Here is a 243,793-nt window from a genome sequence, read left to right on the forward strand (position 1 = left end):
TACGCCACCACCAAATAAGGCTTATTATAAGAAGAGGTCAATTCAATATTAAAAATCCACTATTATAACTAATCATATTAATATGTTAAAGATGGAAAATCATATAAAACTCTTTTTAAACCAGAAATAATTCTCATGCAATATGATTTTTTAAATTACATCAAATCAAATGTCAGTTCTATGCTTAATGGCAAAGCACTATAAACATCGTAATTAAAATCAGGAAGAAAAAAACAAGGCCCCCAACTGTCAGTGTTATTTAATTTCATCATATAAGTGCCTACCAATGCAAATAGGTGATAAACTATAATAAAAGCATGACTGATATTCAAAATATTTAACAAGGAATTTAAACTATCATATTGGTAATATAAACTATTACACTCTTTCTGTTAAATTGATAAACTTGATATAATTTCCAAACTGCTTTTGTAATAATAGCATTATAGGCTGCTCATCATGGCCCAAGTATTCTAATTTTCATTGTTTCTATTCCCAAATCTCCAGATATATTATTATATTTTTCTTGAAGCTATATGATGCATGATGATAAATAAAAAGTTCAATGAGAAAAGATTTATAAGTACTTACCCGCTTTATGCATTTTATTGCATCATTCAGGGATAATTGGATTCAGTGACTAGGACAGTACCAAATTAAAACATCCAAAAATTTTCCTAAAATTTTGGTTAAAACTATAGACTCTCTCCCCAGTTTTTCACAGGCATTGCTTGTACAAAATCTAATAAGGTTTTCATGGAAATATCTCTCATTGAAACCATTTTTCTCATGTGTCAACAATAAATCTCCATGAATTATTTCAGATGTTGTTCCTTCCTGCTGCAGGAGATCAACAAAAACCATTAAATTATCTTCAAAGTCTTGAATTTCACATTTTAAATAAATTATTAAAAGTATTTTATATGAAGCAGTTGAGGCAGCCTCAATAATGATTGAAATTTTACTGCCTTGATTTATATCTTTTCCAAAAAGTTGTTTTCTCATATTAGTAAACAAATATTTTTACAACAAGCAAGTCCATAATTCATACTGTCATGATAATCCCATATTAATAATACTCTTTTTTGAAGTTCTATTAAATATTTTATGTCTGAGAATGCTCAATTATTTTTAAACATACAGATGGTATTTTCTAGATGTTTTTCATTTGCTCTATTGGTATTCTGATAAATTTTTTAGAAGTTTTGAGTTTTCTATGAACTGATTTATAATGTTTTTATTTACAATTTTTCTCATTGATGAGAGAATTTTTTCTTTATTTAAACCATGAGTTTTAACAGAACCGTGAGTTTGCCATTCCAGTGAAATGTGGAAGTATAACACTTTCAACTTTTAATTATAAAAGTTTTGAGCAATCTTTGATCATCTGAGCAACATTACACTCTAGTGATACAGTTACTATTATTTTCATTGAAATAATTAAGTTGTTTTTCATTTCACTTCTACAAATTATTTGTTTTATTTTGCACCATTTCTTACATAGTATCAAAAGATGTGCCAGGTTCTGGTTTTTGCACAATATCAAAAGCTGTTCCCAGCATGTTCATTATTAATAGCATTTCTTCTTTGTTCTTCCACAGTCAGAAGATTCATGTTTATAATATTTAAGACAAACATTAAGAGACTTATTCAAACTCTCCTATATCTTCAATCTGTGTTTCATTTTTAATATTTTATTATGAAGTCTTTAAAATTTTTTTTATTTTCTAAAGTCATGAATTTATAAACATCAAAACACTGGAAAATTATTATTTAAACAAAGAATTATAACACATTAACAATAAAACCAAAGTAAAAAATAAACTATTTAGAAGCAAGAGCAATTACAAAATTTGGATATAATAATAAATTGTGGATTCTCCCAAAGCAGTGTTTCTCAAACTTTTTGGTCTCAGAACACTTTTAAGGTGGTAAAAACTGTTTTTTAAAAAATATCTTTAATAAGTGACTTAAAAGAAGTCATCTGTATTCTCAGATCTGCATTCAGTCTGTTATGATATCACACATCATGCGGCCTCGGAAAACTCCACTTACATTCATGAGAGAATGAGAGCGAAAAACGTAAATGAGTCTTAGTATTATAAAAATAGTTTTGTCCTCACACCCAGGGGTCACCAGCCCACATTGAGAACCATTGTCCTAAATATATAATACTTTCTAAAGCATGTGCCACGAAGCCACCCTGCCTTCTATGAAATGGACCAAACTTGCAGAGTCTGCTGCAGAAATTGCTCAGATGTCACTAGGACAGGAGGCCCATTTATCAGCAGTTGTTGTCGCTTGCCATGTCACTAGCTTAAGCTAATGAATTTACATTAGAATATATCCCATTAACTGATTTTGCTGTACTTTGCTGTTACTGGCATACTATTTATCAACTGGTATGAAAGTATTTTAACATTTAAAGACTGGTAAGATATACTGGTAAGTAACTCGGAATACCAGCTCTGCAGAGAGTTATAGCTATTTTAAAGAGAGAATTACAATTGTCATTGTTTGTAGGTGATGTATTGATGTATGAAAGCCAAGAAGATTAAATGAAAAAAATATTCAAAGCATTTAGTAAGAAAATCTGTTGCCAAAAAAAAGTGTGTGTCCACATTTATATATCTATGTCTACATCTATATCTAGCAATATAGCAAGGACAACTTAAACTTAAGAAAAATGTGCATAACATACAAGAAAAGCAGAACTTGACTAGGGGACATAAACGAAGATGCATTATTATCCTACATGGGAGGATTCAATGTTGTAACTCTCCCCAAATTAATCTATATTTTAACACTATCTCTATCAAAATAATGCTATTTTTGCATTTGATAAAATTATTTTAAAGGTCTTTATATAGGTATTAAATTCGATAAAATATATATGCAAGAATAGCAAAAAAAAAAGCAGGAAAAGAAAAATGGAGTGGGAAAATATTGGGTCTGCTTTACTAAATGTTATTATGGGTTAAAAATTTGCTGTGTGGGCGGGCGCGGTGGCTCACGCCTGTAATCCTAGCACTCTGGGAGGCCGAGGCAGGCGGATTGCTCGAGGTCAGGAGTTCGAAACCAGCCTGAGCAAGATCGAGACCCCCGTCTCTACTATAAATAGAAAGAAATTAATTGGCCAACTAATACATATATAGAAAAAAATCAGCCGGGCATGGTGGCGCATGCCTGTAGTCCCAGCTACTCGGGAGGCTGAGGCAGGAGGATCGCTTGAGCCCAGGAGTTTGAGGTTGCTGTGAGCTAGGCTGACACCGGCACTCACTCTAGCCTGGGCAACAAAGTGAGAATCTGTCTCAAAAAAAAAAAAAAAAAAAAAAATTGCTGTGTGGAAATAATGTACTTCTAAGGCCAGAATAAATAGACATATTAACAAAACAGAAGTCCCCAAAAGACCCAAGGTATATAACATTTTGCTATATTGTAAGGGCAGCATCTCCAATTCAAAGGAAAAAGAAAGACTAACAATAAATGGTGGTACAACTATTTGGGGAAAAAAAGTTAGCTGCTTAATTCACATCATACACCAAAATAAATCCCAGTAATATTAAAGATTTAAACATCAGTGTGACATTTTGAGCAATTAGGCAAAAATATAAAGGAAAATTTATATAATCTTGAAATAGAAAAGACTTTTCTAAGCATAAAAATGATAGATTTGGCCACATAATAATAAAATAATTGCATAGAAATAATGAATAAAGTGAAAAATAAAGAAAAAACTAATCGATAAGGAAAAGTTGAACATTACAACAGAAAAGTGGACAGCTGCATACTTATGAATCAACACAGGCAGGCACTAAGCAGAAGACAAGATGTGCAACTCAGTTGTAATCAAAGAATGAACATAAAAGTAAGATATCGTGTTGGTCAAGACAAGAGTAAAAAGACCCCTACAGTCTATTGTATCCCAGCTAGTGTATGGAGAAAGGAAAGTGTAAACTGGAGCAATTGCTTGAGGTGGGGAGTGGGGTGACAGTTGGGAGTATGTAGTGACATTCTTAAAATGTTCATAATCTTTGATGCAGCAATTCCATACTTAAAGAAAGGCTCATAATAAGAAATGTTCAAGATGCTCTTAACAATATTGTCTCTATCAACAAAAAATCAGAAACAACATAAATGGTCAATAATATGCGTTTGGTAGCTTCAGATAGACCACATAACAAGGGTTTGATATGTTCTTATTACCACATAATATACTATATACACCACATAATAAGCATGTGGAATAGTCGTATGATGAACTATTATGCTATCACTAAATAGGATACATATTTTTTGAGTAGGAGATATGTTCCTGATAAAATTCGATTACTACAATCACCATTCCAGGCAGCACACACAATCTGATTTCATTGTTTTTAAAAGCTTATTATTTACATATCTGAATCATTTTATATAAATGTAGAAAGTATCAGTCAGGTAGGCTTAAAGGTTATTTTACTTTTTGCCCTTTTTGCTAAACTGTATTTTTTCAACAGTAGACATGGATGACTTTTGCGATAATATGTATATATTTTTTTAATTTTTAAATTTTTTTTATTTCGGCATATTATGAGGGTACAGATTTTAAGGTTTCAATAAATGCCCTTTCCCCCCACCCCCACCCCCACCCCCACAAGTCTGAGTCTCCAGCATGCCCATCCCCCAGATGGTGCACATCTCACTCATTATGTATGTATATTCCCGCCCCCCTCCCCCCTCCCCCCTGCCCAATACCCTATTACTGTAGTACCTATGCGTCCATTTAGGTGCTGCTCAGTTAATACCAGTTTGCTGGTGAGTATATGTGGTGCTTATTTAATGTTGCTTAGGCTGCCACCAATGAAGTTTGGTCCTTAATGCTTCAGACGCATGTGCTCTGTCAGCTCTGCAAGGCGGGAATAGAGGGATTGGTCCCGGGACTGGCTCATGCCCCAAGAGACTGATGTCGTTGGCTGATAGAAATGCTACGCATGTAGGATGAGAGAAGATGGCCAAGCTGCCGGGGTGTCTGGGAGCTGCAGCCCACGTGCTTCCTTCTCAGGCTGGAGGGAAGGACTCCGGGACCGCCAGGGGGCGCCGTGAGGGTTGAGCCGCCCCCTCTCATGGGCCTGGGGCTCCTAGTCCCCTGCCAGGGGGCCACACACCAGTCCCCTGTGTGGGCTCCACACTGCCCGCTCACCCGTCTGATGCCAGCATGCTCTGTTGCTGTGATGACCAACCACTGTTCTCGTTCATATCAGACAGTGTCTCCAAGAAGGGCAATTGACCGTACTCAGCTCTCAAGTCAAATCTCTCATCCGTATCAAGCCCTTTGTCCGGAGCGCAGCCAAGTGACGCGTCACCCCACATTACTGTCTGCTTACGGGCCTGTGTGCTCCTTCAGACTTTCGTCCACTAGCCCAGGAGCCCACCTGGCTTGCATGTGAGGCCGGAGCACTTGGCCAGATGCAGGAAACCTGTTACTACTAATCCTTGGAAATCTGAAGTGAAATTCCATTCTGCCCGCTGTTCCCCAATATCATTCATTCATTCAAACAAGTGTTCATGGAGGAACATCTGTGCCCAACACATACCCACTTTTCTGACTAAATGGCACCCACCAAGAGCTGGCAAAGACCTCATCAGTGGCCAGTGAGAAGTCCAAGAAAGAACTGGCTGCCCTCCTCCTGCTCCTTCCTCCTAGCATCCTCATCAAGAGGGGCAAGAAAAGCGTTGGGACAGAGTATTCCAAGACCACAGGATTGGGGGATCAAATGACAGCTCAGACACTTAGAAGCTGTGCAACCTTGGACAACTGACTTTGCCCCTCTGAGCTTGTTTCCTTGCCTGTAAATTTGGGGTTAATAAGTGCATACTTTATGGAATAGTTTTGATTGTTGTATGAAATAATGTATGTAGGTTCAATAAGTGGACTAAAACAGCACCCGCATCTCTTTGTATCTTCACCTTCATTTGATTTCTGTTTCTTCATAGCACTTAACACATGGCACAGTGTTTGCCATTGTTGCCAATGCAATGTCTGCCATTTGGCACAATGTTTGTTTATATCTATTTATATGTTTATCATTTGTCTCCCTTACTAGAATGTGAGGTCCATTGTGGAAAATTTTCTTTTTCACTGCTATACTTCCAGTCTCCAGCACACAGTAGGTGCTAAATATTATAGATGCTATTGAACAGATGAACATTCCTACAAAAGACTTCAGTGGCATGGGACTCAGTTTTCATGAATGTCAACCGAAAGGTGATCTTGAATAATTTCTCTGTGTCAGGCATGAATTTCTGGGCCCACTGGTATAATTTTGACTTGGTTGTGCAAATTAACATGAACTCTGTGAACCAGGAAATTAACACAGGCTGATAAAATTTAGCCAAAGTGAAAGTTGTGGTCAAAATTGAAACAGAAACACAGACAACTCCCCTAAAATAGCTCCTGCCACCGTCAGAAGTAACATCTGCAGACACCTATCTTTCTGTCATTTGTCCTGCCCTCACTCTGTGCCAGATAACTTGCCAATCCTCAAGCATATTATCTCAGTTAATCCTCACAACCACTTTGTGAGAAGGGATCATTGTGTCCACTTTGCGGATGAGGAAAAAGGTTCAAAGGGTTTAAGCGAGTTCCAGAAGGACAAAGGACTTCTAGATCAATTTGGCAAGAATTGCCATGGTGACAATACTGAGTTTTCCAACCCATGAACACAAGATGACTTTTCATTTATTTAGATCTTCTTTCATTTCCCTCAGCAATGTTTTGCAGTTGTTAGTACATATATCTAGAACTCCATTTGTTAAATGTTAAGTATCTTATTCTTTATTTTATTTTAGTGTGAATGGAATCACTTAGTTGGGCTGTATGCTGTTAGTATATGGAAATATAATGCATTTTTGCATATTCATCTTGCATCCTGTGATCTTTCGAAATTTGTTTCTTCGTCCTAGTAATTTTCTTCTGGATTCCTTGAGGGATTTTGTACATAAAAGCTCATATCATCTCTGAATAAAGGCAGTTTTCCAATTTGTGTGACTTTCTTTTGATTCGTTTGTTTGTTTTTTGCCTTATTGCATTGGTGAAAACTTCCTATGCAATATTAAATAGAAATGAGGAAAGCAGATATCCTTCCCTTGTTCCTGATATGAACAGTAAAGTGTTCAGTCTTTCACAGTTAAGTATGATGATAGTGGTGACTATTTTGCAGACCCCTGTCTCTTCCATGTCTGTTGGGGTTTTATCAGCAATTGCAGTTTTGGGATTTTTATCCAGTGCTTTTTCTGAGTCTATTGAGATTATTATGGGGAGTTTTTCCACTTTTATTCTATTAAGGTGGTGTATTATATTAATTGATTTTCATATGTTAAACAAACCTTACATTCCTGGGATAAAACTCATTTTGGTCGTGGTATATAATTCTTTTAATATGCTCTTGGATTCACTTTGTTCGTATTTTGTTGAGGATTTTTGAATCTCCATTCATAAGAAATAGGAGTCTGTAGTTTTGAAAATTTGTGTCTTTCTAGAAACTTGTCCATTTCATCTAAGTTGCCTAATGTGTTGACACAAAGTGTTCATAATATTTCTTTATAATCCTTTTCATTTAGGTAAATTCTCTAACAATGGCTCCTCTTTCATTCTTGATTTTGTGTTTTTTCTCTTTTCTTCTTGGACAGTCCAGATAAAGTTTGTCAATTTTGTTGATCTTTTCAAAGACCCAACTTTTGGCTTTATTTTCTCTACTTTGTATCTGTTTCCTATTTTAATTTTTGTTCTAATTTTTATTTCCTTTTTCCTGTCTGGTTTTTATTTGCTCTTAGTTTTAACAACAAAGTTTATGTTATCGATGTATTACAAGGCCTCATTTACACTCCTTATCTCCTTCAAACTTCCTATCTTGTATAGGCAGGTAAAGCCTTAAATCTCCCTCTAAGAACCTCTTTATCTGCATCCCATAAATTTGGGTATATTATGCTTTCATTTTCAATAAGTTAAAAATATTTTCCGGAGAAATGAATTCTCAACTACTGTTAAATTATGTTTTTCTTTTCACTTCTGTCCATTTTTGTTTCATGTATTTTGAGGCTGTGTTATAAGGTGTACATATAATTGCTATGTATTTAGATTTATATTACCATGAAAAGTCCTTGTTTGTCTCTAGTAATATTTTTTGTCTTAAAGTCTATTTTTATGATATGAATATAGCCACTCCAGCTCTCTTTTGTTTACTGTTTGCAGGGCATATTTTTTTCATCTTTTATCTTTTAACCTATCTGTGTCTTTGAATCTAAGATGTGTTTCTTATACAGAGCATGTAGTTAGAGTGTGCTTTCATATTAAGTCTGACAATCTCTTCCTTTTGGTTGAGGTAACTAGACCACTCACTTTTTTTGTTCCTATGTTTCTTTTATACTTCATCATTTTGTATTAAATAAATATTTTTGTGTATCATTTAACACCTATATATTTCTTAGTTATTTTCTTATTTGTTGAGCTAGGATTATAATATGCATGTTAGCCTGCATCCCTCAAATTAATACTAACTTAATTCTAGTAAAATATAGAAACTTTACTTTTATATAGCTCCATTCCTTCCTTCCCTCCTTTGTGATATATATATATATGTATGTATGTATGTATATATAAAATATACATGTTATAAACATAAAAATATAATGTTAATATAATGTTAATATTGTTTTATGAAAGCTATGTCTTTTTTAAAAGTTAAGAGAATGAGCCAGATGCGGTGGCTCGCACCTGTAATCCCAGCATTTTGGGAGGCTGAGGCAGGAGGATTGCTTGAGGCCAGGAGTTCAAGAGCAGCCTGAGCAAGAACAAGCCCCATTTCTAAAAAAAAATAGAAAAAGTAGCTGGCTATGGTGTGTGCCTATAGTCCCAGCTACTCAGGAGATCACTTGAGCCCAGGAATTTGAGGTATGATGATGCACTGCACTCTAGCCTGGGAAACACAGTGAGACCCTGTCTCCAAAAAAAAAAAAAAAAAAAAAAAAGTTAAGAGAATGAAACAAAGAAAAAAAGAGAAAGAGACTCTCTTACATTAACTTCCATATTTACCTTTCTGTTAATTTTCATTCTTCCTATGGATTCAAATTACCATCTGACATCAATTCCTTTCGGCCTGAATGAATTTTTATAATATCTTGTAAGGCAGGTCTTTTTTGCCATGCATCCTATCAGCTTATTTATTTACCTGGGAATGTCTTTATTTAGCTTTCTGTTTTGAAGGATAGTTTTGGTTAATATAGAATTCTTTGTTGGCAATTTTTTTTCAGTACTTATAATATGCCCTTCTGGTCTCCATTATTTTAGATGAAAAATCAGGAATTAAAGATATTGTACTTTCCTGTATATGCTGAATCATTTTTCTCTTGATGCTTTTGAGATTTTCTCTTTGTCATTGACTTTCTACAGTTTGTCCATGATGTGACCAGGTGTGGGTCTTTTTGTGTGTATCTACCAGAGTTTGTTGTGAAAACTGGGATATCTGAATTTATTATTCAGATATAAACATTTTTTCCCTCAAATGTGGAGTTTTCTGTCATTATCCCTCCAAATATCTCCTCCTTCCCTTTTTCTCTCTTCTCATTCTGGGTCTACCACCATATGCGTGTTGACATGCTTGATGTTGTCCCACACAGGTCTTTGGGGCTCTATTCATTTTCCTTCAATTTTTACCTCTAAGTTCACTGATTCCTTCTTTGGCCATCTTGAATCTTCTGTTAAAGCCTTCGAGGTGAGTTTTCATTTCAGTGATTATACTTTCAACTCCATAATTTCCATTTGGTTCTTTTCAATAATTCCTATCTCTTTATGTATTGATTGATTCCGTGTTGCCATACTTTTCTTTAATTTTTTAAACATGATTTTTATTTTAGCTCTTTAAACATATTTAAACAGCTGCTTTGAAGTTTTTGCCTGCCAAATCAAATCCTGGAATCTCACAGAGGAAGTTTCTATTGTTTCCTCCTTTCCTTTCCTATGGGTCACACTTTCTTTTTTTTTTTTTTTTTTTTGCATGTCTCATTTTTGTTGCTGGTGTTGTTGAAAACCGAACATTCTAGATAATATATTACAGCAACTCTGGATTCTATATTTTTCCTCTGCAGGTTTTTTTTTAATTTGTTTGTTTGTTTAATGACCTACCTGAGCTAAATCTCTCTCTCCAGTGGTATGCAGCTTCTGATATCTGTGCCGAGATTTTTTTTTTTAATTCTTGTTTTACTTTTTAAGATTGACTTCCTAAGGGTCACCCCTGTGCAGCCTAGTAGTCAGCTCATGATTGGACAGAGATTGTGTTGAAGCACCTAAAGCAAGTAAGGTGTCTGTCCTGTGCTGAAATCTGTGTGTGGGTGAGGGAACCTGTTCAAAATTTAGGCCATTTCTAAGTCTGCTCCAGCATTTTACTTTCTGCTAGGCCCCTTTGGGGCTCCAATGCACATGTGCTCAACCTCCAAGTCAGCCAGGATTGTATATATAACTTGTGCCCTCTCTGGTCTCTATTGCTCATATTGGCAGCCTCAGCCAGGAATATACTTGCCCCAAGCACAACCTTAATCTCAGACTAGTAGAGCTATTGGCCCTCCCTGCTCTCCTGCTGCCAAGATAATCACTTTCCCCAATGCTGCTGGACATGGGTACCTGCTGCTCCAAACTGAATAAGTTCTCTTTGATTTCAGCAGTGCAGCTGCCTGTCTTCATGGTCTTCCCCATCCTGGCCGAATCTCTGCACCAACTAAGCTGGGAGAAAGGTAGGGGTTTGGAGCAGCCCTAGGCAGGGACACCACCTTTCCGCTGTTCTTACCCAAACTTCAGTAGTTTTTTCAAACATAAATGCCTCTCAGATTGTTGTATACCTTTAGCTGGTTTTTGAAGGATTGAAAGGGTTGTTTTGTCAATTTCATCCAGCTTTATAGTTGCTCTTTGGGGAGAATATTTGCTGATCTCATTATTTGACCATAGCCAGAAGTTTGACATTTCAGGCTACAATTTTAAACCCAGGTAAACTGATCCTGAGCATGTGTTCTTTCTACTATACCCTGTGGCTTCCCTTAAGTTGGTTTAACATTTAATGATTTACAAGTTTTTTTTCACAGACATTACTATTTAATTAACCCAGGAAAATTCTGTAAAAATTTTGGGTTTAATAATAATGATCTTTTATTATTCCAGTCTTAAGCCTAAGGCAATTGAAGTATGAGAGACACTGGAGATAAATATTTACAGAGGAGAAAAGGTGGGTTCAGAGTGGATGTTAACCAAGGATGTACAAGGGCTGTGCCAGAATTAGAACTCTGGGTCTTCTGCTTCCCAGCTGGGTGTATTTGTGCATCACCGAGCTGCTTTCTTTTAGGAGAGGGTTGGGGATAAGGGAACCCCTCCTCACTCCTCCAGCCCACCTCTTTCATGGCCTTACTGGTGCAAGGAAAAACCACAGGTCAAAGGGCAGTAGGTTGTTGGAGCTCCCTGCCCCTAGAGGGTGCTGCCCTTTCTGTAACATGAGCACAGGTTGCCTAGAAAGGTGATTTAAATGTTGAAGCACTTGGGATTATGGCAATTGCATACATTCTTTCAATCTCATTTTAGCAGGATTAATCTGTCTTTAATAGATGGGTATTAATAATTTATACTATTATGTTTAATAATATAGTTCTGTTTAAAATGTCCATTTGCATTGCTTTTTCTCAGGGACTTTAACCTCCACTCCTGGGTTTTAGTTATAGTTGTAGCAGCCGATTAAAGCTTCCATGAGTGGAGATTTAACCAGGTGATTTTTAGAAAAATAAAGATCAGTTTCCAATGAAAGGAGATGACAAAAAAATTATAGTATTAAAATAAGTCGATATCTGTGCATCGTAGTTACAAAATGAAAACTAAAAATCTTTCTACACTGTTCTGAAATTCCTCCTGCCTTGAAAACACAGGCTTTCTGATCCTTCTGGGACAGATCTCTGTGTTTCCCTGCAGCTTACCTTGACTGGGAAGCCTACTCTTTTTGTTTACATAGGAATGTCAAGTTCAAAATGGAAAATGGGGTGGACATTATTTGGTTGCCCCTCTAGACTCTTTACCCTTCTCCATCTTACTCTGTGCCCAAAAGTTTGACCTCTAAGGACGGTAACAACCAGCTCCCCTGCCCTTTGGCTTATGGTCGATTTGACCAATGGGAGGTACCACTAGGAAAACAGCACAGGAGCAGAGAGAGGTCAGGTATTTGTTCTCCCAGCTGTCTTCCCGCTAGCTATGGTTTGGCAGTGCCCTGTGCCTCCACCTAAGACGTGGATCCTGTTGGTGACCTTCTGCTATAGCTACAGGTCTCACAGGGTCCAGGTAAGGGCTCTTACCCTTTGCCCCTCCAGGCCTAGGGGTGGAAATGGCTTCACTATCCTCCGTTGCCTTCTCCTAACCCTGCTCTCAGACCTACAGATAAACACTTGATGAACTTGCATGCATTTTATCCTGTGTTTGAGTGTTGGGACCTGCCGGGACTCTGACGGATACAAAAAGCCAGCTTTGGTAAGGAAAAGAGGGCCAACCAGGGAGCCCTGAAATTTTCACTTTAGTCCTAGCTCACATACTATTTCGCCATGTGACCCTGAGTGAATCCTTTCTACTCTCTGCCTTTCAGATGCCTCATCTGTAAAAAGAGTAGTTGGACAAAATCAGAGTTTTTGCTCATGTACCTCCAAAATGAATCCTGAAAAACTTCATAATCACATATTTTGTAAATTTTTCATCATGGTTTTAAATAGTTGCAAAGGAGGTTATGTCTTGCATATTATAAATATTAACATTTAAAAATAAAACTATTATATCACTCCTTTAAATATAGCCAATGGAATTTAAATATCATAGTGATTTTATACCCATCATCATCCATCTAAAAAATAGATGAACAAACTCTCTTTTAACAGTTAGAAATTTTATAATGCTTCTCTTTCTCCTTTAAATCATTTTTTCCATTCCACTTCCCCAACAGAATTTTATAGGAATGTAATATATTTTTCTGCCGGTAAGTCTCATATGGATCATCTTGGCATTGTATCTAAATCAAAAGTATGTTTATTGATGGAAATTTTAAAATTTTTATATTTCCTGGGATCCTAAGACCCAGAAAATGCCTAAGGGTTAGGCATTTTTCTGGATTGAGCCATCAACTCAATTAATTTTGGGATACAATTGATCAACATTTTAATAGTTAAACAGACAAAGTAAAATGAACGGGGATTCATCTCTTACTGAGAGGGACCAGGTCAGGGCTGTAGTGTCTTGATTAAAGGAAACTCTGCTCCCCAGCAATTGGAACCAGCCCTGTTCGGGGCCCTCTCCCCCTGCCCCCAGCTCAGGTGCTTTCCTCTCCAGGCAAGTCCTGTCAGTAAGATTTACCATGTCAAATGGGAGAAGGGCGCTGACGAAGGGAAGATGAGGAAGGAAATCCAGGTTCGTGCCTTCACATGGGAGTTTTTGGGCAGGTCAGTTTTAGCAAATCATACACATGGAAGTTGACACTCCAGAAACGGATTATCTTACAACTCTCTGTGCCGACTGCCCGTTGCAAATCGTATCCCCAGTGGAAGCGTCCCCTAATTTGAAGGCCACTGGGCTTGGTGGTGTCTGAAGGGCCCCCCCTGAACGGGAGACTTCACAGAGTTCCGTGTAAGAGGACCAGTTCCAGAGTCAGACCAATGTGCTGTGTGACTCAGGCAACTTCCTTCAATGAAGCTTTGTGCCTCAGGTTCCTCACCTGTAAAACGAGGATGTGTACAGTTCTACCTCATGAGAATTAACTGAGACAATATGTTTAAAGCACCCAATATAGGGCTAATTCTCAAAAAGGATTCAAAGGATTCTAAACATTCCCCCCAACTCTGACACACTCTATGAAGGGGCCCAGGGACCCCAGAGTCACCTGTTTTCCTCCATCAAGTCCCAATTTTAAGGCAATGGGTTACCATTGTAAATGTCTTGATGTCCGTCCCTGTGATGGAAGCAGAGTGCTCCAGGCTCTTTGGCTCATCTTTCTGTGTTTTGTGCTTTTGATTTTGGTAAATTCTACTGTCTACTGAGGCTTTTTCTGATTTCTCAAAGGAAAAAAAACAATATTTATCCCCAGGGCTTGACCTTTACCACCTCAGGGGGTTGAGGGACACTCGTAGGGGAAGAAATGGGCCACAGGTTTGTAGGTTTGGGGACCAGTTTGGCTGTCTTAATGGGGCTCCCCCATTTCTCAGGGGAAGAGTTATAACCAGGCTCTTTGCAGCTTGTGTGAGCCCCGAAAACGACAAGTCCCTGCTTTCCAGGAATGGGAATACAGTAGATACTCGCTCGTACTCTCCTGGAAAAACTGAGGTTGCCTAGGGGCCAATTTTGAATCAGGCAATGCAATATTTGAGCTTTCCACTAGAGAAACAAAATGAGACATTGATATGCTAAGAAGTTGCTAACTGAGTCAGTTTTGCTGGCGGCCTGCTCTGATGTGACTTTTGTGCTAACGTTATTGCTTAGACACCCGGCCTGTACAATGACTACCCTGCTGACTGCCACTTTGCCACCAGAATGTGGGCCTCCCCCTGGCATGTTGGCAGGCCTGGTTCTGAATTCTGTTTCATATCCTGCTGACATGGAGGAATGCTGCTATTTCCTCCTATAAAGAACTGGTGCATACTGCCCCTTGTTTGGTTTCCTTCTTTGCCATCTCTTAGGGCACAATCTTAATTTATGGAAACTTGGGCAGCTTTATTGAAATGATTTTTTATTTCGAAATTTAATTATTTAATTAAGGCCGGGCGCGGTGGCTCACGCCTGTAATCCTAGCACTCTGGGAGGCCGAGGCGGGTGGATTGCTCAAGGTCAGGAGTTCAAAACCAGCCTGAACAAGAGCGAGACCCCGTCTCTACTATAAATAGAAAGAAAATTAATTGGCCAACTAATACATACAGAAAAAATTAGCCGGGCATGGTGGCGCATGCCTGTAGTCCCAGTTACTCGGGAGGCTGAGGCAGGAGGATCGCTTGAGCCCAGGAGTCTGAGGTTGCTGTGAGCTAGGCTGCCGCCATGGCACTCACTCTAGCCTGGGCAACAAAGTGAGACTCTGTCTCAAAAAAAAAAAAAAAAAAAAAAAAAATTATTTAATTAAATTCCATTTTTCTGGCATTTTTTGAGAAGAAAGAAAATTGGTGATAGATTGAATGTATTAAGGGTCCCAATTTTTTGTCCCTGTCTGTTTCCATGCCTTGTACCGTGTAACTGTGCAGTAATCCTCCCCATCTGACTATGGGTCCAGCTATGTGACCTGTTTTGGCCAATGGGATGGTAGCACATGTGATTTAAACAGAGGCTCAAAATGTGCTTGCACAATTAAACTTGTCTGCTTTCGTTCCTTGGCCATTGCATGTGCCTGGGCTAGCATGCTGGAAGGTGACAGATCCAAGTGGTCCCACTTCCTCCCAGCCAACCCACATCAGCTAAGAGCCAGCCAACTCCAGACATACCGTAAGAAAGCCCTACCTAGACCAGAATAACCTTTCAACTGACCTGCAGACTCATGAACCAGATTCATGCTTATTCTTTGAAGCCACTGAATTTTGGGTTTTGTTTTGTTTTGTTGTTAAATGGCATTATTGTGGTAATACACAGTGGCTAGAATAAGTGCAGTGGCAGACCTGCTCTTCAGGAACAGAATTCAAGGGAAAACTGAGTCCACAGGCAATACCTCCCCTGGAAATAGTGATAATTAGAGGAAGGAGGGAACCTTACTAAGGTAACTCAAATACTTGTACCATATAGGTGGGGGACCACATCAGGCAGATTCAGCAGAGCAAAGTAAATACAAGTAAAAGCTCTTGACTCAGACTCCTGAGGCCAAAACCCACATCCATTTATGAGCTCTGTGTCCTTGGGCAAGTTATTTTACCTCAGTTTCCTCACTTGTAAAACAGAGAAGATAAGAAATAACACCTACCTCATAAAGTTGTTAGAAGAATTATGATTTTTAAATTTTATTGTTAAGATTGACAAATATTATATATGTATATTTATGGTATATAACATGATATTTTAAAATATGTATATATTGTGGAATGGCTAAATCAAGCTAATTAATATATGCTACCTCACATGGTTATCTTATTTTTGTGGTGAGAACACTTAAAATCTACTCTCTTAGTGATTTTCTTACCACATTTTCTTTATCCATTCATTCATTCATTGATGGACAGTTAGGCTGATTTTATGTTTTGGTTATTGTGAATAGTGCTTCAATGAACATGGTGGTACAGTATCTCTCTGACATACTGATTTCATTTCCTTTGGATATATACCCAGTAGTGGGATTGCTGGTTCACATGGTAGCTCTATTTTAATATTTTGAGGAGCCTTCATACTGTATTCTATAATGGCTGTACTAATTTACATTCCCACCAACAGCGTATCAGGGTTCCCTTTCTCTACAACTTGTTATCTTTCATCTTTTTCATAATAGCCATTCTAACAGGTGTGAAGTGCTATCTCGTTGTTTTAATTTGCATTTCCCTTATGATGAATGATAGTGAGCATTTTTTCATTTACCTGTTCCCCAATTGTATGTCTTCTTTTGAGAAATGTTTATTCAGGTACTTTGCCCATTTTTAAGTCAGATTAATTGTTTTCTTGCTATTGAATTGTTTGAGTTCCTTAAATATTTTGGGTATTAACTCCTCATCAGAAGTACAGTTTATAAATATTTTCTCCCATTCTATAGGTTATCTCTTCACTCTGATGATTGTTTTTCCTTTGCTGTGCAGGAGCTTTTTAGTTTGATGTAATCCAATTTGTCTATTGTTGCCCATGCTTTTCGGTTCATATCCAAAAACATTACGGCCTAGACTAATGTCATGAAGTTTTTCCCCTATGTTTTCTTCTAGTAGTTTTACAGTTTCAGGTCTATAGTTAAGTGATTAATCCATTTTGAGTTGATTTTTTATTATGGTGTAAGATAATGGCATAATTTTATACTTCTGTGTGTGGATATCCAACCCCAACACCATTTATTGAAGACTGTCCTTTCCCCATTGTGTGTTCTTGGCATATTTATCAAATATCAATTGATCTTAATGCACTTAGAATAGTTCAGTGCAAGCCCTTGATAAGTATTTGTTAAATAAATAAATAAAGCGTGACCTCATTTCTACCCATAGGCTGGCAAGGCCTCAGGGATGTCTGGATTACATTTGTCTTTTGGGAGAAAGGATATATTTGCATCATGGAAGGGCTGTTTCTCATTTCATATAGTCAAACTTCTGAAGAACTGAATACATACTCAAGAGCTCTCAAAAATCTGGCGAAAGAAATGTTTTCCTTTTGAAAATTCACGCTATCATGAGAATTTCCTGGGCTCAGTTAATTCATCTTATGAGGTTTGGGGGAAGTGCTCAATGTAAGATTTCAGGAAGGGCAGGAGGGATGATGCTATCTGTAGTTTAAGAGACAGGGAAAGGTACACTGCATTTCAGAAAGATTTCCATTCCAAATTATTGAAGTAACCATTTTAATGCATAGAGAAGTAATCCTCAACTACTTGAAAATCTCAGCTGAGAATACTTCTTCCTCTGAAGAGTCTTCAGAGCCATGACTTTACTGCATTGCTTTTCAAAGTAATAGAGACAGGTCAAAATCTCTTGGTCCTGCTATGATAGGAAAGACACAAGGAGGGTGTGTGTTTGTGTGTGCGTGTATGTGTGTGTGCGTGTGTGTACACCTGCATATGTGTGCAGAGGGGTCTATTCTCCTGAATAAGAGTCTCTGCTATTCAGGGGGGAAAATGAGATTGTGTGGTTTGGACAACAGCTTGGCCTCATTCTCTTGCTGAGTTCTCTGACCACCCCTTTTCTCCCTCCATCCCTTCACTCCTTCTCCACAATAGATACAGGTTCTTAACCAGAGCCTTTCAGGAATATATAGAAGTTAGAGAGATTTGAATGGTGTAGAACCAGAGGAATAAAGCCATCCCCATCCACCCAAACAATGGAAAGTAATAGCCCGTGTCTAGAATTTAATTAGTCTTTATAAGCAATAACATCAAAGCTCTAACAGGAGCTTTAACATTGCTAAGAAATTTACTGTTGGCAGGAAACCTGGGGCAAGACTACTTTGGCACAAGAGTCAACGAAAGGTCGGTGGAAACTTCCTGCAGGTGACACTATTGAAGAGCGAGAATAATCTGGAGACCTCACAGTGATGTTAGAAACTTGGGGTTCACTTCTATCATGGATCATAGATCATGGAAAAGTCATATTTTCTGTACAGCTTAAAAATGGGCCCCTCTTCCATTCTTTATGACTGTGTTAAAAAGTACCCCAAGCATAGTGGCTTTAAATAGCAACCATTTTATTGTGCATTTGAATTCTGTGGTCAGGAATTTGGAAGGGGCATGGAGGAGATGGCTTGTTTCTGTTCTACAACGTGTGGGACTAGCAGGGGAGACTCAAGCGCTGGGAGGTGAGTCAAAATCTGGGATCAGGAATGATCTGTAAGCTCTTCACTCACATGTCTGATGCCTGAGCAGGGAGGACCCAAAGACTGTGAATTAGTTTATCTATTAATAATAAATAATAAATTATCACAAACTTAATGGTTTTAGAACAGGAGTGGGGAAATTGTGGCCTTCCAGGTCCTTAAGTGAGGCCTTTTGACTGAATCCAAATTTTACAGAACAAATCCTTTCATTTGTATTATTATATTTTTGTTCATCATTTCTATCTTTATTTTATTTTTTAAATGAGCATATTTAAAATACCAAAGAATAAAATAAGTTTCCATGAAATAATCCTCCCAGATTGACCGGCATAATTAGAACATTAGTAAACCATAAGGGCTAAGTTGATGACTGCTATGTTCATGATTTAGTCCTAACTTCCCCTGCCTGACTGGTGCCACTACTGCACGAGGCTGGTTGGTGAGAGTTTATGGGGTCGAGTACGCCTGTCTGTTATCAGCTTTTGACAACAGTGCACTGTGTTTCTGTATGAAGTAGAATTTGTGAGTAGTTGCATAGCTCGACAGTATTTTTTAATTCTGTCTGCTTAGCAGCCCATCATGTCAAAGGAGACCAACAGAACACTGAGGGAAGAAAACAGATTTTTTTTAAATGAGGATTGGGAATTGCAATATTATCTTGTTTCTGCTAAAGATAAGATGATTTTCTTGCTTTGTGATGCTGCAATATCAACATTAAAGAAATTCAATGCTCATCAACATTATAACACTCATAAGGACCAAAAATATTTTAAATTAGAGGGAGAAGAATGAAAGGTTGTATTGCAGAAATTAAAAGGTGAAAAGCAAAAGCAAAGACAAGTCTTTTTTTTTTTGAGACAGAGTCTCACTTTGTTGCCCAGGCTAGAGTGAGTGCCGTGGCATCAGCCTAGCTCACAGCAACCTCAATCTCCTGGGTTCAAGCAATCCTTCTGCATCAGCCTCCTGAGTAGCTGGGATTACAGGCATGCGCCACCATGCCCGGCTAATTTTTTGTATATATATTTTTAGTTGTCAATTAATTTATTTCTATTTTTAGTGGAGATGGGGTCTCGCTCAGGCTGGTTTCGAACTCCTGGCATCGAGCAATCTGCCGGCCTCGGCCTCCCAGAGTACTAGGATTACAGGCGTGAACCACTACGCCTGGCCGACAATTCTTTCAAGCAGCAATAAGTCCTGGAAATAATGCCACTGAAGCAACTTATAAAGTAGCTTATATACTTGGGGGGAAAAGGGAGGCCATTCAGTGATGTGGAAATTGTGAAAGAATGCATTGTCAAAGTTGTAGGATGCTTAGACCCCAATAATGTTTCAAAGTACAAACAATTGCCTCTTTCAAGGAGAACCATAACTAATTAGAAGCATGAATTGGCCTTCAGCTTAACAAGAACAACTTCACACAATTCTTCAAAAGGAAAATATGTATTATTCAATCACTTTGGACAAATCAACTGATACCACTAACTTGGTGCAGGTTTTATACTTCATTTGGGTCATAACAGAAGATTTTCTTTGCTATGATGAGTTACTCATTTTGGGCACTCCTGTGAACAGAACACAGAAAATAGATATCTTCAACAACTTTCAAGATAAATGTCATGAAGTTGGACTGAATTTGGCAAATTTAGTGAGTGTATGTACAAATGGTGAACCTTCCATGACAGGAAAACATGAAAGGTTTATTGCACAGATTTAAAAAAAAGTATTAGCAGATCCAGATGCTCCCATTCCTTTTCATTGTATCTTGCATCAGCAAAATCTCTGTGCTAAACCTGCTATTTTAAGTGACACTTTGCAAAAAAATTATAAGTATTGTTAACTATATTTGTGCAAATGCAACACGGCATCATCAGTTTCATAACATGCTAAAGTTGAATGATGAGATATTCAGTGTGGATTTGTCATATCATTCTATAGTGTGTTGGCTATCACAGGGACAGGTATTAGCCAAAATTTTGTCTCTGTGAGAACAGATAGTTAGATTTATGAAGAACAGAATATGCAATGTGAATTATTGAAAGAAGATTTCTATAGGAATGCAGCATTTCTGTGAGATATTGTGTCAAATGAAGATGGCTTGAATATTTCTTTGCAAAGTAATACTAAGTCTATGTATGATATGTGGCAAAAAAATCCACTTCTTCAAAAGGAAATTTTGGATGAACATTTTCCCCATTTAGCAAAGGTCATTTTCCCCAGTTAGTAAAGGTCATTGAGCAGGATGATATATGCAAATCACTTGAAGAATATGCTGCTGCTATAGACCTATTAATTGGAAGATAAAATGAAAGTTTCACTGACTTTGAGAATCATGACATCACACTCAAATTAACATTTCAGCCTCACCTAGTTGACATCACAAAGGCACCTAAAGAACTACAGATGGAATTAATTGAGCTCTCAGGAGATGACATTTTAAAGTCATTGTTTGATGCTAAGAAAGATCCAGTTGAAACACGGAATAATGCAATAGAATACCCATGCCTTAGACATGGATGGTTTCAGGATGATTCAAGCACATTACATTTATTGTGCAGTCAGACTTCTCTGCTAAGGATAATCTGTATTTGCAGCTGCTCATAGTCACTAGCATCACCGCCTCAGCTCCACCTCAGATCACCAGGCATTAGGTTTTCATAAGGAGCATACAACCTAGATCCTTCACATGCACAGTTTACAGTAGGGTTTGCGCTCCTATGAAAATCTAATGCTGCTGCCGCTGATCTGACAGAAGGCGGAGCTTATGCGGTGATGCGAGCTATGGGGAGCGGCTGTAAATACAGATGAAGCTTCGCTCACTCGCCTGCCACTCACCTCGAGATGTGTGGCCCCGTTCCTAACAGGCCCAGACTGGTTCTGGTCTGAAGCCCAGAGGTTGGGGACCACAGCCTTAGACAACATGCCCCAAAAATGCTTTCTTGCTTTTCAACCACTTATTACTGCAAAGCTACATTCTCCTACCTGACCCAAATCAAGCCACTCTTAAGGTCACAAATGACTGATACTCATCTAGAGGTTCAACTGAAGTTGCAGACCTTCATGTTGCAAGCAAATATTCAAATACTTTCCAACAAAAAGCACACACGACAAAGTCATTTAAAAATTAGTTACCTTTAAAATTAACAGATAGCCTTCATTTTTTAAAAATTATTGAGTATACAGTAGTTAGATTTTCCAAAATAATATACATGTTTAAGTATATCTAATTGGAAGTTTCTTGAATGCAGCCTTATTTGATTATAGCTAAATTAATGCATCCTTCCAACATGGAAAGGTTCCTCACCCCAGGTTTAGAACAACACACATCTGTTATCTCACAATGTGTGTGGGTCAGGAACCTGCTCACGAGGTTGCACTCAAGGGCTAATGTTTCATCGTAGGCTCAACTGGGGAATGATCCACTTCTAAGCTCACTTACAAGGTTGTTGGCAGGATTCAGTTCCTTTTGTGCTATTGGGCTGAGGGTTAAGGTTCCTGATTGGCTGTTGGCCAACCAAGTTGTTCTCAGTTCCTTGCCTTGTGGGACTCCCACGCACGGCAACTTGCTTCATCAAAAGTGGCAAGGTGGAGTATGCTAGATGGACAGAAGTTAGAGTCTCATGTAACACAGTCACAGAAGTGACCTCTCATTGCCTTTGCAGTATTCCACTGATTAGAAGAAAGTTACGGTCTCACCCTCACTCAAGAGGAGGGGATTATGCGAAGGAGTGAAAACCAGGAGGGGGGGATAATTGGGGGCCATGTTAGAGTCTGTCTGCCACAGACTGCCGGCCCGAGTAGCTACACACGGCCTCTCAGTGTGGTTTGGCTTCCTCACAACATGGCGGCCTCAGGAAAGTTGGGCTTCTCACAGAATGGCTCAGGGCTCCAAGTATGAGCGTTAGTGAATAAAGTGGAAGCTACGCTGTCCTTCATGCCTCATCACTTCCACATCACTTCCACAGTGGTCTGTTGGTTGAAGCAGTCACAGTATCACTCAAATTCAAGGGGTGGAGAATTAGACTGCAGCTCCTGAGGAAGAAAGGCAAGGTCGAGTTGTAAGAGCATGCGGGGTGGGAGATATGGTTGCAGCCATCTTTGTTCTCTGTCACGCCTCCTCCTATGCTGTTAGACGCTCCAGCCACCCCATCTGGGTGGTAAAGTCTGCAACTGCCACTCGGCCTTATGTAGGGGGTTGTGGACAATAAAGTGGTGACACAATGAAAGGAAGTATGCCCTGCTAAGGGGACCATATGTGACACTGTGGTAGTGAAAGGCAGTGCTATTAGCAATTAGACTGGGGCAACAGGCATAAACTAGAACTGTCCAGGGCAAACCAGGATGCCTGGTCTGCCCAGACCTGCCCACATTCTCCCTGTTCCTGGCGCCTGTGTGGAAGTAACGTTGCTCTATCTGGAGGATTTTGCCTGGGAGTCCCAGGTGGTGTCCAGCGGGGACAAGCACGGTGGTTTGTCAAGACAGTGGGGCTAAGAGCACCGTGTAGAAGCCTATTATGATAAGGAACATGCAGTCAAGAAAGTGATCCAGAAGGAATGCAAGACACATTGCTTCAGTTACAAGGACAGAATATTTCCTCAAATTGTTTTAATGGAACAAAACAAAGCAAAAAAAAAAAAAAAAGAATTTGTAGTGACTCATATAAGTAAAAAGTTCAAGGGAAGTACAGCTTCAGGCCCAGCTGTATCTAGGAGTTCTAACCATGTCATCAGGATTCTGTTTCTTCTAATTTCTGGGCTCTGTTTTCGTTTGTGTTAGCTAAATTCAGGCAAGTTTTTCCCACATGGTACCCTTTGGCTCCTCTAAACTTAAGCTATATCCTCTCAGTAATCTCCATGGAAAAGAAAACTTTCCATTCAAACTCTTGAATCTGAATCTCATTGGCTTGGCCCATGATGTTATCATATTGAACCCATTTGGGAACAAGGGGACAAAATACACTGATTGGCTGGGCCCAGGCCATTTGCTGATGGCCCTCAGGGCTAGAATAGCTCTACCCAGAACGCATAGACTGAGCATAGGGGAAGGCTTGTTCTCCAAGAAAAATTGAGGTGCTGTCATTAGAATGAGGGGGATTAGAGAACAAATGCCCTCTATAGCTCTCTTTTCCAAGAAACTAATGCAGGGTACCCTTTGAGAGGAAAGAGAGAAATCTGCCCTTAGATTATGACTGTCAGATGCTAGACCTGGCCAGTTCTGTCACCTACTTCTCACGACAGCTCTAGAAGTCAGTGAAACTATCTCATCGTTTTTTTGACAGATGCAGAAACTGCAGCAAAGGGGAAGGGCAGATGTATCAATTATCTATTAAAGCTGTATAAGAAACCACCCCAAAATTCAGTCACATAAAATGATAGGCATTTATTTAGCTCATGAGACTGTGGGTTGGGGATTAGATCTGGATGGTGTTCCAGTCTCCTTTGAGCTGTGTCACCCTCTGCCTGTTGGCTGGGGGCTCACACAGCTGGTGGTCAGCTGGGGTAACTGAGCTCTGTCTCACTTTTCTCTCCTATTCTTCCTGCAGACTGGCTTGGGTGTATACCTGTCCCTGGGTATCCATGGAGAATTTGTTCCAGGACCCTTGTGGATAACAAAATCCGCAGATGCTCCGGTCTCTCATGTAAAACGCCTTGGTATTTGCCTATAACCTATGGACATCCTCCCTTAGATTTTAAATCATTTAATGCAATGTAAATGCTATGTAAATAGCTGTTACACTGTATTGCTTAGGGAATAATGACAAGAAAAAAAGTCAGTACATGTTCAGTAGAAATACAACCATTATGGGCCTAACTATGGTTGAATCCACAGATGTGAAATCCACAGATATGGAGGGCTAGCTATATTCTCATGGCAAAGGCATAAGAGCAAGAGTGAGTGCAAATTTTGTTGTTAAAGCACTTTTAAAGCCTCTGCTTATGTGAAATTTGCTAACATTGCAGTGGCCAAAGCAAGTCACGTGGCAAACTCAGGCTCTAGGAGTGGGAAATAAACTCCATCTTTTTTTGTGAGAAGAATAGCAAAGTTACATGACAAAGAGAGATAGATTCAAGAAGGTGTGCAGAGGGCCTTCAATGCAATCAATTTCCCACAGAACAAAAGGGTAAAGGTAACTTCCCATGATCCTTTAAGGCTGCTAAAGATAGGTGTATGGATTTTGTTTCTCAATATAGTTGGGATAAAATTCAGAAAGGATCAATCATCAATCTACCTTTATTTAAAAAGCTTTTAAAAACATTCTTTCTTTAGCCACTACAGAAAACATTATGGTGATTCCTCAAAAAGTCAGAAACAGAATTACTACATGATCCAACAATTCCACTGAGTATATACCCAAGAGGATTGAAAGCAGACAATTGAACAGATATCTATACATGGATGTTTGCAGCAACATTATGCACAATAAGTAAAGGGTGGGAACAACCCAAATGTCTATCAGTGGATGAATGGATGAACAACATGTGGTATAGACATACAATAGAATATTATTCAGCCTTAAACAGGAATGGAATGCTGATACACACTACAACATGGATGAATCTTGAAGACATCATGCTAGTGAAATAAACCAGAAACAAAAGGTCAAAAGTTATGTGATTCCACTTACACGAGGTGCCTAGAATAATCAAATTCATAGAGACATAAAGTCATACGGTGGTTACTAGGGGCCGGTAGGAGGTAATGGAGAGTTAGTGTTTAGCAAGTACAGAGTTTCAGTTTGAGATGATGAAAAATTCTGGAGATGAATAGTGGTGATGGTTGCACAGCAATGTGAATGGACTTCATATCACGAAACTGTACACTTAAAAATACTTAAAATGATTAATTTTATGTTATGTATATTTTTCCACTTTTTTTTGGAGACAGGATCACCCAAGCTGAAGTGCAGTGGTGCAATCACAGCTCACTGCAGCCTCAAGCTCCTGGGCTCAAGTGATCCTCTTGCGTCAGCCTCCTGGGTAGCTGGGACTACAGGCGTGCACCACCATGCCTAGGTAATATTTAAAAAATTTTTTTGTAGGCCGGGCGCGGTGGCTCATGCCTGTAATCCTAGCACTCTGGGAGGCCGAGGCGGGCGGATTGCTCAAGGTCAGGAGTTCAAAACCAGCCTGAGCGAGACCCCGTCTCTACCATAAAAATAGAAAGAAATTAATTGGCCAACTAATATATATAATATAAAAATCAGCCGGGCATGGTGGCTCGTGCCTGTAGTCCCAGCTACTCGGGAGGCTGAGGCAGGAGGATCGCTTGAGCCCAGGAGTTTGAGGTTGCTGTGAGCTAGGTTGACGCCACGGCACTCACTCTAGCCTAGGCAAGAAAGCGACACTCTGTCTCAAAAAAAAAAAAAAATTTTTTTTGTAGAGATGGGGTCTTGCCATGTTGCCCAGGCTGGTCTTGAACTTTTGGCCTCAAACAATCCTCCCTCCTTGGCCACCCTAAGTGCAGGGATTACAGATATGAGTCACTGCACCCAGCCTAATTTTCTACAACTTTTTAAAAAAGTTCCTTTTCTTGATGCTGATATTCAAGGTTTTGGTTGAGCCAACAATCACCCAGCTTATATCTTTTCACTGCCTCAGCTAACGTGTGATGGGCTGTGCTGGCCATATAGAAATTATTAGCCTGGTCCGTTTATTCAAGGACCTCACAGGTAAGTTGGGGAAATAGAGTGTTGAAACATTGAGGCTAGCAAGGCCCAAAGAGTTTAAGATAACCACTGATACAAGGCAAGATGATAACCACACCAAGTGATGGGCCAGTGGCCATTACAGAGCTTGAGAGATTGGGGGGGTGGGGGCTTGTTAAAATATTTAATACAAATATCCAGGCCCCAGCAGGATCAGAATCTGCGGAGTGGGTAAAGGAAAACTGGAGATGAGCAGTGGTGATGGTTGCACTGCAGTGTGAACGTACTTAATATCACATTATGCTTTTTAGAGGATTTGGATGCCCAGCTAGGCTTGGAGATCCCTTTAAACTACACACAACAAAACTAATTTGAGGGGGGGAAATGTTTGAAGAATTATAGCTTATTGGTAACCCTGAAAATCGCAAAACTGAAAACACTTTTACTTATTAGAAATAAGCAACAGAAAATAAACCTAACAAAGACTAACACTGCACACAATAAATATTCTTTTTGACTAAAACTTGATGAAGGACCCTAAATCTGCATGAAAAAAATTTAGATCGCAAAATTTTCCTGGGAAAATTACACCTGGTAGAAATAACTGCTACAAAAGAACACTCATGTCGTTAGAAAAAATAATTGGCAAATTTTAATGCAGACAAGACACTCATCAATGAATCAAAATTTGTTTTCAAACATACAATAAAAAGAGTTCATTCTGATGAAAATAATTGCAGTGTAGGCTTCTAACTTTTTTCAGACATTTCAGATATTTTAGTTTTCTTAACTTTTTATTTTGAAATAATTTCATAATTATAAGAGTTGTAAGAATAGTACAAAGAACTTTCTCATACCCTTTTCTCAAATTTGCTGTTAATATGTAGTCACATATAATTGCTTTATCTTATACACATGATGTCTGTTTATATGTAGGCATCTACATATCCCTATATATTTTTTCTCTGAACCATTTGAGAGTTGCAAATATCACATGCCTTTACACCAAAAGTGTGTTCTTTCTAGGGCAAGAACATCATTTTACACAACCGTAAAACAATTATCAACTCAGAAATTTAACCCATATAAATACTATTCTTTAATATACACCCATATTCAAATTTTACCAATTGGCCCCAGAATGTCCTTTATAGCAATTTTTTCCCATTCTGCTTTAGGGTCTAAAAAAAAAAAAAAGAAAGAAAAGAAAAGTGATCCAGGATCACTTTTTGCATTTAGTTGTCATATTCATATTTATCCTATTTATTGCTTTAGTTTCCTTTAATTTGAAACAGTTCCTCAGTCTTTCTTTGTCTTTCATAACATTGACATTTTTGAAGCATACAGGCCAGTTGTTTTGTAGAAGGTCCCTCGATCTGGGTTTGTCTGATGTTTCTTCATGATTAGATCTGGGTTATGCATTTTTGGCAAGAATTCTATGTAAGCGCTGTCAGTTCTTCTTTGTGCATCTTGTCAGGAGTCACATGCTGGCGGTTTGTCCAATTACTGGGCAAAGAGACATTCCATTTCTCTTTTCGGTGCCTCACTCTCCTCATCTGTTATGGCCATGACTGGGGGCATGATTGAGTGGCTTCATGGCTGAGCTGTCATTTGAGACGTGCCCCACCCCTGGAGAGTTCTGCAGATAAAAACTGTTGAGATCAATGTCATGACTAATAATCACCATCACTAACATCTAGGATACCTTCTGGGTGCTGTCACTCATCTTTTTTCTAACCCTCCTATAAAACACGCATGTACATGTTACTATCCCCATTTAACAATCACGGAAACTGAGGCTCGGGGACAGTGATGTGATACGCTCAGGCTCATGCGGCTGGAACGGACTGAGCTGGGATCTGAGCCCAGCTGGGGCTGAGTCCAGAGCCTGAGCCCTGCACCGCGCCACACTGTCAGCTAATCCCATTCACAAGTGTGTCTCGCAGCAGAAAGGATGGATCACAGCCTAGTTTGGGGGCCTCCAGATGGCAAAGGAGAAAACAAGACGAGCCAGCTCCTGCCATCTTCATTTCTCTTCCTTCCTTCCCGTGGCCTGGGTGCGTCTCCATTCTGCGATCCAGCTGAACTAAAATCAGGACCACTGCCTGCGAGGGGCAGGGCCTGTTGGGCCTGGGGAAGCCGCCTTCAAAGCTGACTTCGCTGCCTTCCTGGCCACACAACCCTGCTCAAAATGAGGAGACTCCACGCCCACCCTCCCTGGGGCCTGAATCTCTGTATATATATTGAAGTGGAAATGAGCTGGGAACAGTGATAATAGCTACCATGTGTTGAGTGCAGAACACGAATTAAGCCTTTAAATAACCCTATGTGTTAGGCACCTTATTTTGCCCATTTTACAGATGAGAAAACTGAGACTTTTTACGGTGGCTAATGTCACAATCTGGGGAGTGCAATGGGGGGATTCCTGTACAGGTCTAACTGCAGAGACCAGAAGAGATCTTCATCAGGATTCTCGACTTTCTCTAGGCCTAATGGGATGGCAGACTCCATAGAGTAAGGTTTATGAAACATACTGGACATTGTGGACACAAAATAGGCATTTGCAGTTGAATCTAAATGGGCTACTCAGATTTGGCCTCGATTCTGATCCCTGGCCATTAGCTTGATCTCTCTCTTTCTCGGTGCTGGTCTCTGTCCTGAGTGTGGTGTCCTGTCCTGACTTCACTTTCGCTTTTCCTCCACGACTCACCTCCCTGGGGGCTGCCAAGGCCTCAGGCACCTGCTTCTCTGGAGACTTGCAGGGACTGCTCTTAAGGAAATAAATTGTTGCCGCTGCCCAACTTCTCCATTAGTGGGGCTGGGGAGGAAGAGAAATGAAAGGAAGGAAAAGAAGAAAATCCCAGAGCAAAAGCAAGAGGCTTTACAGAATCTGTTGATTTTTATTCCAATCACTGAACACTTCCACCGAGGCAGCTGGAGCACTGTGGGAAGAGCACTGCATGAGAGGCAGCCTGGGCTGCCGCTTGCTTTTTGGACCAAGGGACTTGAGCCTTAAATTCCTCATCCTTAAAGTGGGGGTGACTATGCCTCCTCTCCCCACTTCAGAGAAGTAGTCGATCAAATGAGAAAATGCTCCCAACTTGTTTTGATAAACTGCTAAGGAATTTTATAAGACTGGATCTGGCCGGGCGCGGTGGCTCACGCCTGTAATCCTAGCTCTCTGGGAGGCCGAGGCGGGAGGATTGCTCCAGGTCAGGAGTTCAAAACCAGCCTGAGCAAGAGCGAGACCCCGTCTCTACTATAAATAGAAAGAAATTAATTGGCCAACTAATATATATAGAAAAAATTAGCCAGGCATGGCGGCGCATGCCTGTAGTCCCAGCTACTCAGGAGGCTGAGGCAGAAGGATTGCTTGAGCCCAGGAGTTTAAGGTTGCTGTGAGCTAGGCTGACGCCACGGCACTCACTCTAGCCTGTGCAACAAAGCGAGACTCTGTCTCAAAAAAAAAAAAAAAAAAAACAACAAAAAAAACCTGGATCATGTGATGCTCTCCCAGTGTATAGAGAGGAGTGGGTGGCCAGTCTCCCTGGCTGGGCTGTGACAAGAGAGCACTTCCCTCATTTTTTAGGCATAAGAAAAAGAAACCTAGCTTGAGGAAGAAGACACCATTGTGCGAGGTCCCTGCCTTTGTTCTGTCCCACGCTCTTCAGAGCCTAGTGCTTCACCATAAAGCCATCTTCTGCATCAAGATCTACCCGCCAGATTTTACCCAAGCACCCAGGTTCTGTTTGGGACCCAAAGTCCTCTTCTGGGACAACTCCTGTCTCCCGACCTCACCTGCCTGTGACACAAGATGGACACTGGCCCTCATCCCCTAGACAAAGCCTCAGCATCCTCAATCCCTGGTTTCCCCCAATGTTGCCGGATTCCAGCACAAGCAATGCAGCTTCGGAGTATGTCTCTGCCTCGGGCCCTGGGCGTGGACACTTTCATGTCCCTGATCTCAGTGAATTCTCACAGTCCCCCGTAAGGTACAACATTTGAGTCCCCCACACCCCTTCCCTCGGGGGTGAGTCTCAGGAGGCTCTGTGTGTTTTGTGACGCTGCCCCTTTGGCCATAGAGGATCCCCCTGGTGGCACTGAGGCAAGCCTGGGCTCTCCCAGTCTCTCTCCTGAGTGGGGAGGGAAGTTAGGACTGAGATGTCAAGAGTCCGGTGGCCCAGAGTGATGGAGAGAGTGAGCCCAGTTCCTGAAACTTTTCTAGTTCCCGGCTCCAAATCCTCCGGAGGCTTTGTTTCGTTTTCTGCCCTTGAGTACCATGGTCTGCTCCCAATTTAATAAATAGCACCTTCCTTTTTTTTCTGTTTGTTTAAATTTAGCGTGATTCCATCTCACAACTGAAAGCATGTTGATAAGTCTGGTAGGGTTTTAGGAGCGCGAGTTTTCAGGGACAGAAACTCAGGCTGGGGATTAAGCCAGGAGGGCAGGGTCACACCGGCGGTGAGGGAGGGGCCAGAGTCCCAGGCCTCCACGCCTCCTGTGGCTGAGTCTACAGACTGTCCCTTTCTACAGACTTTACCTGTGTTGCCTCATTTAGTCCTCAGAGCACCCTGCGAGGTAGAGGCAACTGTCAGCGCCACTTTAAAGACAAGGAAAGGGAGGCAAGGAGAAGCCGAGCCGTCTGCTCGAGATCACACAGCAGGCAAGGACCAGAGCCAGGGTTGGACCTGGGGTTGAGGCCACAGGCTGGCCTCTTAATGAGGTGTTAGTGCGGCTGTGATAGTTCTCAAGGCAGAGCTCTGGCTGTGGAAGGGGCTAGAATTTTCCAGAATTTGCTAGATCCAGGAATGTCAAGTTGAACCGTAAACCCTTAGAAGATGGGAGAGCCTTTGGTGGTCCCAACTGGACTATGTTTCCACCAATGTGAGTTCTGTTCTTCCGCAGCTCTGAGTGGCGGTCATTTTGCCGATGTTTCGTGGTGGAGTCTGTTCCATCGTGGAGCAGGTCTGGTCATGCCCCCTGGGTTCTCACGGAATATGCTGCCGACACGCCTTTCCCCTAACCCCACCAGAGCTCCTCTGGTGTCTGTGAGGGTCCTCCCTTCAACGGCCTTCCTGTGACCTCACCATGCTGGTCTCACAAGTGAGAGGCTCAGGTGAGACCTCGGTGCCCTTGATGGGACCAGAGCCACCTCGCGCAGCACCTAGCCACGTTCTTGGGCAAATCCTCAGGAAACTCCAAAAGTTCCCCATTACAAATCTAACCTCAGTTCACCCCCCTGAACAGGGATAAACCACAGCCCTGGGTGATTGCATAGTTTCCGCTGTGGTTTGGGAAATGTGTGGGTTCGTTTATGAACTGGATTTTGCCAGAAAGACTTCAAGCTCAGCCGTGGTCCCCCCAACATACCGTTTATGACCCAGCTGGGACAGAGTGGAGAAGGGATACACCCTTCAGGGCTGAGACCCCTGTCGAGGAGCTGCCTCTCCAAGATGGTGCTCAGTGCATGCTGGGATGTGCTGACAGACGGCCTGGTTCCTAGGACCCATGGGTGCTAGAGAAACAGAAAGGGCTTGCAGGCCTCCAGAAAGAGAAAGCTAAGAAGGACTACATGATTTCACAGGCCAGAGTTGCCCAGAGATAGGCTGCGGATTATTTCAGGTTGGAGTCATTGATGTTTTTGAGAAACTGGTGAAAGCCAGAGATTTTCTTCAAAATCCACATACAGACCTAAGTTTGCTTAGAGTACTTCATGATCTCACAAACCTATTCCAGGACCCCATCTAAGAATCCCTGCTCTAGAGAGACCTTGCCATCTGATTAAGACCTGGAGGGGAAAGATGCTTCTACCCAGGGTTCAAGCAGGGTGTTATTCCTATTGGAATCTTTGCTGACCCCATCCCCCGCTGGCTTGGGCCCTTCTCCTTTCTCCTGCACCTGTGCACCTAGCCGTTCGCACTGGATTGCCATGGTTTTAAAAAGGTGGCCCTTAGAGCAGCATCATCGCTTGGGAACTCGTTAGAAATGCAAACTCTTGGTCCCTAACCTGGAACAAATGAATTAGAGACTGGGGGTGGGGCCCAGCAATCTGTTTGAACAGGCCCTCCTGCAAGCAATTCTCTTCTTTATGGTGTGTCTGCCCTACTAGATACAACGTGTCAGGTGCATAGTAAGTGCTCAATGAAGATTTATTGCATCAAGTTTTCCTGACTCCCAGGGCAGGATTTTTTCCTCAGTACCATATAGCTCTGAGCTGATGTTATTTTGGGTCCAGTTTCTTTCTATCCCCGGCCCCAAGATCAGGCTTGGCTCCACTGGGTAGAGGAGAGGGCCTGGTCTTGAGGCAGGTGCCAGGAACCTTCACACAGGATGGAGCCAGAGAGACATCAAACCTGGGGCACCTTGCCAGGCAACAAGGTCCCAGCCACCTGGTGGATGAGGGGCAGGCATGCAGGGAGCTGCCCTGGGCTGGCGGAAGGGGAGCCCAACTCTGCCAGTCTGCAGGCTGTTCCTGCTCCCCTTGGTGCTTGCTGCACGCTAGCCTTGGCAGAGGCTGCCAAACCTCTGCCAGAGACACACTTGCTAGGCTGGTGGGGAAGGAAATGGCCACTTTTAATTTTTTAATGAATCTCCAACTTTTGGGGGATTCAGGGAAGTGGTTGGAAGATTCCTCTTAACTTCTTATGTGTGTTTGCTAAAGGGGACGAGAGTTGTTTCTCAATTCCATGCCTCCCATGTCTTCTACACAGTGCCTCAGTTTCCTGACTTTGAAAAAATGATAACTTTTTGAGGGTTGCAGGGAAAAAATTTCTGTAACCCTTCCAGTCTCATATTGCTCCAGATCTTTAAACATTACAAAAATAAAAAAAAACAACAACTGAGTTTTGAAGGTGGGGGCAAAGAAACCTGTTTAGCCTAAATTTCTAATGCTTTTATTTTTAAAAAGCATCCTTATAGTTTTCTCTTGGGGAGGAGTAAAGAATGATTTATGTTCATCTTGCATCTCATATATGACCAATTCTTAAAATTTTTACTCTAAAAATCAATTAATTGTGGGAGATAAAGGATGGATCCTACAAGATGACAAGTGATTCCTTCTGTCTCTATATAGGGCAGGTCCTTCACACTTTCAATTTTTTAAAAAATCTGGGTTTTGGAGGAGGAGAACATAAAAAAAAAAAAAAAAGCTCTTTTAAATCTTCCCAAATCACAAGTAGGCAGTTTCTCAAATTAAAAAATCTGAAATTTCTAGGGTGTTGGCAAAAAGTATCCTGGTTCACCTTCTATCTCACATAGAGGCAGTTTCTGAATTTTTTCTTTTCTAAATCACCTTGACTGAGGGATATGGGGGGGCCTAACGTTACCCCCTTAACGTTTACCCCCTCTTGTCTTACTGGAGGGCCAGTTTTTCAAACTTTTCCGTAAAAATATATCTGATTTTTTTTTTTTTTTAATTTGGCAGAGGTAGGTAGAAAACAGTCGCTTCACCAGCATTTCACATAAAAGTAGCTCCTCAAATATTTATTTTTAAAATCAACCTGCGGGGCGTGGCGGGGGTGGGGTGCGGCTGGAGAGAGTCCCCTTAACCCCTCTTGTATGACATGGGGCCAGTTCTTCAAACTTTATTACCTCAGGCTTTTGAGGAGGGGTGACAGGGGCAGTAGGAATATTCCCAGGAAGCCTTCTGAGCCTTCCATAAGGCCAGCTCTTCAAAACTTTTATTTTAAAAATCACTCTAATTTTTTTTGGGGGGGTAGGGGGTAAGGAGTTCCCATTAACCGCTTGTGTTCCGCCGGGAGCCGGCTCCCCAAACTTTTCTTCGTAGGCGAAAATGACATTTCCGAGGGGCTGGAGGGCCGGGGAGGGCAGGCGCGAGCCGGGGGCGGGCGCGGGAAAGTTTGGGGGGCGGGCGCGCCGCGGCCGGGGGCTGGCGGGCGGGCGCGCCCCGGGGCCGGCCGGCTTTGTGTGCGGCGCGGAGGCCGGCGGCGCGGAGGCCGAGGCCGAGGCCCGGAGCTCGCGGGCCGCGCGGCGAGGCCGGCCCGGGGGCGGGCAGGGCGGCGGGGGGCGGCGGCGGCCCCGCGAGGGGCGGCTCGGCGGCGGCGGCGGCGGCGCGGCCGGTGCGGGCCGGGGGTGGGGGCGAGGGCCGGCGCCCCCCCGCGCGCCCCCAGCGCCCCCGCCCCCCCGGCCTGAGCGGGGCGGGCGGAGGAGGGAGCGGCGGCGGCGGCGGCGGCGGCGGCGGCGGCATTGTGCGCGCACCAGCAGCCCGGCCCGGGAGGAGCAGGACGCGCCGGGGCCGCCTCCTCCCGCACGGACCCATGAACCAGCCGGGCGGCGCGGCGGCTCCGCAGGTACGGCGGGGGGCCGGGGGCATGCACCGCGCGGGGGACCCCGGGGGGCCGGGGCCCGGGGCGCTGCGCCACTTCATTGCAAGATTTGCAAAATGCAAAGTGCCTGGGCTCGTTTGCGGGCTTTTTGTGGGCGCAAACGGGAGGGTCGGGGTCCGGAGAGCACCCCCCCGGGCGCTGCGGGGTGTGAGGAGAGTGGGGGTGGTGGAGGGGTCTTTGGGGCCCCCACCCGGCGCCCCCTCCAGCCCTGGGCTCGGACCGGAGCCCAGAAAACAAAGCGGCGAGAGAACAGAGCAGCCATTTCAGTTTGGACAATTCACATTTTGCAAAAATGCAACCCCTTCCAGCTCTCCCCCCTCCCCCCGAAATTTGCAATTTCCCCCTGACCCTGTCTGCGCTCAGGGTCCCCGATGACCCCCTGGGAGGTCTTTCCCTCCAGGGCCCCCATTTTTGCAACAATCTTTTTTTTTTTTAGGCCATATTTCCCTTTCTCAATTTTTTTTTTCTAATTTTTCTTCAAACGGTAGTTTTTTCCCATTAAAACGACGCCACCTAGAGGATACTATTTTGTAAATAAAAAAAGAAATTAAAATTGAAAAGAAATATTTTTTATTTCTTATTTTTTCAAAAGTTTGCGCTACATGACAGTGGAGGGGTAAGAGATTCTTTTTTTTTCTTTTTTCGGGTGAAAATTTTCACTTTGATCTTTCCAGAAGCATGGAGACAATTTTTATTTCTGAAGCCAAATCCAGATAATATGTAAATGAAAATTAAGCTGGATTTTGAATGAATTCAGTTCTTGAAGGAGAGAAAGCAAAAACCTCCTAAAAGCAAAGTCAGTTTGACTACCCAACTCATTTTAGTTTGAGAAAAAAACTAATTGGAATGAGGAAAGGAGGGAAATTGTGGAGTTTAGGGAAAACTGGGAGAATTGGCTTTATGAAGCAATTAGAAATTGTACTTCATTGTAATTTGGAACTTGTTTAGCTCAGCGGGCAAAAAAAGACTAATTTTACTATTTGGCAATATTTAAAGTTTTTCTATTTCCAAGAAGGAAGGATTTAAAAGAGAAAATAGACCTTAAAATGTTGGCTTTGGACACACCCAAAAATTGTAGTTTTTTTTTTTTAATTTTGCATTTACATTTCACTGCATTTAAATACTAAGATTTCAAAGAAAACAGAAATTGGAAAAGTTAGAGTGAAATCCTATCTTTATTTTTTCTGTATTTGTTGGGTTTTGTGTATGGGTTTTTTTTTTTTTTTTTTTGATGGAATAATTAAGACTGTTTTCTGATTTTGTTTCCTGAAAGGTCCAGACATTTCTTTTTTGTTGTTGTTTTATCCAGAAAATGTCAGGAACCTTTATTGAGCAGTATTCAGTAGAAAAAATGTAAATTCATATATTATACAAATTGAGTAGCCCACAGATTTGTAGGAGAGACCGCCATTAAAATAAGATATGCATAATTAACATTATTATGAAAAAACTAACAGTGGATTCACAGAAGCTCATTTTTTATGACATGCAACTGAATCAATTGATGAAGACAAGGATTGAGGAATCCTTGGTAAGGAAAATTTTCCCTTCTCTGTCTTCTTCACTCTTCCAATTTGAAAATTTTATTATTTTTTTTAAAAAAATCCAGATTGGTTTCAGGCCTCTTTGATTGTGATGTGGGGTTGGTAGTTTATTAACATTTGGTGTTTTTTAAAAATTTGATTATTTTCAAAGGGGGAAAATCCATTAGTCTTGATTATTTTGGGGGGTTTATGACCAAAAGAAAAAAATGCACAAATTTTACTGACTTAACAAGAAAGATAAAAGAAAGATGAGCAGAGAGGAGATGAAAATTCTGATTCTTTATCCATCTTCCTTGGTGGAACACTTACTTTGCTGAAGAAATTGGGTAAAATACCAACTCAGCTGATTCTAACAGTAAAATTTATTTTCCTTTAAGGAAAAAAAATTAAAATACAAACAAAAGCCAAACCCAAAGGTACTTGCTTTTGGAATATGAAAGCATATGTACAAACAATATTTCATGTGGAGTTTTTGGCCTGAAAATGAATCAAATGAAGGTGAAACAAAAAAGAAAAAAAAATTTTAAGAAAAACAATATTGACTGAATTGAAATTTGACAGATGAAAATAAGGTACCCACTCAAAGATGAAGGGTTATTTGTGATACATTAGTATCTGATTGAACTTGCTGGAGATTTTAAGCCAAAAAAAAAAAAGTTCTAATTTTTTTGTCCAGAAGGAATATATTGCTAGCATTTACAGGGTGGGATCTTGGTGGGACCTTTGGTTGGGAGCTAATGGTGGGTCACTGAGGGCAAGAACATGAAATTGTGTGCCCCTTTCGCCAGCCACTAGCTGGTCTTGGAAGAACTGGTGGCCCCAGTCCATAGATTCCCAACCCTGTCTTGTGGAAATTTGGATTTTTAAGGGGATACTAATTCTGTGAAATCTATTTGACAGTGGCAGAGGTTTGACATTTCCCATCATCGCCATTGCATTTGGGAGATTTTATTTTTTTAGTAACGAAATCCTTCAGGGCTGACTGGCCACATTCTGACATATTTGGAATGAGTTTTTTTTTTTTTTTTTTTTTTAAGTAGCATAATTAAAAATTTTTTTTTTTTTCTGTTGAATTATTTAGGCCGATGCCTAGGATGGTCAAGGAATTTGTAATTTCCAAGGGGCTCTGGAGGCCTCATGAGGCAGAAGGCCTGAGTTTAGCAGTGCTGAAGACGGGCTGGGCTGGAAGCATGGGTGGGGGGTGGGTAGGGGTAGGAGAATCTGAGAAAAAGTCAGGGTTGTAGATAACAGGTTATTTCTGGTGCAAGGAATAAAAATATTGCAGCATGTCCCTTTGTGTGGCCTGGATCTCCTGACACACAACTGAGATTCCTTCCTTCTCTTCTGCTGAAATTTTGTTCTGTTGTCTATGGTTTAAAGGGAGCCCATGGCTAGAAGTTGAAAATCATTTCTGTTTTTATAGACATGTTTTTTTTCTTTCCTGAAAAAAATTAGTGATTCTGATCATGTTTGTTGTAAAGGAAGTAGAGGTGCATGATGGTTTTGTTGGGGGCGGGGCCAGTTTTCTTTTGTTTCTATTGGTGTCTGTCTCTGGATTGAGATCTGACCTGGGCCTTGTCTCTCTCACCTCCTATTTTAGGTGGACGTGTGACCAGAAATGGATATATGAGCTAATTTTAATGAGTCTGTGTCTGTTCACCACACTCTCTCATAATATTGGGCAAAATATCTGGCAAATTGGACTTGAGGGGTGGTAATTTGATGATGGTCTGAGTTATTTTGGTGAAAGATCATTTATACTCAGTTTCACAGTGGAGACTCTTATTAATGTTTTGCTTTTCTGCCTAAGGAGGTTTTTTTTTTTTTTTTCTAATAAGGTTTGAAATTTCAAGGGCCTGCTTTATAGCTTGACTTTGGACTAAGCTAGGAAAAAGGGTTTGCTTATACTTTCAGCCCTGCACAGAGGTGAACTTGAACAAGGGCTCTTGCTTTTGCAGAAGGAAAGCAACAAAGATGGCTGGTCAGTGCAAGGCTGACCTCTCCCTCATCCTAGAAAATAAACAGCCAATGGCTTATGAGAAATTGAGTTTTAAAACTCCTCCAGTGTCAGATACAATTTTTTCTCCACTTTTGACTCAGCTCTTGGCATGCTGCTTCCTCTGACCTCAGAATCCTTACGTCTTCTCCTTGGTGGGTGATAAGAACTTCCTTGCTGTGTTTCACTGGATATATATAAGCTGACTTTTCATAGTCTTGAAATTTTGAGTTTTTTTCCATGCTCTTGTAACGTTTTGTGTCACTTGTGGCTCCTGTCTGGTGATGTGGAGTGAAGTGACTTCACTTCACTTGTGGATTATTTGGAAGCCTGAACTCCCAAGGTCTTGCTGTCTGACCTTGGGCAAATCACTTTTTCCTTCAGAGCCTCAATTTTTGTGTTTGTGAACTGAGCGCTTTGACTCAGATCAAGGATAATAATAAATGGGTTTCATCTCTAATTCCGACTCCAAGGGATTGGTTGGAGCTGCTTGGATCACCGTACTGAGAGGGATTCTGAGGCCACCTGCAGACTCCGATATTCTGGAGAGAGGGGTGCAGTCGTCAAATAGCAGTGCACCTCTTAGTTTCCATTCCTGGGCTAGACCTTGAATCACAGTCCATTAGTGGGTTGTGAAGTCAATTTAGTTAATCATAATCAGCATTCAAGAAAGACTAGAATAGAATATAGGGAACAAAAATAGCAGAGGCATAGCACAGAGAACAGGTAAGTATAGTCTCATGAAACTTCTGTTTTCATTGTATGTGTGGATGTATGTGTGTGATGTGAAATATATTGCCTCCTGTGGGTGGTGATCAAAGAGTTTGAAAGGTACTAGACTGGATGAGCCACCATGATGTGCTGCAAGTATACTCTACTTTATTGTTTATACTTTATTTTCTCATTTATTATCTGAGTTAACTTTTAGGCAAACCCTGTGGGATAGGTATCCTGTGCCACATGTTTTGGGTCCTGGTTGAGCCCCTGTCGAGGGCCATCCATGAAGAAGTTTCAGCTGCATGTGTGGTCAGGCATGTACCCAGTACCCCAGCTTGTTGGCTTTGGATGAGACTGGAAGGGCAGGTGGAAGGGCAGATGCAAGTTCAAAGGCAGCATCTTTGCTAGGTCCTCTTGCTGGAGAGGAGATGTAAAGTAATGTGGAATCCATATCTTGGTGGGAGGAGTACCTGTCAGAGTTGCCTTTATTCTGCACTTTTGCTTCAAATTGCCAGAGAAATTTTCCTGGAGTTAGAAAGTCCATGTTTGTACTATATTTAAGTTTTAGTCAGACTCTGTCTGTATTTTTGTGGGTATGCACGTCTTAAAAACTCCAGAATTACTGTCTTAGTCTCCTCATCTTTTATATGTGTCAGACTAGCGCTGTTCGATAGAAATATGATTCAAGCCCCAAATACGAGCCACGAGTATAATTTTCAATTTTCTGGTAGTATATTAAGAAAAAGTTAAAAGCAGGTGACATTGATTTTAATAATACTGAGTTTAACTCAGTATGTCCATAATGCTATCATTTCAACATGCCATCAACCCACTAATGTGACATTTTACGTTCTTTTGAGAGGGGGCATTAAATCTTTGAAATCTACGTGTCTTTCATTCCTACAGTACATCTCAATTCTGACTAGCCATATTTCATGTGTTCAGTAGCCACATGTGGTTGGTAGCTACCGTGTTGGACATTGCAGGGCCAGACCAATGTTCCATTTCATTGTCATTAGTGGTTGGCCCCAGGAGATCAGTGACATCTTTCAAACCTCTTGGTTTTGTTGGTGGGACTTCCTACCTGAGTTCCACATTCCCTGAGGCATTCTGGCCTATAGTGGAGATGAGTTCCATCTATATAGCCCCCTCCTGGCTAAAGTGGTCCACACTTATGTTTTATTTGTCCCTAAGTGACCTTCTGCCAGGGTTAGGCCAGAGCTCTGTCGTTCAGAGTGACAGATGATGGCTAGAAACTCTGGGACGATGTGTTGCAGTCTGTGTGCTGTTCAAGTTGAGAAGTGCGTGTCTTGAAGTGTTGCCTGAAGGAAGGATGTAGATGCGGAAAGAGCAGGTGGCCGGGACCATGGGTGGGGACTGAGGGAGGGAGGAGATGAGGGGAAGAAAGGGCCTGGCAGTGCACTCCTATTTTTGACCTGAAAACATGGGGAACCACCGGGAAATACCCCCAGGATTGGCCTTGGGTCGGACGGGTCATCTACCCCCAGCTGGCAAAATGGAAAGCTACATTTAAGGTCAGCCAGACCAGAGTTTGAAATCCAATCTCGTGGTGTGGTGAGGTTTGTGTGACTTTAGGCAAGTCACTTCTGATTTTGGAACCACAGCTTCTGCATTGGGGAAAAGTGGGTAAATCCTGACCTTGCTTTAGGATCAAGTGACATGTGGAGACTCCTAGCCAGCCCTTGGGCCATAGGAGATGGTGAGTCGATGCTCGACCCAGAGGCCAGTGGGTCTCCATTTGGGGAGATCGAGCCGCGCTGATGACACGTTGTGGTAGTTCTGGGAAAACCTGGCGGCTTGTCTTTAGTGGGCAGTGATAGGCAGGAGTAGAAAATACACACTTTTTGGCTGTTGCTTTAAAACAGACTGGGATGAGACTTTCTTGTCAAAGTGTTCTGGATGCTTGTATTCCAGGGATGCTCTAGCTCCTCTTAATGTTTCTGGATTTCTCTCTGAGCCTGTGGCACAGTCTTGAAAAGGGATAATTCTTTTTTTTTTTTTTTTTTTTTTTTTTTTTTTTTTTTTGCTTTTTTACATAGCTGTAGAAGATGAAGCAAAAGGGATAATTCTTAATCATGGTGAACTGTGTACCTTTGAGCGTCTATTCCTACAGGGCCCCCTGCCCGTGGCGCCCTTCCCCCATTCATCTGCACTGCCTGAGAAAGAGACCCCTTGGAGACCAGATGCACTTCCTCTTCTGTGGAGCCCCCCAACCACCCTGGTACCACCCCCAGTAGAGTTCCTCCCTCCCTGCACCCGTGGTACTTCCAAACCCTGTGGACCTGCTGGTGAGAGTCAGTTGTGTGCATTTATGTTTCTCCAGCCAACTTGTGAGTTCTTTGAGGGTAGAGATCATGGGTTATTCATTTTAGGGTCTGGCACAGAGCAGCAGCTCCATAAATATTTGATGAATTAATTCGATTTTTGGAAAGAGCTCAGATCATTCAGATTTGAGTCTACTGAAGAGAGGACGACCAATTTAGGTTTGGCCATTTGGTCACAACCGGTGTTTTATTAGGGTTCCATTGGCACCCCTTTCCTGCCATGTCTTTGGGTGGGTTTTGTAATTTTGCTGTGGCCATCTCTACAGAGTGCAAGTAGCCACTGAGAGGGGCCCCTTCTGGACGGTCCATTCTGTAGATGAGCTGTCCTACCAATGGCAGACCACCAGTTTGACGTTTCCAAGGGTAGAACGAACAGATGTTGGAGGGGACAAGGCTCGGCTCCCCTCTCTGCTCCACCACTTAATCATTTTGTGGTCTTTGCCAAAGAATTTCATTTCCCTGCACCTTATTTTCCTTATCTGTAAAGTGGGGATGACAGTGCTACTGATGACGATGATGATGATGATGATGATGATAACGCAGCATAGGGTTCTTGTGAAGGTTGTGCGCTATGTGAGAAAAGAGCTTTGTGAAGGGCAAACATCACTTGCAGCCTGTTATTTGTATATCATCCAGTCCATGGATGGTAAATAAGTAACGTACTTGCTGCCGGACCCTATTTCAAGCCCGTGGCAGACATCACTAATCAATCACTGCAGCCTTTTCCATTGAGTCTGGCCAGTGGCCTCTGCATCCTTCTTAGTACAGTGCTACCCATCAGTTGGGTATAGCATGGGACGTGAAGCCAATTTTTCCTTCCTGATCCAGTCTGTCTGTCTGTCTGTCTCTCTCTCTCTGTCTCTCTGTCACACACACACACACACACACACACACACACACACACACACACACAGAGAGAGAGAGAGAGAGAGAGAGAGAGAGAGAGAGAGAGAAACTGAGGCTTAGAGAGAGAGAAAGAAAGAAAGAAGCAGGCCTGGGAAGGAAGGTGGAGTGACTTGCCCAAGATCTCAGGGAATAGGCAGAGGTGGAAATAAAAGCCTCAGATTTCTTAACCACTCAGCGAATGCTTTTCCTGCTATATGCACATACGCTGTGTCAAAAGGAATTAAAATTAATTTGGTCTTGAGAAATAGCGAGAGAATCCGACTCCTCCCTTCCTTGTTATAATTAGATACCCTTGGGGTTGTCATCAAAGCAGGGCTGGATGGATGACCTGCTTCTCTGCCTGGTCCCGAGGTGATCAGATTTCAAAGGGGAGAAGCCGTGGCCGGGCGGCTGGGGCGGGTAGTGTCCCTGGCTCTCTCCTACAGTATAGATGACGTAGGCCCTGGGGCTCCTGGAAGATGCCCAGGGTTTGGGTTAGGTTTGCTGTTTCCATGCTTTCAAGACCCCAGACGACTTCCTTAGTCCTTCTGCATCTTCGTTTTGACATCTGGGAAATGGACTGGTAATAACCCTTTGTAGGAATGACATGAGATAACATGTTCAAAAATGCTCTTTAAACTCTGAAGCCCTGTAGGTGTTAATCTAATTCATGCTAATTTTTATAGCTAGTACTAATCACTGATGATTGGAGCCATGTTGGGTGAATTGTGTAAACTCAGAACCACAGGCTTTATGAAGTGTTCACGAGGTGAATGGGTCCCTTGTTATATTTTATATTTTTGTGGGGCTCTTTTTTTTTTTTAATTTTTAGAGACAGAGTCTCACTTCTCGAGGAGCTGGGACTATGGATGCACACCACCATGCCCAACTGATTTTTAGAAAAATTTTCTGTAGAGATGGGGTCTTGCTATGTTGCCCAGCCTGCTCTCAAACTCCTGGCCTCAAGTGATCCTCTTGCCCTGGCTCCCAAAGTGCTGGGATTGCAGGCGTGAGCCGTGGTGCCTGGGCTGCCTTTACAGGGTCTGTGTGCTCCTGTCTGTGTCAGTCCCCAGCCTCCTCCTGTCTCAAACATACACGTGGCCTGCCTAGCCTTGGAAGGCCCTGGGATCTGGGACCCCTAGCACAGCCTCTGTTTGTTCATCTGTGAAGTGGGAGGTCAGTCCATTTGTAAACCCTACCGGGCTTCCTGCAAGTGTCACAAGAGTTAACGGACTAGAAAGTGCTTCATGAACAGCAAAGAACTGGAGAAGCATGTTGGCGACAACTCCTTTCTTTTCTTAAAAAGGAAAGGAGGGAGGCCGAGGTGAGGATGGTATTGAGTCGACAGAAAAACGATATAAATATTTTGGCTGACAAAGCAGAACGAGGCTTTATATATAAGCTAAAGAGAATAAATGGAATCAGGTGATGCGGGGCTCCCCGGTCTGCTGGAGAAAGCACAGGGGAAAACTGCTTTCTAGAGAAGCGAGCCCTGTGTCTCAGGGGTTGGATCTTGGATTCCCAGGGGCTGGCCCTGGTCCTGGGTGGGGTGCAGGGAGGAGCGAAACCTAGTATCTCCCCCATGGGTGGGAACGGCTCCTGCAAGGCGGAGGAGGTCCTAGGGCCTCTCCCGAGCCCCGGGTTGGCAGTTTGCTGGTAACATTGAAAGTCAGAAGCTGCTTTGGCTCTTTCTGGAGGTGTTACTGTCCAAGACAGCGTACCGGGGCAGCTGGCCGCTCTGCCTCCCCGAGTTGAGCCTGCGTTTTACAAATTCCCACCTGTCCCAACATTTGTGTAGAAGATTGGGGGGAGGAAGGGTGGGAACTTTTGTTGGGTAGAATTTTGCAGAGAATCTATGTTTTGGTTTCTTTCAGGCTCAGAGTTTTGAGAGTCAAGAGGATATAAGTCAGGGCACTTGGGGTGCCCCAGGAGAATAGATGAAGACATTTTTGGGTGCTGGGGGGAATTTTTATTTATTTATTTTTTATTTCATAAACTGGGAAAAATAACTATAAAAATTTAAGTGTGTTTATGTGGGTGTTTCTTATAATGCATGCTGGAAAAAAAAAGCAGAAAGTGAAACTGATCTGAAATAAAACTGAAACTAGCCTGAAATGAGGCTTTAGGGAAGGGAAGAGTCCCTGAGGTGCTACTAGCTTTAGGTGGAATTTGTTGGGAGGCTAGTCTTCATTTTATCAGAGGTCTAGGGCTGTAAAGTTTCCTAGAGAGCATCTAAGCCTGTGCCCTCCCGTGCATATTAGTATCCAGTAGCCACACGTGGCTGTTGAGCAGTTGAAATGTGGCTAGTCAATCCACGTGGGATTTTAAAGATTTAGTAAGAAAAAGAGACCATAAAAGATCTCAGTAATATTTTTTTAAAATATTGATTACAAGTTGAAATGATATTTTATATTTTGGGTTAAATAAGATAGGTAACTAAAATTAATTTCACTGGTTTCTTTTTACTTTTTTAAAGAAATACAGTGCGGCTACTAGGAAATTTGAAATTACCTGTGGTTTGTGTCATGTTTCTGTTGGCCAGTGCTGATCTCAGCCAACATGCTCCCTTTGTAGTTGAGGAAGTGAAACCCCCCCGAGGGCGGGAGTGGCTTGCTGGTGGTCACACAGCAGTGACTGATTTTAGGTACCCGGACAGACTGCAGGACTCAGAGCCTCGCATGGGATGACATGTCGTGGGGTCAGCATTAGCATAACTAGGTGGTTAAAATGGAGGAGATAATTGGAATTTATGAGAGAGAAGAGGGAGAAGGAGCAGTGTTAGTAATTCAGGGGGGAAAAATAAAACTGTTTCTCATTTTTGGTTATCCATCCCCCTAAACATTAGTTGAACACTTTAGAAGAAAGTAGATCCAACAGGATGAGCAAAAACAACTCTAAAAGATAACCTATGACAATTTCTCTGCCTGCCAAAATATTCCAATGCCTATTTAGTCTTTGGATTTGAACTGGGGTCCTTTTGAATCAGGGTGCGGTTCTGGGCTGGTTTGGGCACAAAGACCCAGATCACATTGGGGGCTATGGATTTTGGGTCCTGGGGGAGGTGGAAATGATTTTTTTGCTAGGTTGTGTCTGCTCCCAGTAATGATTTGGGAAACAAGGCTTCTAGAAGATCCAGAGGACATCAGTCTGGATGTCCTGGGCAGAGCTGGCAGGGTGGGAGGTCATCTAGCTTCCCTGACTTCATACCTGGTTCAGAGACCTACTGGTGGGTGACTGGCCCAAGGGAGAAGTAGTCTCTAATGTTCCAGCCCTGGGACTCTTGCTCTTAGTGTTTTGAAAGAATTTCGAAGCACATGTTAGAAATTCAGCCTTACGAATTTTTACTTTTTTAATTGGGAACTTTCTGTCAAAAGGCTAAAGTTTAGCATTCTTATTTATCTCACTTTATTTTTGCAGAATGGAATTTTTCTGCCTTGAAGCATAATCATTGTGCATTTGCTGAGTGGTTATTATATGCCAGGCATTGGACTAAGCATTTGATAGCTATTTTCTCATTTAATATAATCACCCTGAAAAAGTAGGGAACTTTTTTTTTTAATATGAGAGAGTTGAGATTCAGAGGTGAAAGGAACTTCCCAAGGTTACTTTGTTGGTAAGTGGCAGTTGGATCCAAATTCAGGTGGACAGCCCTTCGAGGTGTAGAATCTTATTCCCATTGTACAGTTGAGGAAGGCGTAGTAACTTGCCCAGAATGTGGAGTTGGTAATGGGGTTGGGACTTGAACCCAGGTGCTTTAGACACCGTTGCCCATGCCCTCCTCTTGGCTGCGGTGGGTTGTTCTGAACCGTGGCGTCTAGGGAAGCCCATCTTCCCCCTCACTGCACGGGGCTTGGGGCTGGGACTCCCTGGCTTTCGTTCCCCAGCTCCCCGCGCGCACATGTCTCAGCGGACTAGCGGGTTGTGTGTTCCGTGTGCACAAAGCCTTTAATACCACGTTTGAAAACAGTTGCAGAAGGTTTGCTGTAATTAATTACATTTGACATACTTGGAATCGGGGCCTCCCGGATTCAGAATGCAAATTTATGCCCAGACAGATGTAAGGTACTCTTGGAGCCAAGAGCTCTGGCATGTCCCAGCCAGGGCCTGCGGCGTCACTGGCTGTCCTGATGGGACAGTAACAGGCAGTGAGAGGTGGAGTCAAGACTCACCCTGGGGGTCACTGGGGCCTACAGGGTGTTGGAGGAGAAATAGACCTGGGATTCAGGACAGGAACATGGTCTCCAGTCTTGGGTACACTCTTTACCCTCTTTGGGCCTCAGTTTCCCTACTGTACAATAGGGACTTGGACTAGGTGGTCTTAGAAAGCACGTGCTGTTTGGTGAGGGGCAGCAGGAAGGCAGTTAGAGAATCCGAGCTTAGAGGGCTGGATGTTGGAAGTACAAACAGCTGGGATGAGAGAGGCCCGGCATAGCTAGGTAAGCAGGAGGCCGTTGGGACAGACGAGAGAGATGTGCAGGGTAAGGGCCGATACCCGGTCCGGATGGGCTGACTGCCGGGACTCCCCTCGCAGGATCAGCACATCCTCTCACCCACACACGCTCACCTCACTGTCTGTGTTAGGTATCTATTGCTGTGTAACAAATCACCCCAAAACTTAGTGGCTTAAAGCAACAGTAATCATTTATTGTCTCTCATGCTTTCTGAGGGTTGGGAATTTGGGAGTGGCTCCCTTGGTTGGTTCTGGCTCGGGGTCTTTTTGTGGTTGTGGTCATGTGATGGGGTCCTCTTAAAAGGTTTTTCATGCTCATATTTGGTGCCAGGGTTTTGAAGACTCAAACTGCTGAGGGGCCTTGGGTCTGTGTGTGTGTGTGTGTGTGTGTGTGTGTGTGTGTGTGTGTGTCTCTCTCTCGCCCTTCTTCCCTTTTCCCCTCTCCCCCTGCCCCTTGTGTGGTCTCTCCAGCATAGAGGCTTCATACATGGCCAGACTTCTTAGGGTTCCAAAGGCTCATGTGTAAAGACATAGAGCCAAGCAATGCAGCCCCACTTTTTATGACTTAGCCTCTGAAGTCACACAGCATAACTTCACCACATTCTGTTGACTGAAGCAGTTATTATAAAAAGGTATGCCCCAGTTCAGAGGGAGGGACATCAACTCCACCTATCTGTGCAGGAGTGTCAACATCACATTGAGCATGTAGGATGGGATATATATCGATGTGGCCATCTTTGGAAAATACAGGCTGTCATACCTGTCCACCCACCCATCTACCCATCAGTGTGGGCTTAGGGGTTCACCAATCCATCCCTCTCCCTACCCACCTACTCCATCTTTCCAGCATTCAGACATCTGTCCTTCTAGATGACTAACTGTTCATCCTTCTATCCCATTCAATCTCCCAACATGTTTTGAGCACCTACTATGTGCCAGGTACAGCTAGGTGCTTTCAGTAATGAGCTCAAAGGGAGAATGGGAAAAATATTTATTGAGAACCTACTCAATGTTAGTCTCTGCGACCTCATATCAGCTCCTTGACATAGAATTATTATCATCTCTATTTTAAAGGGAGGAAACCAAGGCACAAAGAAGCTGCGTAACTTGTCCAAGGTCATTGAGCAACTACTTTCAGGGCCACTTGCATTGAGGACTGTCCTACCACGCTATGCCAGGCTGCCTTTGCAGAGGACACAGGCTCTATTCTGGTTTCTGAGTGTGAAATGTCTCACCAAGAGTTAGTTCCCTGCTTCTATTTTTTTTTTCCAAAGTGAAAATAGGTTTATTTTTTTCTCCTGAGTATAAAAATAACATGTTCGTTACAAAAACATTCAAGCAGTACAGAAAAATATGAAAATTATTCTTTAAAAAAATCACCTGAAATGCTGAGATACTGTTCATATTTTGATGAACATTATTGAAGTCATTTCTACATATTTAAGTATATATGATTATGATTTTGCACAAATGGGATTATATTCTACACGCTGTTTTGTAGCCTGTTTTTTTTCTCTTTAAACTCATAGATATCTTTCATCATAGTGAACATAGATCTTCATCACGATTTTACTGCCCACATTGTATTTCCACTGTATATATGTCCCCAGATTCAGTATGCTTTCAGATTTTGGTTATTTCTGATTTTTCATTGTTATAATCCACCCTGTGAGAAACATCTTTTTACACACCATTTCTCACTTGTATGGGCACAGTGGATTTACATTCTACATGTAGACAGAACTTGCCAAGTTGAGACTGCTTATTTTACACAATTTGGCCATCACCTTATATTGCCAGTATTTTAAATCTTTGGCCTGATGGCAAACTAAGGAGGTCACATATACTTTGGTATATTTTTATTAACTACTTGCATTTCTTCTTTTGTGAATTGCCTGTTCAACCTTTTTGCCCATTTTTCTCTTGCAGTGTTTATTCTTTCCTTTACTTTTTTTAAAAAAAGTTATTTGGATCTTAGAGATTTTGACTTTGTTTTTTAAGGTTCCAATGTTTTTTCTAGATTTTTTTTTAGCCTAGTGTTATTTGGTGGCAGTGGTAGTTAAATGTTTACCTTTTAAAAAAATTTATATTTTTGTGTTTTGCATTTTTTTGTGTGTCATACTTAAAAAGACTTCCCCATGTTGAGAATTAATAGTGCAAAGGCATCCTACAGAATGGCAGAAAATAATTTATAAATCATATGTATCTGGTAAGGGGTTAATACCCATATTGTGTAAAGAACTACTACAGATCAACAAAAAATGAAATAACTCCATTAAAAAATGGGCAAAGGACTTGAATAGACACTTCTCCACAGAAATATACAAATGGCCAATAAGCATATGAAGAGGTGACCAGCATCACCAGTCATTCAAAACCATAGTGAGAGATCACCTCACCACCCATTCAGATAGCCACTATTTTAAAAAAGAAGAAAATAAATGTTGATGAGGATGCAGAGAGATTGAAACCCTTGTGTGCTGTTGGTGTGACTGCTATTGAAAATAGTATGGTGGTTCCTTAAAAAATTACGCATAGAATTACCATATGATCCAGCAGTATCACTTCTGGGTATGTGTCTGAAAGAATTCAAAGCAAGATCTTGAAAAGATATTTGCACACCCAGATTTACTGCAGCATTGTTCACCACACCCAAAGGTGGAATCGACTGAAATGTTTTATCTACAGATAAACGGATAAACAAAATATGATATATACCTCCAGTGGATTCAACCTTAAAAAAGGAGGAAATCCTGTCATATTCTGCAACATGGATGAACCTTGAGGACATTATGCTGAGTGAGATAAGACAGTCACAAAAAACACATACTGTGTGATTCCACTCCTGCAAGGTATTGAAGTCAGACTCAGAAATGGAAAGTAAAAGGGGGGTTGCTCAGGCCTAGGGCACAGGGGAATGGGAAGTTGTTTAATGGGTGTAGAGTTTCATAAAACAAAGAAGTCTTAGAGATCTGTTGAGCAACAATGTGAATACAGTTGACTTTTGGTATCCGTGGGGGATTAGTTCCAGGACCCCATACAGATACCCAAATCCATGATGTTCAAGTCCCTAACATAAAATGGTATAGTATTTGCTTGTAATCAACACACATCTTACTGTATACTTTTCAGGGGTCCTCAAACTACCGCCCGCAGGCCACATGCGGCCGGCCGGGAACATTTATCTGGCCCGCCCGGTGTTTTTGCCACCGCTGCCTGTCCTGCTTAGCAGCCGACTTGTCCCGGGCCGCAGTGCGCACTCTCCAACGGTCTGAGGGACAGTGAGTGAACTGGCCCCCTGTTTAAAAAGTTTGATACATCAAACTTTTACATCTTTTACCCCTGCTTACATCATCTCTAGGTTATGTGGTACCTAATACAACTTAAATACTATGTAAATAATTGTTCTACTCTATTGTTTATGGAATAATGACAAGGAAAAAAGTCTGTACATGTTCGGTACAGATGCAGCCATTCATTTTTTTTTTTTTTTTTTTAATATTCTTGATCCATGGTTGGTAGAATCCATGGATGCAGAACTCGTGGATATAGAGGGCCAACTGTGCACTCAATACTACTGGATTATACATTTAAATACGGTTAGGATGATAAAAAAAAGTTAAACATTTGCATAACCTAACAAATCAACTATTTGTCTTCTAGGAATATACACACAAGAAATACTTATGCTTGTTTACTGTTTGATATGTACGTAAGTGCTCATTGTAGGTAGAATTGTTTGTATATAATATGAAATACTTGGAAACAAGCAAAAAAAGAATTTTTAAAACTATTCATCCTTATTTCTTCTATTACTTTATATAGGCTTTGTTGTCTTACATGCTTTCTTATATTTAAATGATTTATCCATCTGGATTATATTTGGTTTAAAGGAGGTATGTAGGGATCAGGCTCGGTTTTTTCGCAGATCATGAGCTACTTGGCTATAACACCAGTAATCAAATGATCCATCTTTTCCTTTCTGATTTGAAATGCCATCTTTGTCTTGTATTAAACTTCTGTATTCTTAGGGTTCTCTGGATTCTCTGTTGTGTTGTCTTGATGTACAAGTATCACACTTATAGTTTGATCACTTTAAAATCAATGTTAACATTAGAATTAGAATCATGTCTTAAGCGCAGGCTTATGAAATAGCAAATATGGCCTGTGGTGCTCGCTAAGTTGGGGCAGTTTTCTGGTGGGCTCCTTCCCTGGACAGACTCACCTTGTTACCCAGACTGGCATCAGTGCCGTTATAGGTAAGGAAACCGAGGTTCAGTGAGGTTTGGTAACTTGCTGTAGAAGTAGCAGAGCAGAAATTGGAGTCTAGGCCTGTCTAACCCTAAAGCCTATGGAGTTCCTTTTACAACACATTAGATCTTATAGATACCTGTGTATCTTTCCCCAGGGACCATATCGTGCCTGGCACAGAGTGGAGCTAGTACATGCTTATTGAGTTGGATGAGACAATACTTATGGCTTATCTGAGTTGTTTCCCTGGCTGTAGTTAGGTGCATGCTAATATTTGTTTTAATAAGTTAATTTTTAAACAATCAATCTCATAATATTACAGAGAAATCAGAAAATAAAGAAACAAGACGATTGCCCCAAATAAATTTCAGACCCCTTATATTCATGGTTAAAATTTTGGTGCATTTCCTTCTAGTTATTTTATAAGCATATTTTTATTATTTAAATCATAATGTTTTAGAGTTTTAATCCTTCCTATTCCTTTTCCTTCTTTTCTGTTTAGCTGCTTTGTCTTCCTAATAGTCATTTTTTAAGATTACATCATATTCACAGGAGAGAGTGAACAGAGTTTATTTAACTCATACTCTATGAGTTAAATAAACTGATAATATGATGTTATATAATATAATATATATAATATATTATAATATAATATATATTATGTAATATATTATAATACAATATATTATATTATAATATATTATATTATAATATAACATATATAATATAATATGATGTTAAATAAACATCTCTATGTTGGAGATTTAGATTGGTTCTAATTTTTCATTTTTATAAAATTATATTAATGAACATCTTCTGTATATAAACTATTTTTAATATTTTAAAACCACCTTCTTTTGATGTATTTCCCAAAGAGAGATTACTGGATCAGGGGTACGCAATAGTTTAACACGTCTCCATAGAGCCCAACCCTTTTCTGGTATTTATTGGTACTAGGCTTTGGGAACCTTTGTTGATTTGGAGAATAATACAGTAAATTCTTTAAAAAATGTTTTTTTGACTTTATCATTATGAAAGGAGTTCATGTTCAATGAGGAAAACTTAAGAGTATATATGCAAAAAAAATTAAAGACCCATAATTCCACACCTCCAAGATAATTGCATGTCCAGCTTTGCATTATTTATTTATCCAAATAGTAATTTTTCAGTAAATTATTTTAATTTCATTTTGTTAGCCAGGCTTCTTTAATAGCTAGTTTTCTGCATTTATGCTGACAGTTTGATTTTGGATGATTATTCCGGTCTTTCAAGATTTTAGACACTTTCTGAATTTATCCACCTGACCGACCATTACGTATTTGTGCCAGCTATGGGCAACGACCCTTAATAGGTGCCAAAGTGCTAAATCAATATGAATTCTGTTCACAGCCGTCTATAATGTGCTGTAGAAAGTTCAGTGCTCTCAGACTGGTTGCCAAGGGTGGTGGAGGGAAAGATGACTCCTGGTAAAGGGAATCTAGGCAACTTCTTGGAGGACGTGGCATTTGCGCTTGGCTTTATAGTTGTGATTGTAATTATATTAAATTTACAGATTGACTTGTGTAGGAAGGACAGGATTATGTTTTCCTGCCAGTAACATGGTCTGTTTCTGTGTTCGTCCATGCTCCTTTATATGACTCATAGTAAAGTTTTGTAGTTTTCTGTATAAGTTTTTGAATTTATTTTTAAGTGTATTCCTAGATATTTTATTTTTTCTACTGCAATTATGAATGAGATAATTTCCCTCATTGTATATTTTGCCTAATTAATGTGGGTACGTAGAAAAACTATTGGGTTTTATGTGGTGGTTTTGTTAGTGGATAACTTAATATCTTCTTAGTTCCAAGAATTTCTTGTGGTTTTTAGGTAGGCGGTAATATCATATGCAAATACTATTCCTTTTTCTCCTTTTACAGTTTTGCCTTTTTTCTCTTATATTATGCATTCACTAGACCTAGAATGGTTTGATTAATAGCAGGGATAACAAGTATTCTTGTATTGTCTTATTTCTTATTTTATTGGGAAGTATTCTAGCATTTTGTAATCAGGTATGACATTTTATTTTGGTTTCAGAAATATATAGTTTTTTGTCACTAAGTAAGCATCCTTCTGAGTTGCTAAGAGTTTTTTTTTTTTAATTTTGTTGAGATGGAGGTGAGTGATACGATAATAGGAGTGATTTTGAATTTTCTGAGTTTGAGTTTTTCTTTTGCAATGGAGTGTGAATCCTTCCCCTCCCCCATTATAAAGCTATTTAGTAATAAGAGTGGAAAAAGAATGATGAATTTTTAACAAGTGCCTTTTCATTGTGTACCCAGATGGCCATATGGTTTTCTTCCTTTGATCTGCTGATGTGATAAATTATATTAATAGATTTCCTAATATTAAACTATCTTGGAAGGAACCCATTTTGTTCATGGTGTTTTATTCTTTTAATACATCCTGAGTCCAATTTGCAGGGTTTTGTGTCTATATCCATTAGTGAGATTGCCCTGCAGTTTTATTTTTAGTGTGGTCTTTTTGTCATTTTTTAGTGGGGGTTATGCTAGTATAGCTGGGTTGTAAATTGGCAAGCTCTCCAACGTTTCCAATGATCTGGAACGTGGAGGATAAATACATTTCAAATTATGTACTTATTGGTCGTGGCTGCTGAGATTGCTGTGTTGAGAAGGATTCTGAGGCCTTGTCATGTGTAAACAATTTAGTGTTTTATAAGACTATAGGAAATGAGGGTTTAAGTGTGTATACCAGATGTTTATTTGTAGTCCCTGCCTGGAATGATTTATATTGCATGGGTATTATCTATCTTTTGAAAGTTTAAAATAACCTGATGTTAAAACTCTTTATCATGTTAGGTTTTTAGAGATCATTATTTTCTATTGTAATCCTATCTTCAAGAACTTTTGGCTTTTGCTCTTCTCGAGATATTTTTTAACTATATTTTCTCACACATTTATTTATTTCATCAAGAATTTGAATTGTATTTGCATAGAACAGAATGCGACTTTTTAAATGTCTTCTCTATGGTTACATTCCCTAATCTAATTTTTTTGTACTTGTATTTTTTTTTCTTTATTTCTTGGTTGAATGACTGATAATCTAGGGCTGTTTTATTGTTTTTAATTGTTTTATTATTTCCCCCTTAAATTTTTAGTTATTTGTCAATTCTAACTACTTAAACTATTTCCAAATTATTATACTTTTATATTAAATAAACTCATCTTTCTGGTTTCTTTAGATTTTTAAAAATTCTTGAAGACTTAGTTCTTTATTTTTTCTATTTAGGAATAAAAGTGCTTAATCAATGAATTTTCCTCTGAGTACATCTTTGGTCATATGTATAAGCCTAGTTGTGAAGTATTGTTATTATTTTCTCCCCTAAATATTCTATCATTTTCATTTTGATATTCTCTTTAGCCTAAAGATTATTTAAAAGTACAATTTGAATTTCTGTGTGATTCCCTTTTTTTTTTTTTTTTTTTTTTTGAGACAGAGTCTCACTTTCTTGCCCAGGCTAGAGTGAGTGCCGTGGCGTCAGCTTGGCTCACAGCAACCTCAATCTCCTGGGCTCAGCGATCCTACTGCCTCAGCCTCCCGAGTAGCTGGGACTACAGGCATGCACCACCATGCCCGGCTAATTTTTTTTGTATATATATATTTTAGTTAGTCAATTAATTTCTTTCTATATTTTGGTAGAGACGGGGTCTTGCTCAGGCTGGTTTTGAACTCCTGACCTCGAGTAATCCGCCAGCCTCGGCCTCCCAGAGTGCTAGGATTACAGGCGTGAGCCACCGCGCCCGGCCTTGATTCCCTTTTTTATATGTATTTGTTTTTACTTATTTTTAGTTTGTTCTATTGTGAGAAAATGTTGCCAATAATAGCTTTGCTTTCTGTAATTTGTTGAAGTTTTGGGGTTCTTTTTGAATATTGTGAAATTTTTAATTCGCTTGCAAAAGAAGTAATTTCTGTTTTTAGTGTTTATTGTTTGCTGGATACACTTACACCTCAATTTCATATATCATTGGCTTTATTAATTATATTTTTAAAATTCCTCAAAGAGCCTTAGTTATATTATTAAGTTTTTTTGTTTATTATTTAAAGAAACTGAGAGTCTGTTAATGTCTTCCAATAATATATTGGGATAATATATATGTTTTTTATTTTACCTTCTGCTTTATATATTTTATTGCTGGGTCATTTAACAGACATATACCTGCCTGTTACATTTTATTATGGGTTGTACTCTTAATCTATGAAAAAAAGGCCTTCCGTGACCTGTTTTATGCTTTCTACTTTCAGTTCTGGTTTTTCTAATTTTTATAGTGCATTTCTTCCTTTCACCTTTAATTCTAGTGATCTTTATAAGGCACTTACTGCTTTCTTTGTTGGAATTTACCTGGTATAGTTTTACATATTTATTTTACTTTAGATCTTTTATGCACTTAAAAAAATAGCTACCATATATTTCTTTTGGTTGGCATGTCATTTTTTATTTTTAAAAGCTCAGAGTCTAAGATTGTGTCTTTTAATATGGAACTTACTCCTATTTATATTTATTATAATAATGTGTTTTGTTACTTCCTTCACCTAATTATATAGTTTTTTTCCCTACTTGTACTTGTATAACTAAGAAGATACTTTGGATTCCTTCTTATGTGAATGGCAGCTGGTCTGAATACATTTTGGGTTATGTATTTTATTCCCTAGTGCTCTATAGATGTTCTCTAGTCTTACGTTGTTAATATTGTAGAAGATAATTCACAGACCGCATGATATTTTACTTTTGTGCTTGACTCTCCACTCCTTCCCCCTCAACCTTCCTGAATGCCTGTATCATTGTTTCTTTCACCCTTGAAATTCAAAGGTTATTCAAGGTTATATTTATATTTTGGTGTCTTTTAATTAGTTTGCTAGGTACATGGTATGCACTTTGAGTCTACAGATTTCACTCTTCTTTTATTTTTTGAGACAGAGTCTCACTTTGTTGCCCAGGCTAGAGTGAGTGCCATGGTGTCAGCCTAGCTCACAGCAACCTCAATCTCCTGGGCTCAAGTGATCCTACTGCCTCAGCCTCCCAAGTAGCTGGGACTACAGGCATGCGCCACCATGCCCGGATAATTTTTTGTATATATATTATTAGTTGGTCAATTAATTTTTTTCTATTTTTAGTAGAGATGGGGTCTTGCTCAGGCTGGTTTTGAACTTCTGACCTTGAGCAATCCACCCGCCTTGGCAGATTTCACTCTTAATAATAGGAAAATTGTTGTTCCTTATGTTCCCTTGTTCTCATCTCTTTTTTGAATGGCAGTTATCCATGTATAGCCATATACCCCTCTTGTTTGCTTTCCATACTTATCTCTTCTTTTGGTTATTTTAGTCCTTTTACATTTTCTCCTTTGAGATTTATAAGTGCTTCTCAGGCTGATCCTTTGCATCTCTTTCTCGGTTTTCTGCAATGACAGTTCTGCTCTGTGCTGCTTCTGATGCTAGTTATACTTCTGCAAGACATTATTGCATTCCCTATACTCTTCTTATTCCTTGAGATTCCCTTTCTGTTTTACTCTATTCTTGTCGTCTTTAATTCTTTTGAGCACACAAAGGAGAATGTGCCTAAAATTTATTTCAATTTCCTGGAGTAAAACTGAGCTTTATATGTTCCTTCTCTGAACCTTGAGTGGGATGCTTATCTCCTGTTCTTGTCACCCCATTTTGTCTCCCCCTATTTCTTTCATTTATTTGCTCAGAATAAGGAAGGTTGTGTTTGGTCGGTGTATATTCTAAAATGCTGGCAGTAGCTGCTTCCTCAGGTCTCAAGAGGGAGAGCAGGGCTTGGTGTTTACATGGTAGAGACAAATCTGTCATCGGCAGGCCAGGGTGGATGGGGTGGGCTGGGAAGGTGGCTATCTCAGTATGGGGTCCCTGCATTGGGCTCTGTGAAGCCACACCAGGGATCGCAGAATGGTCTATGTCCAGATTGTTTCCTGGGAGGGTTGTTGTTGTTGGTGGTGGGGGTTTGAAAACCCTCCCTGGAAGTAGCTTAGCTGCTACAAGGATCCCTGCAGGTCCTGTCCACCCCCACCCCAATTTTGGTTTTCATCTTACTAACCCTGCCTCGGAGTCTCAATCAGGTGGCAGTGAGATGGACCCTCGTGGCGCCTTTTGATTTGTCTGCACTTCCCTAAACATCTGGCAGAAATTCCTCAGTAGGTTGCCTGTGCATATCTCTTCTAGATCTTAGAACACCCCCCCTTTATTTCTAGTTTTTAATTGTGGTAAAATATACATATGATAAAATTTACCATCTTAACCATTTTTGAGTATTACAGTTCAGTAGTGTTAAGTACATTCACATTGTTGTACTAGCCACGTCCAGAACTCTAGTATTGATTTATTTAACTTTTTTTCTTTTATCTTTTTTCATTTTATAAACAGAACTCTTTCCATCATTCCAAATTGAGAGTCGATAACCATTGAACAGCTCCCCATTCTGCCCTCCCCCCAAGTCCTGGCAGCCCCCAGTCTATTCTGTCTCCATGACTTGGGCTGCTGTCTACGTACCTCATATTGGTGGAATCATAGAATATTTGTCCTTCTGTGACAGGCTTATTTTACTCAGCATTATGCCCCCAAGTTTCATCTGTGTTGTAGCATATGACAAGATTTTCTTCCTGTTTATAGGCTGAATAATATTCTGTTGTATGTGTATACCACGTTTGTTTATCCATCTGTGTGTAGATGGACATTTCAGTTCCATCCACCTTTTGGCTGTTGTAAACAGTGCTGCTATGCTCATGGGTGTATGAATAGCTCTTTGAGACTCTACTTTCAATTATTTGGGGTATTTACCTAGAAATGGAATTGTTGGATTATATGGTAATTCTATGTTTAATTTTTTGACAAACTGCCATTATAAAATGCAATTATGTCGCGCCCGCCTCGCCAGCAAGGAAGACGCGGCAACAGGAGTTCTTCTGACCGTGCTTTAATGGGGTTCCCTTTAGACTTACATGATGCGAAAGACCCAGCCCGGCAGCGCGCAGGCCACTATATACCCCAGAAGTACAACCCCTAAGCTGCGATAGGCCGCTCAACTGTCGAGCCACCAAAGCATTAGCCCATATCAGGACCCTTTGTTTGCATTCTCGCGCCACAGGGCAACCGACAATTGTGCCTGCGCTGAACTTGTTAGCTGCTCTAGGCAAAGCCGGAAACAGGCGCCAACTTGTAATGGCGTTGACACCGCGCCCCACATCTCCCCCTGTTTTATTAATTTAATGAGAGCTGAGCAACCGTTCAGCACCATCCTTCGACCGTGCGATCAAGGTTGCAGAGCCTCACTTTCACCAGCAACCACCTATCCTCGTGCAATGAGCACAACTCGGAGGTGTGCAAAGGCTGGCTGTGGGATAGGAGACATGCCTTATTTGGTGCAATGGGAGAGACCCCTCAGAGTACAAAGGCCATGTCTGCTAAAATACCTGGGGGTAGGAGCAGGTGCAACCCAAAACTAGGCTAACCTTTTAGCATGGTCAACCACACCTGTGCAGACTGTCTCAGTTCAAGCGCAGCAAATGTCTGTGCCAATACCACATGGTCCGTGGCTGCAAGACCGAAACAAAGTCATAGAGCTAGGAGCTTCAACAGAAACAGGAATGTATCTAGACAAGTAGGTAACAATGGCAGAGGGGTGAGACATGGCATTCCAACACAATGTATAATTGCACGTATTAGAGGAACAATTCACATGTGTACCAGAGGGTTTTTCCGTGGATACCACCCAGATAAACGGGGGCCAAACCCAGACAGGTATAGGGGCAAAGGTCGCGTTTTGCCCTCCCGCAATCACCCTCACAGAACCTTTAAAAGAGTCGCTAAGATTCCATGCGAAACTAGCATTCTTTGTCATACCCCCAGCCACCAATGGACAGGGGGGGCCAAGTCCGTGCAGCTTCCGTTAACCCCACACAAAACACAAAGTCCCCTTCAAGGAGAAGGATCTATTTCCCTCCAGTTTACTACTCCGCGTGTCCAACGGCATGTACGCAGTGCCCAAGGAAACATTAGTAGAAGAGAAGCGAGGGAAAATTGGTGAGTTATGTGTCACAGGCATCGGCAGAGGAGGCACTGACAGGATCCTCCAGCGTGGCTCCGCTGCCATCTTCGCGATCATCCATGCTGTCGTCAGGAGGAGTAGCCACTGGGTCCCCATGCTGCTCTGGAGGCTGCTGCACCGTTCTGGTCAGCCGCGTGGGCACCCAGATGGGATTGTCCTGGTCCTGTGGAAAAATACAAATAGCTCCCCTGGATCTCATTAACACTGGATCCGGGCCTTTCCATAGGTTAGACAACACATCTTTCCACTTCACTAATTCTTTCTGTGGCGGAGCAGGCATGACATGCCTGTCTGCTGCTGAACGTCCTTTGACATCTAAATTTAAAAAATTTAAAGTAAAGAGAGCAAAGGAGAGGCGTCCTTTGGGTGATAGCCCTAGCTGTAGGGCATCTCCCCCTTTTTGTTTTTGTAAGTACATTTTGAGTGTGCCGTGAGCACGTTCCATGATGCCTTGCGCTTGAGGGTTGTAGGGAAGACCGGTACGGTGCTCCACACCCAAGCGAGTGCAAAACTGCTGAAAAGATTTTGAGGTATAAGCTGGGCCATTATCTGTCTTAATAATCTGGGGCTTGCCCCAGGCTGCCCAAGCTTCTAGGCAGTGAATGATAATGTAACTTGCCTTTTCTCCAGCCAGAGGCGTGGCATGAAGGACGCCTGAGCACGTGTCAACAGACACGTGAACATACTGAAGCTTTCCAAAGGATGGGACATGAGTTACATCTATTTGCCACATATGTAGAGGACGCAAACCCCTAGGATTTACGCCTGTATGAACAACAGTGCGATAAGGAGCACAATTTGGACATTGCAGTACAATCTCACGAGCATCTGCACGTGTGATGCTGAACTTAAGTCGTAAGGTTTCAGCTGGCACATGATAAAGTTTATGAAAGTCTATGGCGGCGGCGTGGCCATCAGACACCCAGAGGGCGCGAGTGGCGTGATCTGCCATAGCATTTCCCGCAGCCATAGGTCCAGGTAACAAGGAATGAGCTTTGATATGCTGAATGGAAAATGGGTTTTTCCTATTTTAAATAGTATTCCTAATTTCTGTAAACACAGAAAAGACTGTACTCTTGGCAAGAATGTGAAAGGAGTTCTCTAACTGTTTAACTGCATTGACCACATAAAAGGAGTTTGAGATGATGTTGATAGGTTCAGTGATGGTACTGAGAACCAGACCGACTACGGCACACTCTACTAGCTGAGGAGAAGAATAGTTAAACTGTTTGGTATACACCTTGTCCTGAATGACATAGCTCCTAATACCCGTCTTAGAGCCATCGGTATACACATCCAAGGCATCAACCAAAGGTAACAGTGAAGTTATTCTTGGGAAAATAAGCTCGTTCTTCATTGCAAACTGCAATAAGGCATGTTTGGGATAATGGTTATTAATGCTCCCTGGGAAGGTGCATCTCAATATGGCCCATGCATTAAGAGTGGCACATAAGGTGTTCACCTGATTGGCAGTATATGGACAAATCAGGCTATCAGGGTGACGTCCAAAATGGGATACAGCCAAACTAATACCCTTTAAAGCTATCTCGGCCACACAGGTAGGATAATGGCCAATCACCTTTCCTGGAGAGGCTTGAGGATGCACCCATAAAAGGGGACCATCCTGCCAAAGCACTGCCGTAGGGAGCGTGGGAGTAGGGAGTACACAGAGGGAGAAAGGATCATGATGTTGAATGCGCACTAGTTGCGCCTTTTGAATGGCTTCTTCTACCTTATGAAGAGCCTTTAGGGCCTCAGGAGTCAAAGTTCTAGGAGACGTGATGTGTGAGTCTCCCTCTAGAATCTGAAATAATGGCTTCAGTTCTGCTGTGGTAAGACATAAAAAAGGTCGAAGCCAATTGATATCCCCTAGCAGTTTTTGAAAATCATTTAATGTTTTTAAGGCATCTCTTCGGATGGACAGTCTTTGAGGCACAATTTTGTCAGGGAGAATGCTACTACCAAGAAACGCGCCTACTTCTCCCTCTTGCACCTTTTCTGGAGCGACCAGCAAGCCCTTTTCCCTTAAGTGAGCCTGGAGAGACTCATAAGCTTGGCGAAGTACGCCATTATCACAATGACACAAGAGAATATCATCCATATAATGTATAATTTTTACCTTTGAAAACTTCTGCCTAACCGGCTGGATAGCTGAGGCCACATAAAGTTGGCACATAGTGGGACTGTTAGCCATGCCCTGAGGCAAAACCTGCCATTGATATCTTGCATCAGGCTGCTCATGGTTTATGGAAGGAAGCGTGAATGCAAATCTGCTTTTATCTTGTGGATGCAAGGGAATAGAGAAAAAACAGTCTTTAATGTCCAAGATAATTAGACTCCAATGTTTAGGCAAAGCTGAGAGAAGGGGCAGTCCTCTTTGAACAGGCCCCATAAGCTGCATCTGGGCATTAATCGCTCTAAGGTCATGCAACAGTCTCCATTTACCAGACCTTTTCTTAATCACAAAAATAGGAGTATTCCAAGGAGAATGAGAGGGTTCAAGATGCCCAAGAGTAAGCTGCTCTTGCACTAGATTATGGGCCGCAAGTAACTTTTCAGAGGGTAAGGGCCACTTAGGTACCCACACTGGCTCCTCTGTATTCTAGGGTATGGGCAGAGGATCCCCAGCGGCGAGCAGCCCCCAAGAAAAACCCAGCCCTTTCCAAGGCGGGGCATGCGGAGGTGGGCGGTACCGCTCACAACCTGCCGCTTCCAGAAAAACCGGTTCCTCTTTCTTTTCTAATTCCTCATCTGACTCTGGGCTATTTTCACAGTCTGCCTCAGAGTCAGCAGTGTCAGATAAGTGAAGATTGTCAAAATCTGATAAGGGGTCACAATTAGGCAGATCGGGCTGCGCTTTCCCTCCCTGCATTTTCTTTTCAAGCGCTTTACACTTCCTTTTTTTAGCTCTATATTTCTTTTTTCCACCTTTTACCGCGGTACTTCCCTTACTGCTTCTCTCTGAGCTTGCTTCTTGCAAGTCACTCAGTGCACTTTGGCTAGCTGCTACGCGCGGGCCTGAAGTCTCATCATACAGGCATTTTATGATAATAGGCCACAAAAAGCGCCGCAGCAGAATATTACCCATTTTTTGGAAGCAGGGGAGTTTTGGCCGTCCCACACGTCAGTTCTGAACTCACCTCTGTCGAGGTCGTCTCCGCTGGTGCCTCAAAGTTGTTTCAAGTCCCGGGTTTCGGCACCACTTGTCGCGCCCGCCTCGCCAGCAAGGAAGACGCGGCAACAGGAGTTCTTCTGACCGTGCTTTAATGGGGTTCCCTTTAGACTTACATGATGCGAAAGACCCAGCCCGGCAGCGCGCAGGCCACTATATACCCCAGAAGTACAACCCCTAAGCTGCGATAGGCCGCTCAACTGTCGAGCCACCAAAGCATTAGCCCATATCAGGACCCTTTGTTTGCATTCTCGCGCCACAGGGCAACCGACAATTGTGCCTGCGCTGAACTTGTTAGCTGCTCTAGGCAAAGCCGGAAACAGGCGCCAACTTGTAATGGCGTTGACACCGCGCCCCACACAATTAACCCTGACACTTTATGCATAATAGTTAATCTCATGATTACTTTGAATGGGTGGTACAGGGATTGTCTCTTCCATCTTACAGATGAGTAAACTGAGGCACAGGAAGGGCAAGTGACTTCCCTGAGGTGAGGCAGCAAGGGAGTGGCAGAGCAGAGGCTGGAACCCAGGCTGCTGCCTCCTAGCACCATCCTCTCCCTGCTTGGGGGTGCTGAGCTTTGTCTCCAGGTCTCCCCAGGGCAGAATCACTGCTTTTCCTCAAGCTCTGGTCTTCCTTTCATTCCCATTCTCTGTCATCCTTCTGGCAGCCCTCAAGCTCTCTTGCTTCTCTGGGCCTCAGTTTCTCCACCTTTGAAGTGGGCGTCTCCTGCCCGCCACTGCTGCCCAGGCAGCTGTTGCTGTGGCCCTTCTCTTCCCAGACCCGCCGGCCCGGTGCTCTGCCAGACACTTGCAGGGAGCTGTTCTTGCGGCTGAGCTAGCATCTGCTTCCCCATCTGGTCTCAACTTTTTTCTTAATTACCCACTGAATTGGCTCTAACAAAACGCTGACAACTTGAATGAGACATTAGCTGATACTTCAGCGCCCGTGCCAGGGCCTCATGGGCTTTTCCGGGACATGACAAACCGGGGCCCAGCAAAAGCCCTTGTTCCCTGGCCGGAGTCCCCATTCTGGCTGAGTGGCAGGCTCCAGCCAAGGTATAGGGTTATCATGGGGTCTTGCAGCTCATAGATGCCACCTCTTAGTGGCTGAACACAGGCTTTAAGGCGTCCTAAGTGTCCTTGTGGCCCGGCCCCAAACCTGGAAGCAAGTTTTGTCCTCTCTCCTGCCTCCCCCTAGGTCCCTAATCCTCCAAGTCTTTTATTCCAAGTGCCTGTTCTCCAGGCTATTTCTGTTTTGTTTTGTTTCTTCTCTGAGTTTTTCACTGGTCTCGAAGCAGTGGGACTAAGCGTGCGGCAGTGGGAGGAACACTGGGCTAGGCATTCTTGGCCTTTTGGGGCCTGTTTTTGCATCCACACGCAGGGGTCTGATATGCTGTAATCCAGACTCTCATTCTAACTTTCTGTGACTCAGAGAAGGAAAGGCAAGCCTTCCATTTTTCTCATCCAAGTAGGGTAAGAAGAAGCAGAAGCTGCTTAGGTGGGAGTGAGGAGTGCAGGCTGTGGGTTCAAATGTTGCTTCTGCTCCTTCCTACCCGTGTGACCTTAGGCAAGTCGCTGAACCTGTCTGTGTCTGTTTCCTCTTTGTAAATTGCGGGGAGAAGTGTGTGCGTGTGTCAGAAAACCCCCATAAGAGAGTTAGTTACGATGATTAAGTGAGTTGATACAGGTAAACACCCGACACACAGTAAGAACTCAAATGTTACCTGGATTTTTTCCCCTCCGTTTGTAAGCTCATGTGCAGCAGGTTAGCTATGCTCGGTTTAGGGTGTGTGGCCGGCTTTGGCTCATAGACAATGCTTTCTTGTTTTATTTAGTTTTCTTCCTTGAGATAAGGTCTCACTAGTCACCTGAGTTAGAATGCAGTGGTATCATCATGGCTCACTCCAGCCTCAAACTCCTGGCCTCAAGTAATCCTCCTGCCTCAGCCTCCTGAGTAGCTGGGACTACAGATGTACCCCACCACACCTGGCTCATTTTTCTGTTTTTTTTTGTAGAGATGGGGTATTTCTCTTGCTCAGGCTGGTCTTGAACTCTTGGCCTCAAGTGATTCTCCTGCCTCGGCCTCCCAAAGTGCTAGGATGACAGGTGTGAGCCACCACACCTTGCCTTTATTTAGTTTTAATCCCTATTTTCTCCATCTGCTTCATTCCTCCCCTATCTCCAAGCCATTCATGCTAATGTAGTTAACATACATCTTTTTGTTTATATGGGTTCTTAGAAATGTGTACTGTTGTTTTGTGTGCATGCTTTAAACACTCACATGAATGGTGTAGTGCCCCTCAGCTCTAAAAGTTTTTGAGATCCATCCACATTACTTGCAGCTGCTAGGTGAAGCCACCACATTTTACCTGTACACCTCTGAGCATTTTTATAAACGTTCAGTATTCCATTGTAAGGAACTGCATGCCCCCAGTTTATGTAACCAGTGCCCTTCTGATGGGTATCTTGGTGTTCCCAGTTTTCTTTTATAACCAGAGCACCAGCGCTGCTTGTAGTGTAGGTCTGCTGCCTGTGGACTTCTTATTCGCCTTACCTCCCACTCCACCCTCCAAATAAAACTACAGTGAATATCCCTGTACAGGCTCCCACACGGACCTCTATGAGACCTTTTTTATGATATCTACGGGATGGGATTTAGGATAGAATGAAATAGAGGATATTTGAAGCACGCATAAAGAATGGATGTTTCCATGCCCTGAATTGAGTAAATCATAAAATCACTTGGCCAGAAAAGAATTTGACCGCCTGCTGGGCTTTCCTTGAACCTCAGCTAAGGACCCCTTTTGTTTTTTAAACTTTTAACTTGAAATGCATGGATGAATACATGTCCTTTGGAAACAGGACAGATGACACAGAAATAAGTAAAGAATAAAAATGGATATTGACATTGTTCCCCATCCTGCTAAGCCCCATTTCTAGTAGGTAAGTCCTGGTGACAGTGGGCATAGATGTGAGCCATTCATACTGTTTTACAGCTAGCTTCTCTTTTCTCACTTCATTGGGTGTCGCAAGGTCATACCACATTAGCCCAGATAAATCTGCCTCATTTTTTGATCATTGCCCAGTATTCCATTGTAAGGATCTATCACAGTTTTATGTAACCAGTCCCCTTCTGGTGGGTATTTTGGGTGTTCCTAGTTTTCTGGCTATTAAAGCTAGAGAATCAGCACTTTTTGTGGTTTAGGGCTGATGGCGATGAATGCCTTTTGCTTTTGCACCTCTTTATTTTTTTTTTTTGAGACAGAGTCTCGCTTTGTTGCCCAGGCTAGAGTGAGTGCCGTGGCATCAGCCTAGCTCACAGCAACCTCAAACTCCTGGGCTCGAGCGATCCTTCTGCCTCAGCCTCCCTTGGTAGCTGGGACTACAGGCATGTGCCACCATGCCCGGCTAATTTTTTATATATATATCAGTTGGCCAATTGATTTCTTTCTATTTATAGTAGAGACGGGGTCTCGCTCTTGCTCAGGCTGGTTTTGAACTCCTGACCTTGAGCAATCCGCCCGCCTCGGCCTCCCAAGAGCTAGGATTACAGGCGTGAGCCACAGCGCCCGGCCTTGCACCTCTTTATTTTGCTTTTGTTTTTAGAAGATGTTTTTGCTAACTAATAATTCCAGGTTGACAGGGTTTCTTTTTTTCTTTCGGTACTTTTAAGTTGGCTGTAATTCTTTGTTCCTCTGTATGTAATGTCTTTTTAAAAAATTCTGACTTCTTTCAAGATTTTGTCTTGTTTTAAGCAATTTGATTATGATGTGCTTGAGAATAGTTTTATGTTTCTTCTACTTGGGATTCATCGAGTTTCTAGGCTCACACCAAGTTGGAAAACTTTCGGCCATTATTTCTTCAAATGTCTTTTCTCTCCTACCCTCCTCATATCTTGCACTTCCCCTCTTACTCCCCCCCTCCCCACCCCAGGCATGTCAATTGCATGTGTATTAGGCCTTTTGAATCTGTCCCACAGCTCACTAATGCCCTGTTTATTTTTTTCCATCTTTTTTCTTTCTGTGTTTCATTGTTTGTCAGTAGTTCTATTGCTATGTCTTCAAGCTCATCAGTCTTTTCTTTTTTAGTATCTAATCTATTCTTAATACTACCCAGTGTATTTCTTTATCCCAGGCATTCTATTTTTCATCTCTAGAAATTTGATCTTTTTTATATCTCCTGCGTCTCTATAACATGCTTGTGTTTTTCTCTACCTTCTTGAACATACAGAGTATATTTATGATGGCTCTTTTAATGTCCTTAAAGTCTACTGTCTATGTTATTTTTAGGTCTCTTCCCACTAATTGGTTTTTGTCCTTATTTCATGCCTAGTAATTTTTTTTTTTTGAGATAGTCTCACTGTGTTGCCCAGGCTAGAGTGCTGTGGCATCAGCCTAGCTCATAGCAACCTCAAACTCCTGGGCTCAAGCAGTCCTCCTGCCTCAGCCTCCCAAGTAGCTGGGACTACAGGCACATGCCACCATGCCTGGCTAATTTTTTCTATTTTTAGTTGTTTGGCTAATTTCTTTCTATTTATAGTAGAGACGGGGTCTCACTCTTGCTCAGGCTGGTCTTGAACTCCTGAGCTCAAGCAATCCTCTTGCTTTGGCTTCCCAGAGTGCTAGATTACGGGTGTGAGCCACCATGCCCAGCCTCATGCCCAGTAATTTTTGATTGCTCGACATTTTGAATTTTACATTGTTTTGTGTTCGGTGCTCTTTAAATGTTTTTGTTCTGTTATTGTGTTGTATTAGTTTCCTGTGGCTGCTTTAACAAATTATCACAGACTTAGTTGCCTAAAACAACATAAATTTATTATCTTATAATTCTAGAGATTAGAAATCTGAAATGGGCCCCAACGGACTAAAATGAAATTATTGGAAGGGCTTTTGGAAGTTCTAGGGGAGAGTGTGTTTCCTTTTCCAGCTTCTAGAGGCTACTTCCATTCCTTGGCACGTGACTCCATTCCTTCATCTTCAGAGCCAGCAATGCTGGGCAGAGCCTTCCTCGGGTTGCCCGTTCTCTGGTTCTCTCTCTTCTCCTCTCTCTTACACTTAGAAAGGCCCTTGCACTGGGCCTACTGGGACAAACCAGGATAATCTCCCCATCTCAGGGTCATCTGATTAGCAAACTTAATTTCATTTGCACGTATCCTAATGCATTCACAGTTTCTGGGATTAGGACGTGGATGTTTTTTGTGGGGTCATTATTCTGCCTATCACAGTAACTAGATTACTTGGAAACAGTTTGATCTTTTCGAGGCTTGCTCTTAAGCCTTGTTAGATAGGATTAGTGCAGCCTTTAGAATAGAACGGTTTGACAAACTATAGGCCATGGGGTAAGTCTGGCCTGCCATCTATTTTTGTAAATAAAGTTTTGTTGGAACACAGCTATGCTCATTTGTGTGTGTACTATCCACGGCTGCATCCATTCCACAATGGCCCACAAAGCCTCAAATATTTACTCTGTGACCCTTTACAGAAAAGGTGTTCTGACCTGTGGTCTAGGGCTAATGTTTCCCCACTGTTGAGGCCATAGCATTCTGAATATTCAATCTGGTGCCCTGTATATTGTGACATTTCTCCACTTTGGCTGTTGGGAATGTGAACTGCTCTTAGCCCTGTGTGAGCTCTGAGAATGGTTCTACTTGGTCCTTCCTCCAGTTTCTGGTAGTTTCCTTGTGCACATGTGCTGACCAGTACTGGAGCAGCGGAAGGCTCAGAGCTCATTCTCTGTGCAGCTCTCCTTCTCCGATTCCCCACCCTGCACATTCTACCTTCCTTGCCCTCCCCAGATTCCTAACTCTATCTCCTAAACTTGGGGAGACCCCTGGACTCTGCCTGGGTTCCCCTTCCCTGCATTGCAGCTTTGAAATTGTCCAGGCAGTAAGCTGGGGTAGGACCCAGCTTCTTGGCTTTCCTTTCTTAGGGCTCACTGCCCTGGGTTGCCTGCTGCCCAGTCTGAAAATCATTGTTTCGTATATTTTGGCCAGTTTCCTAGTTGTTTAAGGTGGGTGGTAAATCTGGTCCTTATTACTCTAGCATGACTAGAAGCCATCAGTGCTTCTTTTAAAATGTTAATTAGATTTATTTATTTATTTATTTATTTTTAGAAACGGGCTCACTCTGTTGCCTAGGCTGGAGTGCAGTGGCATCATCATAGCTCACTGTAGCCTCAAACTACTGGAAAGGGCATTGTGGGGTCATAGATTCTGTACATTTTTAAGATATTACCAAATTGGCACAGGTAAAGGTTGTGCCATTTTATACTTTTGAGAGTCTCATTCTAATAGCAGGGGATAGTGGATAGATATGAAACTGCTTTGAGCTCTATAAAGAGCTGGGAATGTGCTAAAGGTTATGGCTCCTAAGAAAGGGCTTCTCGTGGCTATTCGTCCCTTTACTTGGGGTCTCTGATGGCTGTTTTGCTCTTCCAAGCTATAATCAGGCTGTGTAGTCACTGCAGGACTATTATTTCCTTAGCAAGTGGGGGTGGCTGGGGAGGAGTCTTCCTTTAGACTGCTCTTTTCTTTCCTGACATCTAATGAGCACCTGCAAATGCCAGACAGTGTCCCAAGTGCTTCATGTCATGTAGTCATTGTGATATAATTTAATTTCTCCACCACAAGCTGGGGAGCTTGGGATGAAATGGCAACAGAGAGGTGGTGTAGCTTGCCCAAGGTTACATAGCTAATTCCTAGCAAAGTGAGGATTCCTTCTGCTTTTAAACCAAATCTACCAGTTCATACAACAGACTATTGATTTTAGACAGGACCCCTTAGGCTGCAAAAACTTGCTTAAGGCAAAAGGAACATGTACTGGTGTTCCTACTGAAATGCCCAGGGGTTAGATAGTTTCAGGTTCAGCTGGCTCACACGTGCAGATGATGTCTTCAGGAATGTGCTGCTCTCCATCTCTCAGCCCTTGTTTCCTTGGATTGACTTCTTCAGGCAGGCCCTTCTCTGAGTGGTGGCAGAAATGGTTGTAGCGGCCACCAGGCTTATTTCTCACCCCAGTGGCATAATCCGAGAGGGAAGAGTGCCTGTTCCCCAACAGAAGGACGTCCCAGGGAAGGCTCTCATTGGGCCAGCTGGGGCTATAGATAGGTTCATCCCTAAACCAGTCACAGTGTCAGGATGATGTGTTGTTCTGATTGGACAGACCTAGGTCATTTGATTCTCCTCCTGGAGTTGGGGGCTGGGGATAGCCCATCGACACCACTTAGGTTGTGAATTCCTGAAAGGACAAGAAAGTTTTGCGTTGGAAGAAGGAATGCTGAGTAGGCAGGATCAGAACTGTCCACTGCATCCCCTTTGGACTCTGAAAGCAAGCACAGCCACTCTGGCCCTTGGAGCTCCCGAGCTCCATCATTCATGGTGCTCAGAGGTCCACCTGGTGCCTGCCCTGCTCTTTCATCGGGCCTTGGTTTGACACTGACATCCACCCTCCCAGGGTCTGGCCATCCACTGGGCAGGGACTTGGCCCAGGTGATGAGGCTTCCTGCCTATTGCTCCCTCTTACCTAGTAACTGGCACCAGGAAACAAGGACCCAGCAGGCTGGGGACACCCCCACATCCCCTCTTTCATCATTAGTAGGCAAATGCTGTTCCCAGGGTTGTCTGGGACCTCCTGCGTGAGAGTCCCCAGGGGCAGCTTGTCCCCCATCCTCAGACCTGGTGTTTCTGACTCTGCCAGGCGCTGTTGAGAGTGAGAGTTTAACACACTCCAGGATGCTTCCACACTCTGCAGGCTGAGAGGTATGGTTAGGTGACTGTCCTCAGGGGAGCTGGGGTTTCTTCAAAGGATTCTCCTTCCTCCGGATGGGCCCGTTTAACTGGATTATCCAGTTTTGAGGATTCCCCTCCTTCACATTAGAAAGATCCAGTCTGCAGTGCGGGAACCCCTTCTGAAGAGGTCAGCACCACCATTTTCCCCCTGCTGCTTTCTGTGTCTCAGGACACTAACTGGAAATGACATGGAAAGAAAGGGTGGCGCACGGTGTGCCTACACTTCCAGGGAACACCTGTACCCAAAGCCAGTGACACGTCAGGATGGGCCATCAGTCAGGACAGTCGGAGGAGTCCTGTCTCGAGCCTTGGGCTTGGTAAAGCTCAGTGACTGATGAGACACCACATTTCCCTCGTTCCTAAGTTCAGACCTTAACGCTTTGTAGAGAAAAACATTATTTTCACTCACTACGCGATTTCAAAAGCCTTTTTAGGCCGAAGAACCCTTTTGTAAATGAAGTCTTACACGGGAGCTCAGAATGTTAAATATGTAGATAAAAGCACATTTTTTTTTCAAATTGAGGAGGGAAGGCCACGTTATGACTTTAGCAAGCTCTAGGCACTTTTGCCTTCGTGGGCTCCTACCTCCATAAAAAATATTAAAAATTATATTTTATTGACTGCATCGTTGTAAAGATGAATATATTAATATTATATGTTAAACATTTTCTTTGACCTGAAAGTTCATTTTCTTTATTCTGATTTTAAAAGGAAGGAAAGCATTTTTGTGCACTCCTGAAAGTGTCGTGGGCCCTTGGCTGTGCCTGCTGGCGCCAGGGAGACAGGTTCTTACCTGCTTGGTGGCTTCCTGGCTGCCCCCCTGGGGCGGCTGGAGGACTGGAACCTGGTTTGAAGACCATGGTGCAGACTCACCACTTGTGGCTTATCAGGCACTGCTTCTGTTTTGCTGGAGAGTGAAGATCGAAGAGCCCTAAGATAGCACAGCAAGGATGGAATGTCAACCGCCCCTGCCATGCCCACCCCCGGAAAACTGAGGTCTTGTCTTTCAGTGTCTTTAGCATCATTCCTGCTAAGTGAGCATCTTTCCAGCCTCACCTTGAACCCCTTGAGGGGACAGAGAGCTCGTGACTCCGTGTGAGTCCTTCCTGCTGTTCCAGTTCTGTGGGACGTCGGCGTACCCAGCAAGTCCCTGGGTGGATCCCCATTCATACCTGTAAGCTGGCGAATCCCGCAGTGCTCAGGCCACGCTGAGCTGGGATCCGAGTCAGGAGTCTGGGGTTTGAGGCACAGCTGTGCCGCTCTGCTGCTGTGTGACCTTTAAACAAATTCTGCCACTCTCGCTCTCTGACCCTGAGGTGCCTCATTTGTGGAAGGACTGGGTTGGCAGTGCCGGTCCTGTCACCTGCAGCAGTTGTGTGGTGCCAGAAGACCAGGGCACGTCCCAGGTGGGTGGTGCCTGCAGCCCTGGTCATGCAGGGACTTGGAGAGCTTGCTGGCTCTTGCTTGCAGGTCAGAGGCCATACACCTTGTGTGTCCTTGTCCCCCTGGGTCCTGTGATCATTGTTACTAGGACTTTGACAACAGGTGTAGAAACTAAGGGTAAGGAAGGGTGAATCAGGTGTCTGATTTTGTCACTCCTTGTCCCCTACAAAGCTGCTGATGGACATTTCCTTAGATTCATTTAGGAAAATGTGGCCATCCCAGGGCCCAGTGGGCGGCTATCCACTGCCCTCGGGGTGGCACATGTATGCTCACTCAGGTTGGGGAGAGGGGAGTGAGGATGGTGACATGCTTCCCTCCCTGGTGGCTTCCTGGCACACTTAAAGGTGTCACTGCCATGAGGCCTGGGCTTGTTTAGGGATGGCGGGTGGCTTAGCAGAGCGGAAATGCCCGTTCTATCCCCTCCTGTCCAGCCCCTGGTGCCTGGACGAGAGACACTGCCATGCTGTACGCTGCCCCCTAGTACTCATGGCCTACCCTGACTGTAAGACCTCACCACTCCCCCCGTTCCATCCCTTGCCCCTGCTGTACCAAATGGCTCTCCTAGGTACACCCATGATTTCCCACCTGCACCCTTTGCTCATGCTGTCTCTCCTGTGGGGCCGGTTGCTGTGACAGCTTCCCAGGGCACAGGGAGTCGGGTGCAGGACGAGAGTATCCGTCCTGGCCTCTACCTGGGGCAGCCTCCTGCATGGCCAGGTTCTAACCCCAGGTCTGGTGTTTGTTCACCTGGTTCCTGCTCTGCGCTCTGCGATTATTGATTCCTGCCTGGAGCCAGCTGGGGAGGCCCTGCAGCCCTCGTGCCAGCTTCCGGAGCTTAGAAGTTCCTGGAAACAGCGCCTTAGTATTGGCTTGACAGCGAGCGTGTGCCTGCCTGTGTTTGAGGCTGCCGTGGCTTCAGAGGCTCGGGGTGCATTTCCTTTTTCTTGGGTCTGGCTTTGCAGGGTCGTTCTCCCTCGCACACCATCGCATTTGTACTTAAACAATTCATCCGGCTGTCTACCTAGGCAAAGTCACTTTCAGGGAGTGGTTCGTCTGAAGGCACTTCCTCCCTCCTCCCTCCTGTCCTTCTCTTGCACCTGTGCCCAGGGCCAGGCCTGTCCGGGCTGACAGGGCACTGTCTCGCCCACATCTGAATGAATTCCAAGGTAGCGCAGAACTTTCTGCCTTCTAAGCAGGACGCTGTTTCTGTTTTGTTTAAAACACAATAAAACCAAGCTTGTTTTTCTTCATTGTAAAAAACAGCAAGTGCTATTTAGAGAAAAAGTTGGAAAATACAGAAAAGTGTGAGGAAGAGAGAAAATCACCTAGAGCTCTACCCAGATACTAACACCTTTGACATTTTGCTTTTTCCTTCTAAGTATTGTTTTGTTTTGTTTTTTACTAATAGGTGTGATGGATACAAGTTCTTTCCTAATTTAAAAAAAATGTGCAGTATTATAGGAGCTGTGTTTCCCAGTGTTATTGTAAACCCTGAGGTTTTGACTCAAGTTATCCCCTGAGGTGGCTGTACCCTCGCGTGCCCAGCGATGCTCTGTTTTGGAGATATTTTGCCATTTCCAGTTTTTACCTATTATAAATAACGTGTGAAGACTATCTTGTGAGTGAATTGGTTTCCATCTTTTGGATTGTTTCTCATACTTTTTAATCTAGAGGGAATCTCAATGATCACCCAGACCACTTAGCTTCAGCTTGTAGTAGAATCCTTGGGGGGCTTGTTACAATGCAGGTTGCTGGGCTGCCCCCCCATTCTGATTCGGTGGGTGTGGGTGGGGCCCGAGAATCTGCATTCCTGGCATGCTCCTCGGTGGTGTGGTTGCTGCCAGGGACCCACTTTGAGTGGCAGGAACCAGTCCCTCCTTCAAGGGAAGTTGAAGCTAAGGAGGTGGCTGTGGTGGGGTGGAGTGGCCATTGCCCATGCCGGACCAGTGAGCAGCTCCCATGCTGGGCACTGACCCCACACCTGCTGCCTCATGTCCCCTGGGAACCTCCAGGAGAAGGCAGCACTCATCCACACCAAGGGGTCTCTGCCACCTAAGTTTTCCTGGGATGAGATTTCGGCAATTTGGGCACCTGGCAGGTGCCGAGTGCAGCGTGTGCTTAGCAGCTGGGATAGAGGTGGGGCCAGGGTAAGAGCTAGTTTAGGAAAGAAACTGTCGGAGAATATGGTGAATTATCCTAAATGAGAGCAAGCGACAGTCTTTCTGGGACGCAAGGGGTTAAACAGGCAGCAGGCGCAGCCTCCCCGGAGCCAAAGGGGGAACTCAGGAGTAAGTCGGGACTGCCTAATTAATTCAATTAAACTACTTTATAAGCTCCGCTGGTGTCAGTAAATTGTTAAAGTCTATTAAAAAATCAGCAGAACGTGATGAGGGTTTGGGGACGCGCATCACCTTCCTGGATTCTTCCCCTCGCCTTCCTCCCTCGTAACGGGACTCGGGACGCACTAAAGGAGGAATGGACGGATGTCGGAGCCCCTGTCTGGTGCCGCTGCCGACCTGCTCTGTGTGCCGAGAGAGATCTCACCCCCTTGGCCTTGGTTTCCTCATTTGTACACTTAAGTGATGAACCGGCATTGAACATCCTTTCAACCACAGCTGCTAGGATTTTCTGATTCTTTCTGGACCGGGCTGTGCGATACCTGGGAATCCCAGGCCTTTAAGAAACTCTCCAAGGTTGGAGGCAGCTGTTGCTGCAGATGTGCTGCTTGGTCTCTGCCCTTCCTTCACAGCAGGCTCATCTGGGCCGTTTCCAGGGGTGGCTGTAAGGGCAGGAGACCCACAGAGGGGGGTGCAGACTCTGGAAGCAGGAGCATGAGCGGGGTGGATTTTACCAGGAACCGCTGCTGCAGTTAAAGCTGTTCTTTCCTTCCTGCCTGTGCTGAGTGAAGTACCCCGCTCCACACATGGGGTGGTGGTATCTCCCTGCTTTTGCAGATGAGGATACTGAGGCTCGCAGGGTTGAAGCAACCTACCCACTAGTAAGTAGTAGAGTTGAGGTTTGAAATCAGGGCGCTATCCCTCGAAGTCTGTGTGGTTGACACTTTCTTCTGCAGATGTATTTAAAATAAACCTGGATGCCCCTGTCAAACCCTGAAGATGCAACGCTGCAGTCATGGGAAAGAAACCACCAGAAGTGTTCTTTGTCGGTAGCCAGTATCCAGATGTGAGGAACCTGAAAGAGTACGGGGTAACATTGTCATCCCTGGAGGTATGCAAGCAACAGCTGGCCACTCAGGCAGGCCTTTTAGAACCAAGATCCTGCAACTCTGGGCCCAGCTGTTGCGTCACACTTTTTCATCCATTTGTGCTAAGAGCAGGCTTGGGAATCTGGCAGGTATCCCTTGCTGGTTCTTGGACACTGTTGTCAGTGTGTCGCCTCCGGTCAGATCTTGTTAGGCCAAACCAGTAGGCTAGGCAACACTGGGAGGGCGGAGTGCTTCAGAAAGACCATTGCCCTGGATTCCAGGGCACACTTAATTAGCTGTGGATCTTAGGCAGATCCCTTTCTTTCCTAGTCCTAAAAGTTTAACCTTGTTCCTCTTATCTCTGAAAGGTGGCTAAGGTTGTATGTTCCATGGGTGGCCCATGGGGAGAAGGAAAGAGGAAAGCAGAGGTGAGTTCAGGGCCAGATGTGCCTGTGAATGGAGCACACTGTCATTGAGGTTCACTGTGGCTATTGGATCGTTAAAGGCTCTGAAAAGTCCTGCAGTAAAGAAAGGAGATTAATTTTGTTTACCCAGCCTCCCCCAGCCTGGCCACCCTTTACCCCTTCAAGCATACCTTTTGTTTAACATCCTGCTAGCTAAGGTAAGGAGACATAAACACTTTAAATATTACTGTAGGAGAGAGCTGCTTTTTAAAGGCAGTGGTTCTCTGGTTCTTTCTGTAATGGTGAGAACACCCTTTCTGTAAATTGGATAAGTCAGCCCTTAGCAAGGTGGTGTCTAATTCCCTGAGTTGGATTTCCTTAAAACAAAGTCCCTGTTTGTTCTAGGATCCCAGAGGCCTGCAAGATTCCAGGAGCCTCTCTTGTGTCCCTTTGGATAACCAGGCCTTCGACACCTGGAATATATGCTCAAGACCTGGAACATACTTGGGCTCTCCTGTATGCACTTATCCCTAGAATTTGTTGGTTCCAGGAAGCCCTCCTCCCCACCGAGCACCGAGGCAAAAAAACCCATTGGTGGGATTTGAAAGTTCCCGAAATACTACAAAATCCTAATCATTTAGAGCTGCCAGTTTAAGATTTTGTAAACTGCGGTTGACCTTTCAAAAGATTTACTAAGGAAAAGTGCTCGTATAAACAAGATTTCAAGGGAAGAGCTCTAAGGTGTGCAAGGGATCATCTGTTTTTAAGCCTTTTGAATGCTCTCCTGGGAATATAAACACCCTGCTCATTTTAAAAACACCTTTTCTGTTCAAAACTGGTATAAACAAGAGGGGAGGCTAAGTGGGGGAAGGGAGGAGTGTTTAAACAGGGGTTAAACCAGAGGTTAAACACTGGCCACAATAGTTGACTTAGTTGCTCATCTTTAAAAATTTCAGTGTCTCACTTGTTTTGACAACCTGGACGCAACAGCCATCAGGAACGAGCAAGCCTGGCCTCTTCATCTTGCCAGCGCTGGTCCCCAGCCTGGCTTAAGAGATTTACCTGCACAGCCCTGATCTGTTGAAATTTGCATCCCTGCCTTTCAAAGAACAGTTTTCTCTAATACTGTAAGAGCACAGGTAGCGTAAAGTTGGTTATTTCCCCTCTGACTTTAGAGGAAATCTTATACCTCACTTAGCAGAACTGTCAAAGAGAAACAGTTCCAGCAACAAGCCATCATTATTTAATGAGCACCTACTATGCGTCAGGCTCTGTGCAAGGCGCCGGGATTTGGTGTTGAGAAAACCCACCTCCCCGCCTCCATGGAGCTCGCTGTCTGCCACGGTGGGCGTCGCTGAGTGCATTTGACGATGCTTTTTAGTCTCCAGCCAGGTGTCACCCAGAGCCTTCTGCCCTGCCTGTCCTGTGCTGGACCTGGGCAGAAGACTCTGAAACAGTGGCAGTGGCCCTTGCCTTTGACATCTGCCATTGTCAGAGATGAGAAGAAGGACGAGGTGAGCCCCCAGGGAACTCAGGCTCCTGGCTGGCTCCCTTTGAGCCTAGGGGGTGCCAAGGTGGAGGGAGCAGTGGGTGGGGAAACCGGTAGGGGAATCACGGGGGGTCGGGGACACTAGCTGGAGGAGGTGTGTGGCCTTGTGGGTGGTTACTGTTGAGATAGGCAGAGGGGAAAGATGAGGCCATCCCAGGCTCAAAGGAAGAGGTAGAAAGATTATAATTAGCCAAGGCTTTATGTACAAATGGCATTTCAGAATGCTTAAAATTATCTTCTGAGGGAGGCTGAAAATAGCAGGTGGTCTACTTGAACAGAGTATTTGGGGAGGGGTGGGACATAAAGGGTGTGTGTGGGGAGTATGGGGGAAAGAGGAAGGGAGAGATGCAGGGATAGAGAGAGGTGGATGTGTGGATGGACAGACAGATGGACAGAAAAATGCTAGATGCAAGGAAGACCCTGAAAACCAAGGAGAATTTTGCTAGCCAAGGAAATAAATAAGCCCCATGATGGCACAGTCTGTATCTGTTTTATTTTTATTTATTGTTTATTTCTATTTTTATAAATGGAGTTTTACTATGTTACCCAAGCTTGTCTCAAACTCCTGGGCTCAAACAGTGCTCCTGCCTTAGCCTCCCAAGCAGCTGGGATTGTAGCCACATGCCATTGCACCTGGCTCGTGTCTGTTTTTATTCGTCACTGTGTCCTCATCCCCAGCAAGGACCAGACATAGTAGATGCTTATTATTTGTTGAGTGAATAAATGAAGATACTTAGTTAGCATTTATCACATTTATCTTTATGGGAACCGTGTATTATTATCGTGTATATTATCTCCTTGTGTCGCCATTCTTAGATGCACACGTGTGAGTGTGTTTGTGTGTGTGTGTGTATCATGGTGTAGTACAGGAACATCAGAAAGCTTTTTTTTTTTTTTTTTTCCTGCAACAGCTCTGTGAAATATTGATCAATTTGATTCCATTGTATGACCCAGGGACAATTTTACTAGCAGAAAATATGACCGTGTTATATGGCTGCAATAAAAAATCACAGCCATGAGCCCAGGCCCAGAAAACGAAACAAGCTGATGACGTAGGCTGGCTTGGTAGATTCCGCGTCTCTCTGCTAACGTGCATTTGCTATTTTCTCCTTCGTGGTACTAATGATGAGCCCAGTTGCAGATAGGAAGTGACAGGTCTCAGCAGAAAATTTCCAGAAGAATAGCCTAAAACCAAACTCAGTTTGCCTCATAGTCAGTTTCTCTTGCAATTAGGAAATGTCCGCTGTTGTTTAGTTGTAGATATAAAGTGCACCAGTCTAGCTTGGAAACTGACCCGTGGAAAGGGAAGAGCGTTGACGATCTGGAAGGAGAGGTAGGATTGATTGAACAAGTATCATGATATCTCACCAGATTGGCACTTGGCTGTGGAGATAGGAATCATGCAGGTGGCGGATGCCCTGGGGTGAGCATGACTAGTTGTCGAGAACTGTGCTTTTGGGCCCCTCAGAATGAGAACATCTTGCCTGGCTGACTGTGATTTTCCTGTTGCAAGATGTGTATCTTTCATACAACATGGTCACTTAATAGAAGCCAACAGCTAGCTTCATCTGGTGCTCAACCAGAACAGCATCACCGTGTTCCAATTCTGGAGGACAGACTGGGTCTTGGGCTTCCAGAAAACTGGGGAGACAGCCTCCAGCGTTGGGTATCCTTAATGGCTTGTTCAAGGGAAGTTTAAACTTTATGTACAGGCTTTAGGACTTAATCCGTTTAAGGTGCTACTCTGCCTTGCCTTTGGGTGGCTGATCTGGCAGCTTGCTCAGGGGGAATGGGGATGTAGAGATCTGGCCTTGTTTTTTCTGTCACACCATGCACTGCAACCTCAGGGCCTTTGCACTTGCTGTTCCTCTCCCCAGAATGCTCTTCCCCAGCTATTGTCTTAGCTCAATGCCTCACCTGGATATATCCTTCTTAGTTTAGCATGCCTTCTCTTAAGTGCTATTTAAAATTATGCCCGCCCCCATCCATCCTCTGTTTTGGGGCTTCAGTTTTCTCCGTAGTAGTATTAATATTACCATCTAACAGTATATTTTTTGCCATTAAAAAAATGTATATACTTCCTATCTGTCATCCTTCCTTCCCAAGAGTATAAAATTTGTGAGGGCAGAACTTGATTTTTCAAAACTTTTTATTTTAAAAGAGTTTCAGACTGATTAACATTTGTAAAAATAATCCTAAGAGTTTCCATTCAGCTTCACCCAGCTTCCTTAAAATGAACACCTTATATACCCATAGTATAATGCTCAAATTATACTATGAAATTAATATTCATACAAGAAATTAAATTAATTCAATACTGTTAACTCATCTGCAGACTTTATTTAAATTTCATGCATGGTCCTACGAATGACCTTTTTTCTGGCCCAGGATTTAATCCAGGAACCCACCTAGCATTTACTTGTCACGTCTCCTTAGTGTCTAGCAGTCTGGGACAGATGGTTGGCCGTTCTTTGAATACCATGCCCTTGACCCCTTTAAAGAGCCCCACCAGTGGTTTCATAGAATGCCCCTCCTGGGTTTGGGAGACATTTGTCGGATGACTGAAGCGACACGTTTCTGGCAGGACTTCCCCAGAAGTGATGCTGTTCTTTTCCAAGTGCATCGCATTGGGGGCAGGGGTATTGATGAGACTGCTACTGGGGTGTCAGCTTCGGACACTCGGGTAAGGTGCTGTCTGCCAGCTTCCTCCTCTGTACGGCTCCTACTCTCTTGCCCTTGCCCGTCTTACTAATAAGGGTTTCAGTGGGGAGATATTTTGAGACAATGTAAATATCTTGTTATACTCATCATACTTTTTGCCCACCAATTTTAGCATCTATTGTTGATTCTTGCCTGCAACAATGAGGACTGTGATGTTTGCCAAATAGTGATTTCCTGTTTCCATCATTCCTTCTACATCCATTAATTGGAACTCCGCTGTAGGAAGAGCTCTCCTTTCTCCCCCATTTATTTATTTGTTTATTCACTTACTCATTCACATCAGACCCCTGGGTGTTTATATTACGGGTTATATATAATCCATTACTATCTTTTTTTTTTTTTCTATTGCTCAAATCATTCCAGATTTGGCCAGTGGCAGCCCGTTCACACAGGCTCCACTGTCCTTTGGACAAGTCCCTGCCATTCTTCGAATGCTTCTTGCTTTCTGGGTCTTCAGGATGCTCCAGGCTCATCTTGGCACCCCAGCCCTGGAATCAGCCCTTCCTCCATGGGGCAGGGCAAAGGTTTCTGTCTGTGTCACTCCTCGTTGTGTTCCCAGTGCCCGTGGTGTCTGACACGTGGTAGAGTCACAGTCAACAGTTTTTGGATGGATGAATGACTGACTGAATCCCAGAAAGGAAGATTCAGTGGCCGCCTTCCAGAGGCCATGATTCTTCCCCTCACTAGCCTCCCCTGGTGAGCCTGAGTTAGTGGATTAGAAGGGGAGGGGCCTTTTTCCTCTTTCCTCACATTTTTGTCCCTTTTGGCTTATTCTCCGTGCTACCCAGGCTGCAGAGGGGCGCGGGGCATCCCCCGTCATGCAGAGCAGGAAGAGCCAAGAGCATGGAGAGCGGCCAAGGTGCGCGGGCTGGCAGGATGGCTAGACGGGGCTGGCAGAGCCCGGGCCTGCACGCTGCTGACGGCTTGGCAGAACAGCAGCCGCGACGGGGTGACATGCGCTGGTGGCCGGTGGCAGGGGTCCTGGGGGTCCCCCATTGGCGTGTCTGTAGCTGGGGGCTGTCGAGAGCCCCCTTTTAGTCTCCTGAGATGCACAGGCCTTGCTTGAATATTTTATGAGTTTTTCTTTATGAAAGATTAAAACTCTGTCACATTGGCTTTGAAAGAGCCTGTGATAATCAGATTTTTATTTATGAGTTGAATTGTGTTGTGTGTGTGTGTCCCTGCAGAGGAAAACTGGCTGGCGGGCTTGCCATCCGTGCTGGCAGGCTCCGATGCCAGGAGCGAACTTGGCGAGCGGTAGCCTTTTCCCAGTCAAGACAGGCCTGGCTGGCTCCTGGGTCGGCCGTTGCTGTTGTCCTCTGGCGACAGGGCCAGCCTTCTCCACGAGGAGTTGACGGCATTCCTGCTGCCTTGCTTCTGCAGTTCCGGGTCGCAGAGCGAAGCCGTGTTCTCGCTGATTCTGCACAGCAGTCCTGGGAAGTGGACCAGGCAAGGAAGGTTGTCCCCATTTTGTAGATACAGAAAGCTGAGGCCAGACAAAAGGAAATGACAGGCTCTCCATAGTACTCAGGAGTCTGGAAATCATGGAAATTATAAAAGCATCACAGCTAGTCCGCGGCAGACCTGGCACGAAGCCATCATGTCATCCCAGTCTCCCCTTCTTGTCGCCTGTGAGTGAGGATGCTGAGGGATCCTTCTAACCTGGGCAATATGGGGCCCTGATGCCAGGTTGGAGTTGGAGGAGCAGGTAGGGCCCTGGGCCAGGCATGGGGCCTCTGCAGCTCCAGGTCCAGAATGGGGAATCGCTGTTGGAAGAGGTACCCCGAGTTCATCCTCCCTCAGGGCATTATACCCCCATATTCCTGACTGGTCCTGCTCAACCAGTTGCCAAGGCAACACAGAAGTTACCTGTGTGGTCTGAGACTTTTGCCTCAAGAGGGGCTGTTAGCGTGGAGCCCCCTTAGCTTTATTTAGGGTGGGGAGGGCCTGCAGGGTACAGCCCATGCAGTTTGCTGAAGTGCTGGGGAGAAGGTTCTATAAGAGAAGTAGCTCTTGATTTTTCACTGATTTTCAGAGTATCAGTTTACCTACCTGTAAAGTGATGAAGGAGCTTACATCATAAGGTATTGTGAGGATTAAGTGAAAGAACGGATAGGAAGTGCCAAGTACAGGCTGGCACATGGGAAGAGTTCGTGGTAACATTGCTAGGATTTAGTGTTGGAGATTTTTGCAGTTTGCCGTGAGGCCGCTTGTAGTTACGCTTAGCCTTACATTTGTGTCTCACCCGGCTGAGGGTGAAAATGCTACCTGGGTAGCCCTTTCACAAGTGGAAGTCAGTTGCGTGGTGCGTTTCCCTTGCCAGCATGCCCTTGCTGTCCCTCAGGGCAGGGACAGTAGTGGCTGTCACATTGGCAGCCCTGGCTCCGTGGCTGTCTCTTAGAACCTGGCACAGATCAGGTGCTAAATACCTTTGCCATTTTTAAAAGTTATTCAAGTGAATGTATTCATTTATTATGAAGCTTTGGCATCCATCAGGCCAAAGTTGGAATTCTGAGTTGTGTTTCTTCCACTTCATATCATAGCTGGGTGACCACAGGCAAATTACTTCACCTCTGTGGTCTGTTTTTGTCATCTGTAAAATTGGGTCAGTGTTACACACCTAGATTCTGATCCGAGCTTCAGAGAGAATGAGCGCAAAGCACGTGGGCAGGGGCCCAAGGTAGCACTGGGTAGCATTGCTTGGCCCAGGGTAGCCTTTGTCGGTGGGGACTGCTGTGATGATACCGTCTAGTTTCGTTGGGTGGAAGGGTCTTCATGAGGCCAGAGACCCAGAGCTGCTCTGGCCTTCCACCTGTTAGGCTGAGGGTGTTCTCTCTTGAGCCAGGTGGTTGGAGTCTTCTTGGTTATGGCCTGGCAGAGGATCCAGTGTAGTTTTCCAGAGTCACAAAACATCCATATCTGAAGGAGAAACCCAGAGGCTAATGGTGTCAGGAGTCACCAAGCTTGGACCTGACCAGCTGGGAGTGTGCTGTGATCTCTTTGGAGTAGCAGAGAAGGAAACAGCATATGGTCTAGAAGGAGGGAAGCAGGAACAGCTTCTGTACTCCTGGGGAAAATGGGGCTTTCCGAACTCTACACCATTCTGAAAAGTTTCCTGCAAGTCAAATCCCTTTTTTTCTTTTTGACTACTCCTTATATAAAAGATTTTTATGACAAAGCTTTTTACAAAGCAAAAGATGCTTTCTATAAAGTGAATCATCACTCCTGATGCTTGCTTTGTATAAACCTGACCTTTGTAGTGTTTTTTTTTTTTTTTTGCTTCTATTATTGTTGTTTTTATTATCCAAAGCAATATTTATTCACAGTTGGGAAGTCTAGATGAGCAAAAAGGCATAAAAAATTAAAATCAACCATCACCTTCCCACCCAGAGATAATCACTGTGGACGTTGACATTTGATGTATTGATAATTTTGATGTATGTACTCAGTACGCGTGTGACATGGACATAACTTAAAAACTTATTCATTTAAGAAGTGTTTTTTGAGCATCTACTCTGTGCATGGTGCTTGGGATAAATCAGGGACCAAAAAATAGACACAGTTCCTCCAGGAAACAATTTCTGTAGCTAAAAGGGAGAGAAGAAACTGGAGGAGAAATGGGGCTGAGGAAAGGTCCAAAATTGATAGTGAAAGTTGCCATGGGCTCTGAGAGTTTTGATCTCACGTGGAAGGGGGTGGGCGTGACATGGGGGGCTGGATAAGGCAGAGGGAAGACAAGTTGGTAGCTGCCCAGAGGACCAGCACATACTGTCCAAAGAAAGAGGTTGTGGTGGTGTCCTAAGTTATGTACACTGGCAGACGGGGCAGGACTGAGAGGGGTTTCTGTTTGTTTGCTTGTTTTGGGGGCAGGTGGATGTTCAGTTGTTCCAGCATCATTTGTTGAAAAGACTGTTCTTCCTCCATCGAATTGCCTGGATGTCAAAGATCAGCTGCCTATATTTGTATGGGTCTATTTCTGGGCTTTCTATTCTGTTTCACTTATCTACTTGTTTATTCTTTTGCCCATACTACACTATCTTGTTCACCGTAGCTTTCTAGTAAGTCTTGAAGTTGGGTAGTGTCAATCCTCCCACTTCTTCGTTGTTCTTCAGTATTGTGCTGGCTGTTCTGGGTCTTTTGTCTTTCCGCATATATACTTTAAAATCAGTTTGTTGAAATCCACAAAATAACTTACTGGGCTTTTGCTTGGGATTGTGTTCAATCTGTAGATAAAATTGGGAAGAACTGACATCTTTTAACAATATGGAGTCTTTCCTCCATGAGCATGGACTATCTCTTCACTTATTTAGATTTTTCATCCCTTTCATCAGAGTTTTGTGGTTTTCCTTATATATCCTGTGCATGTTTTGCTAGATATTTATACCTAAGTGGTTTTTTGGTGCTAATATAAGTGGTGTTTTGTTTTTTAATTTTAAATTCCAATTCTTCATTGCTGGTATACATGAAAGCAATTGACTTTTGTATATTAACCTTGTATCCTGCAACCTTCCTATAATTGCTTAGTAGTTCCAGGGTTTTTAATTGATTCTTTGGGATTTTCTATATAGAAAATCATGTCATCTGTGAATAAAGAAAGTTTTATTTCTTCCTCCCCAATATGTATATCTTTTATTTCCTTTTCTTACTGCATTAGCTAGGGCTTCCAGTCTGACACTGAATAGGAGTGGTGAGAGAGGACATCTTTGCCTTGTTCCTGATCTTAGGAGGAGCATTTAGTTTCTCACCGTTAAGTATGATGTTAGCTGTAGGGTTTTTTGGTAAGTGTTCTTTATCAAGTTGAGGAAGTTATCCTCTTTTCCTAAGTTTGCTAAGAGTTTTTGTTATAAGTGAGTGTCATATGTTGTCAAATGCCCGTCTATTGATATGATGATGTGATTTTTCTTCTCTAGCCTGTTGATGTGATGGATTGATTATACTTTGATTTTTGAGTGTTCAACTAACCATCCCATTTGGGTGCATTTTTGGATTCAGTTTGATGATATTTTGTTGATGATTTATGCATCTAGGTTCAGAAAAGACCTTGGTCTGTATTTTTTCTTTCTTGGACTGTCTTAATCTGGTTTTGGTACAGGTTGAATATACCTTATTTGAAATGCTTGGGACCAGAAATATTTTGGATATTTTCAGGTTTTGGAATATTTGCACTAGCTGGTTGGGCACCCCTAATCCAAAGATATGAAATCTGAAATATTTTAATGAGCATTTCCTTTGGGTGTCATGTCAGTGCTCAAAAAGTTTCAGATTTTGGAGCATTTCAGATTTCAGATTTTTGGATTAGGGATACTCAACATATATTAATGTATAATGTTGATAGAATGAGTTAGGGAATCTTCCTTCTCCTTCCATTTCCTGGAAGAGATTGTAGAGAATTGGTATTATTGTGTCCTTAAGTCTTTGGTAGAATTCATCACTGGGCCTGGGGCTTTTTTTTTGAAAGGTTATTAATTACAGATTCAATTTCTTTTATAGATATAGGCATATTTAGACAATATATTTCTCCTTTTGTGAGTTTTGATAGGTTGTGTCTTTCAAGGCATTGGTCTCTTTCATCTAAGTTATCAAATTTTTGGGCAAAGTGTTATATATAATGTTCTTTTATTATCCTTTTAATGTGCATGGAATTAGTGGTGATGACCTAACTTCCATTTCTGATGTAATTAATTTGTGTCTTCTCTTTTTTTGCCTTGATTAGCCCAGCTAGAGGTTTATCAATTTTATTGGTCTTTTCAAAGACTTTTTAGCCTTTAGTTTCATTAATTTTTTCTATTCATTTCTTATTTCCAGTTTTATTGATTTCTGCTCTGATTTTTATGATTTCTTCTGCTTGCTTTAGTTTTATATCATTGTTTTTTCTCTAGTTTCCTAAGATGGGTGCTTAGATTGATTTTAGATCTTCTTTTCTAATATCTGCTTTCAATGCTATACAATTCCCTCTAATCACTGCAATTGCTGCTCACCACAAATTTTGATAACTGTATTTTCATTTTCATTTAGTTGATAATAGTTCTTAATTTCTCTTGTGATTTCTGCCTTGACTCATGTGTCATTTAGAAGTGTGTTCTTTAGTCTCCAAATATTTTGGAATTTCCAGCAATCTTTGTTATTAATTTTTAGTTTAATTATGATCTGAGAACATACTTTTAATTGGTTTCTATTCTTTTAAACTTGTTATGATGTATTTTATGCCCTAATCTGTGATCTGCCTCGGTGAATGTTCTATGGGTGCTTGAGAATAATGTGTATTCAGTTGTTGTTGGATGAAATACTCTATTAAATGTCAATTAGACCCAGTTGATTGATGGTGATGGTTTAGTTTAATACATGCTTACTGATTTTCTGCTTGCTGGATCAGTCAATTATTGATACAGGATATTGATGGTGGATTTGTTTCTTTTCCAGTTCTGTTTTTGTCTCACATATTTTGACACTGTATATATATATATATATATATATATATATATATATATATATATATATATATACATATATACATACACACACACACATACATTAAAGATTGTTATATTTTTTTGGAGAATTGACCCCTTTATCATTACATAACACCTTTTTTTAATCCTTGATAATTTTCCTTGCTCTGACATCTGTTGTGTTCGAAATTAATATAACTATTCTAAGTTTCTTTTAATTAGTGTTTTAGCATGATTTGTCTTTCTCTATATCTTTACTTTTAATCCAAATATAATCTATATTTTTATATTTAAAGTGGGTTTCTTATAGACAATATATAGTTGGTCTTGTTTTTTAATTCACTCTGGTAGTCTCTGTCTTTTAATTGGTATTTTGACCATTCACATTTAAAGTGATTATTGATATAGTTGTATTAATACCTATCATATTTGTAATTGTTTTCTATTTCGTGCCCTTGTTCTTTACTTCTTCTTGTATCTGCCACTCTTTTTTCTTTTTCTTGCCTCTTCTGGTTTTAACTGAGCATTTTATATTATTCCATTTTCTTTCCTATCACCCCCCCCAGCATATTAATCTTAAAAAAATTTTTAGTGAGTGTCCAAGAATATGCAATATATATTTACAGTTAATCTAAGTCTACTTTTAAATAACATTATACTGCTTCACAGATAGTGCCAGGTATGTTATAACAGAGTAGTCCAAATTCCTCCCTCCCATCCCTTATAACACTGCCGTCATTCATTTTACTTATGTATAATTATGCAGTCTATTGTTGATTTTATTATTTTGAACAAAATGTTATCTGTCAGGTCAGTTAGGAATGAGAAAAATAAAAGATTTTATTTCACCTCTATTTATTCCTTCTCTAACATTGTTCCTTTTTTATGCATATCTTAGTTTCTGACCTATATTGTTTTTTTCTTCTCTCTGAAGAATTTCTTTTAATATTTCTTGCAAGGCCAGTCTTCCGGCAACAAATCTCCTCAAAGTTTGTTTTTCTTTATTTCTGCTTCACTTTAGAAGGATAATTTCATGGGATCAGATTTCTAGGTTGGTGGTTTTTTTCTTTCAGTACTTTAAATATGTCACTTAAATATCTTCTTGTTTGCATAGTTTCTAGAGATAAGTCCAGTGTGATTCTTCTCCTTGTTCTTCTCATAGGTAAGGTTTTCTTCCCTTCTCTGGCTTCATTTCAAGATTTTCTTTTTGTCCTTGATTTTCTGCAGTTTGAATATGATATGCTAAGGTGTCAATTGTTTGGTTTTACCCTGCTTGGTGCTCTCTGAGCTTCCTGCATTTGTGGTTTGGTGTCTGTCATTGATTTTGGAAAATTCTTAGTCATTGTTACTTCAAATATTTCTTCTTCTTCTCTTTCTTTTCCTCCTGGTATTACATGTATGTTATACCTTTGTAATTATCTCACAGTTCTTGAATATTAAGCAATGTTTTTAACATTCTTTTTTCTCTTTGTTTTTTCAGTTTGGGGGGTTTTTATTTTTAGCATTTCCTTTTGATTCTGTCTTAGAGTGTCCATCTCTCTGCTTACGTTAGCAGCTGTTTTTGCATGTTGTGCACCTTTTCCATTAGATCCCTTTGTGTATTAATCATAATTGTTCTAAATTCCCAAATCTATGTCATATCTGAGCCTGGTTCTGATGCCTGGTGTGTGTCTCTGCAGATTATTTTTTGCCTTTTAGCATGCCTTGTAATTTTTTGTTGAAAGTTAGACATGTATCTAGTAATGGGAACTGAGGTCATGAGGATTTTAGTGTGAATTTTTATGTTTGTGTGCCTAGGAACTGGGCAGCATTTAATGTTTGTTGTAGCTGTAGATGCCAAAAGCTTCAAGTACCTTTTTTTGTTTGTTTGTTTTTTGCTTTTTCCACCATTCCCTGTTTTTCCCTAGAAACTCCTTCTTAAATGGAATCTGTGTCTTGCAGCTCTTTCATTTGTAACGCACTGTTGTTCTACTGGAGTCTTTTTGATACGGTCATTAGATATTAGGGAGAGGAAGTGGTCTACACTCTTAAGATTAAATCTCAGTTTTTTTAAAGTGCAGCTACATCCCTGGGCTGTGACCTTCACAAGCATTTCTTAGCCTTTGCTTTTTCCCTTCACCTGAGGCAGGAAGGCTAGAGAGGCTGGAGTTGTCCAGTTGCTTCTCCCCTAGCTCAGAGAAGTCTGTGGTGAAGTAGTTCCACTCCAGGGCAGGCCAGTAGTCCGGAGAACAGAACGCTCTGTGCTGTTTCAAAATGGTTACATTTTTCTTGGTGTATTTTAAAATAATTACTTCCAATTCCAAACCCCATCTCTATCTCTCTGAAGCGAAGTGATTGTTCTCCAGTCTCTACTGTAAGAACTTGTCAAAGCTCCTGGAATCAAAACCCCAGGAAAGTGTGGTGACTCCCCTGACACCGGCCACCAGGAGGTTTGAACTCTCAGCTTGTAGCAGTAGCTGGTTACTGTTCAAGCGTTCCTGCCAGTGACTAGCTCCAGCCACTCCAGCTCCTGGTGAGCTATTGTTTCTCTGCATTTGCTCCTCTCTCCAGTTTTTAGGGTGATTTGCTCTGTGACCTTGGTTCTCTGGTGTATCTAAGAAAACGTGTTGATGTTCCGCTTTTTCCAGCTTTTTTCTCGTAAGGATGGGAGTGATGACTTCCAAACTCTTTACGTGTCAGAGCTGAGATTCGAAGTCCCCACCTGCTGAGTTTTGATGTTCTCTTGTTTCTTGACTGTGCTGGAGAACTTGGTGCCCTTAAATGAGCCGGGAAGCAGGGACGTGGCCAGGGCCTGGGCGTGTAACGATGCCTGCTGCCTTCTGTGGTTTGGTTAGTACTTCTGCTTCCGTGAGGGACCGACCATGGGCGGGCCACCCTGGGCTGGGAGTTCTGTGTTTGGGTCCAAGCTGTGTCCTCTGGGCCTCAGTTTTCCCAGCTTTATAGTGGGAAAGAGGCCGAAGCCCTTCCAACACTCTGTGCTGGTAGGACACTAACACAACCTTTAGTTGATGCTTCACCAGAGATAAGGAAATGATTTTGTAAATGAGCTTGTGTTTCATGGAAGTATTTCCAGATGCCAGCTCTGTCTTTGTTGTTGTTGCTTTTAAGTAATAAAAGGGCTTCCTAATAGAACAGTGGAAATAGCGGTCACATGACATTGTATGTGTATAACCAGTAACTCAGGGCATGTTTATCTTGGCTTTTCTTCCCATGGGTAAGTGTGTTTTTAAAAGGCATTTCCTTTGATAACGGGCCTGGCTTATGTGGCTTTCATGTGTTCTGGAAGAAGTAGGGTGGTCTCAGCGTGTGATAAACCGGTGGCCTTCATTCATTCGTCCTTGCTTGCAGAGGAGACCTGATATTACGCGTTGTCTGTAGGTTCTGAAGCCAAAACTTGAGGAAATTGCTTGCCTTCTGGAATTCTGCCCAAATTTTGGGGGTGGGAACTAAAATATATGTCAGAGTTATCTTTTGCTCCTTTTTCTTAGATGCAATGTCACGTAAGTCATTTAGGGGCAGGAAAAGCTTTGCACATCTTTTGTTTGCTCATGAAATTATCATGTTAGGTTTATGCATTTAAAACTACAGTTAGTTGAAATCATAATCCCAATCCTACGGCTTGAATTCCTTTAAAAGTTTGTAAGATTTTGGATATACGTTGAATGTCACAATGGTGAATTTCATAGATTGAGGGTTCTCCTATTTTTTTTTTTTTAACTTGTTCAAAAGAAGCAGGCTGGTTGAATGGACAAGAAATTATTGCCATTTAAGAACACAAACTCAGAGGGTGTAATTTCTGTCCTTTAAGGCTGTATCCCAGCGTATGGGCTGGCGCCCTGGGAAGAGGAAGTGCTCATTATTATTTGTGGAATGAATTAGTGAGAGGAGTAATGTACCTATGTTTCTGTCCATTACGGCTTGACCAGGTGCCCACAAGCAAAGGAGGTTCTGATTCTTTTCCTTCCTCTCTCTGATCTGATCTTTCTCTTGTAACGATGGGGTACTGCGGGGGGCAACAGTGGTGGCTGTCAGTGCCCCGGTGTTGGTATTGATCTGCTGCTATTCTGGGCTCAGGACTGTGATGATCCTAGAGGATCAGTTTTAATAGACAGTTATTTCTCTTGCCTGGATTTTAGCCTTGTGTGGAGTAGGGAAAGGAAGTAAAGGCCATTTAAGCATGTGCAAAGTATTTTACCTTAAACTGTGTGTTAATTATTCTGCCTCCCCCACCACCGTTAGAATCCTGGGGGAAATAATGGAATTTACAAGGAATTTTACTTAGGATAGAATTCAAGGAGGATGATTGGATCCAGAAGAAATAAGGAAGGTCGTACAGAGATACACCATGGCTTGCTTCATTGTTGTGTTTTTTGTGAATGGTGTGGCGAGCAAGGTGCTGAGAGGTGGAACACACAGAAGAGGGGGTGAATTATGACCTGATTGGGAGGGAGCCCCCATCAGTCAGTAATTCAGCAGTAATGACAGAGCACCTGCTGTGTGCTCAGCACGGAGGAGCCAGGTGGCCCCTGCCCTCCAGGACCACACACCTGTCAGGGAGATGGCAGTTTGGGAGCATGGAGTTGATGATTGAGTAGGAGTTCTTTAGATGAATAGCACAGGAGCCTCTAAGGCAAAAGGGACAGCATGTGCCAAAGCTCAGAGGCAGGGAGCAGGTGGCACAGAGATTTGAAGGTGTGTTTGGTGCTGGGGGCTGTGTTGAGAGACAAGGTTCCAGAGCCCAGAGGGGCAGGTCTTATGCCCGGCTGAGGAGTTGGGACTTCATCCTGAGGTTTGGTGTCAGGGTGAGGCTTAGGTATGGGGTGACCAGAACAGGTTCATGTTTTAGATCTGTGCTGATGCAATAGCCAAGAGCCACATGTGGCCATCGAGCCCTTGAAACATGGCTAGCTCAAACAGAGATGTGCTATACATGTAAAATATATGCCAGGTTCCCAAGACTTTGTACGAAACAGCATAAAATATCTGGAGTGTAAAATATCTCATTAGTAATTCTTTCAATATTGATATTATGTTGAAATAACATTTTGGTACATTGGTTTAAGTAAAACTGTATTACTAAAATTAATTTCTCTGTTTCTTTTTACTCTTTTAAATGTGGCTACTGGAAGCTTTAAAATCCCATATGTGGCTCAGATTTTATTTCTGTTGGACAGTGCTGTTCTCTGCTCTCTGGGCCAATGGCAGACTGTTTAGTGATTGAGTCATTCATGAATTAATTTATTCACCATGCATTTATAGGGTACCTACTATGGGCATTGAGAATCCAGCAATGAGTAAGACATGACTGCTGCCCACACAAGAGATTAAACAACTAGATGAGTAATAGAATTCAGATCATGTAAAGTGCTGTGAATAAAACAAACATGAAATGGATTTGGGGTCTAGAGAGGACCAGGTAATGGTCCTCTCAGGCTCTTTGAACAGAGGCTTGAATGAAATGAGGACGCAGACTTTGTGATTGGTGGGGAAAGCATTCTAGGTGAGGGAACAGTGAGTGCAAAGGCCCTGAGGTGGAATGAGCTTGGTGTGTCGGGAGAACAATAGAGAGCCGCTGTGGCTAGATGGGGCCAGGGAGTAGGCAGGGGTGTCCCGGTCACGGAGAGCCTTGCGGGCCACTGGGAAAGGGCTGGGGGATTTCATAAGGCTTTAAGCAGGGGTGTTCACGGGATCCGATGTACATTTTAAGTGAGTCTTCTGGCTGCTGTGAGGGGAAAGATTGGAAGTGAGGGGACTGATTGGGAATCTTGGAGGGAGCCTGGGTAGGACGTGGTGCTGGTCTGGAGGAGAGGGCCGTGGAGAGGTGATGGAGAGAGGGTGACGGGAGATCGGAGGTGAAGTTTGATGCTCGAGCCAGCAGGACTTACTGGAGGCGGGATGTGGAGCATGAAGGCAAGTGGAGTCGAGGCTGGCTCCAGCCTGGGTTGGGTGTTGGCCTGGGCACTGGCTAGCTGGGGGCACCATGGCTATCGTAGAGGGGTGAGACTCCGAGGAGCAGGTGTGGGGGAGGTGGAGATTGGGAAGCGTTAGGCAGGCAGAGTTTAAGATGCTCCGAGGTGCCCAGGTGCCGACATTGAGTAAGCGCTTGGCCATGTTTCTGGAGCTCAGGTGAGCATGATCGGGGCTGAATGTTAAATCTGCAGATCATCAGCACGTAGATGGCACTCACCTGTGGGACTTGAGCTCACCTGGGGAGTGAGGGTGGGTTGAGAGCAGCCTCTGACTTGGGGAAAGAAGGCATCCACGAAGGGAACCAAGGAGCAGCCCTCGAGGTGGGAGGCCAGCCAGGAGGGAGGGGTTCTCAAAGCCAAGCAGAGTTTCAAGAAGGAAGGAGAGATCAGCCTCGTCAGCTGAGATGAGAACCGAGGCGCGTCCTGGGCTTGGCGACTCCGGCACTGGCGACCCGGGGAGAGTGGTTTCAGTGGAGTCCAGGGAGGGCCTGGCTCACTTAGGGAGGAGTGGCGTCGCCAGAGCGGGGGTTGAGGCTGCGGAGCCAGTGGGCACAGGTGGGTTGAAGGAGTTCTGCTGTAACGGGGAACAGAGTTAGGCGGGGGTACGGACCACGGCCTGCCTCTCTGTGGCGGGAAGCGCCTGGCAGAGGAGGGACAGCCGGCGTTTCGGGAGAGAGCAGGGCACTTTGCCAGCTCAGCCTTGGGTCGGCAAGCCGGGCGGGCCCAGCCAAGCTGGGGGGAGTACAGCTCGGCCAGGGCGACCAGCAGAAAGAGGGGCTCCGTCCACATGGAGGTAGTCCGTGAGATTTGGTGGGGGAAGATGAGCAGTTTCCTTCTGACTGCGTTTATTTTCTCAGGGAAAGTAGCTGTGGGCGGGAGCAGGCTGTCTGAGGTTGAGGAGAGGGCGGAGTCCCCAGCCCGAGTGGACGGAGGAGGGAAGTTGTTGGCTGAGCTAAGGGCCCACTGGGGGGTTGTGGTCGCACCTCTGAAGTGAGACAGTCCGCATGGTTGCGTGCGTTTCTCCGGCGTGGGGCAGGCAAGGAATTGACTTGGGATTTTGCCAGGGAGTAAAAGGATGGAGAGCAGAGAGTTGGAAGATTATGCGGAGTGGCCGTGTCGGGATGGACCCGGTCTTAGCTGGGCAGGGATCGCAATGGGGGAGCAGGAAAGGAGAGAGGTCGGTGGGTTGGGGGTCCCATGGGGGCCAGGATTGGTGGAAGGGTCTGGGAGTCTAGGGATGGGACATCTGAAATGAGATTGTGGTGTGCTGGCGTCACTGTCAAGGACTAGGTCTAGGGTGTCACTTGAGAGTGGGGGTTGAGCCAGAGGGTCGGGGGGAGGGAAGGCCACCAGAAGAAGGGGGATTAAAGAGCTGATTGGCCACAGCATCGCATGAGTTGTTCCTCTTGCTAAAATTGCAGACAGAAGGAAGTTAGGGAGCCAGGGTCTCAACCTCATGGACACATGGTGTCTAGATGGTGCCACCGGGAGGGCTGTGGGAGGCGTTGCCTGGCAGCGCGTGAGCTGGGCACGCTGCTTCAGTGTCACTGCTGAGCACGAGGAGGTTGGTGGGTCCGTGCTGTGGAGTCGGCAAGTTGTGCTGAGGACAGTGCACGAGGTCCGGGGCAGCTGGGGTCTGCTGCCCATTGATTGACAGCCGGCAGGTGACGCTTGCTCATCTGCAAAGTGGAGCTGACAATCGCGCCAACCCCTTCCAGTGACCGTGAGGATTAAGTGGACAGAATACACGAATGTGCTGAAACCCCATGCTTGGTTTGCGAAAAGCACCCACAGACGGGTAGGGCTTTTCCGCCAAAACAGAACTGTCCTTACTCGGGGAGGATTTGTTTCCAAAGAGATTCACAAATGTGTCCCCCAAAATGGGATTGCTGGAGTGCGAACACAGCCTCCCGAGGGCGCTGCGAGAGGGCTGTGTCCTGGTGGTTAGCAGCGGTCTTTAGGCACGTAGTGCAGGGACACATAATGGTACAAACTGGATTAAATTAGTTCCTGAGCTGCGTGTGGCTTGGGGCAGACGTGGGAAGTCAGGGAAGACCTCTGGCGTGAGGATGCGCTTGGCTGTAGAGAGGCTGGGGGGCGCCAGGGTATCCTATTTGCACAGCCCTTTGTGCTTAATAAGCTCATTTGCCACGGCGGCTCCGTGAAGGAGCGCGGCGGGATGTGGAGGGAATGGGGCTCAGCGCTGTGGGGCCACGCTCGGGATCCCATATGAGCCAGCCTGGCTCTCCCCAAGTGCAGACCTGGGCATCAGACCCAGGGCCTGATTTTATGCAAGGCCACAAGGCCCTGGGGTGGTTGGGGATGGGGGCCCTGCAAGTGTCCTGGCCGGAGCCCCTGTGACTGATGTGGGGCCGTGGCCCAGTGTCCCCTGGCCTGGGAGGAAGCTGCTTTATGGCCCAGGCCCCCGGATGGAGAGGCTCACATGGCCACTCAGAATGGCTCGGCTCCAGCTAGTAGCTCCACAGAAGCAGGTGGACATTTCCTCCCAGATTACATCACAGCCACCTACAGCAGGGTCACTATGGGGAACACCTCACCAGGGTTAAGGGTGTCATTTTAGAACATAAAATGGGAGCTGCCAGCCCAGGGGCAGGTCTAAGAGAGGGCTCGGCCGATGACCTCTGGCCAGCTTCCCACGAAGGCCCATTGGGATAAGAGTTACTCAGTGGGACGGAAGCACCAGCCACTCTACTCTCTCTCCAGCCCTGGAAGCACCAGAGCTCTGCCCAGAGTGTGTCTTTGTGTCCCCTCACCCCAGAGAAGGTGAGATGGGACTGGGGTTGGATGCCTTGAATTTGAGTCTCCCACTTCCTCACTGGGTGGTCTTTGAATAAACAGTTCTCTCTCTGGGCCTCTGAGAAGCCTCTCACCCCCACCCTTCTCCCCCAAACCCCAGTCAGTCTTCACCGGTTCCATCATTAATTGTGGTGGCTGATACCCAACTCTCTGGACTGCACGCTTTTTGAGGATGGGGCACAGTCTCTCTTACTCCCGCCGTGCCCCCAGGACCTGGCACATTATAGATGCTCAACAAATGTTTGTTGAATGGATCACATTGGTGCTTATGGGGTGGATCGGAGGGCTCCTCCCGGCAGCTTTGGTTTGATTTGTGCTTATCCCAGAGGAGGGGGCAGGTGGCCTGACACAACACCACAGGCTGGGATTCTTTGTCCTTCTCCAGGGGAAGCCAAAGGCATTAATGCAGCCTGGTGGTCAGAGAGCAGGCTCCAGAGGCAGACAGACCTGGCTCTAAATCCCAGCTCTACCTGTCTGTGTTACCTCGGGCAGCTCCCCGAATCTGAGCCTCAGTTACCTCAGCTCAAAAATAGGAACAAAAAAGTCACCTTCCATGATAGCGGTGTGAAGACTAAATAAAATACGTGAAGGCACCTACTATGGGGCCAATAAAAAAGAGGAATTTATTTGTAGTAAATACTTGTTGAAAGATTGAATGGGAATGTTCTGGAATCTTCTAGAATCTGGCTACTCGTAGTTTATTTTCTTTAGTTTGTTGTGCAGGAATTGTACAGGAGTGAGTCAGGGGCTTCTGCCACGAGCAGCATAGGACGGGAATTGGTACAGGATTTGGATTCTGGAAGGTGTCTTGAGTCTGTGACCGAAGTTTCTCTCTGAACCTTATCTATGTACTGGGAATAAGAATAGCACCTGCATAATTGGGTTGTTATAAGGATCAGTTGACATAATATGTGGGAAGTGCTTCTAACAGAACTTGGCAATAATACCAGAACATGGTCTTACTATTATTTTTGCCATTATTTTACTTCATTTTCCGAAGATGCTTTGAAATACTTCTTCATGCCAATATTATTTTTCTACTATATTTATTTAGTATCTTTAAGTCTCTTTTTCTTGTTTAGCTATGTAATCCATCTGAAATTTATTTTTGTGTATTTTTTGCAGTTGTCTCACTCTTATCTCTATTTATGAACTGTCTTTGTTTTTACCATGTCTGATTTTATTTATAAAACTTTACTGAGAGAGTCTCATCCCCCAGTCTCGTTCCCCCATGCTCAGAGGTAACAACAATCAAGAATTTGGTGCTTGTAATTCCCAGATACGTTTGGTAATAATGCTATGCATGGATGAAATCTTAACCACCCAAGGGATCTTGCAAGTTACATTTTATTTTTAAAACTTTATTTTGACATCATTTCAGGCTTACAGAAAAGTTGTAAGAATAGTATAAAGAATTCCCATGTCCCTTTCACCCACGGCCCCCAAATATTAACTGTTCCCACATTTGCTTTTATCATTCTCTCTCTCTCTCTTCCCCTCAGCCGACCCTGCTCTATCTATAAATTTTTATTTTTCTAACCCATTTGAGACAAAATGGTAGCCATGATACATACTCCTGTACCCCCAAATACTTCAAATGTATTTCCTAAAAACAGGGACACAGATTGATGATCAAAATGAGGAGCTTGACACTGATAGTATACTCTAGCACATCTACAGACCTTATTCATAGTTCACCATGTATTCCCATGTTCTTTACAGGAAAAGAAAACCCTAGATCACAAGTTTAATTGTTTTCCTGTCCCTTTGGTCTCTTAATCTCAGTCTTTGTCTTTCATGAGCTTGACATTTTTTATGAGTACGGGCCAGTTATTTTGTACATCCCTCAATTTGGGTCTGTCCAATGTTTCCTTGCGATTAGATTCAGCTTAAACAATTTCTGAATGAATACCTAGGAGTGATGTTGTAGTCATCTCAGTGCATCGTATCAAGGGTGGTACTACCTACTGAGTAGTCTACTCCTTTTCCCACAGATTTGAAATGACACCTTCACAGTTTTCTAAATTCTCATATATACGTGGATCTGCCACTGGTCGCTTTATTCTTTTAAATCAGTTTTACCTAATTATGCACCCCTTTTTTGGTGTTTTTATTACTATACCTTCTTAGTGTGACAGTGTAAGTTATTCTTTTTAAAACTACCATATATAAAGTCTATACTAGAGACTCTAAAAAATTATTCTTCTACATGAACTTTATATCAACTCCACAAAGTCTCCCCAAAATCCAATTGGGATTTTGACTGGAATCATATTGAATTTATAGATTAATTTTATGATTTTATAAATGCATTTATGATATAAATATTAAGTCTTCCTATGCAGGAATGTGTCTCTTCATCATTCGGGCCTTGAATGTTTTTTAGGAAAGTTTTGCAGTCATCCTATGGATCATGCATGTTTCTTAACAGGTTTGTTTCTTGGTGTTTTATAGCTTGTGTTACTCACAGGAAAGGGATTCTTTCTTCCATTATATTTTCTGATGGATTATTGTTGGTATATAAGAAAGCCATCGACTTGGGAATATTTATCCTGATCTGGCTACTTAGCCAAATACTCTTTTGTTCTACTAGTTTTTCAGTTGATTCTCTTGGGTTTTTTATGTAGGCACTTGTATCTGCAAATAGTGACAGGTTCATTTCTTCCTTTCCTATATTTATGCTTCTTGTTTTTGTCTTCAAGTTGGCTAGGATCTCGAGAATGATTTTAAATAATATAGTAGTGATATTGGGCATTCTTGGTTCTTTCTGACTTTAATTGGAATAGCTCTGACATTATATGGATAAGTATTTGAGGGAGATTTTTGAGATCTACCCTTTATGGAGGTTTATGAAATTCCTAGTGAATTATATCGATCAATTTTTTTTTTTTTTTTTTGCCTCAAACTATCCAAAAAGATCTAGGGTGATGTTTTTTGGAGTTGTATTACTTTTGTAATTTGCTAATATTTGCCATGTTATTTAATATTTTTGTAGGAATTTTGGATCTTATTTATGTAAGATTTAGCTGTAATTTTCTGTTTTAAATTATTCTTGCTCAGTTTTAATATGAGAATTATGTTGACTTTATAGCAAAAATTCCTGTCCTCACCCTACCCCCCACAATTTAGAAAACATCTGTTTATTGAGGATTTGGCAGAATTTACTAGTAAAATCATTTGGACATTCACAATATTTTAATAGTTCAAATTTTTTCCTCAGATTATTTGCCCATTTAAGTTTTCTATTTCTTCTTGAGTCAATTTTGGGTAATTTTTATTGTGTGGAAAATGCTCTATTTCATGTAAATTTTAAAATATATTAAACTAAAGGCTACCTTCCCTCCTCTCCCTCCTTTTCCCTCCCTTGCTCTCCTCCCTTCCCTCCCTCCCTCCCTTCTTCCCTCTTTCCTTCTGTCCCTCTCTCCCTCTGTCTCTCCCCCTGATTCTGTAGTTACAGCTACTTTTTCCTTTCTTAATATTTTAAATTTACTTTTTATTTTCTTGGCTTGACACATGGGGGAGGTGGGATTAACTATTTTATTGGTAATTTAAAAGACCATGCTATTAGTTTTATTATCAAGTATTTTGTTTTCTATTTCTTTAACTTCTACTTATTTTTATTCATTTTCTACTTTTGATTTTTTTTTCTTCATAGTTCATTTCTTTTTTAAGTGACTGCTTTGGCAGTATCCCATGGGTTTTGCTATATAGTACTCTCATTGTTCATTTTTAAATAGTCTGCACTTTGTTTTAATTTCTTAAAGGTTATTTAGAAAAGTTTTTTTTTTTTATGTTACATTTCCAAGTGGTTAAACTTTTTGCGGCTCTTTTTTTTTTGTTTACTTTTTAGTTTTATTGCTTCGTGGTCAGAAAATATAGCGTATATAATTTCTAATTTAAAAAAAAGTATTGAGATTTTCTTTGTGGCTTATCACATGATCAGTTGTAATTGTCCCATGGATTTTAGAAAAGATGTGTATTGTTTTATAAGTATGTATAAAAATACATTGAACTGGTTGTGTTTTTCAAGTTTTAATTGCCTCTTTTATTTATTTTTTGTATCCTCATGTTTTATTTCTGGGAATTATGCTGCAATCTCCTGTTATAACTGATCTTTTTTCCATTTCTTATATTTCCAACAATTTTTGCTCTCTATTTTATAGATATATAAAAGCTCATTACTGTATATCCTTTTGGTTGAATTTTATATCAATTAAAATATCTTTTTATCCTTTATAATTCTTTTTTTTTTTTTTTTGCTTTGGAGTTTGTTAACATTTCTACTTTTTATTGACATATGCCTGGTGTGATTTTGTTAATCAATTTCTACTTTTTATTGACATATGCCTGGTGTGATTTTTGTTAAAACAAAATCTTTGTTAAAGTAATTTAAGACTTGCAAGCAGTTGCAATACAATGCAGAGAGTTCCCATCCACCCTTCCTCCAACTCTCCTCATTGATGGCATCTCATGTCACCACAATCCTTCTATTTTAGCCTTTCTGACTCTTTTTTGTCTTAGCCCCTGGCCTACTTGCATCTCCCAATTTGTGAAATCCTCTCCTGTAACAGGGAATTTGTATACTATCCATACTTACTGCGATTGCTTAAGTGTCAGCTTCTTTCTGCTACCTAATTTTGGTTTTAGTTTTCCACGATTTTTTGTCCAGTTTGTTGTTGCATTATACCAAAGTTGTCTTTATTTCAGATTTTCTTTACTTCTCTTTCTTCCTTCTTCTCCCTGCTCCTCAACCCCTCCCTTGCTCCTTGCGTTTATTGATTTGGAAGTCATAGTCCTATTTCTCATTTCTTAAGTAACACTTACATTTTTAACATATTTAAACTTGGGCAAGAATACATCTCTGACTCCCCACAAGGAATCCCCCCAACACAATATTTCACCCCTGAATGCACTTATACTTTCCTCATCCTCCTTCTATAATCTGTTCTTGGTTAATATGATATAGAATTTTTATTTCCAGCTTTTTAAACATTTTTTTTCTTGCATTATGTTTTCTGCATTATGTGTAAAAGCTCTCTTGAGTTTCACAGCTATATTTCCAGTTACTGTTTAGTCTTAATTCTGTTTTGGAGGGGTTACTTTCTCTTCTTTTTAAAATTCTGTCTAATGTCTTCCTTTTTGAATTCATTTTCCTTGATGTTTTTCAGAAAAGGTGCTGAGGTGGCACCAGAGTCTTTGTATATCTGAACGGGTCATTATTTTTCTTGCATTGGAATGATGGGTGGGTTTGCAGTTGAGTTCTAGGTTCAGAATCCTTTTTCTTGGGATCTCGCAGTGGCCACACTCTTGTCTGCTGGCTTTTGATCCTGTAGGTTAAAGTCTAATAGTAGACCGACTCTTGCTTCTCTACAGGTTTTTTTTTTTTCCTTCTGTGGAAGCATTTAAGGATTTCTTCTTTGTTCTTGAAGTTGGGAAATTTTGTCAGGACGTGTCTAGGTGTGGATCTTGTGCTCAGTACTGAGATCTTTTGCTCTGAAAATTCCAACCCTTTTCCCTGTTCTCTGCTATCGAGAGATGAGTGACTATTGGGTCAACGTTGGGCTTGCAGGGTAGGGAGACAGTGAGGTCCGGATGCCTGGGATGCCAAGTGCAGCAGGACAGATGGTTAGCCCGCTCTGGAATCCCTTTCCCCATCGGAACAGGCAGGTGAGAACAGCTCTACCACATAGTGCTGTGGGGAGATGAAATAGGACCCAGCTAACAAAACATTTAGGACAGGGTCTTGCACGGAGGAAGTAGTCAATAACAGGAACTGTTCTTTCGTAATTCCTTGCTGGTGTCAGAGAAGGAGGAAGGAGCGGGCTTTTGAGCTGGACTTTGAGGGATGGACAAGATAAGACCCGCTCTGAGCCTCAGTTTCCCCACTACAAATGATGGAGCTTGACAGGTTTTTAGGTAATAAGTTCTCCCTTTTTAAAATTTCACCTACAGGAGTGGCTTGATAGGAGATTATTTCTCACTCCTCAATCTTAAGGCTTCTTTCTCCTCCTGCCCGGCTCCTTTTCTTTTTCCCCATTGTCTTTGGACTTTCTGGTTGGTGTGACTTTGTTGAAGGTAGGAATTCAGGGGTTCAGACTTGCCTACCTGAACCTGTTTTGATTTAATAAATGAAAAGTTAGATGGCCATGTGCTTGATCTGTTTCTGGCATGCCTTCTAGGGTTTTCCTCTGTAGCTGCTGTATTGGGCTGCAGGCTTCCCAGTGTGTCCCCAGCTCGTGTATTCAGTAGGTGCTCAGAAAATGCTTATGAAGCAGAAGATGAGTGAATGCATCATTTTTCCTACATGGAGAAACGATTGCATCTCACTTCACTGGGCAGGTCTCCTTTGCATTTGTTGTTTAATAAAAGATTTTATTTGTAGTTGAATGACAGTCCTTTCAGGAAAACGAGAAGAACTGGTTTATAACCATTGTGAAACTCCATTTTAATAGCAGCAAGACAGGGCCCTGGCAACTTCAAAAAGGGCAATTAAGAAATTCTTGTTTGCTCAACAGAAAGAGCCATTTAGGTGGTTCCATGGGTTCCAAGTCACCCCAAAGTCTATGTAGTGTTCACCTCCTGATGAGTTTTTTTTTTTAGCCTCTAAGGTAATTGGTAAAAGTGTTATTTTTTAATATTGAGAGGAGTATTTGGGGTTGGTTTTTCCAAGTTGACAAACTGTTCTAGGTACATCTGGAAACATCACCTGGAAGAGAAGAAATTCAGCTGGGGAGGATGGGGTAGGGTGTGATTTCCAACATACCTTCTCTCCTTTGTCTGGTACTGGTGAGACAGGCAGGGTGTCATCCTTGCCCTCAAGTGGCCCAGAGCGGGCATGGGAATGAATCATCGCAGTGACGTGTGGGAAATGGGAACTCTCCTCTCTAGCCAGAAGAGCTGGAAGGGTCGAGAGAGCTGTGACTGGGAGAAGAGAGTTGGATGAGGAGGAGCCAGTCCACAGACCGGAGAAGGGCGTTCTGGGCGGTGGTTACACGTGTGTGCAGAGGCTCAAAGCACATGCCGTACACGTGGCAGCTACACATCCCCAGTGTATAGCTAGGCTGCATCAGGGCAGGGCGCAGGCCCACGGGCAGTGGAGCTAGGGAGCCCTATATCCCATCTCGGGGGAGCAGGTGCCACCCAGCCACTGTTGATTGTTGCCACGGCAGAACACGGGCCCAGCGTGGCCAGATCTTCTGATTTTCTTTTTTTTCTTTCAAAGAGAAGCTCTAAATCTGGAGTTTTATGTAAAAATTCTGAAATTTCATATCATGACAACTAGTTGGAAAAAAAAAGTTAAATAAGATAAAACCCCCAAAACTCCACTGTAGGCCACTAGCTTGTGAAACCTGTTTAGGGGCTAGAGAGAAGCGAGGGTCAGAGGGACTCGGGCGGGCCCCCAGGTCTGGCCTCGACCATGCCCTGTCCAGCCTCCCCTTGGCCAGTGTTGGGAAGGGGGGTGCAGGGCGTGGCCTTCAGGTTTGAGATGGAGTGCAGATGATCAAAGGAGAACTTTGATCTTCCTTGACCTTATTTTATTATGATGCAGAAAGTGGGAGTTAAAAGAGGTTTAGGTTTTTAGGGTTTCTCCTTTTAATACCTTTTATTCCCCCTTACTAAATCTGGACAGGGAGTGTGATGGATGATAGCTGAGGCTGGATCACCTCTTGGAACCTTTAACCTCCCCTTCCCCTGCCTGTGCCTGGCCTCGCACAGTCTGATCCCACGTAGAATTTCTCCCCTTTCCACCCTCCTCTTCTGCTTTGTTGAGGACCGGGGAGAGGGCGGATTAATATACTCTTGGCCTAAACTGGCCATTGATGTAGACTTTTCTGCCTCACTAGCTAGTGAATGCTCTTTGTCCCGCTAGAGTAGGTAAATAAATCTTTTATTTAAAATTCTTTGTTCTTAGATACATAACACAAAGCTGTCCAATAGAAATGTCATACAAGCCACATGTTAGCTTTAAGTTTTCTGATAGCCGCATTGAAAAGGAAAAAGACACAGGTGAAATTTTAATAACTTATTTAATCTAACTCATTATCTCTAAAATGTTATCAATTCAACATGTAATCATAATAAAAATCCTTATTAAGGTATTATACATTTTTAATTTTGTACGAAGCCTTCGAAATCAGTGTGTATTTTTTCTGTGGCAGCCCATCCTCTTGAAATGTGGATATTAGCCGCATTTCAAATGCTCAATAGCCACAAGTGGTTAGTAGCAACTGTGTTAGCTGGTGTGGCTGTCACAGGTGCACATGAAGAAGTGTGCAGATAGGAGACAGTGTGCAGGCCACCCGTGAACCAGTTAATGAAAAGGACGTGCTTGATCATGCTTCCCCCTGCTCGAGCCGCGGTCAGCTGTCCATTCTCTCCCCGGCTCTGTCCCCTTCCCAGCCCCGTCTCACATCTCCCCCTTCTGTCCTGCCAGGCTGGCCTTCTCTTCCTTCCTTAAACGTGCCCAGCGCCTCCTAGCCTCTGAGCACTCTCACATGCTGTTCCCATTGCCTGGATTGTGCCCCCTCCCTCTTCTCCTCCCTTTGCTTGGTTTATGCCAACCCATTTTTCAGGTTAAATATCAGTTTCTCAGGGAGGCCTTTCCTCACCTCCCTGTCTCTGACTCCAGACTAGATTACGTTTTCCTGTTCTATGCTGTCATGGGGGAAAAGAGAGGGGCCTGTTCCTTCTCAACACCGTGATGGTTACCTAGTCATCACTGAGACTGTCATTTAGTGTCATTTAGCATTTCTCTACCACATCAGATTGTGCGCTGCAAGGATGCACGGGCCTTGATGGCGTCGTCCACTCGTTGTGTCCACAGTAGCTCTTACAGTGGCTGCAGAAAATAGATGGTCAGTAAACATGAAATGAATGGTGCAGGGCTGAGGCTCAGTCTTGTGGAGTAACCCAGGCCCATGGGACCCCCAGAGGACCTGGACCCCTGCCGGCGAGGCCAGGGCATCAGCCCCTGTGGCCATTGCTGGATCTCCTGCTTTGTCGTTGGCAGAGTCAGCCTCTCTCTGTCCCTCTCTTGACTGGTTTTTGGTTGCCTGTAAATTATATTTTTGGTGGCTGTTAATAAAAATATAGGGCTGGGGGGAAAAAAAAAGACTTCTCCTAATAGAATTTTATTAAATGGCACTAGTTTAAAAATGTCTCGTAAAAAGTTAATTAATTTGGGATTTGGGGATGAAAGGCGTGATATAAATGTCAGTTATTATTATTACAATTTCAACCTCACGCTTATGCTCTTGATCCAGCCCCTGATCTGGAGTCTCTCCTACTCCCAGGGAATGGCGGCTCCGCTGAAATGCTGGAGGCAAATTTGAGCTTTGGGGATCCGTCAGGGACAAAGAGGACCTAGCCAAGTTAGGCTGCCCTGCCGTTGCGTCTAGGATAATGCAAGGCCTTGCCCGAGAGCCAGCGCCACTGTCGGGCCGAGAGCCTCCGGAGCAGGATGGTCTTGGCGCACCGCCGAGCTCCCTGCCGAAGCAGCCGGGAACATCAAGGTCACGGGGCCTAGCCCGGTCACAGAGACCTGGCATGTTCCAGCTGCCGGGACTCTGAGATTGTAGCCCACTCTCATTCTACGGAGAGGGAAACTGAGTTTGGAGAGGGATGGTGGCTTGCCTAACCCAAGGTCACATAGCAAGTTAATTAAATTTACAGAGAAAAAGGCAGTGAATGCAATTAGTGAAGTGGGGGAAGCCTTCAAAAAAGAAAGGGGTCAGGCAATTTATTGGTGACAAGTCTAGAAACTGTTTTCCAAGGAAACGAGGAGTCCTGGGACTTCTTGTGAGTTCACAGAGACAGACAGCCCTTCGCTCCTTCAGGACGTCCCACCTTCCTTCCCCTGATGGCAGACACTGTGCCTAGAGGGAGCTGTCGGCCTGACCCAGTGTGTAATTACCAGCGCGAGGTGGGGGGCGGGCTGGGATGTTAATCAGCGTCTCAGCGAGGAGTGAGTGTCTGCACGCTTCAGTTTCCTCATCTCTGAAAGGGTATGAAAGTGCCCCCGAAGGGTGCGGTGAGGGCCGGGCGGACAGGAGAGCGTGCGTTTATGCGCCGTGAGTGGCAGCGGGCAAGCCGGGCACCTTGCGCTGAGACTCGGCTGCAAGGGAGCCCCGTGGTCGGTCGTTCCAGGGGCCCTTTCTGGGTGTCCGCTCCCCCTGCAGAACCCCTGACGGGTGCCCACCTCTTTCCAGTGTTGGGCTCACCCGTTCCTTCCCTGCGGCCCAGTCTGTTTTCAGTGGTTCCCGGGAAGCCGCCTCCTGGGGGCCGCCTAGCTCTGTGTTGTGGACTACATAGACGGCATCTCCCTCTCCCTGTCTCAGCAGAAGTCTGTTGCTATCTAGTGCCACGGTGGAAATCGCCTACACACAGCACCTGCTTCGGAGGAGGGGCTTGGGGAAGGTTTGCAACATGAAGCAAGGATGCACGCTCTTGCCTTTTTGGCTCTCTTGACAAAGCGTCTGTCCTGGGGCCTTTTAGTGAATACTGCTCCACTGGTCTATTGGGATTGTCCAGGGGATTTTGGAATCAGGCGGCTGGATCTGAGCCTGGGCTCCTCCACTTGAGCAAGATACCTAATCTCAGTAATCCTCAGCTTCCTCACCTGGACAGTTGAGCTGCAGGATACCTATTCCACAGCATTACTGCAGGGATGGAAAGGGGTAACGTACGTGAAGTCCTTAGAACACACAGTGAGGGTGGAAATAACTAGATATACTCAGTACATGAAACGACTCCCAATGTCCAGCAGGCCTTGGCACACAGACCCCTTCTGGAACCTTCCAGTTCCCACAGCCAAGGCCACCATGAGGTTATTAAATGACTGTTGAATTGAACTGAATTGAGAGTTCTGGCCTGGGTTTCATGGAGCTCAGCGTTAGGCCCTCGGGAGGCCCCTGGCACCTGGCTGTCCCTGTCTCCCGGAGGCCGTGCTGTCCCTGCCGTGGAGGCTTCTGAGCACGTTCAAGTTCTCGGCCTTGTAGAATGTGAACGCAGCCAGTAGTGGTCTCAACTAGAAAAACAAGTGCTGCAGCTCTATTGTTACATTTTACCATAAATAAAATGTTTACTCTCTTCCCCTCCCCGTTGTCCCTCCAAGGAAACCACAGCTGCCTGAGACTTTGAAGTCCTCTCGGTGGAGGTGGAAGGCCTGGGGGGACGGGAGGGAGAGGGGAGGTCCAGGCCACCCCTCGGTGGGTCGCCATCTTGTCCCTCTCGACAGAGAGCGCCAGCATGGCAGCCTGTCACCCCCTCCCCCAGCTGGGCCGATCGCGTGGAAGGAGCAGAGCGGCCTCCCCCGCCCTCATCTTTATTGGATTTCAATGAGTCTTTCTGCTCTGGGTCATACATGCAGGGGGACCTCATAAACAGAGCCGTGGAATTTTCTTTCCCTTTGTACTGAGGGCCCCAGGCGCACTCCACTGCCACTTTCCAACCCGGATGGGGAAGGCGCAGGCAACCCCACAGCCTTGATTTCTCCGAAGTGGCCCTGGGACTTGGGGTGTGACCGTTCTGTTCATAGGCTCAGGCCAGTGGGAAGGTGGGTGGGGACAGAGCAGAGGCGGCCTCTCCCACCACCGCGGCACCAAGTGGCCGTCTTCGCCTGGAAGTCCAAATCCCCACGCTTTTCTGTGGAATGTGTCAGGGCCTTAAAGAGGATTGACAAGGCCCTGGGAATCACAGCTTTGCAGTTGTCGGATTGGAGGAGGGATCAGAGGAGGCATGTGGCTGTGGGTATTAGAAGGTTCTAGAAAGATTTGGGAGGTCCTCTCCAGCTGAAATGTTTTCGATCCAAACTTAGTTGATTAAAAGGTCATGTGTAATTGCACCACACCCACCTGGTAATTGCCAGTTAGGTGCCTGTCCTGTGCCATCCATCCACCCACATGCCTTTGAGTGCCCACCGTGTGCCAGCCCCCCGTGCTGCGGGAGCGGATGGGAGTCCCTGATGCCATCCTTGGTTACAGAAGGCGGTGCCTGTGACAACACAGCTGTGCCCTCCTGCAGATGAGGCGTGTGCCCAGGGTCGGCTCTGTTGACGGCATTATCTCAGCACTTACTGGCTTCGTAAGGGAAGCTTCCTGCTTTTCTGCGTTTTGGAACTGGGAGGTCTCTGTGACCTCCTTTTTCTCCCCAAGAGGGGGAACTGAAGGACAGTGGGTAATTGATCTCTGCCTGTTTTCTCAACCTCTCAGTGGCAGGAATAGAGCTGGGGTGCAGGCCTCCCAGTCGCCCGTCCAGATGTTGTAACTGGGTGAGATGGGTTGATGGAGGGGTGAGGCCACGTGGGGTGGCCATGATCACCCGTGAGATTGCCTTGCTTTTGGCTTTTGCATTGGAGCTTCTCTTCTCCCACATGCAGGTAGCTGCTGGTTGTTACAAATTGCTGCTTGCATTTGGAAAAATACACTTAGAGAAGGAGCATGTCTATTGCAGCCCTCCATTGAGGGCTGGGTCTTCGCAGTGGAAGCCCTGTAACTTACGAAGTCACTGACAGGGATGGTCTCTGATGTGACGAGAACATTTCTATACCCACCATCTCTCCAGGCCCTTTCCCCTCCGTGGTCTGGAGACAGGAGTCATTTGTACGGTCCCTCAGAGGCATTTGGTTCTTCCTCGTGGCTGGTTCCTCCGCATCTTCACCACAGGGTTGTGCGACTTGAATGCCTCTGTTGTCGAGGTGCTCACTACCTCTCTCTCAGACTCTTTCCCTGGAGGAGGATGTGCCTCTTCCTCCTGAGCTCAGAGCTGCCTCCCTTTGATTTCTGTCCCCAGGGGCCATGTGCTCACCACCCCCCATAGCGAAGGGCAGGTCTCTGGTCCCACACGGCTCAGCTCTGTCAGCCGCCACCATGCCGACTCCGCCCGGGAAATACTGCCCGTCGATGTGTTAAGTGTGTCACTGCCAATAATAGTGCGAAGGCTCCAAATCTGAGGGCCTTTCTAGGATCGTTTCCTGATTAATTAGGTCACCATCTCCAAAATCAATTTCCAGTGAAGTCGCGCCGCCTGGTCGCTCCGATCCCCGCCCAGTGGGGCGAGGGAGTTGGCACGAGAGGCAATTCCCCGGCCGCGGCGTGGTTCAGGCCTTGTCTCTACCTGGGAAGAAAGTCACAGTGCACATCTCTTCTGTGATTATCCTGACTTTTTATTTTATCTGCCCCCCTCAAATCTTCCATTAAACCCCCATAGATCCTGCTTCAAACAGGCAATTAGACTAACAACGTAATTATATCCCTCGATGCTAATTGTAACTGGTTTAGGGGAAAAACAAAGAGAAAGAGGCTTCAAAATCTCTGGAAACTAAGAGCAGCGGTTCTAATTTCCAGGTATTTCTCTTCCCTGTGTGTTTCTTTGAGAGCCCTGGTTGCCAGCTGGCTGGCGTCTCGTTGGCGTGGCTCACCTTTGGCTCAGATACCATGAGGACAACCTTACTCCTGTCTCTCCTGAGTGTTCGCTGGTGGGCACCCCGTCCCGTCCCTGCCCTTCCTCGGCCTCCTCCCTCTGCTCTGACTCTGTCTCAACTCCTTTCACCCTGTTAGAGGAGTCGCAGGTGCTGGGCGGGGGAAATGGCATTTCTTCCCGCTCTGGCTAGCACGTCGTCATCCCCGGTCACCGTGGGTTGGATGACCCATGTGATTCTCAGCTCAACCTGGTCCTAGGGTTTGAGCCCAGGGTTGTGTGACAAGGATGCTGGAGGGAGACGTCTCCTCCCTCCCTCCTGTTCTCAGTGTTTTCTAAATCTCTTCCTGGGCTAGGCCTGCGCCCGGCGCACAAGCCTTGGTCCCCGTCGCTGGGCTGCCCGTGGCCTGGGGAAGGAGGCAGGCAGGTTGCTGAGCGGTGGGACCACTGGGAAGAGTGTGCATTGGGGGACCCGCAGGGTGAGATGGGAGGCGGAACGGGAGGGCGGGCATGTCCGAGAGGTTTCCTGGTGGGAGACGCGGAATATGGGGAGGAGAGCTAGCCAGGCCGTGGGTGTGGGAGCGGGTCCAGGAGCCCCGGTGTGACTGGAGCGTCAGGTGTGAGGATGGCCATGGTGGGAGCTGAGGCTGGAGCAGCGCAGGGGCCGGGTCGCAGAGGAGGAAGAGGAGGAGGAGTGTGGTTTTCACCTGGGTAGGAAAAGGGAGTCAGGGAAGTAAAGGTTTAAGCAAGGAGATGACAGAGTCAGACTTATGTCTCAAAAAAACCAAACAGGCTACAGGTGGAGGTAGTTGGATGGGAGGGGGCTTGAATGGCAGCTAGAAGTCTTGTTAGGAGGCTTCTGAAAAAGCCTAGGCGGTTTTTCATGCCGTGATGGGGCTGGACTAGCTGTGTGATTTGGAGGTGGTTGCTTAACCTCTCTGAGCCTCCCTTTCCTCACCAGATTAAAGTGAGGGTATTCATATTTACCTTTCCATGATGTAGGGGGCATATCAGAAATAAGGTCTATAAAGGTTCTTGCTCAATGTCTGTCATGGAGTAGGCATCAAAGCAGTATTTCTGAAAAGGGAGCTTGTATCAGGATGGCTTGGGGCACTCTTCCTAAAACACACATAGCCCTCTCCCGTCAACACTAGCATTTCCAGGGGAGGGGAACTCAGGCAGTTCTATGTTGATGGGTCTCTTGGGTACATGGTGGCTTTTCGGATTTCTCGACATCACCCATCTTGGAGTCGTGTTCCAAACCGTGGCCTCATGCCTCGGGGGAACAACTGTGTCTCTGTGCCGTCTTCCTTTCCTCAGAAACAAGGCTTCCCAGTTGGATGATCGAATGTGCTGACGTGTTTCCCTTTGGGCAGATGTAACTCAGTCGCCACTTTGAAGCCTGGGGTGCAGACTTGGTCATCTTCCAGACATCGATGTGCTCGGAGCCCCACTGCCTTCTGTACCCATCTTCAGGCTTTGGTGGCACCCAGACTGGGCCGTGACAGGGCCCGGTAGGTATTCCAGCCCTGGGTTGGCCATCAGTTATGTGGACAGGGCGTTTCATTAAAATTTCCATTAACTGTTTTTTTTCTTTTTTTTAAGCCAGTGAACAATTTATAGATTCATTAACTTTTTACTACACATGTGAAGCCAGGAAGAGGGGAATAAAGGAAATGAAATATTTGGTCCACAGCATTTCACTAAAAGATGGTGGCCCTTAAATATGGAGGACAAAAGCTGGATCATTAGGCCTGGTCTGAAGAAGTGTTTAGCAAGCACTGGAATCTTCCAGAAGGATCCAGAACTGGAATATCCTGGCAAGGAACACTGCCTCTTTCCCCACCCTTTCCCTGCATACCAGGTAGCTGATCTGTCTTTTTGCTAAAAACTATTATGTTTTTTTTTTTTTTTTCTTTTTTTCACCAGGTGTCTGCCCACCCTCTGACAACAGCCTCATTCTCACAGGGGGCTCACCATGTTGGGGTGAACTCTGACCATGACCCTGAATGTATTTCCTTATGTTGAGGTGCAGTCTGACTCCCTGTAGCTCTCTAACTTTATTTCCTTTGGGGAGGGACGGCGTGATGGTCGAGTGCGTGGGATTTGGGGCCACACGAGCTTGGCTTCAAATACTGACCCTTTTGCTTACTAGCTGTGTGGTTTTCAACAGGTGGCTTCACCAACTCTCTGAGCCTCAGTTTTTTATCTATAAAATTACAGTAGTTGCAGGTACTCTGGGAAGTCCCAAGAAAGTGGCAGTGGTATTCTTCATCAGACAGTTAAGTGGTGGGGATAAAATGAAATGGTTTACTAAAGATGCCTGACCCACATTCACTCTGCAGACTGTGCCGTGCGGTTGGACTGCTCAGCTACAAATGTTCTCAATTGAATTCCGTTCCCTAAAACAGCAAGTCACGTCTCAGGACATCAGTTTCCCCAGTTGTAAAGCAGATGAATAATCCCTAGTTAATGAGGATGTTGGATGAGATCAAACACATTTAATGAGCCTTTTAGAGTTGCTGGCACCTAATAGTATCTTAATACATAATAGCAGTCATATATCTATTGTGGTTGCAACTACACACAGTATAAAAGCTCCGCTCCCAGGGTCTACTGTATTAAAAAGGCAATAGGCTTAAAGATTACATCCCCCAAGAGCCCCTTAGAAAGAGAAAATCTCCGTGCTTAAAGGTATTCTGAGGTCGTCTTGTTCAGCTCCCAGGTGGAGCTTGAATGCCCTGAGTGTTGAACTTCCTGCTGGCCGAGCGTGTACCTAGGCCTGTCCTGAGGACAGATGGTAGATGCAGCAGGTCTTTGTAGAGTCACAGGTCTTCAATCTGGACTTAGGGTGGAACCCCAGGAAATCACCTTGTCCAGATACCTGCCTATGTGGAGGTATAGCATGAGTATTTCAGAGTATAATGGGTTTGTCCTCAAAAGTAGTAATAATGGAAAGCTAAGCAGGAAAGAGGGAAAAAAACCCATCTATTAGCGAGCCATCCAGGGCAGATGCTTTTGGGGGTAATGTACATGTACATGTGTGTGTACTTGTTTGTTTAGATAAACTTTATATAAAGTTATATATATAGTTTTGATTCTGTTCTTGTCACTTCAGTTTAGTACGTATTTTTTGCAAAGCTCTGCACCATTTGTGGGCATCCACTCTGATGGCATTGTAAGTAGATATGTGTTTATACTGTTGTGCATATTGGTCGTTCCCAGATTTGTATGACAGATAATGCAGTGGACATGAAAGGCGCATGAAAGGTTCTCCTCCTTTTGTACAACATTTGTAGAATTTGTTCCCCGAAGTGGAATCACCAGGGCTGTGGGGTTGGTAAGGCGGCTGTGGCAGTGCCGAGTTAAGATGAGAGACAGGTGGCCGGGGGGTGTGAGAGCTGAGGGCACACGGCTGCCTTGGAGATTCTTGTACAGGAACCCCTGTTGTCAGCGGGGTTAGGGTTGACATGGCAGTGTGACCATCGCGCTGCCTCCTCACCCTCCGTATTAGCTGAGGTTGGTAGCTGCTGACTCGTTTTACTTGTCTAAAGACTTTGGGCCAAACCGTGAGTTGGTGGCTGGAATGTTAGTTTTTGCATGCCCGGCCGGCAGAACATATTTGGTGCCCACAATTGTAGAGCCCCCTGCTGCACCCAACAAAGGAGGGATAAGGCTGACACCATGAAAGGGGCTTATGAGTTGCATTCAGGCACGTGATGTGCATGTTACTTCCACTTCCAGGCCTTTATTTTCCCTCCATACAACAGGTCTCCTGGCTCAAAAGGCTGTGTACATTGATGGGAAAGTCCTGTCGTTCATATACCGAAGCCATATAGTTTTCTGTAATTTCCCAGTTTGAATTAAATGTGTGCATTTTCCATCTTCTTCTGCATTGGCTGTGAAGTTTGCTAGCTATTGGTGTTGTGATGGGTTTTTTTGAAGTAGGTTCAGTGGTGATGGAGAAATAAGGATGGTAACAGTAGAAATGATGGTTGAAAGAGAAGCAAGACGTGGGATCTTGGGTAAGGAAGGGGCTTGGTGTTTGTCGTGGAAGAAGACATAGGTGTGAATCTCAGCCCTGCCAGCAACTATGTGTCTTTTGGGCAAAGTCACTTAACCTCTGCTTTCTCCTCTCTGGAATGGAAACCTTGAGTGCTACCTTGTGAAGAATTAAATGAAGTAATGGGTATAAAAGTCCTGCCGGTCACTAAACAAACGTAGGCCATTGATAGATATGGCATGTTATTCTGTCACCTCACCCCAGACTCAGGCTTCTGGGAACCTGAGTTGTCTTCCCCTTTAAGGATGCAGTGTAGACACTGTGTGCTGGGCTGTCTGGTGGGCCCTGGGAGTCCAGAGCCATGGCCCCTGCCCGGGGAAGATGGATGGTCCAGCTGGGAAGACAGGTCATAAAAAGATGACTGAGTATACCAGCTGGTTGATCAATATCGTTTGAATGGCCCAGGCAATAAGTGCTTTAAGAAAACAGGGGAGGGAGGTCGCCCCTGTGGCCTGGGAGTGGAGCCCTGAAGGAAGGGGAAGGGCCCTTTCTTTGCAGAGTGTAGTTAAATCAAGCTGTTAGCAACAACCAGGACAAAGAGGTTCTCGGGGTTGAGTCTGTGTGGGGCAGGAATGCTTCTGCATTTTATAATACTGTTCAGAAAACAACAGAAGGTTCCAGTGTACATCTGGAGTGGTCTTGATGATGGGAAGTTCTAGGGCCCTAGAAAGGGGTTTCCCCTAGCCAAGCTGTCCGCAGACTTTGGTCCCCAGAGCCTCTGCTCTGGGCAAGGGATGGTCTGGGCAAGGGATGCTTCTAGAGTGTCCTCTGGGTGCTGGAGTCTTCTTGGTTGATGGGTATTCTGTCAATAATAAGTTCTCAGCAAAATCTGGAGATACAATATGCCGGGGGGCCACTCAAGCATCTGGCATGTTGGGGGACTGGGCTAGATGGCCAGGCTTCCATTCTTGGGCGTTCAGAGTCCTTTAAACTCTGAGCTGCAGTTCTGCTAGGCAGTGCAGAGGATGATACAGTTCATGACAAGACAGCCCTTGCCCATGAGGAAGCTGGAGTCCAGATGGGGGAGCTGGACTCAGGTGCACTCCTTGGTTAGCTGTGCAGGACAGTGTCATCAAGCACCTCTGCCCTCCTGGAGGTTCCCATCCAAGCTGATCTGTTGGTGTGACCTCAGTGACATCTCCTTTTCCCTGCTGTGCTCTGCACTGCAAGGAACTGCATTTCCTAGGGGCCCTTGGTCTCTGGCCGTCAGACAGTTCAGCCGGTCGGATGCTCAGCAGGGAGAATGGGATGAGTGAAGGAGGGAGAAGCCTGGGGTATTCCCCCCCCCCATTCTCTGCCTCTGGTGGTGTTTTCTGTGTAGCTCCCGCCCCCTCCTGCTGTGGTCCATGCCCAGTGGGCAGCCCTGGTCATAATTTTACCTCTTGTTGGACAGCCCCAACTTTCTCATCACACCATTTCTTCCCATTTATCTTTGCAGGCCTATAGGTGGTAGCAGAAGCTTCCTCATAGGCGAATCCCTGGTTGCCTCTCTGTCTCATGTTTGGCTTTTCAGGTTTCATCACCTGGACTCTCAGATCCCTGTATTAAATTGTCTCTATTTAAAAGACCTAGAGTGACTTCTGTTTTTTCTGGCCCAGGCCCTGAAGGACATTCCCAAATCAGACCCCTTAGAGTGTTTGGCTGTTACTACCCTGAATAATCCTGTGGAAGCCATTGAAAGCTTATGGCTGCCCTAATGAATTCAAAGATTTTCTTTCCCCCTTGCAAAGAAAACAAAATTGTAGAATAATTTCAAAATAGTCTGGCTGTCTTGATTTCTCAGCAGGCGCCCATTGGGATGTGTTAAATTTCTTCCTGGGCCTCTCATTTTGTAGGAAAATGAGTGACTCCTTCCTATCTAACTATGAGAGGAACTTTTGATTTTGAAAAAATTTATGCAGTTGTTCTCCCCCTCCCCCTATTTGCCTGGGCTGTTGATCTTGTGATATATTTATAGAGATTGTGGTTGGCTGACCAAGAGTTATTTTGCAACAGGAATTTGTAAGATTTCTACTTTGAGCATGTGTTCCAGACTTTTCTTTCTTTAAAAAAAAAAAAAAAAAACAAACTTTCTTAGAACATCTACTTTGCCCTTCTGTAATTATTTCTCTTTTGCAACAAAAGTAAGCCCTGTGCTTTAAGCATATTTTTTTCTGTGTATATATATCTTTTGTCTCTGGTCTTCTCTCTTCTTTGATGTCTCTTTTTACTCTAAATTTTAAAAGGCCACAGCCTCTTCCTTTGTGCAAGAATGTTTTTGCAAGGGAGAACTTGGGAAGAAGAGTGCTTTAGGGCTCAGGAACATCAGTGTCTCTGTCTGTAAAAGGAAGGTGTTGGACTAGATTGGAGAGGGCATGTGTGCTACCATGCCCAACTTTACCATACTCACTGCAGACATCAATAATCAATCACAGCACTCTTTCTAGCTGTGCTTTGATGTAGCCCCAAAATCCTTCTTAATACATTTTCCCAGGCAGCCACTACTAATTGCTTAGAATAGGCCCTTCTTGGACTGGATGATTCCATAGACCCCATTCACCACCATGGTTCTCTAAGTATTGGCACTACAATTCTTTTATGTTTTAAGCCAATGGACCTTTATTAAGCCCTAACCCTGGATACTGTGTAGCCATGGAGGAGCTCAAAAATGCGAGCCACCCTCATGGAACCTCCAGTTTGGTTGGGATCAAGTTTGCAAAGAGTGGTGATGTTCTCAGGTGTGCTCAGGCACATCCTTGGGCTCTAGGATGTTGTCCTTGTGGTTAGGGAAGACTTCCTGGAGGTGCTTAGAGTAGACTGTATTCTGGGCAATGAGACAGCATGTTTCTAAATTAAGAGGGTCCTGAGAGTCCATCTGGCCAAAATTCTCTAATTTATAGCTAGGGAAACTGAGGCTCAGAGGAAAAAGGGGATTTGCCTGAATTTCAATAAATGATTAATTATATAGCTAACATTGATAAATCATTGTAATAAAAGATAACTATATAGGGAATATTTATGTAGCAGTTACTGTGCACTAGGCATTGTTCTGAGAGCTTTATGTATATTAACTGATTTGGAGCCCGGTAACTTGTGAGGTGAGTACTGTTATCATCCCAACATGACAGATGAGGAAACTGAGTCACAGAGATTACCCATTGTAAGTGGTGGTGCCAGGATTTGAACCCAGCCCATCTGCCTCCAGCTTCTATGTGGGGACCTTCCATACCAGGTAAATTGAGTTGGAGTGATCAGAATAGGTTTGGCTTTTCTTTTTTTAACGTATTAATTTTACTTACCACCATCAGTGTGATCATAATGACATCATCCAGATCTGTGGCTCGTGGAGTATGTTAGCACTGGCTGAGGTTTCAGACTTCTTATCATTTCATCCACCCAGCATCCATGTGATTGGGGGGGGGCATATCTCCATTTTACATGGTAGGAAACTGAGGTTCAAAGATGTGATGTGACTTGAGCAAGACCACAGAGCTGCTTAGTGGCCCAGGCAGAATTTGAATCTGGGTGTGCCTGGCTCCAGATATCAGAGTTGGAAGGTTTCTCGGAAACTGTCAGTCCCGGAGGGCCAGAAACTATCTCTCTCCCAGCAAGTCAGAGAAGGCCTGGGACTTGTGTGGGTCTCCAGGAGCCTGACGCTCTTGGTCCTTCCTAGTGAAGGGCTCGGCCATTGCAAAGGAGGCTTGAGCCTTCGGTTCCCTCCAGGAAATCTGAGGGGAGCCTCTTCCCCTGCTGCCTTACTTAAAAATACCTAAGAGGGCAACTTAAAACCCAGTCACCCAATTTTGAGTTCACCCCATTTGGAGTTTGCGACCCTTTGTATTTATAATGTTTTCTTCCCCATGGAGCAAAAAAGTTTTCTTTTCTTTTTTTTTTTTTTTTTTTTTTGTGAACTCCCCCTGCCCCCACTTCCTGCTGATCTGAAGTGAATATTTATCACATATTTAATGAGTAATCTGAGTCTTGGCTTGGTGAGGCTGTACCAGGACATGGTTTATGGCTGATCTGGTTTTAACTCGCTCCAGGCGGTTTTCCCTGGAGTTTTCTGTAAAATCATAAACCTGGAGAGAGAATTTTTGCGGAATCCAGTCACATGACTTGCTCTTTTGTAAATCGAGAGATTAGCTGTGTGACTCTGAAGAACTGAGATGCATTTCTTTTTTTCAAAAGAAAGCAGGCAGAGCAGCATTTATGCACCTGGAGGAGCGTGTCCACTCTGAGAGACAGGGAAAGTCACTCTCCAAGGTCACTCGCCCTGCTGGTCTTGCAGGCAGGTCTTGCGGAGGGTTTGAACCTGTGGACTTGGACTGGGAGCAGGTGGGTTGGAGTTCTGGCTGAACTTCTCTGTGATGGTCCCTGCACTCGGCGTGCCTCTGAGTGCTCCCCTGGACACAGGGAGCTGGTGAGGTCCCCACCTCTTTGGGTCATTGAGGACATTAAATGAGATGGTGCGGGCCACGCCCTGAGCCAGGGCTGGCATACAGGAGGGGCTCGGTAGATGCCGGCAGCTCCTGGATTGCTGGTATTAACATTATCCTCATTTGACGCCCTTTATGCTGAATTCATAATCCTCGCTGGCACTGCGTAGCTGGGAAGGCCCCGCTCCAAGCATGACTGCTCTCATTTTACCCTCACAACTAGGATCACCCCCACTTTACAGGGAAAGGAACTAAGGTCCTGAGAGGTCATCACTTGTCTAAGGTCCTACTAGCAAGTGGCACAGCCTGTGCCTGGGCTAACTCCCAGTGATAGTCACCCCTGTGTTTCCTGCTGGCTTCTTTCTTCCTGGTGTAGTCCTGGAGCCTGAGGGCGTTTTGACTGCTGGTCCCCAGGAGGGAGACCCGGCCTCACCCTGCCTTAGCTCAGACCTCAGCTGACACTCCCTGGGCTGACATCAGCCGCTTACATGGCCTCAGTGCCCGCTGTTACCACCCCTGCCAGCAGCCCTTTTGAAAACAGGCTTCTGACTGTTACTCCCCTGCCTGAAGCCCCTGATTGCAAGTGAAGGGGATAGGGAGTTCCTTACCATCTCTGAGAAGCTCTTTTGTACATGTAAAATGATTTCAATATTAAAAGGTAAAAACAACAACAACAACAAAAAACCAAACACAACACCTCACTGGGCCTGATCCTGGATAAACCTCATCTTTTTGAAGCAGAATTTAGAACCGTCTCTGACCCAGGCCAGCTGGGGGGATAGAATGAACACACGTGAAACAACCAGAGGCTGTCGTAGCACCCTTTGGGCTCACGTGGGCCCAGCCATGGTGGCGCTGGTGCCCTGGATGGGAACCAGGCTGTGTTGTGGCTGGGGAGCCCCCGTGGCCGAGCAGGGGAAGCTGCTCCCCACTTCTCTGAATCCAGGATCCCCCCCTTCTTTAAAGTTTGTGACCCAGGCCCCAGGTTTGCAGGTGAGTTTTCCTTTTACTTCCATCCCTCCCAGGTGCCCGGTCTGTGCGTGGAGGAGACCAGGCGCTCTGCACACAGTCTAAGACTGGCAGAGGCTTCTCAACAGCTGCGGCAGTTTATTCTAAACAACAACAACAACAATAAAAATACCTGTGCCATTCACTGAGCGTCACGCTGGGTGTTTTCCCCCACGTTATCCCTGTTGATCCTTGCCGCTCCCAATAGCTCTCTCCTCCTCCACCTTCCCCAGACGCCATCCTCTCTTCCCTGGAAGAGGACAGTGGCCTCTTGGATGGCTACTGTGGCCAGTCCGCGCACTGCAGCCAGCAGTTGCTTTAAGGGTGTGCATGCCTTCCCGGGCTGCCATAAGCCTCCCTTAGCCTAACTTACAGGTACCCGCTGATTCCTGACTGTTGGTGATGGTGACAGAGACAGTGATGATGATGACAGTACCAAGGTCTGGATGCCGTCTGCATGGCTGCCCACTAGAGAGAGGAGAAGAACCCACCTGTACCTGGAAACTCGCAGGAAGCAGACTAGGCCTGTGCTGGTTTCATGCCGAGGAAGCCTGATTTATGTCTTGACACCTGACCTCAGAGAGCAAGGGCTATTGGGGAGGGTGGAAGGGCTTTGGAACCGAGAGGGATGACGAACTTGGTCATTTCCCCTAGCTTTTCCCTGCAGTTGGAAACTTAGCCTCTGGAGCCTCCCTCAGAGAGGCTGCCTGGACCTGGTTTGGGGACGGTCCCTCATTTCTGTTCCATGGAGCACTGTGGCCAGCCCACAGTAAAATAAAAGGCAGGGGAGGGAAATCAAACCACTGTTCTTCCCCCGCAGAGCTGGAAGCTGCCAAGTCGAGATGGAGGTGTGAGCTCTGGCCTGAGGGTCGAGTCGGGAACTCCCTGCGTGAGCCTGGGCATGTTGGGTGGGCTGGTCCACCCTCCAGCGGTGAAGCCGGGAGGCTGCAGCCCAGCCAGGTTCTGCAGCCCAGGTCCCCCAGCTGGGCAAGGTGGCACCCTTCTCCTCGCTGCTCTGCACAAGGTGGGCGTTGCTCCCTGGCACCCAGCCCATGTTAGCTTCACTTGCATCTAGATTTTATGTCCCTCCCATTGAGGGTGAGTTCTGTGCTCCCTGTTCCAGGGTGCTGTAGTCTGTTCCTGCTGTCAAAGATGCTCAGGAACCTGGACCTTTTTCTTTGAGCACATGTTTCAGTTGGTAATTATACATTGATAGCTTGAAGTCACTAAGTAGTCACCACCTGTCCTGTCCACTGTTTTGTTCCCCAGTGACTTTCCTGGGGCCCAGCACATAGTAGGCACTTACTTAGGCAATAAGTGATACTGGAGTGAATGAATGAGGAGCCATGTCTGATTCATCTTAGTGTCAGTCCTCCTTAAGGACTAAATTTATTACTGTTTATGGAAAAATGGCACACACCCACGTGAGCTGCAGTTCTTTTGGCCCAGGGGTCTTCTCTGGCAGCCTCTACCCACCCCTCATGCCTGGAACCCAGGGCAGTCAGTGGCTTTGAGTAGCTGTGTTCAGTTGGGAAAGAAAACACAAAATTAAATACCAAACACCATGTGTTAGAAATGTATCACTGAATACGATCTAAGAGGCAAGGTCTAATTAGAGAATTCATCATATACTCAGTTTCCTGGGAACAGGATCCTCTTTATAACTTGCAATGCTATTGTTCAGCATTGGCTCGGTCACCCTTAAATGGTGTTTTTCAGGAACACCTGGTAAATAAGCGCTGGAACTGCCTGTGCCCGAGTTGGGGCACAGCAGTTAGATAGGAAAACAGTCCATGCACATTGTTTGGGGCCAGGTTTGATTCTTTGGTCCCAGAGACAAAGGGCAGGTGTGTGGAGGAAATGGCCATGGACTTGGGGTGAGAAGACGTGTGAGCCCTGGCCAAGCCACTGGCCAGATCTGTGACCTTGGGCAGGTCAGTTGGCCCCTTTGGGTGCTTGGTTAATTCTTGGTCATAGAAGGATCCTGCTAGACTTCAGTGTCTCTGTGGGCGGATCTCCTTCATGGAACCATCTGTAACGTTCTGGGCCCACAGTTAATATTCTCATGTACTGGAGTGATGTGGTTCTGTTTTTCTTGGAGCTAAGGCCCAGGATTTTTGGAATCTTCTAGACTCTTTCTCTCCTACCCTACATTCGATTTTTTCGGCAAGTCCAGTTGGTTCTGCCTTCCAGTATGTTCGGAGCCCCATCCTTCCCCACTCCTGGACTGCTGCAGTAGCCTGACTGGCCTCCTGCTTCCACCTCAGCCTCACGGTCTATTTTCAACACAGCAGTCAGAACGATCTTGTTAAAATGGAAGTCAAATTATGTCACTTTGCCGAAATGTTCCAGTGGCTCCCCAGAGGAAAAGCCAAGGCTGTTCAGCTGCCCGCCGGGCCCTGCACAAGCCGACCTCTTACTACTACTCCTCTGGTCCTCACTCACCCCACCCCAGATACACTAGCATGCTTGCCGTTCGCTCCTGCCCGGAGGGCTTGGCCCTGATTGTTCACTGTTCCCCTGACGCCACAGGGCCAGCTCTCTCACCCCCCAGTGTTCTCCCACTGGTGCCTGCCCTGGCCACCCTATTTAAAACTGCAACCTGCGGCTCCTCCCTTGTCCCCAGCGTGCCTGACCACCCCTGTCCTTCTCTGTCCCACCACTCCCATAGAACTGGCCACTTCAAGCATGCTGTATGTTTTAACTTTTTATCACCCCTACTGTTACCGTCTCCCCCCAGTTGAATGTGTATCCCAACTGCCTAGAACAGTGCCTGGCTCAGTTCATAGAAGGAGCTCCATGAATCTGTGTTGCATGAGCCAGTGACATCTCCTTACTTGAATCTTGTGTGTCCAGGTTACACAAAGTTAGACGCTGAATTTTAGGGATCCACTGGCTGTTGGAAGGGGAAAAGAGCTACGAATGAAGCTTGAGTTGTTTCATACCCACTGACCTTCACACGTGTTTGGGGACGGTGCCTCCTGCGGGCCTCCAGGTTGGACGCACTTTGTTGCCCCCACCGCTGAGGTTGCACATCTTCCTGCAGGGTTAGTTGTACCAGTTGGTCACTAAAAACAATTTTTATATTTGGATTAGCATACATATATATGGAAGATACATGTCTTTTGGTGTAATATGCATTTGGTACTTGTGAATATAACAGTCAAATGAATTGGTAAGAATTCGTAAACTAATAAGACTTCAAAAGGCATTTGAGCCCACAGAGAACTTCCCTTTTCTCTCCGGGTTCACGTTCATGCTTCCCCTTCATTGCCCCCAGTGGATTTGAGGCTGTGCACCCAGAGCCCAGCACAGTGCTTGACACATAGTAGGCTTTCAAGAAATACCTGCTGAGTGAATAAAGCAGCGATTGATTTTTTAAGACCAATAAATACATTTCATACAAGTATAATTGCCAAGAGCATTCATCATTCATCTAAGCAACCTCATTATCAGTATTTCCTGAGAAATAATCATAAAATTAACAGATTCAACCGTCTTTGCTGAATATTTGCCCCTTGCCAGACCCTGAGCTGGGTGCAGGAGACATGGTCAGATAGGGATGTGGTCTTTGCCCAGGGCGGGGGACAGTGCACAGCCTGCCTGGGTGGTGACAGTCACTCCAGGAGCTGTGGTCCCAGTCCCATATTGTTGGTGGGAGGCACCGATGGCTCTGTGTTAGCCATGTTGGTAGAACAATGAACAGGGACAAATTAAATCTAGTGGGGGGGGAGGGAGGAGCCATTCAATTCTCCAGAGAGGAAGAAATTTGTGAGTTGCAGTGGGGGAGGGAAAAGGCAAGATCCTAATTATACTACCTCGGAAATGTGCTGTGGCAGGTCCGTTCTGGGCTTGGACTGGCTGAGGCGCCATCTTGGAAATGCCCCCTCCAAGATGGTGGCCCCCTCCGTCCTCCCAGAGCTGGGGGGCCCCCTTAGCCCCCACATGTGTGGCGGCACCTCAGCCTCCCTGAGCCTCTGGCTCGGCTCTTATCTAAGAAAGGCATTTCATTCTGCGAGATCAGGCAGCTAGGACCCAAGGAGCTGTTTTTCCTCCATTGTGCAAGCATGACAAATCATTAATTTTTGATTGATTTGCTTAGAATTATGGGCGCCCCAGCATTCTTTCCGCCGCTGAACAGCTGTATAACAAATGAATATATCAGTGTGCACAAAAGATTGGAGATCTAAGAGAAGCAATTACATTGGCCACCCTCCCCCACCCTCACCCCTTCCCAGGCAATGAAGGGAGGAAATTTTTACCAGAAATTCCTCAAGTGGCTTTTTTTAAAAAAAAAAATGCCTTTTTATAATTGAATTAAATCTTTATCTCTTCATCTTTTGCAGCACGTTTCCAAACACACACCGGTTCCCCCATGCGCTTGGGTTTTCTACCCATCCAGGAGGAATCTTTAATAATGAAATTTCAACTTGTGAATTAAAACCAAAATGAGAAAAAGGAAAAAAAGAAAAGAGCAAATTCCACCCCACCTTTTTGCCTTTTTTTTTTTTTTGGTCGCTGCTATTCCTTTAAGATTTTGGAACCGTACCAGTGCACTAAATGTGACCTCCATAACTTTTAAATTAAGAATTTATGCTGGCTTGAAATTTATGAAATATTTCAGCATGAAAGAAAGCCTTTTTCCCTCAGGAAAATTGAGCAATAAATCACAGCACTGTGGATTTACTGCCCTAGAGCCAGCGAGAGATAGGATTTTTTTTTTTTTTTGCTTCATTCTGAAAAAAAAAAAAAATGTAATCATATAAGACAGCTTAGCTGCTATCCTCCCACTCTCTAGAATTTTTAATTTCAGCTGTTTCTGCTTGGATTTATTTCCAATATTCCTGCTCGGCTTTTCAATTTCCTCAGTTATTAAATTTTAATTCAGTGCATTAGCATTTAAATTAAAAAAGGGTTTATTTTATCGAAATCGTTGGCCAGCCCCCATCCTGGAGCACACGAATTGCCTGTTTCTGCCATTTGCACAAAATGTGAAATGCAGCTAATGTCTTACAACTTACATTTGCACAAATTTAGAAATAAAATTTCTGGGTTTGGAATAATATTTTCTTTCCAAGAAAACCCTTAATAAGAGAATGGAAAGGAACAACTTCACATTCATTTGGGAGGGAAGAGGAGGGTCAAATGAAACCAAAAATAGCCTCGCCCAGGTCCTGAGGGGAAGCTGGTGAATGAGGAACGGGTGGGGCTGGAAAAGGGGGGCGGGTACCCTTGTGGGGGGCTGGAGGGCTTGGATACCTTCACTGCAGCTGTGTAGGAGTAGAAGGAGGGTCTCCCTTGGGCCCTCCTTATTTCATTGGCCATAAAATGGTCTGGTTAAGTTTGGGGTCAGCCCAACACTGGGACAGAGATAGATGGGAGGGGACAGATGATCTGACTTAACCCCCTGTCCCCAACCCCATTTTGCCTATGGAGAACCTCAGGTCCAGAGAGAGGAGACCCAGACAGAGCTAGGGCAAGAAGCTACATCCTTGAGGAGCACACGGTCCAGGGACAGAAGACAGTGGTACAACAGCACCTAGGGTAGGGGTTTCCACTACTTAAGCAATTGCCGTGTGGCATGGGCTTAGTACTTTACTTACATGGTTGTATTCAGCATCATTCTGACCGGACCGTTAGATAAGATCGCAGGGCCGGGGCGGTCTGTTGGACATGTGTGAGATGCCAGCCTGTAGCATGGGATTCTTGGCAGGCTCTGGGGCAGAAGGCCCAAGGTCCATTCTAGGCTGGCTCTGCGACTTGTTCCTCTGCTGTATAATCTTGTACATGTCATTGTGTTTTTCTGTTCCTCAGTTTCCTAGACCTAGTAAATGGTGGCCTCTATAACCATATCTAGGGTTGTTAGTGTGGGCTTGGCTGTAATAATTATAATAATCACTAAGTACTTTTGCATAAGTCACCTTATTTAAGTTGTCATGTTCAAGACTCCCCCCAGTCCGGTGAGGTAGGTCCTAGGATTTACGTCTGGCCGTTTTGTAGATGAGGAAACTGAGGCCTTAGGAATACAGATGACTTGCTGAAGTTCACACAGCTAGAAAACAGCAAATCCAGGACTCGAACTCAGACTGTCTGACCTAAACCCTGTGCTCTTAAGCTGAGGTTCAAGTTGAGAATGAGGTCAGCTTACACCAGGAAAGGGTGAGTTTGTGGTTTAGGTTGAATCGTACAAAATGGATGATATTAGACCCTCTTGGCCCTGCAAAGTGGCGACATCAGAGGTTCGGTTTAATTCACACCGAGGAGATGGCTCTAATATATTTGTGGGGACACAGACCAAGCCAGCCTGGTGTCATGGGGGTCTCTGCCCTGGGAGTTGGTCCCAGCACTTTGGGCTTTGGCCCTGTCATAAGACACCATGAGTGCCTGTGCTGTGACACTGACAGGTGTGTTCCGAGCATTTCCCACTGAGTCGTCCGTCAATACCCAGTGAGACACCCTCATCCGCCCAGAGCATCCCACATCTGCCCAGGTAGAGCACCTTCCTCCCGTCACCCCCAGTACCCCAGCCACCACCCTAGGCTCTGCAAAGGGATTTGTGTCTGTAACTCTTCGGATATTTTTAGCATTTTGTCTTTGTTTTATGAAAATGAGTGGAAAACAGAAAGGGGTGCAGCTACCAGTGATACAAAGCTGAAGTATCACCCACTTGAAAAAGAGAAACAAAGGTGGAGATTATCAGGTGTGCTGAAAACGGGGGATCTTTCCCCCACTCTGTCACATGTTCGCTGCACTTGAGCTGGTCAACTCTGTGTGAAATGGTGAAGGAAAAGGACAAAAAAGACAACTTAAAAAGTGTGTACGAAATGCTAAAAATACACACCCAGAATTAAGTCTGGAAGGTGGAGAGATCATTTGGGATTTTGCGATTTTTTTAAAGCTCTCTGGGGCAGCAGAATTTCCACCCCCACCACTTCTGCTTGTGATGCGAACATGAGAACAACTTCTGCCCGTTCGCTTTGCCTGGTTTTCAGGAATGCAAGATGTCGGGAAGGCTGCAGTTGGGCTGTTCTTTGCCTCTCAGTGAGATGATATGCAAACTGTTTTCTGCTTTCTAGTTTCCCGTTGAAATAATACATCGGCATCCCATTAATTTCTCCCTCCCAGGCTTCACATTTCTCCCTCCTTATTTGTCTTTAACCTTTCCATTCCCCTCGTGTGGGCATGGGGGACCGTGTGGTGTCACCCCGTTTCCCGATTGGCTCTCCTGAATGTGAGCAGGAGATAAGATATTCCAGAGCTGAGGAAGGTGGGCTTTGGAGTGACCCAGACCACAGCTGGCAACGGTGGGACTTTGCATAAATAACTTAAGTTCTTTGACCTTCAGTGTTCTTAATCTGTAAAATGGGGATATTGTGTGTGTGTGTGGGGGGGACCTATGGGAAGGATTAAATAAGACAAGGCATTAATGTCCCTCCACTCATGGCTGATGGGACGTTCTCTGGGTGAGCATGTATGGATACCCATAGGGGCAAAACAGGTGCTGAGCGTAAGGCGAGAGGGAGAGGTGTGGACTTTGGAGAACCAGGTGTGTCAGCTCTAGCTGCCTGTCACCATGTGTGACTGGGTGTCACTGGGTTATCCAATGTTTTAAGAGAAGCTGGAAACCTTGCCTTTTTGTGGCACGATCCTTTTATTTTCCCATGTTGCCGATTTGTTCGAATCAAAGCCTGCCATCTGATTTTGCCAGTTTGCAACTTCTCGTAAGCACTCATCAAAAGGTAGCTAGCTGCTGTTTTTATTTTAGATCCTCAGTCCTTCATTAGAAATCCTGAAATTTGAAAGGTGTGAAAACCGAAAGATGTTTCGTAACTTGAGGAGTCAGCCGAACTTGACCTGCAGGGAGACTGTTGTCGTTTATCCCAAGTGGGGTTACCTGGGCACGCCTCTCGCCACAGACTATCAAAGCGCTTGATTACCGGAGGTTCCGCAATCCCCACCAGGGTTGTTTCAAAATATAGGACATATGTAATACATTGCCTTTCTAAAACTGGAAGAACTCTGTATTTGGAAACACACGTGCACCTGCCTGTCAGACCCCCATTATCCTATGATTCTTACTATAAATGTTTGGACAAAGCTAGGGGAACGCATCTTCAGCCAGTGGTGGGGGGGGGATCTAGGCATTGCTCCTGTGACTGTGGCTTCCTTTGGCCTCTGCACCGAGGTCCCCCTGATACCGGCCCACAAGCCAGGACCCCAGGTGTTTCTTTTCATGAGACTTCAGGCTGCTCCCCCGGCACTCAGGACCTCAGTCTCTTCATCTGAACCAGAATTTTATGATTTCTGGAAATTTCATTTGGTCAGCCTTCTCTCCCCCTCCCCCCATGGCCAAATAAAAGAGATTAAGACCCAGCTCTCTCTTGCCTTCCCCTGCTCATAGGGTTGGGGGACAGAATATTTTAACATAATAGGATTTTTCCCCTCCGGTTGGTAGGAATAAATCTGCAGCTACTGTTTTATTGGAAATCCCAGCTGAAAATAAAAATGGTGCAATTCAATCTCAGATTTAGCTGGTTACTTACTTTTCACTGAGTCCCTAGGGCTCTGTGGTTGCTGGGTTTGTGTTGGCAGTGGGTGATCAGCCGGATTTAAAGAGCCAAGCAAATGGGGTTGGGGGAGGTGTCCTGACTCCCTCTTACCACTGGGGGCAGGTTTTTCCAGCCTGGAGGCATGGGGCAGGGGGCTGTGGGCGACCCACCCCTCTGTCTGAAGGTTGGTGTTCAGCAGGAGTGTGGTGGGGTGGCAGCGGGTGGAATCTGTGCGTCCTCTGCCTTGGCTGATGCAGGTGTTTTGGGTTTCTTTTGCAGGCTGACGGAGCCAGTGCAGCTGGAAGGAAAAGCACTGCAAGCAGGTACACCTCCCACCCCAGCTTGTGTCCCCCTTCCCATCCCAGGTCTTCACGACTAGCAGCCACCACTCTCTGGTCCTCACCTTCCACCTGAAAGGACGAATGGGCCAGGCCAGTGCTCTTTGCTGAGAAGTGTCCACACTTCCCCTGGGGATGTGAAGTCGTGGGCAGTGTTTTCCATGTGCACTGTGTAGGTGCCTGTGACCAGAGTCCAAGGATGACTCACTTCTGAACTGGCCATTGGCTGTTCAAGTTGGGAGAAGGCAATTTGGGGGGAAGGCAGGAAGACCTGGGCTTGAATTTCAGCTGGGCTGCCACATGGTGAACTCCAGAGGGAGCCAGTCCCATCCTTGCCTGGAATTCACTGGTCCATGTGCTTGGGTTGTGAGCTCCTCTCCTGGAAACAGTCACTCCAGAGCAGGGGATGGGATACTCTGATTAGCCAGACCAGGGGACTGTCCTCACCCTTGGAGCTGGCGTGAGATGGGAGAGGGGAGGTCCCCGCAGGAAAGCTGGGCTGTTGTTACCAAAACGGATGAAAGAGATACCAGATAGGATGTCATCACAGGTGGCACAAGTGGGTACTTGGTAAATGTTAGCACTGATGCTGCTGCTGCTGTTCCATTGGGTGGAGCAGAGCTGGAGTGGCCTCGTGACCCTTATGTGGGGCATTGGAGGTGGGAAGAAGGCAAAGGACAGGCGTGAGAGATGACTCCCCAGAGCATGTACATAAAATCTGGAATAGGCCCTAGGGGTCACCTATTAGGGTTGAGGGTGACATTACAAATGCCAAGCACAAGAATTTGCCCTTTAGCTTATGGAACACTAGCTCTTTAAAATGTTAATAGCTTTGGGGGGCTGGGGAAGGAAAAGGATTCTTTCTGTGGCCGAATAAGTTCAGAGGACAGTGGGTTAAACAAAGTCAAACAGGTCCCTTTGCCATGGGACTTTTAATGTACTAATGTGCACGCTTGAGAACATCGAAGAGGGAGATGAGAATGTCATGCTTCTCATCCTTCTTAACCTTGGGACCCTTTTATTGACGTTCATTCCATTGAGCGAGTGTTCCTTGGAGCACACTTTGGGAAACTATGAAGAGGTGTTGAAGTTCCTTGAACAGAAGAGTCACGTGCATGGCTTTGTGTTTCAGGAAGAACCCGTCAGCCATTTGTCGAGTGGTTTGGAGGCAGGTGGGACGCAGGCCATGGCACCAGGCTGGAGGTCCCTGAGACCCTGTAAGGCCTGGCAAATATTTTATGCTTTGCAGCCATACGGTCTCTGTGGCAGTTCCTCAGCTCAGCCAGTGTGCTGCTGAAATAGCCATAGGTGATGCATAAATATGTCTGTAAATGACTGTTGTTTGCCAGCCCCCGGTCTACCCTAGCTCCTGCCTGAGAGCCTTTGCAGCTGCTGTTCCCTGTGCCTGGAATGTTCTTTCTCTGGTTTTCCTGTGATTAGTGCCCTGTCGTCTTTTGGGTCAAGATTCAGTCATCCCCTTGGAGGAGCTTTCCCCGACTCCCTGTTCAGGGGACCCACCACCCCAGTCTGTGGCCGGTGGCCTTTCTAGCCTGTTTGTGCTGTTTCATGATTCCATTTATTTCTGTACCTTTTTCCCTGTCCCCCTTGGAGTGCCCACTCCATAGGGCGGGACCTTGTCTGTCTCGTTGGCTGCTGTGGGCCGGGCCCCTAGCAGGCAGGCTGCACATGTCCACGGGATGGGTGCGCTGGATGAGAGGGCAGGTGTGGAGTGATGGAGGGGCAGGGAGTGTGGGCTGGGATGGAGCGGGAAGAGCCCAGACGGAGGTGAGACGGTGGCCGTGGGCCTGTGGGTATTGGCAGTGACCCCCGTGGCTGGCAGCTGCCCAGCCTCTTGCATTTTTCTCTTGGGCCCCTGGTAGTGGAATTCTCTGTAAGAACTGTGTATGAGGCTGTGGCGGTCCTCAGACTGGTGGTGTCGGGAAGCATTGCTTGGATCAGAACATTAGGACTGGAAGGGGCCTTGGGGTTTGTCTAGTTCACCCTCTCATTGTACAGTGGGGAGATCGAGGCCTTTGGGAGGAAGGGCTGTGCTCAGGGTCACGTGATGAGTGAGTGGCTACGTCAGGCCTTGAACCTACCAAAGCCACTTCCTTCTTCACTCAAGAGATGCTGTGCCCCAGTGAGGTCCCGCAGCCTCTCCCACCTTCCTTCCACGTTTACCGAGCACCTGCTGTGGCAGCCCAGTGCTGTGTGCTATGGGTCAGATGGATTCAATGCTAATTTATTCATCCAGCAGACATTTGAGGGTCTTCTGCTTGGCACGCACCGTTCTAAGTGTTGGGTCTGCAAAGTTCCAGCCACCCCTCATCACTTTCGTGGGGATGTGGTTCCTTCTTTCACTCTCCCATGCACGGATCTCTCCCTCACCTGCATCTCCGCCTGGCGATCGTAGCCAGAGGACAGCAGGCAGGTTTCCCTATGGTGGTCGTGGCTGCCTGAAGCTCCAAATTGAGTATTATCAGCATAAGGCTGCAGTCAGTGGGAGAAGAGTGCTGAGGTTGATTAGAGATGCCTTCCTGGTCAGGGTAAGGGGTGGGTGGCATGTGTGCCATCGATTCCTCTCCCTGGCTGGCCTAGGCTCTCCGGCATGCATGCTCAGTGACTGAGCCCCGGTGTTGGTACCAGAATATGCACCAGGGAGGGCCGGCCCAAACCTCAGGGTCATGTGTGACTTGAGATGTAAAGACAAACTTTCTAATAATAATAGCTACCATTTAGTCAGCACTTCCTTGTCAGGCTCTGAGCTAAGTGATTTGTGTGTATTAATATTTATCAGTTGTATGCAATCTTTATAACAACCCCACAAGGAGGTACTGTTGTTATTCCCACTTCACAGACAGGGAAGCCAAGGCACAGAGAGGGTCATGAGCCTAAGGCTGCCTAGCCGGAAGTAAGCAGCAGAGCCAGGGTGCCCACCCAGCTCTGACTTCTGTGGCTTGTGCTCTCAGCCACTGCGCCCTCCTGCTGCTTGGTGGAAATAGATCCGTTGGTGCATGTTACAGGAGCCCGTTTGGGGCCGGGGACCATGTGGTCAGCTGGGAGCCTGTCAAGAAGGCAGGACTCTGGTGGAGCTCACAGGCAGGTTGATACTAGTTCTGTGTTTCAAACTCATCCTTTGAAAGCCCAACATAATATCACTTTACAGTGACGGGATGTTCATTCTGAGAAGTGAATTGTGCATTAAACATTAAGACAACGTGAGCAGCCTTACCCATAACCACTGGTGAATTTGCCCCTGGCCAGGTGGGGTTTGGAAGGGTAGATGCTTTGCTCATTTAGTCCCTGTTACAGAGGGAGAAATGAAGGCCCTAACATTTCCCCAAAGACAGAATTAGGCTCCCTAGCCCTAGGCAGGAATGACCTTGAAGGACCCCCAACCCTGACATGGGCCTCACCCCCAGCTCTGCCCGGGGACACTCTGTTACTGCACCAGGGTCTGCTTTCATCCCAGCGCCTTCCTCTTGGCCTGGAACACGTAATTTTGTTATTTCTCCAGAGGGCCTCTGGCTAAACCCCAACATCAACAGCATGGGCTGCTAAGGAATTAGTGTTAAATTGAGGGGGACAAGGAGAGGTGGTGTTTCTGATTTAAGGAACAACCGAATGTCGAATGTGGTTTGGTTTACTTCCTTGTAACCCAACCTGGGTGGATTTTATAAGAGCAGTGATCCCAGCACTTGAGGTTAATCCTGACCTGGTGCGCAGGCTACAAATCCACGTAGCACGACTGCAGCCGAGCCTCACTTATTCCAAGGGTTTGGGGGCTGTAGGGCCTTAACTGTGCGTTCTACAGGAAACACAGTTTTTATAATTAAGTAAATGCAGTTATGGGCTTGCAGTAATGAAGAATGATGCCTGTTTTTGTCTGCTGAAGGTTTTCTGAGCTGGAAGGACTCTGTAGATAATCTAGTCCAACCCTCTCCTTTTGGAAACAAGGAAACCGGGTATAGAATAGTTTAAGGACTCATTTCTTTGTTGTACAAACTCTTTACCTAGGAAGTGACCAGAATCTTTTAGACAGGGAGGTTGGGTCGGGGAGAAGATGATAAAGCCAAGTCTCATTCATTCATTCCACAAATATTTACTGAGTGCCTACTAAGTGCTGGGCACTGTCCTAGGTGCTGGAGATACAGCAGTAAACAAAACAGAAATCCCTGCCTTTATAGAGCTGATGTTCCAGTTGGAGTGGTACAGTCGTAATAAAAGCTTAAAATACATGCTTGTTAGATGGTAACGAATTCTATGGGAGGAGAAGCTGAGCAGGAGATGGGGAGGGCTGGAGAGGGTAATTTGAGTGGTCAGGAAAGGCATCGTTGGGAAGGCGACTCCTGAACAAGGAGCTCAGGGGCCATTTGGGGGAGACACGTCCCAGGCAGAGAGATCAGCAGGTGCAAAGGCCCTGGAGCTGGGGCAGCAGTCAGGAGGCCGGTGTGGCCACGTCGGCCATTAGAGACCGTTATCAGGACTTTGGCCCTCACTCTGTGTGAGATCAGGAGCCACTGGGGAGTTTAAGCAGAGAAATGACACGACATGATTTGCTTTTAAAAGGATCATTGTGGCTGCCAGTAGGAGAATGAGCAATGGCGGTGGGGGTGGGGGGTTGGATGTTACAAGAGATGGTTCTGAGGGTTGTGGACAGATAGGACCTTAGAAAGCAGGCTTAGCAGTGACTTTCTGAATGGTCACTTTTCTCAAGCTTGAGGACTCCAGTCCAGCAGACAGTGGTGTGAAGCCTGCATCCCAGACTGTACAGCCTCCTGCTTGGTCCTGGGGTGGCCCTGGAGTGGAGCATCCATACTCCTGTGGTCCCCACTCTCCGTGCCCCGCCCCACATTCCCTGTCTGGTGTGCCGGGCATCTTCCTGGCCCCCTCCTCAGCCCTGTTCTGGGCCTGGCAGCCTAGCGCAGAGATGAAGAGCTCAGACCGGCTGGATTCAGATTCTGGCCTGTCCACTGCCTTGTTGTCCGACCTTACCCGACTTCCTGCGGTTCAGTTTCCTCATCTGTACGCTGGGGAGTATGTTGATACTGGTATCTCCTTCACCGTGTTGCCAGTGAAGATTCAGTGGAATAATAACATACATGCCCTTAGCACAGCGCCTGGCCCACAGTAGGTGTTCAGTAAACGTTCATTTTTGTCACCACCATGCGGGGTTCCAGTTGGGGGCAATAACAGTGGGGTGATTGATTCCTCGAAGAGGGTGGACATCGGAGGGGGGACTGGAGGGAGCGGGGAGAGTGCGGATGAGCCCGTATTTGTCGAGGGCCAATGCAACCCACTTGTTGTGTCCTGTGTCTCATTAGATCTCCTGTAGCCCACAGAGGTGGTGACTGGTATTTCTCTCTCTCTTAGAGGAAATCGAGGAAGTGACTTGTCCCAGGTCACCTGTATAGTAAAATGGCTTTGGACCTAGCTGGGTCTTACCCTTTAAGCTTGGGTTTTCCCTGCTGCACCATTTTATCAGATAATCACAGGTGTGCAGCTATGTATTATTCTTTAATAATACCTTCTTGTTTAACATTTTGATTTTCAGCAGTAAAATAAAAGCAGCTCTAAACAAATTGATTTCATTTGCACAAAATTCCACAGTAGTACAGCTTGAGTATTCTTAATCCGGAAATCTGAAATCTGAAATGCTCCAAAATCTGAAACTTTCAGAGCAGCAATGTGATACTCAAAGGAAATGCCCACTGGAGGGTTTCAGATTTTAGATTTTGGAATTAGGGATGCCAAACTGGTAAGTATAATGTAAATATTCTCAAATCTGAAACCCTTCTGGCCCCAAGCATTTCAGAAAAGGGCCACTCACCCAGTGCTAATCAGTGAACAGTATGGTATTGGCAGAATGAATCATTTGAGAACTGGGTATATTTTAGTCAGGAGGCATCTTTATCTTGACTCTAGGTTTATATTTGATTTCCAGAAGTATATTTCCAGAGATATTCTCGCCCTACCAAAATTGGAGCAAAGTTTATTTTTGTCCACAGAAATCCTAAATTGCAGGTTGATCTGGGGGCTCATGTGCCTAGTGCAAAGGGGCCAGTTACTGTCTTGGTGGGCAGAGTTCACTCTGCTTAATCAGTTACCGTTAAACCTAGACTCTGTAAACAGGGCAGATTCTTGAAAATTCGTTCTTAATCTTAGGTTTGTCCTCTGGGGAGAGCCAGAGGAATGCAAACCGCAGCTCACATCAAAATCCGTAAGTGACTTTTGCGAGAGGCACTTCCATGGGGAAGGGACCTAGAGTCTCCAGGGAACCCCGCTCAGTCTGCACGCTCTGCACGCCTCCCACCTGGGCCTCTCGAACAGAGTAAAGAAAGTTCTTCTTGCGAACCTGTGGCTGTCAGAATCTTGCCTCGTCCTAAAGAAACACAGTCTTGGGAATGGTCCCTGACCTGGTTGCTTCTTAAGGCTTTTAAAAATGAAGGCCTGAGAAGGCGGCTCGGGAAACCGTCACGACCACACCATCTGTCTGCTGCTGCCACCGAAAGAGAAACTCCGCACGCTCGGAGCGAGGTGGTTAAGAATGTGGGGACACCCAGACCACCTTCCGGCTCCTTCCCGCCTGTCCCTCCTGCAGCGGGCTTGGCTGTGGCAAATGTCTCCCGTCTCTCCTCCTCGCTGCTGCGGGGAGGGTGGCCTTGCCCACCACTCGTTTATTTTCAGAAGGGCTAAACATTGCTCCTCTCCTTCCATGTGTGAGTGCTCCACCGATGGCCTGAGACCTCCTCTTTTTCACAGTTTTGCCGAACTTCTCACATTTCATCTGGCCAGTGTTCAGCAGCGACAAGAGAAAAGAACTGCTGTTTACTGAGTCCCTACTATGTGTTTGGCATCATGCTGGGGCCGTTCAGACATCTGTCCTTTCATCTTCCAAGTCACCCCGTCCGTGGTGGGGAATATTAACATCCCAGTGCGCACGTGAGGAGAGGGAGGTGTGGCAGGTTGGGAAGCCTGGCAATGGTCCCTGCATCTACTTTGTCATCCCCAGACACCCCTCGAGGACCGGGCCGTGTAGTTGGGAGAGTCTCGTGTGTGCGTCCAAGGGCAGCGTGGCTCCAGGCAGTGAGTAAAGCCAGGCTGAGTTTCCACCCCAGGGTGTCATGGACAGAGCTGACTGGCTGTCACCGCGGGTCCTAGGACTGCAGGGTGGAGTGTGGAAGGGAGGAAGTCACTTGGAATGCCAGGACAGGGACAGCGCCGTGGAGGGACGGCAATGCTTTGTCAGCAGCTGGGCACGCAGAGCATCAGCTGGCGACGTGGGTAGGAAGGTGGAGGGGTTGCATTCCCACTGCGGAGCTTCTCGGTCCTTTTGTTCCTAGGAGAAAACGGCCAGAGGAGTCGGGCCTCAGGGCATGAGAGAAAGGGATAGTTGCGAGTCACAGCCTTGGCAGGGAACGATGGGGGACAGAAGGAGTGTCTTTGTCCCCTGCTCACACGTCCAGCGCGAGGGCTTAGGGGTGGCCTCACTCCTCACTGGCTGAGCTCCCTGCCCTCCTGGGTCTTTGTGGGGCCCCCGTGTGCCCTGGAGGGAGGGTCTCTGCAGGACGGGGGGCATGGGCGCCTTGGTGGCCTCCACTCCCCACCTGCCTCTTGGGGGATTCTATCTGGGTGAGAGTTCCCAGGTCTGCAGGGTCCCCATAGCTGTGGAGACATGGCAAGGGGGCTTTGCAGAGAGCAGTGCACGTTGCTAACGATCAGAATTGTGCCCCTGCCCGACCCGTTGGAACACAAAGGCAGGGTGTCTACGTAAAATGCTCTTCAAGGTTCTTCTTTTTGACGACCTGAGCCAACCTTCCGTGTGCCACTGCACCCACAGAGAAGTTTCCAGTTTTAACGGGAGAGCCCCAGCTTGCTAAATTTTGGAGTTTGCGACTCAACAGGGTTGCTCAAGACTCTTGCCTTTCCCCGTCCTAGGTTTAAATTAACCAGGAAGTTTACTCTTAATATTTAACCCCCCGTGCTATCTTTCTGAACTACAATATCACCCAGCGCTGACTGACACCGCACACTGACGAAAATTAAGTGCCTAAGAATTATCTCAAACTAATGATATATTTATGCATTGCAGGGTATTTTGAATTTCTAGACTGTTAAGAGTTGTTTAATAGGTTAATAGTTTTAGTCTATTAATCTCATCTTTTCTGCTTGACTGTTTATTAAAATAGATCAGTGATACATGACAGAAATGGAAGCGTAGATAATTTTGAGGGTTCTTGAGGAACGAACGGGGGACGGTGTGAGGACGGGAAGCTTGGGCAGAACGGTAGGTGCAGACGCAGGCCTCGTTCCGGCGTTGGTGGCACTGAGTGTCATTCCACATTCTCTGCCCCGGCCCTCCCAGGCTAGCGTGAGGCAGCCAGCTTTCCCCCGTTGTGGTCACTGTCCTTGTTGCCAAATACGGGGAACTTTCTATCTGAAGGACGTATCTGAGCACAGCAGCATTTGAGACACACGAGGAAGAAGGAGCGGCTCTAACGGCAAACACACAGCCCGGGCACTCTTCCCTGTGGAAGAGACAGAACCGGCATTCTCTTTAAGTTTCGTTTCTGTGTTACTTTTAGCATCTAGTACGTGCCCAGTGCTGTCGGGATACCAAAGAGACAGTAGGAAACAAGAGAATATACTTCTCATTTCTTGGAGCTTCTGGCATTATTTATTGGTTGATTCATTCAGTGAGAGTGTTTTTATTATTTTCTCTTCTTTTGAGAAAAGAAAACAAAAATTATCCAGACAGTTAAAAGCCCAGACTTTGGAGTCAGGCAGACCTGGTAGGATTCTGCTTCTGTCCCTGGGAAGCTGTGAGACCATGAAAAAGTCACTCTTTTTCCCTGATCCTTGGTTTTCTTACCTGAAAAACAAAAAATGCCTACTGTGTCAGGCATTGTGCAAAACAGTGAGACGGTGCGTGTGTGTGTGTGTGTGTGTGTGTGTGTGAGGGGGGTGTGAAGCACTGCCCCGGCATGTCATTGGCACTTAATGTGTCACAGCTGCCCTTGGCACCACCCTCCATGTTATTTGTGTCATTCGCACCATCGCTGTCGTCACCACTGGTGTCACCTCCACCCTGTATGCTGGCGTATTTACGTCTGGTCGTTCTCTGTTTGTATCAGTCAGGAGACCTTAGCTGACACCTGCCAGGCTGCCAGGCGCAGGGACACAGAAAGCAGTGGGTAGGGAGCCCTGGCCCCTGGGGGTCTCCCAGGACCACATGGAATTACAATAATTAGAGGGCAGATTCCGAGTTTGGAGCAGGAGCCCGTGAGAAGCGGAGAGGAGTGTTTCCAGAACAACGCAGGCTTCTGGACCGTTCGACAGAGCAGCTGACCCATGCCCCGAGGGCCCAGGTCTGTGCTCATTGACGTGTATCATGGAGACCCCAACCCTCAAGAGAGGGCGTCACATGTCACCAGGCTGCTCCTTCTTGGCATTTCAGAAAGTGGGAAGAGTATGTTATATTAAAACATTTTCATCAAAAAGTAATAAAGATATGACTTTGGCACCGAAGAAGGAAGCTTCACTTCTGTAGAAAAGTGGCTTCTGTGGAATGCCTCCATCCTGTGTCGTGCTGAGGGCCAGGTGCACGGGACATTGGTCAGTTCTGAACCTTACCTGAGGCCGTGAAACCACCGATAGTTCTGGCGATGCTGAGGGATCGACCGCAGAAGACGCCTGCCTGCGTCAGAGTCGGCAGGTGTCTCCAGGGCCGCGCCGGCGTTGACCCTTCCTGGGCTCGCTCCTTGGGTCACTTGGTGAGCAGCCTGTTGCCGACCATCGGCCACACGCCGGCCTTTGCTCTGATGCAGCGGACCAGTGAGACAAGGACCTGTCCTCTTGGCGCTCACCTTCTAGCTGGGGAAACAGGTGATAACGTGGGCAAAGAGCTAACAGCTGAGTAAGTGCTGAGGCACCATGAAAGATTTCCAGCTGAGGAATGATGTGACTTGGCTTGTTCTAACGGGATCACCCTGGCTGCCATGTTGAATGGAGATTTAGGGGTGGTGGGCAAGGGAGGTTGGCTGTGAGGTGATTGCAAGACAGGAGAAAGGGGAAGGTGGCTTGAACCAGAGTGGTGGCTGCGGGGCAGCAAGGAGTGTTCAGGTCTAGACATCGCTTGGAGATGGCGTTGGCACGATTTGCTGGTTGATTGATTGGTGGGAAGTGAGAGGGAGGGGAGAGTCAAGGATAATTCCAGAGTCTAGGCAGGAGGAGCTGGAAGGATGGGATTGCTATTAGCAGAAGTGGAGAAGACAGTAGTTATTTGATTGCATCGTCTTAGGTTGCAGGGTTTAGCGGAAAGAGTGCTGGGTTAGGAGGCACAAGAAATGTTTTCCTGTCTTGGGGGAAGGGATGTAGCAGCAGCTCAGTTTCGGACCAGTTAGCTTCACGATGCCTGTTAGGCATCTGGGCAGAGCTGTCTGATAGGCCTTTGTTTACGTATGTTTGGATTTTAGGGGGAGGTCCAAGCTAGAGATATAATTTAGGATTCATCATCATATGGTTAATATTTTAGTATGAGTCTTCATTAGATCGCTCTGGGGGGTGAGTATGGATAAAAATACAAGAGGTTCTAGAGCTGATTCTTGAAGCATGTCACAGTGTAGGGGTTGGGGAGATGAAGTGGACTCATCACAAGACACGGGAATGGCCAAAAGGTGGGAGGCCCACCAGGCAGGTGCACAGCCAAGTGCAGAACAAGCCGGATGGAGGAGAGAGACGGGGCTTTGTCAAAGGCTGCCCATGGGAGGGCACATCACGTGAGGACTAGACGGGACCACTGCATTTAACAGTATGGTGGCCACAGGACGTCTTGAAAAGAGCCACTCTGGTGGAGTAGTGGAGGTAAAACCTCACTGGGCTTATGAAGTATGGCCAAGGAGAAGGCCTGCTGACGTCTGCACATGGAGAGGAATCATTTGCACTCTTGATGGTCGGTGGGTGGAGGTGAAGGACTTGGTCAGTGGTCAGCCTCTGCAGCAGGGTAGACACGGCCCCTGAAGTCATGCCTGGAGGTGCGTTGTTAATTCATGTAACATCCCATGCATTTATGGAGAGTGTATTTAAGCTCAGCTGGAGACCTGTTAACACTCATTCCAAGTGGAGTCTTTTAATGATGTTTTATTCTAGAGGGAGTTAACCAAGTCATTATTTACACTCTGTGATTAGAGGTTTGTTCCTCTCAGTTTTGTTTCAGATGGGTGAGGTACCAGAGTAATGGCACCTTTTGGAGGAAGTGCAGTGGTCGCTGGGCTCAGTCTTGGGGCTTAGCTGGACGCCCTGCTCCCCGTTTGTGCAAGGAGACACACACACCTTGCTGGAGGTAAAGGTCTGGCCTCTGCAAAGGCCTTAGTCTCAGCTTCCGGCTCACTCACGGTGCAGATGGAAAAACCGAGTTTCAGGGAGGGCAGCCCAGGGAATCGACAACAGAAACAGCACCGAAGTGCAAGGTGCTGAGGAATTGTCCTGTCTACTGTGACTTGGTAGAGCGTCAAGCATCAGCATCTCTTGTGGAATGGTACAGAAATTGTGCCCGGAAACAAAATTGTCTGACTCCCAGGCGTCCAGCATCACCTGGGACTCTTCTTCCAACATGCCTGGCCGTGGCATGTCTCTGGGGCTCAGATCCACTGGTAAGTTATTGTGTTGTCCCAGGCCGCAGGGCTTAGTGGCAGTGGCACTAGAGCAGGAGCCAGGATTATTTTCAGACTCAGCTTATCACTGAAGGTTGTATAGCCCTGGGAATGCCCTTCCTTCACCCATGTGCCAGGCATGACACTAGGGTGGGGGATACAGACCTGGGCTCTTCTGGGCTTGGGTTTCCCCATCTGGCCACAGGGCTCTTGCGGTGGGGTGGGACTACTGAGCACTTGAAGCACTGTCAGGTAAGACCCAGAGGAGGAGACTGGTTTCTGAAACCTCCCAGGTAGATTCTGCAGGCACACTCGGCTGGCCAGACACAATGGCAGTGAAGAGCAAGAACAAAGTGAGAGAAAACGGAGGGAATAGTGGTGGTTTACAGACTGCATGGCTTTGGAGCCCTTTCTTCAAATTTGGTCTCACGTAGTGCATTGGTTTCCAGTGGCTGCTGAAATAAATTCCCATAAATGGGATCACTTTAAACAATAGAAGTTTATTCTCTCACAGTTCTTGGGCTAGAAGTCCAAGATCAAGGTGTCAGCAGGGTTGAATTCCCTCTGGAAGCTCTAGTGGACAATCTGATCTTTGCCACTTCTGCTTGGGTGGCTGTCGACATTCTTTGACTTGTGGCTGTATCATTCCAATCTCTACCTCTGTGGGCACATTGCCGCCTTCTCTCCTCTGTGACTTCTGTCTGTCCCAAATCCTTTTTTGTCTTACAAGAACACTTGTTACTGCATTTAGGGACCACCTAGATAATCCAAGGATAAGCTCAATCTCAAGATCCTTAACTTAATCAAGTCTGTAAAGACCCTTTTTCCAAATAAGGTCAACATTCACAGTTCCTGTGGATTGAGATGTGGGCGTATCTTTTAGGGGGGACACCATTCACCCCACTACAGGGAGATAGAAGCCCAAGTCTATGTTAAGCAAGAAGCAAAGCTGTGCACATTGAATAAGGAGGTAATAGGGGTCTTAGGGCCCTTTTCAACACCACCCTTCCCATTGTGGCCTCAACACCACCCTTCCCATTGTGGCCTCATGGATGCTTCTAAGAGCCATTGCTGTGAACTCCTGACCTTTGAGGAACTTACTTTGAGAACCATTGCCTTAGAGAAAGGCCAGCGCTCTTGGAGAACTTCTTGGGCAGGGACCCACTTGGCCTGGCTTCTTTCCCGACAGACTGGCGCAATTAATAACCAGTGGCCACCGATAGCACATACTTACTGAAAAATATCCTTTTAATGCCCGACTTTGGATTTTATGTTGAAGTGTGACTCGGGTTAAATATAAAATTCATAGCATATCTTGAGCAACTATTTTGTAGTTATCTATATATAAATCTATTTTACAGCGACACAAATAGAATAGATTATGGAGTGTCAGCATGTAGATAGATTCCAAGTGCTTTTTCACTAATATACCTAATGATTCGTGCTGAGAATATCCAAGGGCTCCACTGTACATTTAAATGGATATAATTAAAATAATGAGCTCTATTTTAAAAAATGATATATGAAAAAAAATTTTTAAAGAAGTTAGAAGGAGCCGCACCACTAATTCAAAGTGATATAAGTACTTCTGCAATTCCATTGTTATTAGGACACCTAATTAAATGCAAAGCATCTGAGAAAAGCAACATTTGGGCTTGTAAATCTAAAGCGTGGAAGTCGGGGGAAGAGAAGTAGCCCGAGTCCTCGGTGAGGCAAAGACTGGAGGGCTTCAGGTTCAAGGGAGGGGATGGTTATGTGCTGTCCTGCCCGTGGGCGAGAGAGGGTGGCTGACGTAGCCCCCACCTTCTGTGGGCTAAGTCGGGAGTCTGGCTGGTCCTACGGCAGCAGCTGCATTTGTTCATGTGGCCTCTGGTTCGTTCGGGGTAGGTAATATGGGCGCAAGAACTAAGGGGAAGCTGTTTTCCCATGGGAGGAAGCCATTACCCTGTTCCCTCCACAAACCCTAGGTGTTAGAGGCACTGCAGGTGACCTGAGGCAGGTAGTTCAGTGGAAAGGACAAAGGGTGGGATGTCAGGAGACGTGGGTTTGAGTTCAGCTTTGCTCCATGCTCTGTGCCTTTGGAGAGGGCCTCTCCTGGGATTGCGTTTGAGCCAGGCCTGTTCCAAGGATGACTGTCCCCTCTGCAGACCCATCCCAAGATCCACTCAGCTGTCCAGTGGGCCCCACGGGGTTATGCGTATCGGGAGGCAGGTATTCTTTAGGTCACTCAGCAAACAGTACTTACGGAGTACTTACTGTGCGTCCACTGATGGCAGGAGTACAGCAGTGCACAGGACTCCCAAGGGCTCCACCGGGTCTTAGGGCAACTTTGAGTTGATTAATGGACAAGGTATTTGCAGAGAGCTGCTAGGGCTACAGAGGAAATGAAACAAGGCAATGAGCTAGAAGCTAGACCGGGAGGGCAGAAGGGTGACCAGTGAGCCGAGATGAGTCCATTAGATCACCGTGTGAGGATGGCTGTCAGAGTGTCACCTGTTTGAGGAAACCCGAGCAAGCCGGGAAGGCTTCCCAGAGGCGAGGACATCATCGTGAACCAGTGTCGCCATCACAATGGCAGCTGCCATCTGTGGTGCCAGCCCCAGCTGGGCTCCTTGTAGGCATTGTCTCCTACCCCTACAGCTGGCAAGGGTCATGGTACTCCTTTAACAGCCGAGGAAACTGAGGCTCAGAGGGGACAGTCTCTTCTCAAGGTCGCAGGGCGCGTGGGTGGGCGGATGAGAGTTCTGCCCAGCCTCTGGCTCCCGCAGTTTCTCCTTCCCCAGCTGGGGGCCGAGGTGCTGGTGAGGACCTCGGAGTAGGCAGGGACACTGAGTCTGTTCAGATGGGATGGTAAGGTGCCCTCAAGGCTGCAGGCTGAGCTTCAGAATGTTGGCCGGGAGGGGGTCCTGGCTGGGGGCCTGTCCTGTTCCCTCCTCTCCCATCTCTGTGCCCAGCAAGCCTCAAGGACTGACTGACCAGTGGCACCCACGTGGTCTCCACTAGGGAATAGGAATGTCAGCGGCTTCCCGGACCGCCCCGCTGGAACGTTGGTAAACATGGTTCACTACCAGCTTCCATCAGCGGCCACCTCTGCTCGACGAGTGGCTCTAGGCAGGGTCCTCACACCCTCACAGGCCTATATCCCGTTACCCAAAGTGGTAGAGCTGGGATTCGAACCCTCACCCATCTAACTGCACAGCCCACGCACTGACACCTGTGCCATGTAAGGTCCTTCCCTTGTGTCCTCTGCATACTCCCCTCCCCTGCCCCCATGGTAAAGATAGTAGGTGCCAGGAGAACATCTGCGCAGGTAGCAGTGTTCTGGGCCCTATTTAGACATTGCCTTGTTGTCTCCGCATCACCCTACTGTGGGTACGTACCGTGTTTATCCCCATTTTATGGACGTGAAGACTGAGGCTCTGAGGGGGGAAGTCACGGACGTAGGAACCAGCAACTGTAGAGTGGCAGTTCCCAGATCTGACCCTGGGATGATCTCACTTCCAAGCGTGGTGCCCATGCCATCTAACTTCGTGACATCATGTGAGGCTCTAACGCCTATCCCGATGGGAACTCTCCACCCCCACGACGTCCCCGTTGCTGGCCAGCGGGCATCTCCTCTCCAGTGCCACAGCTGTCCTCTCGTGACTTGTCAGACCTGCCGATTCTGCTTATCTCTTGGGGCCTCACAGATCTCGGAGGCTTCTCTGCCCCGTGGTGACCCTAAGGCCAGCCGGGGCCGCGCTCCCCGAGATGGGGTGGGGGGTGGCTCTGGCTTTAGATCCTGTCCCCCACAGAGGCAGCACAGGCAGCAAAGCCGGGGGGCCCCGTCCTCCCACTCGCCCATGTGCACCTTGCTTTTGACTCTCCTGGAGGCTGGAGGTCACGAGTGGGTGACGGCGGCTGCGGCTGTGGGCCGGGGTCGGGGGGCGTCCCTCTGCAGGCTTCTCTCCCAGTACAGATGCGTCACAGCTAAGCCCAGGATGGCTGCGCCAGGTCCCTCGTGCCACACATATGACTTTAGACATGTTATTTCACCGCTCAGTGCCTCAGTTTCCTGGACTGTAAACGGAGGTGGTACCATGACTTACCTCCCAGGGTTGTTACTGAGGGTGAGGGGAGTTAGTGAGTTAGAAGAGCACCTGGCACATGGGAGCCTCTATTTAAGTGTTTCTTAAATAAATTAAAGAAATGAATTCTGAGGCAATTCAATCACAAATGCAGTTTTACATTTCCCGCTGCAGAAAAGTGTAAATGCTCAGACAGTGTCTGGTGGCCCTGGCATGGCAGACACACAAGGAGGCGGCATCACTGGGCCCACTGGGGGCCGAAGATGCTCCAAGTGTGTCATTAATAACAGTAACAGTGACCACATCTGGAGAGCGGTTACAGCCAGGCTCTGTGCTGAGTGCTTTCCTTATGTTAGTTGACCAAAATGTGCGTGTCAGCCCTGTTAGCTCCATTTTGCAGATGGGGAAACTGAGGCTCAGGGGTCAGGTGTCTAGCTCAAGGCACACGGTGAGGAAGTGGCTGCCCCGTTTTCCCCAGCATGCTTTTTCACTCCTGCCCTGTCCGTCTGCATCCTGGCCTCCGAGCCCGGCAGTCTGCTCGGGCTGCTGTGCCAATACCGCAGACTGGTGGCTTGATAAACAACAGAAATGCGTTTGCTCACAGTTCTGGAGGCTGGAGGTCCATGATCAGGGTGCCAGCGCGGCTGGGATCTGGTGAGGGCCCCTTCCTGGCTGCTTAGGGCCATCCTCTTGCTGTGTCCTCAGATGAAAGACAGAGCAGTCCCTCTCTCTTCTTCAACCCAAAGGACCTCATTTAACCCCACCTATTTCCTAAAGACCCCATCTCCAGATACAGTCACACTGGGGGTTGGGATGTTAACATGAATTTTGGAGGAGAACATAGTTCATTCCATAGTACTTCCCTGTGGCCTTTTTCTCTCCACTTGGTAGCTAAGGCCTTCCCTCTCTCCCTCTCTCTCTTTGCTCAATTTCCCAACTTTTCTGCATCCTGGGAGAGAGCTGGAGCTGGGAGGGACAGCAGACGTGGTAAAACCCATGCTGCTGTGATAGATGGGGCTGCTGCCCAAGGCCACACAGCAAGCCACATGGATCCCAGGTAGGAGCCCAGGTCCCTGCCACCTGGCCCGGCACCTCTGCTGTGCCCCATTCGGTGCCCGTGTGCTGTGCCTGGAGGCTGGGCCTTGAAATTCACAGTCCACGTTCCTCCACAGAGGAGGGGAGAGGGCTGGATGTGGTCAGTGCAGCATCCTCAGGCCTGGAGCCTGACTCAGTTTCCCTCTCTGTGTGTGCCTTGGCTTCCCCACCTTCAGAAACAGCAACAAGGTGACACTTCCCCTTGCCAGAAGGACGTGGGGGCCCTTTAAGGTAACACAGGAGTCGTGTCGAAAGGAGAACGGTTCAGGAGTGGATAGTAGGCACCTGTTTCATGCCTTGGCCTGCCTCCAATTTTATGTACGGCCTGAGCAGTCACAGCTCTGCTCTGGGCCCAGTGTCCCCGTCACGAAGGTTCAGTGACACATGCCTTGCTCACTTCAATACTGACCTCATTATCTTGATATTTTCTGATGTTTGAAGAGCCACCTACGTGCTGAAACATTGGCTCCATGACACTTCCGCCAAGTGAGCTTTGTGTTGCCCTGTAGTTTCCCTGTGTCGGGTATAAAACAGGAGCGGGGAAGAGCTGGGATGCAATCTGGAGCCCTCATGCCTAGGAACAAAGGGGCCAAAAGCACTGGACACTTTGTGTTCATTAACTCACTTAAGCCCTTGCTGCTTAGAGTGCAATTTGAGCACCAGCAGCGCTGGTCCCACCCGGGAGCTTGTCAGAAATGCAGGACCTCAGGCCTCACCCCACACCCGCCTTGCCAGAATCTGCATTTTGTCAAGATCCCCAGCCAGTTTGTAAGCACTTCAACATTTGATAAGAACTGATTTCAACCAGCCAGAGGCACCCTCTTAGGTCTCTTGTAATTCCAGTTGTGATGAAGTGCAAATAAGTGGCAGGTGAGGCAGCTGGGCACATCTGGACCTCTTTAGACCTCAGCTTCCCCAACTGTAAAATGGATGGAGTTGGAGCCATACTGGGCCAGCGGTTTTCAAACTGTGTTCCCTGGAGCCTCGGGGTTCCCTAGAGGAGCCTCCAGGGCAGCCATGGGGGCGTGTAGGAGGCGAAGTGGGCTGGGGGCCCTGCTGTTCACTGTATACACAGCCTTGCATGTCTCTGTGGTGTCCTGGGCTGGTGGGCTCCCGTGTAGGGCTGGGGCTGGGGTCCACCCCGAACAGACTCTCTTCTTCTCCAGGGAGCGCTTGAAGCGCAGCCAGAAGAGCACCAAGGTGGAGGGCCCAGAGCCGGTGCCGGCTGAGGCCTCGCTGAGTGCCGAGCAGGGGACGATGACGGAGGTGAAGGTGAAGACGGAGCTGCCCGATGACTACATCCAGGAGGTGATCTGGCAGGGCGAGGCCAAGGAGGAGAAGAAGGCGGTTGGCAAGGATGGGGCCGGCGAGGTGCCTGCCGAGATCTGCGTGGTGATCGGTGGCGTCCGCAACCAGCAGACCCTCGGTGAGTGCCCGTCCTTGGTGGCTGGGGCTGGGGTCAGGGTGGGAGCGTGGAGCCTGGCTTCTCTGCCCCTTCCCCGGCTGAGGGCTCCCCTCTGCCCTCAGGGAGAGAGCCGAGCTCCTCAGCCCTCGCCTTTGCTTGCGCAGGTCTAGTCTGCAGAGTTCTTCTCTTTCTTTCTAATGCCGCAAAACCCTACCCATTGCTCAAGACCTTGTTTGAGTCAAATGCCTGGAACCTTCTGTGGGCCCAGCGAATCTGTATGCGTCGGGACTCCCACAGCCCTGGCGGGTCTAGCACAGCCCTTCTCGCTCGGTGTCATAAATGCCTGTCTGCTTTTCTCCCGCCTTGAGGGAGGGAGATCCCAGCCCAGGTCCTGCCCAGAGCAGATACCCGGTCAGGATCGGCTCAGGGACAGACGGCCCCTGCCCCTGCCTCTCCTGGCCGGGCCCGGCCCCGAGGAGCTCCGTGGGAACTGGCATCTCAGTAACGACTTCTCCCCCTCGGGTCTCCAGCACGAGCCAGGGCTCCCCAGGTTCACAGACGCAGATGCCCACAAGGCCCAACAAATGGGAGCAGTTAGCATGACAGAGATGAGCCAAGGGGACAGGTGGCGGGACCGTGTCTGCGTCCAGCAGACTGCGTGTGCGGGTGGGGCTGTTCCCAGCTGCTGCGCCAGTGGTGGCTAGGTGGGTCACAGGCCCAGCACTGCCTCATCTCTGAACAAGGCACACCCCAGAAAGGAAAATTTGACACGAATGCTTTTGGCTTTAGATGTTGGCAACCAATTCGTCTTTTGAGATCAGCCAAACAAAACGTGTCTTTGGGTCAGAGTGTGCGAGGCCTGGTCTGTGAAATAAAGTCCCCGTTCCTCAGCCAGAGGCCTTGCCTGGTCCTGGCCCCAGACTTCCGTTTCCGCCTGCGCCCTCCTCTGCGTTTCCCATGCCCGGCGTGTTCTTAGAGGTGCTGCCAGCGCCTTCCTCTCCGCTGCCCTCCCTGCCCAGCTCCGCGTGGCTCCCGGGCTCATGGGGAGGCTCCCTGCGTCTGTTTCTGGGAGTTTAGACTCAAGTCCTGCTGCCTGTTCTTCCCAACTGCTGGGGATCAGCCTGGAACTCGCTCTCCCGGCTGTTGCTCTGCTGGCGGTGGCCGTCGTCAGCCCCACCTGGGGCATCGCAGCACGTCCCCTCTCCCCCAAAGGCCGTGTGTCTGTGTCTCCCTGCCCGCTATTACCGGCCCTCCACTCTGGCCGCCAGGAGGCAAAAACAAAATGCAAGTGTCGCTCCCTTGCTTCTGAACGTCCGGACTCTCCACTGTCTCTAGAGTCTGGGGCGTGTCATCAAGACCCTCCATAACCTGGGCCTGTTTCTTGCTTCTGATCTCCCCCGACCTCTCATTCCAGTGCAGTCTGCTCTTCCTCTACTTTGCTCATGCTGTTCCCTCTCCCAGGAAGGCCTTGCCCGTTTCCACATGCCCAATCTAGCCCATCCTTTAAGGCCAACTCCAGCGCCACCTCCTCCCAGAAGCCTTCCTCGGTCTCTTGTGGTCGGACTGGTCTGTTTCTACCCTGCCCCTCACTTGGGGGCACTTCCCACTGTCTCTTTGGGTTAGAGGGGCCCTGTCTGTGCCTGGAGATTGGGGGCCCCTAGAGATTGGAGCTCCAGGACCTGCCTGATTTATGTCCCCATGTTCCCCCCGTCCACCTCACAGTGCCTTGTAAAGCGTTGGCTTCTGGGAACGGCGATGTCGACATCGGTGCTGTGACTGTTAGGATGGGACCAGGTCATGCCGCAGTAACAAAAGACCCTAAAAGCGACACGAGATCTTGATAGCTCAGAACCACAAAGGTCTATTTCTAGTCCACACTGCACGTCCACACTGCACGTCCACCGTGAACACGGGGCTCCCCTCTGCTCTGGAGCCAGGCCGAGGGCCGTCATCGCGTGGAATGGTGCCAGCGAGTGACAGGGAATGCGAGCTCTGGAAGGGCTCACGCTGGCGATTAGCTGCTGTAGGCAGGCACAGCGAGAGACCTCGAGGTGACTCCGCTCACAGTCATTGGCCGCACAGATCCCAGGGCCCCACCCAACCTCTGAGAGCCAGGAAATGCCACCCTCCCACGTGACAGAACGGGAGCGAGGCGGGAATGTTCGGGGAGGAGCAGGGGTGGCAGCCGGCGCTGAATGGGAGAGCGAGTTCCTTCAGGGCCCTCGCCTGCCCTCCCCTCGTCAGTGTCGCCTCCCGAGGCCAAGGACGGCGCTAATCGCTGATGGATTTGTTGGCTAATGGAAGGGAGGACCTGTCTCGCCTGCTCCCTTTGGTGTTAAGACTCAGCTAACCCGGTAGCTGTTTACGCCCTTCACCGGGAGATGCCCGGGGTGGGGGTGGGGGGGGTCGTTGAATCTGAGTCTTGGGATGGAGCCAGCGGTCTGGATTCAGCAGGGAAAGCGGCCCAGGAAACGTTGGGGGGATCTTCCCCGTGCAAGCCCTGGGGCCCTCCAGCTTCGTGCCAGCCGCCCATGCTGGTGTCCAGCTCAGCTGCCACGCACCAGCAGGGCCCTCGTCTGTTACATGAGGCGTGGTCCCTGTCTCGGCCACCTTACAGGGGTGGGCACGCAAAGCAGCCGTGGAAGGGAACAGTGTTGCGTGCAGAGGATGAGCTGGGGTCCTTGGGCTCAGAGTGAATCAGGCTCTAGGACTTGGTAGGTGTGCTGCCTCGGGCCGGTCCCTTGTCCTCTGTGCCTCAGTCCCCACAACTGCAAATGTATGGGGCTATCTGAGGCTGCACGGAGAGAATGCATGCAGAGGCTCAGCGTCGCGCTTGGTAAACGGTGAGCTGTTATTCTCGGTAGTGCCAGTATTAATAGCATAATGTACTTCTTCAAGGGGCAGGAGTAGTGATCGTTCCTGCTTTCCTTCCCAGTCTAAGAAGGAAGCTGGTGCGATGTGGAGAAACAGTGGCACAGGGAAGAAAGCTGGCGCTGGGTAAGGTGTCAGAAGACACAGGTTCTAAGTGGGCTTCAGCTTTCTCATCTACCCGGACAGGGAACCTGCTCGGCTCCTGCTGTCCTTCTAGTACTGCCGCCCTTGGATTTGGGGACTTGGAGCACCTTGTGGAACTTTGGAGTAACCTGTTTGTGGCAGGCCCTTGTGAAAAAGATACACAAGCCCCAGTGGCAAGTTATAACTGGAGCCACCGGTTTGGAGTCCTTTCAAAGCAGGGCCAGGTGCTCCCCGCTGGTCGTGGTGGCTCATCTTGCGTGGTGAAGCCAGGCCTTCCTGCCCGAGGGTGTCGGGGAGGAAGCCAGCTTGGCCTCATCACCCAAAGAGGAAGATATTAAAACATCAACGTTAGCGTTGAGCCTCATGAACTCACTCATCTCAAAATGCCAAGCAGATTTCTCTTATGGTCCAAGTCCAAGCAGTTGCTACTGGCTGTTCTGTGTTAAAGATTCTAAAGGGTAGTGTGATCGATTGTTGATGTCTGCCCTGGATGTAAAAGTGGGTAGCGGGGCTACACGTGCTATCAATCTGACACATTTGACCCCCTCTTTTTACAGAGGGGCAGGCAAAAAAAAAAGAGTTGCCCAGGGTCACTCAGCGAGTTGGGGACATTTTCTTCCATGTCAGGAAGGGCCCACTCCACCTCATAGCATCAGCCTCCCATTTGCTTCTGAAAGTACAGCAAGTAGAGAAAAAACTCCCGGGACGCAGCTGGGGGTGGGATGGTGGTCAGAGCCGGGCCTTTCAGCAGGCTTGTGCCACAGTGAGCCCTCTGTGCCCCGGTGGCCGGGCTCGGGGGAGTTAACACGTCCCGAGGCCCTTGGCAGGGGAGTGCCTGGTGAGCGGAGCCAAGGGCCTCCTGAGTGCCCTGCTCCCGGCCTCACGCGGGCCTCAGAGACGGGGCTCTGTTGCAGAGTAGAATGGCGTCCCCGTTTGGTCCCCCAGTGCTGTGCCATGAGGGGCCTCCCCGAGTCCACACTGGCCCCTTAATAGCCATCAGACAAACAGTGTTCCCAGTGACACAGACATCATCCCAGGCACTTCCCGTGGAGGAGCTCGGGTCCTGGGCACGTGGGGGGCTCTTGGCAGCTCTGGCTCCCGGGCCGGGACTCTGGGGGCCTCGGAGCCCAGGAGGCTGGCCGCCAAGTCTGCGGCGGCGGCTGCTGCTTCCTGCTGCCCAGAGGATCCGCGTCTGAGAAGGGCGCCTCGCGCTCTTAGAAAGCACGTCTCTGCCAACTGGAGCTGGTGTGCCGTTCGGGGACAGGACCCAGAGCTTCCTTTTTTAGCAAGAAGAACAGAGCTCGTACTAAGCTTGATGACATTGTTGGGTAAAACCAGAAGGGAAAGGAAGCGAGTTAACAGATGCCTTTGCCCGCCTGACAAGCAGCACGAGCAGCTCTGCACAGTGGCCCGAGGAGGAGCGGCAGAGCCACGCTCAAGGTTGCAGGAGCTCCTCCTCTGTGAGGAACGATAAGGCGTGAGACGCTGCCATTGCTGCCGCCCAGGTCCACATTCACGGCAGGCATTGCTAATCGATCGCTGTACACCGCCCCAACAGCGCACCTCAGAATCCTTCTCAACACAGTGCACCAAGAAGTCACAGCCAGTCAACTGGACTTGAAAAATTGGGAAACCTACTTGCCATTCTTGTTCTTGAGGAAGACAAGGCAAGCAGGGTTTACAATGAGGGCATCAGGGATAGTTTCCTGGCTCCAAGACACAGGGATGCCGGGATCTCATCATGATGGTCAAAAAGTACTTTCGAGCAGTGGGTGTTCCTGCCTGTGCTGTGAGACTGTTGGTCTTTAATCCAGAGGTGGTTACAGATGAGGGAGCCCAGGGAGAGCCACAGGGGCCTAGAGACCTGGTGGAGGGTGGTCCCGAGATCCCCAGTGGCGGTGCAGGAGCCCGTGGAGGGAGGGAGTGGCCCAGATTCAACTGGGCTCCAGTTCAGATGAGGGTCGTGGACCAACCAGGGTATTTCCAGAGAGTTAGCTCAGCGTGGGAAGAGCCCCCCAGAAAAGCTAAGGGCTGTTTGTCCTGGGAGGAGAGACTAAGGACCGTGAGGGGATGAGGAGGAGGATGGTAGAGTTTAAGTGGTCACAACGTGTAGCATTTTGCAGGGGACAGGCGGAGCAGGCACAGTCCAGGAAGCTCCAGCCAATGTGACGAAGTCACCAGGAGGAGGGCTTTCAACTCAATGACAGGAGTGACTTTGTGATTGTGGGAACTGTTTGGTAACTGGAAACAGGCCCGCGAGGGGGTGAGTTCCCTGTCCCAGACCAGGTGCTCAGGGAGGGTCACTGGGCAGGTGCAGGAAAGGGGATGTCAGGGCTCAGGTAGATGGGAGGTTGGATTCTGCAAGGACGTTTCTGGGCAGTGAGCTTTGCACCAAGGGATGGAGGGGTTTGCCCACACACGGGGCTGCCGGGGGAGCCGGGGAAGGAGGAGGAAGGCGGTGGCTGGGCCATGGCCCTGGAGGGAACAACAGAAGAGCATGCCAGCCATTCAGACATGGCCACGTGGGTTTCATCCCGTGATAAACCCAAGCAGCGTAGGTGCCAGGTCCTGCTTCATAGTGCCAGCTGATAGTTCGTTTCCTGTTTCAATAGGCTGTTGGCAGGGCTTCGCGCCTGAGCCTGCCAGAACCAACACTCAGCTCTTTGCTGCAGCCACTTGGAAAGGAAGGGTTCTGGCTGCCATCCCAGGCGCGTCCTGTCTTTGCTACTGACTCTTCATTTGGTGGTCTCAGGCGGGAAGGGGGTCCTGGTTGGAGGGCCCCTGGGCTGTAAGTCAAGAGATCCACGATCTACCCTGCTGTAGGGCCTTAGACAAACCCCTTAACCTCTCTGCGGCACGGTGTCTTGAATTGTGAGTGGGTGCAATAAAAATCTGCCCATCTTGACAGTAGAATCGTTGGGGGCAGAGTGAAGTCATATGTATGAAAGTGTTTTTAAATGGGGACAAAAAATGCAGAACAGTTGAAGCTGAAGGCTCAGGCTGCTGGTACCTCTGGGGTTACACCTCTGGAGGGACAGGAATGTAGAAGACCGATGGTTTCAGACTCTCTCTGTTCACTGTCACCGAAAACAACTTTGAAAAACTGTATGTCCTCTTTCACATGTTTGCGTTGATACCTAACATTTTTATCCAAAGTTTAATCAGAAAGGATATCATTTCCAGAATATTCTGTAAAAAAAAAAAAAAAAGAAGAAGAAAAAGAAAAAGGTGGCATTTTGGAAATAAAACTGTGAACCACTCTTTTAAATGTATCCAAGGGATCCAGACACCTCTGCTATTTGATAGCCACCGTCATCACTTAAAAAACATACGAAAAAGCTAATCTTTAACAGTCAGAAATGTTACGTCTTTCCTTCTCTCCTTGAACTCATATTTCCGGTCCACTTCCCCCACAGGGTTTCAGCCTAATGTAATATATTTTTTATGCTTGAAAGTCTTTTATTGATCAGTGTTTCACACTCATCTGCCACAACAAGAGGTACATAAATTGAAATTGAAATTTCTAAAAAAAAAGAAAAAATTTCCTGGGATCATAAAGCTGTACCTTCTAAAACACTTTTTTTCCTCCCAGATTGAGTTATTATTAGCATACAATTCATCAGAAACAAATTTGGATAAATAGCAGACGTAAAAGTAAAAAAATTATTGAAAATGCACCTCTTGATGAAAAGAGTAGGGCTTTCTTTCTTTCTCAATTGGCTCACGTATCTGTGAATTAATATTTCTTACTGCTAGAAGGAGACAGGATTCCTTCTCCTGTCTCTCTAAATAGCATTAATTCCTGTTTGGGGGGGGGTTTGTAGGTGTAAGTGCTTAGAAAGCCCGATCACATTTACAGAGCTGGCTCCGGATGGAGTTCCGTTTTAGCAGTGTCACTCAATTCTTTGAACTCCTTCCAAGTTGTATGCCAAACATCGCACGGGGGTCTATCATCAAGACAGTATTTTTAATGGTCTCTTCAGTGACAACTCCATTATATCCTCCTTCAATTTTGTTGAAAGCAGAGAATTGGAAACGACCCGATTCAAAAGAGGAGTTGTTCCTGGTCATTAGATCCACTCACTTTCTATGCCTGACACTGATATTTGGGGTCATCTCTTTGCTCAGAGCCCCGAGATTTTTTTTCCCTTGGGGAAGGCACCATAGCAGGATTGGAGGTGGGTGAAGGAATTGTCTTTTGTTTGTAATGTGGGAGAAGGGTGACCTTGCAAATGGAAAAGACAACCAGTGAGTGGAGTCTCCCCACCTGCCCCATTCTCTGGTGTGCTGAGTTTAGGAAAGAATGTGTTTGGAAGTTGGTGATATTCCTGAGACTACTTGTGCTCACATAGCCCTGGGAGCAGCCTCCACACATGCCCAGGGCATTGTGTTCTATTGGGAAGACCCTGCTCCAGAGGACCTCAGGAAACCCACTTGTCCACGACTTCCCTCTCCAAGTCCCCTCTCCTCCGGCGAGTCCTGGGCGCAGGCAGCTCTCTTACACCTTCAAACCAAGAGGGCTGGGCGCTCCTAAACGTTTCATCTGGGAACAAGGGGTTCCTGAAAGACTCCGGGCCGAATACAGGACCACACATCGTAAGGAACCATCTCTCTGTCCCCACCCTTGGTTGCTCTTCTCTCATGCACCTGCTTTGGATCTCTGTCTTGTTGCCCTTTGTGTGTCCTGAAAGGTTTTCCAAGCTTCTCTCGAGCCAGCCGGTGCTGACGATAGGAGTTGAGGGTTGCTGTCCCGCGTTGCTCCTCAGAGGACTGTCTTCTCCTACGTGTCTGCCTGTTGCTCCCTTCCCTGACCTCGGCACGAGACCCGCCTCCCCTGGTTTGTCCAGTGCTCCAGGACGGGAGCTAAGCCAAGGTCTCTGCCACGTGCTTATGGAAAGTGCTGGACAGGAGCTGTTAATGTTCATTTGTCGGGATGGGGACCATGGATTCTTGTTGCATCACTCGTGACAGCAGGGGTGGGAGAGGAAAAGGCTAGGCTCCCGTGTGCTCGCCAGCCCTGCCCGCTGTCCCTAGCAGCCCATCCCTGAAGGGGGTACACAGCTCACCTGGCATCTAGCAGGTGTCCTGGCATGGTGTCGATACAATGGCTCTGGAGGCCTGAAAGTTCCTCACCAGCCACTACTGAGTAACCCCAGCCCTGGGCATCCTGGCTGCTGGAACCTTCCGCTCATCCTGCAAACGGGTATCGAGTTTCCCCAGCCTCATGAGGACTTCTGGGAAGGTGGAGGATGGAAACGATGTGCTTGGTCAGCGGTAAAGGTTCCCAAGGACCATGTCTTCCTGGCGCTTTCCAAGGGGCTGACTGTGTGGCTCAGGAGCAAGCCAGATCTGTGTGGTCTCTGGTGCTATGTGTCGCTTCTCTGCTCCTTGCCTCCTTCATCTGAGAATGGGGACGAAGATCACCTGTGTCTGCTGGGGTTGTGAGGGTGACCTGAGTCTGGATTCTGCTCTCACGAGTTGGCAGTGTGAACCGAGGGAGTTGCGGCTCACACCTGCCCCAGCCTCCGCTTCCTCACCTGGGCAGTGGGGGCAGAGGCCAGTCTGTGCAGAAGCGTTGCAGATGAACCTGCTCCACGTGGTGCTTAGCAGACAGGTGGTGACGGTGGCTGCATGCGTGGTTCACAAAGGAAGAGTGCCTGGGGCTGTGGCCGCAACAGAGGAAGTGTGCCAGGCAGGCAGCCAGGTGTCAGGACCGGGAATGATCAAGCCCAGAGTCCCGAGAAGGCCCTCCAGAGCCCCACTGGACCAACCTGGGGTCCATGGTATCCATGGGCCGGGGTCACACTAGGCCACTGCAGGCCTGGGGCACATCTCCTTGGAGGGTAATTTTGCTGGAAGGGTTTGGGGGAGAAATTTCATGTTCTAGCCAAGTGTTGACTCCGAATACAGAGAAAACACGGAACTTCATGGGGGTTGCAGCCTTTTGCTGCCTCTTTCTACCATACCCCAGCCTCCCGGGGAACACATGGATGCCCCTCGGCCAGCACAAGCTCTTTAGTGAAGATGTAGACGTAGTGTGATCTTGTCCACCCTTCCCGAAGTGCAGCTGGGGAAACTGAGGCCCTGAAAGCACAGGTGGCTAGCCAGCCCTAGATGCAGAGCCCCTCCCCGGCTGACTTTGCTCCTCCCCTGGCATCCCAGGCATTCTCCAACTTTAAGGGCTCTTTCTGATTTCTTACGTAATTCAGATGGAAAAGCGCCCGAAGGCAGCCCCCACGGTGGATCTGTGCGAAGCCGGTATTCAGGGACCTGGATTTTTGACCAAGCATTGAGATATGCATCTGGTACGTGATGGCCGAGGGGCAGGGCCTGAGCTGGGGCCGGCTTGGGGGGAGGCACCACTGGACGCAGCCATCAGCTGCAGACCCCACTGGCGTCTCAGGGCCGAGAGGGGCCACCCTCCCCAACACCCTTCCCCTGCTGCGTGGGAGCACATCTGAGCCTGCCCTGGGGACCGTGGAAGCACGTGGGTCTTGGAGGGATGGTAGAGCATTTGGAGATCTGGAAGTCTAGAATGTCCGGACCATTTTGGCAGCACTTCCTGTGGGCTGCGACTCTGAAACAAGCCAACGGGGCAGATGGCTCTGGGGCCAGATGTGTTCGGGAGCCCCGGGTTACACAGTGGCGGGCTCCCTGCACCGCCGGGCCCCTCCCAGCGGGCCAGCCACGAGGCCTTCCTCATGCCCGCTGGGCCACGCTCCTCTCTTTTCTGAGAGGCGTTTAGAGAGTTGGGTTCCAAAGAAGACACTTCGGAAAATACTGGTGGTAGCAGCAGCTGTCATTTATCGAGCGCCTGCAGCATACCCAGCACTGTGCTAAGGACACGTGGTATCATTGCTCACACCCCCTCCCCCGAGGTGGGCACAGCTTCACCGCAAGGAAGCCTGAGCTATAGTTGTTCCATGATTTGTCAGGGACTCCCTCGCTGATACCTGGTGAGCTGGGATTTGAACCCAGGTTTGCTGACATCACTGTACTGCGAGCTGCCACTCGGGTAAACTCTCCCCACACCCCACCTCCCACCTCTCTGCCCCTCTGGGCCCATCTACAGATAGCGAAGCTGGAGCCCAGGGTCTCAGTGAGTGAGTGGCAGGCGGGGCCCAGGGTCCTGGGGCGGGTGAGAGGCAGGTGGGGTCCAAGGTCTTAGGGTGAGTGGGAGACTGAGGGCCCCTCCTGGCAGCACCCAGTGCACAGCCTGGAGGCCCAGGGTGCTGGGCAAGGTGCCTCACTCTGCATCAGGGGGTCAAGAGATGGCTGAGGAGCCATCGTGGCCCCCAGGGCTACCTGCATGGGGTGAGACCCACGAGCAAGGTCCCCTGTACCCTTAGCCCTCTCTGTGGGCTGGTGGCAGACCCCCTAAAGCCTGTCGGGACTTGGGTTGGTTATGAACAGTATGGGCTCCACTGACTTGGGCCCTCACTGTGGCTGGGCAGGGTCCTGCCCCTGTGCCCCCAGGCCCTGAACTTGCTGTCCCAACATCATCATCCTGGTGCCTGGTGGCCTGTCCGTTTCCTGTTAGACAGAGGGCAGGGAGCACACCTTGCTCACGGCTGGAGCCTCAGTGCTGGGCACGTCGCAGGTGCACGGTAGGTTCCCAGTGGGTTGAAAGGGAGCTGGCAGGAGCTGCTGAAGAGTGGGAAGAGGCAGCGGGAAGGGCCGGAGGCATCAGCACTTGGTGACAGATGAGCACAACAGCAAGACACTATGCGAGTTTACCAGGCCTTCCCTGTGTGCCAGTCTCAGGGAGGCTGAATGCGGAGAAATATGCAGCCCGATCTTTGCCTAATCTGTTCACGTGATTGTATTTTCCCTGTGTGACAAGGTAACATGTACACAGACCACCGAATGGCATACTGCTAAATCCCACGCTGCTGTTAGGATGGCAGCAGCCCCTGGAGTGACCCAAGCAGTCACAGTGGCACCAGCTACTGTCCCTCAGTACCTGCTGTGTGCCGGCTGACTCACAGGGTCAGTCTGTTGACCATGACCTCATCGTGACATACAGGAATCCTAGTCCTATTTTATAAGTGGGGAAACTGAGGCTCAGATAGGTAAAGGGACGTGTCTTAGATGTTTGAGCTCAAACAGCTACGGGGTGGCAGGGCTAAGCTAACCTTCAGACTCCGCATCCTGCCCTCTTCTGGCTTAATCCAGGACCCCAGGCGCCCACCTAGTAAATGGGCCTCTAGTTCTAGTTAAATCCAAAGAGTGTGAGCTACGGTCCCACCCTCACCGAGGGTCTGCTGCTGTGCCGGGAACACCGTTCACACTTAGCCTTCTCGCCGACCCTGCTACATCATCCGCCTTTTCCCAGGGAGGACACCGAGGCCCCGCCAGTAAGCGGCAGGGCTGAGACCCCATCGCACATCTGGCTGTAAACTGGCGCTTCCCACGCCCGGACGCCAGGTACCAGCATCCCCCAAGGACCATGTTGGAAGAGGCGGATTCCCCAGCCACTCTAGAGCACTGTGCTAGAATGGGCCAGGGGCTCTGCATTTGTCCCTGGCCGTTCTGTTAGGCAGAGTGTGGGGCCCTAGGCCCAGGTGTCATCGGGCTGTCACGAGGGTGCCAGTAGGTGGGGGATGGGCAGAGCCTCTACTCCTGGGGTCCCTGCCAGGCTGGGTCTGAAGGTCTCTGCTTGGCTTCCTGCCATGGGCCTTAGCCCTGAGCTCTGCGTGGGTGGGCTCCTCCTTCAGCCTGTCTGCAGTGCCCACTGGGAGTTCAGCCATTTCAGTCTACCTGCTCCTGGGAGAAAGGCCTGGCAGGGGGCTGGAGTCAGGTGTTTCCACCGTGTTGGCCTCTATATGTCTCAGGGAACAAGGCAGCTCCTCAGCGGGTGTGGGTGTTCCTCTGCTAGCCAGACATATGTGTAGTAGGGCTGGGCAACATGCCAGGGGAAGTGTGGACCACCCCTGTAAGGTAGGTACATTTAGCCCCATTCTGCAGATGGGCAGACTGAGGCTTGGTGTGTCTCAGGAAATTACCAAGGTCATGCTGCCAGTAAGTGGCGGACAGGGACCCAGGTGTGTCTGCTTCACAGTCTGCCCTCTTCACCTCTGTCTCATCCTGGCAAGGAAAAGGGGTACCTGGAAATTACTGCACTGAAGTGACGATTTCCTTATGTGGATATGATTTATTCCTTTCAGGGCACTTTTATGTCCATCTCCTTTTTCCTCTCAAGGTATAAGTATGAGGGTTAGCTGAAGAAGTTACCTTCTCCACCTTACAGATTTGGAAACTGAGGCCCAGAGATGGGAGGGGGGCTTTCAGGTCACTCAGAGCAGGAGGCAAACCTGGGCGTAGACCCCGGGCGTCCTGACTGACGTCTGGCTCGGTGCTGCCTCTTTGCTTGCCGGGGTCACCCCTGCCCCCCATCCACAGTCAGCTGTGCTCGGACTCGGGTCCTGGGACTTTGGTCACAGACGCTGGGTGCCAGCTGACCAGTCCTCCCCTCTGCTGTTTTCCAGGGTCCTACGAGTGTGGCATCTGTGGCAAGAAGTACAAGTATTACAACTGCTTCCAGACCCACGTGCGGGCACACCGAGGTGAGTGGGGCGTCCCAGGGCAGAGCCGAAGGAGATTCCGTTTCCCACCTGGGCCCCTCTCGGGCAGCACTGAGGCCCTGAGAGCTCCCGGCCCCCGCGGTCTCCTCCATCTTCCTTCAGTGGGAGGGCGCCAGGCAGGAGAAGGGCGGCCGCCGGGTGTGGGCGAGCACAGGGGCGGAGGGGAGCCAGCAGGACTCGCCACCCAGCCTCTCCTGGGGGGCTGCCGCCTGCCCCCCGGCCTTAGTCCTCCAGGACACGTCAGCACTGCAAGGTGTCAGCGGCACGTGCTCGAGTCAGTGCGTGTGTTACTCACGGCAACCTTGAGCAAGGGGCCGGGCGGCTGCTTCCCTTTCTGAAGATGAGGAAACTGAGGCACAGGAGGGATGGCAGCTGCCTCTCCCTGAGCCTGGCAGGCACAGGTCAGGGCCCAGCTGGCGTCAGGGCCCAGGGAGGACCGTGAGGCTGTCCCCTGCAGCTCCCATGGGAAGAGCCCTCCTGGGCCCTCCCTCACGCTGGGCGCCAGCTCCCTGTCCATCCGCTCACTCCTTCCCCCTCTCTCTCCGCAGACACGGAAGCCACCTCGGGGGAGGGCGCCTCCCAAAGCAGTGAGTACTGTTCTCCTTCGTAGCTGGTGGGGCTGAGGGCTGGGAGGGAGGAAGAGAAGACGCTTGTCCCCTGCCCCTGGGCTGCCCTGAGTGGCCTCTGAGGGGCACGTTGCTGGGGTCCAGGCTTTGGGCCAGAGAGTCCTTATGAAACCGGAGCACAGTGACGCAGAGCAGCCCTTCCCAAAGTGTGTTCCGTGGCAAGAAAGGGTTCTCCGGCCACATAACCTTGGGCAACCCTGGATTGTACTAGGATGGGTGGGTTCCTTTGCCGCGGACATCTTGGGACCCTTCACTGGCAGATGTGCCTGCGTGTCCCCAGTGGGGACCCAGCGTGTGCAGTTTCCTGTGTTCTTTGACTCTGATTCGTGGCCCTGGGGCTCCGTAGCTGACTTTGGGAAACGCTGCCTCGGAGTCATCTCCAAGGCACCCATGGAGATGGAGGCGGCAGTTACTTATCGGTGATCTGCCCGGGTGCCGTATCCCAGCTGTGGCGGCGCGGGGCCCTGCCGTAGGGGACAGCACTCTGCTCCGCTGCACACAGGCCCTCCCCACTCCAGCCCCCAGGGGCCTGGTGGGCAGCTTGCCGGGTGGGTGTGCAACACCGAGCTCCGGAAGCCAGCGGTTCCGCCCCAGTGTGTGTCCAGCAGAAACGTGTGCCAGCGTCTGCCGGAAGGTGCCAATTAGAATGTCCTTAGCACACTGTTCCTAACAGCTCCAGACCAGAAACTGCCCAAATGCCCAGTGCTAGTCGGAGGGATGAACAAGCACATTCTCACGAAGGACTCCTATACGGGAGTCAGAAAGAACGGCTCGTAGCCACACACGGCCACATGGCTGACTCACATTCACAGATACAGTGAGCAAAATAAGCCGGGCACAAAAGTTCATCCTTGAAGGTCCCATGTGTAGAAAGTACAGAAGCAGCTAAAACTGATGCTAGCAGAGGTCAGAAGAGCGGTTGCCCCGGGGAAGGAGCTTCTGCGTTCTGTGTCCTGAGCTGGGTGCTGGTTACGTGAGTGTTCTCAGTTTGCAGAAATTGAATGAACTATGCATTTATGGTTTGTACACTTTTCTATATCGGGGGTTAGCAGACTTTTTCTGTCGAGGGCCAGATGGTAGGTATTTTAGACTTTACAGGCCAGACGTCTCCGTCACAACGATCGGGCCCTGCCCTTGTCGCGGGAACACGCCAGAGACGTGATGTACATGAATCCCTGACCACACACATGCTGGGCAGGGTTTGGCCCACGGCCCGTCATGCGCCAGCCCCTGTTCTGCGTGTTTGTTATACCACCATAAATGGTTTCTAAGATGATAAACAAATAGCACCCCAAAAACCGCAAAACCCCCAATCAAAGCAGTTGGAAGAAGGGTTTTAGCTGGCCCAGTCCTAATGGTGCTCCTTGTAAGGCACTTCCCGTCCACTCGCTGTCTGGATTGCTCACTGGAGGAGAGGCAGGCGGGGCTGCGGTGATTCCTCCGTGTTCTGTAGGGGAATCTGAGGCCCAGGTTGGCAGACACCTGCCACAGCCCCCAGCCGGGAGGAGGCGGAGGCCTCCCCTACCCCACCCCCCGCCGCCTGCCCCCAGTCCTGCCGGCCTGGCCCTTGACTCCCACGTCCCTCAATAGCGCCATTCTTCTCCAGCTCCCATGGTCTGCCTGCGGTCAGCCACACGTTTAAAGAACTTCCCTATTTATCTTTCCTTCCTCGGCTATTCTGGGCCCCTGGCCTCTCCGGCAGCCCCTCAATGAGCCGTTGTGTTCCGCCTGCTTCCGCTGTGCGCGGGCTGCCGGTTGTCGAGGGCTCTGCAGCCGGGGGTATTTTTAGTTCTTCCATCGCTTTTCCCTTTCCCCCGTGGAGTTTTCTCCCCACAGTCGGTATGCTCTATTTTATTCTCAGCCCTACACCCCCTCCCTGACCCAGGCTGGCAGCGCCTGCTTAGATCGCCCGGTCGTGGGGTCTTGGAGCCAAAAGGGTCCAATTGAGAGGACTGAGAGTCCTCTACCCATTCTGCAGATGAGGACAGTAAGTCCCGGGGCGGGGGCGGGGGGGGGAGCTTGTTAGTAGTGGAGGTGGGCCTAGAAATGAGGTCTCGCACATTCTAGTCCAGAGACCTTTCATTTATTTGTTAGGAAAATAGTGCAGTCACACATAGAAGCATAAAGACGTATCTACTCACCCATCTCTCAACAAACAAAATAAAAGATGAGCCCCACATGTGATTCTGTTCCTATTGTCATGTCGATTCACTTTGTCAAGCAATATTGGGTAACATTTACAGGGTATTTATTGGATGTCAGGCATTCTGCTCCTTTATTACAAGCCTGGGAGCTGAGGAATCTGTCATTATTACCATTTTACAGATGAGAAGACCGAGGCCCAGGGGTTAGGGAGCGTGTCTGAGGTCTATCGCACTTGTAAGTGGTAGAGCTGGGTTTTGAGCTCGGGTAAACCCAGGGCCCGCCTCCCAAAATGGATTTGCAGTGGTATTCCTGGAGACACTGAGCTCTCGGGGGGTTCTGAAAGTGTAGTTTCACTGACAAGAGAGTACTTCGCCCTCCTCCTCTGAGGATCTCTCTCTTGCCCTAATTGACTCCTGCCTGAGGAGGGCCCAGGAGTGGGGTTCCCATCCAGGTCAAGTGGCCGTCGTGGTGTGGGGGTGCTTCTCAGCAGCAGAGGGTTGACAGTTCGTGTGGCCCTGAATTGAGGGGTGGCCCAGTGGCCGGGGGGGCGTGTGGCAGACACGAGCAAGAGGGCAGGTGTCAGCAGGCCTCAAGCAATACCGGTCAGTGTAGGAAGCGCTGGGATTGCATCGCACGGGGCCTGGTGGGGGAGCTTGTTGTCTGGGCTGGATGGCTGGCCGTGAGAAAGGAGGGAGGCCTGAGCCAGGGGTGGGATCCTGGAACCGCCAGCCTGGGGGAGGCCCCAGGGCTCACCTCATCTGCAGCCCTCACCCCACCCCCACCACCTCTCCCTCGGATGCTTCTGGTACCCGGCATCCTCACGGTACCTGCCGGAGCCATGGCTGTGGGCTCCCCACTCAGGGACCAGTTTGTCTCTAGGGCCCTGGTGTCTGCTGAGGCATTTCCAGAGACTGCCAGTGCAGTGGAGGAGGGGAGGGTGGCACTGAGAGGGGATACAGCTGATGTCATCTGTGTCCCCGAGTTCAGCTATGAGAGGGTAAGAAATCTTCCCACGGAATTACCTAGAAACACATGGCGGGGATGGGGATCCCCTCAGAGCCTCTGCTCAGGTGCTGAGAGGCAGGAGAGGGACCAAGAAGGAAGTGCCAGAGCCCAGGACTGACAGGCGGCTTAGAGAAGGGCCGTGTGCCCCGACTCCGTCTCAGCTTGGCATTAAGCGAATGTTTGAATCCTGGCGCTTCCTCTCCCCGCAGCCTCGAGCAAGCCGCCGAGCCTCTCCGTGCCCGGGCATCTCACGGAGATGGCATCAGGCCTTCCCCGTGTAGCCAGAGGAACGTGCCCACAGGTGCGAGAGGCGTGCCTACCCGGAGAGGGTGGCGTCCCGTGTGTTTCCTGCCTCAGACTTGGGGGAAACCTGGGCAGCTCACCCAAACTCAGGCCTGTGTCACTTTTCTATTGCTGTGTCTCTAAAACTGAATGACTTAAGGCAACAAATAATGGTTATTCCCCAGGTGCTGGGGTCAGGATTTGAGTGTGGCTTCACTGGGTCCCCTGGCTCTGGGTCTCTCACAGGTTGCAGTCAAGGAGTCGGACGGGGCTGGGGTCTCATCTCAAGGCTCGACTGGGGAGGAGCCGCTCGTAAGCTTGCTCACGGGGTGGCTAGCAGGGTCCGGTCCTTCCCAAGCCCTTGCACTGAGGGTCTCTGCTCCTCACTGGCCATTCACCAGAGGCTGCCCTCAGCTGCTGGCCACCTGGGTTGCGGGGGCAGCTCACAGCATGGCAGCTAGCAAGCACACGAGCCAGAGAGAGAAGCTGTGCTCAGGATGAAACTCACCGTCTTTGGTAACCTCATGTCAGAAGTGACATCCCGTCACTTATACTGCCTTCTATTCATGGGAAGCAACTCTTGAGGTCCAGCCCAGCCTCACAGGGAAGGGGTCACACATGTCACGAACACCAGGAGGCAAGAGGATCCTTGGGCGCCATCTCTGAAGCTGTGGGACTTGGGGCAGGTCCCTTCTGTTCCTCAGTTTCTCCACGTGTAAAATGAGAGACTCCTTCCTCCCTGTTGTGAGAAGTAACTGAGGCAATGTAGGGAAGAGCGCCTTGCTCGTCACAGTGTCGTGTGCATGGTGATTGTTATTCTTCTCGTGGGGCTGTTAGGGTGTGAGGGACCAGTTATGAACCAGGCCCTCAGGAGCTCGGCCTACATAGGGCAGGGTTGGGGGTTGGCTGGGGAGTCACTTCCAGGCTCCCTGGTCACCTTGTGTGGTCTGGATCTCTGCAGAGGGCTCCGAACACCCCAGCGTCCACCCTGTGGACCCAGGAAGCAGCACTGGCAGCACAAGGGGAGGAGAAGCTGGGCGTTCAGGCAGTGGCTGTGCCGTGGCCCCCCTGGTCCAGAAGAGCTGGGCAGCGCCAAGGCGCAGACGGACTCAGGGACCAATTCTCCATGGGGTCATCCGGTTGGGGCCAGACTGGGCTAGTCCCATCTTTGGTTCCTGAGGCAGATGATCCAGCTAGAAAAACCCCACCCCGAGTGACCGGAAGCCCCGGTGACCGCAGGCGTCTTCCCATCCCTTGCAGACAATTTCAGGTACACGTGTGACATCTGCGGGAAGAAGTACAAATACTACAGCTGTTTCCAGGAGCACCGAGACCTGCACGCAGTGGATGGTGAGTCAGGCCCCTCGATGCTTGGAGTTGTGCAAAGAGGTGCTCTTCCTTGGGGTCACCAGCCCCCAACCCGCCCGCCCTCCCTCCCGCCCTGCTACCCAGAGAAATGTCTGGCAGCGGTCAGAGCCTCGAGGGAAGGGAACATCCCCGTCATACTCCACATGCGCTCGTATTTAGGTTAACCCAAGTAAAATCGCCGTTTTTATAGGTCAAAATCAGAAGAATATTGGGATTTCATATCGAGTCATTTTACAGTGTCATCTGATTTTTTTGCATTCACACGTTCTGCTGAAATTAAACCAATATTTTAAAATGAATGATGGCATTTTAACCTCTTCAATTATAGAGTTAGAAATTAGAACAGTAAATTGAGGTAGCATGTTTTGAGAGTCTTAAGCATCCTAGAAAGAGGGTCTTGGACCTGGAAAGGACCCTGGGGGTTCCCTCTCTGGCCCCACCCCCTGCCCTGACAACCAGGCCACCACTTGTTGCCGCTGGCTCACCCTTTTTCTCACCTCCTCTTATTCTCTTCTCCTGATGTCTTCCTTTCCCTCTGCCCTGGCGCTTCGAGTGCATGCTGGGGGCCTGCGTGTCTGCCCGCCCCGGGGTGGGAGCCTGTCCGCAGCAAGGGTGAGGAATTGAGGCACAGGCTGCGTCCTGGCTGGGACATGTCCTCCCATTGCCCCTGGCTCCCTGGGGCTTCCGCGCTGGCCCCGGAGGCCGACTCCCAGGGATGGACACAGGGGCCGCCGCGGACAGGCAGCTCTGGGCAGGGACTAACCGGCTCCTGTTTGCTTCCTTCCTCCTGCGGCCGCCGTCCCCCGCCGGGCGCAGTGTTTAGCGTGGAGGGGGCCCCCGAGAATCGCGCAGGTAAGCCCTCCTGGTTGCTCACCTCCCCCATCCCCGGCTGGGCCCCGGAGACCTGGGGGACCCAGGCGCTAAGGGCCATGTGTTCTCCCACAGACCCCTTCGACCAAGGTGTCGTGGCCACTGACGAGGTGAAGGAGGAGCCCCCGGAACCGTTCCAGAAAATCGGGCCAAGTATGCGGGACTCTCTCTGGGGCTGAGGGCTGGGTGGGGCCGGCAGGGGCGGCAGGGCTGAGTCCCACTGCTGGGTGCGGGGAGGGCACGTGGCATCGCACACCCCACGGCAGCGGCACCCACCTGTCAGTCAGGCTGGCCGGGCTTAGGGCTTCAGCTTCCGAGGAACTGCGGGAGGGTGCAGGGCCAGGGGCGGGGCGGGAAGGCAGCCGGGCCAGGGGCTGAGTCCCGGCACCCTCGCGGTCTGTTAGCCATCCTGAACCTCAGCCTCCCGCCTGTGGAGCCAGGGTGACATTTCCCCGCAGGTTTGTTGGGGGATTAAATGAGATGATGGATGTAAACCACCTGTTAGCACAGTGCCTGGTACATAGTAGGTGCTCAGAAAGTAACTGTCACCGTAGTCATCTGAAGGGGTTTGCCAGCGAGTGGAGCTGTCCAGGGCAGCCACGTGCAGACACTCTGTCCTTGTCCCAGGAAAACCTCTTGAGGGCAGGAGCCACACACGTGACCGGCCTGTTCCTGGCAGACTTGTATTGAGTGCTGTAGGGACACAGCAGTGACCAGGACAGCGGCGGCCCTGCCCTTGGGTCATGCACACTGGGGTTGGGGACGGAAACAGTGTCCAATCAAGCAGAGGTACAACACAGAGAGAGTGCTGGGGGCTGCAGGAGGCTCTCAGAGTGGGGACGAGGGTCGGGCTTGAGCCCGTGTGTCACACGCAGAGACAGGAGAGCACTGCTGGTTCCGAGAATTGATGACGAGTTGGGGTCTCGGGGAGCCTTGAATGCCAGGAGGCGGCATCTAGACTTCACCTAGGGGGGAGTGAGCCAGTGAGTTTACGAAGTGGGGAAGGGACTCGATCAGATTTGCCTTTTAGGAGGACTGGTGTGGCTGCTGGGAAGGGTAGGCTGGGAAGACCCTGTGGGCAGCCTGGGGCAGGTGTGGGGGGACCACAAATGATGGGAGCTTGTCCTTTCCAGCCCTGCAGGAATGTCCATACTTATTCATCGCTCTGTTTCCTGTGCCTCAGTTACTGTCAGCAAGGAGAGAGAGACCTTTATGGTCTCTGCTTCCTTACAAGGATGTAAGGCAGCTTGCAAAAATACACACAGAAACACAACAAGCGGATGAGGACAGGAAGGAAAATCAGAGGCGCGGAAACACTGAGTCGGGTACATTGCTCAGAGGGCAGAGCTGTGTCCCAGCCCTTAGAAGGTGCTGGGTGGATCCCCCCACCTGCACCCCCACCCTAAATGCTTTCTCTTCCCCGCCCCTTGTCTGTGGTCAGAGCATGAGTCTTTGCTTTCTTCTTAACTCTTGTGAAAGCATCCAGGAAACTGAAGATGAGATAATGTCTATACAGTGGTTAACGCAGTGCTTGTCACACGCATAAGTAAACACTCGATAAACAGGAGCATTAAAATAATCTTAAAGATGAAAATGACGAAATCCTCGACACTGAAACTGCTGGAAGTTAGACTCTGCCGGGGAAGCACAGATATGAATCAGACATGTTCACAGCAATCAAAGGATACATAGTCTGGTGGGAGAGACAGACATTCGTAGACAGATACAGGACAGGGACAGAGGGATCTGTCCAGTACCTGCCAGCAGTCCCAGTGTAGCGCCACTCTTCTGACTGTAGCGTTATCATTATAGGCCTGGGAATCAGACAGGCCTGGGTGTGAATGCATCATCACCAGCTTACTACTTACCCCTTGTGATTGTCCCTTGGCTCGTCTGTAAGTTGGGGACAAGCACATCTATCAGTTCTCCAGGGCTGTTGGAGGATGCAACCGTAGAGTGTCTAGCTGAGCACCTGGCTTGTGTTCAGGTTATAGTGAGAGATCTGACTGAGAGAGTCCAGGGCAAGCGTTCGAAAGCCAGCCCAAACATGAGTCCCAGCTCTGCACTTAATAGCTGCGTGATATCCTACAAATTGTCTAATCTGTCTAATCCACAGTTTCTTTAAAATGGGATGATGACAGTAAAACTCACCTTTCAGGATTGTCATGGGGTTTAGGTGAGATTATGTTTGTAAAGGAATTAGCTTAATCCGTGACATGTGCCTAGAAAGCCTTTAAATAAGTGGTGCCTGTTAATTGCCCGAGAAGATGCAGAACAAGGCTAGACTTGTCCTGTACTGTCTGTAACTAAGTCTGACAGACAACGGGCCAGCACTAGGACCTGGGAGGAATCATCACAGAGCATGAGGAGTGTAGAATGGCATTGAGAGCGCCCAGCTGGGCCTGGCTGCCCCTGAGCTCCTCCTGCCTTGATGGAGCTGAGATTACTGGTGTGAGCTGGTTCCTCGCTGCCACTCTCGAGCTGTGCTGTGAGAAAAGAGCGCTGCTTCCTGGGCCTCTGCCACTTCTTGTCAGCAGGCCAATCCCACAGACCCCAAAAACATAGACATAGAATAAGGGAAGCCAGTAGAGGCACCCTGCATTTGGAAGGGACTAGTTGCCCCAGGTAATGCTCTGTGGGTCAGAGGAAGAGGAAACACCCTGGCAGCAGTGCATGCCGGGAGGCACACATTGAAGTCGGCATCAGCTGAGCAAATCAGAGAATTAGGCAAAGCCAGAGCCATGACAGAGCAGGAGGATCCTGCTAGAAGGAGGAAGTTGGTCTAAGGAGCCTGTGCATCAGTTCGCTCTTTAGCTGCAGGTCTGAGAACTAACTACCGTGATCCTGGGCAGAGAGAGGGTCCAGGAGAATTCATTCATGTTGTCTGTTGAAACAGAGTATGTCAGAGTCATGTATACATTACTTCATTTTATGCCTGCATAAGAAAGAGTAACTTGGAAAATTAAAAAAAAAAAAAACAAAAAACACAAACATGAGCACTATGAAAATTCCACATAAGAAAAAGAGAGTTTACAAGACTCAGGAAGAGCCTCTGAAAATGATCTACCACAAAGTGGTAGAAGAAAATTGTTTTTGACAAGCTCAATAGCATATGAGAAAATATGACCTGTCTTAGTCCACTTAGGCTGCCATAACAAAATACCACAGACTGGGTGATAAAAATAGCAGACTCATTTCTGACAGCTCTGGAAGCTCAAACGTCCAAGACCAAGGTGCCCACCTGGTTGGGTTCGGGTGAGGGCTGGCTTCCTGGCTTGCAGATAGCAGCCGTGTGTTCTCACATGATGGTGAGAGAGATGTGCACGTGCACAAGGTTTCCAGCATCTCCTCGTACAAGGGCACTAACCCCATCCCGAGGGCCCCACCTTCATGACTTCATCTCCACACAACTACTTCCCAAAGGCCCTATCTCCAAATACCATCGCACTGGGGGGTAAGGATGCAACATACGGATTTGGGGGTGAGGGCACGATTCCATACACAGCATGACCCTTATGAAAAAGGAGCCTGAAGTTCTATGGTGAAAAAGCAACGGGATAAGGTAACAAGGTAAAGAGAGGAGTGAGATGAGGAAAGATTGCAGGGAAGCAGAAATCAAGAACAGAATTAAAACCTACACTATAGATCAGGGGTCCTCCAACTTTTTAAACAGGCCAATTCACTGTCTTTCAGACCATTAGAGAGTGTGCACTGTGGGCCTAGGACGAGTCGGCTGCTAAGTAGTACAGGCAGTGGCGGCAAAAACACCTAGAGGGCTGGATAAATGTGCTAGGCGGGGGCCGTAGTTTGAGGACACCTGCTATAGATAGTAAAGAGCAGGATTGGTTTGCAGAAATGGAATGAGCGATGTGAAGAACAGACTTGAACACATGAAGGTAATGAGAGGAAAGCATGATAAATATAGAGAACGGGGGCCAGTTCCAGGGAATTGGTGTTGTGGACGAGTGGGCAGAAGCTGTACTCTATTAGATCTATTAGAAGAAAAATCTAAAGATCTATTAGAAGAAAAATTTGCTCAGCTAAAGGAAAACTTATTTATGCAGATTTAAAGGGCTTGTCATGTTTCAGAGTCAATATAAAGGACCCATACCTTAAAAAAAATATTTGATTATTAAGTATGAAGTGTTCAATTTCCTTAAGTATTAAGTTTGACAGTTCACTCTGACATTTCACTTTGACACTTCTTGTTTTATGTTTATTGAGAAGGTACATCCTCAGTCTTTCAAATGCACATGTTGGCTTCTGACTGTCTTTCACATTTTTTAGAGCAATTTTTTGTGAAACCATGGATAAATCAAAAATGTGTGTTATTTTCGAATATGAGTTCCATTGTAGAACCTGTGCAGCACAGATAGCTCAAAATATCAGTGAAGTGTTTGGGAAGGATGTGGCTCATGAACACACAGTATGTTGATAGTTTGAGAAGTTCCGTCCAGTGATTTTAATCTTGAAAATGAGCCATGTGGGCGACCTGAGACCAAGGTGGATGATGATGAGCTGAAAGCTGTAGTGGAAGCGAATTCATCTCAACCTACGCGTGAATTAGCAGCAAGGTTTGACGTTACTATTCTAACTATTGGACCATTTGAAACAAATTGGCGAGGTAAAGAAGCTAGATAGATGGGTTTCGCATGGATTAAATAAGCATCAGTAGAGAGATCGTTGAAGCTTGCATGCCTTTGCTGTCATGACATAAAGGCAAACCATTTTACACCGTATTGTTACGTGTGATGAAAAAGGAATTCTTTTTGACAGTTGCAAACATTGGGCACAATGACTGGATGAAGATGAAGTGCTGAAACCCAGTCCAAAACTGAATATTCATCAAGAAAAGCTAATGGTGTCTGGTGGTCCAGCGCTGGTATTATCCACTACAGGATCATGAAACCTGGTCAATCAATTACAGCGGATGTCTACTGCAACCAATTGGATGAAATGATGAGGATGCTTACAATTAAGCAGCCCAGATTAGTCAATAGAGACAGGCCAGTCCTTTTGCAAGAGAATGCTCGACCACATATTGTACAACCAATGCTGGTCAAACTACAGAAGCTGAACTTGGAAAAACTCTGTCATCCACTGTATTCACCAGAACTCGAAGCTACTGACTACCACTTCTTCCAGGCATTGGACCACTTCTTGCAAGGAAAAGTATTCAATTCTCAACAAGCTGCGGAAAATGCCTTTCGTGATGTCATTGCCACTCGGTCTCCAGGCTTCTTCACTGCCAGCACAAACAAGCTGCTGTTAAGATGGCAAAACTGGGTTTGATAGTTTAGGTGCATACTTTGATTAATTGTATTACTTCTTGTTTGAGATATAATAAACTACACTTTTTATTTGAAATCAGACATTTCATATTTAATGACCTAATAGATCTGTGACTTTTTAAAACTATTAATATAAAGGGAAAAAGCTATACAGGGAAAAAGCTATACAGGCATCCAGGTATAAAAAAGCATGTTATCTATACATAAGTTCAAGGTGGACATGCCTTAGACTTCTCCGCAATACTAAATCCCAGAAGATAATGGACCAGTTTTAAAGGGAGAAGGTTGTCACCTAAGAATTTTATATCTGGACAAGTTGTGATTTGTGTGTACAGAGAAAAGCAAAGGCTCAAAAACATACTACTTTTCCTATGTGCCCACCTTCATCTGTGTAATCTTCAAAATTATTTGAAGATACACTCTGATGAACTGAGTTGTAGGGCACATTTAAAGGCTCAATTATGAGGAATTTGCCGTGTAAGAAGACTTGTGAATACTAAAACCAGATAAACTAGAAGTCTAAAATGTTCCAAATCTGATTATAATATTGAATGCAAAGGACAAAAATTATTCTATAATATTAAAAATAGTTTTTTTAAAAAGGGGAGGAATTATTGAAGGATACAGTAAAGTAGGTCAGACCAGTCCTACCCATAGTGTGGTCCCAGACCAGCAAGATTAGCATCTTCTAGAAGCTTATTAGAAATGTAAATTCGTAGACCCCACTCCAGACCTGTGGGATCAGAGTCTCTGGGGCAGAGCTGAACAATCTATGTTGTAACAGTCTTTCTGGGTGTTTCTTACACATGCTAAAGTCTGAGAAGCACTGGCTTAAGCTACCTTTCTCACTAGTGATAGACTTAAAACTATCATTTCCCACTTGGCTATTAAAAATTAGAGAAATATATCTTATCTACTGTCTAAAACAGTGGAGAATATTGGAAAATAATGGAATATTGGAGAATAATGGAAAAGCAAAGAGTTCATATATCAAACAGCTGAAAACTGGGAGCAAATCAGAAGGGTGGAACATGAAAAAGTCGTAAAACCAAATCAATTACAGCAATAAAAGCAAGTGGCATAATCTCCCTTATTAGAAGACAAAGATTGTCAGGTTGATTTAAAATAATCCAGTTGTTAATCATTTATTAGAGACAAGTTTAATTCCTTATTTTCACTCTGTGCTTGGGCTTTTCTATCTTCCAAAACTAGATTAGACTTCCTATCATGGGTTTTTATAGCACTGTGTGTGTCTCCAGAGAGCACCTATCATGGTTACGGTTTTAAATTTGTTTGGGTCATTATTTGATTTTTGTCTCCTTTTTTAGACTGTAAACTCTTTGAGGTATACCTGTTTCTGCTCAGCATTTTGTGCCAGAACTTAGCACAGTACCTGTTTAATGAATGGAAGTACAAGAACATTTAGGGAAGTATCTTTAGATACATGCAAACAGTAGGAAGCAGGACCTGACAAAATAATTATCAAATTAATATTAGTACCAGACGAACTGATAAAGCAGAATAATTAAATGTTAGAAACACTGGTTCCTAAACTTTCCCATGCATCAGAATTTTCTGGAAGGCTTGTTAAAACACAGTTTGCTAGACCCAGCCCCTAGGGTTTTCTTTCATTTGGTCTTAGGTGAGAATTTGCATTTCTAACAGCTTCCCAGATGACGTTGCTGGTCCAGGGACCAGACTTTGGAGGTGCACTTTGTTGGAAAATAGTTCCATGTTAATGAAGAGCCCACTTCACGGTGAAGACTTTGATCCCATGGGCTTTATCCACCGAACAACACTGTATCTAAACATACAAAATGAATTTAGAAATACAATGAAATGGAAGGATTTTATCACAACATTTAGTATTTGACAGAGCAAGTGGGCAGACAAGGTCATATGGAATTTAAATGGTGTAATTGATACAGTCCATCCAACAACTATGAAGCCTACAGCAAATAGCAAATAATACACCTTTTCTAGTGTTCATGAATGAGTTACAAAAATCACTAAACTACCAGAAATTCTAAATCTTCTCTATTGGGAGGGGAAAAGCCACAAACAGACTGAGAAACCAATGAAGAAAAAAATTAATTATATATAATAGAATGCTGATATCCTTAATCTACAGAAGAGTTTAATGATTTTTTTTTTTTTCTTTTGAGACAGAGTCTCGGTTTGTTGTCCAGGCTAGAGTGAGTGCCGTGGCGTCAGCCTAGCTCACAGCAACCTCAAACTCCTGGGCTCGAGCGATCCTTCTGCCTCAGCCTCCCGAGTAGCTGGGACTACAGGCATGCGCCACCATGCCCGGCTAATTTTTTTTTTTATATATATATCAGTTGGCCAATTAATTTCTTTCTATTTATAGTAGAGACGGGGTCTTGCTCTTGCTCAGGCTGGTTTTGAACTCCTGACCTTGAGCAATCCGCCCGCCTCGGCCTCCCAAGAGCTAGGATTACAGGCGTGAGCCACCGCGCCCGGCCTGAGTTTAATGATTTTTAAAAGGTAAACATACCTATAGAAGCACTGCTTGTAAACCCAAAGGGAAAGTCCCAAAAGAAAAACTGTAGTTAATTAAACATGAAAAATAGTTAATTTCCTCAGAAATCAAGGAAATGGAAGATAAAATCAGTGGCACAATGTAGTTCCCCTCATCAGATAGGCAAAATTTAAGAACATCATGATATTTAATGCTGGCTGCAGTGTACTGAAAGTCATTTTCACACCTTTCTCGTTGGGATGATGGTGCTACAGTTATCAAAAGCATTAAAAATACATCACCTTTTGGAATTTTTCCTGAGGAAATACTGTGCAAAGATGATGTGAGATAATCTTTGTTTTGCAATAGCGGGCAAAACTAATGAGTGAACGTGCAAAAATTTCTACAGGGATGTGGATCGCAGCGTTTTTTAACAGAGAAAAATTCTTGAAACAATCTAAATGTCCCTTGGTGTAGGGGACTGGCTCAGCAAATTCCAAAGTCCAGCAGGAACCTTGCAGCCAATAAATGCAGTGGAGATCGATATTTATCGATGGGGCAAGATGTCCACAAAGTTATTGTCGATTGACTACACCGGGTTACAAAGGGGATATTGATCAGGGCTGGCTAATTCAGGGCCCACAGGAGCCAGACAGTATCAGCTGAGAAGCAGGCCCCAGACGAGCTGCAGCGAAGGGTGGGGCTGGGGCAGATGGCAGGGTGCACGCCCTACCCCCAGGGGGTAGATACTACTCTTTGGGGATTACAGATGCTTGAAATTTCTCTTTATTTTTTAATTTTATATTTGTATTTATCCGTATTTTATAATTTTCCCCCAGTGAACAATATTACATCAGACATTTTTAAGAAGAAAGAAGTTAGGCAGTGCCAAAAGAGAGGTAAAGATAAAGCGTGGTGGGACCCAAGAGGAAAAAGTGACCCCCTGCTGCCAGTGGGTGGGGGTGTTCTTGGGGACAGGGCAGGTCCTGCAGATGAGGGGACCCAGGTGTGACCGTTGCAGAGGGCAGGGCTTGCAGAAGGGCTGTTGGCATGGTTGGCGTTGGAGGTCAGCTCAGGTCACCACGCATTTCTTGAGCACCGGGGCTGGGGAGGGAGCGATGAGGGAGAACAGCATGTGCCAGGTACTGTTCTAAGCACTTGCCATATGAATTTAATCCTCACAGCAATCCTATAAGGTGGTCCTGTTATTACCTCCATTTTACAGATAGGAAAACTGAGGCACAGAGAGGTTAAGGGACTTACCCAAGGTTACACAGGTCGACATGGCCGAGCTGGGATATGAACGGAGGCGTTCTGACTCCAGGGTCACAGTGGATTCGCTTGGTGGGCCCAGAATGAGGAGGAGTGTGTCGGGGTGGGTGGGAGCATGCTGGTGCTTCTGGGTGGGGACACGTGCCCGTTCTCACCTGTTCTCACACGTCCCTCTCCCCCTTGGACAGAAACTGGCAACTACACCTGTGAGTTCTGCGGGAAGCAGTACAAGTACTACACGCCCTACCAGGAGCACGTGGCCTTGCACGCCCCCATCAGTGAGTACCCCCTCTGGCTGGGGACGGGGGCCAGGTGGCAGAGCGGAGTGGCCAGCCATCGGCCAGGGCATGGTGAAAGCAGTGCGAGCTCCATTCTGGGTCAGCCTCTAGGTGTCCAGGTCTGACCCAGGGCCACCAGCCTGCAGTGGCCGTAAGAGGTGGGAAGCCCCCTCTGTCCCCTTAAGCCAGCAGAGGCAGAGCCCTCCCTTAGTGGACTCAGACGCCTGGGCCCATGTGGATTTGGGGTTAGGAGGGTGAGCATCACTTGTCCAAGTCCTTCAGTGGCCCTGTCCCCGCTGCCTCTGGGCACCTCCAAATCATGTGGTTCCTGGATCTCCACCCCCAGAGCCAGTGCCCTGCGATACATCTTCAGTCTGAACTAATGCAGGAAGAACCCAGGCCAGGGGTACAGTTAGCTAGACAGAACAACTCCTCTTTTGTCCTCGGTGGTGGGAAGCTAAGGAGGGAGCAGGAGCACTGAGATGGGAGCTGGAGGCCCTGAGTATTAATCCCCCCAGGGCCCCAGGCCTGCTTGTGACCTTGGGCAGGCCCCAGCCTGTCCCTGGCCCACCATCTCTCACTCTTCCCCTGGCAGGGGAGGGGAGGGGCTCCAAGGACACTTGCCCTGGGGACATCCTGGCCCTCCATCCTCCTGATGCTTGTGGGCTCGCCTGGTGATTTCCATCTCCCTTTCTGGACATCAAAGGGGTACCCATCCTTAGATCCCTGAGGATATGAGCTGGGGGCTTCAGTCGTCTACCCTTTCTTGTACAGCTGTAGAAACCAAAGTTCTGGCAGGGGCGGGACGTGTGCAGAGTGTCAGGACAGCAGGGCTGGATGTGAGCAGCCTGTCTGGGAGTGTTTCTCACGGTAGAGCTATGGGTATCCCACGCCCCATTCTATGGCTGGGGGAGGACTTAGTTCCAGAGAGAGGGGGAGAGTTTACCCAAGGTCACTGGGGCTTCAAGCCACTTGCCAAGTCTGGGAAGGCCCATGACCCTCCTGGAGACCCGATAAGAGCAGCACAGGCAGGTGGCTTCCCCCAGGGTATTTTGGTGGGAGGAGAGGTGTCCGGAGCTTTCCTCCCTGCTGGGCAGAGTGGCAGGGGCTGAGGGGTCTCCCCAGGGGCAATGGCTCCAGTGCCAAGGCCGAGCACTGGACTGGGATTCTCATCCTAGCTTGCCTCTGACTGCTGTGTGACCTTTTGCCTGTCACTCCCCTTCTCTGGGCTCAAGTTTCCCATCTATGAGAGCTCTTGAGGTCTTTCCAGCCCGGGTCTGGATTCCAGACAGCTCCGATGTGAGGTAACCCTCAGGCAGGCACCTGCTGTGGCCCAACTCGAGGAACCCATCCCACCAGCCACGCTGGGGGTGTATGGTTCATTGAGCGCCCTCCACGTAGCCAGGTCCTGGGTGGGGAGAGGATGCGGAGGTTCCACTGGGTGGGTCCCGGCTCGTCCAGTTGACCCACTCACGGTGCTGACTGCCAGACATCAGGGCTGTAGCTGGGCTTGAGCTCCACAACCTGGGCCGCTCTGGGGATCGGGGTTTCCATGGGCAGGGCGGGCCAGCTGTGTCCGTGCCCTCCAGTGACGCAGTGAGTGGTGCCCAGGGCACATGCCACCTAGGACGCACTTTTTCACTGGGGCGTTAGGTCCAAGGCCAGCTGCAGCCTTGGTGTCAGCCTTTGGAGAATATCTTCAGTCCTGCTTCTGCTCTTCTGGGGTAAGTTGAGTCAGGTCATCGGATTAGTAAAGGGGCAGCTTGGCTTCGAATCCCGGCAGGCAGGCTCCAGGCCCGTACCTGACCATGAAGCTGTCCCGAGTCACATGGTACTGCAAGAAGGGGTGCGTCCCGGAACGGGCGCATTGCTTGTACCCTCATTTCTTCTCAACAGCCTCATACTTGGAAGGTCAGTCTGCTCCTCTTTCTCTGTTCCTCATTTTCTTGTGCCCTCTGTTGTAGACTCTCTCTTTGTCCTTCCGCATTTGTGGACTGAATCTATTGCCCACTGAAGTCTGGGGACTCTAGGAGCGTCTGTGTTTAAAATACAGCATGAGAGATTTAGGCTAGATCCAACACAGGACTAACTCCAAAGCTGACCCAAGAGACAGCCCTGGTGGTGGCCTCTGGGTCTAGAGATTTGTGGGCTGACGGATTCTGTGTGGACGCCGGGGCTGGACTTGGGGCTTCATCAAGTGTTATCGACAGCCTGGGCTTGCGACCCTGAGCCTGGGGAGAGGATCTAGAAGGACGTGGGCCAAGTACAGAAGAAGTTCTTACAAATGGAGCCATTTAATATATATTCTTTTATGTCTGGCTCCATTGGCTCAGTAAAATGTTTTTAAGATTCATATCATGTTTTTGTATGTATCAGTTGTGCATTCTTTTGCAGCTGAGCAATATTGCACTGTATGAAAATACCACCACTTGTTTGGCCATTTACCTATTCATTTGGGTTGGTTCCAGCTTTAGGTTATTATAAAGCTGCTATGAAAGTGCTTGTATGAGGCTTTTTGTGGGCACATGTGTTCATTTCTCTTGGATAAATAAATACCAAGCAGTAAAATTATTGGGCCATGGGGGGATAGTATGTTTCTCTTTTTAATAACTGACAAACCATGTTCCAAAATGACTGTAGCATCTTACACTCCCCCCAGCCATGTCTGGGAATGCCACTTGCTCTGTGTTCTTGCCCGTGTTTGGTGGCATCGGGGTTTTGAATCCTAGTTATTATAGCTAGTGGGTAGTAGTATGTCATTGTGGTGTTAATTTGTATTTTCCTGATGAAAATGACTGTATTTTCTGCTTATGTTGACCATCTCTGCATTTGCTTTTTGGTCATTTTTATCTTTTACTTTGGGAATTATCTGTTTAGGCCTTTTTGCCTGTTTGGATTAGGCTGTTTGTCTTTTTATTATTAAGTTGTAGGAGTTCCTTATCTAGTCTAATAGGTCTGGGTTCTCTGTCAGACATAGGTATTATGGAGATTTTCACCTGGTCTCTGGCATGCCATACTACATGATTTTCATATCGTATCATTTGATGAGCAGATGGTTTTCATTTTGTTGATGTCCACTTTATCATTTTTTCTATAGTTAGTTCTTTCTGGGTTCTACCTCAAGGCTATCCTTACTTACCTCAAGATGGCGAAGATATCCTCCTTCCTTATTGTTTAGAAGTTTTATAGTTTTAGCTTTTGAGTTTAGATCTGTGGTCCATTTTGAGTTAACTCTTGGGAATGATCTGAGGTATGAGTTGAGATTCATTGTATTCCATACAGATACCTGGTTGTTCAGTACCATTTGTTGGAAAGATTATTTTTTCCTATTGCATTGCATTGGTACCTTTGTTTAAAGTATTTAAATGTGTAAGTGTGAGTTTCTATCTCTCCCATGGATCTGTTTGTCTATCTTCATGCCAATTCCATGTGCTCTTATTTACTGAAGCTTTGTAGTAAGTCTTAAATCAGCTCCTCTTAGTTTTTCAACTTTCTTCTACTTTTTAAAGAATATTTGGCTATTCTAAGAACTTTATTTTTCCATATAAATGTTCGTTTTCTCCAGTTTCCACCAAAAAAAATTCCAACTTGGAGTTTGTTGGGAATTACATCAAATCTATAGACCACTTTAGAGAGAATAGACATTGCCATAATATTGAATCTTCCAATGCTTGAACATAGTAGTATATCTGTCTCTCCAAGTAGTTAGGGCTTATTTAATTTCTCTCAGCAATAGTTTGTACTTTTCAGAGAAGTCTTGCATATGTTTATTGATGCTACTGTGATTTTTAAATTTAATTTTTCAATTGTTGCTATTACATATAAACAAGCAATTTTTGTATATTGAATTTGTATCCTGCAAATTTACTAAATTCACTTATTCTAATAGATTTTTTTGTACACTTCTCAGGATTTTCCTTGTACATGTGGATGTTAATAAAGACAGCTATCCTTTTTTCCAATCTGTATTCTCTTTGTTATTTTTTTTCTTCCTCACTATTCTGGTTAGGACACTGGAGTACCATATTGAATAGAAGAAATGAGTGGATATCTCTACTTTGTTCCTGATCATAGGGCTCAGTTTTACATTATTAAGTATTGTGTTAGCTAAAGTAGGTTTACATAGATGCCCTTTATTAGTTGAGGAAGTTGCTTTCTATTCATAGTTTTCTGAAAGTTTTTATTATAAATTGGTATCACATGGTTTTTCCCTACATCTATTGAGGTGATTCTATGGATTCTTATCTTTTATTTTGTTAGGGTTGGTAAATCACATGGTTTTTTAAAAATAAGTCACCATGCCTATACTTTATTAAAATATATTAAGAATATCAGAAAGTCAAACAGTGAAATGAACTGAAATAAGTTACAACATGAGGATGTTTATTCTTTGCCACAGAATGACTTCCTCCTTCAAAGCTTCTTTTCTTTATAAACAGGATATATTTAAGGTATATAACTAGATGATTTGATATACATACATTGCGAAATAATCACCACAATCAAGTTCTTGCAGAGGCATCTAAATTAAAGAGCCAGGGTAGTTTGTATAGTTCATTTGTTTTCAAGAACATGTTTTCCACCCACTTCTATCTAAAATTCCCCAGGATTTTAAACTGGCTTTTAATATCACTCCCCAAACTGCCCCCTCAAGAGCAGGGAACTATAGTCCTAGGGTTAGCAGAGCGTCCCATACTCAGTCAGTGGTGGTTTAATCATGGTCATAACCAAGACCATCTGGTGAATTTTTTTTTTAATCTTCATTGATGTATATTGTCCTACAATAAAGTGCCCATAATTTAAAGTATACAGTTTGGTAAGTTTCGACCTGCATGTGCACCCATGAAACATAGCCTAATGAACATGTCCTGTTCCTCGAGCCCTTCTGTAATCCCTCACTTGCCACTTCATCCCAGGCAAACCCTGACCCACTTCCTGTTAATGTAGATTAGTTTGCATTTCCTGGAATTTTACATATGTGGAATCTTACAGGGTGAACTTTTTTTTGGTCTGGCTTTGGCTCCACATAGTTGTTTTGAGATTCATCCATGTTTACGTGTATCAGTGATTCATTCTTTTTAATTGATGGTAAGTAGTATTCCATTGCCTAGATATACATGCCACAATTCCTTTATCTGTTCACATACGGATGGACATTTGGGTTGTTTCCAGTTTGGAACCAATGCAAATAAAGCTTCTGTGAACATTTGTGTACATGTCTTTGAAAGAACAAATCCTTTCATTTCTCTGGGGTAAGTAACCTCAGAGTGGAATGGCTGGATCATATGGTAGGTGGATGTTTAACTTTAAGGAAACAGCCAAACTGTTTGCCAAAGTGGTTATGCTATTTTACATTCCAACCAGCACTGTATTTTTCTTGTAATCTCCTTGTCTACATTGGCTAATCAGAGTAGTGCTGGCCTCATAGAATGAGTAGAGAAGAGTATTCCCTCCTCTTCAATTCTCTGAAAAGTTTATTTAGAATGTGGTGTTATTTTACTTAAATGTTCTATAGAATTCAACAGTGAAGCCATCAAGCCTGAAATTTTCTTTGTAGGAAGGATTATTTAGAAATGCATTCCATCTCTAAATATTTGGGAATTATCTAGATTTTTTTTGTTATTGATGTCTAATTTAATTCTATTGTGGTCATACAACATATTCTATATAATTTCCAATCTTTGAGATTTATTGAGATATTATATGACCTACTACATTGTCTTTCTTGCTGTATGTTTCATGTCCACTTGACCAAAAAGAAAAAAAATGAATCCTGTTAATGTCAATTAGGTTAAGTTGGTTGATAATGTTCAAATCTCTGTATGTACTCTTTCATGCTTTTTAAAAAAATTGATTTGTCCTGTCAAGTACTGAGAGAGAAGCATCAAAATTCTCAACTATAATTATGGATTTGTCTGTTTCCCCTCTTTGGTCTGTCAGTTTTTGATTCATGTAATTTGAAATTCTGTTATTAGGTACACACACTTAGGATCATTATGTCTTGATACGTTGACCCTTTTTGAAATTGAGCAATGCACTTTTTTATCTTTGGTGATACCTGTTGTCCTGAAATCTACTTTATCTGATATTACAGCTATTACAGCTTTTTTAGGACTAGCAGTTGCATAGTATAGCTCTTTTCATCATTTTCTTTTACTCTATCTGTATCTTTATATTTGAAGTGTGTACATTTAGTTTATTCTTACTCCTTCATCCAGTCTAGCAATCCCTGCCTTTTAATTAAAGTGTTTAATCCATTTACACTTAATATAATTTATTGATATGGTTGGATTTAAGTTTACCATCTTGTATTTTTTTCTATAGGTCCCCTTTGCTCTTATTATTCATTTTTTCTTATTTTCTTGTCTTCTTTAGTATTAATCATGTATTTTTTAAAATTTCCCCTTAGCTTTCTAGCCATAACTCTTTTTCTATAGTGGTTACTCTGTGGTTTATAATGTACATACTTAATGTATTACGGTTTACCGTGAATTTATATCATGACACATCATATATAATGTAAAATGTAAACTCTCTCTTTAGAGAGTTTATTAATGTAAAAGCCTTACAGCAGTACAATTCCCATTTACTACCCTCCTATCCTTTGTACTTTTCTTTTACTTTTGTGCCTACATCTGTTATAAACACAACAGTTACTCTTTTAGCTTAAAACAGTCAAGTATTTGTTAAAGCAATTAAGACATGAGAAAATACCTTTTATACTTACTCACATATTTACTGTTTCCTGTGCTTTTATTTTTCCTTCATGTAAATCTGAATTCCATCTATTATTTTCCTTTATTCTGAAGAACTTTCTTTAACATTTCTTACATTGTAGGTTTGTTGGTAAAAGATTCCCTCAACTGAAGATGTTTTTATTACACCTTCCCTGTTGAGGGTTATTTTCTCTGGATATGGAATTCTAGACAGAGAAGTTTTTCTGTCAGCATTTTAAAAATGTCATTCCTTTATCTTCTGCCTTGTATTGTTTCTGATGAAAAGTCAGAGATCATTCTGATTATTATTCTCCTGTATTTAATTTGTCTTTTTCCTCTGGATGTTTTAAAATATTTCTCTGTATGACTAGTTTTCAGCAATTTGATTATGATAGATAGTTTTTTGTGTGTGTTTATCCTGTTTGAGAGATTCATTGAGCTTCTTGAATTCTGAGTTGGTATTTGTTATTGAAATTAGAAATTTTTCAGCCAATAGTTTTTCAAATATTTTTCTTTCCTATTGAGACTTTAATTGCATATATATTAGACATGTGATAATGTTCACAGATCAACTGAAGCTCTGTTTATTTTTTTCAACCTTGTTTTCCCTTTGTGCTTCAGTTTGGATAGATTTTATTGCCCTGTCTTCAAGTTCATTGATCTTTTCTTGTGTAGTGACCAGTCTGCTTTATGAGACAAATTCATTAAGTAAATGTTTTATTTCATCTATCAAATTTTTTATCTCTGTTAGTTACGTTTGGTTCCTTTTTATAGCTTTCATTTCTCTCTTTATTATTTTTTTTTTTTTTTTTTTGCTTTTTTCCAGAAATCAAGTATAGGTGATCTCTCTTTATTATGTTCATGTTCTTCTTTAAATCTTTGAGCATACTTATAACAGCTATTTTAACGTCTTTGTCCCCCAGTTTCATCATCTCTGTCATATCTGTATGTTTCTGTTGACTGGTTTTTCTCTTGATTATTGGTCACGTTTTCCCGCTTCACCTGAAAAATAATTGTTCATTCTGTGCTACATGTTGCCGATACTGTATTGCTGACTGGAATTTTGTTATCTTCCTTTGAAACGAGTTTTTTTCTGGCAGGTAGTTATTTCACTTACAGATGAGCTTGATACTTCAAAAGCTGGTTTTTAAGCTGTGTTCAGGCAGGTCTAGAATAGTTTTTATTCTAGGGTGAGAGTAATTTTTTTCTAAGGCATGGCCTTTCTGGGTCTCAACTGAATGCCTGAAGTATTCGTATTCACCAAGTCTTTCCTCTCTGGCAGGTGGGAACTCCAAAACATCTCTTAGTCTTGTGTGACCTCTGAATCTTCACTGAGCTGACAGCCCTCCAGTAGCTGTTTCCTGCTAGGCTTTGCAGAAACTCATTCTACTCAAATGCAGTTTGGTATGCAGCCAAAGACTTCAAGGGGGCCTCTGTGCACATTTCTGAAGTTCCTTTTTATTGCACAATTCTATCTCCTTTTTGTTATTTTGCCCTGAAAATTTGAGCCACCTCAGAAGCCCTGAACATTCATCACTGCCTCATTGGTTCAGCAGGATGGCATGCTTTGGGCTCCACCTCTCTCCACCCTGGTCCAGAGAGCTGGAGTGACCAAGGGTCTCACATCTTGTCTTTTCTCATGAGTCACAGTTCTGCACCAGCTTTGTCCAGCTTTGCAGTTGACTGTGGCAGGAGGGCTGGTCCTATACCAATTATGTAAGTTTCTAGTTCTCTTTCAAAGAGGAAAAGCCACAAGAAGAGTTCCCCAGTTTGACTCCTCTGCCGTCACACCTCCCATTCATTCCCACCTCCAGCCTGTGAGCACATGATTCTGTTAGCTCTGAATGCATTTCCACTGTCCTCTACCTTGTGGAGGTTTTCTGGGAGACTGTCTCCCTGGTCTCTCCACCCTCTCTAGTTATATGATTACTTTTCTTGAGTCCTTATATTCTCTGAATATTTTTTGTTGTTGGTCTGGTTAAATTTTTAGCTTTCCAGAAAGAGAAGACCACAGTGCTTTGTTACTTTTTAGCTGTCACTTAGGTATAAATGTCGCATGTCTATTTCTTACAAGGGAAGCCAGTGTGAGACTCTTTCTTGGGGATGGCTCAGGTAGGAACTGCAGCGTGCTCATGTGCTAATAATGTTCCACGTGAGGTCACCAGATGGAGCAAACTGTTGAGTGAAATGAGCCGGGAGCCTGGGAAATTCATCCTGGCTCAGCCCTGACCCACTCTGTGACCCTGAAGTGGTGCCCATACCTCTCTGAGCCTCCCTGGCTCCATCCACCCTTGGGGCCAGTGGGAGGATACTATGTCAGGTAGCTTCGTGGCACAGTTAGGTCCCTTGTGCGCCCCATCTTCAATGTGCTCTACTTCAGCCGTGCTGAGTTTTACTCTGCTGGCCATTCATGCCTCAGGTCACAGATTCCACGGTGTCTGTTGGGGACTAACTGTTTCAGGGGCTCTGCCAGGCACTCAGTGCGTGGCGTGCCGAACTGGCAGAGTTCCTGCCCCACGGAGCGGAGTGCACAGGCCAATGGGGAAAGAGCCATCCGTCAAAGGTCTCAGCGTGCGTTGTTACTGACGGTTCCCGTCAGTTCTTGGACGGGAAGCGGGAGGGGACTGAGATGAACGGCCAGGTGGGGAGGTATCGGGGACGACTTCCCAGTGAAGTGATGTTTACGTGTAATACTTAGGATCAGCAGTCAGAAATTTGAGGGAAGAATGCTCCAGGCCGAAGGAACAGCATGTGCAATGGCTGTGAGCTTGGAGGAGAAGCAGGTGTTGTGGGAGGTCAGACGGCGAGGTGAGCGGCCAGTCCCAGGCTGGGGAGGGTTGGAGCGCACTGGTGATACCCCCAGGTCGTGTGCTCCCTGAGCTCCCTGCCCCAGGGAAAAAAGGGGGCGCTGTCCCGAGGAATTCCAGCATTCTCACAGTAGGAATGGTAGGCCATGGCAAGGTCTGGTTCCGAGGGGATCCTAGAAACCGTTCTGCAGGGGTGGGGACAAAGGATCAGAGGGAAAGCAGCTTGCCGGGACTATTGTTAGAAACTCTGTTCCTTGTGCCAGGTTGCCAGGATGTGTGGGTGAGTTCCACGGGGCAGCAGTGGGATTTGGGGATGCGTGACCTTGTGCAAAGGTGTCCCCGAGTAGCTGGCACACTCAAGCTCCTATCTCATCCCTGCACTAACATTCCGTGTGGCCATAAACAAACATCTTATGTCTGTAGCCAGAATCAACCTCTGGGCCTTGGTTTCCTTACCTCTAAAAAGCCCCAGCCATAGCCGCTTACACTGGGAGAGCAGGCTGCCATTCAGGGTGCTTCTCTGGCTTCCCTGGACTCCCACAAACCCCCGCGAGGCCGGCCGTGCAGGGACGGGCGTCCATGGCTATCACAGTGAGCCGCTCGCTGTGGTTGCCACACTGTGCCCGACACGGGGACAGCAGAGAAACCGGAGATGGACTCTGGACACCTATCACAACACGACTGCGTAGGTTTATTCCCTGGCTAAAACAAAACTGGAAACTCTGAGGCGAGCCGTCCTTCTGGTTGGACTCCGGGGCCTCTGAGTGCTTGGCTGGACAGAGGAGCGAGAGTGGGAGGAACACAGGGAAGTGTCCTTCCCACCGGGCCTCAGCGCCTGGATCAGAACGCGAGAGGCCAGAGTGGGAGTTAAGGGAAGAGGGACGGACACCTGTGTCCTCCGCACACTCAGGCCATGGGGATTTCCTTCTGGGGCTGGGGTAGGGCCAGCGAGGGCTTGTTCAAGGCGCCATGACTGAAGAGCTCCCCAGCTCCTGGCATCCGGCCACCACTGTGGGTGGAAGAGCGGGTGGCCCTGCCAAAGGGGCTGGGGCTAGCCCTGAGTCCCTGGAGCTTCCCTGAGTGCCCCAGGGCAGTGATCAAAGAGCGGCAGGGTGGTCCTGTGTGACCTTGGGCAAGGCCCCTGAACTGTTCCCCGTCTGCCAGGATGATGGGCAGAGCTGGGGGGGTGGGGACGGGCCTTACATTTGGGTTCTGGAAGCAGTGGGTGGAGTCTTAGATGCCCAGGACAGATGCCATCCTAGAGCCAGGAGCTCATGGGGCCACCTGCATCCCAGGGGCAGGGAGGCAGCACCCAGGGCTGCTCTAGGCAGGCCCCGGCTGTGGCCAGGTACTGAGGCAAGAGGGTGCCCCAGGTGTCATTAACCCCTGGGGGTCTCTGAGCCCCTGGGCAGCACCAGCGGTGCCGTTCCCCTTGCTGCCTGGTCCTGTGCCTGCCTCCAGGGGAGAGCTGCATATGTCCTGGGATCTCTGAGCGAGGGTACCCCTGCCCCCTCCTCTTTAGTTGTCGTCGTGGGAGTGTGGCCAGGTTCAGGGGTTTGCCACCACTGGTGGTGGCTCAGGACAGCATGAAGGAGGCTGCCCACCTACACCCAAGAGCGCCAGAGGTGGAAGCCACTCGAGAGCCAGCCCCCAGTTCCCAGTGACCCCAGCTTCTGCATAATACTCAGGGAAGAGAGACGGGGCCTGAGTGACAGGGCCCCAGGCTTCCCCAGACATCGGGGGACAGCTGCACTTATCTCGATGAAAGCGTCAGCCGTTGGGTTCAGCACTGTCCCCTGCAGGTGGCAGTTCCCAGTCAGGGCCCACACGGTGCTACAGAGCCTTCTCCTGTGCTTCCCCACCCCACCGATCAACCCCGCCTGCCCCTCCTGTCTGCTCTCTCTCATCACTTCTGAGCTGCCTGCCTTTGGAGGAAAAGAGGCTTAAGCCAACATTCTAGAAGATGCACTTGGGCCTGGGATACTAATGCAGGTGCCCTAGGCATGGGTCACAGGCTGAGTTCTTAGGCCGGTCAGGGGTTACGAGTGACCTACCCAGTGGGCTGCCAGTGGCCTCCAGGTGACTGAGTGTGAGCTGGTGGCCAGGCTTCCCTCGAGAGGCTGGGGAAGGCTCTGGATCTCAGGCCCTGGGTGGAAGCGAGAGTGCTTGCTCTCTGTGGCATGAGAAGAGGTTGGGCAGAGCCAGTCCCAAGCCTCAAACGTGGGGCCTGTGGCCACATTAGCCACTCGGTCTGGCCGCTCCGAAGGCCCTCGGGGACTGAGAGCGTGACCCTCTCAGGTACTGCCCCCGGGTGGGAGCCGCCGGACGACCCGGACACCGGCTCTGAGTGCTCACATCCAGAGGTCTCCCCGTCTCCGCGCTTCGTGGCAGCGAAGACCCAGGCGAACCAGTCGGGGAAAAAAGCTCCGGCCTCCGTGGTCCGATGCGCCACCCTCTTACACCGCACCCCTCCAGCCACCCAAACCCAGACGTTCCGCACTCCAAATTCGGGATCTCCAGCAAGCAAGGCAACTGCAGGTACCAATGGCCTCCGTCACCCCACGCTTCCTCCACGCCCGTTCTCGCCACCTGCCACAGCTGTGCCCGGGGTCACTCTTCCCTCGCAAGAGCAAGACAGGAGGTCCCGTGGTGCTCTGGGACAGATCTGGGGCCCAGCTCTGGCTCTGGCTGCCACCTGGCCTCTCTGAGCCAGGTTTCCTCCCCATAAATCAGAGGGGGTTTACGAGGGTACTTGCAAACATTTTTAAGTAATGGAATATTTTTTTCCCAAATCATGGCCTAATGGGCCTGTTTTATTTGGCCTTCTCAAGGTTTAAAAAAAAAAAATTTTTTTTAATTAACATTTGAACATTAGATTTTATGTAAAACTTTTGATTTCTAGCTGAGATTGAAAAGTCAGCTCTGGCCGTCCTGGGCCCACTTTGCTAAAGGGCCGCAATTGGCTGCCTCCTTTAATAAGGCATGTGTTCTCCACTTTTCCAAAGTCCCCACCTCTCCCTACTGCCTCCCCAACACAATGGCCATGTGGCAGGTGTCATTTCTCATTGTGATCACACTGTTGTCTGTCTTACATCCAGCCCAGTTCATCCATTTATGTGCCCTGCCTGGACTGTTGGCATGAGTTCGCATCTCCCACCTTTCAGAAAACTCGAACAAAAATCTCACTTCAACAAGGATCTGCTCTCCACGAAACAGGATGGTTATGGCTGACCTCGAGCCTTGGTTTCTTGGCCTTCCCCTACCTAGTACTACCCGTGAAACCCCTCCATGAGGGATAGAACCAGCAGGAAACTGGTGGCTGCCGGCTTCAGCATTTTCCAAGTCCACGTAGCAAAGGGCTGTGGCTCCAGCAGAGTGAACAGACAGTAGGAAGTTCCCAGCAGTCATTTCCTCTGGGAAACCTGATCAGACAGACACGCTGTGCTGAGCAGCAGCTGTCAGGAATCCTTAGATTCGTACTTGGGTGGAACAAGTCTCAGGCCACCCGCCTGCGATGTGTGGGTTGTAGGGTGGAGTGCTGGTTGGTGCTTCTGGGACTGTGAGCCTTTCGGTTTGCCCTCAGGAGACCAAAGCCACTTCTTGAATATATAAACAATCAAGCTGAGAACTCAGGTAAAGGAACCGCTTGGTTCATCTAGGGACTAATGACCAAGCTGAGTGGCTAGCTGTGTTTGCCTTTACTCTTTATTTCAGGGGCCTAATTTTGGGTAATAGTGTGGTTCTTTGAAGATGTGCTTATTGTGCTTAGATCTCCCAAAAGGATAGTAGTTAATCAGCCTTGAAGGTAATGGTTTTTTTAGGTACTCTGTTGAGAAACTTCAGTAACCGTTGTGCTTTTGCAACAGTAGTCAAAAATTAAGTTAGAAACAGACTGGTCAGGACGGTGTCATTGGTGGTAAATATTGGCTCAACTAAATAATGGAGTCATGGCTTTTGGATCTTGCTTTTAGTCTTGTGCTTTGTGGCCAGGAGTTTTTATGTCTGCAGTTTCTGCAGAGAAATTGCAGGGGCTGGTGTGGTATGTGGCAGGTCTGGAACCTTGGCGTCTCCAAGGTGAGCACCCAGCGAGCTATGGGGCATGCCTCGGGCTGTTCCCTGTGCCTGGGAAGACGTGCGTGGTGGGGGTCCCATCTGGGCAGGTCAGAGAGCACCAGGTTGGGAGCAGGAACCTGCAGGGCATATGAGATGGTGCATGCTGGGGGTAGAAGCTGTCACTGCCCTCATTGTCCTGGAATGAGTGGCTCTTTGTGTGTTCATGAACATTCCGGTGCGTGGGACCTCACCTCTGGTCCCGCACGTTGGTTTTCAGCCAAAGGCGCTTGTGGCAGGGAACGCCGTTGACAGTTTGCACTATCACCTGAGCAGCGGAGACTAATTTAAGAGTTTGCATCCTCAGTTGTGCTGCCAACGCGTGGATCAGAGCAGAAATCCTCTGTAGATGGGTACCAGTGTCCCATTTGTACACAAGGATTAGGATGGAGAAGGGAGTCACTTCCATACCCCAGACCTTTTTAAAAAGGCAGCGTCTGCCCCAAGAACGAAGCCTTAGTCTGCTATCTTAGAGGGTTAGCAACACATCCAGCCCCAGGAACTTGATAATCTCACTCTTTCCTATTTTTTCATCTGTGAAATGGGAATGACAACATAGCCCTCCTAGGGCTCTTGGGAGGATTAAGGGAGAACATGGACGTGTAAAGTATCTGAACCGGTGCCTGGCACATAGTAGGTGCTCAGTACACAGAGCCCTCCCTCCTCACTCCCCCTACTGCGGGGGCCCAGGTGGAGAACTGAGCTTTCTTTGCCAGTTTACAGATGCCGTCTTGAGGCCCTCAGTGGCATTTTACAGACACGTTCTGAAGGGAGGGTCGTCCTTGTGAAGTGAGCAACAGCCTCTGCGGGAAGGAGGCCCTGTTACTGGTGGGAGGCCTGGGATTGAGCAGGGCCCGGAGGAGCTGCCTCTGGCTTCCTTCCCCCTCGTCCCCTGCAACCATCTGGAACCCCCGCCCAGCATCTGAGCACGTTCCCTACTGCAGTAGGGTGGACCGGCATGAGTGGCATTTCCCAAAGTGGCTTCCCAGGATCACCAATTTTGTGGGATGTTATGGAGTCTAATATTTTTAAAAACGGGGTTCTGTAGGAACTCCTGTTATGATTGGGGAAGGGTATGTTAAATAATGCCAAATGGGTCTCCTTCCAGTTGAACTTCTCAGAGCCTTTCAGGTCTTTGTGCAAGTTGTTCCTCCTTAAGAAAGGGGCAGGTCAGCCGCACACCCCAGTGTGCCTTAGTCTCCAAGGCCTCCATCTCCTGGGTTGTCCAGCATCCGGCAGTGCTAAGAAGGTGTTCTGTCTCAGTACCTTCTGTGGGGGGGGGGGGCAGGGGTGCTAAATTCGTGGTCGTGGTGTCCCACCTGGTGGGACCTTTTCTCTGCATCGTGGGGGTTTCCAGAGAGCACCGGGGAGAGGCTGAGCCCCTTTGGAAGGTACCAGATTGTCAGCAGAGGCATCCCAGATGTCACTCGGGGAGCCGATCCCTTCACGAGTGAACTCTGACCAGACCTGCCCTGGGCTTTGGCTGCCCCGGACTCTCCCAGTCATGCCTTTTGTCCCAGGTTGCCCTCCCTGCCACCAGGGACCGCCTAGCTGATGGAGCTGGAATCAGCAGAGCCAGGCTGTCATTGTCCCTGCTCCTTTGTGGGGGCTGTGGCCACAGCACCTGACAAGAGTGGTGGGTGGTAGATCCAGATGACTCGATGTCACAGATGTGGGAGACCCAGGCCCATCTGCCGTCTGTTGTCTGGCAGGATTTCATCTGTGTGCTCTTGGGCAGGTCACCCCACCGCCACCCCTTCCCTGGACCTCCTGAGCACTCCTGGAAGGTCTCTTGGGGCCCTGGCAAGGGATCAGGCCACTCAGGTGGGCCTGGCGAGCTAGGGAGGTCTGGCTTGGGGTCCCAGGACCCTCACTCTTCCCAGCCCGGGGGCCACCTCCTGCATGCCCCTCCCCTGAGACCCGGCCAGTCACCACTGTTTTCTCCCTCCCTCCCCTGTCCCCCACCCAGCAGAAAGCGCTTTCAGTCGCAGAGTAGAAGGCAAAGCACAAAACCACTTTGAGGAGACGAACAGCAGCTCGCAGAACTCCAGCGGTGAGTGTGCCCACGGCCGCCATCTCCTGCGGCCACTGCCACCTCCGCCCGCCCCGCCGGGCAGCAGCACAGGCCCTCTGCGGGCTGGGGTCTTGGCGGCACGCAGCGGATCTTGCTGGGAGGAGGCTGGGGGCTGGGGATTAGAGGGAGGGGCCTCGAGCATCACGGGACTGTGGCTCCCCTGTCTCCCGTGGAGAGAGGAGCTGCCCTCTCCCCCTGGCCTGCAGCATCAGCTCAGCCGGCCCCAGATGGCTGGGCCTAAGAGAGCCATTGCCGTGTTTTTAAGGTAAACGTCTCAGCTAGTTTCTTTCCCGGAGAGGCAAAGGGGGAGCAGTTGAGAGAGCTCCAACTAAGCCAGAGGGCCTGCTTTGGACCTGGGGCCATTAGAACAAAGGTTCCCTTCCAGCGCCTGCCACTCCAGTGCGTCCGCCGAGGTTCCCGGTGGTGTTTGGCGCCCCCTGATGGCTGCCGCGTGCAGGACCTCGGCCGAGCCCGCGAGCCTCTAGAACAGCAGCAGAGGGCCGCTCTCCCCACCGGACCCAGCGTCTGCCGGGCAGGGCCGCGGGTGTGTCCAGGAAAGGCACAGCGAGCCAGTCTGTACAGTGAGAGCCAGGGCAGGCGAGGAGAGGAGTTCTGGCATTGGGGTCACACTGGATTAAAGCGCCCACTCACATTCTTGCACAGATGAAGTCGAATTCACCCACTGTTGGGCATCAGCCTGGGACCAGGCATTGTGCTAGGCTCTGCCCGGGTATAGACAGGTGACGGACGAGGCTCCCCTGTCAGGGCCTTGATGAGACACCCAGGAGCACAGACTTTAGCGTGGAGGCGTCTGCCCAGCAGGAGGAGCCCACCTTTGGGCTCTGGGCCCGTTTGAACCCCAGCTCTACCACTTACTAGCTGGTGACTGAGGCCAGTGTCTTCATTTCTGCTCTGCTGTGAAGCGGCTCGGAGAACACACATGGCCCCACGGTGCTCACAAACATCTAGCAAGTGCCCAGAACAGATTCCACACTCTGAGGTCAGGGGTGTGTGTTTTTGGTGGTTATTGTTGGGTTTTTTGTTGTATTTGTTTTTAAGTAAGCCAAGTGATTTGATGACTGCCCTGTGGAAGAGGGTGAGATTTTAAATGATGTAACCACATAACCTCTCCAAGAGACGGGCCTCAGAGGGATGGAGTGACTTGCCCAGGGCCACGCAGGAATAAGTAGCAATGCCGGGCCTGGAACCGAGGTCCCCGGGTGTGCCCTGTGCCCCCAGCCAAGCCATGCTGCACCCCCTGTGCGCCTCCCGCCACCAGAGCTGACAATCACAATCGGGAACAGGGGTACGAGTACTGCTGCCGGCAGCCACCATTTATTGAGCGCTTACTATGTGCCTGGCGTGTGTTCAGAGCTCTGTGTGTCTTATCTGTCTCCATCCTTACCACAGCCCCGTGGAGGTCAGTGTTACTGTGATCCCCACTTTTCGGATGAGGAAACTGAGGCTCAGGAGAGGTCGATTGTTGTCCCAGGCTCCCCAGGTCGTAAGTGGTGGAGCCGGGATTCCCTGTCTGGTCCATCTGGGCCTCGCCAACCTCCAGCAGTGCCAGGAAGCGAAGGGGAGAGGCCAGCGAGCAGGAGGCCTCAAAAGCACAGCCCTCCTCCCCACCTGCTCTGGCGTTTGGCACGAAACACTCCCGTCCTGCTGCCAGAACCCAGAAGCAGCTTCCAGCTCCCTGTCCTGCAGTGAGCTGCCACATGTGGGCATCTGTCACCACTTTCCCTGTGGCCTTGCTGTGCAGAGTTGGGGTGTCCTAGAAGGACAGCCCTGCCTGGTATCCCCAGCACCCAGGGGAAAACTAGGATTCTCTGAAGGACGTGGCCTCCACGTCCAGCCTCCCCCGGCCTCAGCCCAGACGGTGAGCTGCCCCTCAGCTGCTCCCCTCTTCTGAGAGCCCCATCTGGCTCCCTGGTTAAGAATGAAAATTGTAACGATCATCACAGGACAGCAGAACTGGAAGAGACTTAGCTAAACTGTTTCTCTTTTGCAGAAACTGCAAGTCCCCTGATTTCCAACCCTTTCCCTCTCCTACAGAGTAAGTGGTGGTCCCGTTGGGGGGCTGGAGAGGGCGAGGCAGGGCAGGGAATGAACTAAGCCGGCCACATGCAACCAGAACCGCCCCAGAGCGTCTGACCTGGGCTGTGTGCAGCGAGCCCCCGGCCCCGCCCTCCCGGGCACACCCAGCAGCTGTTAGAGGCAGGCGGAGGGCCCAGCCCTGGGCGGGTGGAGGAGTTTGCACAAGGAGGGGCAGACCCCTGGCAGGCAGAGAGCCACCCCCAGCCCCTGCAGGAACTCGGGCCTTCCCAGTCATGGTCCCCGGCAGCCTCAGGACACCTCTCCCGAGCCCCGTCTCAGCTCTCCTCTTCCCTCCGTTCCCTCACTCTGCTTCCCACCCCTCTGGCTTTTTCTTCTTCCTTCCTCTTCTCTGCCCTCTTCTCTGCCAGGTGTGAGTCCTGGGAGCGGAGAGAAGGCTAGGGTCCGTGTGCACCCTCGCTCCCCTCCACACCTGCCTTCTCCCCTCCCACCTGCCTTCTCCCCTCCCACCCGCCCTCCTCTCCTGTTCCCTTTCCCCGCCCGGTCCCCATCCCTCCTCCCTTTCTGCAGCCTTCTCCACTCCTTCCCCTTCTCTCTTGCTGCTTGTTTCCTCTCTCCTCTGCCCTCGTGTCTGTTACCTTGGCTTTCATTCATTCATTCACTTATTCATTCATTTGTTCTTGTGTTTACTCGGCAAATGGTGACCTCCGTGTGGCTCCACAGGCAGAGACCTGGGCTGTGATGCAAATGAGACTCAGTCCCTGTCCTGACCAGCTCTCGGTCTTTTGTCCCCCTGCCCCCATCTCCGGTGCCCAGAACAGCAGCTGGCACACAGTAAGCACTCAATAGATGCCCACTCGATTGAGTTAGATGGTCTCTCTCTGCACGACTTCCTCTCTCCATCGCTCCTTCCTCCCCGGCCTCTCCCTCAGGGGTCTAGTGAGCAGGGAAGCAGACAGGCTAGACCCAGAGCCCTGAGCACAGGGACCCAGTGTGTGTTTGGGCTCCTACTTGCAGCGCTGCCTGCGGCCCAGCAGAAGGGCGTCCGCGTTGGGTCTGCCCCTCATGCGACTTCCTCGGTTCCCCCCGCAGAACCCTACACCTGCGGCGCCTGCGGGATCCAGTTCCAGTTCTACAACAACCTGTTGGAGCACATGCAGTCCCATGCAGGTAAGGGCCCGGCGTGCACTGGGGATGCCGCTCCTGTCCCCTCCTTTCCCCAGTTCCTGCAAGTGGAAGAGACGCCAGCCTGGCCTGAGGCCCCTGGGGAAGGCCACTGGCTCCCGGAAAGTGGTCACAGGACATGGAGCCTGCCCTCAGGGAGCTCCAGCCAGGCAGTCTTTGTCATAGGGTGGTCTTTGCCCTGGGCGCAGCACAGTCCCTGTGGGAGCACAGAGTGGGAACAAAGTTGATTAAAGAAGGCTTCCTGGACTGGGTGGCTCCTGGGCTTGGTCCTAAAGGCCAGCTGGGAGCTAACTTGGAAAAGAGATATCCAGGTAGAAATGGAATGTGTTTGAGATCAAGGTGAGCAGAGGCAGAAGGTGGAAGTGGAGCTGTGCGGCTCGAGGGACATGGCCCGTCTCAGAACAGCCTCGTCCATCGCAACACTCCATGGCCTCCAAAGCAGGTGTCCTTAAGCTTGAGCACACGTCAGAACCCCCAGGAGGGCTTCACAGATTCCGAGGCCCCACTCTGAGGTCTGGGGTGTGGGGGGCTAGGTTTTGGGTTTACGAGTTGTCGGGCAGTGCTGATGCTGCTGCTCTGGGGTCCGCACTTTGAGAACCACTTCTCTGCAGCCGCGGGCTCCGTCGTGTGCCACCCGGGCGACGTTTTTACTGAGTGATTCCCCACGCGTGACCCGGGTGTCCATCTCTGCAGCCTGCAGCATCAGCTCCCTCACTGCGTCCCGCCCAGCCTCTAAACCACACCTCCAGTTTGGGGTTTTTGTCACAGCAGGACCCACCTCCTGGTATGTCTGTTTTGATCAGGGAGACACTATTTGTTAAAACAAATAATCCTCAATTCTCAGTGGATTAATGTACAAGCCATTTATTTCTCACTCACGTTACAGTCTAGCAAGCGACCTATTTGGGTGGCTTCCACATGGTGATTCAGGGATCCAGGCTTCTTCCTTCTTGTGGCTCCACCCACACCCAGCTCCTCGGAGTCCCCTCTCTCTGGTGGGTGGGGATTGAAACTGTGGGGAAGCCACAGTGCTTTGCTGCTTCAGAGCACAAGTGACACATGTCATAGATGCTTAAATTCCAGTGGCAAGAATTAGTCACACGGACAGCCAGAATCCATAGACAGAAGTCTGTCCAGAGCCACTGCCCAGGGACACCAAGACACTCCACAAAGGGAAATTAGCTGTCCCTCCCTCAGGGTAACCTTCTAGAGGCATTAGAAATGACTCTTGTCTCCGTCTCTCCAAGACCTCCAGGTCTCCAGCTGCCCTCCTCACACCAAGCTTCCCATGTCTCCTGCCTCCCTCTTGCCTTTGTCATCATCCATCCCTCACCAGGGAAGGCCTTGAATGACAGCTCAAGGCATTTGGACTTGACCCTGTGGGGAGCCAGCAGCCCCACGCTAGTGGCAGCAGTGGGAGGCTGCTTGGGGACCACAGCCTGGACATATCTCTTGGTCCTGAGACTCCCATAGCCCAGCCTCCTGTGTTCCTCCTCCGAGGCCTCCTGCACCCCCTCCCAGCTTCTGGAAGCTGATGGGTAATGAGGGGTAGGGTCTGGGTGCCAGTGCTTTCCTGTCGCTCAGGCAGGTGGAGGACCAAGGCCATTAAAATGCACCTCAAGGCTGAGCCTTGAGGTGGCCCCACCTCTCCCAAGCATCTTGACTTGTTTTCCACGAGGAGCTGTGGGCTGCTTTGTTCTGGTCCGGCGCTGCCAGAAAATGCCTTGCCCGCAAATCCAGTGCAAAGCCAGGCGAATCCCAGCCACACTGAATCGGGATTAAAGGATTGGCTCCATAGAGAGAAATTAAGCGTCATGAGCCACGAGGTTCACAGCGCCGCCGATAAGGAGGATCAGCCTCGAATAACACCAATCTCATTATGAGGCTGCTGAATGGCACGGGGTAATTCCCACTAATAAACTTCCTTTCTCTGCTGTAGGGACCCTGTCTTGCCTTGGTGACAATTGAGGAGCATGCTGTGGCAGTAATAGTACTAACGAGAGCGAACATTTAGTGAAGTGCTTTCTGTGCGTCGGGGGTTGTCCTGGGAACTTTCCATAGGTTATTTCATCAGGTTTTCCTGAACAAACCCATTGGGTAGTTGACATTTTCATCCCCATTCGACAGATGATGAAACCGAGGCTTGGAGAACGTAATCGCTGGCCCAAAGTTGCATAGCTCATAAAGGTATCTAATATCATTGGAGCTTTTACTTGGTGCCAGGCCTTGTTCTAAGAGTTTTGCACATATTTGCTCATTTAATTCTCAGAACAACCCTTGGAGTTAAATGCCCGTATTAGCTCTAATATACAGACGAGGAAACTGAGGCACGTAAATGGTTACATGACTTGTCCAAGGCTGTGCAGTCAACAGTGGCAGGACCAGGATTCACACCCTTGCAGTGAACTCCAGAGCCTGTGCTCTCAGCATCTACCCCGTGCAGCCTGTGTAGACCCTGGGGGAGGATGAGCAGAGATGGAAGAAGCCCCCTCGTTAAAGCACGGGCAGGAGGATCACAGCTAAGAGGCACGTGGGGATTCTCCAAGCAGGTTGGCAGCTCGGCGGTTTTAGGATTTTCGAGGTGACCACACCTGGTTTTAAATTGTTTTTAAGTCTCTTTGCCTCTCTGGGCCTCAGTTTCTTACCTGTGAAGCAGGTGTATTGAGTATTCTCTGCAGGGCTTGGTGAGGGTTCCAGGAGGAACCCAGATGCCAGGTGTAAAGTATTGCGGGCTGTGGCACATTCTAAGACCTGACAACAGCAGGTGCCCCTTTTTCCGTCCCCTGTGGGAGATATCCGCTTTCTCCTCCCTGCAAAGGTCTCTCTTTGGGAAACCCTCAATTCCAGCTTTGCATCCAGCCCTTTGCAGACACATATGTGTGTGGGAGGGCAGGGCACACAGGGGTAGCCACAGGTGAGCCTTATTTTCAGCTCAAGCTATAAATTAAGCCTTTTCACGGAGCTTTGACCCAGTACTTCACTTACACCAGGATTGGTATCTATGGGATATGGAGGGAAAAAAATGTTTTTAATCAACCAGTACTGCACATTGTTCTTTAATAACAGGTTGAATAATCTCAATTCTAAGCCCTGCAGAAAGAAAATGAGAGAATTATCCTACAATTCACCCAGCCCCACAGGAGGGGAAACTGAGACCCAGAGAGTTGAAGTGACTAACTTGGTGTCACACCCACAGCCGTGGCAGAATTGGGTTCAGATCCAGGGCTTTTTCATGTCCCTGTACTCTAGTGGAGAAAGTCAGCAAGAAAGGTTGCTTGTTTTCATTGTGAAGCTTGTTTCCCATTTGTGAATGTCAGGTCTGTCCATGAAAGGAAATGCATTCTCACCCTGGGAAAATGGGGAGAAGTTAGAAAATGAAGAATCTGCCATAAGCTCACTATTCAGAGCTAACCACTGTTAGCAACTTTTAATGGGTTTCTTTACAGTCTATTTTAAAATTGGATTTATGGAGCTATAATTTACATAAATAAAATTTACCAGTTTGAAGAGTACGGTTTGATGGGTTTTGACAAATGCATATAGTTGTTTAACCACCATCACAATCAAGATATGTGACATGACCATCAACCTAGAGAGTCCCCCATACCCCTTTGCAGCCACTCCCTTTCCCCTACCCCAGCCACTGGCAATCACCCTCTGTGTCCCTTTGCTATAGTTTTGTCATCATATGGAGTTATTGGCATTTAATCTCTTATATCTGACTTCTTTCATTTACCATGCTTTTTGAGATTCATCTATGTTCTGTGTTGTCGGTATAATTCCTTTATATTGCTGAGTAGTGTGGATGTATCTCAGTTTGTTTATCCATTCACCAGCTGATAGACATTTAGGTCTCCAGTTTCGGAATACTATGAATAAAGCTGCTATGAACATTCATGTCCAAGTCCTCGTGTGAACATATATTTTTAACTCTCTTAGGTATATACCTAGGAGCAGAAATGCCGGCTCGTATGATTACTCTGTTTGCCCATTTTGAGGAATTGCCATACCATTTCCTAAAGTTGTTACACCATTTTTACATTTTCTCCAAGAGTGTACAAGGGTTTCGATTTCTCCACATTCTTGCCAACACTTTTTATTATGATTATATGTTATTATTTCCCATTGAGCAATTGTTTTTTAAAGAGATTAAAAATGAGGGGGTATGTTTTCCTTATTTATCCACACATATACAGTTTCCAGCACTCATTTCTTTCTGTATATTTAGATTCTTACATGATGTCATTGTTTTTTTTTTTTTTTTTTGGACCTGAAGAACTTCCTTTAATATTTCTTATAAGACAAGTCTAGGGTTGGGTTTGTTTGGTTAGTTGATTGGTTTTTTGTTTGTTTTTGTTTTGTTTTGTCTTAAAATCTTCATCTTAATTTATGAAAGATACTATCACTGGATTTAGAATTTTAGGTTGCCATTTTCTTTTAGTACTTCTGTTGTCTTCTGGGTTGTATAATTTGTGATGAGAGGTCTGCTGTCATTATTATTTTTTAGTTCATCTATATATAATTTTCCCCCTTCTGACTACTTTTAAGATTTTTTCTTTTAATTGGTTTTCAACAGTTTTATTATGATGCAGTGCTGTGTGTTAGTGGTGTTTTCTTCATGTTTATTTTCCTTGGGGTTTTTGAATCTAGTTTATAGTTTTCAGTCTAGTTTATAGTTTTCATCTAGTTTTGAAACTTTGGGCTATTTTTTCAAATATTTTTTCCACCCTACTTTCTTTTTCTGGGACTCTCATTTTATATTTGTGTGTGTGTGTATTAAACTGTTTGATACTATCCATGCTCTCTTCATTTACTTTCATCTTTTTACCCTGTTTTTCATGTTGAATAGTTGGCCCTGTCTCCAAGTTCAATGATGTTTTCTTCCATGGTATCTAATATACTTTAATCCCATATGTTATATTTTTTATATACATTTTCTAGAACTTCTACTTTAGTTGGTTCCTTTAGATTTTATTGGATTTTTTTTTACATTTTTCATTTCTCTCCTCATGATCATATTTTCCTTCATATCTGTGTGCATATTTATAATATTTACAACAGCCATTTTTAAACTCCTTATCGGCTAATTCTGTCATCTCTGTAATTTCTGGGTCTGTTTCTGATGATTAGTTTTTCTCTTGATTACAAGTCATATTTCCTACTACTTATTGAATACTTAATATTGTGAATTTTACAGTGTGGGTTGCTGGATTTTGTTGTCTTTCTTTAAAGAGTGTTGAACTTTGTTTTGGCTTGCAGTTTAGTTACTTAATGATCACTTTTATATTTTTGAGGCTTGCACTTAGGATATTAGGGCAGATGTGGAGCACCCTTTAGTGTGTGGCAAATTTAGCCCCAGTGATATAAAGGGGACTCTACCCAATTCCTCATGCACTGAAGTCTCCCCATCCTGACTGATGGCAGTACGAATTGTTCCCACCCATGTGTGTGAATCCTGGGAATTTGTCAGGTTACTGCTTTCTATTAATAGTAATTCTTTCTCATGTCTTGTGGAATTTGGCCCTGTGAGTATACAGATTAATGTTTAGCAGAGACTTAGGGGAGCCCTGCTAAAGGCCTCCAGAACTCTCTCTTTGTGTATCTCCTTCCTCTTTGGTACTTACCCTGTATATTCTGCCTGCCTTGGCCCTCCCTGAACTTTGATCTCTGTCTCTTCAAGTCTCTGAGACCTCTGGGCTCTGTTGCAGTTCTGCATCTCTGTGCTACAGTTTGGAAACTGCCTGCAGAGAGTATGCTGAGGCAATCATAGAGCTTAGCTTATTGGTTCTCTTTTTCTGGGATCACACCCTGAATGCCTGTCTGAAAACATGAATCATGCTTTGTAGTAGTTTACATCAGGAAAGCAAACACTGCAGTAGGTCATCCTTAATGGGCAGAAAGTGAAAATCCCCCTCCCCATCTATTTTGGATGCTTAGATTTATTTGACCAAATCTAAAATACCTATAGAAACAATACATACAGAAGCTGAAGGGAGACAGGAGGGATCACTTTATCCCAAGAGTTCAAGGCCAGCCTGAGCAACATAGCGAGACCCCCACCCTTTAAATCAGTCAATAAATCAATCATATAAATTTGTGATCTAATCTTGCTTTACATTGACTTATTTTCCCATGTTATTATAGCCTACCAAACCACCTTTCTAGTGGTTTCACAATATTCTTTCAAGTGTATGTTCTAGAGTGTCTTAACTAGTCTTGCCAGTTGATCATGTAAAAGTTAAGGAAATCTTTTTTCTAAGTATGAAAAATGTGGCTTGGCCTCTAAGGCCTAAGGCCTTTAATTGAGAAGAATGGAAGATTTCTGGCAACTCTGAATGATGTGCTTAACCCATTCATATCCTTGGGTTGCGAATTCTACCTTTAAGATGATTTCTTAAGGAAATAAACCCCTAACCAAAAAAAAAAAAAAAAAAAAAAAAAACAGACACAATATAAAAATATGATGAGTGTATAGGAAAAACAAACTGTTTTTCTCTATATGCTCACTCAACACAGAACATGTCTATAACCAAATATGTGGGTTTTCCTGTTCTCCGTGGACACTGACTGGGTGCCTTAGTTCATTTTCTGTTGCTTATTACAGAACACCTGAAACTGGGTAATTTATAAAGAAAAGGAATTTATTTCCTGTAGTTATGAAGGCTGAGAAGTCCAAGGCCAAGGGGCTGCACCTGGCGAGAGCCTTCTTGCTGGTGGGGACCCTGCAGTGTCCTGGGGTGGCACAGGGTGTCACACAGTGAGGGCTGAGCTTGCTAACGTGCCAGCTCCAGTCTCTCTTCCTCTTCTTGTAAAACTTCCAGTCCCCCTCCTGTGACGACTTATTAGTCCACCAACCCATTAATCCATTAATGGACTAATTCGTTCATGAGGGGCAAATTCCCTCGTGACCCAGCCCCCTCTTAAAGGCCTTACCGCTCAGTACTGCCACATTAGGGATTAATTTTCATCATGAGTTTCAGAGGGAGCATTCAAACCGTGGCATTGGGTGTCCTGCAGTTTAACTCGGTTCTGGCACTCTCTTCCTGGTGATAGAATCAGATCTTACAGGTTAAACGCTCAGTCCCACAAGACTGCTACTTCCAGATGGCAACCCAAAGTCCAGGTGGCTGTTGCCTGTGCTTCTGACCAACCAAGTTATAAATTAGAAGTTCTCATGACCGACCCCCTCTTCAGGCATGATGATTTGCTGGAGTGGTTTACAAAACTCAGGAGAAAGGTTTTCTTACTAGATTGCCAGTTTATTATAAAAGGATACAACTCTGGAACAGCCTGGAAGATGCAGGGAGAGATGAATGGGGCATAACATGTGGGCAGGGCATGGAACTTCCGTGCCCTTTCTGGGCACGCCACCCTCCCAGGACCTCCTCGTGTTCACCAGCCCTGCAGCTTTCCAAACCCCATCCTTTTAGGCTTGTGTGGAGACATCTTACCTAGGCAGGGGTCAGTTACGTCATTGGTCATTGGTGATCAGCCCAACCTGGAGTCCCCTGCTTCCCCACCCAGAAGACAGTGAGTGGGGCTGAAAGTTCTATCACTTGGGAAATTTTAGGGTTTTAGGAGCTGTGTGCCAGGAACAGGGGACAGGACCAAAATGTGTCTTCCTATTATATCATAGTATCACAGTTGGACAGCTAGGTTCATGGCAGAACGGCAACATTAGAAACAGCAGTGCCCAGAAACCTAGGACTTGCAGAGTGTGGTTCAGCAAGCTGTGATGTGTTATGAGATAGAAGCCTGTGTGGCCATTTCTAACAACAAGAATGTGACTCAGACATTCCTATTCAGAAACAATCCTATACATGTCCAGAAGTGGCCATGCATAGAGGAGAATAGGCATATGCCTAATACTTGCAACTGGGTACAACTGCATAGGTACAAGTTAACAAAAATCTAGAGAAATATACAGAGGACACACCCAGGAATGGGAGACCTGGGATCGTGTCCTAGCCCTGGCGCCATTTTCTGTGTGATCTTGGGCAAATCCTTTCCTGTGTCTGAACTTCAGTCTCCATGTCCTACAGTGAGGGGTTTGATAAGTTAGTACTTCGCGTCTTGTAAAGGGCTTTGGTTTGGTTTATTTAATAAAAACTCTAGTAAATGTACTAAAAAGATTTAAAAAAAAAAAGCATGCTTTAAAGAAGTGAGGTGCTTTTGGCCACTTGGAGCATGACTGGTACAGGTACGCCCTCGTCCTATAGCGGAGCCGGAACTCCGTGGCCCTGTAGGGTTCCCAGCCAGGCCTCTCATCCACAGGAAGTTCACCCTCTGCCCAGCGCTGTGCGCAGCTCTTCCCGGCGCTATCTCCTTAGCCCTGCCTGCAGCCATGCAATGTCATGTCATCATCTTCATTTTTCCAGAGGATAAAAAGGGGCTTTATAAGCGCACATAGTTGTGTACGGAGGGTTTGAACCTAGGCTTGAGTCCCAAAGGCCACGTTTTGCTGTCACCCACCACACTCTAGTTCTCACCCTTCAAGGTAACCCACTGTCCCCTCTGTGCCTGCAGCTGACAATGAAAACAACATCGCCCCCAACCAGTCCAGGTCGCCGCCCGCTGTTGTGGAGGAGAAGTGGAAACCACAGGCCCAGAGGAACAGCGCCAATAACAGTAGGTCCCCTCGACCAGGGCTGGCCCCAGGGGCTCGCGGAGGTCTCTGGTTTTTTGCTCTGTCCCCGTTCCCGCCACTTGTGCCTTCTGTTATAATGCAGGATGGTGCGTAACAGCTTCCAAAGCACTTTTACACCTGAGACCTCATTTGCAGGAATTCTCGACTTACAGGATGAGCTGAAGGAGGCCCAGGGAGAGGAGGTGATTTTTTTTGTGTGTGTGATCAGAGAGCACCTGTTAGTGCCAGAATCAGAACTAGAACCCATCTCTCCACAGTTTCCATTGGTTACTCCTTCCTTACCCTATGGTATGGTCCTATGTATTTTATTTCCTAAAGATTCCTATGTTAGAGGCAACTGAAGAGGAAAAAGTTTAGACTGGTTGGCTTCAAAGGTCTAGATGAATGACACATACCGCAGGTTTGTTGCACACATACCACATACTCTACTCCTGTGCTCATGGCAGGCATTACTAATCAATCATAGAACGTTATCCCTGTGAGGTCAGCACATGTTAAAAGCAGCCAGCACCACCAATTTGTGTGCAAGAGGAAATCTATTTGCCATTCCTAATGCTAGATGCTTAGAGTAGTAGGCTGCTGTCACACTTGACAGTCTCAAATGACAGAATTGACCCCCTCTCTCTTTGTGTCCCCTGCCAGCCACTACCAGTGGTTTAACGCCCAACAGCGTGATCCCCGAGAAGGAGCGGCAGAACATCGCAGAGCGGCTGCTGCGGGTCATGTGCGCTGACCTGGGCGCGCTGAGCGTGGTCAGCGGGAAGGAGTTCCTGAAGTTGGCCCAGACCTTGGTGGACAGTGGCGCCCGCTACGGGGCCTTCTCGGTCACCGAGATCCTGGGCAACTTCAACACGCTGGCGCTGAAGCACCTGCCGCGCATGTACAACCAGGTGAAGGTAAAGGTCACCTGTGCCTTGGGCAGCAACGCCTGCCTGGGCATTGGCGTCACCTGCCACTCGCAGAGCGTCGGCCCTGACTCCTGCTACATCCTCACGGCCTACCAGGCCGAGGGCAACCACATCAAGAGCTACGTGCTGGGCGTGAAGGGCGCGGACATCCGGGACAGCGGCGACCTGGTGCACCACTGGGTGCAGAATGTGCTGTCGGAGTTCGTGATGTCGGAGATCCGGACGGTGTACGTGACGGACTGCAGGGTGAGTGCGTCCGCCTTCTCCAAGGCCGGCATGTGCCTTCGCTGCTCGGCCTGTGCCTTGAACTCGGTGGTGCAGAGCGTGCTGAGCAAGCGGACGCTGCAGGCCCGCAGCATGCACGAGGTCATCGAGCTGCTCAACGTGTGCGAGGACCTGGCGGGCTCCACGGGCCTCGCCAAGGAGACCTTCGGGTCGCTGGAGGAGACGTCGCCGCCCCCCTGCTGGAACTCGGTGACGGACTCGCTGCTGCTGGTGCACGAGCGCTACGAGCAGATCTGCGAGTTCTACAGCCGGGCCAAGAAGATGAACCTCATCCAGAGCCTCAACAAGCACCTGCTGAGCAACCTGGCGGCCATCCTGACGCCGGTGAAGCAGGCCGTCATCGAGCTGAGCAACGAGAGCCAGCCCACCCTGCAGCTCGTGCTGCCCACCTACGTCAGGCTGGAGAAGCTGTTCACGGCCAAGGCCAACGACGCGGGCACCGTCAGCAAGCTGTGCCACCTCTTCCTGGAGGCGCTCAAGGAGAACTTCAAGGTGCACCCGGCCCACAAGGTGGCCATGATCTTGGACCCGCAGCAGAAGCTGCGGCCCGTGCCGCCCTACCAGCACGAGGAGATCATCGGCAAGGTGTGCGAGCTCATCAACGAGGTGAAGGAGTCCTGGACCGAGGAGGCGGACTTCGAGCCCAGCGCCAAGAAGGCCCGCTCCGCCGCCGGCGACAACCCCGCAGCTCAGGAAGACGACCGGCTTGGGAAGAGCGAAGTGTACGATTACCTGCAGGAGCCCCTCTTCCAGGCCACCCCCGATCTCTTCCAGTACTGGTCGTGTGTCACCCAGAAGCACACAAAGCTCGCCAAGCTCGCCTTCTGGCTCCTGGCGGTCCCCGCCGTGGGGGCCCGAAGCGGGTGTGTAAATATGTGTGAACAGGCGCTTCTGATCAAAAGGAGGCGGCTGCTCAGTCCCGAAGATATGAACAAACTCATGTTTCTCAAATCCAACATGCTTTAAGTCTTCGGGGGGGAAAAAAAAGAAAGAAAACGAAACAAAAAGAAGAGAACATTAGAAAAAAAATACACACAACACTGTCACAAACAGAAAAGGAATTTAAGTTCTAAACACTGTGGACCTCATTGTAAATGCCCCCTGGAAACATAAGTGCTTTTTTTCCGTGTGTGTGTGTGTGCATGTGTGTACACGCCCACACACGTGTGCGTGTCTGAACACACATGCTGGGGGTGTGGGGGGCTCTGTGCTCATCTGCACGGCCAGAGAAGCTTCGCACACGCGTGCGCGCGCACACACAACCCTGGTGCGTGCACACACGCCTGTCCGCGGGTGCGTGTGCACCGAACGGGGTGTGTCAGGAAAGCCGAGCGACTGGGAAAGAGGGAGATGTTCCACCTCCTCTTCTCAGCGAGGGGGCTCTAAAGACTCTGTTTTCAGGTGTGCAGATTGGTAGAAAGCTGGCGTTGTGAAATGTTCAGGCAGCTGAGATCTGAAGTGACTTGACGCTCTGTCCTTCACCCCCGGGCCCCCGTCTCCCTCCCTGCCCCTGCCCCGGCCCCTACCCCAGCCCTCCCGACCTCACTGTACAAACCCTCCCCAGCCCACAGCCCCCAGCTGCTCTGCCACGGGTTCTCCAAACTGCATCAGACGGACAGTTGCTGCACTGGACTTTGTTTCTCGTTCATCTTCAGGGCATTGAGCTGCTGCCTTTTGTGACACCCCTCGGGTGTCCCGGGGCAGCCGCCTTAGAAACACACCTATCTATCTCCCCAAATCAGGAAAGGAGACTTAAAAAATATAAAGCTGACATTTTGCTTTATAATATAAGAGAGAAAAAAAAAAGACATTTTTCAGAAAAGTATAGACACTGTCTCCACTCCTTAATATTTTTGCCTAATATTGGAGCAATTTTTACCTTGTTTTGGGGATTCGTTTTATTTCTTCAAATTTGATTTAGACTCTGCTAGGAGGCACTGAATGTCTATAACTTATATGTTTTTTGGAGTTTTGTTTTTTTACTCGCCCCTTTTGTTCCTCAAGTCACACTGTAAACTAGCTCATCTCAGTGGTATCCTCAGTACCCTAAGGCTCTGCCTGGCCTTCCCTGTACAGCTCAGTTGTCGTGTGTTTGGGCAGCCAAGGCCAAGATCTTGCTGTTTGGAGCCCGGGTGGGGGAGGAGTCTCATTCCACAGGGGTGGGGCCGGCAGAAGCCATAGGGGAAGCCGGTGGGAGTCCTGAATGTAGGTGGAGGAGCCGCCCTCCTGGCCCCTGCGTCTGGCGCCGCGAATGTCTGATTTCTGTACCCAGAGTGCATTACACTACTCCCGCCTCTCTGCCCCTTCCCGTGCCACAGGGACCCCCGAGTTGACCTGTAATCGCGTCCGCCACACCTCAGACCCGCCACGGCCTCTCCTCCCTTCCCAGGTCCCCGAGGGTGCTGGGGTCCCCACATGCGCCACAGACCTCCTTCCAGGATGGCGGTCGAGCACGGCGCCTTGCAGCCGGGCAGCTGAGGTTGCAAGGGTGGCGAGTCACCAGCCCCGTTGAACTTGATGCTGTGAGAGGTGTCGCTGGGCTTCTCTGTCCTGGGCCCTGGCCGTGGCAGTTTAGGTTCTGCGCACACAGCCCGGTGCCGAAAGGGTGGCACCCCACTGCCATCACGAGAGGCGGTTCCATCAGGATCAACACCCGACCCCTTTCACTCCTCCCAGCTGGATAAAGGTCGGTGGTGGCATGTGCCCTGGTGGTCCCACGTGCCCCAGTGCCCGTGGCCGTGGGACAGGGATGGTTGCACTCAGGGCTTCAGGCTGAGAAGGACCACCATTGTGGGGGGCTGTTTGCAAAGGCACCATCAACCGTGCCGGGGGCCGGCCGAGTCGCCTCCACCCCGTCCCAACAATAAAGCATTACTCCACCGCGAGATACCTCGACTACCAAAAGCACTGTACTGCAGCCCTCTCCCTGGGCCCGTGGCAAGAGGAGGAGTAAAGTGGTTTTAAAAACTCAAGAAGGCTTAGGACTGTGGACCCAGACCACTGTCCCGGGGCCAGGCTGCACACTTCGCCTCATGAGGGCTGACCCAGCTCTCCCCTCCAGAGCCTTGGACATGCTGAGATGGATCTAACGACCATCCCCACATTCGCTCCAGCAAGCCGTGGTCTCAGGAACCACCATGCCATTTCCTCTCCTGGAGAATTCTAGATATTTCCTCTTGGGGGCCCACCCTCAAATGAGCCTCCATGTACACTAGCAGGAACAGGGAGAAATCTGAACAGGAACCTAATGTCACTTCCTAGAGAGTATGGAAACATCAGCAGACTTTTCGATTGGATCTTCAGGGGCGTTCCACAAGGTGGCCTCGGGGTTGCTGATGATTGACAGATGCCTACAGCAGAAGGGCCCGCCAGCCTCGCTGGACTGCCAGGGAAGGGGCGGTGGCCTGGAGATTTCCAACCACACAAGGAGGATGGGAGCTGCCCATTCTGGGAGCAGAGCCTTGGCGCCCATCTTGGAGCAGAGCTGTGCTGGGGGTGCCCCGTTCTTGGCCAGTTAATTAGAAAATAGGCATTTCACTTTCTTGCGAGGACATCAGAAACCAAGCCCAGGTGTGCATTTAGAGCACTCACCTCTATGTGGAACATGGGATGTCTGCCTTCCAGAAATATAGTCAGTCTTATTAAACTCTAGGTGTCTGGTCATAGGTTGTCACCTCCTGTCCCATGCTTCCTTTCCCCCTCAGTTCAGTGCTTAGGGTTGGGCTTGCCTCTGCAGGTTTCACGTTGAATACCACTAGGTACTCAGAAAGCTGTCTTCTGGGGCTGCCTGGTCCAGACAGAGAATGGAGTGGCAGTGGTCATTTCTCTCTTGCAACCTCTGGTTCCCAGAAACTGATGTTGCCAACAGGAAAGGTGTACCCAGGTGCCCTGTCAGTCTGCTGCTCACGCAGGCCACTCTCGTGCAGTCCTGCTGCAGCGAACAGCTTAATAAAACCCAAAGATGTCACAGGTCCAGCCGCTGGCCCCTCGTCTCCAGCAATAGCCACCTTACCAAATTCTAGTTCAGCCAAAGGATTGAGACTGGCTCCTCCAGCTCACCTCCCAGCACCTGGCCTGGCCTTCACTTTTGGGAGGATTTTGTCATCTGCCCGCCCAGTTCTGAGGCCACTGTAGGTCCGGCCACCCCACCACAGGCCACTGGGGGATCGGAGACCAGGAAGTTGGGCTGTTTCTGCCGTGTTCTCAGTAGGTCGGGTGGTTGCCTGCTGACTCGGGTTAGCTCACCTCGGGACACGTGATTCCCAGGGCAGAAATGGCCTTTGTTTTGACATACGTGGACCCAAGAGGGGAGGTGAAGAAAACACATCTCCACTTAGCAGGTCCTTCCCCGCCTTACCTGAGGTCGGCTTGCTCACCAGCATGGCCCAAGCCAAGGACCTCAGCGACATGGGTGGTCCCTTGGATCTGCAGTAGCTGGAGGAGTGTCAGGTCCACCAAGAGCAACGGTGCCATCCTGGTGGGTGCCACCCACGTCCTGGGTGGATGCCCTTGTCTCAGCACTGTTCTCCTTCTCCCGATGCCCAGGCCGGCCAGCCAGGCCTCCTTCCAATGGCATTTAGAAACCAGGAAACAAAACAGGTGCCACCTGAGCAAAACGGCCCGTGCTTCATCTCTGGGGTCTCGCAGCACAGAGGTCACCTGCCGCCTCACGAGTGAGGGAGCTGCAGCAGCATCCTGCTTGGAGCTTCACACTCGGCATTTGGGGATTGGCTCTTGGCTGGGATTTCCTGGCAAGGACAGAAGGGCAGTCCAGGGACACGGATGAGAAGCTGTGGGTCTCCAGGACTCTAGGAAGACACCAGAGTCCAGTGGGTAGGCTGGCCAGAGTCCTCTCTCTCAGTTTAAGCTTTTATTTCCTGCACTTTCGAGAAACACCAGAGAAAAATTCTGCAGGGCGTGTTTTCCACTGTGAAGCTGAACCTCTGTCTTTAGGAGTCCGCTGTTCCCAAGCAGTGCCACCTGCTTCCCCTGGACTTGGGCTGGACTCCTTGACGAGTGGGCACCTGGAGAGACGTCAGGGATGTGGCACATGCTCTCTGGGGGGGCCACAGAGTCACCAGAAGATTTGAAATGAAGATGGGACGTGGAGGGAGGAGGGAGGGCCTACGAGATGGCCCAGCAGGGGCCCCTGCCCAGGTCTTGCCATCACGATGGATGTGCTCAACGAGGAGGCGCACGGGGCATGGCACGAAGCCACCTGCTGCCCGGCGAGTGGCACCAAGGTCGTAGCTCTGCGCTTGCCCGGGGAACGGCGGCAGTGCCCCCTCTGTCTCTGCAGTGCATCTGGCGGAGGGCTCCTGGGAAGGCGGATGGTTTGGACAGAACCAAGAGACTAAGTAAGGCCCAGCTGTGCCCTGGGGCCAGTGGACGGCGGCTCCTGTCCCGGCCAGCTGGGCCAGCGGGGACCTGGGAAGGAGGCTGCCCCTCCCTTCACTGTGGCTAACGTTTGCTAGGCCAGTTATGGTGAACCAATGATACAGTGTTTTCCCTCTTATGTTTCCCTCCTGGTTTCCCCTTTTCAGGGTTTTCTGGGGGATTTCATTGTCGTTGTCGTCGTTGTTTTTCTTGCTCTCTCATTTGGGTTTGAGGATCATGGTGGGGCACCCTGGCCTCTGCGGAAGGAGCCCTGTGGCTTCTGTGGAAGAGGCACCTGCCGAAGGTGAAGACCGTAGGGCGCTGTTGGACACGTTCATGCCCCGCCTCCCCCACCCCCCACCCCTGGGTTCGCTTTAAAGATTCGATTCCTGTATGGAGAAGGATTTGCTAGGCTTGCAGTTGGGCCCCACCCACGCGTCCCACTGGGCACCTTGACTCTTCAAACCAAAATTCCTTAAAGGGGCACAGCCCAGCCTTGTCTTCAACCTCAGGGGCCTGGCACTCCTGTGGCACTTCCTGAAGTCCAGGGCGGCACACACGGGGTCTGAGGCCAGCCGGAAGGAGGCACTCCTCCCACCACCCAGGTGCCAACAGGTCTCTGCCTAGGACCCTCCCTCCGGCCCGGCCAGGCGTCCCCAGTGGTGAGCGAGCACACGGACAGACCCTCCGGGAGAGTGCAAGGGCCACCCTGCGGGGCTGGGGGCCCCCCAACCCCAGGCAGCTCATCCAGGGCCCTTCAGATCCCAAGCATCAGGAAATCATTTTGTAAAACCACCTGAAGCAGAGATATTTTTTAAAAAGCGTAAATTATTTTCAGTTTTCTGATCCTACCTTTTTCTTTCCGTGTCAGTGATGCGTTCACATCAGGTAAATCTCGAGAAAGCCTTGGTGCCCTCCTCCCCCTGGCTCAGAAACCACGTGCGTGCACACCCACCCTTTCTCAGTAGTTAAGACGTTCTAGGCAATACCATGGACACATCCGTGTGTCTCTCTCTTCGAGTGCAAGAAACTCAAGTCATCTTAAAAAAATACAAAAAAAAAAAAAATTTACAAAAAAACAAACACAAAAAAAATATCTTTTTTAGGCCAGAGTTTTCTACAGGTATTAATGAATATTTTTCTTAATCCTTATAAGTTTTATGTGTTTAATATTTCTTAATACCGGTAGCATTAATTTATACTTTTGTAGCAACACAATATTTTTATAAACAGCCAGTGCTTGGCTCAAGTCTTCACGAGGGGTTTATGCAGGGCCATCTTGGGGACCCTGTGTACCATGTACTGTATTTAAAAAAAAAAAAAGTTACCTAGTGTCACACTTGCTGTGTTAATTAAAGAAAAGACGTTGTGTACGGTCTCCTGTATCGTTGGTGTGGATCCAACAGCTCTCCAAGGAGTCAGACTGCATGGGGGTTGAGTTGACGGTTCTTGTTGTGATATGTAAACCCCCGAAACCAAACTTGAGGGTTCATTTAGGGTTTTCTGTTTGTCCTTTGGGTTTTGGTTTTACTTTGTTTTGGTACCATTTCTCCATTTACAGCCTAATCAGTTTCATGCTGTTTAAACCTTTTACTGATGTCAAATGGAGGAAAGGAATAGAGAAAAAAAAAACTTTTTTTTTTTTACAAAGTAATAAAATTTAAAACTGAGCTGTTTAAATGTTGCTGTTTTTTACCTGTCTGTTTTTGTCCAAAAGTGGAACATTCCCAGGGAGAAGAGGAAGGTTCCACTGGGTTCCTTAAATCACCAAAAGCCCCAGCCCAGGATTCAGTACCTCCCCCATCCCCTGAATTCTTGCAACATTATTTCCCAGTTGGTTGATGCCAAGGCAAAAAGACGTCCTTTTAACGGTGAGAGAGGATCAGTTGCATAAATGATTTCATGTCAGTGTTGTATTTATGGTTTTACAATAAAACGACCTTTAGGAAGATGCAGTGTGTGGTGTTTTTTTTCTTGGATCTGGGAATGGGCCATGCCGTTCGGTTAGGAGCGGAGCCCCTGCAGGGACGCAAGGGAGACAGCTCACTCCATCCCGAGGGGGCGCTGTGTGGGGCCAGGGTTGTCACCTGGGGGCTCCAGCACCAGGCCCAGCTCAGCCACGTCCGATAAAGGAGGGAGGGACGTAGCCACGGAAGATGTGAGCCCTGGTGGGATGCGGAGCACTGCTCTGTGGAAGAGGGAAGGATTTGGTCCGAGTCCTCCTGACCGAATGCTAAGGTGCACGTCCAGGCTCACCCTGGCCCTCGGGCCCCCGTGAGGCTTTCGTGCCCCAATTCCCAACGGCTTCGGCCTCCCAAACTGTGACGTTACAGCTGTCATACGTATCATCCATGTCCTGGGGAAGAGTGTCTGTAGCTTTTGCCAAATTCCTGAAGGCGTGTGGGACTCCATGGTGGCTTCGCCCAGACCCTGACGCCGTGCGGACGCCAGGACGCCCATGCTCCTCTTCGGCGGAGCCAAGCCAAAGGCAAGCTGAGGAGGGAAGACGCCACCAGCGGCTCTCCTGCCCCCAAAACAGCCCGTTAGGAGGGGGAGCTGCCACCCTGCCATCAAGGTGAGTGAGTGACACCCCGAGCCCTGTCTGTGCCAGGCGTGGGTAACTCTCACACGTAGAGGGTGTGTTAACTCCCATCACCTGAAAAACGTCCATCAAGTCGCGCGTGCGTGTCATGGCACGAAGAGGCTGCTGACCCGGACCAGCCCCCCCAGGGGTGGCGGCCCTGCCCTCAGACCACCCTGCCCAGCGAGCGGTGCGGCGGCCCTGGGCGAGCGGTGGGGGTTGAACCGAGGCTGTGCCACCCACGCTAAAGGTCGCCAGCCTTGCTGTGGCCCGAGAAATCCTCCCCGGCGCCTTGAACATCGCAGCCAAGAAAGGCCCGGAAGCCCTCACGGCTGAGGGATCAGCCTCTGGATTGTTTTAAAAAATTGTTTTAAAGAGGAAAAACAAAAGATACGTCTCTTTGTTAAGCAGCCACATTTACTTTGCAGCGAGTAAGTTGAGTGGGGCCGTGCCTTCGAGGGAAACTTGAGGCGAGGCTGTTTAAGCTTCGAGTGACTCTTCAGGGAAGGGGCATCGCTGTGCTGGGAAGGACACCGGCGCCTTCTGAGACAAGCAGCGGGAATTCCTGTGACTCGGGGTCACAGGGGTGCCGCACCCCAACCTAGCCCCAAGGGATAAAGTCAGGGTACATTGACTTTTTTTTGGTGGGGGTAGTTTTAGTGACAAGTTGTAGCAAGTGTCACAGAGACAAATGCCTCGGGGACCAGGCAGGTTGGCGAGCAGGGCTCGTGAACCACCAGGTAAGGCCCTTCCAGGGGATGGGAGGGGGCGATGTCTGTCTCTACCAAGCTCTGGCCCGCTGTTGGCGTCAGGATGCAGACCCTGGGCTGCCGAGATACCTATTTGCAAGTCAGTTGACAAACCCAGACATTTATGGGAAGCTCAGTTTACTTGGTGGATTCAGAGCTGTGCAAAAGCACCCTACGCGCAGCCACTGGCTGAGCTGGGCCGCGCACCTGTGGCTCGCACCCTCTGGTTTGAGCATCTGTCTTTTGGGTCAGGTCACCTCCAAATAGCGCTCTTCAGAGTGGCCCCTTCGCACTGCCATGGACGGCCACCCCTGGTGGGAAGCACACATGGAAGGGACAGGGTAGGGACAGGGCTAGGGGGACATTTGCTGGTCGAGGGCCTCTGTCATGTCCCTCTGAACTGTTGCCACCTCCCTGCTCCTGTCCTCAGAGTCCTGGCCCCGACTACAAATGCTCTTCCTCAGGACTGTCCTCTCTGTTGGAACCTGGATGCCCCAAGATCAGGACCTTGGGGGAGACAAAAGGAAGGTCTTGGTGCGTGTGACCCAGGGGGCTGCAAAGCCTTCTACACCCAGATCCTTGCCTCCGAGCTCATCCTCTCAACAAGAGGCGTGGGATCTTCTCATTCCTCCTGACAGCTCTATTAACAAGGACCAGGGGTGCAAGAGGCAAACCCTGGACTGACTAGCCACCAGCCCTTGGGACGCAGGTCACACCCCAGAGGAATGTGGGTCCTGCCTGGGTGTCTGCCACTGGGGTCTGCTCTCCACGCCACCACACACACAGCCGGGCAGCAGCCATCAGGCCTCGGGTGGATGTGGTCAGCGAGAGGGGTTTATAAATTGGCCAGGCACAGCAGCTCACACCTGCAATCCCAGCACTTTGGGAGGCCAAGGTGGAAGGATCCCTTGAGCCCAGGAGTTCCAGACCAGCCTGGGCAACATAGCAAGACCCTGTCTCTATAAAAATTTAAAAATTAGCCAAGCCTGATAGCACACACTTGTAGTCCCAGCTACCTGAGAGGCTGAGGCAGGGGGAATCACTTGAGCCCAGGAGTTTGAGGCTGCAGTGAGCTATGATCAGGCCACTGCACTCTAGCCCAGGCAAGAGAGTGAGACCCTGTCTCTAAAAAAAAAAAAAAAATTATAAATCAGACAATTTTAAGTCCAGTGTGAATTTGCAAACTGGAAGCTCAGAGTTGTTGCCTTGGAACAGCGTGGTCCTAGAGCAGCCCTGGACAGACAGCTCGCCTCTCTTCCCCAAGGAGTTGAAGCCAGGTCAGACCAAGGGCTGCTGGCTCTGGGCCAGGGCCCAGCCGGCTGCCCGGACACAATGCAAAGGAAGGCTGGTGAGCATTCTCCTTCCAGGACAAAGGGCCAGAGTGGGGACCCCAGGGGACGGCACCCCGGGGCCACGCGGAGACACAGCAGAGGCTTTCCAGCTCCTGGCAGCTGGTTCTGGGAACTGGGCTGCAGGTGAAATAAGACGCTGGAGAGGCTTCTGGTGCGGCGGAGGACAGGGGCACTATTTCAGGCTCCTGTGGGCTGTGCGCCCTGGGCTCCCTGGGCACGCTGAGCACAATCGTTTCTTCTGGCCCTGGGTCACTGACGCCCCCCGCCAAGCCTCTCCCAGAAACAAGTGCCCAGGGTTTTCTCCTTCCTTTCTTTTCTAGCGTTATTAAAACGAAGCAAAACAATCCCATTTCACACAACTGTGAAACAGAACTGCGATTTATGTTCCATAATCTGCATAGCAGTTTCACGTGCTGAAGGCAGCGCTGTTACATCCCAGCACGTGCCTTTCTCGCTGCCGGGGAAAGCTGGGGTACCCGTGCACCCACCTCGGCTTTGTCCCCTCCCCCCCCCCACCTCGTCATGCTTGGATGACAATGAACACTCAGGACACCGACGTTCAGGAGTTTGCAATTTGGTTTTTATTTGGACTCAGGTTGCTCAGCCCCGGCCTGCCACGGGGCCCTGGAACAGACACCGGCCGCCCTGCGGCTTACAGACGGGCCGGACTTCAGCTGGAGACGCGCAGCAGCTCCTCGTCCCCTGCGGACACAGACAGGCTCAGGGAGGGAACACTCGGGACGGGGGAGTGGGGAGGCCTCCCGGGGCAGGGAAGGCAGCTGGAGCCGGGACCAGAACTCCTGCTTGCCGAGTGGCTTATCTGCAAAGGGCATTCCACAGGAGGATCTGATTTGTTGCCTTTTCTCTTTTGCCATAGGCACCATTCTCCAGTGGGAAAATCGAGGTACAAGAATCTTGAATGGCTGCCGTTCCCTGGAATGCTATCACTGTTATCATTGCATCAGTATGGTCGCTATGAGTAGCAGTTGCCTTTAGTTGAGCACTAACTCCATGCCACATCCTGTGCAGTCTGAAAGGTAGCGGGTACTTCGTCCCATTTTACAGGAAAAACATCGAGGCTCAAATTGGCACTTGCTCAATGTGGCCAGCCTAAATGTGGCAGCACCAGAACTCGGGCCCGGCTCTGCCCAGCTCCGCAGCCAGCCCTGCACACCCTCTGCCTGTGCCTGGCAAAACACCTGCCTGGGTGCCCAGTCCCAGCTGAGATTGGGCCCCAGGTTTGGCCCCATTTCACAGGGGAGAAGCTGAGGCCAAGAGCATGGATGGGCTGCTCACCAGGTACAGAGTCCAGAACTCAGCTCTGCAGACCCCAAGCCCCTACCAGGGCTCTCCCACCTAGACCCTGACAGCCCCTTGACCCCGCCCGGCACCCCGCAGGGCCTCCTACCATCACCAGGGACGCCGCAGTACTCCCTGCACTCCTTCTCTGAGTAGAACTTGTTGCCGTTGCCATGGCAGCCCCCATAGACGAACTGGACGCACTTCCCCTGGGCAGCATCAAATGCCCAGAGCTTGTTGAAAGCGCGGCAGGAACCACTGACTATGGGAAGATTGCAGGCCGCTGTGGGGTAGAAAGAAGCATGGTATGTCAGTCATCTGTGCAACCACAGACTGAGCAGACACGGGGCTGCTGAGCCTGGGACCATGCTCATCTAGAACACCTCATCCCTCTTTGGCAGATGGGGAAACTGAGGTTCACAAGAAAAAAAGTGACTTGCCTGGGGCCCTCCATATCCAAATGTGGAATCCCTATGATTTCAGCAAACTTGCCCTGGAGTTCCACCACGGGAACACCCTCTCTCAGCTACCTTTTCAGTTGGCAGGTGGTTTATTGGGAGGACAGGGTCACCGGGTGCAGAGTACACAGAGGCGGGGCCCGTACTCACCTATGGTCCGGCAGGTCTGCAGACACTCCTTCTCTGTGGCGAAGTTGTTGGCATTGCCCATGCAGCCGCCATACTGGAAGATCTCACAGGCCATGGACGTGCCATTGTAGAAGTACCTGTTGGTCATTCCCATGCAGGGACCTGCCGAGTAGCCCATCTGGCAGGCATCTGGGGAGAGGCAACAGCAGTACTGCCCCATGTGTACTGAGCACCCATAATCCGCTGGGCACTCAATATGCATCATCTCGTTCAGTTTGCACCTCTACACTAAAAGGAAGGATTATCAACTCATTTTCTAGATGAGGAAGCTGACCCTCAGAGAGGTGAAGTGACCTGCCCAGAGTTACATAAAGCTAAAATTCAAAACCATGTCTGTTGAGCTCCAGCACCAACGCTTATTCCACTCCGTGATGTGGGAAGCAACCCACAGACCCACCATCCACAGTGTTGGTCTTGTCTGTCCCCAAATTCTGTAATATCTGCACCAGCCCCCATGCTGTCAGCCTGACCCCTTCTCCAAGTCCCCCCTCTGTAAAACTACCTGGATGCCTGGACACAGCATGGACGACTCCTGACCCCTCTGAGGTCTCCAGCCCTTTAGCTGACCCTCCCGTTAGGGCCCATCATGTTCTTTGGGTTCCTCTCCCACTAGACAAGATGATATGGGTGGTCTGTCTCCGTGGCTGCAGTGCCTAGCACAGGGCCTGGGGCAGAGCAGGGTTCAGCATTTGCTGAGGGTGTTGGAGAGGGAGCTGTTCACAGACAGTGCCAACTTGCTCCTACAAGAGCACTGGCGGTCAGCCTGGCAGGCTGTTACCCCATAGACCAGATGAGGAAACCAAGGGCAGGAGGCCACCTGGTCCCAGGCAGGGCAAGGACTAGCTTCTCATCATGTAGCTGACAGTCCCTCAGCTCAGGACCATGCCTTATGCTCCTCTCTCCCAGCTAAACCGCTAGCACAGTGTAAACTACTTGATTTGCCTTTTCTCAGCCCAACCCTTGAGTCTCTAGCAGATAAAGCGACTTCACAGTGATGGGGATATCTAGGGTGAGCCAACCGTGGGCGCTTCTTCTGGCCCTTCCTCATGGCAGAAAGGGTGAGAAGGCAGGTGCTCTACCTTCTTTCTTGACGACATTAAGTAGTTGTTGCCCGTCCCCGGATCCTTCATCTTCTTGAGGTAGCACAGCCCGCCGGGCCCTCTGGGGGGAGAAAAGAAGAAGCTGTTACAGACACCTTGTTACTATTGCTCACCTGTACCCCTGGAATATATAAATAAACCCTCTGCTTTGGGAATCAGGGCATAGATAGAAGCACAGCCACTGGACTGGCTAATGGACTGGCCACAAAATCATCAACCTGAATTCCAGCATGGGCATCAAAAGATAGATTTCTGATTTGAAATGAAAATCAGAACCATGAGGCATAGCAATACCCCCATATCCAACTTCCAGTTGAAGTGCCTAAAGAAATATAATGATGGAAAAGAATCTCCCCTAGAGCTGGAAATCAGGGGAAAACAGCATTCCCATGCTAGAAATGTGAAGGCATTTTTGCATGACAGAGTGTGGGTACAACTGGTTTGCAGGAAGGGTGAACAGACTATCAACTGCTTGCAAAGGAAAAAAAAATCCATCCAGAGAGAAAGAAGGGACCTCAAGACTGACCCTAACTCCTGGCTATGGTAGTGGGGACTGCAACACAGGGAAGGCCACCAAAGCTGTCAAGAGGGTCTCTGGGTGTAGGGTTCCCTGAGGCAGGATCCCAGGCAATTGAAGAAGAGGTAAGTAGGGAACTGCTGGCCACCAGGTAGCCATCTTGTCCACAGGTAAGACCTGGAACTTGAAATGATAGAACTAAAGTAACCTTAAACTTTCCTTTCTGCTTTTGAAGTGCAGCTGAAAACTGTGAATACTGGCAGAGACTCCCACACTCTGCCAGATCCATCTCAAGCTGATGAGATATATGTCTTCCTTGGTGAGGGTGGAGGAACAGAGAAAAGTTGTAGGACAAGTTAAATGATGCCGCTGCTCAGAAGAATTAGACTGGGCTGATGAAATATCCCCACTGAACACAGGATGGCAGAAAAAAACAGGAGAAAATTTAAAGCATCAGTGAAATTCAGTATGATAGGCACTGATATAACAGAAGCCAACAGTGATGGAAATGAGTATGTGGAAGAAGATTATTGGACATAGAAAAGATGTTCGGTTTAACCACATAGTTGAGATAATAAACTGCAGCTTAGATACTATAGGAAATAATCCACATAATGGGGATTCCAGAAGGAGAGGCAATTGGTATAGAAATGATAGAAGAAAACTTTTCTGAGTTGAAGAAAGACCTGAGCTGCCCAATTATGAGAGAAAGGGAAACCACAACAAATTAATGAAGGGCTCCTTCTTGGACATTCCTAGGGACAAAGGATAAAGAGCCTAATGACCCACAGAGTAAATGACAGCATTTAATGCAGAAGCCCCAGAGCAATGTTCTGAGGGTTATGAGGGAAAAGGGGTCCTTCACTCATCCAAGTTGTTGACTATATGATATAACCAGAGAAAGACATTCTCAGTTATGTAAGGGTCTTACGTAAGGGTCTAGAAGTTTGCCACTCATGTATCTTTCCTGAAAAAATTACTTGTAGAGATATTTCTACCAATTGAGAAGGAAATCTAAATGCCAAATATTGAAGATCTTAGAGCAAAGAAATGATGGTAAACTATAAAGCCAATAAAATATAGAGTTGAATAACAAATAATTGTTAAAATTGTTATGCAATTTAATGTAAATATTTTTAAATTCTTTTTGAAAATGTAAGCAATGTCAAATCATAGCCACAAAAACAGTCATGTGAGAAATCTGAAAGGATTAAAATAAACGGTAAGAAACAGAAATGTAGGTGTGCTATGTTTCTGTCTTGTGCAAGAGGAGTGAGTTGTTTCATTCTTGACATTGATAAAGAAATATAGAGTTAGTTGACATCTGGATTAAGATGTCAGATTGAAACTCTTCTCAAAAGTTCTCTCCCCAAACTCATGCCTGTAGTCCCAGCTACTTGGAAAGCTAAGGTGGGAGGATCACTTGAGCCCTGGAGTTTGAGGCTGCAGTGAGCTATGATCATGCCACTGCACTCCAGCCTGGGTGACTGAGCGAGACCCTGTCTCTAGGAAAAAAAAAATTCTCTCCCCAATACCCAACATAGCAAAAAATTATTTCAAAAACACAGCTCCCAAATTGTCATCAATATCACTCATACAAAGAAATGGGCATAATTTAAAGCCAAACACTTTAAAACTGGCAATCAAGAAAAGAAACAAAACATTCTGGAACTAACAGACTGGTTCGGCAGGGTGTAGCCCTTAACTTTTAACTGTACTCTCCAACCTCCAGGACTGGTAATGTCATCAGATCTATAATTCTTGCTGGTACTTCCAAATCCAGAAAGAAGAAAATTAAGGGGCACCCCATCTTTTCCTTTCCTGACAGAGGAGTAGTAAAAATGGCTTCTGGGAAAAAAGAGTAGAAAAGGAAAATAGAGTTCAAGTCTAATGGAAGTGAAGGTTCTAGAGCTACACAATCTAATGCTACATAATCTAATGAAGGATGTGTTGCCATGGGACAGTTGTACATCACAACATCCCCTACCAGATTATGAACCCTATGTAGAATACTTAGCAGTCCTTCAAAAGACCAGCAGAGGAAGGATGTTATGAATTGAATTGTGTCCTCCCAAAATTAATATACTGGAGTCATAACCCCCAATGCTTCAGAACGTGACCTTATTTTGAAATAGGGTTGCTGCAAATGTAAGCAAGATGAGGCCATTAGGGTGGTCCCTAATCCAATAGGAGTGGTGTCTTTACAAAAAGGGGACATTTGCACACAGAGACACACACACATTGAGAATATCATGTGGAGATGAAGGTAGCGGTTGGGGCGATGATTGTGCAAGCCAGGGACACCAAAGACTGCCAGCAAACCACTGGGTGAGAGGTACAGAATGGAATCTTTCTCATAACCTTCAAGAGGAACCAACCCTTCCAACACCTTGATCTTGGACTTCTGGCCTCCAGAGCTATGAGACAATAAATTTATGTGGTTTCAACCCCCAGTTTGTGCAACTTTGTTACGGCAGCCCCAGGATATTAACATCTGGAGCGTAAGGACCCACATGCTGCTCCTTGGGGGGCAGCTTCTCAGCCGTCCCCTCCACCATCCTCTTGGACTTGAGAAAGGTGGATGAACACAGTACCAGACCTTGTGCTAAAGAGAGAACTGGTACAGAAACGACCAAAACCACCTCGGAAACGAGCACAAAAATAAATGACCTGAACGAAAGGAAGAGCCCAGCGGTGGTGGACACCGTCATAAACTGCTGAGATTTCCCCTCAGCAATGCACTTCAGCTGCCGGAAGTGCGGCTGCCGCCAGAGGTCAGCCCTGGAGGTCGGTCCCTTTTGGAGACGGCCTCCGCTAGAGGGCGCCATCTCACCCAGGTCGCGCTCCCCTCCCACACTGACCACCGTGGGGGTATTAAGGTCCTGCCCCTTTGCTCCATCTTGGGACAACTCTGAAGGGCCGTCCCGACTTCAGAGGGCCCTGTACGTTTGGCTGAGCCACGGTGACCTCATCGCAGCTCCCCTTCTCCCTCTGCCCAATCCTGCCTGCCCGCCTGCCTGCCCTTCCATAGTGTTTATCCTGGGGAACCCGACCCGTGATACTGGAAGAAAATAGAACGCAAGGAACAGAAGGAAATGCCTCAATGGCTCCACGCTATGGAATTACTTCATTAGACATTCACACTAGCAGAAGGCTCAAAGATGAGACGCTAAAACAACAGAATAAGATGAAAAGAGAGAATCCATGCCTATAAAAACAAATTGAGAACCAAAATAACAGAAACCGAGAGCTAATGAATAAATTAGAAATAGAAATAATAAGGAACAGATTGGAATGACTGCTAAAAATGGAATGAGGTCATAGAAGAAAGGCTGGAGATAATCTCAATGAATGCAGATGAAAAAGACAAAGAGAGGAGAGCAACTGGGGAGAAACCAGTAGATGTGGAAGACAAAGATGCACCCGGATGAGAGAATAAATGTTCCTAAGGTAGCAAAACCCAACAGAGGGAATGGAAGATGAAGTCAACGATATAGATCAAGAGATTTCCCTGAAATAATGAAGAAATGTCATTTGTACATGGAAAGAGCCCATTGTCTTTCAGGAAATTTTCACATAGAATTTTCAACACTAACACATGTCCTGGTTAAGATGTTGACCTTAATGACAGAGAATGTTTTCCCAGGCACCTGGGCAGAAGAAATAAATTGTCTACAAGGAGAAGAAATATCATGCTGGCCTCAGGCTTTTTCACGGCAGTAATGGATGCTTGAGAGCAACAGAGCAACGTATACGGAGTTCTGAGGGAAAGAAAGCATGGCCTGAAACTACTACACCCAAGCAAAATGGCGTTCAAGTATAGACATTCTCAGACATGGAAGAATTCATGGATTAAAACAGCTGCAGACCTTCCACAGAAACACCACTTGAAGAAATGGCACTAAGAGATTAATAAAAATAAATAACTCAGAAATGGAGAAGCTACATGTATTCAGTAAAGGTGAATGTAAAATCCACTAAACTACAGAACTACTATTATATGACTATGGATTATGGCGACAGAATAGATGGAAATTGTACCAATCAGGACAATGTAAATGACAAAGGGAAGAGGAGATGGAACCAAGTTCGAGAATGCTCATGTCTATCTTTCAAATCATGGAGGCAATAAATACATTCTTTCAAATTATATATGGTGATGCCAGTCTCTTAAATGTCTCTTCATAACCTTGAATTTACTTTAGAAGAATCTTTAGGACACAAATCTCTAGTGGTGAAAAAAATATTTGAAGTTCAAGAAGTCCAGTTTCTTTTTTTTTTTTTATAAAAATTTAAGTAAAACTACAATTAATGCTTTTAAAAATTAAAGATAGCATCTGTAATATAAGCCCATTTAATAACAGTATATCTCTAAATATGCTCATCCATTTATCCTTTTTTTTAATCTGTTCTTTTATCCACACATCTATATGCTAAGATTCCTGGAATGATGTGAATGCTGGTAGCTTTGAGGTGATGGTAGGATTTTATAAAAAACGTTTATTTATCTTTATACTTTTCTGTATTGTTTTAGTTCTTTATTATAAGCATATATTAGTTTTACAAAATCAATGGTCATTTTTCTTTAAAAATATAGGAGCAAATATATACTATGTTAACAGTGTTAGTTCTATGTAAGAATAAGGACATTTTGTCTTTTTTTTGCTTTTTGTATTTTTTCAATTTTTGAGACTATGTTTCTAAGCATTACATATGTTTATATGTACACATACATAGACACACAGATATATACATGCATATACATATTAGTAGAATAAATTAAGAGAAATAATCAGAGAAAAAAGAAGGAAGAAGGTTTAATCAATATGGCAAAAGGCAGGAAAATAAAAGACTGAGGAAGCCCCCAAAATCAGGAGGCAGCATAGGAGAGGAGATGCTTTGAGAAGCTGCTTGTTCTCAGGTTTGCTGTTTTTTAGGGAAATCAATTAACTGTGTCGTGTATTGAGTATTGCTATTTCATTATCAAGTGTTTTATTTCTCTTAGGCATTTTGGGGCACTATGCTAAGAGCTTTTCTGCATGTCATTGAATTCTAGCACAACCCCAGAAGTTAAGTATAATTATCCCGTTTCACAGATGAGAAAGGTGAGGTCCCGACAGGGCGGCAACTAGCCCAAGTAGCAGAATCAAGACTGAGTGCAGGTGGGTGTGACTTCACAACTCATGCCCAACACCATCTTCGCTCAAGCCCTCTCAGTGAGCAGGGCCAGCTGAAACCCAGTGCCTGGGCGGGGGCTGAGGTACTCACCGGGGGTCGGGTGGGCTCTGGTTCCTGCTCTCCGGGCACACATTCACCTAGGTCAGAGGACAGGAGAGAGGACTGAAGATTAGGCTCTGCGGCAATCCTAGTCCTGGATTTGTTTCTATTACAGTGCTAGGTGGGCACTGTGCCAGGGACTGTCTTATTTGTTAGCTGCTTCATAAGTGGCCCTGCCCGCATGACTTGCTCAGGGACATTCACTGGAAAAGCAACAGACTAATGGCTGCACCATCACTGCCATCTGTCCACTCCACCCCATCCCACAAGCATCATAACAAGATCAGCAACAGGTAGCATCAACTGAGCACTGACTATGCACCGTGCTGTTGCACATAATGGCTGCCTTTATCTCACTGACTCCTCACAGCAACTCAGAAGGGAGGCATTATCGCCCCCATTTTACAGATGAGGGAGGTGAGGCTCTGAGAGGTTGGCTAGCCAGCAGCCACACAGCCAAGTCTGAACCCAGGAGCTCTGACTCTAGAGCACATCCTCTGTTGCCTCCTAGGAGGTACCTACGGATTCCAGACACAACCTCCCCGAGACACGTGCCAGCGGAGTGGACACTGACTTGGTTCCAGTCCCAGCTCTGCCAGGTACGGGCTGTGAGACTTGGGGCAACTCCAGTGGCTTCCTGAAGGGGGGCTGTGGTCCCTGTTTATCTGGGAGGGTTACAGGAAAGCCCCAGGGGCTGGGGTAGTCTCTGGGGGCCGTGAAGGATGAGGAGGGGACAGAAATTCGAGGGTGGGCGGGTGCCAAGTACCTCTGTCAGCCAAGATGAAGATGGAGTCGTCAGCGATGCCCACGCCCCGGGCGACCTCTCTGAAGTCCTGCAGGAGGCTGTCCCTCAGCTGCGGCTCCCGCCCTGCAAGTGGGAGGCAGAGGAGACGCCTAGAACGCCAGGGACCCAGGCTGGCAGGGCCGGAGATGACTCTGCCCAGCGATTTGCAAATTTAGGGAAATTTGAAAACTGTTGACCCAGTGCAATCTCCTTGATACACTTCCGGAAAGACAGGCTCCCGGTGAGGAAGAGGGTCCCTCCCAGGCTCCCACCCAGGTGTCCTCACACAGAGCTCTTCCCACTGCCTCTTGTAAGGGCCTGGAGGCTCTGGAATTCTCTGGGTCTTGAATTTTAGAGATCAAAGAGAGGATTCTACCTCAAAGGGGAGACTGAACTCTACATCCTCCAGGGAGAGTCAATGCTGGCACCTTTCTCCTAATTGGAGTTTTGTCAGAAGGAAAAAGCAAGACTCCCCACCCCCGTCCACTCCCCTGTGCATAGATCAGCGGTCCCCTCCCACCCCCAGCTCTGACGGGCTCATCTCGTTACAGGACGTTACCATAGAGCTTGGCGGTGATGGAGGGCCCGTGGCGGCCGCTGAATTTCTTGGTCAGAAAAATGGCGTACTCATCATAGTTGGTGTGGACCACGTAGGACTCCATGGTTACACTCCATTCTGCATGGGGCACGCAGGCAGACCAAAGGCATCAGCGGCCCGAAGGCTCTTCCACCTGGAGATCCGTCACCTACTCACCCATCATCATTCCTCCATCCATCATCTATCCGCCCACCCCTTCCCCATAACCATTTATCGATTCGTCCATCTTCAGTCTCTCTCTCTCCCCACCCATCTGTCTCCTCCATATATTCACCATTAATTGATCCACCATCATTCTATCCATCCAGCCTCTCTATACATCCATCCACTCCCTCCCTCCCTTCTTTCCCCTGTTACTCCACCAATTTACCTATTAGGTAACTGATTAACTTGTTTATCCACATATATATCCGTTTACCAATCATTTTTGTTCAATCACTCATTTTTTGGTCCATCCATCCATCTAGCCAAACATTCATATATTCCGCCATAACACAATTATTTGGCACACAGAGCATATTCAATAAACATGTGCTGAATTAATGAATAAATTCATGTCCAAATGCCTCTCTCACTTAGCACCTTGCACACGGTACGTGGTAGATGCTCAGTCCATTTCTGTCGGCTGATTGCAGATGCCTAACAGGACATGAAGACTGGTGAGGTGGCCACCATCACTGTATTCTGGGTGTGTGTGCTGGGTTGCGGGGGAGAGTGGGAGGGAAAGGGAGAGAGGGGGAGGGAGGAGGCAGAGGAAGAAGAGGAAGGGGAGGAGAGGGAGGAGGAAGAGGAAGAAGAGGGAGAAGGAAGAGGGAGGAGGGAGAAGGAAGAGGAGAAGCTGTTGTTTAGGGGAAGGCCAGATGACATCTCAGCCAAGTGGGAGCAAAGCTTATGGAAGCAGAGAGCTGAGGGCATCCATGTATTTTGAGCAAAGTCGAGAACGCGGACGTCTCTTTGCACCCTACTTACTGGGCTTGTGATAGAGAAACTTCCCTTCGGTGCTCGTTTTCTCATAAGCCCCGGAGATCTCCTCACAGACACCTTTCCTGGAAATGAACAAACCAAAGGAAAGTAACTCCCGGTGGAGACCATGGTCCTGAGACCCTACCCTTCTGCAGGGCTCTTTCTAGCCTTGGTTGTTTTTTGGTTTTTATTTATTAATTTGGAAGTTAACATTTCTAAATGTCTTGTTTGATCCTCACAGTAGCCCCGAGAGACTCCCCCTTCATCTATGCGGGAACAGAGGGACAGAGAGAAAGGCACGAAGCTATGCCGGCCCCTGGCAATGCCAGCGCTGAACCACCTTCCTTAATCAAACCTGCGCATTACACCGATGCTCGGGCAGTCGGAGTGAGGAATTAATGCCCTGATTCATTTCTTATTTGGTGTCTCTCTCGCCCCAGTTTCCCCATCTATGAAACGGGGATAATGAGAATTTCGACCTCTCGTGGTTGTCGCGAGGATCAAATGAGATACTGTATGAAAACAGCTGAGAGTAGGCACTATCCGCATACCGGCTACCGCTGCTACGGTGATTACTGTCCACTCAATGAACGTTTATTGTGCCCAGCGCTGTGCTACGTGCCCAGAACACACAGGAGAGCAAGACAGGCCTCATCCCCTTGCCGAGCTCACAGTGGCATGGGGCAGGCCGGCAGGCCAGCCAGAGGCAGATGCAAACAGTGTGACAAGTGGCACATGAAGGGAAGCACAAGGTGCTCTGAGAGCACAAGGAAGGGCATGCAATCTGAACCTGGGGGCCCAGGAGGGCTTCCTGGAGGAGGCCCAGGGCAGTAGGGGGAGGTGTTCCAAGTAGAAGGAACATCCAGGTGCAAAGGCCGGGAGGTGCGAGAAGCTGGAGGGTTTCAGGAACCAAAAGAAGATCCGCTTGGGGGCGTCTCAGAGCACAAGGGAGAGTGTGGGGCAGGGAAGGCCTGGAAGGCCACTTCAAAAGGTTTGACTCTTACTCCTAGGGCAATGGGGAGCCATGGAAGGGTCTAGAGCAGGTTTGGGTTTTCAAAAGGTCTTTCTGGTTGCTGGGTGAAGAATGGATTGGGCGAAGGTTCAAGATTAGAAGTGGGGAGAGGTCAGAGAGGAGTCCATTTCCTAGGTTGGGTCCCTGGGGGTAGAAGTGCCCATCCGAGCTAAGGATCACCCAGGCCGGAGGTGCAGGTTGCAAATCTGTGTTGGGGCACTGCCCTTGGGTGTAGACAGGACCCTAGAAAGGGCCGTCCCTGCGGAAGACAGTAGAGGGGACTGCGGCTCGGGGACAAGGTCCCAACTGGAAGCAGAGGTCTGTCACTTTCCAGGGTGGACGGGGAGGGCTGGGGCCCCGGTTCCGCTCACCGCCACTGAGTGCTGGTCATGCTGACCTCCGCCTCCGTCGCCCCCTCTGCCAGCACCAGCGTGCTCACCGCCAGCCGGTCCTTGATCTTCTTCAGCCACGGGCAGGTGGAGCCAATGGCCAGGTTGTACCACTTCCCGTAGATCTAGGAGGCAGCCACGTGGTTGGGGTTTGCCTTGGCCTTCAAAGACTTGGCTGACGTCTGGTCCCCTCCCTGACCCCCTCCTCATGACAGATCCTTCTAAGTGATAATGTCTCCTGGCCAACTGGAGGCTGTCTACCCTCAAGGGAGGACAGCGCCCTAAGCGTGGAGTTGCAGGCATCACAGCGAGCTTAAGGAGGAAGGTGGCCCGCAGAAGGCCTCACTCCACTGAGATGTGGGATCTATCGAAATCCCCATCAGCCACTGCTCCTCAAGAACTGGAGTCCTGTCTTGTACTCCTCCAGTGACGGGCTGCTCACCACCTCACAAAGGCAGCCTGCAGCCTGCATTTGGAAGTATCTCAAAAGTTCAATGAGCATGGTGGACATTTCAGGACAGGCCTGCTGCCTCTCCCTTTTGACAGCGCACAGGAGAGCTAAAGGAGCCCTCACGCTCCTACAGGGCCAACACACCCTGGCCAACGTGCCATCCCAGACCGCCACAGGGCCCTGTTCCTCACTGCCCCTCCGCCCACTTCCCCATCCCTATAAGTAAACCAAATCCACACGATGCCACAGCTAGAAGGGTCTGAGAGCTCCTCACACAGACATGGAACGTGAGCCCCAGGTGGGAAGGTCCTGCCCCAGGCCACCCTGTGGTTCAGGGCAGAGCTGGGGCTGGGAGTGGCCCTGGGACCCCAAACCCACAGCACATGCCCTGCTCTGGGCTCGCCCTGGGCTCAGGGTTGTGCACCCCCCACCCCGATCTCTGTTCTGCTCTCCTTCCCATGAGCCCGCATCCCAGCCCCAAGGCCACTGGGCACACGCCCGCCCTGTGCCGCCCCAGGTCTCTGTCCACAGCCAGGACCTGAGCAGAGGACCCAGAGCTGCCAGAGAGAGGCTGCAGGGAGAGGCGGGTGGTTAAAGGATGCAGGGTGGGAGAGGGTGAGCAGGGACATTCACGGAAAGCCAGGTGCCTGTGTGGCCTTCTCCGGGGTGGCTTCCCATCAAAGCAAGGACTCCCCTTGCAGCCCAGGAGGACCGTAGAACGCGACGTTTTACTCATAGAATGGCAGCTGAGAGAGTCCCCTCGAATAGCAGGTGGAGAGCTGTAGCTTCAAAGAACCCCGGAATCCCAGACGGTCTGGGCAGGAAGGGCCTTTGGGGACGGAGCACCAAAGTTCCCGATGGGAAGACTGAGACCCCGAGACAAGCCGGACTTACCCAGCAGGGCCCAGCCCTCTGGGCACCCGCCACCACAACCCCCACCGGCGAGGCCAGCCTTACCCGAGAGACATTGAAGTTTTCCTGCACTTGGATGTCGTCGGGCGGCGGGACGGGGTCAGCCCTCACGGCCAGGCAGGCAGCCAGCAGCAGGAGCAGGGCCCTGGGGCTCCACATGGCTCTGGGCTCTTCTGCCTTGGGTGTCTCTCGGGGCTGGGGCTGACAACAGAGGGGCCACCACCTCCCTGCCCAGGGCAGCTGTGAACCGAGACTGGGAATGGGCCTGTGGCTTATAGGTGACCTTGGCGTTTGCCCTCTCAGCTGGGACCAATCAGGGCCCGAAGGCCAGCTCTGATCGATCCCTGCAGCCGGCCGGGATCCGCGGGACCAAGAGGCCAGGCTGGCTGTTTTGGAGGAGGCGCTGGCCAAACACAGGAGGGCTGGGTGCGCCGGGCTGGCTCAGCCCCAGAACGGCTTCTCCCCGGCTCCCCGCCTGCCGCAGGGGCACACAGGGAGGGAGGGGATGGGCAGCACCTGGCCTTTCCCGCTGGCTCGTTCCACCTGGACCTCCCTCCCCTGTGCCTAGCAGGTTGAGCTCAGGGGGGCCCACTTCTCACATGGGCAGACTGAGGCCCAGAAAGAGGAAGTGACATACCAGAGACCACAGGGAAGTCTTCGGCAGAGCCAAGACTAGAACCCAGGCATCCTGCCCCCCGAGTTCCTTCTCTGACCCTTCGGCTTCCCCTGGCCTTTGCGAACAGTAGAGAAATAATGACGATGAGAATTACAATCACAGCTTCCACCCACCGAGCACTGGCCACGTGCCGGCTTGGCGCCAGGCACAACATACACACCGCAGGGGACTGACCTGAGTCCCCACAGCAACCTCACGAAGTATGTGCTATTTGTCCCCTTTTATAGACAGAGGGTCCCCGAGGAGGGAAGTGACTTGCCCCGGTCCCTCCGCTGGGGAGTGGAGCTGCTGGGGAAGGTGGCATTTGGCAGGGGTTGGGGACGCGGACTCAGGAGCCAGACAGCCAGCTGTGGAACTCACTGCTGTGTGCCCTTGGGCAGGTCACTTTACCTCCTGGTGCCTCAGTTTCCTCCGCTGTGAATGGGGATAACGGTAGTTCCCGGTCCGTCGCGTTCCTACGAGGGTGAAAGAGCCAAGGCTTGCAAAGCGCTTGCTGAGAGCTGAGCGAGTCTGGAGTGGGCGGAACAGCGTCTTCTCCAAGTTCTCGTCCGCCCTGACCCACAGAGTGCGGCCTCATTGCAGATGCGGTTAGCTAGGATGAGGCTGCACCGGGTGATGAGGTTGTGCCGGGTGTCCTGCATCCAGTGACTGGTGTCCTTGTGAGAGAACAGAGAGGGGGACACACACAGAGGGGGACACAGACACGGAGACCGGAGAGCCGCACGGGGCGGACGGCGTGTGGGCCGGGGCGGAGATTGGAGGCAGGAAGCCACACGCCAGGACCGCCAGGGACGAGTGGCAGCCCCCAGAGCAGCGCGAGGCGGGGAAGGACGTTTCCCCGGAGCCTTCGAAGCAAACCTGGCTCTGCTGACAGCCGGTCTCAGACGTCTGCCCTCCAGTGCCGCGAGGGAACACACTGCTGTTGTTTTAAGCCGCCTAGTTTGTGGACCTTTGCCATGGCCGCCCCGGGAAACGAATATGGCGGTCCTTAAACGTACAGTTGTAGAGGAGGATGAAACCCAGTTCTGCTTGTCTCCGAAGCTCAAACTCTCTGGCCAGATGTGGCCAGAGACACCACAGGGCCATCTCCGTGGAGTTCTCTTCTCCCGTGGTCAAGGCTGCTGTCCTTACATACTGCTCTTGGTATGGAACATTCCAGCACACCAGCATCCCCGCCAGAGCTGGGAATGACTTCTTTAGGCAGGTGGTCCTAACGAGGCCCTGCTCACCTGAGAACCAGGCGGCGCCCCCCACATGGCCAGTGCGTGAACGAAGGGTGCGCCGTGTCCCTTCTGTAAGGTCCAGGCAGCTCAGCCCTCTTTCACCGGCACTCGGAACAAGTGCGCCTCTGTTCGTAACAAGTGAATGTGTTTCCTGCACCCCCTTATTGATGGCTTGGCCACCAGTTGTATTTTCTTCTTGCTTTGGCTGCCAGGAAGCTCAAAGCCGTGGTACACCCGTCTTGGTTTAGCTATCTGGGATAGTTACAGTCCCACGTATTCACAAAGCTTCTTAGTCTTTTATGGTTCCGTTAATGGTGGTAGCGAGGAGGTGTTCTGAATTAAGAGGGAATGCGTGCGGCTGGGCGCGGTGGCTCACGCCTGTAATCCTAGCACTCTGGGAGGCCGAGGTGGGTGGATCGCTCAAGGTCAGGAGTTCGAAACCAGCCTGAGCAAGAGTGAGACCCCGTCTCTACTAAAAATAGAAAGAAATTAATTGGCCAACTGAAAATATATAGAAAAATTAGCAGGGCATGGTGGCGCATGCCTGTAGTCCCAGCTACTCGGGAGGCTGAGGCAGTAGGATTTCTTGAGCCCAGGAGTTGCTGTGAGCCAGGCTGACGCCATGGCACTCTAGCCTGGGTAACAGAGTGAGACTCTGTCTCAAAAATAAATAAATAAAAAAAGAAAGAGGGAATGTGTAGAACTGGGAGCCAAAAGCCCTGACCTCTCCTGTTCTGCGTGCCCCTGGGACGGCTTTGGCTCTCTGAAGCTCACTTTCCTAATCTGCAAACTGAATATCTGAATATAAAAGTCCCTGTTCTGTCTGCCAAGAGGTCAAGGGAGATGATGTGTGTGGAGGTGCTGTGTAAACCGTCCGCTGCCTTACCCGTGTGATGATTCAGGGTCTCTGTCTTTGGAGAAACTAGGCCTGTTTTTTTGTTTTTTTTTAAAAAGGAATAAATAAATAATAATAAACCATTAATAGAAATAAGGTCATCCTGCTAAGATGGCTTGCGGTGTATCAAGACAGCGCGTCTGACCTTCACTGCAGGTGAGTGCGATTAGGGTCCTCAACCCGTGGTCCAGGTGGGAGGCCTGCAGCACACAGGGGGGAGGAAGCTCCCCGCCCAGCCCCACTTGGACAAGGCTGTGCACTCAGTCGCACGGCCTCTCCTGGGGGTGGGGAGAGGCCCAGAGGAGGGGTCCAGGGTGTCGATCTCTTCTCCTGCCCCCAGGAATGTTTGTGCTCCCGAGATTATTAACCAGAGCAAACAGCAAGTGCTGCCAAAGGCCACCTGGACTTTTGGCTGCCTTGTAAAAATTAACCCCGGGCCACAAGGATGCAAGGCCAGCAGCGGTCAGAGGGCTGCTGACCCTTCATCGCCTATGGCTGTCGGGTGGGAGGAGGAGGCTCTGCCCTCCTAGGGAGCCCTGGGCCCTAAGAGTCCACAGGCATTGGGCAGGTTCTGGAGCCATTGCAAGGGGAGGGAGATGACCTGCCCCAAGCAGGAGGCCGCAGGGCCTCAGGTGCCCCATGCAGTAGGGAACAGGGGCCTCGACTTTCAGATGCACACACTGGGGCTCAGGGAGAAAATGGGACTTGTTCAAGATTACCCAGCTCATGGCCGAGTTGGGGGCCAGGCAGTCCTGACCCCAGCGCGCAGGCGCTGCACTGATTTGTGACCGTGAGAGAGCAGTCAGGAGGGAGATCCGGGAAAGCCACTCCCTAGGAGGTTTTCCAGGAAGCAGGAAGAGGCTGGGCACTAGGACCCAGTGACTGGACCAGCAGGGAGTCAAGGGCAAGGGCCAGAACTCAGAGCAGAGGGCAAGGTCAAGGTTGGTCTTCCTCTGCTCAGGGTGGGAAGGCAGGTGACCTTCCTCCCTGACAGGAGGCCTCACCTCAGTGCCCAAGCCACAGCCTGGCCGCTCAGCGTCCCCCTGGCAAAGCTGGAGGTGGGCAGCGCCCAGGACTCCATGACCAGCTGTGTCTAGGTTTTGTCACTAACTCCTCCACCCCTGTCCCAGATAGCCAGGCCACCAGAGACTTGACCAGTAACTGTGACTTGCTGGGCCACCAAGGGGCAGTCCTTTCCCTCCCTGGCCTCAGCTTCTATGCCCAGACTTCCAAATGGGGGTCATATGCACTCACTGGACGGGACTGAAATAAGAACTGAATGAGGGGCACATGTGCAAATGCTCCCCAGGTGCACACTCTGAGGGACGCCTGTTAGACACTTGGCATCACACGTGTCACGGCGGAGGGCTCCATGCACAGCTTCAAGTGCGCTGAGAAGGCGTGAGCTTCCAGCGTCCAGCAGGGGGCAGCAGAGAACTTCCAGAAAGACCACCAGGGTGTGCACAGATTGCTGCGTGCAGACGGAGCCCGGCCATGCAACCAGGGCTAGAAGCCAGCCTTTCTTAACCCTAAGCCTGCTAGAAATCCCGAGGTGAGTGTAAAACATTCGGTCTCTGCCTTGCCCGTCCCTACCCCAGTGGGGAGCTTGATGCTTGGTTGGGGCCCTTTTTAAAAAGTAGTTCCCTGGGGGATTCCGCTGGAGACCCAGAACCACTTGCTGTAGACCACAAAGGCTACTGCACCTGAATAATCACTTTATTAAGTTCCTACTTTCTGCCAAGTCCTATTCTGACACTCTATTAGCATGTCGTACTGAGTCTTCTATTAAGGATCTTACTATGCTGGTGGCCCTATTTTGCAGACAGGGAAACTGAGGCTGAGATATCAGGTGATCAGGTGTTGAAGGTCACCCAGCCAGTGAATGGCAAATTAAACCAAGATGGCTCCTTTACACCCAAGGCACTTTGGCGACCTCCCAGACCTTGTTCCCTGATAAACAGCCGGACATTTGGGCACATACTTTCAGACACCTGGAGCTGACCGGTCTCCCTTCACTGGGACCTTCATTCTGGGAGTCAGGCTTGTGTGAGCCTATTTCTCCCTCCCTCGGCCAAGAGCATGCTCGGTGTCTGCTGCACCAAGCCCAGACCCTGTCTTCCTCCTTGGAGCCCAGCACTGTGCCGGGCACATAGTAGGTGCTCATTACACAATGCCAACTGACTCAGACTATGGGGGAGAATTTAGGTCAGACCCCAAGAATGATCACCCAAGTAGAAGACAGCGGAGGGAGACTGGGAAATTGAAATCACCACGTCCAAAGTCCTTTCATAACGATCACTGAATGAGTCAGCAAACGAATGAATGACCTCACTCTGTGGCGGCTTTTCCTTCAGTCCCCAAATTCGAGTTTCTCTGTAAACTGTGTGGCTGGGAGGACCCATCACGGTGTGATACAGCTGAACTTCACCCCGAGACAGGCCTGGGGGCAGTCATGGCTGCGACCCTGTCCTGCCTACTTGATCTTAGCTAAGTGACTTCACATTTCTGAGTTTTTCCTCTGTTAATTGGGGTTAATAAGAGCTCACAGGGGTGTATGAGAATGAAATGATGAGAAGTACATCATGTTCTTGCTCCTTGGAGAGAGCTTAGCAAGGAGTAAATGTTATCCCAGGGTCAAGGTTGCCCTTAGATAATGTCAGTCCAGGTTCCCAGTTGTGGGAGCAAGCGGCTTAGCCTGGAGAGGCCGCTCAGGAAGTGAGACAAGTTGTAGCTCAGAGTGTCCTTGAGATCCGGCCGTCCCAGGGACAGAGCTTGTGGCCCGGGATCTGGCTTCCTTCCCTTCCTGCAGAAAGGGCTCCCAAAGGAATAAACTTCCAAAGGCCTCGCCTGGGCCCAGGGAAGGGGTGCGGGCATATCCCGCTCTGTGCAGGCCGGCCCCATCTGCCCGCTGAAGCCGGGCCCCACTGGGGGCCTGCCCCGACTCCTGGCTGACCGGGTGGGTGGGAACCAACATCCTTGGAAAGACTAAAATTGCTAGTTCCTGAAACCACGAGCCAAGCCGAGTCAGCTCTTTGGAAAGCCCCACTGGCCTTTCTTCAATGAAGACAAATGAATTTATCTCAATCAGCTGCCTTGAAAGGCAGTGGGAACTCTTCCCCGGCTCTTCCTCCTGGGCAACAGAGTCCTGACTGGCCGCTCCTGTCCCTGAGAGAATTCTCCTTGGAAGTGTCACCCTGCAGATGGAGCCAGCAGGGCTGGATGTCAACAAGTTCATGAGTCTATAGTAACGAGGGTCCAGTTACGGACACGATTCCTCCCCTCCAAGTACAGGAATGACAGAATGTGCTGAGGACATCCATTAGTAATAGTAATAACTAACATTTATTTAGCACTAACTGTGTGCCAGACTCTGTTCTAAACAGTTTATATGAACTCAATTTTAATCCTCACGTCACCCACTACAAGCACTTATGAACCACTCACAGGATAAATCAATTGTATCCCCACCTTACAGAAGAGGAAACCGAGGTTCAGAGAGGTTCACCACCTTGCCTAGGCTCCCGCAGCTGACAAGTTGGGCAGATGGAGGCCGAGAAAAGGGAGGGTTGGCTCAGGGTTCCGCAGCCTAGTGACCCCCCCAGATCTCCTGCCTCCCCAACCAGGTCCCTGCCCACCAGACACAGGCAGGACTTCAGGGCTCCACGTCTCACTCTGTAGATTCCAGCTCAGGCTGCAGAGTTCTGCGTCATTGGGTAGTTTGCAAATAATTCCTTTGTTTTTTAGGGTGGTGAAGTTTCCTCCATGGGGAAGAAAGAGCTTCATCAAAGTGCCTCTGCATGGTCGGGCCTTGTTGGATGTGCCAGGCTTTGGTGGAGACCCACTTCTCCTGGAAGACACCCCAACTGTGCTCGGGGGTTCCTGAGTTGGCAAGAAAGCACTCCTCTATCCGTCCTTCCTCGGTGGTCCCACTAGGTGGCACCTGGCATTGTGGCTGAGAGCACCTATTAGGGAATCAGACCACCCAGGTACAAATCCCACTTCTGCCACCTGCTGGCCCTGTGACCTTGGGCGAGTTCCTGAACCCCTTCCTGCCTTGGTTTACTCCCTGTAAAATAATAATATGAATAGTATCTACTCCTCAGAATCATTGTGGGAAAGGAGACAGTTAATACAGTGGCTGGGAGCAGTGCAGTGCTTGGCACCAGATAAATTTGCTAACTCTTATTGTCATTCCATCCCATGGTGATTGCCCTTTGCTTGCCTTCCCCTCCACTTGGCTGGAAGCCCCTTGAGAGCAGGGCAGTGACTGATCCAGGGCCAGGGTAGTGTCGCTCGCACCCAGCAGAGGAACCCTGGTCTCCGACTGGGGACTCAGGAAACGTGTGCTAAGTGGGAGATCACGTGACAGTTCTGGAGGAAGACACCTCTGCCTGACTTTCAAAGGTCTTCCTTGGTAGCCGGCCAGTGTGGATGTCAGTCATGGCCGGGGACCTGTCCGGCACACGCAGCAGAGCTGTGGCAGAACAGGCTTTGAACCCAGGTCTCCTGACTCCAGTCCTGGTCCCCATCTCGGCAGTAACCTGTCTGCAAGCTCCAGTAGCAGCTGCTGGGCTCACAGCAAGCCCCTGCCTCTCTGCCCGAGCCTCCCCACCACGCCTGCTCGCCGCAGATACAGGCCGAGTCCTTGGGAGCTCCATAAGAAGACAACAACATAGAAATGGAAAAAGTCATTGAGGAGGACACAAACTACCCCACAAAGGGGCTGAGACCAACCATAAAGGGGCTGAAATTAGATGTCGATGGGGGCGAATGTGTCGCTGGACAAGGAGGAGACAGACCCCGAGGGGGAGAAGCAGGGCCCGCCTGGGCGCTGAGAGATAGCCGTGCGGCGGGGCAGCGAGATGTTCTTGGCAATGGGGGCTCCATAGACTCTCATCATGACGCCAACTCTTGCAGTCTTTTCAGGGTTGCCTTCCCCAACAGATGGGACCTCGCAGCCTTTTCAGCACCAGGACCCACAGGAGTTCTCTTCCTGGAGCTCGTGCCGTCCTGCAGCCATGCACCCTACCGCGCCCCCCCATTCCGCATGTAGAATGGGCTGAGAGTTGGGGTCCCCAGGGGTCTGGACATCCAGGTCGCTCCAGAGACGCCAGCATTCTAGCAACTCACGGGTGGCCATCAAAGATCGGGTGAATGTTCCCTCCCCCCGGCATGCCCGCCCAGGCAGAGATTCCAGAGACTCCCTCCCTCCCAACTTCTCACCATGTTCTAAATTTTCAGAGAGATCTTCTGGGGGTTTGGAATTCTGGGAAATCCCTACAGTGCTTCAGGATTTCCAAGAGCACCCCCCATTGCTAATGTTTTAAGGTGGCAGAGACCTTCTTTTTAATTCGACAGTTCTTAAGAACTACTGCTATGTTTCAGTGGGCCAGAGAACTGTCCCAAGTTCCAGCCATCTGCGTTTAGGCCTGCAGCTTTCAGGATCCCAGAAGTGCCCTCCTGAGCCTGCAGGCTCTTGGTAAGAACCAGATGGATTTCAAGAGTCTCGCTACATTCCTGGGGACCTATGGAATCCCCCCAGGGCTCAGGGATCCTAGAAGCGGTAGTTCTAGAGTGAGGATGCTGATTGAGAGATGGACACATGGCGGGTGGGGGGAGTGGAGGCCAAACCCCTTGAATCTCGTGTCTATGTCTGGAAAACGATGTGAGGTTTTTGCTGAGCTGAAGCACAAGCTGGAACTAGGAAACTTGGAAAATCGTGGCTGGCTCCAGCGGGAATCGTCCAGACACAAATGAACCAGCCACGGCCAGGGTCCCCCTGGGTGGTCCCCATCCATGCTCCCAAGGCGGCCAAGGAAAGCTCCCACGCTCAGTGCCAGGGGCCTCCGCTGCCCCAGGCTGGGACCTCCCAGCGTGCAGGGCCAGTGAGATAAGGCTTCTGGGGCGTGCAGGGGAGCCCAAGCACGAACCTGCAGAGCCAGCCAAGCTGACGTGGCACCAAAACGACCAATCTTAGAAAAAAGGGGCTTTATGGCATTAATGAGGCTCCCCCTGCCCCTCAGGTCTCTGCACAAACGTCACCTGCAGGAGGCCTTTCCAGGGCTCCCTGTGGAGGGCTGCACCCCCGCCCTGGCAGAGCGCCACCCTCCTGCTCGCTCTTAACCCACAACATTTATCACCATCTGACGGGCCACGTATGTGGCCCTCTCTCTTGTTTATTGTCTCTGTTCCGTGAGGGTAAAGACTCTCACGCTTCATTCGGTGCAAGTCCAAAGTAGGTTCTCAGTCAATATTTGTCGCATAATTATTTTTTGAGCCCGTATTGTCAATTCCATCAAAGTGTCACATTGCCTACAAGTTGCTTTCGGCTGAATTGGCTGCAACCGGCAAAGCCTTTTGCATACTCTTTCCGCATGTCAGGGAATTGAATCCGCACAGCAGCTTTGTAAGGGGGTACTAGTATTGTGCCCACTCTGGACGTGAGGTGACTTGGGCTCAGAGCAGTTAAGTCACTTTGCCAGGATCGCTCATGCATAAGTGATGACGCCAGGATTCGACCTGGGAAGCTCAGTCTGTGGGCTAAACCACAGCCCGCTCTGCCCGGCCCAGCGGCCTGTGGTGTCTGGCCGTCACCCTAGGTCCCTGCCTCTGCCTCCACAGACCCTGGCCTTCCAGGAAGCTGCCACTGCCGGACACCCTCACGCCCAGTCACAAGTCTTGCCGCTCGGCTCCCGGCCACGTGGGGCACTAACCTGGGCTGTCCCTGCCAGTCCCAGCTTCAGGGACCGTCCCTGCTCAGACTCAGGAGTCAGGGGCTTTCCGCTGAGGAGGCCCAGAGAGGCCCAGCAGTCTGTCCCAAGTCACACAGCACACTCAAGCGACCTGGGGGCACCTTGCTTTTATTTTGGGGTCCTCACTGCCCTGGGGAAAAGGGGGCACATTCCCACAGCTACGTTCCGAAACGATGGGCAGGCCCTCTGAGCACAGTGGCCCTCTGAGCACTGTTCCAGATGACAGCTACGGCTTCCCTCCAGCACGCCAGCCCCTCAGCACTCCCCAGCTGCTCCCTGGCTGGCCCTCTGGCCTCGGCCTGCTCCTCCCTCAGGGCTCCCCAAGCCTGTGGCGAGGCCGCCTGCCTGGGCCCAGGGTCAGGCCTCGGGGCACGCCCAGCCCAAGGCCTGGTTCAGGTGCTGCTGGCTGTGGCCTCTCGTCCCCTCTCTGCGCTAGGGGTCCCTGCCTTTACTGTCTCTGCCTCCAGCTCACCTCTGCCAGTCAGGCCACCTCCCACAAGTGGCCAGTGTGATCTAAATACCAATCTAGGCTGGCGGCGATGCCTTAAGAACCTTCCTCAGCTGCCTTTTGCCTTTGGCAGAAGCAGGCACTCTGGAGGGGCTGGACGGCCCTGTACTCCCTGCCCAGACAGCTCTGGCAGCTCAGGGCTCTCCAGGCTTTGTCTCCACCGCCCCACCCACCTTCCCGGGACCGAGTCTGCCCACCCTCCAAGGCTTAGCCACGGCTTCCTTGGCAAAGCTTCTCTGACCCTTCCACAGTCACGGATGGGGTGACCCTCCTCCGTGCCTCTGGGCTCCCCCCGCAAAGCCCGAGTGAGGTTGTAAACGTCTGTCCCCACAGATGGTGAGCACCCCGGGCAAAGCCCGCGTGGCCCCTGCTGGTCTCATCTGCCGCCTTACTGCTTGATTTGCAGCTGATGCAAGTGGTGTGTGTTGAAGGAAGGAAAGAAGTGGGCCTCAGGTTCCCTAACTGTGCATGGGCGCGTTAGGTCAGCCTCGGGGCTCTTTCTCCCACCCCAAGTTCCTCACGTCGCGCCTGGACTTCTCCATCGCGGCAGACCAGCTGCGTCCTATGGGCACCTATGCCGGGAATCATCGCAGCCCTCACACCATGGCCTCCGCTAGAGTGTGACAGGACAGGGAGCCACGCCTGCCGTTTGACTGACTGAAGACCAGAAGGTGGTCCCAGGCCTCCGGAGCCCCAGCACCAGGACACACGTGACAGAGTGAGCCCCTCCACCTCCTTCATGGAGACACTCGTCACTCGCCACCCCCGGGGCACGCGGCAGTTGCTCAATCAAAGCTTGTGCAACCCACGAAAGGAGACGGGGCTGGGACACTGCAGACCGGTGGGACGCACGCCTGAGCCGTCCCAGCCCTCCTCGCTCGGGTTCCCCAGGGGGAAGCGGCTGATACTCCAGAGGACAGAACCAACCAGACCCGGAGCCGAAGCCTCTGTTTATTCACATATTCCACCACCGGCTGTCGGGCTTCTCCCGAATGCAGTCCCGCGTCTCGTGGTCTGGGGCGCACCCCCTTGCTCCCCCAAAGCCGCAACCCCATGCAGTAGGTGGGGAGACCGGGCGCCAGGTGCAGAGCCCGTCCAAGGTCACGCGGCAGTCTTCCGGGTGTCCACTCTGCCTTCAGCAGGGAGCCCCGGCCTGGCCCGGCTCTGTGCGCCCTCGGGGTGGGACGGCTGGCTCCGGCCCCGTCGCAGGGAGCTGCCGATCTGCTCTCTGAGGGCCTCCAGCCGCTGGGCCAGGTTTTGGACCCCAGCCCCACCTAAGGGCAGTGAGACTCGAGGCCTGCCTTTCCTTGGACCTTCCCCACCCAGGTTGATCTGGGTCCCAACATCCTCTAGAGAAGCCTTGGGGGGTAGGTACCCTCCACCCTTTCCCCCACCCCCACCCTGGGCCCCGATGCACAGCTGGGCATGTGGGTGGTCCTAGAAAAAGAATTCCACATTTGGGAACCAGGAAGATTTTAGAAATCACCTCTCAACACCCACCCCATTTCAGAGGTGGGAACTGAGGGACTGAGGCCCAGAGAGGATGGGTTCTGGCTCAAGATCACAGAGGACACTAGGGGCCCTGCCCCCTCTCCCTTCTTCACCTCTCAGCACTGGGGACGTGTTTGGAGGCCCCGTGGGCAGGGGGGGTGCAGAGGGTACCACCTCCTCCTCCTCGGTCAGCATCTCTGCCAGGACTCGGGTCTGAGTCCAGTCGCTGTGACTCCTGGCCAGGGTGAGTTGGGTGGTGGGGAGCGATTCTTTGCGGTCCCAGGCCTCCTCCTCCCCCACCCCAGTGCCCCAGGGCTGGGCCCACCTCTCTCTTGGGCACCTGGCAGAGCCAGGGCTGCACGGGGGTGCCCAGGGTGGGGGCCGGGCCGACAGGGGCCTGCTGCCTGGGGCCTCAGGGCCTAACACCTGCAGGAAAAACCAGAGCCCAGGCTGGTGACCCAGCCCTGCCTCTCTGTGTCCCACGTCCCCGGTGCTGGCTGTAAGCCCAGCTGTGCCTGCCCCACAGGCTGCCAAGGATGTCAGGTGGGCATAAAGGAGCGGGGTCTTGATCGCTTTCTTCTGTGGGCAGCAGGTGGTCCTCGTAATGTCCTCTCCTGAGACTAGGAGAGCCCTGAGGGCGGGAACCACCTCTGGTCTAGTTCTGAACCCTCAGAGCCCAGAACGGAGGTGGGCACAAAGCCAGAGCTCACGGGAGAGTGACTGGAGGAGTGGATATATAAACGAGTAAACATGTAAGTGAATGAAAGAATGGTGAATGACAGAGTAAGTTCCTGAAAGAAGGCAGGGTGGGGAGGAGGGAGGGCGAGGCATGTCGCAGTTCCCACCCCAGGGAGGGGAGCCCGCAGCTGGCCATTCCCTCCCTGGGGTCCAGCCTGGATCCCTGGAATCCCCTGGCCCCGGAGCCCCCTGGATCACTGACTCCTAGACCCCGGTCTCCAGTTCTCCCGCCGTCCCTTCTCTCCAGCTGGGCCTTCGCTACCTGCTGCAGGTGGCGCTCCCTCCAGGGGCAGGCCCAGTGCGCCAGGGGCGCTCGGCACAGCGGGCAGAGGTGGCGGCAGGGGCAGGAGCAGAGGGGTGGCAGTGCCTGCAAGAGGGCGAGTCAGAGGCTCCATGACGTCCCCACCTATCACTCCTCCATGTTGGGCAGCGAGACTCACATGGCAGGAGGGAGCTGGTACCACCCAGCAGGGACACGGTGGGGCTGGCCCCAGGCCCGGCTGATGGTGGTGGCAGGCAGAGAGGCGCCTAGAAAAAGCAGAAGTTAAATGACTTGCCCAAGGTGACACGGCTAGTAGGTGGCAGAGCTGGAAATGGAGCCCAGGTGGTCTGGACGCAGAGGTCAGACCCCTGTCCCCAGGCCTGGCTCCAGGCTGGTGGCCGTGCTCACCTCTCTAGCTCGTGGACCTGCTGGGCCAGGACCCGCTGCTCGTTCCGGGCCAGGTCTCGGCTGCTCTGCAGGTGGCTCTTTTCTTTCCTGGGGGAGAGCAGGCCCCAGGGAGGGGACAGGAGGTGGGGCTGGTGCGGGTGTCAGTCAGCCTCTCCTCACTGCAGCATAGCACCAGCCCCAGGAGTCAGGTGGGGACAGAGCAGAGCCGAGGACCAGAGAGGGGCGGCAGCTTGGCAGAAGCAGCGTAGCAGTGAGGGGTGGGGCAGAGTCCCCTGGCCGTGGGCTGGGACCTACCTGAGCCTCTCGTTCTCCAGCATGAACTCCTGCAGCATCCCGTAGAGGTTCCGCTGGGCCCAGGCCATCTGGGAGCCACTGAGCCCGGAGGCTGCAGGGAAGCAGGAGGTGGCTGGATCCACAGGAGCCCCAGGCCCTATCCCCATCCTGCTCCACCCCCGAAGAGCTCAGACCCTTGCGTTTCATCTGGTCCAGCTGGAACTGCAGGCGACGGTTCTCCTCCTGGAGCTGCAGCACGTCAGTCTCCAAGTGCTGGGGCTGCTTTGCCACAGGGGACTGCAGAGAAAGACCCAGAGCTGCCCTTTATGGCTGTATGAGTTGTGCACTGCACAAGGCCTTCCAGGTGTGGGAAGTGAGTGAAACCTAAAGTCAAGCTTCACTTCTGGCCTCTTGGCACAAGGCTGCGTCTACCTGGAAGGGGCACCTTGTCCCAACTGCACCATCCCGAAGGGCCCCACTCTGAGCTGGAGAGCTGGACTCAGCTCTAGGTTCAAGTCCAAACTGAGTTCTGCCCAAACCTTGGCCCAGAGTTGGACCCCAAACAAGACCCTGTATCGGACCCCCAACTCAGCTCACAACTGAGCCACGGCACCAGCTGGGGCCCTGGCTATACCCCGTCTGTATCCCAGCTTAGACTCCAACCCAACTCCTGCTCTGACCCTGACCAGGACCCTGGTCCCACCCCGCCCAACCATGACACCATTTCCAGGATTTCAACCCTAATCCCAACTCTGACCCTGTCCCACACTCTGATCACGGTGTCACCTTGGGCTTCAACCACTGCCTGACCCCCACTATCTGCCCTGCCTGTCCCTTGCCCGTGCCCCTCCAGTCACCTTGGGGGCCTGCGGCCGGGTGGTGACTCGCTGAGCTCGGCTCGCGTATCGCAGGGTGCTGAGAGTCTCGGGGAGACACTGGGCTGAGGGGGACACGCAGGCCACCTGGGGAGGGCTCCCCTGAGTGCTGCTCTCCCGGGGCCCCTCTTCAGGACCCAGCCTTCCCCGCCACTCTCCCCCTTGGGTACCATGAGGGTGACCCCACGCCCCCCCAGGGAGTCCGCCAGCAACTTGGTGAGCTTGCTGTCCCTGAAAGGGATGTGGCTCTGCTTCCGCTGGGGGTCCAGCAGCAGGGAGATGCAGTGACCTGGGTGGGAAGAGCAAGGCCCAGAAAGGTCACGCCACTTGCCCAAGGCCACCCGGCTGCAGGGCCGGGATCTCCACCCAGGCCTGCGTGAGTCTACAAACCCGTCTTCCCACGTGCTCTCATTACCCAGATTGGTCTCCACCACACTCTGGGGCTACTTGAGGGCAGAGATGGCCCGTCACCCCTGATCCCCAAAAGGGCCTGGGACGCAGCAGGGGCTCAGGAAATTTCCAGTGAATGGACTGAACGAAAAGGAGTTTCAGGAGCATCTCCCTGCACACTGCTGGGGAATGTGAGGTCCCGGCCCTTAGGGATCTCAAAGTCCAATAACCTGGGGTGGGGGAGAGGAGAGAGGCCCCTTCCTGGGTCTCGGTCTTCCCAACAGCACAAGAGACAAGTCGAATGTTTCTGAGTTGAGTGTTTCTACCTCCCAAATTAGAATGTAACTTTATAGGCCCTTCGAATGTATAGGTTCTTATAGTCCCTGTTCTGAGACGGGAGAGTCAAAAACAGAGCTGGGCCTCTGGCTCTTGGATCACAGCTCTTTCACCGTGTCTATGCCCTACAACTCCCCTGGTATCCCCGCTGTGGACAGCTGTGGGCCCGGAGCCGGGGAGGGACACAGGAATGGGAGCAGCTGGCCCCAGGTCTCACCCAGGGCCAGCAGGCTGCGGTTGATGCTGTTGGCCTCGAGCATCAGCTCCCCACGGGATCCTGTGGCTGCCACCTTTTCGCTGCCGGCCAGGTCTACAAAGCACAGCTTCCCGCCGACGGGGGGCTCCCCGGGGCCCACAGGAGGCATCTGCTGGGACTGGGGGATCGGGGTATCATGGGGACTTGGGAGGGATGGTGCCCATCAAAGTCACAAGGACACGAAGCCAAGGGTTTCCACTATCAGCCCCCATGCACGCTCAAGTCGGTTTATATGTCCAGACGCAGACCCTTGCTGCGCGGCTACCCTTGCTGCGCGGCCCGGGGCCAGCTGCTTCTCCGGGCCGGGGCACTCACGGTTTGGCAGCCGATGTAGAGGGTGAGCAGGGCATGGCTCCGGCTGGAGGCCTGGTTCAGGGTGTGAGCCGAGCTCCTTCGACGGCTAAGACCTGGAGGGGAAAAACATCAGGAGCGGGACCCGGTAGGAGAACCAGGGAAGAAAAACTCGCAAAGGAATCTGGAAGACAGAGGGGACAGCCTGCGCAAAGGCAGAGAGGCAGGACAGGGGGCGCTGGGTCAGGGAATGATGGAATGTTGGCTCTGGCTCTAGCACAGATAGGTGAAAAGGGGATGCGGAGGATCAAACATTTGCATTTTATAAGCACTCTCCTATTGCTGTGTGCAGGGAGGCGGAGAAACTGAGGCAGAGAGATCGGCTGAGAGGTGTGGCACAGCATCCCAGGTGCCTGCCAGAAGACGGGTGCCCATAAATATTTGATGAAAAAATGAGACTGGAACGGAAGCGTCTTACAGGCTAGGCTAAGAGGTCCGACCTTCATCCCCAGGGCTCTGCAAGGGAGGAGGGTCTGGCAGCGCAGAGGGGTGTGCTGGGCAGCGTGGAGGAGGAGGGTTGGCAAGGGACAGCTCCGAGGTGCAGAGACCTCCGTAAGGAGCCAGAATGAGGCCGGGCTGAGGCAGAGGCCCCGGCTACAGAGGAGTCTGCGAGGAGGCAGAATCCGCAGGCGCTGGGCAGTGGTGGGGGCAGGGGCATCCTTGGGCTGAGCCTCTGAATTGCTGGGTTGCTGGTCCTTTCCCCCCACAAGAGTCACTTCTGAAGCCACAGTGGCGCAGCACGCACCCAGCTGCAGGAGCTCCGTCAGGGCCTCCAGGCCCCCCAGCTCCACCGCCCGCAGCTGCTCCACGTAGAAGCCCCGGGCCTTGCTCCAGCGGACAGGGAGGGGCCGGGGAGACCCCAGGCTCAGCAAGTCCCGCACCTGGGAGGTGAGGGAGGAGGGTGAGGGAAGGGACTCTCTGAGTCTGCGTCCCTCCCACTCACCCCCAGCCCCTTACCTGCTCATTGTAGATCTCCAGATAGGAGGCGCGGAGGGTGACGGGGGCACCCAGGTGCTGCACGCGGTCGAACAGCCAGGAGAAGGTCCTCTGCATGATGCCAGCCAGGCCGGCGGGTACCGGCACCCCCTCCGCCTGGGGGCAAAGCCAGCTGAGCCTGAGACTGGGTCACCTCCGTCGTCAGCACCACAGTAACGACTACCCTTTGCAGAGCCGGCACCGCACCAGGTTCTCATACAACAGCTCATTTCATTCATTAATAATTCTCGCAGCCCGTACTATCACCTCCATTTTACAGATGAAGAAACTGAGAGCTAGTAAGTAAAGGGACCAACGCTTGAACCCAAATGCTCCAAATGGGGAGCATCTTCTCCTCTCCGGTCCTCAGTTTCCTTGTCTGCAATAATCGGGGCGGGCTGCATGGTCCCATCCCCTTCCCTCTGGGAGTCGGGGCTTCCCGCCCACCGAGCCGGGCCCGCGGGGACTCCGCCGGTGCTGGACCCACCTGGGGCGGGGGCCCCGTCAGGGTGTAGGTCTTGCCGGAGCCGGTCTGGCCGAAGGTGAAGACCGTGCAGGAGAAGCTAAGGGCGGCAGGGGTGTGGCTGGACCCCCGCGGCGCCCGGGGTTGGGTGGGGTGGGGGGTTAGGGAGGTGGAGGGCTAGGGGTGGGGGGCGGGGGGCCTAGGGGGATGCGGGGGTAGGGAGGTGGACGGCTAGGGGTGTGGGGCTGGGGGCGGGGGTTAGGGGCATGCAGGGTAGGGAGGTGGAGGGCTAGGGGTGTGGGGATGGGGGCGGGGGTTAGGGGGAGGCGGGGTCAGGGCGGTGGAGGGCTGGAGGGGCGAGGGCTAGGGGGCGGGACGTGGTTGGGGCAGGGCCGCGCCCGCCCAGTCGCGCCGCACTCACCCGCGCAGCGCCAGCTCTCCCAGGCGCCGCACGCCGCACGCGCGGAACACGTCCTCCTGAGTGCGCGCCCCGTCCAGCACCGCCCCGAAGCGGAACGCCACCTCGGGGCCGCCGCCCGGGGGGCTCACCTGCGGAGGGCGCGGCGGAGGGGCGGGCGCTCTGGTGGGGCGGGCATCCTGGAGGGGCACTTTGGGGGAGGGAGGGGCGCCCTGGAGGGACTGGGGCACCCTGGAGGGGCGGGCACTCTGGGCGGGGCACTTCCGGGCACTCTGGAGGGGCACTTTGGGGGAGGGAGGGGCACTCTGTAGGGGCGAGGCACCCTGGAGGGGCACTTTGGAGGAGGGAGGGGCGCTCTGGAGGGACTGGGGCACCTGGAGGGGCGGGCACTCTGGGGGAGGGCGGGGCCTGGGGCCAAGTTGCCTGGGGTAAGGGACCCAGCATCCCCAGGGCAGTTTTCTCGGCGGGGTCGGGAGGAAGAAGGGGTCCCTCACCTGCAGAGTCCGGGTCCCGGAGCAGTGCAGCACACTCTGCTCCCCTCGACGCAGCTCGGCCGCACTCATGGGCCGCACCCTGGGGTCCGACAGGAGGGCGGATGGGTACATGCTGATGTCTTCACTGGTCCCTGGCTCGCCCGGGTGCCTCCTACCCAATCCGCACCCACCTGAGCACTACTTGGATGGGCGTTTCCGGGCCCTCTGGTCCCTGCTCCAGGCTCCGCGCGGGGTCCCTGCGGCGGCAGCGCGAGTTACCTTCCCTGCCCCCAGCGGCTATCGGCTGTGCGGGGCGTTCAGGACCCCGAACCTCTCTGAAGCTCTGCTTACCCGTCGGGTGACCCGCGTTCCTCCATGTCCTGCTCTGCACACGCAGTTAGCTCCGCCCCAGTCTCCTTTCTTTTCCTCCCCTGTACCCTCCCCTTCTCCGCAGCGCTGGGACTGTCTCGACCATCTTCCAGTCCCACCCCCTCCCCCATCCCAGCAGCCATCCATCCGGAAAGGCTCGGCCTGCCCAGCGCCAGCTAGTTAAAGATTTACCCACCCCTACTGCTGCGGCCGAGAAAGTCTCTCCCAACCTAGGGCCCCCCTAGCGAGGGGGCTTCTGCGGTCTGAGGATCCTTGTTCTTGGCCCGTCCCGTCTGGAGGGACCCAGGCACCGCCCAGGCCAGCCTCCTTTG

The 243,793-nt window shown here is 48.3% G+C and overlaps 3 protein-coding genes and 1 long non-coding RNA gene across 14 annotated transcripts; 2 read left to right on the forward strand and 2 right to left on the reverse strand.

Moving 5' to 3' along the window:
* Nucleotides 1-34,330: 34,330 nt before the first annotated feature.
* Nucleotides 34,331-205,714, forward strand: ZNF618 (zinc finger protein 618). Of its 11 annotated transcripts, none has more exons than XM_012768852.3 (17): nt 34,331-34,459; nt 126,044-126,087; nt 144,082-144,341; nt 153,545-153,640; nt 156,824-156,901; nt 157,468-157,506; nt 162,238-162,327; nt 163,162-163,197; nt 163,291-163,368; nt 171,825-171,884; nt 172,446-172,535; nt 184,357-184,596; nt 188,138-188,221; nt 190,254-190,298; nt 191,390-191,467; nt 200,009-200,110; nt 200,772-205,714. In XM_012768852.3, the coding sequence occupies exons 1-17, from the start codon at nt 34,427-34,429 to the stop codon at nt 202,286-202,288; spliced, it is 2,970 nt and encodes a 989-aa protein (XP_012624306.2). In that variant the 5' UTR covers nt 34,331-34,426; the 3' UTR covers nt 202,289-205,714. The 11 variants fall into 11 exon arrangements, with proteins under 11 accessions (XP_012624306.2, XP_075865084.1, XP_075865085.1 ...); XM_076008969.1 differs by having other exon boundaries at nt 34,346-34,459; nt 188,141-188,221; XM_076008970.1 differs by lacking the exon at nt 190,254-190,298 and having other exon boundaries at nt 34,346-34,459.
* Nucleotides 205,715-211,938: 6,224 nt separating this feature from the next.
* AMBP (alpha-1-microglobulin/bikunin precursor) lies at nt 211,939-225,651 on the reverse strand. Its single transcript, XM_076008977.1, has 10 exons — nt 225,375-225,651; nt 223,949-224,091; nt 222,572-222,648; nt 221,564-221,680; nt 220,987-221,088; nt 220,212-220,258; nt 214,406-214,487; nt 213,288-213,455; nt 212,789-212,962; nt 211,939-212,082 (listed from the first exon to the last, which is right to left on the reverse strand). The coding sequence occupies exons 1-10, from the start codon at nt 225,486-225,488 to the stop codon at nt 212,051-212,053; spliced, it is 1,056 nt and encodes a 351-aa protein (XP_075865092.1). The 5' UTR covers nt 225,489-225,651; the 3' UTR covers nt 211,939-212,050.
* A 600-nt stretch (nt 225,652-226,251) lies between these two features.
* On the forward strand, nt 226,252-234,457 carry LOC105873692 (uncharacterized). The gene is made up of 3 exons (XR_001155194.3): nt 226,252-228,279; nt 229,433-229,675; nt 231,868-234,457. It is a non-coding gene; the product is annotated as an uncharacterized LOC105873692 (long non-coding RNA).
* A 1,857-nt stretch (nt 234,458-236,314) lies between these two features.
* On the reverse strand, nt 236,315-243,526 carry KIF12 (kinesin family member 12). The gene is made up of 19 exons (XM_012768836.3): nt 243,444-243,526; nt 243,284-243,349; nt 243,114-243,192; nt 242,623-242,750; nt 242,226-242,301; nt 241,721-241,855; nt 241,509-241,644; nt 240,728-240,819; nt 240,374-240,530; nt 239,601-239,719; nt 239,413-239,517; nt 238,750-238,852; nt 238,577-238,667; nt 238,283-238,369; nt 238,053-238,140; nt 237,875-237,979; nt 237,200-237,300; nt 236,988-237,109; nt 236,315-236,657 (listed from the first exon to the last, which is right to left on the reverse strand). The coding sequence occupies exons 1-19, from the start codon at nt 243,467-243,469 to the stop codon at nt 236,485-236,487; spliced, it is 1,989 nt and encodes a 662-aa protein (XP_012624290.2). The 5' UTR covers nt 243,470-243,526; the 3' UTR covers nt 236,315-236,484.
* Between the last annotated feature and the right edge of the window lie 267 nt (nt 243,527-243,793).

Source organism: Microcebus murinus, chromosome 12 (assembly GCF_040939455.1).
Source record: "Microcebus murinus isolate Inina chromosome 12, M.murinus_Inina_mat1.0, whole genome shotgun sequence".
Taxonomy (NCBI): Eukaryota; Metazoa; Chordata; class Mammalia; order Primates; family Cheirogaleidae; genus Microcebus; species Microcebus murinus.

What these genes read in the sequence shown, in the direction of transcription:
- ZNF618 (XM_012768852.3), top strand. Translation starts at nt 34,427, where the DNA reads ATGAACCAGCCGGGCGGCGCGGCGGCTCCGCAG. An exon ending in AGCATTGAGATATGCATCTG is followed by an intron (nt 153,641 to 156,823) that starts GTACGTGATGGC and finishes GCTGTTTTCCAG; the next exon opens with GGTCCTACGAGTGTGGCATC. An exon ending in TAGGCAGTGCCAAAAGAGAG is followed by an intron (nt 171,885 to 172,445) that starts GTAAAGATAAAG and finishes CCCCTTGGACAG; the next exon opens with AAACTGGCAACTACACCTGT.
- AMBP (XM_076008977.1), bottom strand. Translation starts at nt 225,488, where the DNA reads ATGTGGAGCCCCAGGGCCCTGCTCCTGCTGCTGGCTGCCTGCCTGGCC. An exon ending in AAAACTTCAATGTCTCTCGG is followed by an intron (nt 224,092 to 225,374) that starts GTAAGGCTGGCC and finishes GCTGCCTCCTAG; the next exon opens with ATCTACGGGAAGTGGTACAA. An exon ending in CATCACCGCCAAGCTCTATG is followed by an intron (nt 221,089 to 221,563) that starts GTAACGTCCTGT and finishes TCCCACTTGCAG; the next exon opens with GGCGGGAGCCGCAGCTGAGG.
- KIF12 (XM_012768836.3), bottom strand. Translation starts at nt 243,469, where the DNA reads ATGGAGGAACGCGGGTCACCCGACGG. An exon ending in TGACGGGGCCCCCGCCCCAG is followed by an intron (nt 241,856 to 242,225) that starts GTGGGTCCAGCA and finishes CTTTGCCCCCAG; the next exon opens with GCGGAGGGGGTGCCGGTACC. An exon ending in GGACCAGATGAAACGCAAGG is followed by an intron (nt 238,668 to 238,749) that starts GTCTGAGCTCTT and finishes GCTTCCCTGCAG; the next exon opens with CCTCCGGGCTCAGTGGCTCC.